Here is a 288,358-nt window from a genome sequence, read left to right on the forward strand (position 1 = left end):
GGCTGGAAGGGATCGCCTCCCATGGGAACAGGTAGAGGCACTGAGGAGAGCAGAGGCTACTGGAGTAAAGAACCGGAGTTATGAGGGGACGCGTCTTGCACGGAAGCCCGAAAAGCCCGTGAGTAATTCCCTAAAATTTCTTGGGGGGGGGGCTAAGGGGTTGTGGGCCAAGGGCAGGTAGGAGACCTGCGCCCACTTCCCAGGCTAACCGTGGAGAGCGGGAGTACGGGCAGACACCGTGTTACGCAGTAGAGCGCACGGTGTCTCCTGTACGTGTGCATAGCCCAGTGCGGGTTATTCCACCTCCCCGCACTGGTAGGGCTAGATTGGGCATTGAGCCAGGTGTCATGAGGCCGGCTCAACGCGTCTGGTCTCCAGTGCGTCTCCTCGGGCCGGCATACATGGCACCTGCCTTACGCATGGTTTCCCCGGTTCGCCTGCATAGCCCAGTGCGGGCTATTCCACCTCGCCGCACTGGCAGGGCGACCGGGAGCATTCAACCAGGTAAGGTTGGGCAGGCTCAATGCTCAAGAGAGCCAGTACGCCTGCACGGTCCGGTATTTCCAGCGCCACCTCCCCGCCCCAGCCTAGTACCTACAGTGCCTACATTACGCACTAGGCTACCAGTGCATTTCCAGAGCCCTGTTCCTCCTCCACGCACTCTCCCTGTAGTGCGTGCATCTAGCCCGGTGCCTCCAGTTCCGGCCCCACGCACTAAGCTACCAGTGCGTCTCCAGAGCCCTGTACACACTATATATTCTCCCCCTACTAATCCTGATGTGCTTGTCCTCAGCCCGGCGTCACCAGTGCCGGTACCACGCATCAGGGGTAGAGTAGGCTTTGAGGATACAGTGTGCCCTGTCCCTGCTCCCCGCACTAGTAGGAAGGTGCTTATCATTAGCACGGTGCCTCCAGTTCCGGCACCACGCACCAGGTCTACAGTGCGCCATATCCGGCCAGAGCCATCCGTCTCCCCAGCGCCATCTGAGCCATCCGTCTCCCCAGCGCCATCTGAGCCATCCGTCTCCCCAGCGCCATCTGAGCCATCCGTCTCCCCAGCGCCATCTGAGCCATCCGTCTCCCCAGCGCCATCTGAGCCATCCGTCTGCCAGGAGCCTGCAAAGCCGCCCGTCTGCCATGAGCCTGCAAAGCCGCCCGTCTGCCATGAGCCTACAGAGCCGTCAGCCAGACAGGAGCCGCTAGAGCCATCAGCCAGACAGGAGCCGCTAGAGCCGTCAGCCAGACAGGAGCCGCTAGAGCCGTCAGCCAGACAGGATCTGCCAGAGCCGCCAACCAGACAGGATCTGCCAGAGCCGCCAACCAGACAGGATCTGCCAGAGCCGCCAACCAGACAGGATCTGCCAGAGCCGCCAGCGAGCCATGAGCAGCCAGAGCCGTCAGAGAGCCATGAGCAGCCAGAGCCGTCAGAGAGCCATGAGCAGCCAGAGCCGTCAGAGCGCCATGAGCAGCCAGAGCCGTCAGAGCGCCATGAGCGTCGAGAGCCGTCAGAGCGCCATGAGCGTCGTGAGCCGTCAGCCTGCCATGAGCGTCGAGAGCCGTCAGCCTGCCATGAGCGTCGAGAGCCGTCAGCCTGCCATGAGCGTCGAGAGCCGTCAGCCTGCCATGAGCGTCGTGAGTCGTCAGTCAGCCATGAGCTGCCCTTCAGCCTGAAAAGGCTAGATACCCAGAACTGCCCATCAGTCCAGAGCTGTCTCTCTGTCCGGAGCTGCCTTTCAGTCCGGAGTTGCCCCTCTATCCTGATCTCCCTCTCTATCTTTATCTACATCTATAGTCTTATCTATCCCTCTGTCTTGGTTTATCTCTCTGTCCCGGTATTGTCACTATTAGATTTGTTATTAGGAGGATTTTGTGGGGGAAGTAAGAGGGTGGACATTCTTGAAGGGAGGGGGCTAGGATGGATTATGGTGGGATGGGAACCGCGCCCGGAGCCTGAGCCACCACCGTGGTTAGATGCCCACCCAGACCCTCCCCTAGACTTTGTGCTGGTGCGTCCGGAGTTCGCACCTTGTGGGGGGGGTACTGTCACGTTCCTGACCTATTAATGTTAGTTTTTGTGTGTTAGTTGGTCAGGACGTGAGGTTGGGTGGGCATTCTATGTTATCTGTTTCTATGTTGGTTTTGGTTTGCCTGGTATGGCTCTTGATTAGAGGCAGGTGGTTTGCGTTTGTCTCTAATTAAGAGTCATATTTAGGTAGGGCATTCACACTGTTTGTTTGTGGGTGGTTGTCTCCTGTGATGTCTTCGTTATGTTAGATGTATTCACTTTTGGAGCTGTTTGGCTGTTCGTTCGTTTCGATGTCCGTTCCTGTTCGTGAGTTTACGTTTGTCCATGTAAGTTTATGTTCAGGTTGCGTGTACGTCGTTTTGTTATTTTGTAAGTGTTGAAAGTGTTTGTTTTCGTTGTCATCAGTTATCGTTGTATATAAAATAAAGATGGCATATTTCCCAGACTCCGCATTTTGGTCAGAAGATCCTTCTCTCCTCACCTCATCTGAGGATGAGGAAAGCGACAGCTATGACACAAGGAAGGGGAAGTGCAACAGAATAGCATCAATTAGCCTAGGTAGCTAGCTTCTTTACATCGATTTGATGCAGTCAAGACAGTCACTACCAGATGGGATGATAGGTTATCTATGTTTTTATCTGTATATGCATAGAGAGATACCAAAGGCTAAAACAAATATATCAAGGACATATTACCTGTTAATGTAGACAGAACAGGAGCAATGACCTCCTTCATATCCCACTTATTATTGATTTGATGATTATCATTTGATCGACTGGGACTTTTAACTAAAAGGTTTTCTTTGTTTGTGGAAAAGTCATGTTCAAAAGCTAAAGGCCAAATTCAATCAATTTCATTTGATGACCTTTGTAATTTGAATAAAGAGGCAACGGAAGAAGGTAACTGATCAAAGACAATATTATTCTATTAGCGAGCGTTTCATCACAGTCATTTTTACTGTATCATGTTGTTCTTATTCAACACAATGTCTGCTTATGATGCCATTATTCTATTGAGCAGTGGGTCTATAAAAAAGGGGATCAATAATACCAGTGAGCTAGTCGCTAGTGACATCTGGGCTGGACAATGAGCTCGCCCCAGCGCGCACACACACACACACACACACACACACACACACACACACACAGAGTCTCTTTCCAATCCCTGATTGCATCCACGTGGCTCAGGGCTACTTCTCCCTAATCTTATTTCTCGTCTTTAATCCCTTAGCAATCAGAGCAACAATGCCACCATTGGTTCACAGAGCAGGCAAAAAAAATCGATTAGATATATGTTCCTTTACTACAGCACACCACAACCGATTGGGATTCAAATAATTACTGTGAGTATTAATCAAAGTAGTGTTTTATGAATGTATTTGTGATCTGCTGTGGGGGGTGAGATATTGACTCGCCAGGAGTGGGGCAGATGCGTGATCAACATGGTGTTGTTCAATCATTCTCTCTCGCTCTCTCATGTGAGATGAATGGCCAATAATAGGCATGACGTGGTCATTGGAAGGGAAGCATTTATGTGTAAGAAGAATCTAAACACACACCAGGCAGTCTCGGGAATCCCACAATCAAATGTTCCATTGAAACTCCTCATTTCAATCTCAGATTCAGCATTCCAAAATCAGTCTCACTGAACACAGTCCCTGAATCACAACGGCAACACTTTCTGATAATGCTTCTAACAAATAATGAAATTGTTATTTTTTCAATGCTTATTCATGAATGCGTGTTATCAAGTGTTACCAATACACCATATTAAATGTTCCCCCGTCACAATAGCACAGCCTCTTGACTAGCTAACCATGCAGTCTCAAATGTGCATTGTTCAATCCCCCAACCTCATTCCAACCCCGCTCCTCTCCTCTAACCCCTAATCCCACGATGACTAAATCATTTTCTTCGGGTCTAATTTGGCCAGATATCTTGCTAGATAGCTTACTATCGAGCCCATGCTTACGTAGCATGGCATTTCATTGATCCAGCCATGGGGTTGCAGGCGTGACCCAAATATGGGGATTACACACCCACCTGTTACCCTTTGCTCAGAATTAGGAGAAAACACGTGTGCCTGTGTGAGTGCGTGTGTCTGTGTCTGTGTGTGTGTCTGTGTCTGTGTGTGTGTCTGTGTGTGTCTGAGTGCGTGTGCGTGTGTGTGCATTCTTGTGTGGAGTGATGATGAGAGAAGATACAGCAGTGCCTTAAAGGTACTGCAGTCAGTCTTTTTGCCAAATACATTCCTTTTGATTATACTGAGAACATAAGCAATGAGTTTCCTATGGAGGGGCTCATTTATAATTTAATCCAGGAGCCACAGTCTTTCTGAGCTGGCAGAGAGAGACTGCCCTTTCACAGGAGGAGTCCCACTGTGCAGCTGAAATCAATGCCATGGCCACAAACTAACACAGCCAGGTACCACTACCTATCAGTCTGCCGATAAACCAATTATGGGATTGTCTGTAGACAGCCACCAGGTACAGATTCCATTACAGTAAATTAATTTAATTTAAAAAAAAATAGCTGTTTTAGCTGTTTTATCCAAACCAAGTAAGCCACAGAAAAAATGAGTCAACACTGTGTGTATGGATATAAGACTATAGGAAGTATTTTCTATTCTGGATACAGGTTATGCAACAACATTACGTATCTTAAATCTCCTAGAATGTAGTAGAGGTGTGGTGTGTTTACCACATCAACCTAGCCCATAAAGGTGTTGGCAGGGTAGACAAAAATGGAGGAAACAAAAGACACACAGCTGTTGAGTTGCACCTCAGGTTATCTGGACAAAGAGACAGGATACACAGGAAATTAAGAAGCATAACCAAATGGGGTTCTATGGATCTTCCATAATGGGATGATATTAAATATAGTAAGATGTGTGTGTGTGTGTGTGTGTGTGTGTGTGTGTGTGTGTGTGTGTGTGTGTGTGTGTGTGTGTGTGTGTGTGTGTGTGTGTGTGGTTCAAAGAGCCCAATAGAGTAATCAGTAATGAAAACAGCAGAGGGAGTTAGTGGTGCCATTCAGCTAGGGCCTGGTGCCATTCAGCTAGGGCCTGCTGCTGTGGAATGTGAGGCACCATTCACATGGGTTAAAAATGCATTGCAGTCACCACAAAGGCCTGCCTTGTCCTCATTGTTTCACATAGGCCGATAAAACACTTTCTGCTCAAAAAATGAAATCGCTAATTTGACTCCTACAGATAGAGAACGGGAGGGGGGTTCTACGACAAAACGTCTTTGAAAGACATTTCATGGTACAGTGTGTAAAGTTGAAGTGTGATAGGCCAAGAGATGGAAAGTAAAGTAAGCACACAATCTACTTATGAAAGACTAACGTTTCAATTTATTCATCATTCATTTGGAGGCAAGATTTTTTTTTTTTTAAGCATGATGGTAAAAGGCAGGTAGCCTGGTGGTTAAAAGCGTTGGGCCAGTAACTCCCTGAGCCAGCAAGTTGGACAAATCTGCCATTCTGCCCTTGAGCAAGACAATAACAACTGCTCCCTGGATGCCTATGACGTGGATGTTTATTAAGGCAGCCCCCCGCACATCTCTGATTCAGAGGGTTTGGGTTAAATGCGGAAGACACATTTCGGTTGAACGCATTCAGTTGAGCAACTGACTAGGTATCCCCCTTTCCCAATCAAATAAAATCTCTGTTGGGTCATGTATGAGCTACTGTGTGACTTCAGTGCGACAGGCTTTTCCACTAGTGGCTTTCTTATGTGAAGCTGTGCATTTTTGGAGCCCCAACAAGATCAGCTCTGGATCACGGTACAGTATGTTTCTACAAAGTTGATCTTCAAAATAAATAGATATTTAATCAAGATGGAGAAAGCATGTTCAACATGGCCACCATGTTCCTATTTTCATATCTTTAAACTTATATTTGTGAGATTTGGAGATGCCACATGCATGTCATCACAAGTCTCTGAACATTTATATACAGTACCAGTCAGAGGTTTGGACACACCTACTCATTCAAGGGTTTTTCTGTATTTTTTTACTATTTTCTACATTGCAGAATAATAGTGAAGACATCAAAACTATGAAATAACACATGGAATCATGTAGTAACCATAAAAGTGTTTGTTCACATAAAAGTAGTGTACATAAAAATAATTTTTGCAGTTAAATTCCCATGTACCTAATAAAAAATACAAATTAAAACGGGTTTCCATCACATTTTCAACTCTACTGATGGTTTTGTCACATTTTTTGTTGTTGCTTTATTTAGCTAATGTGCCCACTCCGGTATTGGCACAATCACGTGTGCTCTAGCCAACATCATTTGTTAAGTTAACATTTGGAAAGTTTACCAACAAATGTGATGTTTCCATCAGGCCTGTCGTGACATGTTTGTATGCAACATGTAATTTACTCGCATTAAAAGGTTGGATGGAAACGTTTTTACTGTAATGAATTTGAAAATAATATGTAGGCCTATTACGACAGGTGGCGCTCCAGTGGATTATCATTCTAATTTCATTATCTACTCAGTTCTGAGGGAGAATACAATTAGGCTACGTCATGTGTTACGATCATGTCCAAATGTCACGGATGAGTTTGTTTAGCTCAAAAAAACGATTTTCATCAGCGGACTTTTGAAAGGTGAATACAATGTTCTTATTCGTCTGAAACCTGACGCCGCCAGAGACAACAACGGCATCCTTTAAAACACGTGGGAAGGCTAAGGACACTGTCCCCAAAGCTGCATTCTGCACTGTTATTAGCCTGCGTTGTATCAAACATGTCAACTTATTTTCCACCTTTCAAGTTTCTAGCTACATCGTAACTTTTTTTCAGCATGCAGAGTCATTCAAAACACTCACTCACTCTGATTTTACGCTACATTGCTAACGAAATGTAGCCAGACAAGTACACTGCTATACTGATACATTGTTGCAATGTCCTCGAAACAAAACAGCCATGTTTTGATGTTATGACATTCTTCAAATCAGGGCACAAGCAAATAAAACGAAATAGTAGCCTAATTTAATGACCACTTCCATTCCCCATCAAGTAACACTATTCACACGGAGTCAAATACGTTTGTCTGAGGCTATAATACCATTCCGACCTGCAACCAGGAACAATAATATGTATTTAACGACTTCCTTTCCCAGTAAGACAGTAGACAACCGTTTTCCCCTTAGGAGAGGTATGGTTATGCAATGAGGGAATTACTCCAAATAGGCCTAGGCTACTTGGGGCACTATATTTTGAGAGTGCAGGTCCCACTCATCTTTTGATTCTATGAATTACTATTTACATTGCATGACACGTTTCTGGCGTATTTTACTCGCGCTGCTCTCGTTGCGGTAGGACTGTACAGGTTCAATGCTCTCTGTCCCTGTCTGTTTGTCTGTCACCGGCTCTCTTCCTCTCTCGTGTCACTTGCGCTAAGAATGTAGAGCAACCGCGTGACGTCCCTGCAACGAGAACGGAGGACAGGCAGCTCGAGGGTGAAAAACCCCCCAGGAAAACAGAAAAGTTGTATCAACGTTATGCATCGCATACTAACCTACAGCTGGCTTAAATGGCTTAGAACGTCATGTTTCATTTGTTAGTCTATGCGGCAATATATTTGGGTATTGTGCCTATAGGCTTTACCGAATGTTAATCTTTGTAGTCTGCTAGTAAATAAAACCAGTCAAATAAGTAAATACATGTTAAAAAAAATATATATATATATAAAAAGGTTTGAATAGGCTAAGCGTAGCCTAATTGTTTCTGCCAGACATCTGTGCGCAGACGTGTGTTGTGCTCCCTTGCCCTACGTGGACACTACTTTGTGATTGTTAAGTCACAGCCCTCCTGCTTTCTTTCCTCCACAATGTCACACACATCTCCATGTATAGGAGAACGGGAGAATAGCTGTTTGTTTAGGCTTTCCCATATAGAGCATAGGACCTCCGTCTTCAATGGTGTATTGAAGTTTATAAAGGACAATAAAATATGTAGTTCAAACGTTGTGCTCTATCTGATTCCGACACCCCCACCCAGCCCGCATCTTTCCACTCCACACCCCCGCCACATGTTTTGCATCCCCCCCACCATAGACTCGAATTTGTAATGAGCTCCAACTAATTTTGATGGTAGGCTATTTAACATGTTGGGGACTTTTGAGTCGGCGAGCTCAAACTCAGTTATTATGAACGCATGAAATGTGTGTCATGTTCCTCTAACTAAATGACAGCTATGGCGTGTCCATTAGACCTATGTGTAGGACATTGGACTTCCCTAATACGGATGTCCTTTCCTCTGTCTCTGGCCTGTTGTAAGGAACAAACAACAAAGTCGAATAAATAACAATTTAATAATCGACTAAGATTATAAAAACAACAATCACGAATCTAGTCAACCATGCACTTCCAATAACGTCCCTCCACCCGGATTAATCCCTTGGGGTTTTTTATGTTGCACAGAGCAACCTTTTCAACTTCACATTTCAAGAATATGACAAAGCAAAGCAAAGGTAGCCTTTATTAGGGCAGCTCTACCCAACCCATATGATATAAACCACGTACGAATGTTGTTATTGATACAGATACAGACTATTGATAATGGAACGTTTGTTATGTTTGTTTGATATAGTCTTGAGTAGGTTAATAGGTTCGTATTTGCTCCAACTCCTACTCTTCGACTCGGCTGCCATTCAGAACCCTCACCAAACACACGGAAGCGAAACATCAATGTAATCTAATATAGTTACGTACCTGTGTGCAAGTGTGTGATCAAAACATATCCTGGAAGCACTCCCGAAGAATAGGCGAACGCAAAGGTGAAAGCATGCGCTGTATGTTGAAGTGCATATGATTGAGTGAGTCGAAACCACTGTGACACAGGGATAGTCATCGGTCTCCCAAGTATTCAATGCCCTAAGAGCTTGATTCCGCACGAGCGATGACGATAAGAAAAGCTTCCAATTGCTTCTTTAACTCCTAAGTAGATCCTATTTCCTGGACTGTGTTGCATTGGGAGCAAAACCAAGACGTTTGCGCCTCGATCGTTTCATGGATACACCTTTCAGTGCCTGTGGATGGTCTCTCCCGCATTAAATGAACTATTTACTATTGTCTCCATCAGCACAAAGTTCTTGATACTATACGAAATAAAATATTCGGTTAACATACACGACGACATGACATGTAGGCCTAACACTTGTATATTCGCCAACATATTGAGTATCAATGTGTTATCATTTGGATTCAATTCCGACAGGTTCTCAAACCTGTTTACGCACGTCATAGACAGAAGCCGTTTGGAATGCATGCAGTTACAGACAGAGGAATCAGATAAATCCAAAACAAATAGCCTAGATGAACTAGACTAACTTCTAATTGGCCAAGGTAATTATAAGTCATATACTGTAGCGACCCACGCTATATGAGCCAAGTTACAATTCCCACCGAGTTAACATATTGGCAAGATGCGTAGGGTGTATGCCTTTCACAGAGAACAGGGTTCGCTTCCCACGCCCTAAGTTAGCTATATCGGTGTCAGAAGTGGGATGGAGGCCGTGGGGCCATCGGATTGCACCGTGAGGCTGAAGTTAGTCGAAGCACGGGGACGTACCTTCCTTTTCGGATGGGGCAGTGTAGCCCTCGTTTAATGAGCCACGTTAAAATTCCACAAAGTGAGTTTACCCTATTGGTGCGATGCATACGGTGTTTGCCTTTCCAGAGACCCAATTAGCTTCCCGTGTTTGTAACCTACTCTATTGTTTTTGATACAGTGGAAACTTGTGGTGTTAAAGGTAAAATAGTCATATATTGTTTCAGTGAAATAAAAGATCTGCATGGTAGGTTGGCCTATTTTTGTAGACTCACTAGCATAGGAAGGCTGTATAAGCGCACCGATTTGAAAGATACATTTAGGGTTATCTCTTGATCCGCCTAAATTGACTTTAGACTATGGCAGGTTGAATTTAAACTAAGAGGCCTAGATAATATGAGACTACTTTTAAATTGTGCCACTTTGAGTTCAAGTTATATTGTGGGAAGATTCATATCTGCATTGCAGTGAGTAAGCCCTGGATACGGGTGTTTGCTTTGCATGCATAGGGAAGGAAGCAGCCTTCTTCATAACTTCTGATGTACCAGTGATTTAAGCCACCGAGTCTTATCAACCACAAGCCTTGAATCGGTACCCACTGACACACCACACTACAGCTCACAATGGCTTCCCTGAGCATGCACATATACAGTGCCTTCGGAAAGTATTCAGACCCCTTGACTTTTCCCACATTTTGTTAGGTTACAGCCTTAATCTAAAAATGATTAAATATATTTTTTTTCTCAGCAATCTAATCTCCTGATAATGACAAAATAAATACCTTATTTACACAACGATTCAGACCCTTTTGCTATGAGACTCGAAATTGAGCTCAGGTGCATCCTGTTTCCATTGATCATCCTTGAAATGTGTCTACAACTTGATTGGAGTCCACCTGTGGTAAATTCAATTGACTGGACATAATTTGGAAAGGCACACAGTTGACAGTGGATGTCAGAGCAAAGACCAAGCGATAAGGTCAAAGGAATGGTCCGCAGAGCGCCGAGACAGGATTGTGTCGAGGCACAGATCTGGGGAAGGGGCCCAAAACAGTTCTGAAGCATTGATGGTCCCAAAGAACACAGTGGCCTCCATCATTCTTAAATGGAAGAAGTTTAGAACCACCAAGACTCATCCTAGAGCTGGCCGCCCGGCTAAACTGAGCAATCAGGCCTTTGGTCAGGGAGGTGACCAAGAACTCTATGGTCACTCTGACAGAGCTCAAGAGTTCTTCTATGGAGATGGGGGAACCTTCCAGAAGGACAACCTTCTCTGCAGCACTAAACCAATCAGGCCTTTATGGTAGAGTGGCCAGACGGAAGCCACTCCTCAGTAAAAGGCAGCCCTCTTGGAGTTAGCCAGAAGGCACCTAAAAACAAGATTGAAGCCTTTGGCCTGAATGCCAAGCGTCACGTCTGGAGGAAATCTGGCACCATCCCTACTGTGAAGCATGGTGGTGGTAGCATCATGTTGTGGGGATGTTTTTCAGCTTCCAGGACTGGGAGACTAGTCAGGACCGAGGCAGAGAATAACAAAGCAAAGTACAGAGAGATCATAAAAACCTTTTAAAAAATCTGCTCCAGAGCTCTCAGGACCTCAGACTGGGGCGAAGGTTCACCTTCCAATAGGATAACGACCCTAAGCACACAGTCAAGACAACTAAAAAGTGGCTTCGGGACAAGTCTCTGAATGTACTTGAGTGGCCCAGCCAGAGCCCAATCGAACTTCTCTGGAGAGACCTGCAAATAGCTGTGCAGCAACGCTCCCCATCCAACCTGACAGAGCTTGAGAGGATCTGCAGAGAAGAATGGGAGAAACTCCCCAAATCCAGGTGTGCCAAGATTGTACCATCATACCACCATACCATATCATCATAGCATCAGAGGACATTGGAGAAATGATGAAACAAAAATAGAATAGTTTGGCCATAGTGACCATTATTATGTTTGGAGGAAAAAGGGGGAGGCTTGCAAGCCGAAGAACACCATCCCAACCGTGAAGCACGGGGGTGGCAGCATCATGCTGTGGGGGTGCTTTGCTGCAGGAGGGACTGGTGCACTTCACAAAATAGATGGCATCAGGAGGAAAGAAATGTGTGGATATATTGAAACAACATCTCAAGACATCAGTCAGGAAGTTAAACCTTGGTCGCAAATGGGTCTTCCAAATGGACAATGACCCCAAGCTTACTTCCAAAGTTGTGGCAAAATGGCTTAAGGACAACAAAGTCAAGGTATTGGAGTGGCCATCACAAAACCCCGACCTCAATCCTATAGAAAATTTGTTGGCATAAGTGAAAAAGCGTGTGCGAGCAAGAAGGCCTACAATCCTGACTCAGTTACACCAGCTCTCTAAGGAGGAATGGGCCCAAATACACCCAACTTATTGTGGGAAGCTTGTGGAAGGCTACCCAAAACATTTGACCCAAGTTAAACAATTTAAAGGCAATGCTACCAAATACTAATTGAGTGTATGTAAACTTCTGACCCACTGGGAATGTGATGAAAGAAATAAAAGCTGAAATAAATCATTCTCTCTACTATTATTCTGACATTTCACATTCTTAAAATGAAGTGGTGATCCTAACTGACCTAAGACAGGGAATTTTTACTAGGATGTAATGTCAGGGATTGTGAAAAACTGAGTTTAAATGTATTTGGCTAAGGTGTATGTAAACTTCTGACTTCAACTGTATATACGTATGTATATATATATTATTATTTTTTGAACACATATGCAACATTTTCCAGAAACCTGTTTTTGCTTCATCATTATGGGTTATTGTGTGTAGATTGATGAGGGAAAAACGATTTTATCAATTTTAGAATAAGACTGTAACGTAACAAAATGTGGAAAAAGTCAAGGGGTCTGAATACTTTCGGAAGACACTGTATATTCACGCACACACACACAAACACACACACACACAAACACACACACACACACACACACACACACACACACACACACACACACACACACACACACACACACACACACACACACACACACACACACACAAAGACAAGCGAATAAATCATTATTTTGGGAGAGATGGTTAGTCTTTTAAAAGTGCATATGCACTGAACATGTGTACAGTACACACAATGCCATATATTAACGACATGGCTATAGAGCACCCTTCCTCTTTAAGTTTCTCTGCAGTGTCTTAGACTAGTGCTCTGAGATGCTCCTTGTCACAATAGAGGGGTTGTACTCCAAGCTCCCTCTATCTCTACCATCTGAGAGGCAGGGAAGGTCAAGAGACGAGGTGTCCTCTGTAAGCCAGTCATTCAAGAGGCTTCCCTGTCATTTGTCAAACGTCCTATTGCGGTTCTTTATTCACACTGCAATAACTGCTTCAGGGTTGTAGCAAAACTTCAATGAATCATTCGAATCAATGTCATCCCTCGAGGCTTCATTTGTACTCATACACAAGTAACTAGTGTAGTGCACACAAAAACACACACACACACACACACACACACAGTCCTGTAGTTGGGCTAGCTTGCAGTAACAGTGAAGGTGTGTTATACAACTGACTGACACCACAGCCCCTTGTGCTCAATTAGCTCCCAGTACATTATTGACTCCTTGCTAATTGTCAGCTGTTTGGTGTGCACCGACAACCTTACTGCCTTACCACAAGGATTGAAGGGGAGTGCTTTGTTACCTCACGGCCAATGGCCACATCATGAGCACACACAATACCCACCATAATGCTATACAATATCAACTATGAATGTGATGTGTCAGATTACTTGTTTTGAATAAGAGACAAATAACTTAACACTTTATTTACCCTCTGTTTTCTATCCTCTATCCTTTGTGATTTTTTATCAGTTTCCTTAACGTGCTTTCCTCCCCCCTCTCTCTCTCTGTCTCTCTCCCCTCCCTCTCTCTCTCTCGCTCTCTCTCTCCCCCCCTCTCTCGCTGTTTCTGTCCTCCCCCTCGCTGTCTTTTTAAAAGCACTGTTTGATTTTCCCTCTTATCAAGTTCCACTGTGGCCTTAGAGAGGGGATCCGCCCCCGCCATTGATCATGCTATTTTAGCCACGTTGTTCAGGACCGGGTAATATATCCGACCACAGGCCTTGACGTGCAACACGAAGCATTACATCCCAACAACCCCTGCTATCAATGCCAACAGAACAGGTAAGCAACCCGAGTAGGTCGTGAACCCCACGCGACGTCACACAAACCTCAAAATGCTGTTCTTCTGCAAGAATGTGTTGAGATGTGAAGTGCACCGTTAATAACATGTGACTTGACATCTAGGCATTACACGTTGGTCTCATCTGCATTTGACTATTGAAGTGGATATTGATACAGATCCTTGTTGCTGTGTAAAATGAATAGACGCCTGTCATTGTTTATCGGGTGTGTGATTGTGTTGACAAGTCTTGCCTCAGATAGGGAATAAGGCAATTGATTGGGAAGTCCCAGGTTGCATCCTCCTCCGCTAATACAATCATGTGGTGTAATCATGTAATATCATGCTAATCCTATCTTGGATGAGAAAGTGGACTCCTGCGCAGCCAGCAGCCAACCCAGGAAGTGAACCCATTTCCTGTGGGGGCTGTGTGTGTGTGTTTCTCTGGCAGTGCATTTTAAACAGCAGTGACTGATGGATACAGCACACAGTGATGCTGCTGCAGCACTGAGATTGTCTTCTTCAGCTCTCCTTCCTCCACCCACCCCTCCTCTGCCTCTCTTCACCAGAATGATCACTGTCTGAAACCCATTCTCCTCGACATACACATGCCCGCCAACTTGCATGCAGGCACACACTCACTCATGCAGATAGACACACATGCACGCATGCAGGCACACACACACATGCGCGTACGCAGGCACACGCACACATGCACACACACACACACGATACTCCCTTCATCAAAACCCCTGTACCCCCCACACATAGAAGAATGAGATCATTCAACGTACGAGAAGCATGCACCCAGACCAAGGTGCTGCGAGAACAAAGAACAAACACAAAACATCAAGAGTCCCGTGACGCGAATGTATGTGTTTTATACAGTAAGCTGCCAGGATGGCATGGACAAAAATACACAACTAAGAGGATAATATGATTCCTGAGCTGAGGAGGTTTGAACTGCACATTCTCATCGTACCCTACCTTTACAGCTTACTGAATACATTGTGTACATATCCTGTTTCGGAGCACCGAGGCAGGAAGTCCTTTCTCATTCCTTGCCATGCATGGTTTCTCTTTCAATGACGGCCTCATCATATGTAACTGAGGAGACATTATATGGAGGAGACAGGAAGGATGCACTCTCCCCTCTCATCAGTGTATTTTAAATACAGGCCTCTAGCAGGGTTATTTTTAGCTGTTTGAATGTATTATGACAGAACTTTTATTTGTTGACAAATAGTTGAAGAGACCATAGACAGCTCGTCGAACATCTCATTCCAAAATCACGGGGATTAATATGGAGTTGCCCCCCCCCAGCCCTTTGCTGCCATAACAGGCTCCACTCTTCTGGGAAGGCATTCCACTCGATGTTGGAACATTGCTGCGGGGACTTGCTTCCATTCAGCCGCAAGAGCAGTGGTGAGGTCGGCCACTGATGTTGGGGATTAGGCCTGGCTCGCAGTCGGCGTTCAAATTCATCGCAAAGGTGTCCGATGGGGTTGAGGTCAGGCCTCTGTGCAGGCCAGTCAAGTTCTCCCAAACTATTTCTGTATGGACCTCGCTTTGTGCACGGGGGCATTGTCATGCTGAAACAGGCAAGGGCTTTCCCCAGCAACAGGTGTGGCTGAAATAGCCAAATCCACTCATTTGAAGGGGTGTCCACATACTTTTGTATATATAGTGTATTTGATGCTATTCATAGTGACTAAATAATGCATAAAATGCACTTATGCATTTAGGGGTATAGTAACTTTAAGATGATTGGGATATGAAGCTCAAAGAATGCTAATGTGGGCGATATTGAGTTGTATTGGTTTTGAAATGCTAAAAAGTTAGCTTTTAAGTATAGTGGCCAGGTTAACAAAACCAAAGCATGGATTAGTGTCTTACCTTGTCCATAGACCTCTTACAGGGCAAGGAAGACAATATTTTGTAAATTGGGTGAACTATCCCTTGAATAACGTTGAATAGACATTTCTACCAACACTGTGTGTATGGGTGTGTCTCTGTGCCTGTGTGAGTGACAGCTCAGCTAGTGAAATGTTCTGATTATCAAGCTCATTTTGCATGGGCACACTCCAATACAAGACGTTTACTATTGTATTATAATGTCATTGAAGCTAGTTGGTTGCACTTTCTGCTGCTTAGGGTAATCAATGACACCAACACCATCATCCCAGACACCCTGGACCCACTCTAATTCGCATTCCGCCCAACAGATCCACAGATGACGAAATCTCTATTGCACTTCACACAGCCCTCTCCCACCTAGACAACAGGAGCAGCCATGTGAGAATGCTGTTCATTGACTACAGCTCAGCATTCAACACCATAGTGCCCTCCAAACTCATCACTAAGCTAAGGACACTGGGACTTAACATCTCCCTCTGCAACTGGATCCTGTACTTCCTGACTAGGCAAGTCAGTCAATAACAAATTCTTATTTACAATGACGGCCGATACCGGCCAAACCCGGACGACGCTGGGACAATTGTGCGCCGCCTTATGGGGCTCCCAATCACGGCCGGTTGTGATACAGCCTGGATTCGAACCAGGGTGTCTGTAGTGACGCCTCTAGCACTGAGACACAGTGGCTTAGACCGCTGCGCCATGCTGACCCTCAACATGGGGTCCCCCCAGGGGTGCGTGCTTAGTCCCTTCCTGTACTCCTTGTTCACCCACAACTGCGTGGCCACGCAAGACTCCAACACCATCATTAAGTTTGCTGACGACACTATGGTGGTAGACCTGATCAGAGCTGATCAGCCTACAGTATAGGGAGGTCAGAAACCTGGCAGTGTGGTGCCAGGACAACAATCTCTCCCTCAACATCAGCAAGACAAAGGAGCTGATCGTGGACTACAGGAAACAGAGGGCCGATTACACCCCCACTCACATCGACAGGGCTGTAGTGGAGCGGGTCGAGAGCTTCAAGTTCCTCTGTGTCCACATCGCTAAGGACCTATCATGGTCCACACACACTAGCACAGTCGTAAAGTAAAGGCAGAACAATGCCTCTTCGCCCTCAGGATGCTGAAAATATTTGGCATGCACCTGTAGAAAAAGTTCTACAGGTGCACCGTTGAGAGCATCCTGACTGGCTGCATCACTACTTGGCATCCGACCACAAAGTGCTACAAAGGGTAGTGCGTACGGCACAGTGCATCACTGGGGCCAAGCACCCTGCCATCCAGGACCTCTATACCAGGCAGTGTCCGAGGAATGCCCTAAAAATTGTCAAAGACTCTAGTCACCCAAGTCATAGACTGTTCTCTCTGTTACCGCACGGCAAGCGGTACCGATGCACCAAGTCTGGAACCAACAGGACCCTGAACAGCTTCTACCCCCAAGCCATAATCCATACGACTGCTAAATAGTTACTCCACGTAAATATCTAGTCACTCTATTCCTAGTTATATGTATTGTACATATCAACCTCAATTACCTCGTACCCCTGCACATCGACTCGGTACTGGTACCCCGTATATAGTATAGCCAAGTTATCGTTACTCATTGTGTATTTATTATTATATGTTATTACTTTTCTATTATTTCTCTATTTTATTTCTCTCTGCATTGTTGGGAATAAGTAAGCATTTCACTGTTAGACCACACCTGCTGTGTAAGAAGCATGTGACAAATAACGTTTGATTTGATTTTTGATTTGATCTTTTACTCGACCATCTCGGCAGCTCCTTGCCCTGAAGGTCTTGATGCACACCACCGTCTGGAATTAGGGTTCTCATAGCCCTATTGACTGGGCTCTCCAGCCAGCACACTGCTGGCTGAGATATCCTCAGTCGACACATAACGCAACCTAAGCACGCATTCTTTAACATAAATGTGTCACAAAATAATGTCAATCCAATGCCTTGCTTGTAGGTGACTGTAGAATTGAAGTTTCCAAGTACAATTATATTGCAAGACCAGTATAACACATACAAGGAAATTCACAGGTTCAGTGTAGATCTATTGCTTATCTCTTTGTCTCTTCACTCATCTTGATCACACTAATTACGTCTAAGTAAGTGCTGTGTGTGTGTGTGTGTGCACACGCGTTTGTGTTCGCGCGCGCGTGTGTGTGTGTGTCAGAGACAGCTGTTGTTTGTGTAGGGCTGAGTGCTCAACCCGTCTTGTAATTAGACAAACGCTTCAGTTTAGTGAGTTTGACAAAAAAATAGAGGAACTGGAATCCCCAATCTCCTATTCCTCAACACACTACCCCTCCCCCAAATGGACACATGCACACACAAAAGAACTCACTCACTCCAGACAATAATAGCTGAAGCCAACAGAAGCCCAGCTGACTTTGAGATATATAGTATCATCCGACAAGGGAATGAGAAAATGTTTCTAGCTTTAGGAGTGAGATACAAGCACATTTCAGAATTTAGCGACTCCATCCACAATGTTATGTGATATGTATGAATGATCAAAGGACTCTTTCTTTCACATGTTTTTTGGGAAACCTGTTGCCTTCTTCCCCTGGACTGAGTTGATTTCACGTCAGGGCAACTCAACTCGTTGTAGTTGAAGCAGCAGTAGCCTGAAGTGCGAGAGGCTCAGACGGAAGTATTTCAGAAAAAGAAAGAGGGAGAGAAAGAAGAAAGAAAAGAACAGCGCCAACACCAGAAGGTGAAGGAGGAAATCATGGAGCTACTGCTTTCTGTGAGAGGGGGGGATGGGTGGTTTTAGATTCTCCCTCCTCCCTCTTCCTCTGTTTTCTCCTCTCATCTTTGTTCGAGTGCTTGACGAAACACACTCTCTGCACCCTGAAATACAACAAACAAGTGTAGAACAACAGATGTTAAACTTCCACAGGAGAGAAAACAAAGTAAACGTCCTCCGTCAAAGTATTTGTGTCGGCGTGTAGTTATAGGGTATGTCATGGAGTTGATATGCACCTTTGGTTACATTTAGAGGACATTTCAAGGCATGGGACAGTGGAATAGTTTTATATTTGTTTTAATGAAAGGCAATGCATATTAACAATAGGATGCAACACGGTTGACACAATGGATATTGGAAATTACATGTTCCTTTAAAACGTTTTATGCTTTTACAGTCCACTCACTCAATGTGCCCGTCGATCGTCGTCATCGTCACCACCGCCGCCTCCCATCACCCGTGGGCAGTCCAATGATATGCTTTGAGACAGTCCTTTACAAAGGAACGATCACATCCTCTGGTTTATAATAAGTCCTTATCTAATGAGGAGGGATTGGTCACAGCAGGGTGTCTCATCCTCCTTCTCTCTGGGCTGGGGACACACAACAAAAGCCTTGATCTTGTCTGTTCTGTCTCAAAACCTCCCTCCCATCTTCCAAGAACTGCTCCGCATGCCTGCCATCTGTAAATCACTTTTAGAATTATGACACGGACCTGTTCATTGGAGGCAGTAGTTTTCCCAAAGCTTGTAGCAAACTTAATTCATAATAGGAGTCATATTAAATATTGATGGTACTCAATCTTTTATTTTATGAGGCAAGTCAGTTAAGAACCAATTCTTATTTACAATGACGGCTTAGGAACAGTGGGTTAACTGCCTTGTTCAGGGGCAGAACGACAGATTTTTACCTTGTCAGCTCGGGGATTCGATCTAGCAACCTTTTGGTAAGTGGCCCAATGCTCTACCCACTTGGTTACCTGCCGATCTAGCCTAATTCAGCGAGAGCTTATTCAAAGTAGATAACGTGTTTGCGTGTAGCCTAAACATGTTGTCAATGACAACCGAACTCAGTTTGATCTTAGCTAAACACCAATCAATGTGGTTTCCTAACCATATTTTTATTTTAACCAAATAATAAAAACAGTACTTCTGTGAAAATGCACGGGAGGGGAAATTGAGATCAGATATAAAAGAAATGGTGTCTTTTAGGGGTTACACTTACATTACTATGGCTACCAAAGCTGTGAAATAATTAGAGACCAGAGAGTTTAGTGGATTAAAATCCAAAACAAAGGCGTCTTGTCAACAGAATAATCCCACAGGAATATTTCTGTCGTAGAATTGGAATTACTGGAGGCTTTCAGTCATGTGATGTGTTATCAAACTGGGTTTATGGCATGCTTTGACTTAGTGTGTTGAACCATGACATGTTTGGGCTCTGAATACAACCAAGGCGATTGCCAATTAGAGAATAGAGATTTGCAATGATGATAATATGGATCAATATTCAACATGTTTTACAATGTTGTGTTTGAATTGTAAGAATTCCGACATTTTGTTGTACGACTCCTTATTTCAGTTCATGACATGTCTTTGGATACGTTCATTTAATCTTCCATCAACGCAAACAATAGTCAGAAATCAGTCAGAATTGTACTTTTCCATTGCATACAGGAAGCTGTTTAGCACTTTGTTTATGAAAAGAGAGAGAGAGAGAGAGAGAGAGCGAGAGGAGGGGCAAAAATACCCCTATATGTATTTACTCGATAGCCACACTGCGTATTGACACTGTTCACACTCCAAGGCACAAACTGAACTGAATCTTCTGTACAGGATGAGCGCTACTTCTGCTGCTACAGATGTGGCATTTGAAACTGGTACAACTGTCATGCAACAGCCCGTGCTTTCGTGATTTACCTCAAAATACGGTCTCATGCAATATTAAGGAGGTATACTTTGTCAAAGGATAGATAATTTATTCCCTCCCTACTGCCTGCTTCCAACATCCCCATTAAGCCAGAGCTCACGCTAAAATCCCTTAAAGAAAACAGGGCTGGGATAACCTATGTGAGGAGGGAGTGGAGGTGTTCTCTCTCACTCCACACTACCACCACTCCACTACCGTTCTATTGAAATGATGTATTTCTGGTTCCCCCGGGCTTCAAAGTTTATTCACTGCTGGTCTCTCACGACTCCGGCTAGTTTGCTTTTCTCTCTCTTTCTTCTCTCCCCCACCTCTGCTCTCCCGTGTCTTTTGTATGAGGCCATTGCATCATCCCCATTGTCATGTTAATGACCTGTTTGTTCTCTTTGCAGAGGCCTTACCATCCATCAAAGCGTCTTCCAGCTTTTCATCTCGCCCAGACTATCTATACCTGTAATTAGGTTAGGGTGAGGGAGAAGATGGATTTGGTTTGCAGCACCATGCAGAGAAAAACAAGACATCAGGAAGTCCTTACCGCTGTTCTGGGACCAGCCCTTAATGGGTGTCTAATTGACCTGGTCTGTCATGTGGCCGTGGCTTCATGCGGTCGGGGGGCAATTATCTATATGTGTCATCCTGAGAGGATTAGCATTAGTAGTCTGTCTGTCTGTCTGTCTGTCTGTCTGTCTGTCTGTCTGTCTGTCTGTCTGTCTGTCTGTCTGTCTGTCTGTCTGTCTGTCTGTCTGTCCGTCCGTCCGTCCGTCCGTCCGTCCGGATAGTAGCCTTCAACCTAAAGCTGACCCAGTGATCAGGCTTGTGCAGATTTACAGCATTATAATTTGTACAACATAGAAATAGGTGAACAAATAAAGGAGGGCAAACACAAATGCATACATGGGCATACAACACATTATCTGAAAGAGGACCGTTAAAATCTGTTATCCAAGTGCTCTATAAAAGAGAGGAGTGAATCCAGCATCTCTTTTATTTACTTCCTGTACTGCAGACACGCACACCGCTTCAGTGACCTTCAGGATGATATGAAAGCGCAGGATGATGCCTCCGGTGTGTTACTCGTGTGTCTCCTCTCCCAAGATGGACAGCCGAGCGTTATTATTATTGATCGCAAAACACTTCAACAGTGCTATATAATGTGTCGCCTATGGAAGCACGTTTGAGAGAGCACGTCATAGCAACTCACGTTTTTCTGCTCTAAAACGTGTGATGAAATGGTGTTAATTGGTCGCGTCGGTTTGTTTGCTCTTCCGTTGTTTTCTCTTTTCCCCACGGTCTCTCTCCCGACCGCTTCTGGTTTGAAAACCCACAGGGAGGCTGGATGGTAGAACTGCAGGGACAACTCCCGTACCTCTCTCTGTTCTGTTGTTCACAAGGCGACGGTCCCTTCCATAACAACTCCGCCTCATCTACATTGAAAAAGAGGCCATTTCCTTTCTGCTAGCTTGTTTTCCTCTACTGGCTATGTTCAACATGCAGTCATAGTCTGAAGCTCATTGCAAGCATTTGGAAGCATGTTGAAAGAGCCCAAGTAGTTTGTAATACCAGTCTATTTGTCAAATAAATCTACATCTTTAAATCCACATCCAATAAATCCACATCCACATCACATCCACATCTTTCATTGCTCTCAGGAGAGAGCAATGCAATGCCCCTTTCGCGTAGTATGAAACCTATTCGCCTATTGACAGATGTGTCATTTCTTCAAGGCAGGTAGAGCAGACCTTTAATGGCACATACACATGGACTCTATACACCCTGCTATGCTAGCTGACATACACTATTTGATATCAGCCAAATAAGAGATGAGAAATGAAAAAACAAGATGTGTGTGTCCAAGACGTGTGTGTGAGAGAGAGAGAGAGAGAGAGAGAGAGAGAGAGGAAGAGAGGAAGAAAGAAAGACAGAAAGAGAGATAGAGAGAGAGAAAGAGAGGTCTGTGTTGTCAGACACAGGAAAGGGCTCCCAAGTGTCATGTAGAATAGATATCTTGTGCATTAGACTCACAAGTTGCTGCATATTAAGTGGAATAACCTAACTTAATATTTTAAAAAAAATACAAGACAATGTAGAAATATGAAGATACAATAAAAAATAAAAAATAAAACAAGCAACATTGATTCGAGTCCTTTTGTTTAGTTGACCTGTTATCTAATATTTTACCTAATACCCACATTTATCAGCCTACATATATCAATTCAATTTAAATTCAAAATAAATAACTATTTATTGATTGCAATAATATTGGTAATCATACATGCCCTGTGGGAAAATGTGATGCTTATTTGGAATGTCCAGTTCACAGTAACGCACTCAAGAATCCCTGAGTTTAATTACTTTATTTTTCCAGAAATAATTTCAGTTGTACCATTTCACAGGGGAGGTAGATAGAGACGCTGAGAGGTGCTGAGAGCGCATGGCTGTGCTTCCTCTGTCCCCTGTCGAGGGGCCACAGGGGAGGAATGCCCATAGCGAGAACTGAGCCACCCTGTCAGATGTTATTTCCATGATGCCTAAGAATGATTGGGTTCATAGATCCAGTTGCCCCTCTCTGACAGCAGAGAGGACACGACACCGTGGTTACCACACCTGGGACATGATGTATGGGCAGGATGGGTAACGTAGTCAGTACAAGGTCATACCAGATGTCGTCGACTCATCTCTATACCTGTCACACATCACGTATAATCCATATAATTATGCCAAGTCTCACTAATGGATAAAACGCAGAGTAGGTTTAATAATATATATATATTTACATTTTTCATTACCCCGTTTTCTCCCCAATTTCGTGGTATTCAATTGGTAGTTGCAGTCTTGTCTCATCGCTGCAACTCCCGTACGGACTCGGGAGAGGCGAAGGTCGAGAGCCATGCGTCCCCCGAAACACAACCCAACCAAGCCGCACTGCTTCTTGACACAATGCCCACTTAACCCGGAAGCCAGCCGCACCAATGTGTCAGAGGAAACACGGTGTACCTGGCGACCGTGTCAGCGTGCACTGCGCCCAACCCGCCACAGGAGTCGCTAGTGCGCAATGTGACAATGACATCCCTGCCGGCCAAACCCTCCCCTAACCTGGACGATGCTGGGCAAATTGTACGTCGCCCCATGATGAATAATACCCCCCCAGTAAACAACATTCATTTTGACCAAACTCATATTTTTGTTTTCTTATTATTTACATAACTCATGGATATTCAGGTCATCACACCATTATGTAGACCTAACCATTACTGCTCTTTCTGGTGTTAGCCTAAACAGTAGCTGTGCATGGGTAAACCAGGGGAGAAAAATAAATTTTACGTTGTTTGCTCTATAGCTTGTTAATTCATATTCCTTGCGACCGTGGTATACAGGCCTAAATGTCGTAGACAATGAGAAGACACAGCGGCAGAATAAATTCAGCCACAGCTCTGGTTCATCACAAAACCGGAGAGCAACATCTGTCCGGTGAAGTCCACAGACCATATTGCATATAACAAACAGTTACATGACCTACAGCATGGTCAAGCAAGGTAATGTTTCTGACATTTTCAGACTACTGAACAACTCTTGATTTAGAACCACAGAGAGTTACCGCAAGTCACAAAGAAAACAGGAGATGCCTCCACTATTCCAACACCATTTCAACTTCAACATTTCAACATCATCAAATCACCTACGCTTAGTCTAATACACTGACAAAACTAAAAGATGCCAAAAACAATTTAGTCCAATCAACGTACCGTAAGCTAAATATGATCTGGCTGTGTGTTTTTTATTTTATTACCTTTATTTAACTAGGCAAGTGTGTGTGTGTGTGTCTACTCAAATTTGTCTGTCCAGACAAAGTTCCATAATGGAATGATGGCTCGGTGGCCATAGGAGGGCAGGAGTCAGTGCCCTTAGGCGTAAGCATCGGAGGCAGGGGTGTGTGCTGGCACCTGTACCATTTAAAATCTTCCTCCTATGTGTCACCCAGCTTCCCCACAAGGATCTTGAGGACAGCAAGATCCTTGTTGCGGTGGACTTCAAGCTGGATGGAAATCTATTCAACATCAGGAGGCTCCAAGAAACCACCAAGGTTTTGGCAAAGCGGTTCTTGAGCTGCAGTATGCTGATGTCTGTGCTCTTGTGACCCACACTCCAGAAGACCTTCAGTCCGTCCTTGTTGTGGCTGTGAGGGTCTATAGCAAGATGGGACTGTCTATCAACACCCCCAAGACAGAGGTAGTCTGCCAATGGAGATCCAGCCCTCCACCCACCATGCCTGTCTTCACCATTGAACACAAATCACTGGCAATAGTCCCATCATTCAAATACCTGGGCAGCAGAAATACTTGCTAAGACCAACTGCAAGAGTATGAAGGCCATGGTCACCCAACACCAACTGCGCTGGCTTGGGTATGTCATTAGAATGTCTCAGGAGCGCTTGCAGCAGAAGATCCTGTACGGCCACCTACACCTGGGTCGGCGGTCTGCAAGGGGGCAGATGAAAACATCGCTGAAGAAGTGCAACATCAATCCCACAGACCTGGAGGATTCTGCTGCCAAACGTTCCACCCGGCGGCAGCTCTGCCAGAGCAGTGTGCAGAGGTGGGAGGAGAGGAGCACAAAGAAACAGCAAAAACAGTTCAGAAGACATACAACCACACCTGCCCCCGCCAACACAGACTGCATATGCCCCACCTGCAATAAAGTTTGTGAATCTCGGATTGGACTCTACAGTCACCAAAGAATTCACAGTTAACTCAGAAGTGGAAGTCATCATCGGATACGATGAACTACCGTAACGTGTGTGTGTGCTTGCGTGTACTTGCAAGTTTAAAAAAAAACATGTTGACTCACCCTACTTGTAGAGAAATGCCAATGACATCCTCCTCTCTTCCATGTTGCCGAAATGGTCTATGACTCTGTTATACAGTGCACGCTTTTAGGTTTTGTTGTCCTACACTACCTGGCTAAAATGCTTGCTCACTATAACTTACTTTAATGGGCAATGATGAGCCAGGCTAGCCAGTTAACATTAGTCTAATACATCTAGCTACATATTGAACTTCCATCCTTTCAGACCAGGGGCACAATGTTTGAATTTATGGTTGGATCAGAATTGTCGTTATAATCATTGCCCTTTAGAGAGAATTAAGTAAAACCACAAGTCCAAACTACTCCATTCATGGTTAATTTAGGAAAGGGAAAGTTTTAGTTAGCTAGCTAGCCACTGGAGGACAACAACTCAACGAGATGCAACAGTTTTTTCTGTAAATTCGTTCGGCTTTTTTTTGGTGTGCCAGGACCATTCACAGTTGAGCTCACTCAGTTTAGCTCAACGCTGATTGGCTATTATTTTATTTTTAAAACGTCATCAAGGGAGGCCAAATGCTCGCTGGCTTCCCTTGCATTCAATGCTATGGGCGGCAACAATGTCATACTCTTTTTGACCAGACAGCATTAGATAGATGGGCTTGGGCTTCACATACTAAGAAAGAGGGGCGCTGTTTTACTCGCTCATATGCTTTCTCCGGTGGGATTCACTCAAGCTCTTGCGAATTAAAGTAAAATGATGAAACACAAAGAGATAAGTTATTTTATATGTTTTTTATTTTTTATTATCGGTCAATTTTGGGGGGGAAGCCTGGCTTCCCTTGGCATCCATGAGTACATGCCACTGAGCCTAAATATAGACAATCCAAACTCCAATACATCACACACCACAAGCACATGTCCAGTACAGACAGGACAATGAAGAGTATTAGCTCTCTATTTTCAAGTCTGACTCAATGTCTGCAGTGACACACACTCAGTATCTTTGATGTCAGTGTAAGCGGTGAAACTTGTTAGTGGGAAAGCTTTGGACTGGGGTAGGGATGAGGTTATCACAACGTTCTCATCACGTTTCCTCAGCGTTCTTGCAGTGTCCCTCTCTAACAGAGAGTTGGGCTTTACAATCACCCTGCCATTGGCAATGACAATCTTCATGATTGATCACTCTCCTCTTCCCCGTGGAGAGAGAAACAGACTGCTGGGTAAGAAAGGAGAGAAAAACAGGGGCGTTAAGGATCCCTCAAGGTCAGTGTGATGTCCTGGGTTTTGTTTTCACCACTCAGGTCAGTGGTCCCGGCGAACCACGAGGGGGACAGGCAGAATAAACTCTTAGAAACAAAGGGGCTATCTAGAACCTAAAAGAGTTCTAGAGAGCTGTCCCCATAGGAAAACCCATTTGAAGAACCCTTTCTGGTTCCAAGTAGAACCATTTTGGGTTCCAGGAAGAACCCTTTCCACAGAGGGTTCCACATGGAACCCCAAATGTTTCTACCAGGATACAAAAATGGTTTTACCTGGAACCAAAAAGGGTTCTATGGGGACAGCAAAAGAACCCCTTTGGAAAGCTTTTTTCTGAGAGTGTAGCTCAGCTGGCAGGATCAGATTTTCCAACACAATGAACATGGACCTCTTCTTCGGTCAGAGTCGAGAGTGTGGCTTCCTCTAACCAGAAATAAACTGGGAGCCACACTGCATTCCAATGACTATGCATAACAGAGATGTAAAGTACATGTAAACACATAACTTGGTTTTATGTAGAGAGTTACTTTCATGTCCACATTTATACATGTGGCTACATTGATCATGTAAGATAATTGCCATGCAAACCCACAGCATCATATTATCAACAAGCACTCAAAGGCTATGGCATACAAGCAGAGTTTCCTTTTCACTCTCTCTCCCCATGCTTCCTCCTCTCCTTTGTGTTCATATGGCTGTGAGGCTCCTCTCGCTCTCTCTCTGCCAGCTCGGCTATAATGGGCTTGATTCCACAGACAGAGTCATTATGTTTGTCACACTGAATCACAAACATCAATTCTCTCAACTTCCTGTCATTGTCAGTGTATGAAAGCTTCGTTATTAATACCTGTCACGGGTCATTCACTGCCAAGGACAAACATTTAACATTCAGGTGACTCTCCCTTTGAGCAGGAGTGACAAAGCAGAGGATTGTAATGGGCCTTTTCTCAATTAGACTTGCTCACCTCCTGTGGCAGCACTCCTCCTTCCTCTCTGGCCCCCTTTGGATAAAGGTCAAAGGTAATCGGGGAGAGGCGGCAAGGAGGGGACGGACATGCGCTTGTATGAAATGAGTCTCTCGTCCAATCGCGCGTTATCAGGCAAAAGAAGTGTACAGTGTGGAATCCCAATGTAAATGTATGAAGTGAAAAAAATAAATGTAGCTAGTTGTGAAGTATAGATAAAAGGAGAAGTAACATATTGTTTTTAAATGTTTGCATATTTTCCTCTTTCCAGAAAACAATAGCTGATTCTAAGGGGCTATGGCAAATTTCAAAAGTCTTCTGCGAAGTACTCAGGTAGGATATACTTGTCTTTCCTCGCCAAATGGAGGTTATCGAGGAGGTGAGGACCGACAACTCTTCATTTTTGCAAGATTCAGGAAGTTGAGATTGCCTCTCTAGGCTGAACAACTGATCTCAATGGAGCATATCTTATTTTAGCAGCAATGGCAGCCTATTGACAATTTGCAGATTATCGCTTCTGTAGCAACCATGGCAAGAATTCACAAGTCACTGCTGTCCTCTACTGGTCGATTTATTTACCTTTTTCACACACCAAAACCAACCCAAGATACTGTATATGTGTGTGTGTGTTTGTTGAGGGTGTATGTGTGTTTGTTGAGGGTGTATGTGTGTGTGTAGGTTTTTGCAATCTGGAGTGCATACACGCGTGGGTCCACCAGAAGTGCTTAGTTCTTGCATAGTGATGGATATATAGGTGCCGTGTGACCTCAGGGTGAGGGAAAGGGCAAGGGTCACATGAAAACAAAGGGTCTTTTACTGCTCCTGTACAAGCACAGCACGAAACATAGAGAGAGACTAATTACTCAGAGTGAATTGTACCCCTACCGTAAGATTCATTAAATAATAAGCTACATTATATTTTTAAATGTAGGGTGGTAAATTCAAAATACATTGAAATATATTTGCAATATGTTCATGAAATACTGTATATACAGTACCGGTCAAAAGTTTGGACACACCTACTCATTCAAGGGCTTTTCTTTATTTTTATTATTTTCTACATTGTAGAATAACAGTGAAGACATCAAAACTATTAAATAACACATATGGAATCATGTAGTAACCAAAAAAGATTCTTCAATGTAGCCACCCTTTCCCTAGATTACATCTTTGCACATTCTTGGCATTATCTCAACCAGCTTCACGAGAAATGCTTTTCCAACAGTCTTGAAGGAGTTCCCACATATGCTGAGCCATTTTTGGCTGCTTTATCTTCACTCTGCAGTCCAACTCTTCCCAAACTCTCTCGATAGGGGTGAGCTTGGGTGGTTGTGGAGGCCACTCCATCACTTTTATTGGTCAAATAGCCCTTACACAGCCTGGAGGTGTGTTTTGGGTCATTGTCCTGTTGAAAAACAAATGATCGTCCCGTTAAACCTGTTTGGGGTGCAAGCCCGACCTCGGACCGAAAATGACAACAGCTGCAGAGCGCGAAATTCAAAATCTATTTTTTAAAAATATTTAACTTTTACACATTAACAAGTCCAATACAGCATTTGAAAGATAAACATCTTGTCAATCCAGCCAACATGTCCGATTTTTTAAATGTTTTACAGAGAAAACACCACATATATTTATGTTAGCTCACCACCAAATACAAAAGTGGACAGACACGTATGAATTATGATTATGAAGTATGAATTATGATTGAAGTAGCATGCACAACCAACCGAAATAAACTAAAACCAACCTAAAGAGCCCAGAAAAAACGACCTCAGATGACAGTCATATAACATGTTACACAATAAATCTATGTTTTGTTCATAAAAAGTGCATATTTTAGCTATAAATCAGTTTTACATTGATGCTACCCAAAAATGCTAATACATAGCTACAGTCTGAATCCAGCCGGGAGTAGCCAGAGAAAATACATACACCAACGTCGGCTACTAATTACACCTCATAAAACATTTCAGAAAAACATATGGTGGATAACTAATGAAAGACAGATATCTTGTGAATACAGACAACATTTCCGATTTTTGAAGTGTTTTACAGCGAAAACACAATATATCGTTATATTAGCTAACATCATAAGCTAGCATAAGGCAGCATTGATTCTAGTCAAGCGCTAGCCTAGCATAGTTAGCAGCGTTAGCATTCAACAGTTCGACATATATATGAAAAAGCATCCCAAATTGGGTCTTATCTTTCTTGGTACTCCATCAGAATGTTGTAACGGGGTCCAATGTCCAGTAGAGTCTTTAGTTGGGTTCCAGAACGAATTATTTCCCTCTTTGGTTAGCTAGCACGGTAGCATTGCTGCGCCAGAAAGCGTTTCTTCAAAAAATTCTTCCGTCGTTTCACATCTAAAGTCCAGAATAAATTGCAATAATATAATTAAAGTATATTGAAAAAACCTACTTTAGGATGATTTTGTGACATGTAGCAAATAATATCGTAGTCAGGCATCATATTCAACGTTACCTACCTTGTTCCAGAAGCCGAGATCAAATTATCCTTCGCGCCCGGATTTTTATTTTAACTGCGCATGTCTCACAAGAAGTTCTGTTATTCAGTCCAGGGACGAGATATTCGACCCCTTTCAATTCTCACTTCCGCATTACAGTCTGACGTACACCTCTGACGTGTCCCTATTGTCCCAAGTCAAATGGCCTTTTATAGAGAAGGTCTTAAAGAGACACATCGCATTTTGGGAAACTCAATTCGGCTGGGAAAATGGCTGTAAAAATATTTCTGTTCGACTTAGAGAAACAATTCAAACCTTTTTAGAAACTACAGACTGTTATCTATCCAACAGTAGTAAATATATGCATATTGGAAAATAAAAAGTTTCTTAGGAGGCCGTTTGAAAATGTGCACACATTTTCCAGTTTTTTCAATATTCAGCGTGCAGCCAGAACAGGTTAAGCGCAAACCAGATGGGATGGCCTATTGCTGCAGAATGCTGTGGTAGCCATGCTGGTTAAGTGTGCCTTGAATTCTAAATACATCACAGACAATGTCACCAGCAAAGCACCCCCACACCATCACAACTCCTCTTCCATGCTTCACGGTGGGAACTACACATGCAAAAAAAAATGCATCTGTTCACCTACATTGCATCTCACAAAGACACTACAGATAGAACCCAAAATCTCAAATTTGGACTCATTAGACCAAAGGATAGATTTACACCGGTCTAATGTCCATTGTTCGTGTTTCTTGGCCCAAGCAAGTCTCATCTTCTTATTGGTGTCCTTTAGTAGTGGTTTCTTTGCAGTAATTTGACCATGAAGGCTTGATTCACACAGTCTCTTCTGAACAGTTGATGTTGAGACGTGTCCGTTACTTGAACTCTGTGAAGCATGATCTGGGCTGCAATTTCTGAGGCTGGTAACTCTAATGAACTTATAATTTACAGCAGAAGGTAACTCTGGATCTTGCTTTCCTGTGGTGGTCCTCATGAGCTGACCTTCATATCTTAAAGTAATGATGGACTGTTGTTTCACTTTGCTTATTTGTAGTAGTACGGCTCTTTTTGCCGTACTATGGACTTGGTCTTTTACCAAATATGGCTATCTTCTGTATATCACCCTTACCTTGTCACAACACAGCTGATTGGCTCAAACACATTAAGAAGGAAAGAAATTCCACAAATTAACTTTAACAAGGCACACCTGTTAATTGAAATGCATTCCAAGTGACTACCTCAAGATGCTGGTTGAGAGAATGCCAAGAGTGTGGAAAGCTGTCATCAAGGCAAAGGGTGGCTACTTTGAATAATCTCAAATATAAAATATATTTTGATATGTTTAACACTTTTTTGGTTACCACATGATTCCATATGTGTTGTTACATAGATTTGATGTCTTCACTATTATTATACAATGTAGAAAATAGTAAAAAATAAAGATAACCCCTTGAATGAGTAGGTGTAACCAAACTTTTGACTGGTACTGTATGTATTCTAAGCAATGTTATTCACTTGGCCAAAGCTTTTGATACGGTAGACCGTTCCATTCTTGTGTGCCAGCTATGGAGTATTGGTGTCTCTGAGGGGTCTTTGACCTTGTTTGCTAATTACCTCTCTCAAAGAGTGCAGTGTATAAAGTTAAAACATCTTCTGTCTCAGCCACGACCTGTCACCAAGGGAATACCCCAAGGCTTGATCCTAAGCCCCACACTCTTCTCAATTTCAATCAACAACATAGCTCAAGCAGTAGGAAGCTTTCTCATCCATTTATATGCAGACGATACAGTCTTATACTCAGCTGGCCTCTCCCCGGATTTTGTGTTAAATGCTCTACAACAAAGCTTTCTCAGTGTCCAACAAGCTTTCTCTGCCCTTAACCTTGTTCTGAACACCTCCAAAACAAAGGTCATGTGGTTTGGTAAGAAGAATGCCCCTCCCCTTACCGGTGTGATTACTACCTCTGAGGGTTTAGAGTTTGAGGTAGTCACCTCATACAAGTACTTGGGAGTATGGCTAGACGAAACGCTGCCCTTCAACTCAGCACATTTCAAAGCTGCAGGCTAAGGTTAAATCTAGACTTGGTTTCCTCTATCGTAATCACTCCTCTTTCACCACAGCTGCCAAACTAACCCTGATTCAGATGACCATCCTACCCATGCTAGATTATTGAGCCGTAATTTATAGATCGTCAGGTAAGGGTGATCTCGAGCGGCTAGATGTTCTTTGCCATTCAGCTATCAGATTTGCCACCAATGCTCCTTATAGGACACATCACTGCACTCTATACTCCTCTGTAAACTGGTCATCTCTGTTTCCCCGTCGCAAGACCCACCGGTTGATGCTTATTTATAAAACCCTCGTAGGCCTCTCTCCCCCCTATCTGAGATACCTACTGCAGCCCTCATCCTCCACATATGTCACGTCCATCGTCGGAAGAAGACCAAGGTGCAGCGTGGTGAGCGTACATTTTCCTTTTATTAGAATGTCGCCAACAAAACAAGAAACGAAAGAACAACCGTGAAGCTTACATGGCATAAGTGCCACTAACAAAGTCAACTTCCCACAAACACAAAAGGGAAAATGGCAGCCTAAGTATGATTCCCAATCAGAGACAACGCTAGACAGCTGTCCCTGATTGAGAACCATACCCGGCCATAACAAAGAAATACAAAAACATAGAAAATAGAACATAGAATGCCCACCCAAATCAAACCCTGACCAAAACAAAATAGAGACATAAAAAGCTCTCTAAGGTCAGGGCGTGACAACATACAACACCCGTTCTGACAGTCACATTCTGTTAAAGGTCCTCAAAGCACACACATCCCTGGGTCGCTCCTCTTTTCAGTTCGCTGCAGCCATTGACTGGAACGATCTGCGACAAACATTCAAACTGGACCGTTTTATCTCCATCTCTTCATTCAAAGACTCAATCATGGACGCTCTTACTGACAGTTGTGGCTGCTTCGCGTGATGTATTGTTGTCTCTACTTTCTTGCCCTTTGTGCTGTTGTCAGTGCCCAATAATGTTTGTACCATGTTTTGTGCTGCTACCATGTTGTGCTGCTGCCATGTTGTGTTGCTACCATGCTGTGTTTTCATGTGTTGCTGCTATGCTATGTTGTTGTCTTAGGTCGCTCTTTATGTAGTGTTATGGTGTCTCTCTTGTCGTGATGTGTGCTTTGTCCTATATTTTTATTCGATTTTTTATTTTGAATACCAGACCCTGTCCCCGCAGGATGCCTTTTGCCTTCTGCTAGGCCATCATTGTAAATAAGAATTTGTTCTTAACTGACTTACCTAGTTAATAAAGGTAGTAAAAAAATGTTTTAAATGTCAAATCAAATTTCATGGCATCCCAATTTTTTTATATTTATGTTCCCAAGAAATTTGAGTTACTGGTTGTGTCCATAAACCAAAATACAAGTCTATTTGTTGCTGGGCTTTACCACCCTCCCCTACTGCCATGGCGGATGCTATCTGACTCAATTGATATCAAAACCTACACAACTAAATGTGAAAAGCCCTGTTAACTCTTCATTGATTGATTTAATTCCTACTAATAACGCCCATAAATATTTGTCTAGTGGAGTATTTGTATATGATCTCGGTGATCATTGTCCCCTAGTATGTATTAGAGATAGGAAACAGCAAAATACTCATCTTTGTTTAATTAAGAAGAGACATTTTAAGTTTTTTGCTCAATGATTTTTACATGACATGTTCTACTCTGATTTAACCACTGTCTCCTGTATTCCTGACCCTGAGTTGGCTCTTGAAAATGTATCCTCCATATGTATTTCTCTGGCGTATAAACATGCCTCATTTAAACAATTCAGAGTCAAAGATAGATCAAAACCCTGGTTTTCTTCGGAATTATCTGAGCTCATTCAGAGGAGAAATCAGGCCTGGACCAAAGCAAAGAAAGGTAGGTCGGTAGTGGACCGGCAATCTTTCAGACAATTGAGAAACAGATTTACTCTCTTGATTAAGAAAGCTAAATCAAGCTACTTTTAAAGCTCTATCTCTCACTCTGCTGGTGATCCTTTAAAATCTTGAAAAACAGTAAATGTACCTAGGCGTAGATTACTCTTTTTCCCTGCCTAAGCAAGTTCTGTCTGACTCTGACATCATAACTGAGAAAAACGGGATAAGTGATGCTTTTAATCATAATTTTTGATTAACTTTTTATTTGAGGTAAACTTTGGTTTAATTGACCCTGGTCAGTCAATCAACTGCTCTTCCCTCTGCCAGCCTCTAGCTGACTTGAAGGTTAACCCGTCAACTTGTAGCGAATCTTTGTTTTCATTTCAACAATTTACTATCTGTGATTTGCTATATTCCTTGCTTAAAACTGATGTAAAACAAAATCCACTGGAGATGATATGCTTGATCCATTTTTGCTGCAGCTATTAACCCCCCGATTGCTGAATCATTAACCCATATTTTTAATCTGATGATAATATCTGGTACTATCCTCAAGGTTTGTACTCCCCCTTCACAAAGGTGGTGACCCTTGTGACCTAAATAATTAATTGGCCTATTTCTAAACCATCTTGCCTAGCTAAAATATTAGAATTCTTGATTAATTCTTAGCTAAGATCTGTCTTATCTTTGAAAAGTATTCTAAATGTACATTAGTCGGTTTTAGACCAGGTCATAGCACTACTGTCACGTTCCTGACCTGTTTTCTGTTAGTTTTTGTATGTGTTAGTTGGTCAGGACGTGAGTTTGGGTGGGCAGTCTATGTTTGCTGTTTCTATGTTGGTTAATGGGTACCTAATATGGCTCTCAATTAGAGGCAGGTGTGTGTCGTTTCCTCTGATTGACAGTCATATTAAGGTAGGTGTTTTCACACTGTTTGTTGTGGGTGGTTGTCTCCTGTGTCAGTATGTTACAACACTGGACTGTTCTCGGTATGTTTGTTTGTTCGGTTTTTGTGTAGTCAGTTTTCCTATTATTGCGTTCTTCGTGTTTCATGTAAGTTCGTTGTCCAGGTCTGTCTACATCGTTTATTTGTTTTGTTAATTATTCAAGTGTAGTTCGTTTTTTCGTCTTGTTTAATAAATCATGTCATCTCACAACGCTGCGCCTTGGTTCAATCCATGCTCCTCCTCTTCGGATGAAGAGGAGGAGGAACACCGTTACAACTACTCATAGCTGCATCCCTGGCTATACATGATGTGGTTAACTGTATGGATAAAAGGAAACATGTGCTGCCCTCTTCATTGACCTGTCAAAGGCTTTTGATACTGTTGATCATTCACTGCTTATTCAGAGGTTTGTGACAGACAGAACAGCTACTGATGGTATTAAATCAGCTTTCCAGGATATTACGAAAGGTGTCCCTCAAGGGTTGATTCTCGGTCCTGTACTTTTTACTGTTTACATGAACAATATTGACTTGTCTGTAAAAATTGAAATCTGGACTTGTACTGAGTGCAGGTGAAACTAAGTATATGTTATTCTCTAGAGCACCAAAAAACAAGTCTGATGATTTAAGCATATGTACTTTGGATGGTGTTCATATTGATTGTGTCTGTGATTACAAATATCTGGGTGTCTGGATAGACGAAAAGCATATTGATAAGTTAGTTAAATAGAATAGAAATAGTTGAAAGCAGATTATTCAGTCGACGTTCCTATCGGTTCTAGACTATTGGGGTGGCAGGTAGCCTAGTGGTTAGAGCGTTGGACTAGTAACAAAAGGTTGCAAGATCGTATCCCTGAGCTGACAAGGTAAAAATCTGTTGTTCTGCCCTTGAACAAGTTAACCCACTGTTTCTACGCTGTCATTGAAAATAAGAATGTGTTCTTAACTGTCACGTTCCTGACCTATTTCTGTTAGTTTGTTGTATGTGTTAGTTGGTCAGGACGTGAGTTTGGGTGGGCATTCTATGTTGTCTGTTTCTATGTTGGTTTAGGGTTGCCTGGTATGGCTCTTAATTAGAGGCAGGTGTTTGGCGTTCCTCTAATTGAGAGTCATATTTAGGTAGGTTGTTTCACAGTGTTCGTTGTGGGTGGTTGTCTCCTGTGTCAGTGTTTGTCGCACCATAAGGGACTGCTCGGTTTGTTTTTGTACATCGTTATTTTGTGTAGTCTATTTTCCCTGTTCGTGCGTTCTTCGTGTTTAATGTAAGTTCGTCGTCCAGGTCTGTCTACTCCTTTTGTTGTTTTGTTAGTTATAGTGAAGTTCGTGTTATTCGTCTTTCTGTAAATAAATTATGTGTTCACAACCCGCTGCGCCTTGGTTCCATCACTACTCCTCCTTTTCGGTTGAAGAGGAGGAGGACTACCGTTACAGAACCACCCACCTTATAACCAGAACCAAGCAGCGGTGTAATCGGAGGAAGGGACAGCACAAGGAGGAGGAATGGACATGGGAGGATGTTTTGGACGGGAAAGGTTGCTACACATGGGAGGAGATCCTGGCTGGAAGGGATCGCCTCCCATGGGAACAGCTGGAGGCACTGAGGAGAGCAGAGGCAATCGGAGAAGGGAACCGGCGTTATGAGGTGACGCGTCTTGCACGGAAGCCCGAAAAGCCCGTGAGTACTACCCAAAAATTTCTTGGGGGGGGGCTAAGAGGTAGTGGGCCAAGGGCAGGTAGGAGACCTGCGCCCACTTACCAGGCTAACCGTGGAGAGCGGGAGTACGGGCAGACACCGTGTTACGCAGTAGAGCGCACGGTGTCTCCTGTACGTGTGCATAGCCCAGTGTGGGTTATTCCACCTCCCCGCACTGGTAGGGCTAGATTGAGCATTGAGCCAAGTGCCATGAAGCCGGCTCTACATATCTGGCCACCAGTACGTCTCCTTGGGCCGGCTTACATGGCACCAGCCTTACGCGTGGTGTCCCCGGTTCGCCTACATAGCCCGGTGTGGGTTATTCCACCTCCCCGCACTGGGCGGGCGACGGGGAGCATTCAACCAGGTAAGGTTGGGCAGGCTCGGTGCTCAAGGGAGCCAGTACGCATGCACGGTCCGGTATTTCCGGCGCTACCTTCCCGCCCCAGCCCAGTACCACCTGTTCCTCCTCCACGCACTCTCCCTATGGTGCGTATCTCCAGCCCAGTGCCTCCAGTTCCGGCACCACGCACTAAGCCACCTGTGCGTCTCCAGAGCCCTGTACACACTGTTCCTTCTCCCCGTACTCGTCCTGATGTGCGTGCACTCAGCCCGGGGCCACCAGTGCTGGTACCACGCACCAGGAATATAGTACGCTTTGAGAGTCCAGTGTGCCCTGTCCCTGCTCCCCGCACTAGGCTTGAAGTGCGTGTCTCCAGTCCGGTGCCTCCAGTTCCGGCACCACGCACCAGGCCTACAGTGCGTCTCAGCCGGCCAGAGTCTGCCGTCTGCCCAACGGCGCCTGAACTGTCCGTCTGCCAAGCGCCGCATGAACTGCCCGTCTGCCATGAGCCTACAAAGCCTTCCGCCAGACAGGAGCAGCCAAAGCCTTCCGCCAGACAGGATCAGTCTGAGCCATCCGTCTCCGCAGCGCCATCTGAGCCATCCGTCTCCGCAGCGCCATCTGAGCCATCCGTCTCCCCAGCGCCATCTGAGCCATCCGTCTCCCCAGCGCCGTCTGAGCCATCCGTCTGTCCCGAGCCATTAGAGCCGCCCGTCTGTCCCGAGCCGTCAGAGCCGTTAGTCACTCAGGAGCCGCTAGAGCCATTCGTCAGTCAGGATCTGCCAGAGCCGCCAACCAGACAGGATCTGCCAGGGCCGCCAACCAGACAGGATCTGCCAGGGCCGCCAACCAGACAGGATCTGCCAGGGCCGCCAACCAGACAGGATCTGCCAGAGCCGCCAACCAGACAGGATCTGCCAGAGCCGCCAACCAGACAGGATCTGCCAGAGCCGCCAACCAGACAGGATCTGCCAGAGCCGTCAGTGAGCCATGAGCGTCCAGAGCCGTCAGCCAGCCATGAGCGTCCAGAGCCGTCAGCCAGCCATGAGCGTCCAGAGCCGTCAGCCAGCCATGAGCGTCCAGAGCCGTCAGCCAGCCATGAGCGCCCAGAGCCGTCAGCCAGCCATGAGCGTCCAGAGCCGTCAGCCAGCCATGAGCGTCCAGAGCCGTCAGCCAGTCATGAGCTGGCCCTCAGCCCAGAGCGGCTATTTATCCAGAACTGCCCCTCAGTCCAGAGCTGTCTCTCTGTCCGGAGCTGCCTTTCAGTCCGGAGTTGCCTCTCTATCCTGAGCTACCTCTCTATCCTGAGCTACCTCTCTGTCCTGAGCTATCCCTCTGTCCTGAGCTATCCCTCTATCCCGGGGCTGCCCCTTGTGTCGATGTTACCCAAAGGATTAAGTGGGTGTAATATGAGGGTGGTCATTTGTAGGGGGAGATGTAAGCTGGGATTGACTATGGTGGGGTGGGGACCTCGCCCTGAGCCTGAGCCACCACCGTGGTCAGATGCCCACCCAGACCCTCCCCTAGACTTTGTGCTGGTGCGCCCGGAGCTCGCACCTTATGGGGGGGGTTATGTCACGTTCCTGACCTATTTCTGTTAGTTTGTTGTATGTGTTAGTTGGTCAGGACGTGAGTTTGGGTGGGCATTCTATGTTGTCTGTTTCTATGTTGGTTTAGGGTTGCCTGGTATGGCTCTTAATTAGAGGCAGGTGTTTGGCGTTCCTCTAATTGAGAGTCATATTTAGGTAGGTTGTTTCACAGTGTTCGTTGTGGGTGGTTGTCTCCTGTGTCAGTGTTTGTTGCACCATACGGGACTGTTCGGTTTGTTTTTGTACATCGTTATTTTGTGTAGTCTATTTTCCCTGTTCGTGCGTTCTTCGTGTTTAATGTAAGTTCGTCGTCCAGGTCTGTCTACTCCGTTTGCTGTTTTGTTAGTTATAGTGAAGTTCGTGTTTTTCGTCTTTCTGTAAATAAATTATGTGTTCACAACCCGCTGCGCCTTGGTTCCATCACTACTCCTCCTTTTCGGTTGAAGAGGAGGAGGACTACCGTTACATTAACTGACTTGCCTAGTTAAATAAATAAAAATGGCGACACCATCTATGCCACTTCGTTAGATGCAGTTTATCATGGCACACTGTGCATTATTACGGGCAACAATTTTAGTACTCATCACTGCATTCTCTACCAGAAAGTTGGTTGGCCCTCTTTGATGTCACTGATACATTGCTGTGTTTAAAATAAAGCCATTTTACAAATCCCACTCGTCATTACTAAACTTTGGAAATACAGTAGGAGTTACCACACAACGTCTCAGGGATGGCTAATTCTGGAAATTCCTTTGGTCTCTACTGAGTTAGGAAAATCAGCTTGTAGTTTTCTTGCACCTTATTTATGGAGCAATCTTCAAAATATTTTTAAATTTGAGGACCTTATTACTGATGAATGTGTTTGTTTTTTATGACCATGTTTTTCTTTTTGCTTGCATTTTGTATTGATATTTTGATGTGTGTATTTTCTGTAATTTATTTAATTCAGGGCTCATCTGTAAAAGAGACCTTGATCTCAGTATTACTCCCTGATAAAATGAAAGTTAAAAAGATAAATAATAATATTTCAATAATTTTTGTGTTCGTCACACCCTGGCCTTAATATCTTTGTGTTCATTATTATTTTAGTTAGGTCAGGGTGTGACATGGGGAAGTTTGTGTGTTTTTGTATTGTATAGGGTGTTGTATGGTTTAGAGGGTTTAGGTGTATAGATGGTTTAATGTTGTGTGTAGTTGTCTAGGAAAGTCTATGGTTGCCTGAATGGGTTCTCAATTAGAGACAGCTGGTTTCTGTTGTCTCTAATTGGGAGCCATATTTAAGGTAGCCATAGGCTTTAGTTTGTTGTGGGTAATTGTCTATGGTGAACGTTTGTAGCCTGTGTGTGTGCACTACGTTTATAGCTTCACGGTCGTTTATTGTTTTGTTAGTTTGTAAGTGTTTTGTTTCGTTTTTTCTTCACAATAAAAAGAAGATGGCTTATTTTCCACATGCTGCGTTTTGGTCCGTCTCTCCCCCACACTAGCCCTGAGATGCGTGTCCCCAGCCCGGTAACACCAGTTCCGGCACCACGCACCAGGCCTACAGTGCGCCTCAACCGGCCAGAGTCTGCCGTCTGCACAGCGATGCCTGAACTGCCCGTCTGCCAAGCGCCATCTGAGCCATCCGTCTACCCAGCGCCATCTGAGCCATCCGTCTACCCAGCGCCATCTGAGCCATCCGTCTACCCAGCGCCATCTGAGCCATCCGTCTGCCCCGAGCCATTAGAGCCGCCCGTCTGTCCCGAGCCGTCAGAGCCGTTCGTCAGTCAGGAGCCGCTAGAGCCATTCGTCAGACAGGATCTGCCAGAGCCGCCAACCAGACAGGATCTGCCAGAGCCGCCAACCAGACAGGATCTGCCAGAGCCGCCAAACAGACAGGATCTGCCAGATCCGCCAGCCAGCCATGTGCAGCCAGATCCGTCAGCCAGCCATGAGCAGCCAGATCCGTCAGCCAGCCATGAGCAGCCAGATCCGTCAGCCAGCCATGAGCAGCCAGATCCGTCAGCCAGCCATGAGCAGCCAGATCCGTCAGCCAGCCATGAGCAGCCAGATCCGTCAGCCAGCCATGAGCAGCCAGATCCGTCAGCCAGCCATGAGCAGCCAGATCCGTCAGCCAGCCATGAGCAGCCAGATCCGTCAGCCAGACATGAGCAGCCAGATCCGTCAGCCAGCCATGAGCAGCCAGATCCGTCAGCCAGCCATGAGCAGCCAGATCCGTCAGCCAGCCATGAGCAGCCAGATCCGTCAGCCAGCCATGAGCAGCCAGATCCGTCAGCCAGCCATGAGCAGCCAGATCCGTCAGCCAGCCATGAGCAGCCAGATCCGTCAGCCAGCCATGAGCAGCCAGATCCGTCAGCCAGCCATGAGCAGCCAGATCCGTCAGGCAGCCAGATCCGTCAGCCAGCCATGATCCGTTCCTCAGTCCGGAACTGCCCCTTATCCTGGTGCTGCCCCTTATCCTGGTGCTTCCCCTTATCCTGGTGCTGCCCCTTATCCTGGTGCTGCCCCTTAGTCCGGAGCTGCCCCTTAGTCCGGAGCTGCCCCTTAGTCCGGAGCTGCCCCTTAGTCCAGAGCTGCCCCTTAGTCCAGAGCTGCCCCTTAGTCCGGAGCTGCCCCTTAGTCCGGAGCTGCCCCTTAATCCAGTGGGGTTAATGTGGAGGGTGGCCATTTGGAGGAAGCTACGGAGGCGAGTAGTGACTGTGGTGGGGTGGGGACCACGACCAGTGCCGGAGCCGCCACCGTGGACGGAAGCCCACCCAGACCCTCCCCTAGACTGTGTGCTGGTGCGCCCGGAGTTCGCACCTTAAGGGGGGGGGGTTATGTCACACCCTGGCCTTAATATCTTTGTGTTTATTATTATTTTAGTTAGGTCAGGGTGTGACATGGGGAAGTTTATGTGTTTTTGTATTGTATAGGGTGTTGTATGGTTTAGAGGGTTTAGGTGTATAGATGGTTTAATGTTGTGTGTAGTTGTCTAGGAAAGTCTATGGTTGCCTGAATGGGTTCCCAATTAGAGACAGCTGGTTTCTGTTGTCTCTAATTGGGAGCCATATTTAAGGTAGCCATAGGCTTTAGTTTGTTGTGGGTAATTGTTTATGGTGAACGTTTGTAGCCTGTGTGTGTGCACTACGTTTATAGCTTCACGGTCGTTTATTGTTTTGTTAGTTTGTAAGTGTTTTGTTTCGTTTTTCCTTCTTCACAATAAAAAGAAGATGGCTTATTTTCCACATGCTGCGTTTTGGTCCGTCTCTCCCCCACACGATCGTGACAGTGTTTGGAATGCCGTAGTTGCTTTGGGAGATAATTCTGTCATGATGAGAATGTTGTAAGCATTTGTAGGCCAATTTTGAATCTGTAGTATTAGTACATAGTCCATAATGCTCATTGACTGGATATTGCAAATTACCATGGCAACTATGCATCACAACAGTAAACCATGGCAATTATGCGTCACAATAGTAATTATATTTATATTGTGTATGGCAGAGATCGGCGTTCGACCAGCCACGTGCAGCATGCGCATGCACAGTTATAAGCGGCAGGCGGAAGAGCAATATCCACAGTTGTAGTGCAGATGAAGCCTGAGCGGGAATGTGAAGCTACATGAACTGGCTAGCTTTATAAATGCCTGCGGAAATCTAGCTTCTTTTGTAGTATACCCCTATAGCCAGTTTCTTTTGAAACCTATTCTACTGTGCCAGGTCACATAGACCGTATGGTCACACAAGGAGTCACCTGTGGATTCAAAATGGAAAGCCTAATATTTGGGGTAGATGTTCCTAAAACTGATCTATATATAGACATATTATAAAGTATGAAATGGCTTGGTCTTTCACGTCATGAATTTACAATCATATTATCATATCTGTATATGGTTTATTATGCTTTCATTATGTACTAGACCATATGGTTGAAAAGTTTCTTTTTCTCAGACATAAATAAACAATTCCAGGTGAAAATCAAAGACCTGGCTTTCTGGGAGGACACATTTTGCAGGTTTCCCAAGGCTCTGACACTCTTATCCAGAGCGATTAGGGTGAAGTGCCTTGCTCTAGGGCACATTGACAGATTTTTCACCTAGTCGGCTCGGGGAATCAAACCAGTGACCTTTCGGTTACTGGCCCAACACGCTTAACCGCTAGGCTACCTGCCACCACACTACTACACTATTCAAAATATTGCTTCAACACCATAGTACCCTCCAAGCTCATCATTAAGCTAGAGGCCCTGGGTCTCAACCCCCGGCCTGTGCAATTGGGTCCTGGACTTCCTGACGGGCCGCCCCCAGGTGGTGAAGGTAGGAAACAACATCTCCACTTTGCTGATCCTCAACACTCGGGCCCCACAACGGTGCGTGCTCAACCTCCTCCTGTGCTCCCTGTTCACCCATGACTGCGCGGCCATGCACGCCTCCAACTCAAACATCAAGTTTGTGGACGACACAACAGTAGTAGGCTTGAGTACCAAAAACGACAAGACAGCCTACAGGGAGGAGGTGAGGGCACTCGGAGTGTGGTGTCAGCAAAACACCTCTCACTCAACGTCAACAAAACAAAGGAGATGATCGTGGACTTCAGGAAACAGCAGAGGGAGCACACCCCTATCCACATCGACGGGACAGCACTGGAGAAGGTGGAAAGTTTTAAGTTCCTCGGCATACACATCACGGACAAAGTGAAATGGTTCACACAGACAGTGTGGTGAAGAAGGCGCAGCAGCGCCTCTTCAACCTCAGGAGGCTGAGGAAATTTGGCTTGTCAACTAAAACCCTCACAAACATTTACAGATGCACAATTGAGACCATCCTGTCGGACTGCATCACCGCCTGGTACGGAAACTGCACCGACCACAAACGTAAGGCCCAGAGGGTGGTGCGGTCCGCACAACACATCACAGGGGCAAACTACCTGCCCTCCAGGACACCTACAGCACCCGATGTCACAGGAAGGCCAAAAAGATCAAGGACAACAACCACCCGAGCCACTGCCTGTTCACCCCGCTATCATCCAGAAGGTGAGGTCAGTACAGGTGCATCAAAGCTGGGACCGAAAGACTGAAAAACAGCTTCTATCTCAAGGCCATCAGACTGTTAAACCGCTATCACTAACACAGAGAGCTGCTGCCTACATACAGACTTAAAATCATTGGCCACTTTAATAAATGGATCACTAGTCACTTGTCACTGTCTTCTTATCTTGCATTACTTATCTCATATGTATATACTGTATTTTATACCATCTATTGCATCTTGCCTATGCCACTCTGTCATTGCTCATCCATATATTTATATGTATATATTCTAATTCCATTCCGTTACTTAGATTTGTAGATATTTCTGCACTGTCGGAACTAGAAGCACAAGCATTTCGCCACACTCGCAATAACATCTGCTAGCCATGTGTTTGTGACCAATACAATTTGATTTGAATATAGCCATTGCAAAACAGTGCAAAATGCCTGTTAGCTCAAGATTAAACAACCTTTTCTCCTGGAATAGAAATCTCCATGTGGAGTATTAATTCAACATCACACGCTGGTCATACCATGGTGATGATAGGAGGTGGTGGATTTATGATACCTGTTGAAGGGATCCCCTCCCTCTTCGCAGGGGACGCTGGCTGCTGGGAGGATCTCCTCCCTCTGCGCAGTGATACTGCCAGTTAGGAGGATCCCCTCCCTCTTCACAGGGTTGATGCATGTTGGGAGGTTTCCCTGCCTCTGCAGTGATGCTGTCTGTATGGAGGATCCCCTCCCTTGGCACAGGAATACTGGCTGCTGGGAGGATCCTCTCCCTCTGACCAGGGACAATGCCTGTTGGGAGAATCCCCTCCTTAACAGGGACTATGCACAGTGATTCTTGTTGCCTGTCTCCCCCTGTGGAGTGATGCTATCAGTTGGGATGATCTCCTCCCTCTGTGCAGTGACAACGCTGGCTGCTGGAAGGATCCCTTCCCTCTGAACAGGGACAATGCTTGTTGGGGGATCCCTTCCCTCTTCCCAGGGACAGTGGCTGTTTGGGGCTCCCTTCCCTCTTCCCAGGGACAGTGGCTGTTGGGGGATCCCTTCCCTCTTCCCAGGGACGGTGGCTGTTGGTAGGATCCCAAATATCTGTGTAGTGATGCTGCCTGCTGGGATGATTCCCTCCCTCTGTGCAGTGATAGACTTGCCATACAGATTTTAGAGTAGACCTATGCCAGGATAAGACAAATAGTTTATGTGCAGGACCATATGTTTATCTGAGACATGCTTGACAGAGCGAATCTGTCACTTCATTATCAGAGCAGATCGAATTTATAGCCTTATATACATGAAAGGGCACAATCATATTTGGTAAATCTTTGCATCACACATTAGGGTACAGTCAGTGATGCATATCAGTGTTGTATATACAGTATATGCAGTGAACGGAGTTTACCTTATTAAAGTGAGAAGATTAAGCCTATAGGCTATGCATTTTAGTTCTAAAGCTCATCACGTTTCACATAAAATTGAATTGAGTTTACATGCACTGCATCACGGAAACTATGTAGCCCACAATCCTATGAGGATAACATGTCCAATGCCATAATCATGGCACAGGAACAGGTAGGCCTAGACCACATTAGCCTAAAGGAGGATAATACATCTTAATACATGTATTAATGCTTCATGTTGCTTTCCCCCCATCCTATAGTAGCCTATCCTTGCTTTTTCTTGCATGATTTTGAACAGGAATCGTGCCTACTTTATAAAAGTCCTAATTATATGCTGTCACTGGACATGGAAAAAAAATAGACCCTATTCTTTTTTTTCTTTGAAAAGTATACACCAGTTGCATGTGACAAATACAATTTCATTTCGATTTGAATGGTGTCACGTGATCGATGACTTTCCAAATTCCTTTTACAGTCTATTTTTTATTATTATTATTTTTTTAAATAATGTAGAATAGTCTGTAAACATACAGGAAGTACACAAATAGACAATGATAACATATGCTAGGGGATACAACAAATTACAGATTATACAAAGACCTTAAAAGAAACACACATATTGATTGTTTTACAGCTTTCTTATTAGAAGAATGTTGAATGGCCTTAATGTACTGCTCGAATTCCTTATAGAAAACACGGAAGTGTTTTTTTATTAGTGAATTTACAATTATGAATATGACATTTTGCCATTAGCACAATTAGATTGAGATAAAATGTTTTTTCTTTATCTTTATTATAGTAAAGGAAACCGAGCAGCACGTTCTCCCATAACAAACAAAAGTAATCAAGCATATTAACAATTATAAAACTGTAGACTTTATTCCCTATTCTTATTAAGAATTTGATGACACTCCTGCTCCTCCTTGAGACAATGCATTTCCATATACGCTAGATGTCTCCCTCCTCCATGCATCGGAGCCTCGCAACAAGTAGCCTAGTTAGACGTGCACTACTACCGCACTGAAGAGTTCATGTGTTCGAGAAGTGCTCGTCGTGAGGCAGTCGCCATTTTGAAACCCAAATCGTTCACAGTACACCCGCCCTGAAACCTGGAACTATGCCGCGGGGCCGGCCTCGCAAACTGAGGGATAAAACCAACGACGGAACAGGTAATCAGTCCCAAAATATCACGAATAAAAAAAGGCAGCAACCATGCTGTTTACACAAGTTCGTAATGAATGGACAAGCTGCTGCGTAGCTGAGATAAACTCACTTGAATATAGTGTATATAGTCCCCGGATATAGTATTCCGGGTGTCCATTGCTTTGTACTGTAAAGTAGTGATTGAGGCGGAATGATATTAATAACATTTCGGTGGCTCTACTTATCCAGATTCAGTCTAATTTACAATTCAGTGAGGCAGTGGTTCCCGTAGAGTCCTGTCAAATATAGAGAATTTGGCTAAGTAACGTTAGTTCGATGTTTTTCTGACTCGTGTGTTAGCATGTTGGTGCTAGGCAGTTGGCTAACAGGCTAGCCTTTGTTTTTAATTTGTGTGCGAGAAGACCGCTAGCTAGATGTCACTCCAAACCATCAAGAAAGTGGAGTGTTCACCATCCAGTCTCGGTTCGCTGCAGCTCGATAGCCACATCAGCGAGTTATAACTACTACTGTTAACTACCTAACTCTAGTTAACTAACATTAGTTTAGCTAGTTAGCATCCAACTCAAGCCGAGTGATCAGAAGAGAATGGGTTTTATGCATGTGGCTAAGTTAAAGTTTGTTGACATCCTATAGCTAACTAAGTTAACGCGTTGCCAGCGAGATACATCTGTAATACAAAAAACCCCCGAAGAATATCCCTATGCCAGAATTAAGTCAATTGGTAGTTAGCTAGCTAGTGTCGTAAGAGTAGTAACCTTAGTTAGAGCTAGCTATAGTATCACATCATTTTTCCATGATTAGTTTTATGACAGCCTACTAACTCGTCCAAGGAACTAGCTAGCGTAAAGTATGTTCTACCAGCTAGGCCACCGGGTGTGTAATTATCACTCCTATAAATGTAGCGTTTCTATTGGTCAGATTCAGTTAGGTCTATCCCTATTTGCTGAACTTGTCCAATAAAAACGCTAGTTTTCGTTCAAATGTTTTGAGTGATGATTACCCCCCCCAGGAATATTCAGTGCAGTGGTCACCAACCTTTTCTGTGTCAAAATGCAAGGCGAGATCTACCACTCAGATATGTTTTGAACATGACTTAAAAAAGCAAGCCTATGCAACATTAGCCTATTAAAAACAGTACTGTAGCAATGAGGTTTGTGCCCTAGCCTATAGGCCCAATACATTATCACAGCATTGCTTGAATTGCCCTGCCAATGCATGGTTGTTTGGACCATTAAAGAAAAATATATATATATATAAAATTTGAGGTAAGCTATAGGATCACACCGGTAAGGGTCAGTTGTTGTATTACTTCTGAGGTACAGCTGAGTGAGCATAGATTTAAATAATTTGCTTTTTTATTGTACTGGGCTGATGGTGCCTGCATCTGGTCAGTCTCAGTGGAGAGAGGGCAGAAGACTGAGGGTCTGCCTCTCAATGTCCCTCCACTCCCTTTCCACTGACACTGACCAAAAAGTGACATTCTTCCAGTTGATGGTGAAACTCAAGTCGCACCACATTATGTCTGCTTCATGCACAAATTCATGTTACTCCTATGAACAGAGAAAGTGAAATATTCCTCGATATAGAAAAATAATTAAATACCCAAGCTGCTAATAATAATGCAAGCCTATTGATACAATTTCCTACTCATTACAACTCAGTGCTGGTTGTAGCGTGAGTGGAAGTAGGAAGAACCTACATTTTATGGCTAATAAAAGTGTCGGAATAAAAGTTTTTGACAGTGCGGAGTAAAAACAAGGACTCACTCATAAAAACGGCAGCTCTTTGATGTATTAGTTGATAGTCTAGTAATGGCTTTAAAAGTTTTTGAAATCTCACAGTATTGAGTTTTCTGTAGCTTACTTTTATGCCTGCTATGTTACTGCAGACACTGTAATCTTAGCCATCTGATTGGTCAGCGTTGGGCCTAAAGTGCACTTGATTTGCTCTCCGGGCATGCCAGGAAGGCAGAGTTTGTACCTTCAGTCACATGAAATGGTTCAAAATCAATATCGACAAAACATGTTAGACAAGGTGGGATATTTCTTTGGTCAATTGCGGTGGGAACCCTTTTATGCGCAAACATGTCACAGTAAACTTGGGAGTCACGTGATGTTGTAGCCTACTACCACCACGACATATGACCCGCCCATATGACCATTACACGCAACATGTGCAATGGCTGTGGATATAATTACAGCGACCTATTTCAAAAACAACTTGTGTACCTCTTAATTTTCTATCAATGAACTGGGCACATGTAGTAGTTACAGAAAATATACAGGCCTGTACATATATACAAAATGACCAAGTGAAGTACAATTATGAGAGTGAAACAGTTGTCATAAAAAGTAGGCCCAATCCAGAAAGAACTCCTAGTCCCCCTGATATTCAAATTCGGCCCCTGACATTTCATGTGGCCCCTGGTGTTCACTCATTTTATAGACTTAAAGAACAAATCATTTTGAGCATTGTGCATACTTTTGAAACTGAACTCCCTATTTGCTCCCTAGCCCATGCCCCTGGCTTTAATCCTTCAATGTTTGCAGATCTGTAAGGTCAGCTGTATCATTTATGGTGGTTAGCATCACCACTGCACTGCGTAGGCTACCTATCCAGACCCTTCAGATTTGCAAACATTGAAAGATTAGGTTAGTACCAAGAGGAAGGGGTTGGTAGTGATTTGGGACAGGCTCGTATCTGTTTCCCCCATGTTGGCCTGCCCATTACCTGATTTGGCTACCAGATAAAGGCTAGCATAATAGGCCAAAACATATTGGTGGATGCTCTGTGTCTGTGTCTTAACCCTCTTTTTAGTTTAAGTATGAAAATTACAATAAAATGGGATTTATTAGGGCTATTCCATTGCCTGGCTGGTTTTTATTTGGATTAGTTTAGTTCTAAATATCTCCTTTCCACACATCAATCAGACTGACAGATGCATACAAACCCAGGGTTTTCCCCAAATAATGTAAGAGGCGCTGTGCCACTTTGTGGACTGGCTGTACCACTATTTAAATATATATTTGAAAACTGTTATCATATAAGGCCATTATTTTCTCTAGATTACATGACATGGCAGTTGCAGCTGTTCAAATCCTGTCCCCCCCTCCGGTCCTCCCATTGCCAGACTTAGCAGCACCACCCTGTTAAAAAAATCCCGGGGAGAACCCTGCAAACCCTAAACCTAATATTGTACTGTCTTGAATCTGCTGGGAAATATGCTGGTGGACCAAAGCATTAGGGAAATTGCAGATACCGTTTAAGTAACCTAATTATGAGCACCATGGTAATATGATGGTAATATAATGTCTTTGTCTCCCTCTCTCTTTCTGTCAACAGAGGGTATATCTGGAGCCAAGCAGGACTACAGCCATGGGGATTCCAAGGACAACAAGTGCACTGTCTGCTCTCAGAGCTTCACTACTGAGAGCCAGCTACAGAGGCACCAGCGTGACCATGAGGCCAACGACAAGGCAAGCATAGCGCAAAGGGCCAGGCGAGGCCGTTTGACACGACATAGGCTGGACAGACCTAGCCTGGGTGCCAGTCTCTTGCTGCTCTTTTGCCAACGCCTTATGGAATTGTCATGCCAATGTTTAGCTTGACAATGACAGTGGAGTAAGCAAAAGCATAAATCCATCTGGGACCGGGCTAGTACAGACCTACCTTAATGATCTCATTTGATATGAATAGACATGTACTTCACTCACATGATTGATTTTGTGTATGTATGAATGGTTTTCCGGATGTGAAAACACTAGATATATGTTACATCTATTGTTGATGAAGGTGAAGAACCCCCAAAAAGTACCAGCATGTAGGCCTAATCCTTTTACTGATGTTTGTGCCCGACACACAGATGAGTTGTTCTCAGACGACAGTTGTAGCTTGTCAACAGAGATACAGTACGAGTCGATTTAAGTTTGTGTTTACTATTCATTATTCAGCCGTCAAGAGTGGGAGAGCCTCTTTGCAGGCCAGTGAGCAAACAGTCAGACAGACAGAGGGAACATCCTCTTTAGACAAATAGCCCAGTGTATAAGGGAAATGTAGTGCCACTAGAGAGCAAATGCAACTGACAAGAGTTATTTAAGAAATAAATATATTAGAAAATATACCCAGGAAATAAGACCTTCAGCCAAGCAGACCAACTGACATTTGCCTGAAAATTATAACAGGAGAGAAAATATACCGTCTGGACTATTTGTTATTGTAGGACTCAGTTACTCAGTCACATTTTTTTTAAACGTTTAAGTCATTTAGCAGACGGTCCTATCCAGAGTGACATACAGGATCAATAAGGGTTAAGTGCCTTGCAAATGCACATTGCCAGATTTTTCACTTGCTCTGCTTTGGTGATTCGAATCAGCGACATTTCGGTTACTGGCCCAACACTCTTAATAACCACTAGGCTACCTGCAGCCCACACAGTCACTCACTTGCGTACACTCGCTCACTAACTCACTGTCTTTTCTCTCTTTTTCCCTTCCAGCCTCACCGGTGCGACCAGTGTGCCCAGACGTTTAACGTGGAGTTCAACCTCACGCTCCACAAGTCCACACACGCCACCTCCAACCCCACCTGCCCGGTGTGCCACAAGAAGTTCTCCCGTGTGGCCAGTCTCAAGTCCCATATCATGCTGCATGAGAAGGAGGAGGTCAGTGATATGGGGCGGCAGGTAGCCTAGTGGTTAGAACATTGGGCCAGTAACCGAAAGGTTGCTGGATCGAATCCCCGAGCTGACAAGGTAAAAATCTGTTGTTCTGCCCCTGAACAAGGCAGTTAACCCACTGTTCCCCGGTAGGCCGTCATTGTAAATAAGAATTTGTTCTTAACGGACTTAGTTAAATAAAAAAAATATGATTGAACTCATTCAAACATGTAATTTAAAAAATGTGATTGTCTTCTATCTGCTGGGAAAAATGGTTTATCGAAGGTTAAAATGTAATTTGTAGCTGGTGGCTAATACTTTTAATTATCTTATTAATTCAATTAATCAATAAATATCTGGACTTTTTCACATCAGGTCACAACCATCCTCATAATGATAATATTGCAACTGAAAATGAGTCCTTCCCTGTTCGTATGTTTTCTTCCATTTCATGCCGAATGAACACGACCGAGCTGGCTGGGCTTTTTAAACGTCTTGCACGACCGAACACGACCGAAGACTCAGATCTGGAGTTGTTTACTTCAGAAAGCGAATTATAATCATTTATATAGGTGACAGCGTTCTAAAGCACATGCACGAGTCGATCATGCGTGTCTTCTGAATTGGGGTCCTTCTCCGTCCTCCTCCTCTTGTCTGTGACCTCATCTTCTCGTCTCTTTCTCCTCCTCTGTTCTGTCCCCCTCTCCTCCTCTAGAATCTGATCTGTACAGAGTGTGGCGACGAGTTCATTCTCCACAGTCAGCTCATGCTGCATCTGGAGGAGCACCGCAAAGAGCTGTCTGGGGCCAAGGTGTACACCTGCAAGACCTGCAGCAAGGAGTTCAAGATGGCGGGCCAGCTCAAGGAGCACACCAAGACCCACATCAAGATGAGGTTAGAGAGCGAGGGGACAGTAGCACAGAGGGTCTCAGGTTTATTGATACTGTTGTCCAAAGTGCTTGTTTAGCAACACATTACTAAGTGTACTGAGTGCTCTTATCTCCCTGTGTCTTTCTGTTTCCTATTTTTTGTTTGGAGGACCAGCAGTTAAATTGTGTTTCAAAAGAACAACCTGACCCAAAGACTGTGTCCACATTGCGTTGATTTCTGTTTCTCGGGCACTTGTTTTTTCCGTCAGGCCACTCAGCTCGAATTCCAGAAACTACAAGAAGAATATTGATCGCAGTGGATTTACCAACAGCTGTCAGCACTGTGGCAAGACGTTTAAAAAGCCCAGCCAGCTCGTTCGACACACACGAATACACACAGGTAAGCAAAAGACAGCTGGGTCATGTTCATTATGGCACGCATCAGAAAACATTGAAAAACATTTTGCAACTGAAAATGAGTCCTTCCCTGTTTGTATGTTTTCTTCCATTTCATGCCGAATGAACACGACCGAAGACTCAGATTTGGAGTTGTTTACTTCAGAAAGCGATTTTAAATGGAGAGCATGAGATGAAATAATGGCCTCTTCAGCCCTAGAGACCCAGTCAGTGTGCTGTATCACTGTTGGACACCAGGGGTCTCTACCATGATTGGGAATAATCCTTGTCTCTCATCAACAAGGACTCCTTTTTCACTGTTGCACCTACTAAGGATTCTGTCACAGGAGGCTGCTGAAGGGAGGACGGCTCATAATAATGGCCGGAACAGAGTGAATGGAATGGCATCGAACACCTGGAGACCCTGTGTTTGATGTATTTGATAGCACTCCAGTTGTTATTACGAGCCCGTTCTCCCCAACTAAGGTGCCACCAACCTAGTTAATACACAGGAGGCAAAGGCCACATTTGCCCTGAGAAATACAACAGGGCCATACAGTTTTCCCATACATGTTTCTACATTTTCCCCTTGTAAAATGTGTTGAAGTAGATATGGCATATATAGCCTTAAAAAAAAATCTCCCAAAACATCCACTAAATATAATAGTCATACGCTACATGTACTGGGGCATTGTCATGCTGAAACAGGAAAGGGCCTTCCCCAAACTGTTGCCACGAAGTTGGAAGTACAGAATCATCTAGACTGTCATTGTATGCTGTAACGTTAAAATTCCCCTTCACTGGTACTAACGGGCTTAGCCTGAACCATGAAAAACAGCTCCAGACCATTATTCCTCCTCCACCAAACTTGACAGTTGGCACTATGCATTGGGGCAGGCAGCGTTCTCCTAGCATCCGCCAAACCCAGATTTGTCTGTCGGATTGCCAGATGATGAAGCGTGATTCATCACTCCAGAGAACGTGTTTCCACTGCTCCAGAGTCCAATGGTGGCGAGTTTTACACCACTCCAACCGATGCTTGGCATTGCGCATGGTGATCTCAGGCTTGTGTGCGGCTGCTCGGCCTTGGAAACCCATTTCATGAAGCTCCCGACGGACAGTTCTTGTGCTGACGTTGCTTCCAGAGGCAGTTTGGAACTCGGTAGTGAGTGTTGCAACCGAGGAAAGATGTTCAGTTTCCACTTCACAATAACAGAATTTCCAGTTGACCGGGGCAGCTCGGTCAAAAAAATGTGACAAACTGACTTGTTGGAAAGGTGGCATCCTATGACAGTGATACGTTGAAAGTCACTGAGCTCTTCAGTAAGGCCATGCTGATACCAATGTTTGTCTTTGGAGATTGCATGGCTGTGTACTCAATTTTATACATCTGTCATCAACAGGTGTGGCTGAAATAGCCAAATCCACTAATTTGAACGGGTGTCCACATACTTTTGTATATATTCAGTAGTTTATCTTGCCAGTGGTGTGGAGAGTGACCCTGTTTAAACCCACAGCGTCAACACAGCTACTGACAGCTGTGTTGACACGCACACACATGCACACCCACACACACACAGACACATATGATGCTAAGAACGCGCTGACGGAGATGGTTGCCTCGCTTCAAGTCCTTAGGAAACTATGCAGTATTTTGTTTTTTTTATGTATTATTTCTTACATTGTTTGCCCAGAAAATCTTAAGTGATATTACATACAGCCGGGAAGAACTATTGGATATAAGAGCGACATCATTTTACCAACATTACAACCAGGAATACGACTTTCCCGAAGCGGATCCTTAGTTCGGACAACCACCCATGACAGTGGGTAATCCCATAAGCCATCCCAAAACAAGGTCGCCGCTGAAGAGGCAGACGTAGGGGCCTCCTGGACAGGCTCCGGGCACACCGCCCATCTCTTCCGAGTATACTACTCGCCAATGTCCATTCTCTTGACAACAAGTCAGACGAAATTTAAGCAAGGGTTGTCTTCCTGACAGACATCAGAGATTGTAACATTCTCTGTTTCACGGAAACATGGCTTTCTCAGGATACGTTTTCGGAGTCGGATCAGCCACCGGACTTCTTCATGCGTAGGGCAGACCGCGATAAACACCTTTCTGGGAATAAGATGGGCGGGGGTGTATGCTTCATGATTAACGACTCATGGTGTAATCGTAACAACATACAGGAACTCAAGTCCTTCTGCTCACCTAACCTAGAATTCCTTACAGTCAAATGCCGGCCATATTATCTCCCAAGAGAATTCTCGTCAGTTATCGTCACAGCTGTGTTATATACCCCCTCAAGCCAACACTACGACAGCCCTCAAGGAACTTCACTGGACTCTATGTAAACTGGAAACCATATATCCTGAGGCTGCATTTATTGTAGCTGGGGATTTTAACAACGCAAATTTGAGAACAAGGCTACCTAAATTTTATTCAGCATATTGATTGCAGCACTCGCACGGCAGAAACTCAAACAGCTTGTACCTGTGACTATAAACATTCAACGCTGGTCTGACCAATCGGAATCCACGCTTCAAGATTGCTTTGATCAAGCGGACAGGGAAATGTTCCGGGCAGCCTCAGAGAATATCATCGATCTATACGCTGACTCGATGAGTGAGTTTATAAGGAAGTGCATTGGAGATGTTGTACTCACTGTGACTATTAAAACCTACCCTAAACAGAAATCGTGGATGGATGGCAGCATTCGCGCAAAACTGAAATCACAAACCACCGCATTTAACCATTTAAAGTGTAGTTATTCCCTCCACAAGGCAATCAAACAAGTGAAATGTCAGTATAGGGACAACGTGGAGTAGCAGTTCAACGGCTCAGACACGAGATGTATGTGGCAGGTTCTACAGGAAATCACGGACTACAAAAAGAAAACCAGCCACATTACGGACACCGACGTCTCGCTTCCAGACAAACTAAACACCTTCTTTGCCCGCTTTCAGGATAATACAGCGCCACCGTCACGGCCCACTAACAAGGACCGCACCCCCCTCTCCTTCTCTGTGGCCGACGTAAGACATTTTAAACGTGTTAAACCTCACAGAGCTGTTGGCCCAGACGGCATCCCTAGTCGTGTCCTCAGAGCATGCACAGACCAGCTGGCTGGTGTGTTTACGGACATATTCAATCGCTTCCAATCCCAGTCTGCTGTCCCACATGCTTCAAGATGGCCACCATTGTTCCTGTAGCCAAGAAGGCAAAGGTAACTGAACTGAATGACTACTGCCCCGTATCACTGACTTCTGTCATCATGAAGTGCTTTGAGAGACTAGTCAAGGATCATAACACCTCCACCTTACCTGCCACCCTAGACCCACATCAGTTTGCATACCGCCCCAACAGGTCCACATATTGATGCAATCGCCTGCACACTGCCCTATCCCATCTGGGAAAGAGGAATACCTATGTAAGAATGCTGTTCATTGACTAATGCTCAGCATTCAACACCATAGTACCCTCCAAGCTCATTATTAAGCTGGAGGCCATGGGTCTCAACCCCGCCCTGTGCAATTGGATCCTGGACATTCTGACGGGCCGCCCCCAGGTGGTGGAGGTAGGAAACAACATCTCCACTTCGCTGACCCTCTACACTGGGGCCCCACCCCACAAGGGTGCTTGCTCAGCCCCCTCCTGTACTCCCTGTTCACCCATGACTGCGTGGCCATGCATGCCTCGAACTCAATCATCAAGTTTGCAGATGACACAACAGTAGTAGGCTTGATTACCAACAACGACGAGACAGCCTACAGGGAGGAGGTGAGGGCACTCAGAGTGTGGTGCAAGGAAAACAACCTTTCACTCAACATCAACAAAACAAAGGAGATAATTGTGGACTTCAGGAAACAGCAGAGGGAGCATCCCCCTATTCACATCGAAGGGACAGTAGTGGAGAAGGTGGAAAGTTTTAAGTTCCTCGGCTTACACATCACAAACAAACTGAAATGGTCCACTCACACAGTCAGTGTGGCGAAGAAGGCGCTATAGCGCCTCTTAAACCTCAGGAGGCTGAAGACATTTGGCTTGTCATCTAAACCCTAACAAAGTTTTACAGATGCACAATCGATCATCCTGTCGGGCTGTATCACTGCCTGGTACGGCAACTGCACCGCCCTCAACCGCAAGGCTCTCCAGAGGGTGGTGCGGTCTGCACAACGCATCACCGGGGGCAAAATACCTGCCCTCCAAAACACTAACTCAGAGCCGCTGCTGCCTACATAGAAACTAATATCACTAGCCACTTGAATAAATGGTTCACTAGTCACTTTAATCAATGCCACTTTAATAATGTTAACATATCTTACATTACTCATCTCATATGTATAGACTGTACCTTATACCGTCTGTTGCACCATGCCTATGCCCCTCATCCATATATTTATATGTACATATCCTTATTCCTCCCTTTAGATATGTGTGTATTAGGTAGTTGTTGGGGAATTGTTAGATTTGATTTGAAATAAACGTAACATTTTCAAAAGTTGCCATTCCTCCTAATACACCTACTGATTTCCTTTCAGACATATCACCTTAAGCCCAGACTCCTCTGAGTTCATTCAGAGTTTCAGCTATCCTTCCTTCCTCTGTGCCACCTCATCTTAATGTTAATTTGTGGGCTGGATGGATGACTAATGCTGTGCTGGAGATGGTTGGTCTGTGCTCTGAATCTCAAACAGCACATTAAGGGGATGTGCTGAGGGGAGCTATGGTGCTTCAAGCTCAGCCTGCGGGCTCCAGTTAGCTAACTGAAACTAAAGCCGGTATCCTTTGCATCATGCCTTGCAGGGCGCTCTTACCAGGTGACGTGGAGAGGATCTGTGGCTGCACCACGTACTCTCATTACTGGTGTCCCCCAGGGCTCGGTTCTAGGCCCTCTCCTATTCTCTCTGTACACCAAGTCACTCGGCTCCGTCATATCCTCACATGGTCTCTCCTATCATTGCTTTGCGAATGACACTCAACTACTTTTCTCCTTAATAACCACTTCTGACACCCAGTTGGCGACACACATCTCTGCGTGCCTGGCAGGTATCTCAACTTGGATGTCGGTCCACCACCTCAAGCTCAACTTAGACAAGATGAAACTGCTTTTCACACAGGAAGCGGCGCAGGTCCTAATCCAGGCACTCTCCTCTCCCGTCTGAACTACTTCAACTCGCTTTTGGCTGGCCTCCACTTGTGCCATCAAATCCCTACAACCTATCCAGAACGCTACAGCCCGCCTAGTTTTCAACCGTCCAAAGTTCTCTCATGTCACCCCGCTCCTCCGCACACTCCACTGGCTTCCAGTCGAAGCTCGCATCCACTACTATCATGGTGCTTACCTACGGAACAGCAAGAGGAACTGCCCCCACCTTCAGGCTATGCTCAAGCCCTACACTAGAGGTCGACCGATTAATCGGAATGGCCGATTTAATTAGTGCCGATTTCAAGTTTTCACAACAATCGGAAATCGGTATTTTTGGACGCCGATTTTGCTGAATTTTTAAATATATTTTTTAACACCATTATTTAACTAGCCAAGTCAGTTAAGAACACATTCTTATTTACAATGACGGCCTAGGAACAGTGGGTTAACTGCCTTGTTCAGGGGCAAAACGACAGATTTTTACCTTGTCAGCTCGGGGATTCAATCTTGCAACCTTACGGTTAACTAGTTCAATGCTCTAACCACCTGCCTCACGAGGAGCCCGCCTGTTACGGGAATGCAGTAAGAAACCAAGGAAAGTTGCTAGCTAGTATTAAACTTATCTTATAAAAAAACAATCAATCAATCATAATCACTAGTTATAACTACACATGGTTGATGATATTACTAGTTTATCTAGCGTGTCCTGCGTTGCATATAATCGCGAAAAAGGACTGTCGTTGCTCCAACGTGTACCTAACCATAAACATCAATGCCTTTCTTAAAATCAATACACAGAAGTATATATTTTTAAACCTGCATATTTAGCTAAAAGAAATCCAGGTTAGCAGGCAATATTAACCAGGTGAAATTGTGTCAATTCTCTTGCGTTCATTGCACATAGAGTCAGGGTATATGCAACAATTTGGGCCGCCTGGCTCTTTGCAAACTAATTTGCCAGAATTTTACGTAATTATGACATAACATTGAAGGTTGCGCAATGTAACAGGAATATTTAGACTTATGGATGCCACCCGTTAGATAAAATACGGAACGGTTCCGTATTTCACTGAAAGAATAAACGTTTTGTTTTCGAGATGATAGTTTCCGGATTCGACCATATTAATGACCTAAGACTCGTATTTCTGTGTGTTATTATGTTATAATTAAGTCTATGATTTGATAGAGCAGTCTGACTGAGCGATGGTAGGCACCAGCAGGCTCGTAAGCATTCATTCAAACAGCACTTTCGTGCGTTTTGCCAGCAGCTCTTCACAATGCTTCAAGCATTGCGCTGTTTATGACTTCAAGCCTATCAACTCCCAAGGTATATGAAATACAAATCGTATAGAGAGAAATAGTCCTATAATTCCTATAATAACTACAACCTAAAACTTCTTACCTGGGAATATTGAAGACTCATGTTAAAAGGAACCACCAGCTTTCATATGTTCTCATGTTCTGAGCAAGGAACTTAAACGTTAGCTTTCTTACGTGGCACTTTTACTTTCTTCTCCAACACTTTTTTTTGCATTATTTAAACCAAATTGAACATGTTTCATTATTTATTTGAGGCTAAATAGATTTTATGGATGTATTAAGTTAAAATAAGTGTTCATTCAGTATTGCTGTAATTGTCATTATTACAACATAAAAATGGGTCCTGGACATTCTGCAAACATTGTCACACGAGGGCGACGCGTGCAAGTTGATGGCAGAACAAGGGGTAGTTCTAATAGAATGGCATCAAAAAAAGCTTTTATTTACATGTTGCTTATGAGTGCATCTCACAGTACTTTTAGATTTTAAAGCTCGTATGAATGTCTTGCTTAACATAATGTTTGTCATCGCAAATCAACTGCATTATAAACTCAGCAAAAAAAGAAACGTCCTCTTACTGTCAACTGCGTTTATTTTCAGCAAACTTAACACGTGTAAGTTTGCGGCTATGGAACCCTGACCTGTTCACCGGATGTGCTACCTGTCCCAGACCTGCTATTTTTAACTCTCTAGAGACAGCAGGAGCGGTAGAGATACTCTCAATGATCGGCTATGAAAAGCCAACTGACATTTACTCCTGAGGTTCTGACTTGTTGCACCCTCGACAACTACTGTGATTATTATTATTTGACCATGCTGGTCATTTATGAACATTTTAACATCTTGGCCACCCCTCATAGCCTGGTTCCTCTCTAGGTTTCTTCCTAGGTTTTCGCCTTTCTAGGGAGTTTTTCCTAGCCACCGTGCTTCTACACCTGCATTGCTTGCTGTTTGGGGTTTTAGGCTGGGTTTCTGTACAGCACTTCGAGATAGCCCTTCTTACATCAGCTGATATTTAAATACATTTGATTTGATTTAAATATTTGAATGAACATTACAAGATTCAACAACTGAGAAATAAACTGAACAAGTTTCACAGACATGTGAATTAATAGAAATGGAATAATGTGTCCCTGAACAAAGGGGGGGTCAAAATCAAAAGTAACAGTCAGTATCTGGTGTGGCCACCAACAACAAGTACTGCAGTGCATCGCCTCCTCATGGACTGCACCAGATTTGCCAGTTCTTGCTGTGAGATGTTACCCCACTCTTCCACCAAGGCACCTGCAAGTTCCCGGACATGTCTGGGGGGAATGGCCCTAGTCCTCACCCTTCGGACCAATAGGTCCCAGACATGCTCAATGGGATTGAGATTCGGGGTCTTCGCTGGCCATGGCAGAACACTGGCAGTCTTGCAGGAAATCACGCACAGAATGAGCAGTATGGCTGGCGGCATTGTCATGCTGGAGGGTCATGTCAGAATGAGCCTGCAGGAAGGGTACCACATGAGGGAGGAGTATGTCTTTCCTGTAACGCATAGCGTTGATATTGCCTGCAATGACAACAAGCTCAGTCCGATGATGCTGTGACACAACGCCCCAGACCATGACGGACCCTCCACCTCCAAATCGATCCCGCTCCAGAATACAGGCCTCGGTGTAACGCTCATTCCTTCAACGATAAACGCAAATCCGATCATCACCCCCGGTGAGACAAAACCGCGACTCGTCAATGAAGAGCACTTCAAGCCAGTCCTGTCTGGTCCAGCGATGGTGGGTTTGTGCCCATAGGCGATGTTGTTGCCGGTGATGTCTGGTGAGGACCTGCCTTACAACAGGCTTACAAGTGCTCAGTCCAGCCTCTCTGTCTATTGCGGACAGTCTGAGCGCTGATGGAGGGATTGTGCGTTCCTGGTGTAACTCGGGCAGTTGTTGTTGCCATCCTGTATCTGTCCCGCAGGTGTGATGCTCGGATGTACCGATCCTGTGCAGGTGTTGTTACATGTGGTCTGCCACTGCGAGGACGATCAGCTCTCCCTACTGTCTCCCTGTAGCTCTGTCTCAGTCTCACAGTACAGACATTGCAATTTATTGCCCTGGCCACATCTGCAGTCCTCATGCCTCCTTGCAGCATGCCTAAGGCATGTTCACGCAGATGAGCAGGAACCCTGGGCATCTTTTTTGTTGTTGGTGTTTTTTAGAGTCAGTAGAAAGGCCTCTTTAGTGTCCTAAGTTCAACCAGTAAAATGGCTCTTTGCTAGCTTTTGCTACAGGCTATATCAATGAGCGTTAGCATTCTAGCTAACAACTGCTGCATCCAAAATAGTTTTTTTTGCGACGATCACAACCAAATATAATCTTAGCGACTGTTCAAGCAAGAAGTATTTTGTTTAGAGGTAATAAAAACGCAAATCTAGGCTCAATCTATTCAATGGGCACAGATGGCGATGTATTTCATACTGCCGCACGCATCTCAGTGTGTCGTGTGCTGGGAATGTGCTGGGAATGGGTCTATTTAGTGGTGTGTTCTCCCTCTTCTTCTCTCTCTTTTCCCTTTGTATCCCCCAGGTGTATTGAGTATTGTGTGCTACACCTCACCAACGAGGTATACTTAAGCAATAAGGCCCGATGAGGTGTGGTATATGGCCACAGCTAAGTGCTGTTTTTTATGCATGACTCAACGTGGAGTGCCTGGACACAGCCCTTAGCCGTGGTTTATTGGCCATATATCACAAACCGCTGAGGTTGCTTTTATAAACTGGTTAACAATGTAATTAGAGCAGTAAAACAATGTTTTGTCATACCCGTGGTATACGGTCTATCAGAATTCAGGGCTCAAACCACCGAGTTTATAATGAGTTTTATAGCATGGGATTGTTGAGTACTCGTTTCTGATTGGCTTGAATGGCATTCTAGAGCGTGCATCATTTCCCTATAATGCACAGTATAATTGCACGGTATAAATCAATGGCAATGAAGTTCATTCTTACATGTTCTATTTTAGCTGCTTTTGAAAGCCAAAGTCGAATTGAAAATATCAATATCATTGTTGAATTTGATTTTCATAATAGCAAGCTAGGATATTGGTTTAGTTAGCTAAGCTAGCAAGTCTATTTGTTTGGTTACCAAGGCAACTACTCTAGCTATCTAGCTAGCTAGTAAACATGCTAGCCACTTCAGTGGATGTTGTCACATCTCTACTGGCAAATGCGTTAAATTATAGCCATGTTATAAAATAGATGATCACCTCAGGACTCACCTCTGGAGAATAATGCAACTCCGTGGAAGGTTCGTTCCACTCCGAACACACATTCCAGGTCATGCTTTATTTTCCACAGAACTCATAGCCCCTCATTGATTTTCCCTTTCGTGTTCTTTCCCTGCCTCCCTCTCTCTCTCTCTCCCTCTCACATTTTGTCATGGGGTGCAGAGAAAAGTTTTCAGTTTTAAAGCACATTGTCTTGCAATTCTATACACTTTGCAATGTCTAATGTGTGTTCATGTGTCATTTGAGTGACTCAAGCATTACAGCAAAATCTATGGGCAACAACTCGTTAGCTGACACGAGCTAGTTGATCTTGAAATGTCTTATGAATAGCTCTCTGAAGTATGCAATGACTGACATGACAACAGGAAAACGGATGATGCAATACCCAATATCGAAATTGCACCTTGTGCATTCTACTATTACAACTTTCAAGAGTAAGTTGGAAGCCTGACTGAGTTCCTTAAAAATTCTGCCCCTCCCCCCCCACCTGCCGACCCACAATTTGGGAACCACTGATCTATACCACCCAGGTGTATTGAGCTGTGTTCTCTCTCCCTCCTACCCAGGCGAACGGCCGTACAAGTGCAGCCACTGTAGCAAGGCCTTCAACCAGAAAGTGGTGCTGCAGACCCATATGGTGAGGCACACGGGAGAGAAGCCCCACCTCTGCATCTTTTGCCCCGCTTCCTTCTCGCAGAAGGGCAACCTGCACTCGCACGTCCAGAGAGTGCACTCTGAGGTAAACAACCAACAAATTACATCACCTGGCACATCTCTGTTGCCCTGGTCTTTAATCAGTAGGCTGGGTGGAATTATTATTGGCAAATAGCTTTCACCTGTCTGATCCTCAAAGTTGTCTACAAGGTAATGTGTGTGTGTGTGTGTGTGTGTGTGTGTGTGTGTGTGTCTGTGTGTCTGTGTGTCTGTGTGTGTGTGTGTCTGTGTGTCTGTGTGTCTGTGTGTACAGTACCATTCAAAACTTTGGACACACCGACTCATTTTAGGGTTTTACATTGTAGAATAATAGTGAAGACATCAAAACTATGAAAAAACACATATGGAATCATATAGTAACCAATTTGAGATTCTTCCAAATAGCCACCCTTTTCCTCGGTGACAGCTTTGCATACTCTTGGCATTCTCTCAACCAGCTTCATGAGGAATGTTTTTCCAACAGTCCTGAAGGAGTTCCCACATATGCTGAGCACTTGTTGGCTCCTTTTCCGTCACTATGTGGTCCAACTCATCTCAATTGAGTTGAGGTCGGGTGATTGTGGAGGCCAGGTCATCTGATGCAGCACTCCATCACTCGCATTGGTCAGATAGCCCTTACACAGTCTTGAGGTGTGTTTTGGGTCATTGTCCTGTTGAAAAACAAATGATAATCCCACTAAGCACAAACCAAATGGGATTGCGTATCGCTGCAGAATGCTGTGGTAGCTATGCAGGTCAAGTGTGCCTTGAATTCTAAATAAATCACTGACAGTGTCACCAGCAAAGCACCATCACACCTCCATGCTTCATGGTGGGAACCACACATGCAGAGATCATCCGTTAACCTACTCTGCGTCTCACAAAGACACGGCGGTTGGAACCAAAAATCTCAATTTTATACTCATCAGACCAAAGGACAGATTTCCTCCGGTCTAATGTCCGTTGCTCGTGTTTCTTGGTCCAAGCAAGTCTCTTCTTATTGGTGTCCTTTAGTAATGGTTTCTTTGCAGCAATTCGACCATAAAGGCCTGATTCACACAGTCTCCTCTGAACAGTTGATGTTGAGATGTGTCTGTTACTTGAACTCTGTGAAGCATTTATTTGGGCTGCAATGTGAAGTGCAGTTAACTCTGCTGAATTTATCCTCTGCAGCAGAGGTAACTCTGGGTCTTCCTTTCCTGTGGCAGTCCTCATGAGAGCCAGTTTCATCATAGCAGTTGATGGTTTTTGCGACCTCACTTTCAAAGTTCTTTACATTTTCCCGATTGACTGACCTTCATGTCTTAATAGAATGATGGACTGTAGTTTCTCTTTGCTTATTTGAGCTGTTCTTGCCATAAAATGGACTTGGTCTTTTATCAAATAAGGCTATCTTCTGTATACCACCCCTACCTTGGCTCAAACGCATTAAGAAGGAAAGAAATTCCAGAAATGAACTTTTAACAGGCACTCCTGTTAATTAAAATGCATTCCAGGTGACTACCTTATGAAGTTGGTTGAGAGACTGCCAAGAGTGTGTAAAGCTGTAATCAAGGCAAAGGTGGCTTATTTGAAGAATCTGAAGTATAGTTTTGATGTCTTCGCTATTATTCTACAATTTATAAAATAGTACAAATAAAGAAAAACCCTGGAATGAGTAGGTGTGTCCAAACTTTTGACTGGTACTGTATATTTTAGCGATTTACATTTACTTTTGATACTTAAGTGCATTTAAAACCAAATACTTTTAGACTTCTACTCAAGTAGTATTTTACTGGGTGACTTTCACTTTTACTTGAGTCATTTTCTATTAAGGTATCTTTACTTTTACTCAAGTTTGACAATTGGGTACTTTTTCCATCACTGATCTTTATCAAAGGTGTGCATAATTTCGGACCCCACTGTATATACCATCTAGGGAAGAGTCTAAAATGCTGACCACACCACTCGCGTTACGTACGCGAGCCTTGCAAAATAAATGTGCACATACATGTTATTCAATCATTGCACCCACACTACTCACGTGCGCGAACGAGCGTCTGCTTTGCCAAGCGCTAAAATAGAAGTCAGTTCTATTTGTGACGCTGAACGCGGTGCAAATCCTGCCTCTCCCATCTCCTCATTGATTTATAGAAGCAGATACCCACTTGCCATCTCTTCATTGGTTGTACCCGCGTGGGTGATTGAAAGATGAACTGAGGTCGGTCGGTCGTTCGTCGTGGTAATACTATGAAAGTTAGATTTCAATCGCAATATAAAGTCCAAAGAAGAAAAGGCCTGGAAGAAGGAGAGATGACTAGAAACAATTCGGTTGACTGTTTTATGTGTGGATTAATTGTCGGAATAGTGGACCTTGTGTATTTCAGGTAAAATAACAACTCAACATTTATATCCCAGGACAAATTAGCTAGCAACAGCAAGCTAGCTAAATAGGACAAATTAGCTAGCAACTGCAAGCTAGCTTGCTAAATTGCCATAAATGTGTAATTCTATTTGATCTGTCCCTAAATTAATATAATTGGTTCAGAGTTTGTTTTGATATTTCAACCTGCGTGTCGTGATCGCGTTTGGTGTGGGGTGACAAAATATATTTGCACGCGTCCGGTCTGGGCATGGTGTAAGGGTCTCTGGACAGGCCCCCTTGTCTCGCTCTCTCTCACTCACTCCCACACACGGTCACCCTCCTCCCGGCTCAATTGCTTCAATAGAACGAGACTCTGTTGCAGGTTAAAAAAAAATCGGTCTCTTAGACAGAGAATGAGCTTAAATTACAGTTAATTGTCCTCGTCACCTACAGTCGTATGAGAAAGTTTGGGCACCCCTCTGAGGCTGCATAATAATTTACTCTGTCGTCACAGAAAATGATCACAGTGGCATCCCATTCATTTTCTAATAAAAGCTGAGTACTGGGGTATTGTCCAGACAAAGATTTTTAGTGTAGCAATATTAAGTTGTATGAAATGAAATCAGATGTGAAAAATAGGCTATGCAAAAATGTGGGCACCCTTGTCATTCTGTTGATTTGAATACCTGTAACTACTTAGCACTGATTCATTGGAACACACAATTGGTTTGGTGAGCTCATTAAGCCTTGAACTTCATAGACAAGTGCATCCAATCATGAGAAAAGGTATTTAAGGTGGCCAATTGCAAGTTGTTGTTCTCTTTGACTCTCCTCTGAAGAGTGGCAACATGGGGGCCTCAAAACAACTCTCAAATGACCTGAAAACAAAGATTGTTCAACATTATGGTTTAGAGGAAGGCTACAAAAAGCTATCGCAGAGATTTAAGCTGTCAGTGTCCACTGTGAGGAACATAGTGAGGAAATGGAAGACCACAGGCACAGTTCTTGTTAAGGCCAGAAGTGGCAGGCCAAGTAAAATATCGGAGAGGCAAAGGCGAAGGATGGTGAGAACGGTCAAAAACAGCCCACAGACCACCTCCAAAGACCTACAACATCATCTTGCTGCAGATGGTGTCACTGTGCATCGTTCAACAATTCAGCGCACTTTGCACAAGGAGAAGCTGTATGGGAGAGTGATGCGGAAGAAGCCTTTTCTGCAAACACGCCAGAGAGTCGCTTGAGGTATGCAAACGCACATTTGGACAAGCCAGCTTCATTTTGGAATAAGGTGCTGTGGACTGATGAAACAAAGATTGAGTTATTTGGTCATAACAAGGGACGTTATGCATGGCGGCAAAAGAACACAGCGTTCCAAGAAAAACACTTGCTACCCACAGTAAAATTTGGTGGGGATCCATCATGCTGTGACCAGTGCCGGTACTGGGAATCTTGTTAAAGTTGAGGGTCGCATGGATTCTACTCAATATCAGCAGATTCTTGGGAATAATGTTGAAAAATCAGTCACAAAGTTGAAGTTACGCCGGGCGCTGGATATTTCAACAAGATAACGACCCAAAACACTGCTCAAAATCTACCCGGGCATTTATGCAGAGGAACAAGTACAATGTTCTGGAATGGCCATCCCAGTCCCCAGACCTGAATATCATTGAGAATCTGTGGGATGATTTGAAGCGGGCTGTCCATGCTCGGCAACCATTAAACCTAACTGAACTGGAGATGTTTTGTAAGGAGGAATGGTCTAAAATACCTTCATCCAGAATCCAGACACTCATTAGAGGCTATGGGAAGCGTCTAGAGGCTGTTATTTTAGCAAAAGGAGACTCTACTAAATATTGATGTGATTTTTCTATTGGTGTGCCCAAATTTATGCACCTGTCTAATTTTGTTTTGATGCATATTGCACATTTTCTGTTCATCCAATAAACCTCATTTCACTACTGAAATATTACTGTGTCCATCAGTTATTTGATAGATCAAAAATGAAATTGCTGATCCAAACACCCAATTATTTATAAATGGAAATCATGGAAAATAGTCAGGGGTGCCCAAATTTTTTCATACGACTGTATGTGCCTATGTAATTCAAAAATGTATCTTATGAGTCATCTAGCTGAACGCAAGACCTGGCTGTTTCTATATTATATGCCAGCCAGGTCATTTTAGGCTCCCTAAATATCCTGTAATGTCCATAGAAGAGCATGACTCCTCCGTCGGTTGCAGGCCCATAAAAAATGAAGGCGACTAATGGAGAGGAAGAGAGCGAGGATAGCGCCCAGCTCCTGTAGCCTCGATGGAGAGGCAGCTCTGTGGGGTCATGAATAGGTAATGGCACATAAAGAGATGACTCCGTCAGGGATGCAGGGCAGGGCACGCAGATCGATGGATGGATCCAGACTAATGCTGCACCAGTTCATGATCTGCTGTCGCGTTTTACCACTCAGAAAAGATGTCTTCCATTCTATTACACTGTCAGCAACGGAGCTTGTTCATTTAAACAAATGCCTCTGCATGCATTCTGATCAAAGACAAAATCATACATTGTCAATGGTAGGAAATGGATTTGATGTGAAGGTGGGTCTTGTGTCTTCTGATCTTTGACCCCCCCTGCCCCTTTGTCTTTAATCAGTTAGATATATGGAAATAATTTAGGACATTCTTATGAAACAGAAGCTTCTATTACTGATGTAGCAACATTGCACACATCTAATGTGATATTTTCACATATTTGACGGTCCATGTGGAAAATAATGAGCCTAAATGAAAAGCAGTCTCTGGGTTATTCAGTATGACGATGGCAGTCGAGGAGTTAGTGTTTTATAGGTAGCCGTTTTTGAGTGACTGGCTCTATGCTCTACCAATTGGACCTGAGTGCTACTTTCATCGAATTTGTGTCCAGTAGTCACCATTACTTACATCGATGCAAATGAGGACATGCAAATGTGAGGCTTCGTCCTTTTTTTATTGAGTGGCCAACTCAATCAGATAGCCTTTCAATTTTCCCCACCCCTCACAACAAATACATGTGATCGTTTTATCAACCGACCATTTTGAAACAAATGGGGAAGAGATTCTAAAGAGCCTCCGTAGCATGTTTTTGTCCGTCAGTGCTAACTGGTAATGATGCGGTGAGTTGATTTGAATCTGCCCCGAAGCCCCAACCCGTATTCATTCAACGTTGTTTTGAATAATGCATGTGATTCTCACGAGTGTCCTTCAACCTACTCTGGCAGTCGTGACCTCGGCTTTATGAACGGACTTTATGAATATATTACAGTTGGATGTGAGTGGGAATGCATTTCACAAGCAGCATCTGGAATATAGACAAGGAAGTGGGATTGTTTTTGCATGAAATTGTTCTCTATCCTCCTAATCGCTGCCTTATATTAGATTGCCCTTTAAAATAATCAGAAGATGGATATTTGTAATATCTGTCTTGGCGGAAGATAAAATATGTATAATGTATACACTGATTGTACAAAACATTAGGAACACCTGCTCTTTCCATGGCATAGACTGACCAGGTGAACCTAGGTGAAAGCTATGACCCCTTATGGTCACTTGTTAAATCTACTTCAGTCATTGTAGATGAAGGGGAGGAGACGGGTTAAAGAAGGATTTTTAAGTCTTGAGACATGGATTGTGTATGTTAGCCATTCAGAGGGTGGATGGGCAGGACAAAAGATTTCGGTGTCATTTTGAATGGGGTATGGTAACAGGCGCACCGGTTTGAGTGTCAAACCCAGCAGCGTTCCAGTTCTTTTCACGCTCAACAGTTTCCTGTGTGTAACAAGAACCCATCCAAAGGAAATCCAGCCAATTTGACACAACTGTGGGAAGCATTGGATTCAACATAGGCCAGCATCCCTGTGAAACGCTTTCGACACCTTGTAGAGTCCATGCTCCGACGAATTGTGGCTGTTCTGAGGGCAAAAGGGGTGCAAATCAATGTTAGGAAGATGTTCCTAATGTTTTGTACACTCAGTGTACATCTTAGTTGGTATTAAATTAGAATGACATGGCATGAGGTAGTTTACCTTTTACCTGATGTGATTTATTATTAATATAAAAATCGACGAAGAATGTAGCTTTCTGCTAATTCCCAATGTCATCATATCCAATGAAAGCATTTAGGCCTTTAACAGCTCATTTAATATTTAGTAATAATCACAGTTGTGTGTATACTGACTTTGTTTCCTGTATATGTGTCTCTTCAGCTTACGGGGGTACCACTGTTCCCGTGCATGGACTGCAGCTGTGTGTTCAAAAAGCTGGGCAGTCTCAACGCCCACATCAGCAAGATGCACATCTTGCTCATAGAGGAATCGGCCAACACACAGGTGAGCGAGTGCATGCAGATGATGTGAACTTCTAGAAGTTTCTCCTGATTCGGTTGCTGACCTCTTTATTCAGTTTGTTGCCTCACGCTAGCTTGATGCTGAGGGATCAGACACACACACACCCACACTGGAACCTACCTGTAGCTCTGCAAGCTGCAAAAAACAAAAGATAGAAAATGCTCTACGCTGCTTAGATCAGCTAACCTCTGCCATTCTCAGTATTCCCTTTTTCTCCTCTCATTCTCTCCACCTTCACACCCTCCCTCGCCGTCCCGTAGGAGGTGGAGGAGTCGGGTCGGGGCGTGGCGGGGTCAGAGGGCAGCGAGGTGGTGACTGACGTGATCCAGCAGCTCCTAGAGCTGTCAGAGCAGGTGACAGGGGAGGGGACCCAGTCACAGGCCCAAGAACAGACCATCACCATGGAGACGGCCATCAACCAGGACATCCTACAGGTGGGAACCATAACACACTCAGGAATGCACGCATACATGTAGATACACATGCATGCTCATAAGCGTACACGCACGCGCAGACACACGAACGCACGCACGCACTCATGGATACATGTGTATACACACACACACACCTGCCCTGCTATACTTGAGAGGACTTTTTGAGGACCAATTCAAAGTCCTATTTTCCCTAAACCTTACCCTAACCGTAACCCTAACCTTAACCCCAACGCCTAAAATAGCCTTTTTACAAGGGAGGACCGGCAAACTTCTGGTACCGATTTTTAGATTACAATAGGCTATATTGATTTAAACTGGTGTTGAGAACAACGCGGCAGGGGTGGGCGGCAGTGGAGTGAGGAGACGGGGAAACAGCCATTGGGCCTATAAAAAGTACAGAGAGAGGAACACTCACCTTAATTATGATCATCTGAATGATGAAAATATTAGATGAAAGTAGGCTAATGCAATAGTCGTGTGTGTGTGGTCACCTAGATGATCATTTCAGCACTGTTTTGATTGGGACAGCGCCATCGCACTGCTTTGAGGCAAGCGTTGGGGATTTTCTTTCTCGCTGGATCTCCGTTTTGGATATTTTGTAACAATTAAGCTGGGGAAATGTTAGCTAAATTGAGGTGAGTGTTAAATGATCATCTTTATACTAGTTTGCTCATTATATTAGCTGATCAGAACGTTTTGCTTGCATGTTATACAAGTGGATTTTTCTCTTCACTCGTGTAGTAGCCTGTCTTACTCCCTTCAAAAAGCCTGTGACTTGTCTCATAGTCAATCAATGTGATTTGTTTTTTCACTGAATCTGTCTGTATATTTGGTTAATTGATCTCTGGCTGGACAAGTGGAAGTGCTAGCTCGTTTAATCGTTCACTGATCAGATACATTTAACATGCAATAATGTAGCCTAAATCGACTTATCTATTGTAGTAGCCTTATATAGAGCCAAGGCTATTTTCTTATCATCCCAATCCCACTGAAACACAAAATCCTGACTCCTGTCTCGCATGAAAAGTCCTAACTTTATTCTGTAATCCAGGGGTTGGATTATCCAAGAACATCTCGTCTGTTTTATTTTATCTTTATTTAACTAGGCAAGTCAGTTAAGAACAAATTCTTATTTTCAATGACAACCTAGGAACAGTGGGTTAACTGCCTTGTTTAGAGGCAGAACAGATTTGTAACTTGTCAGCTCGGGGATTCGAACTTGCAAACTTTCGGTTACTAGTCCAACACTCTAACCACTAGGCTACCCTGCCGGCCCAATGCATGTCAAAATACCGCTATAACATTTCTCGCGCTTCTCTGGCTGTCTCGTATTATGAGAGCTTCCCTAGAGAATGTGTGATCAACAAATGGTGAGAGTAGATATGGATATTTACATTTTTAAACATGGATCAAATATAACACCTTGATATTAAAAACAATTTCCTCTCTCCATCTCCCCGTTATTCCTGAGCTGATCTGCGATCTGTATAATCATCAACTAGATTTAGCCAAATAAGAGCTATTCTGTCATTTGTTGGAGGTTATCTAGCAAGCTTAGCAATTTTGCTCAATTTACTTTTGTTTGATGGCGATTACAAAGTTGGTGTTATTCGACAACGCTATAGACTGTCTCGGGGTGCTCTCTGTGTGTGCTCTGTGTCCAGATAGCCTAGGCCTACTGCTGAAATGCGCTGAATTAATTGAGGAACATGATTTCGCAATTCACAACAATGTCATTGGCAATCAAAGTTACTGTGTCATTACTAAATATCAGTTTCACTTGCTGTGAATTCTTTAAATAGTGGCACAGCGACAATCTTGTTTCGTGAGAACCCTGCCATAGTGACCATATCTTGGTTTTAAACTTGGTTTGAATGGGAATCGGTTTCTGGCTCATTTTAAATGTCAGACCAGGCTTGGGCTTCAGCTCACCAGGCTTGGGTTGGGACCGGGATCGAATTTTCAGTTTGCTTCTGATGCGAACTTCATTCAGGTCTCGTGTGCAGTCTGGCAGTGTCAATTATGCGTGTGCTTTGAATTTATGGTGACTTTTTGTGAAGTAAATACACTACTTTTAAGGCTTCTTTGCGACAACCTGTTTGGATAATGCGATTTTTTTTTCTTCTCGCAAATCTGCTGCTGCGCATGTTGTGTATTCCGTGGAATTGCAATAGTGCGACATTGGGGGAAAAACGTTGTAATGTCCCTTTTTTGGGGAAACGTGAAGAGTGGGCCCAGGATAGTCCCGGGATCCTGGTTAGCGTCATGTAGCCTAGCTCTAATAATGTGATCGAGGGATACAGCACAGTATTGTCCAATACTGTGGATGGAAAAATGTACTAATTCATATTATTAGTCCAAAAAAAAAAAGTTCAACCCTGTCACCCCTGAACCCACACAGCAAGCCCTGGAGAACAGTGGGTTGAGCGTGGTTCAGTCCCAGACCAACGGAGTGGCCAGACAGACTCAGAGCCATGCCGCCGAGGGGGCTCTACCTGACTGTAAGAAGTTACCAGGCCAGGACAAAACCGCCAAGAAGGAGAAGAAAAGTATCTTCAAAAAACCTGTACAGATGCCAGGTAGGGCATACCCCAAATAATGTCCATGTGTGCTTGTGTATGTCACCGTCTCTCCGTTCCGTTTCAACTCCCATCAGTTTACTAGCTCGTGAAATGTCCATTGACAATAAACATGTATATTGCATATAGTGCATTTGGAAAGCATTCAGACTACCTTCCCTTATACCACATTTTGTGACGTTACAGCCTTATTGTAAAATGGATGGAATAAATGTTTTTCCTTATCAATCTACACACAATACCCCATAATGACAAACCGAAAAAAGTTTTTGCAAACGTATTCAGACCCTTTGCTATGAGACTCGAAATTGAGCTCGGGCGCATCCTGTTTCCGTTGATCATCCTTGAGGTGTTTCTACAACTTGAATGGAGTCCACCTGTGGTAAATTCAATTGATTGGACATGATTTGGAAAGGCACACACCTTTCTATATAAGGTCTCACAGTTGTCAGATCAAAAACCAAGCAAAAAAAATTTCTGCACCATTGAAGATCCCCAAGAACACAGTGGCCTCCATCATTCTTAAATGGAAGAAGCTTAGAACCACCAAAACTTTTCCTAGAGCTGGCCGCCTAGTCAAACTGAGTGATCAGGGGAAGAATGGCCTTGTTCAGGGAGGTAACCAAGAACCGTATGGTCACTCTGACAGAGTTCCTCTCTGGAGATGGGATTACCTTCCAGAAGGACAACCATCTCTGCAGCACTCCACCAATCAGGCCTTTATGGTAGAGTGGCCAGACGGAAGCCATTCCTCATTAAAAGGCAAATGACAGCCCGCTTAGTTCGCCAAAAGGCACCTAAAGGACTCTCAGACCATGATTAACAAAATTCTCTGGTCTGATGAAACCAAGATTGAACTCTTTGGCCTGAATACCAAGCATCACGTCTGAAGGAAACCTGAAACCATCCTTGCGGGATCAAAGGAAAGATGAAAGGTTCTAGTCAGGGCCGAGGGAAAGATGAACGGCGCAAAGTACAGAGAGATCCTTGATCGAAACCTGCTCCAGAGTGCTCAGGACATCAAACTGGGGTGAAGGTTCACCTTCCAACAGGACAACGACCCAAAGCACACAGCCAAGACAATGCAGGACTGGCTTCAGGACAAGTGTCTGAATGTCCTTGAGTGGTCCAGTCGGACTTGAACCCGATCGAACATCTCTGGAGAGACCTGAAAATAGCTGTGCAGCAATGCTCCCCATCCAACCTGACAGAGGTTGAGAGGATCTGCAGAGAAGAATCGGAGAAGCTCCCCAAATACAAGTGTGCCAAACCTTTAGCGTCATACCCAAGAAGACTCAAGGCTGTAATTGCTGACAAAGGTGCTTCAACAAAGCACTGAGTAAAGCGTCTGAATACTTAAGTAAATGTGATATTTCAGTTTTAACATTTTTATAAATTTGCACACAAAAAAAAAATATCTGTTTTTGCTTTGGCATTATAGGGTTCCAACAATTTCAATAATTTTTGAATAAATAATAACAAAATGTGGAAAAAGTCAAGGGGTCTGAATACGTTCCAAATGCACTATATATCGGGAGTTTCAATTGATCCCCCGAATTGAAGGAATTGAAGTGTATTTTGTCTCAGCTCTGCTCATCTCATGTTGGACCGGTGTCGTATCCATTAGGGCACCCTATAACAAAACGTTTTGAAACCTAACACGGAAATGAATGTTTGTTATTGGCCAGGTCCAAGGTAGTCTCTCCCTGTTTCAGTCTGTTTTCCTTCCATTTCGGTGCTTAATGAACACAACCCATGTCACCTCTTTCCCCCTTCCCAATAGGTTCCATCAGGGAGGAGAACGGCGTGCGCTGGCACAGCTGCCCTTACTGCAGCAAGGAGTTCAAGAAGCCCAGCGACCTGGTGCGCCACGTCCGCATCCACACGCACGAGAAGCCCTTCAAGTGCAAGCAGTGCTTCCGCGCCTTTGCCGTCAAGAGCACCCTCACTGCCCACATGAAGACGCACACAGGCGTCAAGGCCTTCGAGTGCCAGTGCTGTATGAAGTGTTTCTCCACGTCGGGCAGCAGGAAGGTCCACATGCGCCTACATACAGGTGAGTGATTATTTTTGGCGTTGTGTGATATTAGCACCAAAAGAGATTTGAATTCAAACATTTTGATTGTATTCAGAGATACACATTTAGTTCCTGTTGGCAGCTATATCGCTCCATAATGGTCATGCATGGGGGACTGTGTTGTCAGGTTTGCAGGACGGTTGCTTTTGTACATAATTCTGAATTTGTGATCAAGACTTATTATGATTAACGTTGGTGTCACAATCTGGTTTTGACAGACTTGATTAAGTTATAGAAAAAAAGTCCTATTTTCTTTTATTAATTTGTCCTGTTTGTCCTCTTGTTTTTTTTGTGTTTAATGAAAATGTAGTCTATTTCAAAAGAACAGAATACTTTGAGTTGTCCTTATGTTAGATCCTGATCTGTCTATGCCATATGGCCGTGGGCTACACTAGTTAATTTAGCAGACAAGAATTGCTTATTTATATTATTTTATAGTATGAAGAATGCATTTTAACAAAGCTGAATAAAATAGCTATTCTGTGTTGGGCAGTTAACAAAGAGATACTGTAGGTACTCCTATATGCTTAGAATTATTAATGTAACTAGTTCTACAAATGTCGGGCTATATGTGTTGCGTGATGTGACTAATGATGTTTTGAAAAAAGTAGCTTAAAAGGAATGAGCTCTGCTTTGTTTAATTGCGCAGGCTGTACACACTTCATCAGTCTCTCATTCACAATTTGAGAAGCACTTGATAATGCCTTTGTGTGGCCAAAACGCACCTAAAGAAAATCAATGCCTTTTGCGGGCCTTCTCCGTGAGTGCTGCCTGCTCTGAAGCACCTCTCACTCACACGGTTCTCCATCACGCGGTCGGGTCTTTCTCACAGGCTACAAGTGATGACAGACACATCGGGGACACAACTGCAACTTATCCAATTCCGAGGTGCATATTAAAGAGATTGGAAGAACTGTCCACATTTACAGTACCAGTCAAAAGTTTGGACACGTTCAAGGGTTTTTCTTTATTATTACTATTTTCGATATTGTATAATAAGTGAAGACATCAACTATGATATTACACATAAGGAATCATGTAGTAACCAAAAAAGTGTTAAACAAATCTAAATATATTTTATATTTGAGATTCTTCAAAGTAGCTACCCTTTGCCTTGATGACAGCTTTGCACACTCTTGGCATTCTCTCAATGAGCTTCACGAGGAATGCCAACAGTCTTGAAGGAGTTCCCACATATGCTGAGCACTTGTTGGCTGATTGTCCTTCACTCTGTGGTCCAACTCCTCCCAAACCATCTCAATTAGGTTGAGGTCGGGTGATTGTGGAGGCCAGGTCATCTGATGCAGCATTCCATCACTCTCCTCCTTGGTCAAATAGCCCTTACACAGCCTGGAGGTATTTTGGGTCATTGTCCTGTTGAAAAACACTAAGCGCAAACCAGATAGGATGGCATATTGCTGCAGAATGCTGTGGTAGCCATGCTGCTTAAGTGTGCCTTGAATTCTAAATAAATCACAGACAGTGTCACCAGCAAAGCACCCCCACACCACCTCCTCCATGCTTCACTGTGGGAACCACACATGCGGAGATCATCCATTCACCTACTCTGCGTCTCACATCGTCACATGGGTTTGAACCAGAAATCTTGAATTTAGACTCATCAGACTAAAGGACAGATTTCCACTTGTCTAATGTCCATTGATTGTGTTTCTTGGCCCAAGCAAGTCTCTTCCTCTTATTGGTGACCTTTAGTAGTGGTTTCTTTGCAGTAATTTGACCATGAAGGCTTGATTCACGCGGTTTCCTCTGATCAGTTGATATTGAGATGTGTCTGTTACTTGAATTCTGTGAAGCATTTATTTGCGCTGCAATTCCTGAGGCTGGTAACTCTAATGAACGTATCCTCTGCAGCAGAGGTAACTCTGGGTCTTCCTTTCCTGTGGCGGTCCTCATCAGAGCCAGTTTCATCATAGCGCTTGATGGTTTTTGCGACTGCACTTGAAGAAACTTTCAAAGTTCTTGGAATGTCCCGTATTGACTGACCTTCACGTCTTAAAGTAATGATGGACTGTCGTTTCTCTTATTTGAGCTGTCTTGCCATAAAATGGACTTGGCCTTTTATCAAATAGGGCTCTCTTCTGTATACCCACCCCTACCTTGTCACAACACAACTGATCAAACACATTAAGAAGGAAAGAAATTCCACAAATTAACTTTTTACAAGGCATGAAGCTGGTTGAGAGAATGCCAAGAATGTGCAAATCTGTCAAATAGCTTTTTTTTATGGTGAAAATGATCTTCCCCAAACTTGAAACTCGCGGTGCGAGTTAGCTTCTACACCCCTTGTAAAGCGGATTAATCTGCTTAATTTTAAGAAGTTATTTGGCCACTTTGTTTTGATAAGGTTTGTATCACAACTAAAGGCCTATGGACTTGAGGTGTGCAATTTATGATTAGAAAAAAAGGCATTGTATCTTGCTTTACGCTGGGGGATCATTCACAAGTGATAATATATTCATTCACAAGTGATATGCTAATATTGTCACCCATCAGACTATTCTTGATTTAATCTTGTATTACATATACTTAGTAATTTGATTTTAGAATGGACCATTATGATGCCACTGTCTCTAAACAGGGGCAGGGGGGAATAAATATCTTAAATATCGAATGGAGGAATGGAGGATGATTTTCCTATGGTTAATTTTCATGCCAGCCAGGTAGGCTATACTCCTGTTGTAAAGATAAGCAATGTGCTTAATATTTGTTAATATTAGGAAAGTTGTGAAATAAATATAGTAGGCCTAGCCCATATAAAGCTGATGGGATCCTCCTCTATTTAGTAGAGGCCATCACTCTGTTTTCTCACACAATTGCATAGCATATAAAAATGTTGAGCAACATGGGCTCATGGGCTCTCATGAAGTGTTTGATTAGATTTTTGATTAGATTTGCATTGATGTCAGAGTGATTTAGAGGGACAATAGAGTGCTGAGTACCAGGCAGTTAGCAAGTTTGGTAGGTTATTATCAGCAGCATCAGAGCTAGGAGAAGCCTAATTACCGTGACTAAACGGTTATGTGGAATTTGACTGCCTTCATGACTCTTGACCACCGGTGTGGCGGTAATACGGTCACCGCAACAGCCCTACTCGTATTCGAGCACTGAATATCAAAAACAGATTCAACCACAAAGACCAGTGAAGTTTTTCAATGCCTTGCAAAGAAGGGCACGTATTTGTCAATGGGTAAAAACAAAAAACATAGATTATATAACCCTTTGAGCATGGTGAAGTTATTAATTACATGTTGGATGGTGTATCAATACACCCAGTCACTACAAAGATACAGGGATCAAATCAAACTTTATTTGTCACATTCTCTGAATACAACAATTGTAGACCTTACCGTGAAATGCTTACTTACAAGCCCTTAACCAATAGGGCAGTTCAAGAAGAGTTAAGAAAATATTTACCAAATAAACTAAAGTAAAAAAAAATATATAAAAAAAAAAGTAACACAACACAATAAAATAACAATAACAAGGCTATATACTGGGGGCACCGGTACCGAGTCAGTGTGCGGGGGTACAGGTTAGTTAAGGTTATTTGTACATGTTGGTAGGGGTGAAGTGACTATACATAGATAATAAACAGCGAGTAGCAGAAGTGTACAAAACAATTGGATGGGAAGGGGGGGTGTCAATGTAAATAGTCCGGGTGGCTATTTAATTAATTGTTCGGGTGGCTATTTAATTAATTGTTCAGCAGTCTTGTGGCTTGGGGGTAGAAGCAGTTAAGGAGCCTTTTGGTCCAAGAGCTACTTGGCGTTCCGTTTGCCGTGCGGTAGCAGAGAAAACAGTCTTTGACTTAGGTGACTGGAGTCTTTGACAATTTTTGGGGCCCTTCCTCTGACACCGCCTAGTTTATAGGTCCTGGATTGCAGGAAGCTTGGCCCCAGTGATGTACTGGGCCGTACGCACTACCCTCTGTAGCGCCTTGCGGTCAGATGCCGAGCAGTTGCCATACCAGGCGGTGATGCAACAGGTCACGATGCGCTCGATGGTGCAGTTGTATAACTTTTTGAGGATCTGGGGACCCATGCCAAATCTTTTCAGTCTCCTGCGGGGGAATAGGTTTTGTCGTACCCTCTTCACGACTGTCTTGGTGTGTTTGGACCATGATAGTTCGTTGGTGATGTGGACACCAAGGAACTTGAAACTCTCGACCCGCTCCACTACAGCCTCGTTGATGTTAATGAGGGCCTGTTCGGCCCGCCTTTTCCTGTAGTCCACGATCAGCTCCTTTGACTTGCTCACGTTGAGGGAGAGGTTGTTATCCTGGCACCACACTGCCAGTTCTCTGACCTCCCCCCTATAGGCTGTCTCATCGTTGTCGGTGATCAGGCCTACCACTGTTGTCGTCAGCAAACTTAATGACGGTGATGGAGAGCATTCCAAGACGCGTGAAAGCTGTGATTGAAAATCAGGCTTATTCCAACAAATATTGATTTCTGAACTCTTCCTAAGTTAAAACATTAGTATTGTGTTGTATAAAAATGGTTATGAACTTTATTTTCTTTGCATTATTCGAGGTCTGACAACACGGCATCTTTTTTGTTATTTTGACTAGTTGTCATTTTCTGCAAATAAATGCTCTAAATGACAGTATTTTTATTTGGAATTTGAGAGAAATGTTGTCAGTAGTTTATAGAATTAAACAAACATTTTCATTTTACCCAAACACATACCTACAGTTGAAGTCGGAAGTTTACATACACCTTAGTCAAATACATTTAAAATAATTTTTCACTATTCCTGACATTTAATCCTAGTAAAAATTCCCTGTCTTAGGTCAGTTAGGATCACCACTTTATTTTAAGAATGTGTGAGATGTCAGAATAATGTGAGATGTCAGAATAATAGTAGAGAGAATGATTTATTTCAGCTTTTATTTATTTCATCACATTCCCAGTGGGTCAGAAGTTTACATATACTCAATTGGTATTTCGTAGCATTGCCTTTAAATTGTTTAACTTGGGTCAAACGTTTCGGGTAGCCTTCCACAAGCTTCCCACAATAAGTTCGGTGAATTTTGGCCCATTGCTCCTGACAGAGCTGATGTAACTGAGTCAGGTGGTCATTATGGCCAAACAGTTCTATTTTTGTTTCATCAGACCAGAGGACATTTCTCCAAAAAGTATGATCTTTGTCCCCATGTGCAGTTGCAAACCGTAGTCTGGCTTTTTAATGCCGGTTTTGGAGCAGTGTCTTCTTCCTTGTTGAGTGGCCTTTCAGGTTATGTCAATATAGGACGCGTTTCACTGTGGGTATAGATACTTTTTTACCTGTTTCCTCCAGCATCTTCACAAGGTCCTTTGCTATTGTTCTGGGATTGATTTGCACTTTTCGCAGCAAAGTACGTTCATCTCTAGGAGACAGAACGAGTCTCCTTCCTGAGCGGTATGATGGCTGCGTGTGTCCCATGGTGTTTATACTTGCGTACTATTGTTTGTACAGATGAACATGGTACCTTCAGGCGTGTAAATTGCTCCCAAGGATGAACCAGACTTGTGGAGGTCTACATTTTGTTTTTTTGAGGTCTTGGCTGATTTCTTTTGATTTTCCCATGATGTCAAGCAAAGAGGCACTGAGTTTGAAGGTAGGCCTTGAAATACATCCACAGGTACACCTCCAATTTACTCAAATTATGTCAATTAGCCTATCAGAAGCTTCTAAAGCCATGACACAATTTTCTGGAATTTTCCAAGCTGTTTAAAGGCACAGTCAACTTAGTGTATGTACATTTCTGACCCACTGGAATTGTGATACCGTGAAATAATCTGTCTGTAAACAATTGTTGGGAAAATGACTTGTGTCATGCACAAAGTAGATGTCCTAACCAACTTGCCAAAACTATAGTTTAACAAGAAATTTGTGGAGGGGTTGAAAAAACGACCTAAGTGTATGTAAACTTCCGACTTCAACTGTATAAATAGTAAAAGCAGAGAAACTGATCATTTAGCAGTGGTCTCTTAATTTTTTCCAGAGTTGTGTTATGACAACATTTTGCTCGTTTTGGACTTCGGTGAGGTTTTTTTCAGTTGTTCGGGCAGCCGGAGTCAAGCGAGTCTACGCCCCTTCGTCTCTGATTGGTCAACAGTAGGGATTCTTCAATAAAGCCTTTGTTGTCATTCAAAGAGATGACTCGTTTTCATGCAAAAAACAAATATTGGAAAATACTGCACCAAACATTCTAGTTAGATGTAAAATTGAGCGATTTAAGATCTCTTCGTCAAAAACGTAAAAATGAATGACAGATTTCTAGAGTTATCGTAGATTAATTTGGACAATTCTGAGAAATTGTATACTGGCTTTGGCGTCTCAAAATGGACAAACAGTACTATAGCCGCTTGAAAAACTAAAAGAAAAAGTGAAGGTCTTTAAAGCGAGTACACTAGTTCGGTTCGACTAGCCGAGCTGAAGCATGCTGACAACTTTAGGCGTTGGCGTGCCACAGGATTCTTTTGATTTCATGTCATCTCTCAGGAGACATTGGTACGTTAAATCGATTTTTGGCATACTCAATACGATACTGTTTAAGTTAGCATTTTCTCTAGCTTGTCTCTTGATTTAACTGACATGAATACATTTCCATTTCAAAACTCATGCAGTTTGTTCTCGTTATTGTTATTTCATTCTACGTGCTAATTGAGGTGTATGTTCTTGTTGTCAGGTCTGCGTCCGTTCCCGTGCCCTCACTGTGACAAGATCTTCCGTACGTCGGGCCACAGAAAAACACACATTGCCTCCCACTTCAAGAGCCTGCAGCAGAAGAAGCACAAGTTCCCACGCAAAATCCACAGAACCAAGGTGTCCAAGAGCAACCTACCTCTGCCTGATATCCCCCTGCAAGAGCCCATACTCATCACGGACCTCGGTAACGCATGCATGCTCGCGCGCTCCCTCACATTCACGCATGCACACACACACACGCACTTTGTTCATATTGTCCTCCCCTCCCCAGGTCTCATCCAGTCCCAGAACCCTCGCCTGGTCTTTCAGACGTACCTGGAGATGGTGGACAATGATCGGCCATACAAGTGTCCCTGCTGTAACAAGGCCTATAAGAAATCCAGCCACCTCAAGCAGCACGTTAGGTACAGCTATCCTCTATACGCACTCACGTACACACACGTACTGTGTCTCACACACACACACACAAGCATTTCGCTACACTCGCAATAACATCTGCTAACCATGTGTATGTGACCTGTAAAAATGTATTTGACACACACACAGCATATGTTTTACTATCCTTCTGGGGCCTAAAATTGATTTGTCCTTGTCGGAAATGTCCCCACGGGGGAGAATTTTCCGTGTTTTACTATCCTAGTGGGGACTTTTGGGGATTTCCGGTACCCATGAGGATAGTAATACAAGCACACACACACACACACACACACACACACACATTTAGTTTGTATTCACATTTATTCCTTTAGAAATATCATCCTCTCTGAAGCAGCCCGGCATTGCCGACATATACCAGTGAATGTATTTCTGATACAGTGCATGGATATATAGTAGTGAGAGGAAGTTATATATTTCGCCTCAGTTTAGATCCTCTTGTGCCTTGTCACTGGGATAAGCCTGCTGTAGCATGTCAGACAGCTGCTGAGCTGCTGTTATCAGTGGAGTTAGAGTCCACCCCTGTGGCTTAGGGGTATTAGCTCCTCATTTGATGCGAGAGGGATGAGCCGGGCTGAGCAGAGCCCGGGGATGGACAAGGCGGCAGGGGGAGGAGGGCTCAGCACATGGCAGAGGGTTTGAGCCACTGGCAGGCGCATGGGTTCAAGTAGTATTTGTTTTCTTTCAAATACATTGAGGGTTTTATTGAGCTTGCCTAGAGTAGTACACTATATACACTACGGTTCATAAGTTTGGGGCACTTTCCATGAAAACATACATGAAATGAGTTGCAAAATGAATAGGAAATATAGTCAAGATGTTGACAAGGTTATAAATAATGATTTTGAATTGAAATAATAATTGTGTCCTTCAAACTTTGTTTTTGTCAAAGAATCGTCCATTTGGAGCAATTACAGCCATGTAGACCTTTGGCATTCTAAGTGGTCAATTTGTTGAGGTAATCTGAAGAGATTTCACCCCATGCTTCCTGAAGCACCTCCCACAAATTGGGTTGGCTCGATGGGCACTTCTACGGTCAATCTGCTCCCACAACAGCTCTATAGTGTTGCGATCCGGTGACTGTGCTGGCCATTCCATTACAGACAGAATACCAGCTGACTGCTTCTTCCATAAATAGTTCTTGCATAATTTGGAGCTGTGCTTTGGTTCATTGCCCTGTTTTAGGAAGAAATTGACTCCAAATAAGCGCCGTCCACAGGGTATGGCATGGTGTTGCATAATGGAGTGACAGCCTTCCTTCTTCAAGATCCCTTTTACCCTGTGCAAATCTCCCACTTTACCTCAACCAAAGCACCCCAGACCATCACATTGCCTCCACCATGCTTGACAGATGGCGTCAAGCACTCCTCCAGCATCTTTTCATTCTCACTAATGTTGTTCTTTGTGATCCGAACACCTCAAACTTAGATTAGTCTGTCCATAACAATTTGTTCCAGTCTTCCTGTGTCGGTGTTCTTAATCTTGTCTTTTTATTGGCCAGTCTGAGATATGGCTTTTTCTTTGCAACTCTGCCTAGAACGCCAGCATCCCGGAGTCACCTCTTCACTGTTGACGTTGTTTTGCGGGTACTGTTTAATGAAGCTGCCAGTTTAGGACTTGTAAGGCATCTGTTTCTCAAACTAGACACTCTAATGTACTTGTCCTCTTGCTCAGTTGTGCCCCGGAGCCTCCCTCTCCTCTTTCTATTCTGGTTAGAGCCAGTTTGATCTTCTGTGAAGGGAGTAGTACACAGCGTTGTAGTTTCTTGGCAATTTCTCGCATGGAATAGCCTTCATTTCTCAGAACAAGAATAGACTGACGAGTTTCAGAAGAAAGTTCTTTGTTTCTGGCCACAAATGCTGATGCTCCAGATACTCAACTAGTCTAAAGAAGGCCAGTTGTATTGCTTCTTTAGTCAGGACATCAGTTTTCAGCTGTGCTAACATAATGGCAAAAGGGTTTTCTAATGATTAATTAGCCTTTTTAAAATTATGAACTTGGATTAGCTAACACAACGTGCCATTGGAACACAGGAGTGATGGTTGCTGATAATAGGCCTCTACGCGTGTGTAGATATTCCTTAAAAAATCTGCCGTTTCCAGCTACAATAGTCATTTACAACATTAACAATGTCTACACTGTTTTTCTGATCATTTTGATGTTATTTTAATGGACAAAAAATGTGCTTTTCTTTCAAAAACAAGGACATTTCTAAGTGACCCCAAACTTTTTGAACGGTAGTGTACACAAAAGTACTTGGACTCCCCTTCAAATTTGTGGATTCAGCCACGCCCATTGCCATGACTTTCAACGTGGCACCGTCATAGGATGCCACCTTTACAACAAGTCAGTTCGTCAAATTTCTACCCTGCTAGAGCTGCCCCAGTCAACCGTGAGTGCGGTTATTGTGAAGTTGAAATGTCTAGGAGCCGCGAAGTGGTAGGCACAAGCTCACAGAACGCGAGTGCGGAGTGCTGAAGCTCATACCGCATAAAGAATTGTCTGTCCTCGGTTGTAACACTCACTACATAGTTTCAAACTGCCTCGTCAGCACAATCATTGTTAGTCGGGAGCTTCATGAAATGGGTTTCCATGGCCGCACAGTGGCACACACGCCTAAGATTACTATGTGCAATGCCGAGCATCGGCTGGAGTTGTGTAAAGCTTGCCGCCATTGGACTCTGAAGCAGTGGAAACGCGTTCTCTGGAGTGATGAATCACACTTCACAATCTGGCAGTCCGACGGACGAATCGGGGTTGGCGGATGCCCAGGAGAACGCTACCTGCCCCAATGCATAGTGCCAACTGTAAAGCTTGGTGGAGGAGGAATAATGGTCTGGGCTCCTTAGTTCCGTTGAAGGGAAATCTTAACGCTACAGCATACAATTACATTCTAGACGTTTCTGTGCTTCCAACTTTGTGGCAACAGTTTGGGGAAGGCCCTTTCCTGTTTTTGCATGACAATACCCCTGTGCACAAAGCGAGGTCCATACAAATGGTTTGTCGAGATCGGTGTGGAATAACTTGACTGGCCTGCACGGAGCCCTAACCTCAACCCCATCGGACATCTTTGGGATGAATTGGAACGCGGACTGTGAGCCAGGCAAAATTGGCCAACATCAGTGCCCAACCTCACTAATGCTCTGGTGGCTGAATGGAAGAAAGTCCCCGCAGCAATGTTCCAACATCTAGTGGAAAGCCTTCCCAGAAGAGTGGAGGCTGTTATAGCAGCAATGATTTTGCAATTAGATGTTAAACTAGCAGGTGTCCACATACTTTTGGTCATGTAGTGTATTTAAAGTATAGAAAACAAATACTATTTGAACCCAGGTCTGGCTAATGTCTATTGTCTATGTCCTGCGGGCCTGGTTTATGATAGGACAGGCCAGTTAGATCTGTTTCCTCTGTACACGCTTTCCTCCCTGAGGGGATTTAGGGACAGAGAGGGGGAGAGAAATATTCAGATGTAGTGTGGGGCGGCAGGTAGCCTAGTGGATAAGAGCGTTGGGCCAGTAACCATAACAGTAATTGCTCCTGTAAGTTGCTCTGGATAAGAGCGGTCTGCTAAATGACTCAAATGTGTGACAGGCCATTTTATTTTGTCTGGTTTAATCTCCAGGTTGTTGTCAGGAATAACGTGTAATGTCACCGTGATGGATAGGTCTTATTTTTGTTTTCAGTAGCCTAAGTCATTATAGGTCCATTAACTAGCAAATGTATCTGGAAAATGTCATCCCGCCGTTTACCACAGAGAAAAATCCCTCTACAATGAGTATTGCATTCAGTTTCTGAGTTTTTTTCTTAGGATGAGAAAAATGGGAGATTGAAGTTTGGGGCCACAAGGTGTAATTGCCGAGCGATATTCATTGATTCTCTCAAGATGTCGTTTTGCCCTTTGGGCTGACACATCGAATCTTCCCCTTGACTAAAATGTTTCTTCGTTTTACTACTGTGGGGGAAAGAAAAGTAACAGCCTATTTAGTAAAGGTCACAGTCTCGATAAACAAGGAAACCAAAGTTAACCTTAATAACAAAGTTGCCTTCGCTGTTCCACTCAGCATATCTGAGATTGACGTTCTGTATTCCCTCGTGTCTGTTTACTTCAGACCAGGACCGAGCCCAAGTCAAAACTCTGTCACATTATACCGATAAACGTGTTCCTCAGAGGGAATTTACTGCATACACCAATCAGAACATATAATGCTTACTTGTTTTTTTTTTCAGGATTTGCAAGTTCGAGTCCCTTGACATGTATAGAACTATTTATTCTTCCTCATTTGAGCCATTGACTCAGACCATAACACACACCCAGTCATAACATCACCTATAACATTACATTCATAACATTCTACTATACCCAGGGTTGATATGCAAAGTGTTTGTGATATGACCAGAGGAAGATCCTTTGCGGATCAAAACGTTGTCAGTGAAGGTGGTCTTTGGGAGCATATTCAGTGTGCGGGCCTTTCTGTTCTTGTGATGATACAGTGCATTCGGAAAGTATTCAGACCCCTAGACTTTCTCCACATTTTGTTACCTTACAGCTTTATTTTAAAATTGATTTAATTGTTTTTCCCCCTCATCAATCTACACACAACATTTCATAATGACAAAGCAAAAACAGGTTGTCAGAAATTTTTGCAAATGTATAAAAAAATAAATAATAATATCACATTTACATAAGTATTCAGACCCTTTACTCAGTACTTTGTTGAATCCCCTTTGGCAGCGATTACAGCTTCGAGTCTTCTTGGGTATGACGCCACAAGCTTGGCACACCTGTAATTGGGAAGTTTCTCCCATTCTTCTCTGCAGATCCTCTCAAGCTCTGGCAGGTTGGATGGAGAGCATCACTGCACAGCAGGTGTCTCCAGAGATGTTCGATCAGGTTCAAGTCCGGGCTCTGGCTGGGCCACTCAAGTACATTAAGACTTGTCCCGAAGCAACTCCTTCGTTGTCTTGGTTGTGTGCTTAGGGTCGTTGTCCTGTTGGAAGGCGAACCTTCGCCCCAGTCTGAGGTCCTGAGTGCTCTGGAGCAGGTTTTCATCTGTGTACTTTGCTCTGTTCATCTTTCCCTCGGTCCTGACTAGTCTCCTAGTCCCTGCCGTTGAAAAACATCCCCACAGCATGATGGCGCCACCACCATGCTTCACTGTAGGTATGGTGCCAGGTTTCCTCCAGACGTGATGCTTGGCATTCATTCCAATGAGTACAATCTTGGTTTCATCAGACCGGAGAATCTTGTTTCTCATGGTCTGAGAGTCCTTATTAAGGGGCCACTCTACTATAAAAGCCTGATTGGTGGAGTGCTGCAGAGATGGTTGTCCTTCTGGAAGGTTCCCCCATCTCCACAGAGGAACTCTGGAGTTCTGTCAGAGTGACCATCAACTTCTTGGTCACCTCCCTGACCAAGGCCCTTCTCAGTTTGGCTGGGCAGTCAGCTCTAGGAAGATCTTGGTGGTTCCAAACTTCTTCCATTTATGGATGATGGAGGCCACTGTGTTCTTGGGGACCTTCAATGCTGCTGACATTTTTTGGTACCCTTCCCCAGATCTGTGCCACGACGCAATCCTGTCTCGGAGGTCTACTGACAATTCCTTCGACCTCGAGGCTTGGTTTTTGCTCTGACATGCCCTGTCAACTGTGGGACCTTATATAGACAGGTGTGTTCATGTCCAATCAATTGAATTTACTGCAGGTGTACTTCAAGTTGTAGAAACTTCTGAGGATGATCAATGGAAACAGGATGCACCTGAGCTCAATTTTGAGTTGTTTTGTTTTTTATTTGTAATAACTCTGCAAAAATATCTTTAACCTGTCATTATGGGGTATTGTGTATAGATTGAGGATATATATATTTTTAAATCAATTTTAGAATAAGGCTGTAGCATAATAAAATGTGGAAAAAGTCTTGGTCTGAATACTTTCTGAATGCACGGTCTGTCTCAAGCGATTAACATTGTTAGGTCATCTTCCATCAGGTCTCACACGGGAGAGAGGCCGTACAAGTGTGTCCAGTGCAGTAAGGGCTTTGCCTCCTCGGGGGTGCTGAAGGCCCACATCCGGACCCACTCGGGCCTCAAGGCCTACAAGTGCCTGATTTGTGACACCACGTTCACCACCAGCGGCAGCCTGCGCCGCCATATGACCACCCACAGCGACATGCGGCCCTACATGTGCCCTTACTGCCAGAAGACCTTCAAGTCCTCACCCAACTGCAGGAAGCACATGAAGACCCACAGGTTAGTAATGCTCATGTGTTGTCGGGCACAGAGTTGTTTCAGGTCATGTGATCTGACCAGGTGGAAAAAGGAAAAACTACAGGCCCTAAATCAGGGCATGTGATCAAGAATACTGGCTAGCTAAGTGGCGAGCACTGCGTCGCTCTCCCAATTTGGTTATTGTCACATTGCTGAAATTTGTGTAAAATTGAATCTTTCTCAACTCTAAATCTCTAGATGTCAAATCTTTCCATAAAAAATGGCTGATTTCTGTTTGTTTTGTAGGTCAAAGTAGTAAGCAACCTGAATCCACCTCCCCTTTCCCCTGCCAGGTATGAGTTGGCCCAGCAGCTCCACCAACAGCAGAACCCGGAGCCCTCGCCGCTGGACGACCCCATGGATGGCACCACCGTGACCCACGACCTGCAGGTGGAGTTGGAGGACGGCACCCTACAGCAGGAGGCTCCTCCCACGGTGGGCTCGGAGCAGCAGGGCATGCTGGAACTGGGCCAGGCGCAGGTGGTGGACGGCGGCCAACAGGTGTCGCTGGAGACCCAGCTGAGTGACCAGCCCCTGGGACAGGAAGAGGGTAAGAGTGTCAGCGTGTTAGAAGGCATCAGTTTAGACAAGGCACAGACTCACTGGTCTTGAACACGTAAAAGGTAGTTATTAGGGACGCGTGGTGATTGCCAGATCAGTGTTTCGGTGCAGTCTGACTGCAGTCTGATCTTGAACATAGTCTTTTAATGTCGATGACAATCATGCCATAACTTTATAGGCCTGCTGCCACATCAATGGGGTCAATTTCACACCATGTGTATTGATTTCAAAATAAAATAAATCGTGAACATGAAAAATAAAGCTGACAATGTAAACATTATATTTTCGAGAACGGGTGAAGTAATGTATGTTGAAATCAAAAACCAAACATTTGAAAGCAAAATGTATAGAATTCTAAACAAAATAAGACATCAAAATGCAAAAACGTATAAGCAAATAATTTTAAAGCGAGAGCAAAACTATGACAAATGCTAAAAAAATATATTTGAAAACATATGCAAAAATCCTTTTTGGTGAAAATTTCCCAGCAACCAATCCTATTGAATACATTTTGCCTACACTCTTGCCAGCATGTACTACCTTTTGGTTGCGCTACTCATATCTTTGCTTTTGATGTCTGTTTCTTTGCTTTCACTGTCAGTCTTTTCGATTGCGAGTTTTGGCATTATTTTTCCGTGAAGGGTGGGGTTTAGAGGGAGGCGTAGACAATGAGTCTCCGTTGGTCCGCTAGTTTTGCAGTGACAGTTCGTCTTAACCCAATCAATGAACATGAGACAGGCTTTTTTTCTATTGCCTACTTAAGTAGACGTTCTGACGACACCATTACGCTCCACTTTTTTTTGCAGTTACCTGTACAGTCGTGGCCAAAAGTTTTGGCAATGAGACAAATATTAATTTTCACAAAGTCTGCTGCCTTAGTTTGTATGATGGCAATTTGCATATACTCCAGAATGTTATGAAGAGTGATCAGATGAATTGCAATTAATTGCAAAGTCCCTCTTTGCCATGCAAATGAACTGAATCCCCCAAAAAAACATTTCAACTGCATTTCAGCCCTGCCACAAAAGGACCAGCTGACATCATGTCAGTGATTCTCTCGTTAACACAGGTGTGAGTGTTGACGAGGACAAGGCTGGAGATCACTCTGTCATGCTGATTGAGTTCAAATAACAGACTGGAAGCTTAAAAAGGAGGGTGGTGCTTGGAATCATTGTTCTTCCTCTGTCAAACATGGTTACCTGCAAGAAAACACGTGCCATCATCATTGCTTTGCACAAAAAGGGATTCACAGGCAAGGATATTGCTTTCAGTAAGATTGCACCTAAATCAACCATTTATCGGATCATCAAGAACTTCAAGGAGAGCGGTTCAATTGTTGTGAAGAAGGCTTCAGGGCGCCCAAGAAAGTCCAGCAAGTGCCAGGACCGTCTCCTAAAGTTGATTCAGCTGCGGGATTTGGGCACCACCAGTACAGAGCTTGCTCAGGAATGGCAGCAGGCAGGTGTGAGTGCATCTGCACACACAGTGAGGTGAAGACTTTTGGAGGATGGCCTGGTGTCAAGAAGGGCAGCAAAGAAGCCACTTCTCTCGAGGAAAAACATCAGGGACAGACTGATATTCTGCAAAAGGTACAGGGATTGGACTGCTGAGGACTGGGGAAAAGTAGTTTTCTCTGATCCTGAGACCATTCATGCATCCTGAGACCATTCATGTGTGGGGTTGCTTCTCAGCCAAAGGAGTGGGCTCACTCACAATTTTGCCAAAGAACACAGCCATGAATAAAGAATGGTCCCAACACATCCTCTGAGAGCAACTTCTCCCAACCATCCAGGAAAAGTTTGGTGACGAACAATGCCTTTCCCAGCATGATAGTGCACCTTGCCATAAGGCAAAAGTGATAACTAAGTGGTTCGGGGAACAAAACATCGATATTTTGGGTCCATAGCCAGGAAACTCCCCAGACCTTAATCCCATTGAGAACTTGTGGTCAATCCTCAAGAGGCGGGTGGACAAACAAAAACCCACAGATTCTGACAAACTCCAAGCATTGATTATGCAAGAATGGGCTGCCATCAGTCAGGATGTGGCCCAGAAGTTAATTGACAGCATGCCAGGGCGGATTGCAGAGGTCTTGAAAAAGAAGGGTCAACACTGCAAATATTGACTCTGCATCAACTTCATGTAATTGTCAGTAAAAGCCTTTGACACTCATGAAATGCTTGTAATTATATTTCAGTATTCCATAGTAACATCTAACAAAAATATCTAAAGACACTGAAGCAGCAAATTTTGTGAAAATTAATATTTGTGTCATTCTCAAAACTTTTTTGCCACAACTGTACAGTTGAACCTTCGAACTACAAAATGTCCTTGTCATATCATGTCTGCCTTGGTTAAATGCCAAAGAACAGTCGACATAGAGAGGCTGTTTGAGTCTACAGGAAAGTCTCTAAAGTTACCCCCACCCCTGTCTCCATCTCGGATGGTGTAGGATAGTATTCTTGGTCTCTGCGGTGCCACATAGGGCTCTTGTCAAAGGTAGTGCACTATATAGGGAATAGGGAGCCACTTGGAATGCAGTCTGAGTATCACAGTGTGACAGTGATTGGGACTGGGGAGCTTTAGACGGATCAAAGGTCAGCAAACTGGAATCAGGTTGTTACTCCAGAGGACAGGTCGCCTGTCTGCCTTCAAGAAAGGTCACTATTGTCAGTGGCAGTCTTTTTGCCATTCGAAATACTAGAGGGCAAACGGAAATGAAGACTTGATTAGTGACCTTTCTCTCTAGACTCTCAATCTCAACTTTCAAAAAATATGTTCATGTGACTTTCATTTTGCCAGGATATACCATGGATGTTAGAAACCTCTGTTTCGAGGGTAATCCTGATTGCCATCTATAATGTTTGAATTGAAACCCCATGCACGGTAGAACTGGCCGAGTTTAACCATCTGAGTTCAATAGTCTATAATTCCTCTCAGTACAAAGTACAAAAAAAAAACTGGACTTGCTCTACGTGAAGCATCTCTAGTTCTCCAGTGCTTTGTGCTTGATATTCAGCCTGGGGTCCAAAGACCGACATCAAATTAAAGATGAACTCCAATTTGACTACTGAACCTTGGCTTGCTCTCTTGTTGCTGTCTGCGTGCTGTGTTGCTTTAACGGCCTAGAGCAGTCGAAAGCGTGATTTTTCTGTGCTTTATATATATTTCCACACTATGAGGTTGGAATAATAGTGTGAAAATGATGATAATGACCTAGTGTAAGAGCTGTTTGAGGAGACCGCCTGAACTTTCTGCCTATTTTGGTGGGAGGGAGTTTTTGCCTTCCATGTTGACATCACCAGGCGGTAAATTAGTTAATAGACCAATAAGAAAGGGTTCCAAAATTCTCTGCCGATAAGTGGCCATTTTCTGTTTTCCCCTCCCCACTCAAATCACTCCCATACAAGTCCTAGCAAAATGTTTTTTTTTTGTTTTTTTTCTTGCTTGAGAAATGTTTCTTTGCTAAGAAGCTACAGTATTTTGGGTTTTGTTTCTTTTTGACCCTTTTTCATTGGAAAAAAAATCACAGTAATTATTTGATATTAAGATACAGTGCAGCCGTTTTTAAGTGAATCGTAATACCTTGGTCTTTTATTTACACAGTCTACCCAGACTAACCGGCTTTGTTCCTCTGTCCTCTTATCTTTCCCCCTCTGACTCCAGACACCTTTGTGACTACCCAGCATGCTCTGCCTCAGAATATTAGCCAGTTTGAGACACAGACACTCCCGCAGCCTGGCTTTGACCAGCAAGCACTTACTCAAGGTAACTCATGCACGTACACACAAAAACACACACTGCATGCATACAAACCTTTCTCTCGGTACATTTAACAATGTCTGTGAGTTAACCCGGGGTAAATTATGCACACACACACACACACACACACACACACACACACACGTTGGCAGCCCGCGGCTGTCTCAACCCAGTGTAATGGACAAACGCCATGGTTGCCTCTGACCTCTGGCTGAGAAGAGCCCATTTACAGCGAGGACTGTCAGAAAGCATCTGCTTGGCACATCAGATGTAACATTTTCACAATGGGTAGCCTAACCTTTTGTCTCCGTAACGATTGCATCCAGCCTCTATTGCCCACAGCAATATGCTCTCCCCCTCCTACAGAGGTGCATCAAACACTAGAACACGTTCTCTTTCGACAGGTTTTCCTGCCACATCCAAGGCCACCCTATACTCTCTGTATAGTTTTGATAAAGTAAAAAGTTTGATGTCATAAATAAACCCGAGACCGACAGCGGGGAGGATATTGATGTGTGTGTGTGTCTGTGTTTCTCATTAGCATGTGTGTGTGGCACCCCACCAGGTGGACTTCAACGCATTTCCTCTCCTCTCTTGTTCTTTTCAAGAAGGAAAGTAAGGAATTATTAGAAAAAATGCGGGAACTTCTCTCTGCCGTCTGCCAGCATTTTAACGAACCGTGGCCGTTCACCAATGTCAGTGAGTGGAGCTTTAATGAATGACTGTGTGGTTCAGAGAGTCCCCTAATTTGCACCTGAGGACAATCCGACTGGTGACACAGGAAGTTTCCTGCACAGTCTTCGTCCACACGCGCGCACAGACTGGCGGCATGGACTCTGGAAGCATCAGTCTGTTAATGGCGCGTTGTAGGAGGATGAGTCGTTGCGATCCTTAATTAGCTTTTGAGGAACTTTTCCAATCACCCTTTTAGCCATGTCATGTTTGCAGTAAGTCATTAGTTAATGTCCTCCTCCTAATTTTGGCAAAGACAGATATCCAGATGTACAGGGTTAACTCATTTCGTGCTGTGGTGCATCTCCTGTTGGGAAGTGTGAGTTGTATCCTTAATAGGATTTTCAAATCCACTTCTATCTCTGTAATCAATTCATCTATTCTAAGGTTCAAGCTGTGTACCAGTGGAGGCTTGTGGGGGAAGAAATCAGAGGACAGGTTCCTGGAATTAAAATGATTGGAACGGTATCAAACACATTCATTCCCTTACAGCCATGACAATGAGCCCGTCCTTCGATTTCAAGCTTCCACATGTGTATACAGTGCATTTGGAAAGTATTCAGACCCCTTGTGTTTTTCCACATTTTCTTACGTTACAGCCTTATTCTAAAATTGATTCAATATTTGTTTCCCCTTATCAATCTACACACAATACCCCATAATGACAAAGCAAAAACAGGTTTTTAGACATTTTTGCAAATGTATTAACAATAAAAACTGAAATATCACTGTTACATAAGTATTCAGATCCTCTCTAGCTCTGTCAGGTTGGCTGGGAAGCGGCATCGCTACACAGCTATTTTCAGGTTTTATCAGAGATCGGGTTCAAGTCTGGGCTCTTGCTGGGTCACTCAAAGACATTCAGAGACTTGTCCCGAAGCCACTCCTGCGTTGTCCTGGCTGTGTGCTTAGGGTTGTTGTCCTGTTGGAAGGTGACCCTTCACCCCAGTCTGAGGTCCTGAGCTCTCTGGAGCAGGTTTTTATCAAGGATCTCTCTGTAATTTGCTGAGTTCATCTTTCCCTAGATCCTAACTAGTCTCCCAGTCCCTGCCGCTGAAAAACATCCCTACAGCATGATGCTGCCACCACCATGCTTCACCGTAGGGATGGTGCCACGTTTCCTCCAGAGGTGATTCTTGGTTTCATCAGACCAGAGAATCTTGTTTCTCCTGGTCTGAGAGTCATTATGTGGCTTTTATGCAAACTTCAAGTGGGCTGTCATGTGCCTTTTACTGAGGAGTGGCTTTCGTGGGGCCATTCTACCATAAAGGCCTGATTGGTAGAGTTCTGCAAAGATGGTTGTCACATTTCAGTTGAAGGCATTCAGTCGTACAACTGACTAGGTATCCCCCTTTCTCCTCCGATTGCTCAGTTTTGCCGGGCGGTCAGCTCTGATTTTTTTATCGAACCCGGGTCTGTAGTGACGCCTCTAGCACTGCGATGCAGTGCCTTAGACCACTGCGTCACTCGGTTCCCAAAAGAAGAGTCTTGGTGGTTCCAAACTTATTCCATTTAAGAATGATGGAGGCCACTGTGTTCTTGGAGACCTTCAATGCTGCAGAATTGTTTTGTTACTGTTCCCCTGATCTATGTCTCGACACTGATGTCTGCGCTCTGTGGACAATTCCTTCGACCTCATGGCTTGATTTTTCCTCTGACATGCACTGTCAACCCTGGGACCTTATATAGATAGGTCCAGTCAATTGAATTTACCACAGAAGGACTCCAATGAAGTTGTAGAAACATCTCAAGGATAATCAATGCAAACAGGATGCACCTGAGCTCAATTTCTCATAGCAAAGGGTCTGAATACTTAAGTAAATTAGCAAAAATGTCTAAAAACCCAAATTTTGCTTTGTCATTATGGTGTAGATTGATGAGGATTTTTTTTTTTTTTTTTTTAATTTTATTAATAGGGGCGGCAGGTAGCCTGGTGGTTAGAGCGTTGGGCCAGTAACCAAAAGGTTGCTGGATTGAATCCCCAAGTAAGAATTTGTTCTTAACCTTTATTTAACTAGGCAAGTCAGTTAAGTAAAAAAAATGAAGAAGAATAATACATTCGAATAAGGCGTAACAAAATGTGGGAAAAGTCAAGTGGTCCGAATACTTTACGAATGCACCCTCCTTTAGAGTTGCTAGGGTCCCATTAAGTGCTCGTACGGGGTTAACCCATTGCATGCTGTAGTGCTGACTGTACCCCTTTTGTGTTCTCCTGCAGGTTTCACCATCACCGCGGACGGCTATGCCCAGGCCCAGTTCTCCACGGTGCAGCAGCTACAGGACTCCAGCACCCTGGAGTCTCAGGCCCTGTCCTCCAGCTACCACCCCCAGAACCTGCTCCATGTGCCCAGCCAAGAGGTGGGGAGTCCAGCACCGTCAGTCTCTACCTCCACACCTTCCACAGGGGGCTTCCATCTCACCATCATAGCGTGGCATTGGCTCTATGTAGAGTGGGGTTGCAAAATGTCCCCAAAGTTCTTCGAAAACCCTCCCGTAGGGGTTCCTGAAAAACCCAGGGACTTTGGGAAATGTCCAATGAAATGTTATTTATCACACGTGTCGAATACAACTGGTGTAGACTTTACAGTGGAATGGTTGCTTACACACTTTTCCCAACGATGCAGAGTTTTACAAAATTAGAATAAATCAAAAATGAACTAACACAAAATAAATAAAATACACAAGATGGGAGCTAAATACAGGGAGTACCAGGTCAATGTGCAGAGGTACTTGAGGTAGATATGTACATGAAGGCAGGGTAAAGTGACTAGGCATCTGGATAGATAATAATAAGCGTAAAATGAAGAGCAGAGTAGCAGCAGCAAATGATGTGTCTAAAAGTCTGCGTAATGTGTGTGTGGTGTTTGAGTGAGGGATTTGTGTGGGAGTGACAGTGTAGTGTGTGTGATTGTGTGTATATGGTGTGTATACAATGTCTAGTGAGTTTGCGTAGGGTTAGTGCAGATAGTTTGGGTACCATTTAATGAACTATTGAGCAGTCTGGCTATTTAGCAGACATATGGCTTGGGGATAGAAGCCGTCTCAGAGCCTGTTTTGCCACCCTAATTTAGCAGGTGTTCTATCAAGCCGAAAACAGCTGAATTAATTGTGTCCTTAAGTAGTCCATTCAAATAAACTGTATAGCATATTGTCAAGAAGTTATTTTGTATTCAGTGATTAATCACAATGTAGTTCATTAATGGTTGCGTATATTTCTGTTTAGACGAGTGGCCTGCTCCAGGAGACTAGCCAAGGAGACCTCCAGATGTCCGACCAGACGCAAGACTACCAAGACCCAGAAGACAGCGAGGACAACAGCAAGAGGGCTTACAGGTATGTGTCTGTATGTACACGTGTGTGTGTGTGTGTGTGTCTGCATGCGTATGTGTGTGGTGTGGCTCAGTTGGTAGCGCATGGTGATAGCAATAGTTGTGGGTTCGATTCCCACGTGGCCCAGTACAAAAAGAAAAGAGAAGCGTATGCGCTCACTGCGGTGAGTCGTTTTGGATAAGAGCCTCTGCTAAATGACTAAAATGTAAATGTGTGTGAGCAAGCGAGACCGAGCCCTATAACTTTCGGCAAGTAATAGATACATTTACGTTCTGTCATTGTTTGAGGTTCCCGGCTCGTCTGCAGATAACACTGTTTAGCACCTTTATCAACCGTTGTGCTCTAGGGCTGTGAACAGCATTAGCAGTCGACACCGAGGAATGCGAAGCTACGATAACACTATCAGAATTGCACCTCCGTTGCTGTCATTGTCCGCTGATACCGTGACCATTTTGAGAGCGACACATAATCAAGCTGGTTTTTTATTTTATTTTAATCTACCACCGCACAACACTCCCGCTCATACAGTCAAGTCTTTGTCTCCTTCTTTCTAAAGCCGTTTGTTAAGTTCCTCGAAGCCCCACTACCACTAGCTTTCAATTTGTTTATTTAGAATTTGCGCAGCTAAATAACGGTGTCCCAAATGGCACCCTATTCCCTATCTAGTGCACTACTTTTGACCAGGGCAGACTCCCCAAGCAGACACCGAGTTAACTCTGCTAGCTTCCTGTCTGTAAAGGTGACTGTGGCAGCTTGTTGCTACAAGTTTTTTTGGTTTTGTGACGAACGTGTGCGTCAGATGTCTGTGGAGGTGACGCTGGCAGCTTGTGTTGCCACAAGCTCTTAGTTTTCCAACTAACTTGTGCGTCAGATGTAGGCGGAGGACACTGGCCACTGATGTTGTTGCGTTGTGGAAGCCGAGATCGGGACGGCAAGTGGACTGAGTAATGGTTCATGCTTTTATTCAGCTTTGCCTCTGTTGTTCCCCATGGCACTTAGAACGGATGCAAAAAATAAATACTTATGAAATCCCTACCACGTCAGCACACGATGCATTATTAGTGGCGGTCTAGGCTGAAACGACTAGCGGTATAGACAAAACAAGAGAAAGGATGACCTAGATATGGGAAGGAAATGTGTATTTGAGATTGTGACCTACTGAACTTTCTCCTTCAGGTACGACACGGATGTAATCAAGACTAATGTTTTAGCAGTGAGAAAAGAGTATGGTGTCTGGAATGGTGCGACTTCAGTTTGGGTGTAATGCTCTGTATGGAGTTCCTGTATATGTATCAAAATTAGACTCCACATTTCTGTTTCGATAAGTATACACATACACCTCATATCTATGGGGAGATGATCGCTCTGTCTCATTCTAAAGGCCAACGCAGACATAGTGGTGGAGCATCAACACATAACTCACAATTACCTCACGCCTTCCAAACAGAAAGCACAAACAGATGCCATAGGGCTGAGTTAGTGACCTTTTCCAAGGAAAAGTTTGCTTTTCAATTATTCCACTCTTCACAAAAAGTCTGATGTACTTTTATGAACCTCAGCTTTCTTTGGGAAATCGGTGGTGGAACTTTGAAATTATTCCTGTTGTCGCTATTGTTATCGGATGATTTGTGACGTTTGATAGGAGCTTTATTGATACACATGTCATTGACAGAAACAGATCGTCTCTATTATATCATGGCCGTGTTCATTAGGGCACGCAATGGAAAATGTTTTGCAACAGACCAAATGAGTGTTTCCTTTTGGTGGTCAGTTAGTCCCTCCCTGTTTTAGCCTGTTTTCTTCAGTTTGATTCCTAATGAACACGACCTGTGTGTTTTGATTCCCCCCAGGTGCACCATGTGTAATAAACCGTTTAAGAAGTCCAGCCATCTGAAGCAACACGTGCGCTCCCACACCGGGGAGAAACCCTACTGCTGCAACATTTGTGGCCGATGCTTCGTCTCAGCAGGGGTCCTCAAGTCCCACCTCAACACACACACAGGTACGAACAGTGTACCTCAACACTGCATGCGTAGTTAAAATGGCACGCTATTTATCTCACCGACCCAGACCCGCGCCTCTCGTAGGACAAGCAAAGTGCTTCATTTGAAGAATTCTGTTCGTTCACGTACAACCGTCAAATATCGATTTCATAATTGTTTCTCTCTCGTGGCTGTGCAGCTGTGTTGTGGAGAGAAATTACATAATACTATAGCCACAAATGTTTTGGGATACCCAGTGGTGTAAAAAATACTTTAAAATACTACTTAATTCGTTTTTTGGGGTATCTGTATTTTTTTGTTGTTCTATTTTACCCCCAATCTTGTCTCATCGCTGCAACTCCCCATCAGGCTCGGGAAGCGAAGTTTGAGTCATGCGTCCTCTGAAACATGACCCGCCAAACCGCGCTTTGGATCATACCCCTTTTTTCCCCCTAAGTTTTCGCCTAAAATGACATACCCAAATCTAACTGCCTGTAGCTTAGGACCTGAAGCAAGGATATGCATATTATTGATATCATTTGAAAAGAAACACTTTGACGTTTGTGGAAATGTGGAATTAATGTAGGAGAATATAACACATTAGATCTGGTAAAAGATAATACAAAGAAAAAAACATGTTCTTATGTATTTTTTTTGTTCCATCTTTGAAAAGCAAGAGAAAGGCCATTATCTGACTTAGACTCTAGGTGAAATTCAGAGTTTTTACTGTAATAGCTACTGTAAATTGGATAGTGCAGTTTGATTAACAAGAATTTAAGCTTTCTGCCCATTAAAGATGTGTCTATGTCCTGGAAAATGTTCTTGTCACTTACAACGTCATGCTAATCACATTAGCGCAAGTTAGCTCAACCGTCCCGATGGTTGGACACCGATCCTTAAGAGGTTACCACCCGCTTAACCCGGAAGCTAGCCGCACCAATGTGTCGGAGGAAACACTGTTCAACTGACGACCAAGGTCAGCCTGCAGGTGCCTGGCCCGCCACAAGGAGTCGCTAATTCGCGATGAGCCATGTAAAGCTCCCCCGGCCAAACCTTCCCCTAACCCGGATGCTTAGACCGCTGCGCCACTCGGGAGGTGGGGCATCTGTACTTTACTTTACTATTTCAATTTTTGACAACTTTTACTCCAATACATTCCTAAAGAAAATAATGTACTTTTTACTTCATACATTTTCTCTGACACCCAAAAGTACTCGTCACATTTTGAATGCTTAGCAGGACAGGAAACTGGTCCAGTTCACACACTTATCAAGATATCATCCCTGGTCATCCCTACTGCCTTTAATCTGGCAGACTCACTAAACACAAATGCTTTGTTTGTAAATTAGCCCCTTAAATAAATGTTTTTTTAATGAAATCCCGCCGTCTTGTTTGCTTAATATAAGGAATTTGAAATGATTTACGTTTGATACTTAAGTATATTTAAAACCAAATACTTTTATACTTTTACTCAAGTAGAATTTTACTATGAAGGTATCTTTACTTCTACTCAAGTATGACAATTGGGTACTTTTTCCACCTCTGTGGAAACCAAAAGCTTTATTGGTCAACACACTGATGAAACATATAGTTATTTATATCTCCATCTCCTTTGCTCCCGCTCCTAGGAGTGAAGGCCTATAAGTGTAACATGTGTGACACTTCCTTCACCACCAACGGCAGCCTGAACCGCCACATGGTCGTCCACCTGAAGCCCTACAAGTGTCACATGTGTGAGGACAGCTTCCGCAACAGCGTGCTGTATAGGAAGCACTTGAAGAAGGACCACGCCGAAGTGGACAGAGGTACAGAAATAGGCTGCGTCCCAATAATATCTCCTTTCTCCTAAAGTGTGTATTCGCTCACTACCTCCCACAAATCTAAAAGCATTGGATTGGTGGAGGTATGGCCTAGTAGGAGTTTCTATGATATTTCTTATACCAATCATTTCCTTCCAAATCAGTGAAGGGAAGTGAACAAGTGCACACTGAGGGAGGAAGGAGAGGTATTTGGGACATTGCCATAGAGATATACACTAGACAAGCATTTCGCGACACCCGCAATAACATCTGCTAAATATGTGTATGTGACCATTACATTTGTGGCTAGTGTCATAAATCTGTTTAGCTCTAGATTTGCTGATAATGACAGCCATATTGGTCAGTGTTATATTTAATTAAATGGTTACAGAGATGCACTATATACAGAAGTATGTGGACACCCCTTCATATTAGTGGATTCATTGCTGACAGGTGTGTAAAATCGAGCACAAAGTCATGCAATCTCCATAGCCAAACATTAGCAGTAGAATGGCCTTACTGAAGAGCTCAGTGACTTTCAACGTGGCACCGTCATAGGATACCACTTTTCCAACAAGCCAGTTTGTAACATTTCTGCCCTGCTAGAGCTGGCTTGGTGAACTGGAAGCGCTGTTATTGTGAAGTGGAAACGTCTAGGAGCAACAACAATGGCTCAGCCGCAAAGTGGTAGGCCACACAAGCTCACAGAACTGAACCACTTAGTGCTGAAGTCTGTAGCGCTTAAAAATAGCATGTCCTCGGTTGCAACACTCACTACCGAGTTCCAAACTGCCTTTGGAAGCAACGTCAGCACAAGAACTGTTCGTCGGGAGCTTCATGAAATGGGTTTCCATGGCCGAGCAGCCGCACACAAGCCTAAGATCATCATGCGCAATGCCAAGCGTCGGCTGGAGTGGTGTAAAGCTCGCCGCTATTGGGTTCTTCTGGAGCAGTGGAAATGCATTCTCTGGAGTGATGAATCATGTTTCACCATCTGGCAGTCCGACTGACAAATCTGGGTTTGGCAGATGCCAGGAGAACGCTACCTGCCCCAATGCGTAGTGCCAACTGCAAAGTTTGATGGAGGAGGAATAATGGTCTGGGGCTGTTTTTCATGGTTCAGGCCCCTTAGTTCCAGTGAAGGGATATCTTAACGCTACAGCATACAATGACATTCTAGACGGTTCTGTGCTTCCAACTTTGTGGAAACAGTTTGGGTAAGGCCCTTTCCTGTTTCAGCAGGACAATGCCCCTGTGCACAAAGCGAGCTCCATACAGAAATGATTTGTCGAGATCCGTGTGGAAGAACTTGACTGGCCTGCACAGAGCCCTGACCTCAACTCCATCGAACACCTTTGCGATGAATTGGAACGCGGACTGCGAGCCAGGCCTAATTACCCAACATCAGTGCCTGACCTCACTAATGCTCTTGTGGCTGAATGGAAGCAAGTCCCCGCAACAATGTTCCAACATCTAGTGGAAAGCCTTCCCAGAAGAGCGGAGGCTGTTGTAGCAGCAACGTTCCAACATCTAGTGGAAAGCCTTCCCAGAAGAGTGGAGGCTGTTATATCAGCAAAGGGGGACCAACTCCATATTAATGCCCATCATTTTGGAATGAGATATTCGACAAGCAGGTGTCCACATACTTCTGGTCATGTAGAGTATACTCTGTAGAGATATGCTCTTTTTAAAGATGCAGTCTTGCACATTTTGTCAGAAAAGGGACAAAGATAAAATGAGTAGCAGCTTTTGTGAGGTTTTATGTGGATTTTGACACCAAGGCAATATACACCATTTTCATTTTGGCCCTCCGGATCTCTGCAAAGAAAGAATTTGGGAAAGAAAATGAGTTTCACACCCCTGGAAAAAGGCAATCAGCCATGATTACATAACAGTTAAAGCAGACCGTGGTCACATACGCTTTCCAAATATTTGAGATGCTTGATTTAGCTGGTCTGCTTCCATATAGAGTGAGCACTTTTAGTAATATTCTATTTGATTCTATTCTGCCTGACGAGCTTATATTGACAAGCGGCAATCATTTCGAAATGCAGCTGAAATGGGACCAGGTCTGAGTTCGAGTCGTGGCCGTGATGTTGAGTGACACTTAAGGAGCATGTGTATCCTTTCCTCCTATAATGTCTCTCCCCTCGCAGGGCTGGAGGATGAGGACGGCGAGGAGGAAGAGGAGGGCGAGCAGACCGTGATGAAGAGGAACCGGGCCAACATCATAACCTTCACGGAGGAGCAGGCGGAGGAGCTGGCCAAGAATGACCCTGGTGACGAGGCGTCGGTGTCGGAGAAGGTGCTGGCCCAGTCGGCGGCGGAGCGCGACCGCATCAGCGAGATCAAGGACAAGGCGGTGGAGCTGGAGACGGAGCCCAAGTTCGCCAACTGCTGTAACTTCTGCCCCAAGAGCTTCAAGAAGCCCAGCGACCTCGTCAGGTGAGCTGAGTGTCGGAGAACTGTCTCCCTCTGTCCCGTACTCTCTTGTATGCTCTTTCTCACTCTCTCTTCATCTACTTTCTGCCTCTCTTTCGCTGTCCTATTCGGGGCCTGGAACTAACTTTTTGTTCCACCAGCCAATCTGTGGCAGGTAACGTTAGATTTAAAAATTGACCAGCCACTCAGATGTTTTACTAGCCAAAATGTTTTTGCTCCATAATTACACCTAAACCTCCCCTCCAAAATCAGATGAACATGCTTCTAAAACAAGAAAATGTATTACTAATAAGACGTTATGTGGTATATTGCCCAATGCTATTTCATTCTTTTGTTTTTATCAAAATCAAAATATCACTGATGAGACCCAAAAAAATTCTGTTGCCCCTTTAAAGGAAAGAGTCACCTGTTTTGAGCGATGTTCTATCGATTCCCTGGGTCATTTTCATGTTTTCATGTGTATCTGAGCTATAAAAACATCTACAGTATCGTAGATGTCAGGTTTCAATACTGGCCGATGTCATAATGCGAGAGGTTGTCTTCAAATGAGCCACTGATCACATTTTTGCAATATTCCTACCTGGAGAAATGTGTAATTGAAGAGAGGGTCTAGCATACCACCCTGCATACCACTGCTGGCTTGCTTCTGAAGCTAAGCAGGGTTGGTCCTGGTCAGTCCCTGGATGGGAGACCAGATGCTGCTGGAAGTGGTGTTGGAGGGCCAGTAGGAGGCACTCTTTCCTCTGGTCTAAAAAATATCCCAATGCCCCAGGGCAGTGATTGGGGACACTGCCCTGTGTAGGGTGCCGTCTTTCGGATGGGACGTTAAACGGTTGTCCTGACTCTCTGAGGTCATTAAAGATCCCATGGCACTTATCGTAAGAGTAGGGGTGTTAACCCCGGTGTCCTGGCTAAATTCCCAATCTGGCCCTCAAACCATCATGGTCACCTAATAATCCCCAGTTTACAATTGGCTCATTCATCCCCCTCCTCTCCCCTGTAACTATTCCCCAGGTCGTTGCTGCAAATGAGAACGTGTTCTCAGTCAATTTACCTGGTAAAATAACGGTAAAATAAATAAATAAAATAAACATTTCTCCTATTTGTCTGCCTCTTCACTCCAGGGTGCTTCGCAAATGTCACACTCTGCCGGTTGAACATGGTGAGATTGTAGAGTCCTAAGTTGATAGTGCAGTTTGTTTAGGCGATTTTACAGCTAACTAGCTACTTCACATGCCGATGTTAACTTTGGTTTTCTTGTGTGTAGCTACGTTTGCTAGCTAGCTAGCCAGCCCTTAGAGAAAGCATTGCATTGTGGGTTTTGTAGTTGACTTGAGCTGCAACAGATTACCACGTTTCCACATCGATTTGCACATGTTGGCACCAACCTTATTATAACGATAAAATAAAACATTTGTTCACAAAAATATTTTTCTTACATAATATTGTTATTTAACACTACATTTTATGCCTGTGCGCAGCACTTTTTCAGCAGAGGCAGTGTTGTTGTACGTGATGGGATATTATAGGATTTGTAGTTCTTTGTGTGATTATCTACCAGCTGTGAAACGAAACGACAGAAACACTTTGAAAACGGCTACTGCAGCATTTATTTTGCTGTATGTGATCACACTTGGCTTTGAACTCTATTTTTATTGGCGAATGCAAGTGAAATGCTTGCACTGTGGAGCCCTGACCACCCGCCAACGTGGCTGGCGAAATAGACATGGCAGGTGTTCATTTTAGGTCTTATTCCCCCTCATGCTCTGTCTCTGAGCGACTCAGACTCTCTCTGTGTCTCTGAATATCTTGCTCTTGGGGTTGGAGTTTCCCCCACCTCTCTGAGCTCTTTGACAGGGGCTCTTCTCTGTAGTCATGTTCAGGTGCAGTTCAGGTCCATCGCTCTCTCTCTCTCATTATTCTGTCATGATGGTCTTTCCCAGCGGTTGAAGAGTTACCTTGTCGTTCCAGGCGCCCCCTCTTCCTGGACCTCTCAAAGAGCAATGCCCAGCTCATTGTCTCCCCACCCATCCTATATCCCAGAAGAGCCCTCCAGCACAGAGAGCCCAATTACAGGGCCCTGAACAGGCTCCAAACTGCGGCCCTGACCCAACCTCTCTCCCAGAAGAAGAGCCCTCCTGCCAGTCACTACAACACTTTCCACTGCAGACCTCTGCTCTGAGAGGGGCTCCACAATAGACCCTATCTGAAGTTACTAACACAGCCCACAGCACTCACAGGCTGGCTGACAGGGTTAGTGTTTAGTTGGGTGCTTATCACCTGCCAATACACACAAACACAAACACAATTTGTGAGATCACTGCCAAACAGCCGATTTGATTTCTTATCTCCCCTGTATATATGATTGTCCTCGTCAGGCACTGGAGAAATTAGATATTTCCCCTCTTCATTTTCCTCTTGTTTGACACTAGTGTTCCACTGGTGTGTGAACAGTGTGTGACAGGCAACATTTTTCTGAAAAGGTCAATCTGCAGTAACAATAACACTGGGGTCCACGTCACTCAGCTGTTTGGTGTGGCTGGAGAAATGTAACCACTTTCAAATTCATAGAATAGGTATGGATGCAAGGACTGACCATCCGTGATTGCAAATGTATATTTTGAATCATGTTTTGAGGCTATACAGTGTGTGTTTACAGCTGCGTTGTTTACGAACAGTGGAGTTAAACAGTGTTGTATTTTGGGCTCTGATGGGGGTACGACAGTTTGAACTAAGCTCACGAGAGAAAAAATGAGGAGAAAAAAATGTTTTAAATCGAAAAGGCATCGCAGTTTTTTGCTTGGTACAGAAAATGTTATATTCTTCAAAAATCAATGGGTGTATATCACGGATGTAGCGATTACAGATCGCCCCTTTGAGGAATGATGCCTCCGTTATACATGAGCGGAGCTGAGTGAGGAGAGGTATGATATAGTTTGACAGCTGGAATTGTCCCATCTTTTTACAGAGTCATCTTGGACGCAGATAAAAAGATGCTATGAAATGGACAGAGGGGCTATATCAACAGCTCATTTATTTAGTACAGTGTTTCGGGCAGTAACTTTCAGTTAGTGAAATAATTGCAAGCCGAGCATAAAACGATCTGCTACCAAGAGAATAGGTTTCACTGAAATGAGCTCTGGTTTTATTGGGCCATAAAAGTTTGGTTGCAATTAATGACGAGGAATATTAGATTGGGGTATTAAGATATTAAGTAATGATCATTGTTGCGTCGTCAAACATCCCCCTTGCGACCAGCATTTCAGAAGTTCTTCAAAAGTAGCCTCATTGGATTATGGAGTCACTAAGCCTGCCAAAAACAAGGGGAAATGACACCAACACCCTAGGAATGGCTATATTTTCAATTAATTTCATGGTGCTCTTTTATCAAAAACAATAAAGGTGACATGGTTTTGGCAAACCCTGACAAGCTACCCATTCTCATAGAAAACTTTCTGCTTTGTCAGCAAAAATGGAGTAATATTAAAATAAATGTACCCCCGCTCAGGGAGACCTAACAACGTTACCTAGTACACATTACAAACAAAGACCAAAGTTATGAGAGGGAGTAAACTAACAATTTTGCTGAGTCAGTGGCCTTGTGCCTGAAAGCCTTGCAGATTCAAGTTCAGAAAGCGGAGACGTCCACGTGTTATTTAATTTCATGGGAGCCTTGGTAAGCGCAAAGCATGCAAAATGAAAATAGGGAAACATCAGAATGGCCACAGGTGATAAATGCATTGTGTGTTGCACTGTATTTGTTTTTTTATGAAAAGAATGTGAGCCTTCTTTAAATTGAACTTCTTTTAATAAATTCTTCAACTCTGAAAACTTAACCTAAAGCGTTCCCTTGACACTCTCTCCGTTCTAACAGGAATGTTCATGAGTAACTCGCTCGCTCTTTCTCTCCCTCCTCTCTCTAGACATATCCGGATCCACACAGGAGAGCGCCCTTACAAGTGTGACGAGTGTGGGAAGAACTTCACCGTGAAGTCCACCCTGGACTGCCACATAAAGACCCACACAGGTCCGTGTCGCTGATCGGTCCCTGTTAATTAGATTTAACGATGTTAGGGTTGTTACTACATTAGCCACAATATGTTCTCAATATGGTCCAACTCTGTGGGTGTAGAGTGCACTTTGATGCCACGATTAAAGAGTTACATTACGTAAATCAATCAGTAAATGCAGTGAAAGAGGGTCTGTACTCAAAAGCAAGAGAGTTTATACGCTTCTCGGAAGCGTAGTCCTAATTTATTATGAACAATATTTAAATCCGCCTCATTTGCATGTCTTATCATCTAACGGCGCCTTGGGGAGTAATTGTGCCCGGTGATTTATGGGACGGAGTTTGATCGCCCGGCGCGAGATGGTAGCAGAAAAGTTTTGTCAGTCGAGGGATATTAGATGATATCTCCTCACGCCTTGTTCTCTCATGGTAATTACTGTGGTTTGACACGCTGACCCTGGAGCAGACACACTCATTCTCCCGGATTTTAATGAGAAGGCCCAGACATTAGCCAAGTAGGCCTCATACTCCCAAGTTATTGTTGATGAGCTGTGGGTTAGTGTCCTCTTTAGCGACGTCTGAATTAGCTTTTGGAACGGCAGTAATCAGACAAGTGACTTGTTTTATTGGTACTCTATAGGGGCGAAATCGAGGGAAGGGCGTTCTGTCAGAACGGAGGGGCGATACATTCGTCAATGGAACAATCAAATTCAAACGCTCAGTTTCAAGTTTTTTGAGAATATTTTTTCTTTGGTATTGATTCACGTCAATCTAGAGTCACAAGAAAACCTTGGCGGCCATCACCCGATCCCAGACCTCAGCCACATTTATTGCAAAACCTACCACTATGTCAAATAATGAGAATCAGTGGTACACTGTAGGGCTACATACTATAGGGGAAAACAAGAAGAAATGTACCGTTAACAATGCTATCATTCGGGTCTCTCCCCTGCAGGTCAGAAGCTGTTCAGCTGTCACATGTGCAACACGTCCTTTTCCACCAAAGGGAGTCTGAAAGTCCACATGCGTCTCCACACGGGCTCCAAGCCCTTCAAATGCCCCTTCTGCGAGCTCCGCTTCCGCACCTCAGGCCACCGCAAGACCCACATCCAGTGTCACTACCGGCCCAGCTCAGAGGGTCGGAAGGCCAAGCGAGCGACGTCATCCAGAAGTAACCAGGACCAGCAGCAGCACCCGGGTAACCCAGAGACCCTGCACCCTGTGGGCCTGCTCCAGGCTACTACCACAGACCATAACATCTACCTCCCAGCCAACCAGGTCCTCGCAGGCCAGTTTGACCAGAACCTGCTGCAGCAGGGCCTGGTGAGCCAGGCTATTCTGCCTACCTCCATGTCAGGTAAGGACTCACTCACTCACTCACTCACATCAGGGTTGGGGCTCAATTCCAATTCAATTCATATATTGAGTTGCACATGGGTCCCTCTCCATAAAATGTATAAATACAATTCAATTCCTGACTTGAGTTTAGGTGGAATTCACCCCAACCCTGGCACACACTCACGTTCCCCACAACCGTACATTGCCACAAACACATCATTATTTCATTCTTATTGCCAATACTTATTACCCTATGCAAGCCTAGCTCACCCCTTCCACTATTGACGTGAAGCGTGCCCCCAAGTGCTGCTCAGCACAGCAACCATATTTCACCTGAACAGTCAACCCTAGCCTAGTCTACAATTCAAAACATAGTTTGAGACAGAGAGGAGAGGTTTGAAGCCTGAGTCTAAGTACAGTCTGTTCTCAGTAGCCAGCCAGGAAGAGCTGATGAATGGTGTTTACAGCTACTGGGCTAGTGTCATCACTAGGCAAGAGGAGATGCTTTCTAAGGGGTGCTTCATCACTGCACACCACAACCTGCCTATTCTGCACTAGGTGTGTTTGGCTGTGGATGCATAGATACACTGGGAGAGGGAGGACGAGAGCTGGATATGACGAGGAAAGAGAGCTGGATATTACATCCCTCGTGGGACATTACATCATACTGTCGCCATTTCAACCACTTTTTGGTTGTAACAGTGTCATTTCAACTGTTTAGCTCTGTCTCATTTCCAGGCAGAATTGTCACTGTTGTCATATTCGGGGATTTCAGTGAATTGAGAGTGAGGTCAAATAGTTTAGTCCAGTAAAATATCAAAAGTATTCATACTTTTTTTAATCAGAATACTTGGTAGTAAAGAAGGACATGCTTGTCTTTCATAGCCTGATGACTCTCACTAAATTCCTCCACTGCTCTGTCGTTCACCACATACTTTAGTCTTGAGACTGAAGTTGTTTGTGCTGAAGAGGGGCACGAGGGGTGTTGTACGAAACAATGTCGTCAGCGATTGGATCGTCTCTAACCAATCAGAGTGCATATTTCTAAACTGCCGCATTACCCACTTGTGTTCTGTCTCTGGCCCAACCCGTCGGTTTCTGGACCAATAAGACGGCACCAAATGTGTTTGAATTCGGTGACGGGTCGAGGAGGCACTCCAATCCAGACTCATTGTGGAGAAGTAACTAACGTCCATGGGCATTTGGCTGGAGCAAAGGAGTTTGGGTAGCCAGGCGACGTCTTTCACGGCCTGGTTCAAAAGCAAGACCGATGTTCTGCAAATACTGAAAAGCACTTTTCCTGTAGTTTGCCTCGTGTGAGCCTCGTGTCAAAGACAGTTTTCCATCTTATGTAGACTTACGGCAAATAAGTATTTGTTCAATCCAGTTCATTATGACGTTCTAGGCTACAACTACAGTATGATGTATCTGTTAATTAGTTCTACAGACTGGGATGGAATGAGGAGTCTGAAACAACATTTGTGGAGTCGGAAAAGCATCAACACTTAAAGAGTTGAAATGTTTTGACTGAACTCTGGCTCACTTCATCTGTCGTCTGTTCAAACTGGCGGTGAGGGGGAAGCCATCCCCAAAAAAGTATCCGTGAAATTAATTTCCCTCGGTGCTGTTCGAGAATCTACGTGGTAGCACTTCGAAATGGCTTCCACGCACCGTGCTCATTGCTGGCACACAGCTCCGCTTGTAGCCCCCTAGTTCCCTTGAAGATCCCCCATTGGATGTCACTCCGAGCCACTCTCCTTTTATCTGTCCGAGCAGACAAAGGCACATCGAGCAAACACAGAAAAATCTGAATTATTACAATTTGTTTTTTTATGACGAGAGTCTGCATTCAATTAAATTATTGAAGTTATTTTTCAAAGTCCCACACCATATATTTTGTTTTATGGTGGGTTTAGAGTCTAGACACTTGAACTGGGCACATAATATGTTTATAAGTTACATTATTCCAGAATAGATGGGTGTTTGTGATTCATTTAAGTGATAGAAAATGGCTGTAAATATCACAGAATGGGAGTCTGCTTTTTATAACAGCCCGTTTTTGTGCCTTACTGATCAATCAATCAATCAATCAATTTTATTTTATATAGCCCTTCGTACATCAGATAATATCTCGAAGTGCTGTACAGAAACCCAGCCTAAAACCCCAAACAGCTAGAATGCAGGTGTAGAAGCACGGTGGCTAGGAAAAACTCCCTAGAAAGGCCAAAACCTAGGAAGAAACCTAGAGAGGAACCAGGCTATGAGGGGTGGCCAGTCCTCTTCTGGCTGTGCCGGGTGGAGATTATAACAGAACTATGCCAAGATGTTCAAAAATGTTCATAAGTGACAAGCATGGTCAAATAATAATCATGAATAATTTTCAGTTGGCTTTTCATAGCTGATCATTAAGAGTTGAAAAACAACAGGTCTGGGACAGGTGGCGGTTCCATAACCGCAGGCAGAACAGCTGAAACTGGAATAGCAGCAAGGCCAGGCGGACTGGGGGCAGCAAGGAGTCACCACGGCCGGTAGTCCCGACGTATGGTCCTAGGGCTCAGGTCCTCCGAGAGAAAGAGAGAAGGAGAAAATTAGAGAGAGCCAAGATTTTCAAAATGTTCATAAATGACAAGCATGGTCAAATAATAATCAGGAATAAATCTCAGTTGGCTTTTCATAGCCGATCATTAAGAGTTGAAAACAGCAGGTCTGGGACAGGTAGGGGTTTCGTAACCGCAGGCAGAAACAGTTGAAACTGGAATAGCAGCAAGGCCGGGCGGACTGGGGACAGCAAGGTGTCAGCATGCCCGGTAGTCCTGACGTATGGTCCTAGGGCTCAGGTTCTCAGAGAGAAAGAGAGAACGAGAGAATTAGAGAGAGCATACTTAAATTCACACAGGACACTGGATAAGACAGGAGAAGTATTCCAGGTATAACCAACTGACCCTAGCCCCCCGACACATAAACTACTGCAGCATAAATACTGGAGGCTGAGACAGGAGCGGTCAGGAGACACTGTGGCCCCATCCGAAGAAACCCCCGGACAGGGCCAAACAGGAAGGATATAACCCCACCCACTCTGCCAAAGCACAGCCCCCACACCACTAGAGGGATATCCTCAACCACCAACTTACAATCCTGAGACAAGGCCGAGTATAGCCCACAAAGGTCTCCACCACAGCACAACCAAGGGGGGGCGCCAACCCAGACAGGAAGTTCACGTCAGTAACTCAACCCACTCAAGTGACGCACCCCTCCTAGGGACGGCATGAAAGAGCACCAGCAAGCCAGTGACTCAGCCCCAGTAACAGGGTTAGAGGCAGAGAATCCCAGTGGAGAGAGGGGAACCGGCCCTGGAGAGACAGCAAGGGCGGTTCGTTGCTCCAGAGCCTTTCCGTTCACCTTCACACTCCTGGGCCAGACTACACTCAATCATATGACCTACTGAAGAGATAAGTCTTCAGTAAAGACTTAAAGGTTGAGACTGAGTCTGCGTCTCTCACATGGGTAGGCAGACTGTTCCATAAAAATGGAGATCTATAGGAGAAAGCCCTGCCTCCAGCTGTTTGCTTAGAAATTTTAGGGACAATTAGGAGGCCTGCGTCTTGTGACCGTAGCGTACGTGTAGGTATGTACGGCAGGACCAACTCGGAAAGATAGGTAGGAGCAAGCCCATGTAACGCTTTAAAGGTTAACAGTAAAACCTTGAAATCAGCCCTTGCCTTAACGGGAAGCCAGTGTAGGGAAGCTAGCACTGGAGTAATATGATCAAATTTCTTGGTTCTAGTCAGGATTCTAGCAGCCGTATTTAGCACTAACTGAAGTTTATTTAGTGCTTTATCCGGGTAGCCGGAAAGTAGAGCATTGCAGTAGTCTAACCTAGAAGTAACAAATGCATGGATTAATTTTTCTGCATCATTTTTGGACAGAAAATTTCTGATTTTTGCAATGTTACGTAGATGGAAAAAAGCTGTCCTTGAAACAGTCTTGATATGTTCGTCAAAAGAGAGATCAGGGTCAAGAGTAACACCGAGGTCCTTCACAGTTTTATTTGAGACGACTTTACAACCATCAAGATGAATTGTCAGATTTAACAGAAGATCTCTTTGTTTCTTGGGACCTAGAACAAGCATCTCTGTTTTGTCCGAGTTTAAAAGTAGAAAGTTTTCAGCCATCCACTTCCTTATGTCTGAAACACAGGCTTCTAGCGAGGGCAATTTTGGGGCTTCACCATGTTTCATTGAAATGTACAGCTGTGTGTCATCCGCATAGCAGTGAAAGTTAACATTATGTTTTCGAATAACATCCCCAAGAGGTAAAATATATAGTGAAAACAATAGTGGTCCTAAAACGGAACCTTGAGGAACACCGAAATGTACAGTTGATTTGTCAGAGGACAGACCATTCACAGAGACAAACTGATATCTTTCCGACAGGTAAGATCTAAACCAGGCCAGAACTTGTCCGTGTAGACCAATTTGGGTTTCCAGTCTCTCCAAAAGAATGTGGTGATCGATGGTGTCAAAGGCAGCACTAAGGTCTAGTAGCACGAGGACAGATGCAGAGCCTCGGTCTGACGCCATTAAAAGGTCATTTACCACCTTCACAAGTGCAGTCTCAGTGCTATGATGGGGTCTAAAACCAGACTGAAGCATTTCGTATACATTGTTTGTCTTCAGAAAGGCAGTGAGTTGCTGCGCAACAGCTTTTTCTAAAATTTTTGAGAGGAATGGAAGATTCGATATAGGCCGATAGTTTTTTATATTTTCCGGGTCAAGGTTTGGCTTTTTCAAGAGAGGCTTTATCACTGCCACTTTTAGTGAGTTTGGTACACATCCGGTGGATAGAGAGCTGTTTATTATGTTCAACATAGGAGGGCCAAGCACAGGAAGCAGCTCCTTCAGCAGTTTAGTAGGAATAGGATCCAGTATGCAGCTTGAAGGTTTAGAGGCCATGATTATTTTCATCATTGTGTCAAGAGATATAGTACTAAAACACTTAAGTGTCTCTCCCGATCCCAGGCCCTCGCAGAGCTGTGCAGATCCAGGACAGCTAAGCCCTGGAGGAATACGCAGATTCAAAGAGGAGTCCGTAATTTGCTTTCTAATGGTCATGATCTTTTCCTCAAAGAAGTTCATGAATTTATTACTGCTGAAGTGAAAGCCATCCTCTCTTGGGGAATGCTGCTTTTTAGTTAGCTTTGCAACAGTATCAAAAAGAAATTTTGGATTGTTCTTATTTTCCTCGATTAAGTTGGAAAAGTAGGATGATCGAGCAGCAGTGAGGGCTCTTCGGTACTGCACGGTACTGTCTTTCCAAGCTAGTCGGAAGACTTCCAGTTTTGTGTGGCGCCATTTCCGTTCCAATTTCCTGGAAGCTTGCTTCAAAGCTCGGGTATTTTCTGTATACCAGGGAGCTAGTTTCTTATGACAAATGTTTTTCGTTTTTAGGGGTGTAACTGCATCTAGGGTATTGCGCAAGGTTAAATTGAGTTCCTCAGTTAAGTGGTTAACTGATTTTTGTCCTCTGACGTCCTTGGGTAGGCAGAAGGAGTCTGGAAGGGCATCAAGGAATTTTTGTGTTGTCTGAGAATTTATAGCACGACTTTTGATGCTCCTTGGTTGGGGTCTGAGCAGATTATTTGTTGCGATTGCAAACGTAATAAAATGGTGGTCCGATAGTCCAGGATTATGTGGAAAAACATTAAGATCTACAACATTTATTCCATGGGACAAAACTAAGTCCAGAGTATGACTGTGGCAGTGAGTAGGTCCAGAGACATGTTGGACAAAACCCACTGAGTCGATGATGGCTCCGAAAGACTTTTGGAGTGGGTCTGTGGACTTCTCCATGTGAATATTAAAATCACCAAAAATTAGAATATGATCTGCTATGACTACAAGGTCTGATAGGAATTCAGGAAACTCAGAGAGGAACGCTGTATATGGCCCAGGAGGCCTGTAAACAGTAGCTATAAAAAGTGATTGAGTAGGCTGCATAGATTTCATGACTAGAAGCTCAAAAGACGAAAACGCCATTTTTTTTTTTGTAAATTGAAATTTGCTATTGTAGATGTTAGCAACACCTCCGCCTTTGCGGGATGCACGGGGGATATGGTCACTAGTGTAACCAGGAGGTGAGGCCTCATTTAACACAGTAAATTCATCAGGCTTAAGCCATGTTTCAGTCAGGCCAATCACATCAAGATTATGATCAGTGATTAGTTCATTGACTATGACTGCCTTTGAAGTGAGGGATCTAACATTAAGTAACCCTATTTTGAGATGTGAGGTATCACGATCTCTTTCAATAATGGCAGGAATGGAGGAGGTCTTTATCCTAATAAGATTGCTAAGGCGAACACCGCCATGTTTAGTTTTGCCCAACCTAGGTCGAGGCACAGACACACTCTCAATGGGTATGGCTGAGCTGACTACACTGACTGTGCTATTGGCAGACTCCACTAAGCTGGCAGGTTGGCTAACAGCCTGCTGCCTGGCCTGCACCCTATTTCATTGTGGGGCTAAAGGAGTTAGAGCCCTATCTATGTTGGTAGATAAGATGAGAGCACCCCTCCAGGTAGGATGGAGTCCGTCACTCCTTAGCAGGTCAGGCTTGGTCCTGTTTGTGGGTGAGTCCCAGAAAGAGGGCCAATTATCTACAAATTCTATCTTTTTCAACCAGCGATTGAGTGCTGAGACTCTGCTGTAGAGCTCGTCACTCCCCCTAACTGGGAGGGGGCCAGAGACAATTACTCGATGCCGACACATCTTTCTAGCTGATTTACACGCTGAAGCTATGTTGCACTTGGTGACCTCTGACTGTTTCATCCTAACATCGTTGGTGCCGACGTGGATAACAATATCTCTATACTCTCTACACTCGCCAGATTTAGCTTTAGCCAGCACCATCTTAAGATTAGCCTTAACGTCGGTAGCCCTGCCCCCTGGTAAACAGTGTATGATCGCTGGGTGATTCGTTTTAAGTCTAATACTGCGGGTAATGGAGTCGCCAATGACTAGGGTTTTCAATTTGTCAGAGCTAACGGTGGGAGCCTTCGGCGTCTCAGACCCCGTAACGGGAGGAGTAGAGACAAGAGAAGACTCAGACTCAGACTCCGACTCGCTACATAATGGGGAAAACCGGTTGAAAGTTTCTGTCGGCTGAATGAGCGACACCGGTTGAGCATTCCAACAGCATTTCCCTCCAGAAGCCATGAGAAAGTTGTCCAGCTGCGGGGACTGTGCGGGGGGATTTATACTAACGTTACTATCTGTACTTACTGGTGGCACAGACGCTGTTTCTTCCTTTCCTACACTGAAAATACCCTTGCCTAACGATTGCGTCTGAAGCTGGGCTTGCAGCACAGCTATTTTCGCCGTAAGGCGATCGTTCTCCTGTATATTATGAGTACAGCGACTGCAATTAGAAGACATCATGTTAATGTTACTACTTAGCTTCGGCTGTTGAAGGTGTTGACGAACCATGTCCAGATAAAGCGTCCGGAGTGAAAAGGTTGAATGAGGGAAAAAAGTTGCGATGGAAAAACTAAAAATATAAACGGTAATTAAAAACAGAAACAAAACAAAAAACGTAAAGTTGTCAGCTAGCAAAGTAAATTAAAGTTCGCAGCAAATCGCACAGCAACAAAACGCACAGCAACACGCCTGCAGATTCAACAGGAAGTGACGTCACAGGCTACTCTACTCTGATGTTGTGAAACTTCAAACAAAAATCAAATTATCCAAGCTTGGGACATAATATGTCTTCTGATCTAATCGTGTGGTTTGTGATTGTATTGTAGCGGGTGGTGACCTGACAGTGTCTCTGTCGGAGGGTCTGGCTACTCTGGAGGGCATCCACCTCCAGCTTACCTCTGCCAACCTAGTGTGTCCCAACGTCCAGATCTCTGGCATCGACACCAGCAACATCAACAACATCACACTGCAGGTAATGAGGGGGGGGGGTGTGTCACTGCCAGTGTCACCTACTTCTTGCCCTCTCTCCTTTGCTCTCTCCTTTGCTCCACCTCTCCTCCCTTGGTTCCCTCGTTTTCATAATCTGTCCTACTCTCTCCTCTGCTCCCCTATCACTCTCCCTCTCTCTTTTCACCTCTCTCTACCTCCCTTTCTCTCTACCCCTCCCCCCACCCCTCTCCTGTGTTGACTCATTGGGATTCTCCCATCCCCTCCAGATTGACCCAGCCATCCTCCAGCAGGGAGGTCTCCTCTCCCACGCCCTGACAGGAGACGGAGGCCTGACCAGCCACCCTGGTGCCCACCTCATGGCCACGGGAGACCCCTCGGCGCCCGGCTCCAATGTGGTCCTGCACCCGCTCACCAGCCTGTCCCTGCAGCCCTCCGCCATCGGCCCCGGCCACATCACCATGGGCAGCCTTGGCGAGCACGACAACACAGGTGCATGGTGGTCCCGTCTTCTCCCCGGAACTTTGCATTTTTGTTCCTATACTAACATGATCACTCAGGAGAATTGAAGGGATAGTTCACCCGGAAAGTTCACTTGTGTTATGTTTATTAGTCAACTGTGACTACGATCCCAAGACATTGTGCGTGTCAGCAGTCACGTTTCGAAGATGGAGCATTTTCTGTACAAAGCAAAAACTGTGATGCCTTTTCGATTAAAAACATTTTTTCTCCTCAACTTACCTGTTCCTTCAACGGATGTATACATTTTCTTTGACAAAACGGGTGCCTGGTGCTCCCGTCTTCTCCCCATACCTCTCATATGCGTTCCTATACTAGCGTTGACCACGTTTACATGCGCACAGTATTCCTGATAGTAGTTCATATCCCGCTTAAGGTCTTATCCGGGATCAGCTGTTTACATACACATTTGATATCCCGCTCATGAGTATCCCTGTATCCATGAATTAACAGAATATTCCTCATTAAAGGTCATATGGGTTAAATGGAATAGTAACTGAAATCTGGACACTGACTTTGGCCTATAACCTTTCACATGTAATATAATTTTAACTTCTGCAGAATGATGCATTTCTGGCAGTGAAATTATACAAATGTTAATTTTTTCTCGGGAACAGGAGTGGAGAAATATGATTTCTTTCTTTCGCTGTCTCTTGAGAAAATGTGACTGCGCGTGTAATTTGTTGTCTTTGACACTGTCATGCAAGCAGACAGTATTTCAACCACATAAAATATGCAACCAAGACGAACAGAAGTCTTTCCAGGAACGTGTTTCGTAATTTTCTCAGCTTTTAATTTCCTCAAAACCGGTCAAACTGATGACATTTGGACATTTTACACAGGACTGTTTTTGGAGTTATTGCATTTTCTCCCCGGTCCCTAAACGAACCAGACAACTTTACTGGTGTTTACTTGATTACTAATGCATTCATTCTATCGATGTAAGACATTCTGGTGAGCCCTACTTTATTTAGTCTTCTAGGGCAGCAAGTTATGACAGAAGTGAAGCTGCGTGTTTCAAACTTTAGTTGACAAATGGACTACCAAATGTTGGAAATTATAAGATGGCCTACCAAATGTCAGATTTTATTTTTTATTATAGTAAATTAATTATAGTAGGCAAAATGATTATGGAATTGTTCATGTTGGATTGAACTGCGCAGGTAGCCCACTTTTTGAGGTGATTTTGTTTGACAATCAGATGAAAACATCATCACACAACACCCATGATAAGCAAAACTCAGCCTGCGCAGACCTCAAAAACAACAGGAAACGGGATAAGATTTTTTACACGCCACGTTATCCCGTTTTCGATCAGCATATCCCTGGCTTATCCGTGTTTCTCATAACCGGGATACAAGCTTTTTCGGGTTATTGTAAACGGGATTTGATGTTTATATGCATCAACTCAAAAACAGAATTCTTGAGTAATGTGAATAATAACATTATCACTCAGAATAATTCAAGAAATTCAGGATTTTCCTTGAACACACCGCTTCCTAGCAGCCAAACTCAAAATGGGTAGATGTTTCACAGTAGTATTTTTTTAAACTAATTCATGCAGATGACCGTGTGTCTTCTCTTCTACTCATATCCTTTCCTCTCTTTTGGGCCCCGCAGCTTTCCGTTGTTTATGCGAGTGTCTGTGATGTGTGGCCCCACCGAGAGACTGTCACAATGAGTTTGTTCCACAGCCATGCTTTCACACCAGCTGGACCCACTTTGACGGCATAGGGTGTCAGCTTAAGCCATGGGAGGGATGGGGGGGTGGCAGGGATAGGGGGAGAGGAGAGAATAGATAGAGCGAGGGAGGGAGGGAGTAAAAGAGGGATAAGGAGAGGAGGGATGAAAAGGGGAGAGGATAGGAGAGAGAAAAAAGAGAGGAAGGAATGGAGGAAGGATAGAAGTGAGCAGAGTCAATTAGTTAATGATGACCTCTGTAGCTCCCTGTTTTCTCTCTCTCCCCCTTTTAGGCTCTCATCAGGACCTGAGTCATGTGATGAGTGCTCCAGGCCTGGTGTCCAGTGGGGCTCATGGTGCTCAGGAGATCACCCTGACCATCAACAACTCCAGCCTCACCCAGGCTCTAGCTCAGGCCCAGGCCCAGGCCATCGCTGCTGCTGGGGGCAACACTGCTGCAGGCAACCACCCCCAGGAGATCACACTCACCATATCAGGTGAGACGCACACAAATGATCTGTCCCTGTTCTCCATACTTCTCCCAAAGTGTACACTTGCACGCTCCCCGTCATGGATTTATCAATGAAGGAAACTCTCCTACGAATGCTTTCATCAATCCAAATGCTTTAAAATATGCGCTATACAGACATTTCTCTGCCATTTCCTGGTGGCTTTAACATTCGAATAGTTTCAGTTTGTGTGACGAAACAAGCAAGTATATTGTAGCAAGTCATAGTATCATCTAAACCGCTGTGAAAAATATTTTCAGCTGTTTGAGGCTTGTGTGCGAAAGTAAAAGTAAAAGACTCAAAAGCGAACCTTAAAAAAGGGAAGCATAGAAAAGGCACACATAGAACCTACCGCTTCTTAGGACTTGCTTTCAATGAGATTGACAGATCTACAACACACATTTTTATGTGAATTTGGTCGGGTCGCCCAGAAAGTGACATATTCTAGCTTAAAATCTGACACAAGTGCACACTTTGGGAAAACACACACACAGCTACAGACCAACACTCACCACAGGCACTCACTCGCTCATGCCCACACACTCCTCGCCTATTCTTATAAATATGTCGTTTCTGCGCTCACACACACACACACACACACACACACACACACACACACACACACACACACACACACACACACACACACACACACACACACACACACACACACACACACAGGCACACACTGGCACACACTCACAGGCACAAGTTTGATTCACTCTGATGCATACACACTCAAACATCCTCTCACATGAAGCCGTCAATACCCAAAACTTAATCCAGGATACCTATATCCAGCTTAGAATCAGTTCCCCTCCACTCTGCCCGGAATTCAATTTCAGTCGTAAAATTTCATTTAAAGTGCATCATCACAGAGGGGCAATTTCACGGTAGCCGAGTGATGCTGAGACTAAAAAAAAGTTTTACGCCAAACCAAAAAAAAACAATGGTTTCAAAGTTAAACAATCAACTCAGAGAAATTACATTTGATCAATGATTTCAAAGTTAAACAATCAACTCTATGCACAAGGACGACTTTTAACAATTTCCACAGAAAATATTACAAAAACACATTTACTTGACGAACAGTGCAGATGCGAAGTTTGATAGCCAGACTGCTGGTTTGTGCTTCTTGTGCCGTCGTTCTGTTAACCAAACTTTGCATAAATGTAAACAAAACAAAAAACTAAACGGAGATGATGAAGACTGCAGACGTAGAAAAGAGCAAGAAGGGGCGGGAGGAAGGTCATTGAATCACGTCACTGTGGGCTGGAGATCAAATGTATTTTCTCTCTCTCTCTCAAGGTCAAGACCTCCTCCAGCAGCACGGCGCCCCTGGTGGCGGAGAGATGATTGGCGGGATCAGGCTGGCATCCCACCAAACCACAGGTGCCACCCTCACCATGGGCAATGACCACCTGCTACCTCAGAGCAACGCGGGCCTGACTGGTAAGGATTGGCAGCAGCACTGCTCTGTGTGTATGTCTGCGTCTACTCACCCATTGTGCAGCCCACTGGGAGCACAGAGTGAAGGGCCTGTGATGTAAAGTGTGTCGAGTGATTCGTTCAGCGGGAGCGATGGAGAGCTGGGTCAATTAGCAGGCTGATTGCAGTACCTCTCCACGCTCCATCACTTGTGGAGTTAAATCAACTTCTCTGAGCCATCGTCATCACTCTCCTCTCAACTCAAGTGGATAATATTCTGTGACAAACAATGAATAGGCATTGAGAGGAGTTGGTCATTTTACAAATCTATTCTTATTTAACAACAGTGAGTCATCTAATCGAGAGACATTACGAAAGAATGAGACGATAGTAAAGCTTTGGGTTGGATGAATGGTGAATTGTGTATTTGTATGCCAAGGCAGAGGCTATTCTCCCAGGGGTCCAAACACATGAAGGCACTTGCATCACACATAAAACAAAAGATAAAACAGTACATCATATAACAACATTAATCACCCCCAAAACCAATTCTTCCTTTGGCCGCCTCTCCTTCCAGTTCTCCGCTGCCAATGACTGGAACGAACTACAAAAATCTCTGAAACTGGAAACACTTATCTCCCTCACTAGCTTTAAGCACCAGCTCTCAGAGCAGCTCATAGATTACTGCACCTGTACATAGCCCATCTATAATTTAGCCCAAACAACTACCTCTTTACCTACTGTATTTATTTATTTTGCTCCTTTGCACCCCATTATTTCTATCTCTACTTTACACCTTCTTCCACTGCAAACCAACCATTCCAGTGTTTTTTTTACTTGCTATATTGTACTTACTTCACCGCCATGGCCTTTTTTATATTTTTATTTATATATATATTTTATTTGCCTTCACCTCCCTTATCTCACCTCACTTGCTCACATTGTATATAGACTTATTTTTCACTGTATTATTGACTGTATGTTTGTTTTACTCCATGTGTAACTATGTGTTGTTGTATGTGTCGAACTGCTTTGCTTTATCTTGGCCAGGTCGCAATTGTAAATGAGAACGTGTTCTCAATTTGCCTACCTGGTTAAATAAAGGTGAAATAAATAAAATAAATAAAAAATCCCCTACATATCTACAAATCAAAACGTACAATATTACAATGTACGTGTGTGTCTATTCACAGTCCCCGCTGTTCCATAAGGTGTATTTTTATTTGTTTTTTTTTAAATCTGATTCTACTGCTGTCATCAGTTACCTGATGTGGAATAGAGTTCCATGTAGCCATAGCTCTATGTAGTACTGTGTGCCTCACATATTCTGTTCTGGACTTGAGGATTGTGAAGAGACCTCTGGTAGCATGTCTTATGGGGTATGTATGGGTGTCTGAGCTGCGTGCTATTAGTTTAGACAGATAGCTCGGTGCATTCAGCATGTCAACATTTCTGAAAACAAGTAGTGATGAAGTCCATCTCTTCTCTACTTTGAGCCGTGAGAGATTGACATGCATGTCATTAATGTTAGCTCTCCGTGTACTTTTAAGGGCCCGCCGTGCTGACCTGTTCTGAGCCAATTGGAGCGGCAGGTAGCCTAGTGGTTAGAGTGTTGGGCCAGTAACCAAAAGGTTTTTAGATCGAATCCCCGAGCTGATGACAATCTGTCCTTCTGCCCCTGAACAAGGCAGTTAACCCACTGTTCCTAGGCCGTCATTATAACTAAGAATTTGTTCTTAACTGACTTGCATAGTTAAATAAAGGATTAAAAAATAATAATAATAATAATTGTAATTTTCCAAGGTCCATCTTTGTGGCACCTGACCACACGACTGAACAGTAGTCAAGGTGCGACAAAACTAGAGCCTGTAGGACCTGCCTTGTTGATAGTGTTGAGATTCTGGGCAGACTTCGCCCCATCTTAGCTGTTGTTGTATCAACACCTTTTGACCATGACTGTTGACCATGACTGTTTACAATCCAGAGTTACTCCAAGCAGATTATTCACCTCAACTTGCTCGATTTAGGCCTAGGGGTTCTTGGTCATTCACATTTCTACGCTGTGGAACATAGTTGGCAAGATTCCTTGTGAGTGTTGGCAAGCTGCTAGGCCTAATTTCCCTTCACACTGTCACATCACAATTTTAAATGATGCCTGCAGAGAACAAGTTAATTATCTGGTGACCTCTTATAAAATTAGCTTTTTTTTCACGCATTTGCTGTTCATGTGGCGTTTTCAGGCATCTGCCCAATCCACTCCGTCAATTTCCACTGGCTTGCTCTCCGTCCGATTATCCTATGCCACAGTGCATCATTCTACCCATTTGGAAAATGCATTGCCAGTTCATTTTCAATGGCATGACACCAAAATGGCTTATTAAAATCTCGCAAGTATTTCTGTCAAGCTAAATTCTCCCCTACTTCCTGTCTCTCCTGTCAGTCACCAGCCTGCCGCCTTGCACCTCCCTATCGCAGACGCCTGGCTCCCAGAGCCTGGTGATGTCGTCGTCGAGCATGGCCAGCGACGGCAGCGTGACTCTCACACTGGAGGACACACAGGGTATGCTGGACGCTCAACCTCAATTCACGCTCAACTTCAACGCACAGGTAACCACTCTGAAACACACACACACACAATCATGCGCGTACACAACAGCACATACACAGGTAACCAGTCTGAAAAATACACACATGGGCGTGCATACACTCACCCACACGCAGATATATCTTACTATACTTTTTGGGGACCAACAATTGATTCCCCATTCAAAATCATATTTCCCTAAACCTAACCACTAACCTTAATTCTAACCCCAAATCTAAACCTAACCTTAATTCTAACCCTAAATATAAACCTAACCACTAACCTTAATTCTAACCCTAAATCTAAACCTGACCACTAACCTTAATTCTAACCCTAAATCTAAACCTGACCACTAACCTTAATTCTAACCCTAAATCTAAACCTGACCACTAACCTTAATTCTAAATCTAAACCTAACCACCCACCTTAATTCTAACCCTAAATCTAAACCTAACCACTAACCTTGATTCTAAATCTAAATCTAAACCTAACCACTAACCTTAATTACAACCCTAAATCTAAACCTAACCACTAACCTTAATTCTAACCCTGAATCTAAACCTAACCACTAACCTTAATTCTAAATCTAAACCTAACCACCCACCTTAATTCTAACCCTAAATCTAAACCTAACCACTAACCTTGATTCTAAATCTAAACCTAACCTTAATTCTAACCCTAAATCTAAACCTAACCACTAACCTTGATTCTAAATCTAAACCTAACCACTAACCTTAATTCTAACCCTAAATCTAAACCTAACCCCTAAGGCTAAAATATACTTTTTACAATTGAGGACCACTTCTCTGAATTTTAGTTGGCTTACTATTCTTGTGAGGGCTTCTGGTACTCACAAGTATAGTAAAACATGTACACACACACACACACACACACACACACACACACACACACACACACACACACACACACACACACACACACACACACACACACACACACACACACACACACAACACACACACAGTAACTTCTCTCCATAGAGTCAGCAGTACCAAACTATGCTCAGTGACCAGGATCTCTCAGGACAACAGGCCGGCTCCACCCAGCAGGTCATACTGGTCAGTCACCACCCCCAGGCCACCGAGGGACAGCCCAACAATATTTACAGGGTCAGTCAGTCACTGTGTGTGTACGTGTGTTGTTAACAGATATTTAAGAAGGACCGGGCGGTGGGTAGGATAACGTGCGTGTAACGTGTGTGTTGTGTTGAAACCAGCTGTCAGAGGAGGGCCAGGCGGTCGAGAAGGAGGACCAGGGGGAGAACCAGAAGCAGAACCAGTGTTTCTACTGCGATCAGGTGTGTCAGAGCGCCAACACGCTGCGACGCCACTGCAGGCAGGCCCACGGCAAGGAGCGCTGCCACGTCTGCAGAGTGTGTGACAAGGCCTTCAAAAGAGCTACTCACTTAAAGGTAAGCACGGACAGACACACAGTCGCCCACACACACACACACTGGAGACTGGACTATAGTATGGAACACACAGTAGGTCTGGGCAGACACACACACACACTGGAGACTGGACTATAGTATGGAACACACAGTAGGTCTGGGCAGACACACACACACACACACTGGAGACTGGACTATAGTATGGAACACACAGTAGGTCTGGGCAGACACACACACACACTGGAGACTGGACTATAGTATGGAACACACAGTAGGTCTGGGCAGACACACACACACACTGGAGACTGGACTATAGTATGGAACACACAGTAGGTCTGGGCAGACACACACACACACTGGAGACTGGACTATAGTATGGAACACACAGTAGGTCTGGGCAGACACACACACACACTGGAGACTGGACTATAGTATGGAACCCACAGTAGGTCTGGGCAGACACACACACACTGGAGACTGGACTATAGTATGGAACACACAGTAGGTCTGGGCAGACACACACACACACTGGAGACTGGACTATAGTATGGAACACACAGTAGGTCTGGGCAGACACACACACACACTGGAGACTGGACTATAGTATGGAACACACAGTAGGTCTGGGCAGACACACACATACACTGGAGACTGGACTATAGTATGGAACACACAGTAGGTCTGGGCAGACACACACACACACTGGAGACTGGACTATAGTATGGAACACACAGTAGGTCTGGGCAGACACACACACACACTACAGCGTGTTTATATGTTGTATGTATTCCTTCCCTTCCCTGATAGTAGTTGCCCTGTCTTGCCCTCAGAGCAGAGTTCAACTCTGGATAATCGTTTCCTGTGGGACCAGCTCTGAGTACTCTTGAGTGTATTCTGGGCGGTGGAACGGGGTTAGGAGTGGGTTACAGGTGTCAAAAGGCCGTGGGTTTCTCCGCGTTCAGAGTTTAAACACAATCACCTTAGAGGACAAGAGCACAATGACTCAAACCTTTCTTCTGCTGCTTCAGTTTCCGACGGGGTCTCGTAACAACGATAAATCAACTGTCACTCTTCCCTCTCTTTGTGTCCCAAACGCCGACTGCCTCCTGACAGGGTAATAATAGCCCCGGGAGGAGCGAGAGATAAAAGTTAACAGCTGAAGTCCAATTTCAAATAGTTTTTAGGCTGATGGTAATTTTCTCGAGTGCAAACTTTCTCTCCTCTGACAATGCTACTCATGAGGATACGGCTGCCCAAGGAAGAGAGGCTCTCCGTTTAATATCTCCACCCCAGCACGTAAACAGTGGGAAGCTCTCAGCGTTGAGGAGAGGCAGGAGCTTGACCTAATTTCTAGGGTTACAAGCAGAAGCAAGCCCCCTACAAGCTGCTCTCATCCAGCCTGAGAGCCATGCTGTTCTGTAACTCCTCAACGTCCTCCTCTGTCCTTGGCTGTGTACTGTGTGTGTGTATATTGTGTGTGTGTACTGTGTGTGTGTACTGTGTGTGTACTGTGTGTGTACTGTGTGTGTGTGTACTGTGTGTGTGTGTGTGTGTACTGTGTGCGTGTGTACTGTGTGTGTGTGCGAGCGTATGACCGTCTTTACCTGATATGACACGTGTGATCCCCTGATGGTGTGTCTGTGTCCATGTGTATGAACAAGAGAGAGAGCACATTAGATGTGTGTTTTGATTGTGCGTCATTCAGAGAGCGTTCGTGTGTGTTAAGAGACTTATATATCTTCTCTGGCTCAGTGACGCCCCCCCCCCCCCCCCTCATTCCTTGCTCATCCTGCTCCCAAAAGCTTTCCTCATCTCATTTACGGAATTAAACGCTCCTTTGGAAAGGGGGAGCACGGCTGGAACCGTATCAAAGCCTGTTCCGTACTAATCGGCAGCCCCATGTAACCCTGGCGGGGACATTTGGCCCATAGACTTCCCTGAAACTGGCTGATTTTCCATTTAGAGGAGTGGATACTTTGTTAGTACATTAAGCTTATCAAGCATCCGATGCAATTACGCAAACCGATTTTTAGTTCTGGGTGTCTGCGATTAGAGAATGTTTAATTCATGTTTTGTTTTATTTCTCCACTTTACAAACTGTTGCTGGGTTCATTAACTTTATGATGTCATTTAGCGATGGAGAGAGACAAACGGAAACAGTTTCATCAATAGTTAAGAAGTACTTTTATCAATAATGTTTAGGAGTTGAGTAGCTTTTATTTAAAGGTCAATACTAGGGCTGCTCAAAGTGGGGCCCGCAGGCCAAACTTCACCCTGGACAACATTTGGCCCGCCAGACCGAAGGTTTGGGCGCATGTTCACACGCGCACACACAACCCTCACATACGTTTGTCTGTGTAGTTGGTTTGCTTGCTCAGACTTTTCTATGACTCTGGGGACATGCAGAGAAAGTTTTTTTTTACCAACTTTCAGTTACTGATTTTTCTTGGTCTTAAAAGCAATCAGGGGCCTACTATACTCTCCTTTTCATTCATCACACTACACACTATGACGAGACTGGCCTTCTTGTTTCTTTGTTCATGACTAGACGGGAGTTTTCTTCAGTCTTCTTCATTAGACTTTGGAGTCTCTTGAGGATTCGTTATTAGATTGGAGTTTATTGATGGTTTGTCAGTAGACTTTGGGGTTTCTCGATGGTTCTGCATTAGAATTTATTTGTTCTTTTTGGGATGGTTCATCATTAGAGTTTTGGGTTTCCAATGATCCCAGATGTTTTTTTTCCCGGTTTTAAGTGTACGCTGGCGCAGTTGACGGGCCAGTTCTCGTGCAAATTGCAGATTTAAAAAATATATATATTTGCTATGTTTCACCTTTTCTTCTGAAAGATTTTTTTTTCTGTGTCCCCGGACCTTTGACCTCTTTCTCCTACAGGAGCACGAGCGTGTCCACCAGCGAGGACCCTCACTGGGCTCCCAAAGGCCCAAGTTCTTCAAATGCTCCTCCTGTGACAAAGCCTTCGCCAAGCCCAGCCAACTAGAGAGACACAACCGCACACACACAGGTAATCCCACACACGCACGCACAACGTTCACTCGAATAAATCCCTGACTACTACTATTGTTTAGGAATATTGTACGTCCCAGCCTTGAAGGCGCAAAAGTAAAAATATACCATATGAATGAAGATGCTATCCGATGCTATCCGAGTCCTCGACTAGAGTGACCTTCCATCAGGCATTTGGTCTCCTTCAAAGACCTCAGGAAAAACGTTTTCATGTAACGACCAAATGAAAGTCTTCAGAGCGAATCATGGAGTCTCCTAAGAGGAATATAACACAACTCCGACACAACAAAGTAGGATGTGCATTTGCTTCTTTTGAATTGGGGCCTTTTGGTTCTGGAGAGGTAAGTATTAAGGTGAAGTGCGACTTGAACGTTTTGACTCGTTGCTACCTACTGCCTACTCTTATGGCCACCCACTCAATGGCTGTGTCAGAGGCAGGCCGGTGTGAGATTACTGGAATGTTGTGTGTTGAAGAGCCCACTGTGGAAGCTGAACCGGTAGGGGTTGGGGGTCCTGTCTTACCTCTTATCGTCCCCAGCAGGAGAGACTGCAAGGGAGCTTGCACACACAATATGTAACGACATAGCCTAGCTTGCTAGCGTCACGTCAGCCAGCGAAAAGCATCGCGATCACAACCGTCGCTCTTAGCGCTTGTTTAAGCAAACGGGGGGGAACCTTCGTACTGGAGATATGTTTTAATCTCCATCTCCACATCAGAAGAGAGGCAGAGCCATTGTCGTCAACAAATTGTGTGTGGCTGTTTTCTCACAGCGCAGTTTTCATGGTTTAGATTGAGGAAGAGGCACTTAAATAATGTCCATGGTCCATGGACATTACAGGTCTTTGCTCAATTTCAGTTCAATAAGTCAATGTATTTTTGACCGTAATGGTACCAATTATGATAGGTCGTTATGTTCCAAGATTATGCTGAAGGCCTAATGGGAGGCGGCACCTGGCAATGCTATTATTCTGAATTGGCACTGTAGGCTACAAGTTATTTTGGTAAATCGGATTTACACTTTGCCGGCGGTTCACATCTTTCAGCAGATAATGTAAGCTGACAAGACCTTTTCATTTTTTTATCACATTTTTATTCAATTGGATGTAAATTGCTACCGCTTGCAGTAATATAGTGCAACGCGTCAATTGCTGCGCGTGCATTCACTTTTTAGAAGTAATTCTGTTCCATATTTCAAACTTATTTTAGTGCGAGACACCTTTTTATTGCCTTCTTCACAAGATTGAATGAGAATGTGGGTTTTGTATTCATCCGGCGAATTGCACCGCCATTGCCGAGTAACCTTTTGCACTCCTGAAAGTCTTGAGAAGGCGTCTCTCTGGTTTTTTTTTGTGCAGGTGAGCGTCCCTTTAAGTGTTCCCAGTGTGACAAGGCCTTCAACCAAAAGAGTGCCCTGCAGGTACACACGGTCAAACACACAGGGGAGAAGCCCTACAAGTGTGAGGTCTGCAGCACCAGCTTCACACAGAAGAGCAACATGAAGCTGCACATGAAGAGGTCGCACGGCTATGGTGAGTCACGGACACGCAGACACTCAAAACACTCGCAATACCCCCCCCGCAAGACTATCACACTTTAGACACGGCAAAAAACTCTAAAGCCCGAGCACATCTCAAGGGTTTGTGGTTGAGCTGAGATGAAAGGTGACCTTGTGCGAAATTCACAGCCAGACGAAACCTTGCTTGTCAGTCTCCGATACCTTCATTAAATCCTGAGAGAGTCCCTACATGCTTTCTCTCTGAGGAGGCCTGTCCATTGTTGATGGACGCCACAGCCCAGGTGACACCCTTTTCTCTAAATTCTCGCGGACTGGGATATGTTCCGAGTAGCCTCTGAGAATAACATTGACGTATACGCGAACACGGTGACTGAGTTCATCAGGAAGTGTATAGGGGATGTTGTTCCCACGCCTAAAATGACATACCCAAATCTAACTGCCTGTGGCTCAGGACCGGAAGCAAGGGTCAAATCAAATGTTATTTGTCACATCCGCCGAATACGACAGGTGGATGTTGGTTAAGGGCTTACTTACAAGCCCTTAACCAACAATACAGTTCAAGAAATAGAGTTAAGAAAATATTTACTAAATAAACTAAAGTAAAAAAAAAAAGAAAAAAAAAAGACATGCAATAAAATAACAATAACAAGCCTATATACAGGGGGTACTGGTACCGAGTCAATGTGTGGGGGTACAGGTTAGACGAGGTAATTTGTACATGTAGGTAGGTGTAAAGTGACTATGCATAGATAATAAACAGCGAGTAGCAGCAGTGTAAAACCAAAGGGTTGGGGGGGGGGGTCAATGTAAATAGTCCGGGTGGCTATTTGATACACTTTTGGCTTGGGCTTGGGGGTAGAAGCTGTTAAGGAGCCTTTTGGACCTAGACTTGGTGCTCCAGTACCGCTTGCCGTGCAGTAGCAGAAAGAACAGTCTATGAATTGGGTGACTGGAGTCTTTGACAATTTTTTGGGCCTTCCTCTGACACCGCCTAGTTTATAGGTCCTGGATGGCAGGAAGCTTGGCCCCAGTGATGGACTGGGCCGTACGCACTACCCTCTGTAACGCTTTACGGTCGGAGGCCGAGCAGTTGCCATACCAGGCGGTGATGCAACCGGTCAGGATGCTCTCGATGGTGCAGCTGTAGAACCTTTTGAAGCCAAGAAACATGAGCAATGGACATTAGACCAGTGAAAATCTGTTCTTTGGTCTGATGAGTCCAAATTTGCGATTTTTGATTCCAACCGCCGTGTCTTTGTGAGACGAAGAGTAGGTGAACGGATGATCTCTGCGTGTGTGGTTCCCACCGTGAAGCATGGAGGAGGTGGTGTGGGGGTTCTTTGCTGGTGACACTGTCTGTGATTTATTTAGAATTGAAGGCACACTTAACCAGCATGGCTACCACAGCATTCTGCAGCGATACGCCATCCCATCTGGTTTGCGCTTAGTGGAACTATCATTTGTTTTTCAACAGAACAATGACCCAACACACCTCCAGGCTGTGTAAGGGCTATTTGACCAAAAAGGAGAGTGATGGAGTGCTGCATCAGATGACCTGGCCTCCGCAATCACCTGACCTCAACCCAATTGAGATGGTTTGGGATGAGTTAGACCGCAGAGTGAAGGAAAAGCAGCCAACAAGTGCTCGATATATGTGGGAACTTCTTCAAGACTGTTGGAAATGTGTTCCAGGTGAAGCTCATTGAGAGAATGCTAAGAGAGTGCAAAGCTGTCATCAAGGCAAAGGGTGGCTACTTTGAAGAATCAAAAAATATAAAATATATTTAGATGGTTTAACACTTTTTGTGGTTACTACATGATTTCATATGTGTTTATTTCATAGTTTTGATGTCTTCACTATTATTATATAATGTAGAAAATAGTAAAAAATACATAAAAACTCTTCAATGGTTAGGTGTGTCCAAACTCTTGACTGGTACTGTATATTTTATTCAGCTTTGTTCAATTGTATTCTTCATATTATAAAATAATATAAAATAAAGCCACAGAATCATAAACAAATCTTGTCTGCAAAATGACTAGTGTAGCCCACAGCCATTTGGCATAGCCACATCAGAACCTAACATACGGACAACTCAGAGTATGCTATTCTGTTCTTCTAAAATAGACTGCATATCATGCTTCTTTAGACCTGTCTAAAAAAAAAAAAATAGATTTATTGTGAAGGTGTAGGTGTAGGCTATATTACATGGATTTATTAGACTTTTTAAAATTGATTTATTAGACTTTTTAAAATGGCTTGTAGGCTATGTGTGGAAGCCAGGAGATGCTAATTGTTAATTAACAGTCATTTACCGCTAGACCGACAGTTAGTGCTTGACAATCACCGGCGGACGAAATCTCGTAACCGCCACAGCCCTTGGCGCGACAGCTCCTCTTCAACCTCATGAGGCTGAAGAAATTTGGCTTGACCCCTAAGACCCTCACAAACTTTTACAGATGCACAATTGAGAGCATCCTGTCGGGCTGTATCACCGCCTGGTACGGCAACTGCACCGCCCGCAACTACAGGGTTCTCCAGAGGGTGGTACGGTCTGCCCAATGCATCATCGGGGGCATACTACCTGCCCTCCAGGAAACCTACAGCACCCGATGTCACAGGAAGGCCAAAAAGATCATCAACTACCCGAGCCACGACTTGTTCACCCCACTATCATCCGTTCAGGTGCATAAAAGCTGTGTCCGAGAGACTGAAAACCAGCTTCTATCAGGGCCATCAGACTGTTAAATAGCCGTCACTAGCCGGCTACCACCCGGTTACTCAACCCTGCACCTTAGAGGCTGCTGCCCTATATACATAGACATGGTATCGCTGGCCACTTTAATAATGTTTACCTACTGTTTTACTCATCTCATATGTACAGTTGAAGTCGGAAGTTTACATACACCTTAGCCAAATACATTTAAACTCAGTTTATCACTATTCCTTACATTTAATCCGAGTAAAAAATCCCTGTCTTAGGTCAGTTAGGATCACCACTTTATTCTAAGAATGTGAAATGTCAGGATAATAGTAGAGATTGATTTATTTCAGTTTTTATTTCTTTCATCACATTCTCAGTGGGTCAGAAGTTTACATACACTCAATTAGTGTTTGGTAGCGTTGCCTTTAAATTGTTTAACTTGGGTCAAACGTTTTGGGTAGCCTTCCACAAGCTTCCCACAATAAGTTGGGTGAATTTTGGCCCATTCCTCCTGACAGAGCTGGTGTAACTGAGTCAGGTTTGTAGGCCTCCTTGCTTGCACACGCTTTTTCAGTTCTGCCCACAAATGTTCTATGGGATTGAGGTCAGGGCTCTGTGATGGCCACTCCAATACCTTGACTTTGTTGTTCTTAAGCCATTTTGACACAACTTGGAAGTATGCTTTGAGTCATTGTCCATTTGGAAGACCGATTTGCGACCAAGCTTTAACTTCCTGACTGATGTCTTGAGATGTTGCTTCAATATATCTCCATAATTTCCCATCCTCATGATGCCATCTATTTTGTGAAGTGCACCAGTCCCTCCTGCAGCAAAGCACCCCCACAACATGATGCTGCCACCCCCGTGCTTCACGGTTGGGATGGTGTTCTTCGGTTTGTAAGCCTCCCCCTTTTTCCTCCAAACATAACAATGGTCATTATGGCCAAACAGTTCTATTTTTGTTTCATCAGACCAGAGGACATTTCTCCAAAAAGTACGATCTTTGTCCCCATGTGCAGTTGCAAACCGTAGTCTGGCTTTTTTATGGCGGGTTTGGAGCAGTGTCTTCTTCCTTGCTGAGCGGCCTTTCAGGTTATGTCGATATAGGACTCATTTTACTGTGGATATAGATACTTTTGCACCTGTTTCCTCCAGCATCTTCACAAGATACTTTGCTGTTGTTCTGGGATTGATTTGCATTTTTCACATCAAAGTACGTAGAGATGTAGCGATGACTAGGAGACGGAACGCGTCTCCTTCCTGAGCGGTATGACGGCTGCATGGCCCCATGGTGTTTATACTTGCGTACTATTGTTTGTACAGATGAACTTGGTACCTTCAGGCATTTGTAAATTGCTCCCAAGGATGAACCAGACTTGTGGAGGTCTACAATTTTTTTTCTGAGGTCTTGGCTGATTTCTTTTGATTTTCCCATGATGTCAAGCAAAGAGGCACAGAGTTTGAAGGTAGGCCTTGAAATACATCCACAGATACACCTCCAATTGACTCAAATTATGTCAATTAGCCTATCAGAAGCTTCTAAAGCCATGACATGAAGCTGAAGCTGTTTAAAGGCACAGTCAATTTAGTGTATGTAAACTTCTGACCCACTGGAATTGTGATACAGTGAATTATAAGTGAAATAATCCATCTGTAAACAATTGTTGGAAAAATGACTTGTGTCATGCACAAAGTAGATGTCCTAACCAACTTGCCAAAACTATAGTTTGTTAACAAGACACTTGTGGAGTGGTTGAAAAACAAGTTTTAATTACTCCAACCTAAGTGTATGTAAACTTCCGACTTCAACTGTATATACTGTATTATATTCTACTGTATTTTAGTCAATGACACTTCGACATTGCTCGTCCTATTATTTATATATTTCTTAATTCCATTATTTTACTTTTAGATTTGTGTGTGTCGTTGTGAATTGTTAGATACTACTGCCCTGTTGGAGCTAGGAGCACAAGCATTTCACTACCTCCACAATAACATCTGCTAAATATGTGTATGTGACCAATAAAATGTGATTTGATTTGTGGACTACTTTTGACCAGGGAAAAATAGGGATAAAGCTCACAAATCAGGCTGATACTCCATCTCTCAATCCTGCTGCATTTCCCTGCCTGAAAGGCCTTTTGACAGAGAAGGCAGCCACACTTGTGATGAGAGAACCTGTCCTTTTCATTCTCATTCGGAAGCTCATACGGAAGCTTCGGGCCTAAATATTTCAACAGCCACCGGGCTGATTGACTGGAGCTGTAAGTCAGCGCTCTGATTCTCACTTGAAACGGGGAGTCACTAACTGTTTGTGACAAAATGCTTATGACGGTGGCAAATGTTTGAACAGTATTTAGCATTTTCAATGGATTATTGTGTTGGATGTTGACGTTAGGACTGTCTGGAATATGCAACTCTGTCACTAACTTTTGGTGCTATATAGCGCTTCTAATACCATGGTAAATATGTGAATAGGGATTATTGTGCATTTTAATTTGACATTCTAAATGATTAATCCCCACTGGGTGGTTCGAGCCCTGAATGCTAATTGGCTGACAGCCTTGGTATACCAATCGGTGTACAACGGGTATGACAAAACATTTATTTTTACTGCTCTAACTACGTTGGTAACCAGTTTATAATGGCAATAAGGCACCTCGGAGGTTTGTGCTATATGGCCAATATAACATAGCTAAGGGCTGTGTCCAGGCACTGTGTTTGTGTGGGGGTGAGTGTGAGCATCAGTCCTTGCGCGCTTATAGGGGAAGGCTAGCAAAAAAAAATGTCAAGGCGATTTCTAACAAACATTCACCTGGATGATTCACAATCGCTCTTTCGCTGAGAGCGTCTGTAAGAGACAGTCACATTTAAGTGAGTTCATTCAATGGATAGATGGGTTTAATTATGGAACCTTTCTGTGACGCACTCTCCCATTTAGTGCCTGTTTGGTCCTGTATACCTCCATTTAAACATTTGATGGTTATTACAAAGGAAATGTCCTCTGCTGAACTGACTCGCGTGGTCTATTGATGGATCCCAGACACAAAGGCTCTGTCTCGACTGCTTACATCTGTCCTCACCACCTCTTCATCTGCACTGATTGGAAAAACAATATGGCTGTAGGCACCTCGTCCTCCTCAGGCTGACTCATCGTCACCTTTGCCAATTCTTCCAGATCAATGCGTCAAAGGAGAGGAGGCGAGGAGAGGATTTTTTTTGACAATTGAGAAAGAGCTCTGGTAAAATTTCACCTGTCACTCACCCCTTCTTCAAACTTACCTCACAGGTGGTAAATGCATTGTGTGTTGCACTGTATTTTTTAATTCTTAAACTCTGAAACTTAACCTAACGAGTTCCCTTGACACACTCTCTCCATTCTAACAGGAACGTTCATGAGTAACTTTGTCCCTCTCACTCTCACTGTCCTTTCTCTCTCTTTCATTCTCTTCTCTCTCTCTCTGTCTTTATCTCTCTCTCTGTCTTACTTTTTCTTGGACACAGGTCCCGATCGGACCCAGGAGGCGACATTGGAGCAGGGGACAGAGACGGATGTCCCTCCCGAGCTGAATGACATGGAAGAGGTTGTCCAGGAGTCTTCTGGAGACTGGCACTGTGGCATCCCCAACGTCTTCCCTTAGCTCCCAACTCAGAATTGAATTGACCATCCCAGTTCATCCCAGCATAGACTCTTTACTAGGCGTCTGTGCACTGATGATACAAAGCACTGATTTTACCACTAAGTAGGTGTGGGAAAAACCTACCCCCTCAGATCAACCCCCTCCTTTCCTCACCTCTTAATCGAGTTGGACATTTCTGCACTTTTTCTAAAGCATATCCAAGGTGATGTTGCCACGCACATACTGAAAACAGAAAGCGTGTGCGGCCAGACCTACACGCATTAGGTCTTAGCAGCAGCTATTTCTGCCCGTTTCTCTTGTCCTCAGATATGCATTAAAGGGACAATCTGTGATTTGCTACATCATTTTTTTTTTCTACTTTTAAATTCATGATATATACCCATTGATTATTGAAGAGTATAACTTAAAAATGCCTTAGTTCAGCTTGTTCCTCTTTTTTTGTAAAAAAAAACAACCTACATTTTATTGCCTCGACATGGTTAAATCTATCCTTTTGATATCATAGCTCTGTCTTATGAATTTGGTTACATTTCTCCAGCCCCGTCCCTCAGCTATTTACCAAATCGGTGGCGGGTTGCCCGCTTTTATTATTGTTTGAACTGCAGATTGTCCCTTTAAAGGCAGAGAACTGGTCCCTCCGTTGACTAAATTGCTGAATCAACCTGCGCTCTGATTCTCATTAGTACGAGTCCCTTATGAGACGTTTTAGTCAATACGCCGTTTAGTAATCAGAAGCTGACCTCCCAGTACAGTTCACCAGTCGGGGCTGTAGCTAGCTGAGGTAGGCTACCGGCGGTTTGTTCCTAGACTGTTGTTTACTCTGTTTGCCAATGAGATTGGCGAACGCTATAGATCTGCATGGCTGCACTGTCAGTCCTGCGGTACTGGTTCACATCACCCTGTAGAGTAGAATAACCACTCACCTGCTCCATCCAGGAACACCCCCCCCCCCCCCCCCCCCCAGACACCCCTGTAGATCCGCGGTCCATAAGTCAGCAGTAGTCAGTCACAAACTGCTCCGTGTGACCTATTACGGACTGGACTAGGTAGTAGCAATAGTGTTAGAGCTCCACCTTGCCCTCTGTACGGCTGGATGAGAGGTTTGCCTTATTGCGTATTCCTATCCAATCATTTCAGATCTACACAAGTGTATAATGGGCAGGGTCTAAGCGTTGTTTCTAGACAGGGAACTCCATCTCTCCCGTGCTCCCGGGGCTGCTCCACTCACTGCGAACAGGCCCACTCTTTAACTGTGCTTTAACAGGCACACACATTGGAGTGCTCTATGTGTAGTTACCCGAAAAGTACATTTCTTTTTAAAGTCACATATTTTTGCATATTTATGCTATACACTTTTCTAAAAGGCAAGCTAAATGTTTTGTTTTTGATTAATTAGTTGTAAAAAAATATATATATATTTTTGCCGTAAAGTTGAAGGTATGGTGAGACTATAAAGTGCTCAGAGTCATATGGGTCAGACCTGGGTTCAAATAGACTTTGAAATGATTCGCTTTAGTCTGCCTGGAGTGCCAGATGGGTGGGCTTGCAGAATGCGATCTTGCAAATGACTACTCTTTAGGTTTCATTGTGCCAGGCAAGCTCGATCAAGCCCGGATAAAGCATAATGATTTCGAAGAGGATTTGAACCTTGGTCTGGTGTGGATTTGATCCCTCTCTTCTGAAACGTTATGCGTGTAAATTTGACAATGACGACCTGTGGTTTCCACTGTCATTGGCTGCTGTATAAGGGCTTCAGGGGTTGACTCCACGTTCACAAGGTGTTGCATGAAATAGTTGTAATCTTATGCACAGCCATTTTGTAATCTGATATTTAATTTTGCATTGTAAATAGTGTATGATTGCATATATTTTTGGATTCCTTATCAAATTGGTTGTGAACAAGAGTTCCTTTTTTCGTCAATTGCTGAACCAGTTTACAGACTATAAACTGTTAAGTGTTGTTGTTTTTGTTTTTTTGGCAGGAATGTATTTTGTAAATGTTGAGTATTTAATTAATAAAACCAGTCATTTTTTTACAGATTAAATGTGTGCCAATTGTTTTAGAAATCGTTTGTGTGAAGTTGATTGCATTTAATCTATGTTTGATTTTCTGTGATACGTGAAGATCTCGGTATGTCTCTGCATCAAAACCTTGTATCTAGAAAAGGCAAGTGATTAGCGATTGAAAAATCCATTGCCACATAGTCAAACCCCATTTTTGACCCTCTTTCTTTCATTAGTCCCAGAGTTATTAAACTTTCGCAGCATATGGAAAAAGCCTGACCACTTTCAACTTCTATAAAAACAAATGTCTCTTCCCCCACATTGAGGCATTATTAAATTCCTCTCCTTGATTATACAATTATTGAGCAAACACAATTACTCTTGGAACCAGGAGTGAGATGCAGCTCTGTCATGAGTCTGCTTCAAATGACACAATGACCTGACCTAAACAAAGATGGATTCTGCAACAGAGTTGAATATTTAATCACTTCTTGTACCCTACACCTGCAAGTTACTGCATGTGTGTACACTACTTTTTAAACTTCTATCAAACAACACAACCAGAGACCCATAACGATTTAATGATTTTTAATTCCTTTATTTTTTCAAGTTATTAAGTGGCTGGTCGTACATCTTTTTATTACCGATACAACAATGAGGGTCTCAAGAGTTTCATTTACATTCATTCACAGGACCCATACAAAAACGAGCGCGCACATCAAGACAGGGGGAGGGGTGACTGGGGGGGGGGGGGGGGGGGGGCAGGCAGAGTATACTACAGATTACACACGTTTTGTTTTTTAAACAAATGGAGGAAAGACTGGTGTGAGGATATTGGACAGTACAGTGGCAGTAATAAGCAGTTCATGCAACTCATCGCTCGTACCTTGGTCAACAAACTCCACGCTCCTCTCTATCCCTCGTCATCTTTTTTTAGTAACATTTATGCTTTTTACACGGTTAAATAACGAGCACCTTTATGACAGTGTTGGTGTTGTTAATATCCACACAGAGTAAACACAGCACATTGTTTTTGGCAGTCAGAAATGGTATTGTTTAGCTAGCTGTTTTGTATTCCTATTTTGTGCAGCACTTCGATAGATATATGAAGCAAGAGATGCTTAAGACAGGAGGAGACTACACTAATGGGGGAAAGGGTCTGAATCTGTCCTGACATTGGAAATGCCATGCTTGTAGCAGGTCCAGCGTGAGTTTGGTTTCAGAGCAGTCCGTCTGCTTTTCAACGGGCAAAACAGTGCACTTTAGACAAATGTCCGTTATATCTGGATGGGGAAACTCCCAATACCATACACATTAGTGTCTTAATCAATCTACATGTACTGAAAAACAAAGGAAAACAACATTAGAAATGATAACATCATCCATTGATTTCTACAATTCAGTGGATACTACAGACAGAGACTTTTAGTAGGTTAACAACTTTCAGTAGCTCGATGTCATTTTAGCACCGAAGATCACAGCCGGCCATAGACCCTAATGTAAAAACATGGAAGGACAGCAACACTTAAGACAGGACACGTACACTGATCATACAGGAGGATAGACGTACAAACACATGACCAACTGGCCATCGCAACAACCCATGCAAGCTGAGTAAGACAATGCTTAGCTAGGAATTCATGTCAGGTTGTACAGAAATGGGAGAGTTTGGGGGGAAATGACAAAGACAAGCATGACAAGACAGATAATCACTCGTTTCTGAACCAGAACCAGACCTGTTCACACTTTCACAACCACAAGCGGTCAGGGCCAGGTCAGTTAGACCTAAGCTACTTCAGCCAGGTCTGGTCCAGTTAGCCAGCTTTGTTAGACGACTCTATACAGACAGACAGAGAAATAGAAATGAAGACACAGGTACTGTAGAGCTACGACAGGGGTCCTTTAGGCTGTAAGAGGGGGTCCGATGACTTCGGCAACAGTTCACATCCAAGATGGTTACACAGGAGAGGCGGGAGGGAGAAGCAAAGGCGGGGTGCACAGATTGTGTCGCTATATCTACCAGCCAGGTGCGGTGGCGGAGGCATTTGAGTTATAAAATGAAGGGGTTAGAAAAGCAGGGAGAGGTGTGTGTGAGTCGACAAAGATCCGTTCTTTTATCTTCTTTGTTTTCCCCCACTCGTGTCCCTTTTCTTGACGTCTGCCTTTGTGCTCTTGAAAGGGGACCTCATTTTTTGGGTAGAGACCCAGTCCGGCTTGCGCCCTGCAAGAGAGTGAGAGACAAAATAATCATCAGGAAATTGACTGTTTTTGTCATTCGCTAACGATGCTTCACTAAAAGGACCTGCTAAATAGGACACAAATGTCCAGCTGTATATTGACGTACAGTCTACGTGGCCTTGAGCATTGTGTAGAATTGTTTTGTTAGAATAGGTGGGTGACTTCTAGGCCTACAGTATGATCATAATTGTTTATTTTGTGAATTCTCGGCTATGCCCTTAAAAGAAACATCTCCCAGTTCTAATTTGCATGTTGTTGCCAAAACTGATCAATGATGTGTTGTACTGTGTTCACCAAGCTCGATCCCTAAGAATAGATTGTGCATTTTCTCGTGGGGATATAAAAGTGGGAAAAAGAGGGGAGGATTGGAATGGAACAAAGATTATACAAATGAGAAAATTCTTTAGGGAGAACTATTGGAATGAATATAATCCATAACGTACAAAGCCTTTTAAATCTCCTGAAACAAAAGGAGATCAGAGGAAACGTGCCAGGCTCTGAGCCATTCTTACAGCAATTTGAGTTTCAAATCATTATCGGTTCGAAAAACAAACTAATTAGAATGCGGTAACAGAACTGAAGAATGGAAAACGTGAAATAAAAGTCCGTCCCCAGATAATGATGAAACAAAACGGTAATCAGAAGCGCTAGAGATGGTGGCTTTAGCTTAGCGCCAATTAGGCAGAGAGATTGTGGGGAAACAAGCTATTAGCAAGAGAAGATTGGTGTACTATTTACCCACACATTTGTAGATTTGATCGTCTTCATCTTTTAGTTTCATAATGCATCATAGTCCAGCTAGCAAAGACACCTATGCAGGGAGCATGTGGATATATACAGACTCTCTAAACATTTTTAAAAGTAGGCCCCTGTATGGTAGGAGGGAGATGACTGTGCTTGGTTGCCTTGCTAATCATTGTGAGTGCACTGACTGTACCTACGGGAACATAAGCTCCCAGTGCCTATTCTGCCTAATTAAATAACTGTATCTGAAGCTTGGGCCAGACTGGGTAATTAAAACTGCCAGAGACCTCCAGAGCATGTCCTGGAGATTAGCATTCACCATGCCATGGATGACGCAAGGAGAGACAAACAAACAAACAACAGCCTCTCAGAATGCAGGGGCTCTCCGAGTCACTACTCAGAGGAGAAAGTGAGTCTACTGGCAGAGTGAGAGGTGAGAAAGATAAGCGGAGAGCGTAAGAGAAGGAGAGAGACAGACAGAGGTGGAGACCAAAAGAGAGAGGTAGAGAAAGATACAGTAGAGACTGTAGTAAAAATATCTATATTAATGGTATACTCTCTGTTCAAACATCTCAGTCATTTGTTTGAGATGAACACACCGGGGTAGTATGCTGCTCCTCTAAATGTCATTCAGTATTCACTCAAGTGTAAATAAGTGTGTCTGCCTTGCCTTTATGTGTAGCCTACTGTGTCGGAGAAAGACCTCTTGTATAAGTCTGTCTGTGTAGTATTACATCCCAGTATCACATACAGTGTACCTGGTACACACATGCATGAACCAGATGGTCAATCTAATTAAAAGCGCAATGTCCTAGTTGTAGGAAGAATGAAAGGCACTGCTTCCATAACAGCTTGGCTTACCTGACGATGTGTTTGCAGCCGCGTAAGCCATCGGCAAAGTGAGCGAAGCTACCACACGCCACAATTGTAATTGCTAAGCATCTCCCATTGCAGTTAGCACAGGTCTTAGAACAGCCATTAAGAGTAAGCAAGACTACTATCCCTAAAGCTGGTTTCGAAGCCCTTTTTTTCACAGCCAGGTGTAGGCCCACAGGTGCACGATCCCTGCCTGCAAGTAAGCTGCCAATTATGTTAGGCGCTGCATGTCCGCATCAAGCCAAAAATAGCGTTACCTTTGACATCAAACTGCACTCTTTAATGCATGAAGCTTAAAGCATCAGCCAGACACTGTAATTATCACTGTCTAGAGGCTGTCTCAAGGTGCAGTTATTCTGCTGGTGGTGTGATAGGCAGTGGAAGGTGTCACCTTAGCCTATCAACGTTGAATAAATTCATAGCAAGTAAGAGTAAGTATATATTGCCGCCCATGACTCATTAGCTACTCACTGAATGGTGGGTATCATCACTGAGGTGAAAGAAGGAGAGAGAGACAGAAGGGAGGAATAAAAGAGAAAGAAAGACCCCATCGGTTTAATCAAGTGCACATTCGGGAATTTGTTTCAATAACATACAAAGGGAATTATATAATTGGATATTCCCTTTTTATGTTAATGTCAAAGACAGGGACACAAATGTCAAAGACAGATCAGAGCGTTTTTGTCCCTTTTAAAATGGGTTTCGTTTTCCTTTACCATTTTGAAGATCTTGGACAGGGTTCCGCTGTCTCCTGCACCGGCCTTCTTCGCCTTAGCGGATCCTGTTGACTTCTGAGACCCCTGGAAGAGAGCAGGGGTGAGGTGAGACACCGGGAGACATTGTTGTCGTCACCTAGCATGGTGGCCCAGTCAGTGTGTGCTTTTGCCAGCTCATCTCTCTGTTTGTTCATCTAAATGATTTACTAATGGCTAAAAAGCGGCATCATGTGTACATATCTTACGTGGGGTATTGCATGGTTGTTTCAAGAATGATAATATCATGTTGCATGAAAACGATAGAAGCCAGCCGGTGACGAGGTTATAGAAAAGATGGCTATTGAGTCAGTGCCTCTTATCACGGAGTGACATTGTACGTACAGTTTTGAACTAGTCTAGCCTAGATCAAAAAGTGGCTCATTCGTGGCGGCGTCGAAGCAGTGGAGCAAAAATCAATCCGAGTCAAGTGGAAGTGCTTCACTTAAGCACTTTTCTAAATCAAACATTTGAAATTGCATCTCGGTAACAGCTGAGCTGTGGCTGCTCTGACTCTCACAGGGGGGGGATTTAGACTGGGAACCGTTCACGCAGAACTCGGAGAAACATGCACGAGGATGAATGAAATGTTGGGGAGGAACACTTCAAAGTGTTATTTAAAGATCCCTTACCTCAGAGAAGAGCTTTAAAGATCTCATCCCTTATCACGCTGTTATTTAAAGATCTCATCCCTTATCACCCCCCCCCCCCCAGACAATGTTAGCTGTTATGTGTGACTCATAACATCCACAACACACACACACACACTCACACCACGCACTCATACACACCAGTGAAGGCTTCTGAGGGGAGGACGGTTTATAATGATGGCTGGAATGGAGTCGATGGAATGGTTTCAAATGTGGTTTCTATGTACAATTCCAGTGAATCCATTCCAGAGGAGCCGTCCTCCCCTCAACAGCCACCACTGACACACACACACACACACACACACACACACAGAGACATACAGAAAGACACAAACGCATGTGCACACACACACACACACTCACACTCACACTCTCTCACACACACACACACACACACACACACACACACACACACACACACACACACACACACACACACACACACACACACACACACACACACACACACACACACACACACACACACACACACACACACACACACACACACACATGTATGCACGCTCGCACAGGGGCCAAGACTTCAAATTCAGCAGGGTGAATAAGAAAAAGCAGGATTAAGTTGCTGGTTATCATACCGAAAGGGAAAAACGACTTCAGCAAGTAAAGAACTGGATATTCAATTGAGCCGGAGGCGGAGAGCTTGCCAAACCAAACCACTCAAAACATGATTTAATAAAATAGAAAAACTGATGAGGGTGTTATGCATGTATGCTTGGATTACAAGAAGCTCTCAAGTCTTAAAATGGCTACAGAATATACTGTTTTAAAGAACGACCGGGGATTTTTCTCCTCGTTTTCTTTAGCTGTAGCGTTTAACCACGTACCTGGCCTAGTTTCGCAGTCATTGCCGTCCACTGGACAAGGACACGTAAGAGACAGAGACAGGGAATAGACAGGGGTGAGACGCAGGGGTGAGACACAGGGGTGAGGGGAGGAAAGTTAATCACTCAGAGCAAAGGCAGTGCAGCAAAGAAGAGATGAGTCCACATCCAGGGTAGAGCATAGCAGAGTAAGGCAGACGCTCGCGTCACCAGAGAGAGCACAGACTCAGTGACATACGTTCAGTGACATCACATGTTAACAAAGACAAATACACAATCCCATCCAAAGACTAAAACAACCTTCAACTCCTCAATTGGACAATATTGACAAAGAGTAAGGTAAATGGGGCTCACCCTAGACTTAGGAGGGGCAGGGGACACCTGAGGGGAGAGAGTGACACAGACCTTTAGAAATACAATAGATGAGGGTATTTCTCATTACATTTTAGTCCTTTAGCAGACACTCTTATCCAGAGCGACTTAAAGGAGACCATTAGGGTTAAGTGCCTTGCTCAAGGGCACATCAACTGATTTTCCATCTAGTTGGCTCAGGGATTTGAACCAGTGACCTTTCGTTTACTGGCCTAAAGTTATTTCTACTGCTAGGCTACCTGCTCTTAACCGCTAGGCTACCTGCTCTTAACCGCTAGGCTACCTGCTCTTAACCGCTAGGCTACCTGCTCTTAACCGCTAGGCTACCTGCTCTTAACTGGTAGACCACCTGCCGCCCTCATATCATCAAGTCAAACATCAACAGTGGCAGGCAAACTATGCAAATGCGTTTACTCACGATCGTTCTGAAGAGGCGCACAACAGCGTTCTCCCCACCCTTAGGGGCTGCCTTGGCAGGTCTGACAGGAGAGGACAGGCCACGGAAAGAACCCTGGAGGAAATGGAGGGAGGGATGGAAGAAGGAAAGGAGGGAGGGATGGAAGAAGGAAAGGAATCAGAGATGGAAGAAGGAACGGAGGGAGGGATGGAAGAACATTATAAAGACACAGCGGGAAAACATATAGCCCAACACAACCTAACAATAAAGTGTGCTACCTGAACCAGACCAGGCTCTACTCTGGTTCCACTCTCCAGCTCCTGAAAGGTGTTACCATTGGAAACAGCTGGTGGCATATTGCCAAACACCAGGGATGCTGGAAGCACATTTTCTGGGGCTGTGGAACGACTTCTTCTTCAACTGGATGGACTACCTGGGGAGCTCTTACATCCCAGGTTGACCTGAGATAAGCTCTCCGAGTCATTCACAGCAGACTAGTAGGTGAAGTAGGTGTACACAGATATCGCCCATCCAAAACTCATTCAAACTGAAAATAAGTCATTCAAAGCTAACTGGATGAAGGAATTATAAACAAATGAATAAAGTCAGTAGGAGAAAGTTTTGGCTCTTTTGCAAAGTGTGATAAATATCAACACTAAATGCTGTTGAAGGGGAAGTTAAGTAGAGATCAATGCAATTAAGTTGTACTTCAGACAGATACATCTTCAGGGGATTGGATAGGGATGAATGCAAAATTAGCTCAATGTCTCGTTCTCTTGAACTTGAATAAACAGCATCCCCCTTTTTTTCTCACAATATGCTTCAACGTGTACTTTCCAGGCGCACACAACTGGGACCTTAATTAAAATTGTGTGATTCTGAAAAGATTCATTGTCCTTTTCTCAATAATAACCCCGATTATTCCCGGTTGGCTATTTAGGGATATGTTTGTGAATAACATCCTTTGATATAGCGAAACCCATTTCTTCCTAATGAGTGCCTCTCTCTCTGTGGTATTTTGTGGCGTGAGAGCAAGGGGACCTTTATAACCCCATTAATGTCAGTAAGTGAAGAGAGTGGAGAGGCTGAGGCTCTCACTGAATCCCTGTGATTATCCCTATGAGAGAACTTTACCAAAATGAGAGGGCAAACTTTCACCCCTGTACATCATTCACAATATAATACACTCATTAGTGGTTCCAATTGAATCTCATTCACTGTCTTTTCTGCCCATATATGGATGGATGGTTGGATGCAGACTCATGCAGACAATGACCTCAGGAAACAAACACATTAACATAGAAAATGTGTTTGTTCTTATGAGCATTATCCTCTCCAATAAATAGGCATCTAACCCGGAGGACCAGAGGTCATTTAGAATCTATCAAACCAAGCGGCGCATCCTATTGGTAGTGGATGATAATATCCAACACATTTACGAATACAGATGACGCTCAGTAGAATAGCCAGGTAGCATGGATGTCGAGAACAAGTGGAAAATAAGTTATTTTCAATCAAAAAAGTGCTCGCTGGGTTTGTGCTGGAGCTGGTACAGGTGATTTAATTCCACCGCTTGTGGTTGTTGTGAGGAACTGATCTGTCTCACAGCTGTGACTGGATGACTCAACGGTTAACCTTTCTGTGTCCCAGCAGCTCTGTCACCAAGATGGAGACAACAGGGGTGCGTACCAAATGACACCCCATCCCCATTTTGACCAGGGCCCATCAACAGTAGTGTAATATATAGGGAATAGGGTGTCATTTGGGATGCAGTTCTAGGGGTTCATTACTGATTGCCATTTGGGATGCAGAACCCTGTCCACCGTTGATTAGGAATGACATCAATGTTAGGTACAACACACATCAGAAGTTCCAGTCATGTTCCCACTAAATACAGTTCCAGAGGTTGAGCGGCCTGAGAGAAAGAGTTAGGGAGAGGAAGTCAGAGAGTGGAGGGAGAGAAGTAGAGCGAGAGAGACATTGAAAGACAGGGGTAAGACAGGCAAGGAGTTAGTAAAAGAGGAATAGATGTGAAGAGAGTGTTGCCGCGGGTTTCTCTGTACCTTCACACCCATGCGTTGTCTTCAGATAATGCAACTAGACCAACAATTATACACTATTGTATGTTACATGATGTTGGCAGCTTGAGAAAACCTTCAAGATTTTAGCTGATTCAGAGTTTTTGGAAAGTATTGTTCTGTGGAATTGTTATGACTCTAGGAGTCACAGGAGGTTGGTGGCTCTTTAATTGGGGAGGACGGGCTGGTGGTAATGACTGGCGTGGCATCAGTGGAATGGTATGAAATACATCAAACACAGGGTCTCCAGGTGTTCGATGCCATTCCATTTGCTCTGTTCCGGCCATTATTATGAGCTGTCCTCCCCTCAGCAGCCTCCTGTGACAGGAGTAAAAGGTCATTCAAAATGCATCAGTGAATCAGGCAATAGTTCTGAAAATATATATATTATTAACACCTACTTTACCTTATTTTACATTGAGTAATCCTCAAATCTGAATTTAGAATCCGTTTTGATTTATTTGTAAAGAAGGATCACAATATTCAGTTATGAACTTCACATGTCCTTCACTGAAACATGTTGCACTGAACGTTGTCAGTATAGTATTACCAAAACACAAGAAGAGTGTTCAAAGGACAACGCTATTCTGACTCAAGGGGGGTCCTTTCAGGATAGAGCCGAGCGGGGGATTACTGCGCAGGGAGGGGGGGGGAACGGTCTCCTCTCTCTGTTTGATGTTTGAAGAGTACGAGAGGTAAGTGTGTGTTCCAGGCACGGAGCGCATTGTTATTTGGCCACAATTCAGACTTCACAAAGTAGCTGTGCTCGTTCCACAGCGGGAGCGAAAAACAATACAAACGCACCACACTGTCATCCAACTTCCATAAAGCTGCAAATCCCGTTTCCTCCTCAACATACATGACTGGATTTACACAACAATGGACGCCCGTTCAACATTCTCTAAACTCAGCGAGCTGCTCTTCATTTGACACTTCACTATCCCATTAACACGTCAGTGTCGTTTCACCTCTGACATAGAGCCTGTTATCCAGAGGTATTAAATCAGTTACCTCTATCATGACAACAGCCATAAGTTAGAAGTGGAGTCATGAATGGATATGACACCAGATCACACCGTCATGTTAATGTCATAGTGACCAAAAGTTTCCTGCAGTGAAGAACAAGGTCACCTAGACCCAGCTAGAGACAGTATTCAGGACTCATAGGACACCTCCTCCCTGAGGATTTAATTACTGTCAAACCTCTCTCCTCAGAGGTGCTGGAGGTCAAACCTGGACGCTCCGACTCCTTCAGAAATGGATCACGGTCAATCATTTATTCTGGAATAAATGAATTGTAATAATGTATTATTTACTAAGGAGCAGGAGGATATGAGTGATCACTACATCCTATCCTATTGGGACAGTGTGTGAGTTATTGTGGACAGACACAAATCACAAACTGCCCACTGTCAAATAAACAGATCTTACCCACAATAGGTGAAACATCCATGCACCCTACATTAAAATTATGCACAATTGAAGTCGGAAGTTTGCATTCACGTAGGTTGGAGTCATTAAAACTCGTTTTTCAACCACACTACAAATTTCTTGCTAACAAACTATAGTTTTGGCAAGTCGGTTAGGACATCTACTTTGTGCATGACACAAGTAATTTTTCCAACAATTGTTAACAGACAGATTATTTCACTTCTAATTCAGTATATCACAATTCAGGTGGGTCAGAAGTTGACTGTGCCTTTAAACAGCTTGGAGAATTCCAGAAAATGATGTCATGGCTTTAGAAGCTTCTGATAGGCTAATTGACATAATTTGAGTCAATTGAAGGTGTATCTGTGGATGTATTTCAAGGCCTACCTTCAAACTCAGTGCCTCTTTGCTCGACATCATGGAAAAATCAAAAGAAATCAGCCAAGACTTCAGAAAAAAATTTGTAGACCTCCACAAGTCTGGTTCATCCTTGGGAGCAATTTACAAATGCCTGAAGGTACCACGTTCATCTGTACAAACAATAGTACGCAAGTATAAACACCATGGGACCACGCAGCTGTCATACCGCTCAGGAAGGAGACGCGTTCCATATCCTAGAGATGAACGTACTTTGATGCGAAAAGTGCTAATCAATCCCAGAACAACAGCAAAGGACCCTGTGAAGATGCTGGAGGAAACAGGTACAAAAGTCCTATATCGACATAACCTGAAAGGCCGCTCAGCAAGGAAGAAGACACTGCTCCAAAACCGCAATAAAAAAGCCAGACTACGGTTTGCAACTGGGGGCACATGGGGACAAAGATCGTTCTTTTTGGAGAAATGTCTTCTGGTCTGATGAAACAAAAATAGAACTGTTTGGCCATAATTACCATTCTTATGTTTGGTGGAAAAAGGGGGAGGCTTGCAAGCCGAAGAACACCATCCCAACCATGAAGCACGGGGGTGGCAGCATCATGTTGTGGGTGTGCTTTGCTGCAGGAGGGACTGGTGCACTTCACAAAATAGATGGCATCATGAGGATGGAAAATTCTGTGGATATATTGAAGCCACATCTCAAGACATCAGTCAGGAAGTTAAAGCTTGGTCTTCCAAATAGACAATGACCCCAAGCATACTTCTAAAGTTGTGGCAAAATGTCTTAAGGACAACAAAGTCAAGGTATTGGAGTGGCCATCACAAAGCCCTGACCTCAATCCTATCGACAATTTTGTGGGTAGAACTGAAAAAGCTTGTGTGAACAAGGAGGCCTACAAACCTGACTCAGTTACACCAGCTCTGTCAGGAGAAATGGGCCAAAATTCACCCAAATTATTGTTGGAAGCTTGTGGAAGGCTACCCGCAACGTTTGATCCAAGTTAAACAATTTAAAGGCAATGCTACCAAATACTAATTGAGTGTATGTAAACTTCTGACCCACTGGGAATGTGATGAAAGAAATAAAAGCTGAAATAAATAATTCTCTCTAGTATTATTCTGACATTTCACATTCTAAAAATAAAGTGGTGATGCTAACTGACCTAAGACAGGGAATTTTTACTGATTAAATGTCAGGAATTGTGAAAAACTTAGTTTAAATGTATTTGGCTAAGGTGTATGTAAACGTCCGACTACAACTGTATATATAGTGCTATTATATAGTCCTCAATCCATCACAGCTTTACATTTGACTTGGATTTGATTGTCCGTCAGTGTCATAACTGACAACTTGGCGATTGATTAATAAGACTGACCGGCTGCAGATCCACTAGCCACTGACTGACTCCTTTGGAGTGAAATTTACTGTAACAGTTCGTAGTCTCAGCTGGACAGACTTTTTGAAGTACTTGCCAGATGACCTCTTTGGTTGTCTCTTTGCTGAAACTTCTCCAAATATTTAAGAGAAGCTAGCAGGAATTGGACAACTACCTCAGGGGGTTGACAGTTTACAACAAAGTGTCATATTAGAAAGCAGTGGAGCTCTAGAACATTCTCTAACACTGATGAAAAATAACAAGACAAAGTTGGGGACTACAATCTAGTAAACCATAATTGAACTGGTTCTTTTACCATCCAATACCAGGGTACTGGACCAGACATCTAGTAGACCTAGCTCTTGACATTTGACAGTGCTTGTCTTACAGTGCCAGGTGAAAGTAGGGTAATAGTAGGTATACTCTACACTCCTCATCAACTCTGGATCCTAAAACAAACAAAACACCAACTATACCACAGTCAAATAAATGTAGTGCTCAGAGAAAGTTCAGGTTGTTTTTCTTGTCCTTGTTTCACTCTCAAGTACGAACACTTGACTTAACTTGACTCTGGCTATCACTATTAATGTCTTAGATTTGGTCAAATATACACATTTACAAATTAAGAACAAGGTAGCATTGACTCCTTGACTCTTTCATTTTTTTTGACCATGAGGAACATCTAATGGATTCAATGAGAAGTAGCATGAAAATACTTCACTAGAGGTCTCCAAAACGTGGGACAGACAAAGTGAGACAGACTTTCTTGTTTTCATTTTGTATTCCGGTTGGTTTTGAAAATAGCTGTTATTTGCCCCTTTGCACAAAACACAAAATGAACACAAAATGAAAACAGGAAATAAACACTGTTGTTTTATCCTGATTTACTGTATCTTGATAAGCTTTCCAAGATGTTCAATTAAAAAGCAATTCAAAAAATACTTTCAATTTAAAAAAGCATAAAATACTAATGTGACTGAAATATAATTTTCAGTTGAAAAAAAGTCATGAGGCATTTCCAAAAGAAAGAATTCAGCATATTAACCTGGTCCCAGATCTGTTAATGCTGTCTTGCCAAATCCTATGGTCACTGTCATGCCAAACATGATTAACTTCTCACTGTGCCCATCAATGACAGCATGATCAGATATGGAGATTGAGGTGAGGCCAGACTGTTTGGCATGACAACAATTATAGAAGTTGGCTAAGAAAGCGCAGACAGATCTGGTACCAGGGTATCAGTCAATGTCGGTGTACCTTCTAGTTCTTTCATCCAAGAAGCAAGACATTAGCCCACATTTTACATGGCCTTAAACTACTTAATTAAGCTACTTACACCACACTTCTCCCAGCCTCATCTAGACAAGTGTGCTGTTACTGCAGAGTGTGGTCTTATCCACTTAAGAAGTGAAAAGACAAAACAAATGGGAATAGTTTGATGATGTACATTCCATTCCCTCTTCAACTAGGCCAGCTTCTCCCATTGGCTATTCCTAGCATTGACCACCTCAGCCCAGCATGAGAGGTTACTTCTCAAGCTCGACTGGATCGAAATTGAATTGTTAGAAGGACATTCACCGTAGTGTTGCATCAGAGGAGGGTTATTAAAAGTGTCATGACTGTCCTTTGAGGATCAGAATGGGCAGATCAGACGGGTGGGGGGTGACAGAAACCAGGCCTCTCTCTCTCTCCCACAGAGATGAGAGGGGGAGCTGCTGGATGGTCACCTTCACACCCTGCTATAAATCTCTAGAGGGGGTACTTTCTCTCTCTACCCTTTAGTATTGGGATTGGAACGTCTTTTGTCTAAAGAGACTTCTGCCAGCCCAAAACTCTAACGTCCAAAAGGTGAACTTTGGAACAAATATTTCTAACATCCGAATGTGGGAAATGGTCAATGAGTAGATGTAGAAAACGAATGTCATACTGCTTTTGATTTTGTGAAGTTATTAAAAACTGTATGAACCAAATACCGTAACTTAGGAAAGAAACCCCCTTCGGCTGTCAAGTTTCCATCCAATATGTTGTCTATGTGATATGAAAATGGATGTAACTATTTTTGTTAAGACAGGGATGTGATTTTAGTTTCTAATAAGATCATTGTTTTTCATATAAACTGTGCACAGTGAGTAGCCACGCCCCTAGTGAGGTCAGAGTTCGTGTCAGTATGACGGAATGCCCCCGTTGGCCAGAGTGCTTAAAAGGACTCGCTAAGATGTAACATACTCGACCAAAAGAAGAGAGACCATGGTCCACATGTTGAAATGGTTGGAAACGCTGAAACTCTCAACCTCAACACTAGATCAGAAGATAACCTCACCTACCAGACCAGTAAAGCATGGAGCGTTAGCTATATGTGGGGAATGATTAGAACTTTGCCTCAACTTAACCTCACCTACCAGACCAGAAAAATGTCCCATTTATCTCTCTCTCTTTCCCCACCCTCTCTCCATACGTGTAACAAGCCATCATATCTGGTCAGTCTACTAGGGACTTTTGTCTCATGTAAGTGTATATTCTGTGTTATTATTTAGTTAGTTAGTAAATAAATGATTAAACCACTTTTTGTAGTACTGAATAATGAGCAACGACTGTTCAGAATGAGAACTGATGAGGTAATGATTAATAAGTGACTGTTATGGATATATAACTTATATCTTCTTGAGTTTAATTCGGGAGATGGTAACTCGTTAAACAACTACTTCCGTGGTGCCCCAAATTCCTAATCAATTAGTTGTTACATGATTCATTTAAATCTGGTAACAATTAAACATAGTTATTTATTCAATCCCCTAACTATCATCAGATTAATGAAATTCACATCACAACAAAAGTGACATTACATAATAACAACAACAGCAATACAAAAGCATAACAAAACACTGCTCAGGGTGGGTGTTGTTAAGAGAGTTTAATCAAGCCATTTATCCAAACGCTCAGAACAGGATCAGATGTTGGTCATTACAATTCACAGGAAATATAAACAAAATTACAAGCATCAGTCGGATAGCTCAAAGCATTACAAAAGGGATCAGCGAATAGGATCCATGGATCCACCCTGGGATCAAACAGACTCCCACACACACAAACACAGTTCCTGACTGGGTAAAGGAAGAACTGGGTTCAAATACTATTTGAACTCCTTAAAATACTTTTAGCGTCTGCTTTAGCCTGCCTTGAGTTCCAGATGGGCAGGGTTTTCACTTTTGAGACTACTCTATTGGCTCCATTGCGCCAGGCAAGCTCAATCAAGCCCAGCTGAAGCATTTGAAATGATTTTAGATAGTATTTGATCCAGGTCGGGGTAAAAGACACCAGTGAACCTGAGCGGTGCTCCATCTAGCTGGCGGGAGGAGTTCAGCTCTTAGAAGCTTTTGGCCAAGACTCTGGGGTTGAGTTAGCTTGGGTATCAGTCTGCTTCTGCTATCATGCCACTCCTTGTCACGCAAACATTTTGTTGACATGTTTGGCATGATGGCACAAACAGACTGGTACTCATGCCAAGGATGAGTGCAAAACCTTTTGGGTTCTGAATCATAAACTGTTGTTGTACTGTACTTTTAACATTCTTCAGGCTATCGGGTCCTAGTTCTGATAAAGTTACTCAATAGACCCAGCACTTAAATTGACTTATTTTGCTGTCATGGAGTTCAGTTTCATGGTGACTGCACATAGACACTCATTTATCCATCAAATTAGTCTAATAAGGTCTTCCCCTTTTTGAATAATACGGATTACCAATCAGCTTTGACAGGTAAGAAATTGGCTTTAGTTCCTGAGGTTAAACCAGTTTTGTCTTCGTTTTGGTGATATCTTTCTAATTTCTTAAAATAAATATGACGTCACCATGCAGATTCCCATGAACTAGTTTCAAACCAGAATCAACTAATGAAAAGATAAAAAAAATAAAAGGTTAAACCAAGACAAGTATGTACAACAGAAAGAGCTAATTCCAGGTTGTAAAAGGATCCATGGCTGAACAGTGAACGTTCATATCTGTCAATAACAGTAGCCCTTTCCTGCAGTCAAATTACGTAGTGGCCTCATGGGTGAAATGTTATTCATAATCTTTTATAAATTTATTATTATAAAAAAAAAAAAAATTAAGCTGCAAATCTGGTGTTTATGTCAAACGGTTTTGTTATATTTCAGTCCTCTGTGACGTATATAAAGTGTAATATTGGGATGCAAACTCAAAATTGAATACATTCCAACTCTATATCTGACATAGTACAGGTGTCTTCTTTTCTTTAAGCCCATAACCATGTGTGTGAGGTGTATACTTTTGTCAAAATAGATTTGTTTAAGATTACCAAAAAACACTGACCCTGATTTAGCCCACTGCAGTAAAAGGTTAAAGAAGGATTTTTAAGCCTCGAGACTATTGAGATATGGATTGTAGTATGTGTGCCATTCAGAGGGTGAATGGGCAAGACAAAAGATTGAAGTGCCTTTGAACGGGGTATGGTAGTAGGTTCCAGGCACACCGGTTTGGTGTGATACACAGCTTCCCGTGTGTATCAAGAATAGTCCACCCTCCAAAGGACGTGTTCCTAATGTACACCCAGTGTATATTTCCACACTATGAGGCTGGAATAATACTGTGAAAATGTGAAAATTATGACAATTCCCTTTTAGTGTAAGAGCTGTTTGAAAAGACAGCCTGAAATGTAAGCCTGTTTTGGTGGGACTACCAGGCAGTCAATTAGTTAATAGACCAATAAAAAAAGAGTTCCAAACCTCTCTGCCAATAACAGCTCGTTTTCCCCTCCCCACTCAGACCACTCCCACATAGTCCTAGCTAAATTCTTGCTTGAGAAATTACTCTTTGCTAAGAAGCAATTTGTTTCTTTTGACCATTTTAATTGAAAACAATCACAGTAAAAAGGTACTTGACTGTTACCCAGAAATGATTTGATATTAGATTTTTTTTTAAACGGCTACTTTGGACCTTGAAGATACATTTTTTTATTTTTTATTTAATTTTTTATTTAAATATGTTTATCCTTTTTTAAACTTTGATCAGTGCAGAAAAAATATATATATTCTGCCCGAGGCAACAGAGAGTTAGGGATCATGTATTTGAATTACAAACACTTATCACACATCTGAAGGCAACTCCACTACTCTGATGTAGAAAACAACATACCATTTCCTGAAAGAACAGAAAGAGGTGACAATGAAATTCAAACAAATAGATAAAATAGATAAAAACCAAAAAGCTAATACTGCCTCTTTTTACAATCATTTTGTTCATTCAATTTTGACAGGCAAAACACTGACATTTTCACTCGTGACAGATGTTTTAGCAGTACATTTCAATGATGTTTAAAATGTGAAAGAATCTGATCTACAACGCACACAACCAAATCATTCCGAAATGAAAAACAAAAATTGCTAAAATTACTTTGATCTGGGATTTAATTAAAACATGCAAAAGGCAAAAGATTTTTGTCCTCTCTGAAGTTGTTATAAGGCTTGGGAGAATGCATATTGTTGAGACAGTTCAGACCACATTCTGCAACCTATTGGATCACCATCTCAAACTACCATTCTCCTCTCTGAACCAATGAGGAATTCACTCCCAATCCCCAGAGTGAAACAGAGCTGGACAACATAACAGAGTTGGACTTGAACTCTCTCTTCAACACACTGTACCAACTTAAACACATAACTGTTCAAATATACAGTACGTTTTGTTTCAGACTTTCCTCTGCTTCCAAAGGTGACAAATGATACACAAACAGTGCCAAGCGGACTGAAATGTGCACTGCACTGCGTTGCCATATCAACTTATCTACATCCCTTGTCACCAGCTCAAAGGAGAGGCTTTGGGATTTAGCATTTAGCACATCACAGAGAGAGCGCGACAAACAAGGCAATGTGGGCTCAACTATTCTCACTGTACCGCAACAGTTATCCACACACACATCTGGGTCCAGGTGGCGCTTGCTACGCCAGGATAGTGGGTTCAATTCTCGGGACCACCCATACTTCAAATGCATGCACGCATGACTGTAAATCGCTTTGGATGAAAGCGTCCTCTAAATGACATATATTATCTGAACTCCGACTACACAACGCAGCATCTTGAATTCTACATAAACCCATATAGGATAAGGATTAGCCGAGATAAATGGGTTCTCCTACTCTTTAGTATATTATATTATTTATGTTGGATTATGTACAATATTATGGGCTAGAGCTGTCTTTGTAAAGGAGTGAGAGAATCCTAGTCGAAGACTCTCTCCACACCCGATGGAGGTCCATGCAAGGCATTTAGGTTATAGTTCCCCACCATGGACTATCCACAGTTAAAATGGCAAACAACTAAAGACTCAGAAATCAGGTAAATTGTTAGCCTACCAATCATAACAGTCTTTCCCAAAATACATCCAAGTAAGGGTGCTGACATATGACATTTCTTACAATTTTCCCCATGAAATCTCCCGAATCATTACTCTCTCTTAAAAATACCTGATACACAACTTTAAAATGGCTCCAGTTTTAGATATATTTATGAGTTAAGCATACAGTATATTTGGAATGAAAGCACACACACACACACACACACACACACACACACACACACACACACACACACACGCACACACACACACGTAAATGGATCAATTCAATCATTCACTTGTACTGTACCACAACTATGACCATATAAGTAGCACAGATGCTTTGAAGCTCCAACTGAAATAAAATGTAAAATATACAATTTTAAATACAATTTTTTTGTGGTACTAACAATCACAAAACAATTATTCCAATGACTTTAAGTCAAAGCCTCTTTGCGCTACACTAATCTCAAACCACACCCAAATCAGTTATCCAGTGTCTAAATGTAGCTTTCAATGCCATTCATTCGCAAATAAGCACATTTCAGGAGAATGTCATAAACTTTGGTACATCACAAGAAAAAAGACATCAAATCTAAGCAAATTGAAACAAAAACTCGTGACAAATTCTTGCAGATCACAATCTGCCAAAACCATAAGTCAGACATTAGTTCGTCAAATGAAGACTGAACACAAAAATGAACCATGGTACTTTAAAGGTGTATCTTTGAAACAAATCAAACTCTCTCCTTTCCTCACCTTGCTCTTCCTCTTCTTGTCCCCTCCAAAGAAGTTCCCAATTTGATCCATAAGGCCAGGGGCCTTCTTTTTCCTTCCCAGGCTAGACAGTCCAGAGGAGCTTGCAGTTGCCATGTCGGTGGTTAGGGTTGGGTAATGCTGCTAGTATCTCTGTAAGTGGGGTTCGGTCTCTCAGGTAAGAGCGAAGGGGGTATTGAGAGCGAGAAAGGAGGGCAAAGAAACAAACTTAGTCTAGATCCTGATCCTCTGAACCGCACTCTGATCCTGCTCCGCTGTGCTCTTGGATGGTCTGCAGCTCATCCGATTCAGAAGGGCGGTCTTTGAAGGTGTTGTCCTCGCGGCCCGGGGCATCTCGGGAGAAGAGGCGGACCAGGTGGGGGCGTGGCACGGCGCTATCGTCAGCATCAGCTGTGCTGGCCTCATAGCTGTTGGGCCCCTCAGCGCCCGTGGAGTCAGTCACCGCCGCCGCCTTCTCAGAGGGGCAGCCATTGTTCGGGTTCACATCTGCCTCGCCCAGGCCTGCGCAGAAACAACAAGGGTTATCTATTGGACTATGGGCCTGCATGGCGCACAAGGGCCCTGCACAATGAGTCCCTTTGACAAGACCCTGCCCTTCCTGCCAGAGAAACTCAACAGAGAAGGGATCCAGAGTGACATGCCCTGTAATAGATCTAGAACACAGATCAAATACATAGCTAGGAGATTATTGCACATGGGAAAACCATACATTGTTAGCAAGGGTCATTACCTACAGTACTATCAAAACGGTTTCAGTGTCTCCTCCCTCAGTCCAAGCCAAAAGTTCCTTACAGTTATAATACTGTATAAAAGTAACATAGCACACACACATCCTTCCCCAAACCCCCACCACAAGCCCGATAATGGCATAATTTCCACATTCCTGTACAGGAATCATTTCACCAGGTAAGTTGACTGAGAACACATTCTCATTAACAACAATGACATGGGGAATAGTTACAGGGGAGAGGAAGGGGGGGTGAATGAGCCAATTGGAGGCTGGGGATGATTAGGTGGCCATGATGGTATGAGGGCCAGATTGGGAATTTAGTCAGGACACCGGGGCTAACATCCCTACTCTTATGATAAGTGCCATGGGATCTTTAGTGACCACAGAGAGTCAGAACACCTGTTTAATGTCACATCCGAAAGACGACACCCTACACAGGGCAATGTCCCCAATCACTGCCCCGGGGCATTGGGAAATATATTTTTTTAGACCATAAGGAAAGAGTGCCTCCTACTGGCCCTCAACACCACTCCCAGCAGCATCTGGTCTCCCATCCAGGGACAACCCTGCTTAGCTTCAGAGCCAGGCCAGCAGTGGGATGCAGGGTGGTACTCATATCCCTAGGTCAGTCATTTGTCATTGAATGTCCGACGCTGACACGCTAAATCACACGTTTCTCCATTTGTTTTCCACATGTGCGAACGGACACTATGGCCATCAGTGTGACGCTGAGATCTACGGCATTAACTGTAACTTATCCCCTTCTGACAGAAGCCAGCATGCTAGCTAGCTCCCGGAGCACAAGGCATGCAGTGCAGCGTTCCCTGAAGAACAATGTAGACACTATACTGGAACGAAATGGTGTAGGGAAAAACAACAGTGGAATCCGCATGCTGATATGTCCTCAACAGTGGCCTATTGTCAGAGCCGCATAGTTGTTTACGTGGGACAAGGAGGCCAGTGTCACTAAAATAACTCCTATAAGTATGGATGTTCAACCCGATGCACAGTGACACTTATCTGACGCCTGAGCAACTGCGAGGCAGGTGTTGGCTTGAGCCGGTTTGAGCAGATCATTGGGTTCGAGAAAGACCTCGACAGTAACTCAAAATGGATCAACAAGCCGTTCAGATGGAAGGATATCACAGCATTTAGAATACAACATAAACATAACATTTAAAAAAAAAAAAGAGCAAATTTGGAGAACCAAACCGAACTTCCAGATCTGGATCCACTGACAAATGTTTCCGATTCTATGATCAAAGAGACGCGTTACATTCCTGATCAGCTATCTTCCAAAGGGCTATGATGGATCTGAGTACAACTAAAGCACGGACGCCGATACTGTTAGAGTTGTGGCGAATGATGTACATGGCGGTAGAGCCTTACTACTCGAGTCAGCTGCAACGACAAATCACAGGCACTTGAACTGGCACACCGAAATGAAATATCTACCATCAAAGCAGGTTTACTGTAGCGGAAGCCATTTCCTTACTAAAACAAATTGCTCTTAGATATGATTGTGTCAGGATGAAAGGATGGCTGGTCTCAACCCAAAGATCAAAGCCCATTGGGGGAACCAGAATGCCACCAGCACGTCTTTTCTTATTTCTCTAGGAGTCAGTAAGACCTTGATACTTTCCCAGCGAACAAATCACAGAACCAAACATCCCTCGTCACCTTGGTGAAAGGCAACTGTAATTGCGATCCTACACCTCACAACATGGAATATGAGAGACTAGAAGAGCAGGAAGGAGAAAAGAAAGATCAGGAGAAAGAGAGAGAGAAAGAGAGAGAGAGAAACAGAGACAGAATGGAGAAAGAAAGAGAGAGAGAGAGAGAGGGATTCATTGATAGAGTATGAAAAGGAAGGAGAGAGAATGAGAGGATGAGAGAGATATTTCCCCAGTAGATGTGGTGGAGGTTTGTGCTGCTGTGACAATGCTATAAAGACATAGTGATTTGATGTTATAAAAATGATGATGAAAGCAGTGCCTGTGCTCCGATGCTCCAGCAGCTCCCCAATATGAGCAAACTGTTCAGACTTATTTCCTCCCGGCAGCGGCCCTGTTATGTTACAGAGTCATCTCACTCCATCACCTCCATCATCAACTACCATCAAGCCCACTACCTCAGCAAAACAAAACTACTAGCGTTGCTCTGATAAGCCCTTTCCACTGCACTTACAGAATGATGACAAGTCACCTCGCACCTTGTATGCTTGGCAAACACAAAAAAAACACTGAATAATCTGTCTAACCCCCTTTCCTTCTCCCTCGCTCTGTGACTCTGGGAAAGGAACTCCATAGATGTGGTTATCTATGTGTGTGTTACATGCTTTGACATTGAAACACCTCTGCAGATTAAAACTCCAACAAAACGTACAATTTTATAGTTTTGCATTTCCCCCATGCGTATTGTTCGAAAATAATACAGTTATGAATAAAGTTTAGAAAGATAAATAGTCATCTTGGCATTAGACTGCTTTTAAAAAAGGTCTAAACACATCTGACTGACTTTGATTTTAAGGTGGAATACCCCTTTAATGCTTTGTCTTTGGTTCCCTGACAGCAATACTGCGACAGAGACCTGAACAGGACTCTCGGTCTCCATTAGGCTCGGCCACTATTTGCAGGTGCACTCAGAATATGTCTGCACCGGGCCACCGTCTCCACTTTATCCTAATAACACACATCGTCAGTCATTCAATCAACAGGGCTGAATTCTGATGAAATAGTCTCTCTCACACACTCTCCCTGCCAATTAAGTTAAGAGCACTGTTCCCTCCACAGATAACTGAGCTTAAATCTAACTCAATTTTCGATTAGGAAATGCTGTTAGTCATGTGCTCAGAGAAGTGTGGCGCACGACGACGACGCCTTTAAAAATTGCGGACGATTACATTTAATTAACGCTCCCTACATTGCTGTGAGACATTGAGTTGTGTCACAAACGCCCGCCCCACTTTATACGTAATATACTGTATATTTGAAGCCCTAATGAAGTGGCACTGGAATGTCGAAGCAGACCCAAAGCAAAAACCTAAAAACAAACATTTGCATCATCTTTTGGAAAACAAGACTCAAAAGAGTCTAAAAAAAGCGAGATGAAAAGTGAGATACAGGGATCGAAAGAGAGAGAGAGAGAGAGAGAGAGAGAGAGAGAGAGAGAGAGAGAGACAGGGATCAAAAGAGAGAGAGAGAGAGAGAGAGAGAGAGAGAGAGAGAGAGAGAGAGAGAGAGAGAGAGAGAGAGAGAGAGAGAGAGAGAGACAGTGATCGAAAGAGAGAGAGAGAGAGAGAGAGAGAGAGAGAGAGAGACAGGGATCGAAAGAGAGAGAGAGAGAAAAGAGGTGGTTTATCCCCAGTGTGCCCCTTCACTACATTAACACAACCATGCTTACCCCTCTCCCCAAGCAAAGATGCAGTAGCAGAGATAGCGGGGATGATAAAACACTGGTGCTTGTCAACAACATGAAAGGGAAATGAATGGGCAGGCTGACGCAGAACACTGAGGGAGGGGGGGGGGGGGGGATGGGGGTAGAAAGGTCTCTACAGAGCTGCTCTGGGTTTTGCAATGTAACACGCTGCGCTCACTTTTCTTGATCTATTGCTCTTCCGATGAGAACATTTAATGAGGCTCTCACGGGCAACGTGTCCGTCACAGGGCAGGCTGAGGCAGGCACAGGGCCTGGCTGCAGACAGATGATAGGCCTTGGTTGAATGGTTGAAAAGCACACAGCCACTCATCGTGACACAGTACATATTCTCTTGGGAGACGGACCACTTCAAAAATCAGGCCTGTTATTGATCTACACTCTTAGAAAAAAAAGGTGCCATCTAAAACCAAAAACTGTTATCCGGCTGTCTCCATACCCTTTAAAGTCGGAGAAGCTTTTAAAAGAATCCCATTTGGGTCCATGTGGAACCCTTTCCAAAGAGGCTTCTACCTGGAACCAAAAATGGTTCTCCTGTGGAGATGGCCGCAGAACCCTTTTGGAAGCCTTTTTTCTAAGAGTGTACTTTAAATATGTGCTTATTTACCAAGCTATGACCGTTCCATAACAAGAAACTCTGTAGTGCCGAGTGAGAGGAGAAGAAGGAGAAGCGACAACCCACAGTGACAAACAGACAAGAGAGGAGAGGAAGAATGCAGCGCGTGGGCCTTGGCTCTCAATCTCTCTCCTCTCTCCTAATGGCCCCTGTAGTGCAGAGGACGTTTAGCCTTCTGGTGGACCAGCGTCTGGAACAACTACAAGCAGCCAGCTAGGATCCACCCATAGTGGTGGGACCCAGGCACGGGAAGTATTCCTCTAAGAAGCAGCGCAGCTATGTGGCCCTTGACCAGACCTCCCACCCAGGAGTAAAAAACTGCCACCACCCACAGCATTCATCATGGATCCCGGACCTCCACCCACAGGCCCCGGAGAGAATGACCCTCTGTCTTCAGACTCATCAGGCGTTCATGGTCAGGCTGTCCTCCGGAGATTTTCAGAGGAGATAGAGGAGATGCTACAGATGCTACAGCTAAACCCCTTATTTTTCGCCTCGGTCCTTGACCCCCCAAGCCCCTTGCATGACTTCTGTGACCTTCACATCCTACAACTGCTCAATGCAAATGGGGAATCATGTGCACGTCAGAAATAACAGCTCAACCAAACCTGTGTACGCACTTAGAAAAAAGGAGGACCTTTTAAAGAATCCTTTTTGGTTCAAGGTACAACCCTTTCGGGTTCCATGTAGAACATTTTCCACAGACATCTACATGGAACCATAAAGGGTTATACTTGGAACCAAAAAGGGTTCTCCTATGGGGACAATGAAAGCATGTATGTGATATCAGCTTTTACCCAGGACAAAAATCGATGATAAAAATGAATCAGTGGTGGTGCCAATTCTTCACTATTTCAGCATGCACTCAGTGTTGAGGTTTACATCGTATTCTGAACTAGTCCCAGTGAGGCTGGCACCACTGCCAGCGATGATGGAACCTCAACTCCTCTGTCAACACCGGCCAATGCTTTTCGCACTGATCTGTTTACTGGCCAAGAACATCTCACTCAGAGCATTATCTCTCTCCCTCTTAGACCCTCTTTCTTTCAGTGTTTTACTCCCTCTCTTTTACTCTCTCTCTTTCTCCCTGTCTTTTACTCTCTCTCTTTCTCCCTGTCTCTCTCTTCCTCTCTGTCTTTTACTCTCTCTATTTCTCTCTCTCTCATTGGGTTTCTAGCCCATGATCTCTCCTCTCTCAGGTAAAAGGTGTTATGTAACAACAGCACAGAACAGGACAGAGCTGGACAGAGCAGACAGATACAGCATCAACAGGTTGCTATTGATCAATCCACAGTATGTGTGTGTGTGCGTGCGTATGTACAGAGACTTTGCCTTGCCATCTCCGACACACGACAGCTGTTAGCTGTGTGAACGTGGGCTAACGCAGCCTCCATTTACAGTATGCCCATAGAATACACTAGTTAGTTTCCTCTCCCACCACCATTGTCCTGGATCAATGGCAAACTTAAACAGAAAAGGAGTAAATCCAGTCGGTGACAATGGATTTTGTTCCGCCCAGAGCACAATGCACCATTATCCTGCTTTAGATGAACATATAAAGTGGGCTTTCGTCTAATTGCTTCATTTCTTCTTGCTTCATTCAATTTCCTCTTTACGTTATGTTATATTCTTTTAAAGTCTAAGACGTTGGGGGAGGAGGGGGTGCTAAGCTGACAAATGGAGCTGTTTTAAGACGGTCAAATTACATTTTCAATTTAAAGACCTCTTTAAGGTATATATATATATATATTTTTTTTTAAAGTATAAAATAATGATTTGATAAAAATAAAGATGTTGTCCGTTGTTACTAAAGCCCATAGAAAAGCATTGAATAACATATTCATAAAATGGCAAAAAGGACAGTCAAAAAATGGATCATAAGAAACAAGGTTTTGAAGTGTCTGTCCTAAATCTAGGAGAGCGCAAAGCTGTCATCAAGGCAGCTTTAACACTTTTTTCCTTACTACATGATTCCATATGTGTTATTTCATAGTTTTGACTATTTCATAGTCTTCACTATTATTCTACAATATAGCAAATAGTAAAAAATAAAGAAAAACCCTGGTAAGAGCAGGTGTCTCCAAACTTTTGACTGACATACATATATACACACACACACACACACACACACACACATACATATATACACAGTTGAAGTCAGAAGTTTACATACACCTTAGCCAAATACATTTAAACTCAGTTTTTCACAATTCCTGACATTTAAAACTAGTAAAAAGTCCCTGTCTTAGGTCAGTTAGGATCACCACTTTATTTTAAGACTGTGAAATGTCAGAATAATAGAGAGAATGATTTATTTCAGCTTTTATTTCTTTCATTTAATTTCCAGTGGGTCAGAAGTTTACATACACTCAATTAGTATTTGCTAGCATTGCCTTTAAATTGTTTAACTTGGGTCAAACGTTTCAGGTAACCATCCACAAGCTTCTCACAATAAGTTTGGTGAATTTTGGCCCATTCCTCCTGACAGAGCTGGTGTAACTCAGTCAGGTTTGTAGGCCTCCTTACTCGCACACACTTTTTCAGTTCTGCCCACAATTTTTCTATAGGATTGAGGTCAGAGCTTTGTGATGGCCACTCCAATACCTTGACTTTGTTGTCCTGAAGCCATTTTGCCACAACTTTAGAAGTATGTGTGGGGTCATTGTCCATTTGGAAGACCCATTTGCGACCAAGCTTTAACTTCCTGACTGATGTCTTGAGATGTTGCTTCAATATATCCACATAATTTTTCTGTCTCATGATGCCATCTATTTTGTGAAGTGCACCAGTCCCTCCTGCAGCAAAGCACCCCCACAACATGATGCTGCCACCCCCGTGCTTCACGGTTGGGATGGTGTTCTTCCTTTTTCCTCCAAACATAAGAATGGTCATTATGTCCCCATGTGAAGTTGCAAATCATAGTCTGACTTTTTATGGCGGTTTTGGAGCAGTGGCTTCTTTCTTGCTGAGCGGCCTTTCAGATTATGTCGATATAGAACTCGTTTTACTGTGGATGTAGATACTTTTGTACCTGTTTCCTCCAGCATCTTCACAAGGTCCTTTGCTGTTTTTCTGGGATTGATTTGCACTTTTCGCACCAAAGTACGTTCATCTCTAGGAGACAGAACGTGTCTCCTTCCTGAGCGGTATGACAACTGCGTGGTCCCATGGTGTTTATACTTGCGTACTATTGTTGGTATAGATGAACGTGGTACCTTCAGGCGTTTGGAAATTGTTCCCAAGGATGAACCAGACTTGTGGAGGTCTACATTTGTTTTTCCTGAGGTCTTGGCTGATTTCTTTTGATTTTCCCATGATGTCAAGCAAAGAGGCACTGAGTTTGAAGGTAGGCTTTGAAATACATCCACAGGTACACCTCCAATTGACTCAAATTATGTCAATTAGCCTATCAGAAGCTTCTAAAGCCATGACATCATTCTCTGGAATTGTCCAAGCTGTTTAAAGGCACAGTCAACTTAGTGTATGTAAACTTCTGACCCATTGGAATTGTGATACAGTGAATTATAAGTGAAATAATCTGTCTGTAAACAATTGTTGGAAAAATGACTTGTGTCATGTACAAAATAGATGTCCTAACCGACTTGCCAAAACTATAGTTTGTTAACAAGACATTTGTGGAGTGGTTGAAAAACGAGTTTTAATGACTCCAACCTAGGTGTATGTAAACTTCCGACTTCAACTGTACCTTGGGGATATCTCATACTGCAACTTGTCCATGCTAATTCACAAAACGGTGCAAAAAAAATTATGTTAAGCTTTTTGTCCATATATCAAATATGGCTTGATATGACTCTTGTTGTAGATGGAGTCGTTAACTCAACTGGCATTACAAAAAAACACATTCCATTGTATGAGCCACATCAGTTTACATCATTTGAATTCATATTCTACACTACCATGGAAATGGTTGCATCACCATACCAGGTAGCCATTACAAATGTAACCATGAGTTGACTGGTCAAATTGCAACGAAGCTTCATCACATTGTTCAATACGCTATCTGACCGCTGGCATAATTAACTCATCATCCTGAGTGCTTGTGTAAAGTGGAGAGTAAAAAAAACACCCAGAAAAACAGACCATCTATACACATCTAAATCTACCATCTGCACTAGTGTCGACAGGACAGCAAAACACTGCTCGCTCAATTTCCTGAAAACACTTTGTCTTATCACACAGGTTCACAGAAAGTTCAGCGCGCAATCGTAAAAACCTATGTGACTCGCTCTGGCAAGTTTGTTAGGAAAGAATTTTCAGAAAACTGTCGATTTCTTTTTGGGGGAAGTGGGGGGCATTTACAGCTCTATTTGTATGTAAAGGATTTGAATGATCATTTTGGGAATGGGGAAGCAGTGGGCTACACTAGGTCCAAATGTTTTCCCAGAGTGATGAGTGACGGATGTCCATTCCTTCCTCTACAATAGTCATCGTCCATCCATCTCCAGCTGTTCACACACTCCCTAATTGTCAAGCCAGATGGTCAAGGCAAGATGACGTGGACCCTGGGACTCTGGACACACTGATTCACTAACTCACGCACATGTGATACACACACACAAACTCCCACACAATGCTTGTAGCCCCATCACAGAATGAATGACTCCACAAGACATTGCCGACCATTCTCAGTTATATTGTACATTTCACTATCGGCCACTCTCTCTCTGTGGAAGCATTACGTGGACCCAGGTCCTATACTGCGCCTGTTGACCAGTCCCTCCAGTGAAGCACACACTTGGTCAGATGGATATCAACCTAGTATGTGTCCAAAATGGCACTCTATTGCCTGGTAGGAGACTCTGGCCAGAAGTAGTGCACCGACTTTATGGGTTAGCAAGTTCACTGTCAAACTACTTCTCACATTTGCTTTAGCTTTTCTCACACGCACACAGAGAGAGAGAGAGAGAGAGTGAGAATGAGAGGGACAGAAAGAGAGAAAGAGAGAAAGAAAAAAAGAGAGGAGAAAGAAACAGAAAAAAAAGAGAAGAGAAAGAAAGAAAAAATACAGAAAGAAAGACAGAGAGATAAAGACAGAGACAGTGAGAGAATCTGAACAATGGCGTCAAAGCAGAGAACACTGGCCCAGTGATGAATGGTGGCTCTCAACAATCAGCGCTTTTGAGTGGCGAGGAGCTCTGCTGTGGCAGTGCCAGGGTCTAGTGCCCGCTGTACCAGCTAGTGGTAGCCCCAGCCACCGAGACAAATGCCTGAGCCATCAGCCTCTTTGATATACGGCCTGATATAAGGCACAGCGAAAGACTGTAGCTAAATAATGGCCTGCCCAGCATTTCTATACATGACCCTAAGCATGATGGGATGTTAATTGATGAATTCACTCAGGAACCGCAACTGTGTGGAAGCGCCTGCTTTCAATATACTGTACTTTGTATCCCTCATGTACTCAAGTGTTTCCACTATTTTGTCAGTTACCTGTAGATATAAATAGAGAGAGGAACAAAGGACGGGAGAGAGAAAGAGAGAGAGCGAGCAAGCGAGACAAAACAGAGGAATTCTCTCCCAGTCTGGGTTGTTAAAGTGCAAGCAGCAAACAATAAAGGAATAAAGTACACAGAGCAGGCCTTGTTTTATCTGGCTTGCAGTCTTGTCTGATAAAAGTTTTCTAACAGGCTCAGAAGCAAATCTAATTCCCCGGTATGTTGTGGTTCACTTTTCATTTTACATCCTGACCCTTGGAGCTTTTCAATGGAGTTAGTAACGAACAGACAAACGAGCGATCGACGGATGGAGCGATGGAGGGAAGGGAGCCAGGTTGAAAAACAGCAACACCCACTCATATCCTCTTCTCCTTCAGCCAGAACAGAAGAGCATAGAGCTCTTAACCCAATCAGCCCTGGGACAGACTAATGTAGTCTGCTGCAGCATAGGCAAGGCAGCAGCAGGCCCGTTAGAAAGGCAGAGGACGTGACAGGTCCCAAATGCAATCAGAACCAAGACGCAAACATGAAATAAGTCATGATTGACTTATGATGAAATCATTACATTTTCTTGAACGAGGCAAGACGGTGGGGGATCTTGAACGAGGCAAGACGGTGGGGGATCTTGAACAAGGCAAGACAGTGGGGATCTTGAACGAGGCAAGACGGTGGGGATCTTGAACGGAATTGCTCGTTCATAAAAAGGTAGAAGACCAATGTCTATTCCTCTATATTTTTTCCCTTCTTTTATATCCAAGACCTTCAGCAATTCATTCCAGTTGCTATTGAATTATATTCAATATCTGAATCGAGTCATTTTAGCTATTTTGACTCTCCCGGGTTTCAAGGTTGACTACTTGAGCACACAGTGTTGGTTTCATAATGTCGACCCCACAGACTTCTTGGCCACACTTTCTTTGAGCTTAAAGAGCAAACGCAGTTCAAGTGGATCGAAAAATACACCCACATGGTTCTGAAACCTTCTCCAGCACGAGAAAACATTCACCTGCAATGGGATATGCTCAGAGAGCCTCTCACATCCCTATGGCGGACCCCTTGGCCTAGACCACCCTGTCCTCAGTGAAAGAGAACCACAGCACCACGAGAGATCTTGATTAGAATCTCCCAGCTACTGTTTGTTTAATACTATTCCGAGGAGAGGGGACGGGGACGGGGGAGGTGGAGTGACAGACTGACAGGCAGGGAAGAGGGTCAGCTAAGGAAAGCCAGACAGGTGAGGAGAATCTGGAGCCAGGGCGGACACAGACAGACCTGGACTGTGGCTGCAGCCTGAGTGTAGGCCCCGGAGCAGACCTAGGTAATGGAGCCATAATGGCCTTTTAACAGCACACTGCTGACTCCGGTGTGTTTGCTCAAGACTGGAAAACGAACAGAAAGTGTGGCGTGGATACTTTAGAGACCTTAACGCTTGAGAGGCCTCGGCGACCAGAGAGGTCTGCTGATGACAACTCAAACAGAACAGACCACTAAGCTGGCTCTCACAAACCACTTTAACCATGGCAATTTGGTGGGAAATTCCATATTTTTTTAAACTCTCTGTACCAAGCCGTCAAATTGTTTCGGTCAATGTGCTTGAGAGCAATAATAAATGTTCTTTCCTCTCTGGAAGTTGATAAGAGTTCTAGAAAAGAGGCATTTCACAAAATAACTGTGTGCCAACAGCCTGTTCAGAACGGTTTGATATTATCAACGCCTGATAAAAACAGCACACCATAAAAAGAGCCTGGACTTCAGACTGACACGAGATTAGGATCCACCGAACCTGAATGTCACACACCTGTTGTGTCAGGTGCCCTAACAAAGCCCACACTTCTAATATAATAATACCAACAACAATAGTAATAATATTGGTTTATTTGTCTCATTGACAAAAAAATCTGTTTTCCAAGAGAGAGCTGTCAATTCAACAATGAAAAGACCAAGCCTCAAAAGCTCTTTCTCGGTCCTTTGGCCGGCGTTGCTTATCTTAAAACCTGTTGGGGATGGGGGCGCTGTTTAGACTATTTATGCTAATTTGGCTAATTTTTGAAACGGCTTCCCACAAAATCCTTGATCGTACAATATGCATATTATTATTATTATTGGATAGAAAACAGTCTATAGTTTCTATAGGAGTTGAAATTTTGTCTCTAAGTGGAACAGAGCCCATTCTACAGCAATTTCCCTGACATGGAGTCAGATTTGAGAAATGTTGGCCACTCTTCTGAAGTCAGTTAAAAGGGCACTGTCATTGCTATGACTATACGGACACTTCTTACGTCTTCCCCTGGATGCCTTTACGTGATGACGATTCCAATGGGGTCGATTGCGCGTTCACAGGCCCTATAAATCAAAAAACCCTGTAGCTAGCAAGTCTTTCCTTGCTGCGTAACGCGCGTGCTGGACACCGACCCGCTCCTGTTCCAAGCGTTAGTTTAGCCTGTTATATTTCTCCGGTCATCTTTTCACTCGTTATAGGAGTTAAAAACATCATAAGGTAGTTAATTTAAAGCGTTTTATAGCAATTTATATCCGTTTAGTGCGATTTTGGGACATTTATTTTTGCAACGATGTGAAAAGTTGGGCACGCTTTTCAGTTCATCCCGAACGCAGTTGACATTTCCACATGGCAAGAGGACAGCTTTCCACCAAAAGACGATTTCTCCCAAGAAAGGATCCTTTGCCCAAGATACTGATGGAAGAACAGCTCAAGGTAGGACATTTTTATTATGATAAATCGTGTTTCTGTCGAAACATTTTAGTGGCTTAGGACGCCATGTTTTTTGACGTAGCTTCGCTTGGCGCAAACTGTATTGAAAAGTAAGGATAAATTAAAAAATGTAATAACGCAATTGTATTAAGAATTAAATTGTCTATCAATCCCTGTCCACCCTATATTTTTTAGTCACGTTTATGAGTATTTATGTATAAGAGTAGATCACTGTCTAAGTGGCGCAAGGACTTTTTCTTTACCAGCTTGTCTACATTTCACATTGTCTAACCATGATTTTGGTGGCTAAATATAAACATTTTCGATCAAACTGTATATGCATGTTGTAATGTGATGTTACAGGAGTGTCATCGGAAGAATTCTGAGAAGGTTAGTGAAAAAATTAATATCTTTTGGCGATGTTGACTTTTATCGCTCACTTTGGCTAGAATCAATGCTGGGCTGCTAATTGCTATGTGCTAAGCTAATATAACGATTTATTGTGTTTTCGCTGTAAGACACTTAGAAAATCTGAAATATTGTCTGTATTCACAGGATCTGTGTCTTTCGATTCGTGTATGCTGTGTATTTTTACGAAATGTTTGATGATTAGTAGTTAGGTAAACACGTTGCTCATTGTAATTATTCTAGTCCATTTGTGACGGTGGGTGCAATTGTAAACTATGCCATCTACCTGAAATATGCACTTTTTTCTAACAAAACCTATCCCATACCATAAATATGTTATCAGACTGTCATCTAATGAGTTTTTTTGTTGGTTAGGGGCTATAAATATCTTAGTTTAGCCGAATTGGTGATGGCTACTGGTGTTGGTGGACAAATAAAAGATGGTGGATTATGCTAATGTGTTTTTAGGTAATAGATGTACATCTTTACATATTGTGTCTTCCCTGTAAAACATTTTAAAAATCGGAAATGTTGACTGGATTCACAAGATCTGTGTCTTTCATTAGCTGTATTGGACTTTAATGTGTGAAAGTTAAATATTAAAAAAAAATATTTTTTTTGAATTTCGCGGCACTGGTTTTTCAGTGGGGGGGGGGGGGGGGGGGGGGTGTGCCGCTAGCGCCACGCTGATCCTAGACAGGTTAATGAATCAAAAAGCCCAATCCAGTGGTTCTCTCTATATAGGTTGCCACCAGGTGAGTTGCATAAGAACAGCTGTGGAGCGCATCCCTATAAACATTGGATGAGGGCTGCAGGGATAATAATTGCATTCGATGTGTCAGGGTAAGTGTCTCCTTTCTTAAATGAGATCAACCACTGTCACCTGCATCGGAACTCTCTCAAAACCCTTGACACTTTCTCGCAGAACCTGAGCCCACCTATCGTTCCAGTTAAGGGAATCTTCAACTTTGTACGGTATAAACAAAAAGGGTATCATCCCACTCCTAATCCCTTCCCGACCACCTTCATAAAATCATCATTTGTCACTCGCTGAACGTCACAGGTGGGTGACCATTTTGTGCCTTCCAAAATATGTTTCACATCCATCAAAAAATCAGCAAGGTACAACGACAGATAGACAAACGTTTATGTTTAATAATTGACAAGTTGTGTATAGGTTGTTTGTTTGTTATTCTAGGATCAGGTGATACTATATCTTACCTCCCCAGGTTAAAAAAAGGGTTTCCTTTAGGTGGGGGGTTTGATTGGAGCCTAGGCCCAAACAGCATTGACCAATGACAAGTGTTTAACTCATGGGACATGAATTGGCTGCAGGTGGATCTCTAGTTACGGATCAATCTAAATGCACTGTAACATCCCCAGCTGATAACAAGGTGCATTATTGAGGATGAAAGGATACCTGCCCATAACAAAACATCTCACTGTCAGGTACATGAATATAGACTGAGCCGCATGCACACGCCCAAATGTACACAGGGGCGAATGTAAGAAAGAATTTGCACGCACCAACCCGCACACACAAACACACAAAAACAAACACACTAGATCAGTCAATAATCCCAGTCACATGTTACATCTCATGCTTCTTGACCTGTAGTTAACCTTGTTCCCCAACCCTGAATCCCCCCCCCCCCCCCCCAACCAGATCACTCCATCGTACAAACAGGCTGCGAGAGACACAGAGAAAATGGCTTTTCTATTGATCAGGTGCTCATTGTAACCAAGGCACACTGAGCTTTCATCTCTTGTTCTGCTACTTGGGGGCACTCTCTACCTTCCCTCTCTCTCCCCGCTTTCTCTCTCTTCCTTCCCTCATTCCTGGCCTCTTTCTCTCCCTTTTCTCTCTCGGTCTCCCTGCCCAATCTCCCTTCCCTCTCTAACGTACAGCTCTCTCTAACCTGGTTCTCCTTGTGTTCTCTACCTTTTCTCTCTCTCTCCCCCCTCTGTCTTCACTCCCTCCCCCCTCTGTCTTCCCTCCCTCCCTTACCTTCTCCTCCCTCTCTCAATGAGAGGCGTGACGAAAGCCCCAAGACCTTCCTTTGCAGTGCCACATAAGCACTAGGGTCATCATTGCCCTTACAGAATAACAGGCAGCGGCCTTCTCCGCCCCCCTGCTTCCCCCTGCCTACCTCACACCTCTCCCATTAATTAGTGTTGTCTTTGTGTCTCCATGTCTATAGTGATCAGAGGCAGCGGTGCGCCACAGGGGTCAGCTTTGAGCTGCTTGTTTGTTGTTCGGCTCCCAGTCGATACGGTGTTCCAGGGGTGTGCTCATGTGCAGGAACACAAAGAACATTTCTCCAACGCCACGGGTGCAACAGCCAGACCTCAGCTCTTTTAAATCAGAACCGATAAAAAGGTGAAAAGGGGGAGAGAACGACCGTTTGCTGTTCAATTCACAGTGTCTGGTGTGTTGTGACTGAGGCTTTTGAGTCGGGATTTGTGAGAGGATCAATTAGATGATCAATTAGATGATCTGATTGTGTCTGGTTAAACATACGCTGAAATATGTTGAGGCTACCTTAAATTCGCATTTTCCTTTGATCGTTAGGCACAGCCATTGTACATATAAATAAATAAAGAAGTGATAAAGAATAAAGAAGGGGGTTCTCAAAACATATTGTTTTGATCTTGCGATAAATATGTTCAGTTGAAGTCGGAAGTTTACATACACCTTAGAAAAATACATTTCAACTCTGTTTTTCACAATTCCTGACATTTAATCCTAGTAAAATCCCATGCCTTAGGTCAGTTAGGATCACCACTTTATTTAGGAATGTGAAATGTCAGAAAAATAGTAGAGAGAATTATTTATTTCCGCTTTTATCACATTCCCAGTGGGTCAAAAGTTTGCATACAATCAATTAGTATTTGGTAGCATTGCCTTTAAATTGTTTATTTTGGGTCAAACGTTTCGGGTAGCCATCCACAAGCTTCCCACAAATTGGGTAAATTTTAGCCCATTCCTCCTGACAGAGCTGGTGTAACTGAGTCAGGTTTGTAGGCCTCCTTGCTCACACACGCTTTTTCAGTTCTGCACACACATTTTCTATGGGATCGAGGTCAGGGCTTTGTGATGGCCACTCCAATACCTTGACTTTGTTGTCCTTAAGCCATTTTGCCACAAACTTGGAAGTATGCTTGGGATCATTGGACATTTCTCCAAAAAGTATGATCTTGTTCCCATGTGCGGTTGCAAACCGTAGTCTGGCTTTTTTATGGCGGGTTTGGAGCAGTGGCTTCTTCCTTGCTGAGCGGCCTTTCAGGTTATGTCGATATAGGACTCGTTTTACTGTGGATATAGATACTTTTGTACCTGTTCCCTCCAGCATCTTCACAAGGTCCTTTGCTGTTTTTCTGGGATTGATTTGCACTTTTCGCACCAAAGTGCGTTCATATCTAAGATACAGAACGCATCTAATTCCTGAGCGGTATGACGGCTGCGTGTGTCCCATGGTTTTTACACTTGCGTACTATTGTTTGAGCAAATGAACGTGGTACCTTCAGGAGTTTGGAAATTGCTCCCAAGGATGAACCAGCCTTGTGGAGGTCTACAATTTTTTTTCTGAGGTCTTGGCTAATTTCTTTTGATATGCCCATGATGTCAAGCAAAGAGGCACTGAGTTTGAAGGTAGGCTTTGAAATACATCCACAGGTACACTTCCAATTTACTCAAATTATGTCAATTAGCCTATCAGAAGCTTCTAAAGTCATGACCTCATTTTCTGGAATTTTCCAAGCTGTTTAAAGCCACAGTCAACTTAGTGTATGTAAACTTCTGACCCACTGGAATTGTGATACACTGAATTATAAGTGAAATAATCTGTCTGTAAACAATTGTTGGAAAAATGACTTGTGTCATGCACAAGGTAGATGTTCTAACCGACTTGGCAAAACTATAGTTTGTTAACAAGAAATTTGTGGAGTGGTTGAAAAACGAGTTTTAATGACATCCCACCTAAGTGTATATAAACTTCCGACTTCAACTGTATGAGTGAGTGAAGCAGACATAGATTTTCTACATTGAAAGATACACTACATCACCAAAAGTATTTGGACACCCCTTCAAATTAGTGGATTCGGCTATTTCAGCCATGCCTGTTGCTGATAGGTGTATAAAATTGAGCACACAGCGATGCAATTTCCATAGACAAACATTGGCCGTAGAATGGCCCGTACTGAAGAGCTCAGTGACTTTTAACGTGGCACCGTCATAGGATGCCAACTTTCCAACAAGTCAGTTCAAAAATGTTTTCCCTGCTAGAGCTGCCCCGGTCAATTGTAAGTGCTGTTAATGTGAAGTGGAAACGTCTAGGAGCAACAACGGTTCAACCGCAAAGTGGTAGGCCACACAAGCGCACAGAACGCGACCGCCGAGTTCTGAAGCGGGTAGCGTGTGAAAAATCATCTGTTCTTGGTTGCAACACTCCCTAAAGAGTTCCAAACTGCCTCTGGAAGCAACGTCAGCACAATAACTGTTCATTGGGAGCTTCATGAAATGCATTTCCATGGCCGAGCAGCCGCACACAAGCCTAAGATCACCATGTGCAATGCCAAGTGTCAGTTGGAGTGGTGTAAAGCTCGCTGCCATTGGACTCTGGAGCAGTGGAAACGCGTTCTCTGGAGTGATGAATCTGGGTTTGGCGGATGCCAGGAGAACGCCACCTGCCCCAATGCATAGTGCCAACTGTAAAGTTTGGTGGAGGAGGAATAATGGTCTGGGGCTGGTTTCATGGTTCGGGCTAGGCCTCTTAGTTCCACTGCAGGGAAATATTAACGTTAAAGCATACAATGCCATTCTAGACAATTTTGTGCTTCCAACTTTGTGGCAACAGTTTGGGTAAGGCCCTTTCCAGTTTCAGCATGGCGTAATCGCCCAACATCAATGCCGACCTCACTAATGCTCTTGAAGCTGAATGGAAGCGGCGTTACAATATCTAATGGAAAGCCTTACCAGAAGAGTGGAGGCTGATATAGCAGCAAAGGGGGGACCAACTCCATATTAATGCCCATGATTTTGGAACGAGATGTTCGACAAGCAGCTCTTTGGCCATGTAGTGTAGGTTTCATCCATTACATATGGGATCTAAATGACATATACAAAACAATTCAATTCAAAGTAGGCAAAATGCAATTGTTAACAAAAAATAGATAACAGTAGATGACGAGACGTCTTGTTTCTTCTCATTGAATAAAAATGTAATTACAGACTGATGTACAGTATCAGTCGAAAGATTGGACAAACCTACACATTCCAGGGTTTTTCTTTATTTCAATTAACAGGTGTGCCTTGTTAAGTTAATTTGTGGAATGTCCTTCCTTCTTAATGCGTTTGAGCCAATCAGTTTTGACAAGGTCGGGGTGGTATACAGAAGATAGCCCTATTTGGTAAAAGACCAAGTCCATATTATGGCAAGAACAGCTCAAAAAAGTGAAGAGAAACGACAGTCCATCATTACTTTAAAACATGAAGGTCAGTCAATACGGAAAATGTCAAGAACTTTGAATGTTCTTCAAGTGCAGTCGCAAAAACCATCAAGCGCTATGATGAAACTGGCTCTCATGAGGACCGCCACAGGAAAGGAAGGCCCAGAGTCAACTCTGCTGTAGAGGATAATTTTTTTTAAATGTTAAATTTAACCTTTATTTAACTAGGCAAGTCAGTTAAGAACAGATTCTTATTTACAATGACAGCCTGCAACGCCAAAACCCGGACGACGCTGGGCCAAATGTGTGCCGCCCTATGGGACTCCCAATCACGGCCGGTTGTGATACAGCCTGGAATCAAACCAGGGAGTCTGTAGTGACGGTTCTAGCACTGAGATGAAGTGCCTTAGACCGCTGCACCACTCGGGAGCCCAACGAAGGTTAAGTTCATTCGGGTTACCAGCCTCAGAAATTACAGCCCAAATAAAAATAAGTTCAAGAAACAGACACATCTCAACATGAACTATTCAGAGGAGACTGTGTGAATCAGGCCTTCATGGTCGAATTGCTGCAAAGAAACCACTACTAAAGGACACCAATAAGAAGAAGAGACTTGCTTGGACCATTAAACACGATCAATAGACATTAGAACACTGGAAATCTGTCCTTTGGTCTGATGAGTACAAATGTGAGATTTTGTGTCTTTGTGTTGTTCCCACCGTGGAGAATGGAGGAGGTGTGATGGTGTGGGGGTGCTTTGCTGGTGACACTGTCAGTGATTTATTTAGAATTCAAGGCACACTTAACCAGCATGGCTACCACATTATTCTGCAGCGTTACGCCATCCCATCTGGTTTGCGCTTAGTGGGACTATCATTTGTTTTTCAACAGGACAATGACCCAACACACCTCCAGGCTGTGTAAGGGCTATTGAACCAAGAAGGAGAGTGATGGAGTGCTGCATCAGATGACCTGGCCTCCACAATCACCCGACCTCAACAGAATTGAGATGGTTTGGGATGAGTTGGACCGCAGAGTGAAGGAAAAGCAACCAACAAGTGCTCAGCATATATGGGAACTCCTTCAAGACTGTTGGAAAAGCCTTCCAGGTGAAGCTGGTTGAGAGAATACCAAACGTGTGTAAAGCTGTCAGAGGCAAAGGGCGGCTACTTTGAAGAATCTAAAATGTATAATATATTTTGATTTGTTTAAAAATGTACTACATGATTCCATATGTGTTATGTCATAGTTTTGATGTCTTCACTACTTTTCTACAATGTAGAAAATAGTAAAAATAAAGAAAAACCCTTGAATAAATAGGTGTCCAAACTCTTGACTGGTACTGTATGTCCAAACAATTTGATATAGAACACTTCATGGGAAATCTCATCTGCATGTAAAATGTAAATTAACTCACATCAGCATTTCTAAATTGCACGGTTTGCCTCCTTACTGGCAGCCATCTCCATCACTGTAAAGAAATCACTGCGTAGCCAACCATCTAGGACTCTCAGCCAGCTTTCTGTGGCTCTGCTATAACACAATGGATTCTGCCCTCACCTGTTAGGTTAGAGTACTACATTTAGGGCACAATCATCTTTTTACACGTCTTGTATTTCTACACGTCTTATTTGTCTAGTCATACCCTGGGATGCATCCGCAATGTACACAAAATGTGCAAAGCTCTCAATTCACTGTTAGAGCAGACGGTCCAAGTAGCCTAGAGGGGTAGATGAAAAACAACCTTCATTTACAGGTTGACAGAGTGCGGAGGGAGGGAACAGGGGATGTAGCACTCTTTCCATTACCAGGTTGGGTCACACCCATCACCATTAGCAATGAATCCCTGGGCCACGGATACCTTGTCGCCACCCGGGTTCCTTCACTGAAAGATACTCTGCATTGAGAGATGGGCTGTTATGAAGCGCTGCTTTTTCTTTCTGCTGCTGAAAAGGTTCACACTGCCTAAATCATTTAAGAGCATTGCTTGAAGTGGACCAGTGCTGACTGGTATAGAGTACCAGCAACTCAAAATGGCTGCTTTAGTACCAGAACCCCTTGCAAAATATTGGCACCCAAGAGTACCGGCACCTATTTTTATTCCACTTGAAGCCATGTTTAAGAGACCTTTCGGGTGAGGGGTGAGGGAACACTTTTTACTACATCCTGTAATCATTATGAAGCAACAGCATTGTAGCATAACCCCGACAACCCTTTCCATCTTTTGTAACTGTATGTATTATGGCTGAATTTGCTTTGTGTCTGCGTGTTCTTTACCAAACATTACAAAAACTAAAACGTCTGAAAAAAGAAAGAAAAATCCTTACCAAAGACCTCGTCTTGTGATTCGGGTTCTGCCATGGTCTCACCAACGGGTGCTGGTTCTATGGTCTGTTCTGCTTCTGGTGACGAAGGCTTTTAAAAGAGAGAGCACAAACAGAAAGAGGTGAGCTGAGATACCATGGCAACAGAGCAGAGAGGCTTTTCATTATCAGCCACATGGAGCCGGATCTGATATTTGTTTAGAGGCTTACCTGAATTATCGCAGCACACAAAAGTCAGGCACATTTGCAGTATTTCGGGGATGTGCTTATTATCATGAAAGCATTGCTAAATGCATTAACCCCCCTCTCCTCTAGACACTTACACACCCACACACCTACGCCATCACATGCATGTACACTGAGTGTACAAAACATTAAGGACACCTTCCTAATATTGAGTTGCACCCCCCACTTTTGTCCTCAGAGCAGCCTCAATTCGTTGGGGCATGGACTCTACAAGGTGTTGAAAGTGTTCCACAGGGATGCTGGCCCATGTTGACTCCAATGCTTCCCACAGTTGTGCCAAGTTAGCTGGATGTCCTTCGGGTGGTGAACCACTCTTGATACACACTGGAAACTGTTGAGCATGAAAAAGCCAGCAGCATTGCATCTCAGCCTCCAGTATTTATGCTGCAGTAGTTTGTGTCGGGGGGCTAGGGTCAGTTGGTTATACCTGGAGTACTTCTCCTGTCTTATCCAGTGTCCTGTGTGAATTTAAGTATGCTCTCTCTAATTCTCTCGTTCTCTCTTTCTTTCTCTCTCTCTCTGAGAACCTGAGCCCTAGGACCATACGTCAGGACTACCGGGCATGATGACTCCTTGCTGTCCCCAGTCCGCCTGGCCTTGCTGCTATTCCAGTTTCAACTGTTCTGCCTGCGTTTACGGAACCCCTACCTGTCCCAGACCTGCTGTTTTCAACTCTTAATGATCGGCTATGAAAAGCCAACAGATTTATTCCTGATTATTATTTGACCATGCTTGTCATTTATGAACATTTTGAAAATCTTGGCTCTCTCTAATTTTCTCCTTCTCTCTTTCTTTCTCTCGGAGGACCTGAGCCCTGGGACCATACGTCGGGACTGCCGGGCGTGGTGGCTCCTTGCTGTCCCCAGTCCGCCTGGCCTTGCTGCTGTTCCGGTTTCAGCTGTTCTGCCTGCGGTTATGGAACCGCCACCTGTCCCAGACCTGTTGTTTTTCAACTCTTAATGATCGGCTATGAAAAGCCAACTGAAAATTATTCATGATTATTATTTGACCATGCTTGTCACTTATGAACATTTTTGAACATCTTGGCATTGTTCTGTTATAATCTCCACCCGGCACAGCCAGAAGAGGACTGGCCACCCCTCATAGCCTGGTTCCTCTCTAGGTTTCTTCCTAGGTTTTGGCCTTTCTAGGGAGTTTTTCCTAGCCACCGTGCTTCTACACCTGCATTACTAGCTGTTTGGGGTTTTAGGCTGGGTTTCTGTACAGCACTTCGAGATATTAGCTGATGTACGAAGGGCTATATAAAATAAACTTGATTGATTGATTGATTGCAGTTCTTGACACACTCAAACCGGTGTGCCTGGCACCTACGACCATACCCCGTTCAAAAGGCACTTAAATATTTTGTCTTGCCCATTCACCCTCTGAATGGCACACATACACAATCAATGTCTCAATTGTCTCAAAGCATAAAAATCCTTATTTAACCCATCTCCTCCCTTTCGTCTACACTGATTGAAGTGGATTTAACAAGTGGCATAAATAAGGGATCAATCATAGCTTCCACCTGGATTCACCAGTTAAGTCTATGTCTTGGAAAGAGCAGGTGTCCTTAATGTTTTGTACACTCAGGTGTAAATGCACACACAAACACAAAAACGCACGCACACACACACACACGTCATCAAAAAATATATATTAAAAATATAGAAATGTGTCCCTCTGAAAAAAGCTTATGGTGTGTTCAGAATATTATGGTGACTCAGCTGGACTGAGATTGTGTTCTTATTCAAGCATAGCTTGAAGTCAATAGCGTCTTACGTATCCGGTTCCATGAATTCCAATTAAAATGCGTACCATTATCTGAGCACTGGTGGTACATTGACTTTACATTGAATCTTACAATATACTGTATTATTTCCCATTTATCACATTCGATAATACATTTTGAAACCCGCTTTCCAGTCACATTTCCCGTCTCCTTCCAAAAAGAGAATACACCTCCTCTCTTCTCTGACTACTTTTTTTATATCACAAACCGTGGGGGCACTTTAAAAAATGTGGCTATTTCTACAAAGTGGGCCACGCAGCCACGAGTGGCGGCCTAGCCTGCTTGTCACCGTCCGCAGGTAGGAGCTGACAACGTGACTTTGCACCTGCTTATCATAAGAGGAATGATATTTCCATCTTGTTGAGAAGAGCATCCCAGAGGGAGAGGACAGACGGAGGGAAGCAGCACAGCTACACAGACGGAGGGAAGCAGCACAGCTACACAGCTACACAGACGGAGGGAAGCAGCACAGCTACACAGCTACACAGACGGAGGGAAGCAGCACAGCTACACAGACGGAGGGAAGCAGCACAGCTACACAGCTACACAGACGGAGGGAAGCAGCACAGCTACACAGACGGAGGGAAGCAGCACAGCTACACAGCTACACAGATGGAGGGAAGCAGCACAGCTACACAGCTACACAGACGGAGGGAAGCAGCACAGCTACACAGACGGAGGGAAGCAGCACAGCTACACAGACGGAGGGAAGCAGCACAGCTACACAGACGGAGGGAAGCAGCACAGCTACACAGACGGAGGGAAGCAGCACAGCTACACAGACGGAGGGAAGCAGCACAGCTACACAGACGGAGGGAAGCAGCACAGCTACACAGCTACACAGACGGAGGGAAGCAGCACAGCTACACAGCTACACAGACGGAGGGAAGCAGCACAGCTACACAGATGGAGGGAAGCAGCACAGCTACACAGACGGAGGGAAGCAGCACAGCTACACAGACGGAGGGAAGCAGCACAGCTACACAGCTACACAGACGGAGGGAAGCAGCACAGCTACACAGCTACACAGACGGAGGGAAGCAGCACAGCTACACAGATGGAGGGAAGCAGCACAGCTACACAGACGGAGGGAAGCAGCACAGCTACACAGACGGAGGGAAGCAGCACAGCTACACAGACGGAGGGAAGCAGCACAGCTACACGGACGGAGGGAAGCAGCACAGCTACACGGACGGAGGGAAGCAGCACAGCTACACAGACGGAGGGAAGCAGCACAGCTACACAGCTACACAGACGGAGGGAAGCAGCACAGCTACACAGAACGAGATAAGACCAGCCACAATGACGGGGGAATCAAATTCAACTGCTGGATGCTCTTGCCAGCATACTTGGGGTCCAACATGTACGCTGCGGCGTATATGCGCTTCAGGCAGAAGTCTTCATGCTTCTTGATGCATTTCAGAACTGCAGTTTCCTCTGCTTGGAGCAACAGTTAAGAGCAGGGCAGTACGGATTTCTTCTCTTACATCTCCAAGCAGAGTCTGAACATCAGACAGAATGCATTGTCTCCCTCAATCTGTGCAATTGCTACTGCTATAGGTTTCAGGCTGCTTACCACTCTATCCCAAAATACATAATCCAGGAGGATCCTCTTGATGGGGCTGTCCATATCGGCAGACTGTGATATGGCCATTGCTTGGAGAGACTCCTGCCCCTCCAGGCGATTGTCAAACATGATGACAACACCAACCCAATGGGTGTTGCTGGACAGCTTCAATGTGGTGCTCTTATTCTTCTCACTTTGCTTGGTGAGATTGATTGCTGCTATAACAGGAACACTAACTAGGCCTCAGGCTCCCTCCACTGGAGACTTGATTTACATGCTGCCTCTCGTCTTAATCTGCAATGAATTCACACATATACAACACGACTCTCTTGAAACTGAGAAAAAGCCAATAAGGTGGCTTTCAAAATGGCAGAACATGCTCAACCGTTCTGGAAGTTGGACATGGATTAGGGTCTCCACGACAGTTCACAATGCAGGCTTATCAGACAGGAGATTGGATTCTACCAATCTACCAATAATGCATGGATTCTCCTCAGACACAACCACGTCTCCCAAATCTGCTCTGTGAGGGTGGATAAATGGTCCGATCCCCGATGTACGTGTGTCTCAGTGTATGCATAAGGCCTTATAGCCAGCACCATAATGGTTGCTTAGAATCAATGTTGTGACACTCTTTAAACTGTAAAATGTTTTGTGTGTTTGTGTGTGTGGGAGGGCGGGGGGGTATATCACCTATCAGCTATGATACAAGCAGGCAGATTAGTACATTAAATAACATTGCTTGCATCATTTCTGATCCCCTTTCTTTGGTCCCCACCACTCCCTCCCCTGGTTGGTTCACCAGGTGAAAAATATTACAATTCAATATACACTGCCTCAACACTGAGTCTGCCTGGGCTCTCCTGTTTTTCATGGTACCCCAACAGGCTGGCTGAGTCGGACAGAGCCCCATAGATTCTCATCAACCCCGGGGTAGCTGGCCAGGACAGGCAGGCCCAGGCCCAGCCCCAGCCCGGGTTTTACTGTCACTGTCCTGTTGTCTAGGTAAGCCCATGCCAGGCATATTAAGGCCTCGTTATTCCGTGCGTCTGACACCATTCAAAGAGGCTGTCTTCCCTTTCTCTCTCTTTTTTTTCACCCTCTTGTCTTTTCTAATTCCATTATGCAGTGGAAGAGGAGAAGGGTGGGGCAAAGTTGATTGCGGCCACAGCTGAATTTTAATGGCGCCGCCTATTTTCTCTGCTGTAATTTGAAAATCGGTGACAAATTGACTTCGGCAAGGCGGAGGTTAATTACCTGATGTCGTTAAAGTACATTACTCGCCATTCAAAGCCCCCTCTTGCCTCCCCACCCACGCCGTAACAGACAGGAACAATAGGTGGGGTGCAATTTCGGGATTCAGAGAGCGAGACACTGAGAGAAAACAACTCACCTCTTAATCATCTTTGTTCTGTTCAATTATGGGCGGCGTCGCATTCTGCTTTTTCAGTAAAGTAGCTGCTCTCAGACTCAACCTGACTGAACACAGCGGTGTGTTATTGTTAAATAAGCCTCTACTTGTCCTTATCGGTGTACCACACAGCATTAAGGCAGCTACTGTATATGCAAAACATATATTGTAGATCGGGTAAAAGTTCAACTAAAACCATGGAAACACCACGCATACGTCTCCCCATGGGGGAAAGATCCAGAATCTCCTCAGTGCAGCCCATCTAAATGACCCTACATTTATTTATATGTGTATTCGACACTATGTTGGGGTACAAGTCGAAGTATAAGGCTTGTTTGGATGTCAACCTCAATGTATGTTCATTTCACAATCACCAATTAACTGCATTACAGTAAAACATTACGTCAACTTCCACCACCAATGTATTTTTGGCTAGCTATACTACCACCTTATCCAAACAGCAGCTAACCATTAGCAAAAAATAAAAATGAAACGCGAAAAGGACAACTTCTAAATATTATGCAAATATACGCTACCGGTCAAAAGTTTTAGAACATCTACTCATTCAAGGGTTTTTCTTTTCTTTTTCTATTTTCTACATTGCAGAATATTAGTGAATACATCAAAACTATGAAATAACACATATAGTATCGTGTAGTAACCAAAAAAAAGTGTTAACAAATCAAAATACATTTTATATTTGAGATTCTTCAAATAGCACCCCTTTGCCTTGATGACAGCTTTGCAAACTCTTGGCATTCTCTCTGCATTTCAATTAAACAGGTGTGCCTTGATAAAAGTACATTTGTGGAATTTCTTTCCTTCTTAATGCGTTTGAGCCAATCAGTTGTGTTGTGACAAGGTGGGGGGGTATGCAGAAGATAGCTCTATTTGGTAAAAGACCAAGTCCATATTATGGCAAGAACAGCTCAAATAAGCAAAGAGAAACGACAGTCCATCATTACTTTAAGATACGAAGGTCAGTCAATACAGAACATTACAAGAACTTTGAAAGTTTCTTAAAGTGCAGTGGCAAAAACCATCAAGTGCTATGATGAAACTGGCTCTCATGAGGACCGCCACAGGAAAGGAAAACCCAGAGTTACCTCTGCTGCAGAGTATAAGTTCATTAGAGTTACCAAATTCAGAAATTGCAGCACAAATAAATGCTTCACAGAGTTCAAGTAACAGACACATCTCAACATCAACTGTTCTGAGGAGACTGTGTGAAATCAGGCCTTCATGGTCAAATTACAGCAAAGAAACCACTACTAAAGGACACCAATAAGAAGAAGAGACTTGCTTGGGCCAAGAAACACGAGCAATGGACATTAAACCAGTGGAAATCTGTCCTTTGGTCTGGAGTCCAAATTGGAGATTTTTGGTTCCAACCGCCGTGTCTTCATGAGACGCGATGTGGCTGAACGGATGATCTCTGCATGTGTATTTCCCCCCGTAAAGCATGGAGGTGGAGGTGTTAGTGTCACCATCAATGCGCCATGTCAGTGATTTATTTAGAATTCAAGGCACAATTAACCAGCATGGCTACAACAGCATTCTGCAGCGATACGCCATCCCATCTGGTTTGAGCTTAGTGGGACTTTATCATTTGTTTTTCTACAGGACAATGACCCAACACACCTCCAGGTTGTGTAAGGGCTATTTTACCAAGAAGGAGAGTGATGGAGTGCGGCATCAGATGACCTGGCTTCCACAAAAATAAAGAAACCCTTGAATGAGTAGGTGTTCAAAAACTATTGACCGGTAGTGTACAGTATATGCGAATCGGATTTTAGTAACCACATTGTGGGCCTGTTAGGACACACAAATAGCAACGGATTTGACAAATACCCACTTTGTTAAATCCAGGTATTTTTTTATGGCGCCAATCACGGTGTCCTTGTGCAATCCCCTTGATCTCTTACCGTATGTGTAGAGCACATGGAATAACAGCAGATGAAACCTCCCCAGAAAACCGTTTCAAGTATTGGTCTACTATCTATAAAAAGACAAAAGATTTTGTTTGAGCATGGACCTCTACACTATAAATGTAGGCCTTTAAGTTAGGTCATATTGGCAATTCTTGAGTTGGAACACAAATGAATCATACAAAAGGTGAGAATGTTTTTAATCCTACGCGTTGTATTCACTACCTACAGTAACAGAGCCACCCAAGGACTTACAGACATCAAGCCATAGAAATAGAAGAAGAACTATTCTCTATGAGTCAAGCCACCCCACAGCCAAAAGGTTTTATCTTATCTGTGCGAGTCCTCTTCTGCACAAAGGCTCTCTAAGGCTTTGGCTTAATCCAGTTTATTCTACTGAGTGGACAGAACAAACCACAGAGGGCTAACCAGCATCAGAACGACCACCCAAACACTAGGGCAGGGAATTGCCGGGACCTCACAACACGATATTATCACGTTACTTAGGTGTCGATATGATACAGTATGTGTATTGCCATTCTATACGTATCACGATTCTATATGTATTGCGGATTCGATACTGCAATTTTATTGCGATTCAATGTCCCAAACATATTTTTTGGCGCAGGAACAGCTGACTAGCAGTAGCTTAATTTAACTTCCTTCTTTTGGAGAATTCATAGTTGGCGTCAGAGTCTATATAATATCGTAAAAAAATAATATTGCGACACTCAACTGTATCGATTTACCCCAACCCCCCCCCCCCCATCGCTACCAAACACCCTCCATTGACTGATGATACTTGACTTTTAAAAGCTCTTTAATTGAATAATTTATGTAGGCTAGTTCAACAGGAAAGCATAACAAATTAACTGACGATAGAACTGACAAATCTTCCCCAAAAGGGTAAAAGCATCAGTGTTTGAGACATGATATAAAACATGACATCACTCAATGTGTAGGATGGTTGAAATGAGCTCAACGTTACTGGACAGCTGGGCTCTTTGTGTGGAAGTGCTGAATGGGCTCTTGTGGACCATTGGCCCTGAGCTAATGATAGTATGAAATTGACAATAAGCTGATTCGTACAAACAAATACGAAAATGTATGCACTGGATAAGAGCATCTGCTAAATGACTAAAATGTCAAGTGTAATTCATAATCATCTGCCCGATAGTCCATTCATCCTTACAGAAGGAAATGGGACACTCACGCTTCTTTCGTCTCTGTGTGTTGTGTGAGGTGGGTGGCTGGATGGATGTGGGTGACGCGACGATGAAATGAGCCATTGAATGGCCTAACGTAATGCATCAGATATCGCCATGGCAACATATATGCCCGCCAAGAGTGAGAATTACATTGGTGGGATGTCTAAACGGCCATCTGTCAATAAATGCATCGTGCCACGGAGATACTGCTTTCTCCTTCACATTTTGATGAACAAACACACCAATGTCTCTTCTTGAGTAAGTAACAACACTGTACCCTCCACAGCTACACTCATTACAGTTGAAAGATCTATTTTATCATTATGAGCGAGCAGTTTAGCTTTGCATAGCGGTCCCAACCCATGGCAATGATAAGCAAGGACATGTCATCTTTCTGAGGTGTAACAACAGTGTGATATTCGAAATGAATGCGAGTTGGGAATCAGTCCATCACCAGAAGTGATCTAATATTCGTCAGTTTGTCATTTTAAAAACCTCGTTCTGATTCTGTGACCCTGAACAAGACAGGGCTACGAATCTGCTGAAAATGATGAATCAAAAGATACTGTACATCACATCCTACATCAACCTGAAACGGCCTAGTTACATAACCAGGCTAGCTCCTGAGACCTGACATAACCTTTCCTCCTCCAGCAGGCGAACTTTGTCATCACTTACTGAAATCCCAGTGTCCTGACCACCCAGGCACACTCTGATAGTAGCTAATCAACCACTGCCTGGCAACACCGCCAGTCCACCACTCTAAGATCGGCAAGTCGATAAGAAGACTCAGCGGCTCCGAGTCGCAACACTCCCACTGATAAAAAAAAAAACACACCTCTCTCAGGACTGGACTGCCCATAAAGAAAATAATCTCCCCAGAAGCATGGAGAGAGAGGAGTGGCAGAAAAGAGAGGGAGTGATAAAAAAAAAATATCAAGGGTGTCAAGCTCATTTTGCCCTGAGCGCCGGATTCGGACCTCACCAAGGTCTGGAGGTTCGCACTTACAATTTATTTTATTTCCTCACCGTCAAAAGTAATAAAAAAAAAAAATTGCCCTCTATCCATCGATTTTGGAATTTTCGATGCTCCCTGAATGTCTAGGGTAAGTTTCGGTGACTTTTAGCAAGCTTGACAGAGGGAAAAGTTCATAAATGTAGGTCCATTATTATTTCCAATTAAATATTATGAAAATGCTCTCAGCGTAAACAGTTTGCGCCCTGGTCAAAAGTAGTGCACTACATAAGGGAAAAGGGTGCCACTTGGAATGCAGCCTTTGTCTGCCATTCATTTGAGTGTTATATTATTCGAGTGCCGCGCCAGACTCTTTTTGAAGCCATTTGTATTTTTCTGAGTGCTTCAGAATTGATTGAGAGCTTCTTTACGGTCGTAACCCCATCGTTCTGACGGAGGACTACATGACTCAAGTGCAAGCAGGGTTCAAAGTCCTGCCTCACCTCCCTGATAAAGGCTTAAGCTGTGAATGACATAAGAGGCTCTACAGTCTACAAATCACTTTGAACTTTACCGTTGTCAGTATTACTCCCATAAAAAACTAAAGGATCAAACTTATCTTACACACAATGCACATCTATGTGCACTAAAAGTGTGTATACTGCGTATGTCCTGTAGTGCTGAGCGATTAGTGCTTTTTTTTCTTTTATTTTCAATAATTTTTTTTAACAAATGCTTTGTGGGTTCACTGCTGTAACACAGAATAACATAATTGATTGGTAGTGACTGCCCACTACTATCACTTATCAGGCTCTAACCATCATTTATTCACATTACTTTGGTTGTTTATGTTACACATTTGTTTTTAGTATGATGATGATGATGATGATGATATTATTTCATCAACACAACCCCAATGACTGCCCATTTCTGCATATCACCTATTAATAAACCATCTGTAATTCACCTTACTTTAATAAAATATTTAAGTTGTTGTGTACATATATATATTTTTAAATCGATATATATTTGATGATTTATTATTTTATTTCAAGTCTTTATCTAATCTCTGCTCAGGCAGTAGCCAGCCAGCCATCTACCTCTGTTCCCCAAAGAGTCCTCCTTCAGGCTAGTAGGCTAGCCTAGCTGGCTAACTGCCGGCTGTCTGACAAAATCACTGTTTCAGCAGTTCTTCAAAGTTGATTTTAAGACGGCGAAATAACACCCATGAATCTATTAGATGCATTGTCAGGTAGAGACACCTGAGCAACTGCTCTCTATCCCTCTCGTGTCTCTCTATCGTGCTTCCCCTCAGTGTCTGTCTGCTGGCCCCACAGGCAGGCTTGAACCAATATAGGCGTAATGGATTCTGGTCATTGTAGTTAATCACCACATTCACTTCATTTAACTATGCTGTGTTGGACAACATGTCCCAGAGAGTAATCTCTCTAGAGAAACGGCACAAACAGCGCGTTGAGCGCACAGAAAACAAATCATTTAACTGATGTTGGTCAAATACTTATTTTAAAAAACAAAAATAAACCAACATTTCGGTTAAATCGCTGAGCACTAATGTCCTGTACACTTGCACAAAGATCACGCACACATACATTTTCAACTGAGACGCTTACCTTGCTCTGCGGCTGTGGCTCGCGTTTTCCTAGATGCTGTCCCATGTTGTCAACAGAGACTGTGGAGAAAAGAGAAGAATGGTATCAGACCCATCTGGAAATACAACGCTCATTTAAAATCAGACACTCTCTGCTGCCACTGAAACCGACAGAGCTGACGTTAAAGAAGAGAAACACTACTTCATAAGTCACATAAATCCCTCTTCCTCCATTCTCCACCCCACGCCACCATCCCCCAATGCACCAACAACCAACAAAATTAACAAAAAAAACAAAAAGGAAAACCAAAACAGATCACGCAAAATAAAAACACATCAAGGAAAGCAAAAATCTAAAGAGCAAGGCCAACTGTGTACGTTTCAGCGCATGTCTGGCACTAATTACCTGTGTGTATGCGTGCGTGTATGTGTGTGTGTGTCCGTGTGTGTCACACGTGTGCATCTGAATGCGAGTTTGTGTATATGCATGTGTACATGCGTACAAGCACCTGAGCATCATCAGTCTCAAGCAAACAGGCATAGTGTCATTCAAAACCTTTTGTTTTTAGACTTTTATCTTTGACCGTCATTCTATCCCTCGCCCAGCAACTCCACTCCCACTTGTCTCCAGTTCCACATCCCGACCCTCAGTTTCCTTCAGCCTATCCCACCTATCTCTGCTGACCACCACCTTTGGATTTCTTCGTGCCATATATCGTTCAACTACGCTGTGATGTTTGATCGAATAGAATCCACAGATTGCGAGTTGAAGATAATTACTTTCACTAATAAGAGTATTAGTAACTGACCGACCAAGTCTCTGCAGATCTTCAAACAATGCTACTTTTAGGGTCAATTTTAGATCAATGTTATGCATTTTCTGCCATACCTGAACCTGAGACCAGAAACAGGCTACGGGAAATGCCAGAACAAATTGAGTCTGAGTCTGTATCCTCACATTAAAATCTCCAGAGCTGTGATGATTGTATGCCACAAATATTCAACATTTTGTTGGTGGTAAGAATTCTGTACAATCATTTTAGCTGAAAGGCAGGAAGTCTTGAATCTTGCGTCGTTTTATATATCAACTCATACACCCTGTACCATGGAATTAGTACATCAAAAATCCCTTCCCAACTATTTTGCAGTCTGTATGGCACAGCTGTCAACATCCTGGTCCTCAAATGAAACTGATATGCTTTCCTATTTATTATATTTTTGTCCCTCCACCAGTTTTGTTCCTTTATATTGGGCAGACAGACCAGTTCCCTACCTCCACCCGCAACCGTACTGCACACTGCCTTAAAAACCAATCTGGACAGGAGGAATACCTATGTAAGATTGCTGTTCTTTGATTACAGCTCAGCATTTAACACCATAGTGCCCTCCAAACTCGTCATTAAGCTCGAGACCCTGGGTCTCGACCCCGCCCTGTGCAACTGGGTCCTGGACTTTGATGGGCCGCCCCCAGGTGGTGAGAGTAGGAAACAACATCTCCACCCCGCTGATCCTCAACACTGGGGCCCCACAAGGGTGTGTTATCAGCCCTCTCCTGTACTCCCTGTTCACCCATGACTGCGTGGCCATGCACGCCTCCAACTCAATCATCAAGTTTTCAGACGACACTACAGTGGTAGGCTTGATTACCAACAACGATGAGACGGCCTACAGGGAGATGAGGGCCCTCGGAGTGTGGTGTCAGGAAAACACCCTCACACTCAACAAAACAAAGGAGATGATCGTGGACTTCAGGAAACAGCAGAGGAAGCAACCCCCCTATCCACATCGACAGGACAGTAGTGGAGAAGGTGGAAAGTTTTAAGTTCCTCGGCGTACACATCACGGACAAACTGAAATTGTCCACCCACACAGACAGCATGGTGAAGGAGCAATAGCGCCTCTTCAACCTCAGGAGGCTGAAGAAATTTGGCTTGTCACCAAAAAAACAAACTTTTACAGATGCACAATCGAGAGCATCCTGTTGGGCTGTATCACCGCCTGGTACGGCAACTGCTTCGCCCACAACCATAAGGCTCTCCAGAGGGTAGTGAGGTCTGCACAACGCATCACCAGGGGCAAACTACCTGCCTTCCAGGACACATACACCACCCGATGTCATAGGAAGGCCAAAAAGATCATCAAGGACATCCACCACCCGAGCCACTGCCTGTTCACCCCGCTATCATCCAGAAGGCGAGGTCAGTACAGGTGCATCAAAGCAGGGACCGAGAGACTGAAAAACAGTTTCTATCTCAAGGCCATCAGACTGTTAAACAGCCATCACTAACATTGAGTGGCTTCTGCTAACATACAGACTCATTCTCTAGCCACTTTTATAATTAACATTTGGATGTAATAAATGTATCACTAGTCACTTAAACAATGGCACTTTATATAATGTTTACATACCCTACATTACTAATCTCATTTGTATATACTGTACTCTATACCATCTACTGCATCTTGCCTATGCCGTTCGGCCATCGCTCATTTATGTATTTATATGTACATATTCTTATTAATACCTTTACACTTGTGTGTATAAGGTAGTTGTTGTGAAATTGTTAGATTACTTGTTAGATATTACTGCACGGTCGGAACTAGAAGCACAAGCATTTCACTACACACGCACTAAAATCTGCTAACCATGTGTATGTGACCAATAAAATTTGATTTGATTGGAATTGCCACTTGCCTCCTCCATTTTGGGGGTAATGCTTTAATCAGTTGGTTGTATTGAACAGACCTTCCTATACAATTCCGATAACTCCATAAAAGACACAACTCTACCATTCCAATTTACAATATAATTTAAAAACAAAATACCCATCATCTTTCCATAAATACATGTCTTATAAACCAGCAAATTTGAGTTCAACCATAATATTAGTTCTATCTTTTCTGGGGGACGAAATTGAAATTGTAACCAGCTCTGCAATGCTTGTTTGAAAAAGGTTTGATTTTCGATTGAATTAATATGGCAATTTGCACAAAGGAAATTTTTAAACAATGGATGAGCTTTTCTTAGTAATCTACTTGAGAACCATTTAGGGTTCAAGTTAAACTTTTGTATAAGTGAAGCTTTTAGAGAGAGGTTTAGTGCTTTTATATTTAATCATCTCAACCCACCAAGTTCATATTCATTATAGAAATAGGCTTTATCTTGTCATAATTAGGTTTTAGTCCAGAGGCCAGAAAATAATGAAGAATTAAATCAATCGGATACGTCTCCTGTAATAACATAGACCCAATTGACAAGGTAATGAAGACTAAATCCTGCATCAATGCTCCAATCTCATCTTTACCTTAACAAAAAGGTCAAAATCTTAAAGCCCTCGTGCCCGAAACAAATTACCACATGAAACATTGAGCAGAACAGTCTGGAATTAGAGACAAAGCCACGGACTGTGTGGCTGATGAAACTTTTCTCATTGTTCTGGCAGCAAGGGAGCACTGTTTACCTTACATTTCGAATTCAGATAATACACTTCCGGTGTCTCAAAGAGCGAGATCCTGATTAAAAACACACTGAGCGTGGTGCCCATACTATGCTTGATATAGCATTTGAATATATCCCAAATCTCGGGGCCTGTACGCAAGGGGGTTGGCACAGCACTACGCACCGTCGATCCTAACAACTGAGTGATGCTTTTGGACAATTAAATCATGAGAAATAATGAGCGCGCTGAAACACTTAATTGACTTGTTATGGCATTGAGTGAATCCGAAATGTGATCCGTGTGCCCCGGGAGCTATGATGCATTTTTGTTACGTTGTCTTTTGTTGGGACTGAATGCAGCCCTACTTAAGTGTGACAGCAGGCTACACAGGATGAGATGGTTGTTTTCTGTCACATGGGGCTTCAAATGGGTTCTGATATCCTGCTGTAATAGGGAGCCGTTTCCATTGGCTTTAGCATTCACAGTAGGGGGGGGGGGGGGGGGGGGGGGGCTTTATTTGACCTCTGCACTGATCTGCACCAGAAATAGGCCTACCTAAAGGGCAATCTGTGATTCCGACATCAATTTGGGGACTTTTAAATTAATTATATATAGTATGCTCATTGATTATTGAAGAACATAACTTGTAAATATCTCATAAGATTAGTTCAACTGTCACACCACATCGGAAACGCAAAATATACGCTTGTTTCACTCCAATGTTTGTTAACAATGAACAGTTGAAGTCGGACGTTTACATACACCTTAGCAAAATACATTTAAACTATTTTTTTTTCACAACCCCTGACATTTAATCCTAGTAAAAGTTCCCTGTTTTAGGTCAGTTGGAATCACCACTTTGTTAGAATAATAGTAGATAGAATGATTTATTTCAGCTTTTATTTCCTTTATCACATTCCCATTTGGTCAGAAGTTTACATGCACTCAATTAGTATTTGGTAGCATTGCCTTTAAATTGTTTAACTTGGGTCAAACGTTTCAGGTAGCCATCTACAAGCTTCTTGGGTGAATTCTGGCCCATTCCTCATGACAGAGCTGGTGTAACTGAATCAGGTTTGTAGGCCTCCTTGCTCGCACACGCTTTTCAGTTATGCCCACAATTTCTATAGGATTGAGGTCAGGGCTTTGTGATGGCCACTCCAATACCCTGACTTTGTTATCCTTAAGCCATTTTGCCACAATTTTGGAAGTATGCTTGGGGTCATTGTCCATTTGGAATATCCATTTGCGACCAAGCTTTAACTTCCTGACTGATGTCTTAAGTTCCATCCTCATGATGACATCTATTTTGTGAAGTGCACCAGTCCCTACTGCAGCAAAGCACCCCCACAACATGATGCTGCCACTCCCGTGGGATGGTGTTCTCCGGCTTGCAAGCCCCCCCCCCCCCTTTTCCCTCCAAACATAATGATGGTCATTATGGCCAAACAGTTCTATTTTTGTTTCATCAGACCAGCGAACATTTCTCCAAAAAGTACGATTTTTGTGCCCATGTGCAGTTGCAAACTGTAGTCTGGCTTTTTTTATGGCAGTTTTGGAGCAGTGGCTTCTTCCTTGCTGAGCGGCCTTTCAGGTTATGTTGATGTAGGACTCGTTTTACTGTGGATATAGATACTTTTGTACCCGTTTCCTCCAGCATCTTCACAAGGTCCTTTGCTGTTGTTCTGGGATTGATTTGCTCTTCTCGCACCAAAGTGCGTTCATCTCTAGGAGACAGAACGTGTCTAATTCCTGAGCGGTATGCCGGCTGCGTGGTCCCATGGTGTTTATACTTGCGTACTATTGTTTGTACAGATGAACGTGCTACCTTCAGGCGTTTGGAAATTGCTCCCAAGGATGAACCAGACTTGTGGAGGTCTACAATTTCTTTCTGAGGTCTTGCCTGATTTCTTTTGATTTTCCCATGATGTCAAGCAAAGAGGCACTGAGTTGGAAGGTAAGCCTTGAAATACATCCACAGGTACACCTCTAATTGACTCAAATTATGTCAATTAGCCTATCAGAAGCTTCTAAAGCCATGACCTCATTTTCTGGAATTTTCCAAGCTGTTTAAAGGCAGTCAACTTTTAGTGTATGTAAACTTCTGACCCACTGGAATTGTGATACACTGAATTATAAGTGAAATAATCTGTCTGTGAATAATTGTTGGAAAAATGACTTGTGTCATGCACAAAGTAGATGTCCTAACCGACTTGCCAAAACTATAGTTTGTTAACAAGATATTTGTGGAGTGGTTGAAAAACGAGTTTTAATTCCAACCTAAGTGTATGTAAACATCCAACTTCAACTGTAAATGTAAAGAAACACTGTATGGCCTCAAAACATGGTAAAACTATATATTTTTATGAAATGGATGGTCGGCCCTTGAATCCAGAGCTCTGTCTATGAATTTGAGAGTGGTTACTTTTCTCCAGCCCCATCCCTCAGCTTTTTCCCAAAAGTGGTGGAGATGCCTTACTATTATTATTATTATTTGAACTGCAGATTGACCCTTTAATAATCACAATATTTCAGCAGCAACAATCTCCTAACTTTTCTTTTACGATTACCGTGTAGCGGTTGTGATTACAAATGTGAGTTTAAAGTAAATGTGCGGGAACAACCTTTTCTCAAGGACATCAGAAAAGAAAGTTACAGGATGATTACCTCCGCAATATAGTGAGTATTACCTATGGCCTGTACAGTTACAGGATGATTACCTCTGCAATATAGTGAGTATTACCTATGGCCTGTACAGTTACAGGATGATTACCTCTGCAATATAGTGAGTATTACCTATGGCCTGTACAGTTACAGGATGATTACCTCTGCAATATAGTGAGTATTACCTATGGCCTGTACAGTTACAGGATGATTACCTCTGCAATATAGTGAGTATTACCTATGGCCTGTACAGTTACAGGATGATTACCTCTGCAATATAGTGAGTATTACCTATGGCCTGTACAGTTACAGGATGATTACCTCTGCAATATAGTGAGTATTACCTATGGCCTGTACAGTTACAGGATGATTACCTCTGCAATATAGTGAGTATTACCTATGGCCTGTACAGTTACAGGATGATTACCTCTGCAATATAGTGAGTATTACCTATGGCCTGTACAGTTACAGGATGATTACCTCTGCAATATAGTGAGTATTACCTATGGCCTGTACAGTTACAGGATGATTCCCTCTGCAATATAGTGAGTATTACCTATGGCCTGTACAGTTACAGGATGATTACCTCCGCAATATAGTGAGTATTACCTATGGCCTGTACAGTTACAGGATGATTCCCTCTGCAATATAGTGAGTATTACCTATGGCCTGTACAGTTACAGGATGATTACCTCCGCAATATAGTGAGTATTACCTATGGCCTGTACAGTTACAGGATGATTACCTCCGCAATATAGTGAGTATTACCTATGGCCTGTACAGTTACAGGATGATTACCTCCGCAATATAGTGAGTATTACCTATGGCCTGTACAGTTACAGGATGATTACCTCCGCAATATAGTGAGTATTACCTATGGCCTGTACAGTTACAGGATGATTACCTCCGCAATATAGTGAGTATTACCTATGGCCTGTACAGTTACAGGATGATTCCCTCTGCAATATAGTGAGTATTACCTATGGCCTGTACAGTTACAGGATGATTACCTCCGCAATATAGTGAGTATTACCTACGGCATGTACAGTTACAGGATGATTACCTCCGCAATATAGTGAGTATTACCTACGGCATGTACAGTTACAGGATGATTACCTCCGCAATATAGTGAGTATTACCTACAGCATATACAGTTACAGGATGATTACCTCCGCAATATAGTGAGTATTACCTACGGCATATACAGTTACAGGATGATTACCTCCGCAATATAGTGAGTATTACCTACAGCATATACAGTATAGAGCAGATTAGAGCGTTTTTCAGAGGCCAAATGTAGCCCTTGATGTCTCATACAGTATACTACTGCATATGGCTTAAGATTAGAAACAGTAGAGTACAAAGCAGCATCTTGATAGCCATTACAATTAAATAGGTCTTTCAGATCCAGAGCCAAAAAACTCCAGCTTTGTTGCTACGGGCCTTTCTGGAAGCTCATCCCTCCACCAGAGCACACCGCCTGTCATCTTGAGAACGTCTCCATTTTCAAACAGACAGGTGAGACTGAAAGCAGCCATGATGCCGGAGTTATTGGGTGACAGATTTCATCAGACTGCTGAAAGCAAAGAGAGGAGGAGTGTATGCGAGTTGCTCTGTGAATTCAACGCTTCCCTTCAAAACAGAGGTCTTAGCAGATCAGAGTAGCCTGGTGATGGTTCCACTCTCCCTTTAAAGGGCGAAAAATATTATCACAATAGTTGGCCAGCTGGTTCGTTTACAGTAGGCTCCCAAACACATGAGCATGGTAGTCACGCACAGCCACGACTTCAGTTAACTACAAAACAGAATACACGTTGGCATTGGAATTCATCTGCTGTTACTAACAGAAAATGACATACTTTGTACAACTGCCATATAACCTGAGCTTTGGCTAGCTCAGTTCTCTTATGGAGCAAGGTCCTGAAACAAGTTTGAATCCTTTCTTAAAACAACACTCTCTGGTGTGAGGTCTCAATCATGTAGGCACGGTTACGTAGTTCAATAGCTATAACCAAGTAAGACAAGACAACTAGGCTAGATGAAAATGTAACGCAGAAAACAAATTGACAAAAGACTAGCAAACCAAAGTAAGACGCCGACCCTTCTGAATGCTGCTTTGCCATCATTCTCCAGACTAGAAAGATGAAATGCATTCCTGGCTTTGCCTGTGAACAAGACCACCTTTCAAGTAACCACACTGACAACGTGTCAACATTCTTCCCAAGGTTGGGAGTGTGAGATACTCTGTGAACGTATTATCCGCAAGGTTCTGGGAAACCATAAATAACACCCAGAGAATATCTACGTCACAAAAAAAAGTGGTGAGAGAATACAGTACCTGGCCTTCCGGGATGAGGTTTACCTGAAAAAAATATTACACAACCACAACGGGAGCCTGCGAGGACTTGCAAAACATGGCCGTTGCATAACAATAACAGAAAAAGCTATGCTGTAATTAAACTTCTACACAGCAGCCTCCAATCCAACACAGGATGATCCGTTCCATGCCTCTATAAGGCCTCTATAAGATTCTAGGACTCAAACACTTAGCAAATCAAATGGAAGGTAGACTACAGGCAGGGGAAGAGAACATAAAGAGACTGAGAGACAGTGGATGAGAATGACCCCCCCCCCCCCCCCCCCCCCGGGGACATGAACTTTGCCTATTCTATTTGAAGGTTGTACGGGAGATACAGCACCAGGGAAGCATGCTAATTATAGACCGACCCTCTTCACATATAGGCCAGCACTCACAGCACTGAAGCACACAGCCATCAGTGCATATGAGCAATTATCTATAGTCCCTCTGACTAAGTTCTGCTTGTGTGATTACTCTGCTGTCTGTTACCTAGGGCCATGAGACTCAAATATTTTGATTTGGTCTGGCTGAGAGGCTTAATTCATTACAAAATACCTCATACACTTTTCCTCATTTCAACATACTGCCTTCATCTACTGTCAGTGGGTTGTTTGTCTGATAGATAATAGTTAATGGATTTTTAAAATGTAATACTAGTCCCATAGGAAACTGGGAGTTTGTTTAAAATGTATGTCCACTCTCTATCCACGGAGGATGTACAGTTGAAGTCGGAAGTTTACATACACTTAGGTTGGAGTCATTAAAACTCGTTTTTCAACCACTCCACAAATGTCTTGTTATCAAACTATAGTTTTGGCAAGTCGGTTAGGACATCTATTTTGTACATGACACAAGTCATTTTTACAACAATTGTTTACAGACAGATTATTTAACTTATAATTCACTGTATCACAATTCCAGTGGGTCAGAAGTTTACATACACTAAGTTGACTGTGTCTTTAAACAGCTTGGAAAATTACAGAAAAGATGTCATGACTTTAGAAGCTTCTGATAGGCTAATTTACATAATTTGAGTCAATTGGAGGTGTACCTGTGGATGTATTTCAAGGCTTACCTTCAAACTCAGTGCCTCTTTGCTTGACATCATCATCAGCCAAGACCTCAGAAAAAAAATTGTAGACCTCCACAAGTCTGGTTCATCCATGGGAGCAATTTACAAAGGCCTGAAGGTAGCACGTTCATCTGTACAAACAATAGTACGCAAGTATAAACACCATGGGACCATGCGGCTGTCATACCGCTCAGGAAGGAGACGCGTTCTGTCTCCTAGAGATGAACGTACTTTGGTGCGAACAGTGCAAATCAATCCTAGAAGCAACAGCAAAGGACCTTGTGAAGATGATGGAGAAAACAGGTACAAAAGTATCTATATCCACAGTAAAACGAGTCCTATAATCGACATAACCTGAAAGGTCGCTTAGCAAGGAAGAAGACACTGCTCCAAAACCGCCATAAAAAAGCCAGACTACGGTTTGCAACTGCACATGGGGACAAAGATCGTACTTTTTGGAGAAATGTCCGCTGGTCCGATGAAACAAAAATAGAACTGTTTGGCCATAATGACCATCATTATGTTTGGAGGAAAAAGGGAGAGGCCTGCAAACCGAAGAATACCATCCCAACCGTGAAGCACGGGGCATCATGTTGTGGGTGTGCTTTGCTGCAGGAGGGACTGGTGCACTTCACAAACTAGATGGCATCATGAGGATGGAAAATGATGTGGATATATTGAAGCAACATCTCAAGACATCAGTCAGGAAGTTAAGGCTTGGACTCAAATGGGTCTTCCAAATGGACAATGACCCCAAGCATACTTCCAAAGATGTGGCAAAATGGCCAAAGGACAACAAAGTCCAGGTATTGGAGTGGTCATCACAAAGCCCTGACCTCAATCCTAAATATGTGGGCATAACTGAAAAAGCGTGTGCGAGCAAGGAGGCCTACAAACCTGACTCAGTTACACCAGCTCTGTCAGGAGGAATGGGCCAAATTTCACTCAACTTATTGTGGGAAGCTTGTGGAAGGCTACCCAAAACATTTGACCCAAGCTAAACAATTTAAAGGCAATGCTACCAAATATTAATTGAGTGTATGTAAACTTCTGACCCACTGGGAATGTGATGAAAGAAAAAAAAGCTGAAAGAAATAATTCTCTAGTATTATTCTGACATTTCACATTCTTAAAATAAAGAGGTGATCCTAGCTGACCTAAGACAGGGAATTTTTACTTGGATTAAATGTCAGGAATTGTGAAAAACTGAGTTTAAATGTATTTGGCTAAGGTGTACGTAAACCTCTGACTTCAACTGTAAATGACTGCTCTCCCATAGCGTAACAGAGGAGAATTCACCATTTTAAACATGTACCAACTTGGAGATAAAGGCATCACAGCTCAATTCATAAGCCATACCTCCAGATCTCCATCTGAGAGTGATGGTTTTAAGTATCAACAGAAAAAGCCATCTCCTTCTCTACAGTGAGAAATAGATACATAAATATTCATCTCTTCTGCTTCCCAACCTGCGAGACTGAAACGGATATTACTTTCCTGCAACATAAATCGTCCTTTAGGGATAAAGAGCTATTTATGATTGCTGACAGAAGGAACTATGGATTATCCTGTAATACAAACAGCGGGCACAATAAAATCAAGACACACTTCTCAAGTTTGACAGAATGAACACATATTCTTGTTCCCATCACTGGGTGTATACATTTTACAGACTCAGAGAACAACAAAGCTAAACGTTGCTCTAAACATTTGAGTTTCCTCCTCTTTGACACGTTATTCTGGTCACTGTACCAAACACAGGGTCAGCGAGCACACTGAGTGAAGTAGACACTCTCTATTCGGAGTTAACTCCGGAGATTGAGAAAGACAAGAAAACAACTCACAGTGCTGCTGAGCAGTTTTCCCATGGGACTAAGATATCATTCTAAGATATCAGAGGAGAACGGTGCCATGACTCGCTCCCTCTAAGTCCTCATATCATCAGTATTAACTGGCCACAATGATAAAGTCCCAGAAGGTTATGCATGCCAGTAGTATCTCCCAGCTGTGTGTGGTCTTAGTAAGGGTGAGAAACACTGCCCTATCCATGGTGCTGAATGCAGACCAATACACTCACTCATCATCTCAGACTCTCTCACACACCCCACACACACAAACAGATTTCCTGTCATTATGTCAGATAACGTGTGGGGCTGGTGTGTATGTGTATGGCTATTCCATGGAAATGAGCTAATATACAGTCGTCCTTGTGGATGGTGGACAACTGCTTCATTTAACCCTACAGGTGCCCAAGGGCTTACGTAACCCACTTGGAGAAACTCTGTGATACTAAGTCCCTGGTAGTGACACTAGAGCCAGGGTCAGAGGTCAACATCTGTCCTTGGAGAGAGCATCTGGTGTACAGCAATCAAGGTCGTGTTCATGAGGGCACACAACGTACTTTTTTTTTGCGACAGAAAATTAAAAAAATAATGTTTCTTATTGGACAAGTTCATGTTATCCCATCCTTGTTTCAGTACATTTTTTATTGCGTTTCGTGTCTAGTGAACATGAACCTGGAGACAGAGTTGGATGGAAGAAAACTTTAAACTTTACTCGGAAGAGAGAGGCTCATGTTTCTCTATCCCTGTTTCTTATCTCTGTGTCTTCTCCTCTTTCACTTCTTCCTTTTGCCTCCAAACTCATCTCTCTCAATCTCTGGGAAGAGAAAGACTACGGTTTAAATATCTCTGTCCTGGTTTCTTTCTCCCGATCTTCTCCTCTTTCACTTCTACTCCTTCCTCTGCTCTCTACTCATCGCTCCCTCAAGCTCTGGGAAGAGAGATTTGTGAGTGTTTGAAGGTCATGCTTGTGGGCAAGGCACTGTCCTAATCCCCTGTTCACTGGGCTTCAAGACGTTTTTGTCATTTTAGAAGTTCACAGAAAGGATGACCGTAAACACCATGGTCACACCACGGTCCACTGTCTAAGTCCAAAAAGTGCAGAAATGCCAGTATAGACCCCATTGCAGCATCACTGTGGTCCTGTTCTACACAGCAAGCCCAGAAATGAGCAGCAGAATCGAGCTTTGCTTTAGGCCCATTCAGTCAGTACTGAATCATTGATGCGGACAGCTGTGTCTTTTACAGTAGGAAGTTGGACAGTTGTTCTCCGCTCCATAACATCTCGTCCTGATACTCCATATGACCTGTGATGTTTCCAGTTCCAGGCAGCGGCCTGTTCTTCACTTAACGCTCATACTGCCACACAGTCTCTCCCAAACCCCTGGGCAGAAGAAGCCAACACTGAAGACTATATTGTGTGATTTCTGGAGGACCTTCACAGCAGAGAAATGTGTTTGGGGTAGTGTCCTCGGGTTATGTTCTGTAGAATCCTCCAGAACAAATCTGAGATCAAAAACAACCCTGATGCCTTTGAAGAGTGAGAGAGATCGTATCAAGTGGAGTATCATCAGTCTTCTCACCAGGCTAAATAAGTAACGTCGGAAGGCATTTAAGAGTACAGCAATATAAATCTCAGCCCGAAGGACCGGTGTCGATGTTGGTTTGTGTGTGTATTTTCTGCTTTATGGACATGCCCAAATCCCCTGATATGCATCGTGTTCCCAGAGAGCGTTGTTTCTGGAGTGTACGTTGATACTCTTCGCCCACAGCTTACACAATCCACGGGCACCTGGGGTTCACCACTAAAAGCGGGGAATTCTAAACTTGGCACAGGTGGCATGAAAATGATCCCCGCCATCTGTTTCTACTACACGTTGTAGACACTACACACGGTCCGACCAAGCTGGGTGAACTCAACACGTCAGCCAACTATGCTGTCATCATCATGGCTTTCTGTGCGCACGAACAGTCGGGTTGCACCTCCCTTGCGTCACATGACGAGGTTCAAGGCAGACAGGGGAGGAAGTGAGATAGACAGAAGGGAGGAAGTTGGTGAGAGTGTGAGGACGGAAGTTACCTTGGGGATTCACCTGCTTGCACAGGCATGCACATGCAGACATGTACACCTACACACACACGCATATTAGACATGCAAACAGGAGACTCTCTAAGATACACAGAAAAATACACTTCCGTGTTCATTCCCACACAGGATAACATTTACACAGATACATTTCCACACATTTCAAGTCTTATATTGCATCTGTAAGCTACTTCATACCTCGATATATGCATGTCTAATATGGACCAGCTTGAGGAAAGAACTAGAAGACTTTACTGTTCCTCTGGTTTCGTAGAGACCCAGGCATTCCCCTGCGTCTCTACAGCAGCAATAACCAGAATAGTATGAATAGTCATAAAACATCCCAACTTATAATCAGGACAACCTGAGGATTATAGCCAATAGACACACTCAAAATCGTGTTCACGCAGTGTGTCAGGTGCGAGAAGGCGTGCTTTGTGAAAGGCAAATGAAGGAACATTAAAGCACCAAGACATGTGACTGTTAAACAGCTGAGCCATTTTGACTGACTGAGTTAACGCCTCTGTAATATATTATGGAATCTCTTCCAATTACCTGGTTATTCAGTGGAACATGTGGAACTATCGCTCTCCTGTCAATTCTGTTCAAAACTACAACTGAGAATGCAAAGTTCCACTTAGGCAGAATGGTCGCACTTCTCCACCACAAGAGATGTACTTAGTATTTTTTTGTCCCATAATACATTGCTCTTACAGATTTCTGTTCTTTCTCCTCTCAATTCAGTCGGGGGTTAGTGTTTCGTTCACTTGCTACTACCAGATGTCCCCTTTGAAAACAGCACTTAGAAGAGGACACATGTCGATGACGTAAGTCTGTCAGTTTAGACCTGGGCTATAATAGTATTTGACATATTTTGAAAATAGTCCCAAAGGTGCACTGTGCACCCATCTGGGTCCAGTTTGAACCCAGGTCTGGTATCACTTCCCTTTCTCCTCTATTCTTTGTTACGAGTCCTGAAGAGAACCGTGGCTATAGGCTTTTCATTCACTAAATCAGTGGGGTTCAGACAGAAAAACCCACTCATGTGCATGTGTTTTTATTTATAGAACGCAGCACATCAAGATAGAGGATGGCTTTGGGGTCAAATGTTTTTTTTCTTTCTGATCTGCATTAGCCTGGTTAGGTGACTAACCTACATGTAAACAAATCAATTCAAATCAGTAAAAGGGAGTAGGCCTACGCGTTTCTGTTTGTTTGGTTCCTTCTCCGTGTGCGAGCTAACTAATTATGTAACAGATGTCTTGTAGTGTGAAATGCATTCTGAAAACAGAAACATTGTAGATAACGCCAGCTCTCACCAGCTAGAATAAAATAGGCTTAGATTATAAAACACCGCAGGTCCAGACAGTGCATCTCGTTGTGGACTACAGGTAGGCTATATGATGTTAGTCTTGTTTACATCTTCCTCAGCGACCTAACTAGGTTTATAATAGGGTGTTTTTCACGCTCTCTCCATCCACTCCTTTATGAAATTGTTTTTGCCACGGTGCCTGTACTAGCATCATATTCAACTGAGAGTTGGCGTGAGCACTACTTAGAGGAAAACGTATTGTGACATTCACTGTGATAGCATGATGTGATCTTCGACCGACAGTGACAGTCTAGCCTATTTTGTTCTGTAGGCCTAAGTGAGGCTATAGAAATATATGCGTATTGACAATAGGCATGTGTCGCTTTGTCAAACATCGAATAGAACTGATGAATAACACGACATTCCTCGCATCTTATGCAGGTGGAAACCTAACGAGCTCTTACAGACTAAACAAGACAGCGTACATGTTTACTAAATCGGTTGATGCGGCAAGCAGCGCAACAAAACAGCTGTCAACAGAATTACAACGTATTCGTCACATGGTTGCGCGCTGTTACAACCACAATGTACTATTATTTTCGTTTCGTTTTCGACTGTCTTTTACATACCCTTCTCCGTTTAGATTGAATCAAATGCATCCACAATAAGAGGCTGTGATTTTGATGTGTAGTTTCTCTTCTCGTGGACAATAACGTGTTTTCTTCCACGGTTTGACGTTGTTTTCACAGACTGTCTTCGTAAAAAAAAGTATGTCTCGTTGCTTCCTGTTTTAGGTACAGTGATGGTTGTTTCTTCGGGGTGGGGCGGAATGTTGATACTCCGCAAAGAAATGTGGGCAAAAGAGCAGAGCATGCCCGTACACGCACGCACTCGTTATTGTAATATCTGTATCACGAGACACGTTCGTTCAAGGTATGTGATAGAGTGGTTGCTGCCCTTGACAGTTAGTGAAGAAACCATATTTTGTTGTAAAACAAGGTATATCGGGCAACACATAAACTGCTGCAATGTACTATATTTGCTTTGAATAAAATGGAATTGGACATGAATGTGAATTCTGTTTTTTATTCAAATCAGTTAGGGCCACTAATTACACAGTATTAATTGCACAGGAATTAAAATATTGTACTGATCCTCGCTATTTGAGCCACGTTACAATTCTCAACAGGCCAGTTAAAAACTCTAAAGGATCCAACCCTTTTTTTTTCCTGCCTAAAATGACATACCCAAAACTGCCTATAGCTCAGGACCTGAAGCAAGGATATGCATATTCTTAAATACTATTTGAAAGGAAACACTGACATTTGTGGAAATGTGAAATGAATGTAGGAGAATATAACACATTAGATCTGGTATAAGATAATACCATCATCTTTGAAACGCAAGAGAAAGGCCATAATGTATTATTCCAGCCCAGGCACAATTTAGATAGTGGCCACTAGATTACAGCAGTGCAAAGTTTTAGACTGATCCAATGAACCATTTCATAGCTGTTCAAAATGTTGTATCAAGACTGCCCAAATGTGCCTAATTTGTTTATTAATACATTTTCAAGTTCATAATTGTGCACTCTCCTCAAACAACAGCATGGTATTATTTCAATGTAATAGCTACTGTAAATTGGACAGTGCAGTTAGATGAACAATAATTTAAGCTTTCTGACAATATCAGATATGTCTATGTCCTGGGAATAGTTTTTGTTACTTACAACCTCATGCTAATCACATTAGCCTATGGTAGCTCAACCCTCCCGCGCAGGGGGGGGGACAACACCGATCCCGTAGAAGTTTTAATCCTATTGGTACGATGTGTAGGCTGTATGCCTTTTACACCAGCCTCCTGGGTTTGCTTTCCTGCCCCGTTTTTTACTACACTGGAGTCAGAAGTAGGATGACGGCCGTGAGGCCATAGGGAACGCACAACCGTACATGTGAGGGGGCAGCGGTCGGTCGCTTGAATCACAGGGACATGCCTTCCTGTTTGGAGGGGGCAGTGTAGCAATCTTGAATCTGAAGCATGTAATAATTTGTTAGAAACTTTTACAATCATATTGGCGCAATGAGTAGGGTGTTTGCCTTTCATGCCAGCAACTCAGGTTCATTTCCCTGCCCTAACGTTTGCTATAATGTTATGTACACTGAACAAAAATAAGAACACAATGTGTAAAGTGTTCCCCCCAAGTTTCATGAGCTGAAATAATAGATCCCAGGAATGTTCAATACGCACTAAAAGCTTTTTTCTCATAAATTCGTTTACATCCCTGTTAGTGAAATGCTTCCTTTGCCAAGATAATCCACATGACAGTTGTGGCATATCAAGAAGCTGATTAAACAGCATGATCATTACACAGGTGCACCTTGTGCTGGGGACAGTAAAAGGCCACTCTAAAATGTGCAGTTTTATTACACAACACAATGCCACAGATGTCTCAAGTTCTGAGAGAGCATGCAATTGGCATGCTGAGTGCAGGAATGTCTGCCAGAGATGTTGCCAGATAATTGAATGTACATTTCTCTGCCATAAGCCACCTCCAACGCCGTTTTAGAGAATTTGGCAGTGCATCCAACCTGCCTCAGAACCATAGACATGTGTATGACGTTGTGTAGGCGAGCGGTATTCTGATGTCAACATTGTGAACAGACTTTCCCATGGTGGCAGTGGAGTTATGGTATGGGCAGGCATAAGCTGTGGACAACCAACACAATTGAATGTCTTTCCTTCTTAATGCGTTTGAGCCAATCAGTTGTGTTGTGATAAGGTAGGGGTGGTATTCCGAAGATAGCCCTATTTGGTAAAAAAACAAGTCCATATTATGGCAAGAACAGCTCAAATAAGCAAAGAGAAATGACAGTCCATCTTTACTTTAAGACATGAAAGTCAGTCAATCTGGAAAATTTCAAGAACATTGAAAGTTTCTTCAACTGCAGTCGCAAAAATCATCAAGCGCTATGATGAAACTGGTTTTCATGAGAACTGCCACAGGAAAGGAAGTTACCTCTGCTGCAGAGGATACGTTCATTAGAGTTACCAGCCTCAGAAATTGCAGCCCAAATAAATGTTTCACAGAGTTCAGGTAACAGACACATCTCAACATCAACTCTTCAGAGGAGACTGTGTGAATCCGGCCTTCATGGTTGTATTGCTGCAAAGAAACCACTACTAAAGGACACCAATTAGAAGAAGAGACCTGCTTGGGCCAAGAAACACAAGCAATGGACATTAGACCGGTGGAAATCTGTCCTTAGGTCTGATGAGTTCAAATTTGAGATTTTGGGTTCCAACCATGTCTTTGTGAGACGCAGAGTAGGTGAACGGATGATCTCTGCATGTGTGGCTCCTACCGTGAAACATGGAGGGGGAGGTGTGATGGTGTGGGGGTGCTTTGCTGGTGACATTGTTGATTTATTTAGGCACACTTAACTAGCATGGCTATCACAGCATTCTGCAGCGATACGCCAACCAATCTGTTGTGCGCATAGCGGGACTATCATTTGTTTTTCAACAGGACAATGACCCAACACACCTCCAGGCTGTGTAAGGGCTATTTGACCAAAAAGGAGAGTAATGGAGTGCTGCATCAGATTACCTGGCCTCCACAATCACCCGACCTCAACCAAATTGAGATGGTTTGGGATGAGTTGGACTGCAGAGTGAAGGAAAAGCAGCCAACAAGTGCTCAGCATAAGTGGGAACTCCTTCAAGACTGTTGGAAAAGCATTCCAGGTGAATCTGGTTGAGAGAATGCCAAGAATGTTCAAAGCTGTCATCAAGGCAAAGGGTGGCTACTTTGAAGAATCTCAAGTATAAAATAGATTGTCACGCCCTGGCCTTAGTATTCTTTGTTTTCTTTATTATTTTAGTTAGGTCAGGGTGTGACATGGGGAATGTTTGTGTTTGTCGGTTTTGGGTGGTTATATGGTAAAGGGGGTTTTGGGTGTAGTGTATGGGTTTGTGTTGAGTGAATGTGTCTAGCTGTGTCTATGGTTGAGTGTAGGTTCTAGGAAAGTCTATGGTTGCCTGAATTGGGTCTCAATTAGAGACAGCTGGTTATTGTTGTCTCTGATTGGGAGCCATATTTAAGGCAACCATAGGCTTTAGCTGTTTGTGGGGAATTGTCTATGTCGAAGTGTTTAGTGTCAGCACTTATGTTTGTATAGCTTCACGGTCGTCTGTTTTGTTGTTTTTGTAGTTTGTATAGTCTTCTTTCTCAAATAAAGAGAATGTACTTTCCACGCGCTGCGCCTTGGTCCTCTCTCAGTCCCTTTGACGATCGTGACATAGATTTAGATTTGTTTACTGCTGAAACTGATGTTGGACAATCAAATTCGATATGTAAATGAACGAAAATCGTTAAGGGGTCATTGACATAAAGCTTATTTGACACTGCTCCAGTGAAACAAGGCCCAACATGCATTTATGAATGCACTTGTTTCCAAAGCTCAAAGTATCTTACTCTGTTTTACAGTTCTACAGGAATATTAAAATATATGTTAAATATTTAACATGAAAGTGCTATTTTTATTGTAACTTAAACAATTATGGGGTCGTGCCATGTGTGATAACAGGCGGTGTCACGTTCCTGACCTGTTTTTCCTTTCTCTTGTATTATTTTAGTTGGTCAGGGCGTGAGTTGGGGTGGGTTGTCGATGTGTTTGTTCTATGTTGGGTTGTTTGTGTTCGGCCGGGTATGATTCTCAATCAGAGACAGCTGTCAATTGTTGTCCCTGATTGAGAATCATACTTAGGCAGCCTGCGATTCACGTGGTGGCTGTGGTGACCGCAAACAGTCCCGTGTGGTACAAACACAGACACGCGATACAACCACCCATCGCGTGTCTGTGTTTGTACCACACGGGACTGTTTGCGGTTTGTCACGTTTGTTGCTTTGTATGTTAAGTGTTCATTCTATTTTCATTAAATATGAACACTAACCACTCTGCATATTGGTCTGATCCTTCTCGCCTCTCCTCCTCGTCTGAGGAGGAGGATTACGACGATCGTTACAGAACCACCCACCAATCTAGGACCAAGCGGAGTGGAGAAGGGAGGCGAAAGCAGTGGGAAAAAACCCAGGACTCCTGGACTTGGGAGGAGATCCTGGACGGCAAAGGACCCTGGGCTCAGCCAGGGGAATATCGCCGTCCCAAGGCGGAGCTGGAGGCAGCGAAGGCAGAGAGGCGCTGGTATGAGGAGGCAGCGCGGCGACGCGGTTGGGAGCCCGAGAGTCAGACCCAAACATTTCTTGGGGGGGGCACACGAGGAGTGTGGCAAAGCCGGGTAGGATACCTGAGCCAACTCCCCGTGCTTACCATGGAGTGAGAGGGCGTCGTACTGGTCAGACACCGTGTTATGCGGTAAAGCGCACGGTGTCCCCAGTACGCGTGCTTAGCCCAGTGCGGGCTATTCCACCTCGCCGCACTGGTAGGGCTAAGTTGGGCATCGAGCCGGATGTCATGAAGCCGGCCCAACGCATCTGGCCTCCAGTGCGTCTCCTCGGGCCGGCATACATGGCACCAGCCTTACGAATGGTGTCCCCGGTTCGCCAGCATAGCCCAGTGCGGGCTATTCCACCTCGCCACACTGGCAGGGCTACGGGGACCATTCAACCTGGTAAGGTTGGGCAGGCTCGGTGCTCAAGATCGCGTGTCCTCCTTCACGGTCCGGTATACCCGGTGCCACCTCCACGTACCAGTCCACCGGTGGCAGCCCCCCGCACCAGGCTGTCTCTCCGGGTTCTCTCTCCAGCTGCTCCCACCTGTCCAGCGCTGTCAGAGCCTTCCTCCTCTCCAGCGCAGCCAGTGTCTGAGCTGTCTGCCTGCCCAGCGCTGTATGAACTGTCTGCCTGCACAGCACCGTCAGAGTTGTCCGTCTGTGATGAGCCGTCCAGCCAGGACCAGCCAGAGCCGTCCAGCCAGGACCAGCCAGAGCCGTCCAGCCAGGACCAGCCAGAGCCGTCCAGCCAGGAGCTGCCAGAGCCGTCCAGCCAGGAGCTGCCAGAGCCGTCCAGCCAGGAGCTGCCAGAGCCGTCCAGCCAGGAGCTGCCAGAGCCGTCCAGCCAGGAGCTGCCAGAGCCGTCCAGCCAGGATCCGCCAGAGCCGTCCAGACAGGATCCGCCAGAGCCAGCCAGCCAGGATCCGCCAGAGCCAGCCAGCCAGGATCCGCCAGAGCCAGCCAGCCAGGATCCGCCAGAGCCAGCCAGCCAGGATCCGCCCCTCATTCCGGTGTGGTCCCTCATTCCGGTGTGGCCCCTCAGTCCGGTGCTGCCCTTTGGTAGAGTGGGATTGACATGGAGGGTGGCCATTGGGAGGAGACCAAGGAAGCGGGGTTTGACTATGGTGGGGTGGGGTGGGGACCACAACCAGCGCCAGAGCCGCCACCGTGGACAGACGCCCACCCAGACCCTCCCCTAGACTTTATGCTGGTGCGCCCGGAGTTGGCACCTTAAGGGGGGGGGGGGGTTATGTCACGTTCCTGACCTGTTTTTCCTTTCTCTTGTATTATTTTAGTTGGTCAGGGCGTGAGTTGGGGTGGGTTGTCGATGTGTTTGTTCTATGCTGGGTTGTTTGTGTTCGGCCGGGTATGATTCTCAATCAGAGACAGCTGTCAATCGTTGTCCCTGATTGAGAATCATACTTAGGCAGCCTGTGATTCACGTGGTGGCTGTGGGTGGTTGTATCGCGTGTCTGTGTTTGTACCACACGGGACTGTTTGCGGTTTGTCACGTTTGTTGTTTTGTATGTTAAGTGTTCATTCTATTTTCATTAAATATGAACACTAACCACTCTGCATATTGGTCTGATCCTTCTCGCCTCTCCTCCTCGTCCGAGGAGGAGGATTACGACGATCGTTACAGGTGGGATATTATTAATAAGAAACTTGTTCTCCTATAGGTAGTAGGTTGCATAATGATAGCAACAATGTAACTCTCCGGTGCAAGGGTTCAAGTAAAACTCCCTTATGCCTGGTAAGGGACCTTCTATATGTGCACGCGTGCACCACATTTTTTTATGGGCCTAAATATAGAATTACTGTACATAAATAATTGGAGCTTACTTCTTCATCTTCCAATAAATACGTGGTAAGACTACCTGTTTGACAGACACAATTATCCTATCCATAGATATCGGCCAAATACTCCAATACTGTCGCATGCACTGATTAAATACCTCCGTTTCTGGGAAGGGCTTGGTGTGTTTGATCAAAACCAGGGCTCGAATTGAGTGAGGGTATCACATACACTTGTTAAAGAAAAGGGCAAAAAGGATATATATTGTTTGATTCATATGTTGAAATATCTACGTACAACGCATCCAGATCATATCAAGCGTTCTATGCATAATTTGCCTCCCGAGTTGCGCACTGGTCAACGCACTAGAGATTCTGGGTTCGAGCGCATCCGGCTGCGACCGGGAGACCCATGGGGCAGCGCACAATTGGCCCAGCATCATCCGGGTTAGGGGAGGGTGGTAGGGATGTCCTTGTCACATCGCGCACTAGCGACTCCTGTGACAGGCCGGCAGCAGTGCACGCTGACACGGTTGCCAGGTGTTTCCTCCGACACATTGGTGCGGCTGGCTTCAAGGTTAGGTGGGCAGTGCGGCTTGGTTGGGTTGTGTTTCGGAGGACACACGGCTCTCGACCTTCGCCTCTGCCGAGTCCGTATGGGAGTTGCAGCTACGAGGCAAGACTGTAACTACCATTTGGATAGACTGTAACTGTAACTACCTATCAAGACTGTAACTACCTATTAATTGAGCTTTTCTCTTTCTGAAAAGAGAAGATGTTTGTTTAAAAGGCAGCTTTTAGGGGAGCACTTCTGTTGTTGGGTAAAACAACGGATGAGTAGCCAGCAGTTGAAAAGTACAGTTTTCTGCGTCAGTAGAGAGTCTGTCTGGGTGGAAAGGTCACTTTTGAAAGTGCCATGCTTAGATTCATAAGGATGTCTAAGATGTAATTATTATTGTCTCGCCTAGGGCGGCAGAACGTCCACGGCATTGGTGATTTTATCAATGTAATCAGATTGAAAATATTAGGCTATGTTATTGACATTGAACTGATTATATAGCGTACTAACCAGATGTGTTAAATAAACAACGTGTTCAATTTGTAGCATAGGCCTATTAATTGGGCTGCTATTATGTTCTGTTCCTCCAACTTTTAGCTGAGATTTCTTTTGTCTAGCCTAGGGCGGCAGAACGTCCAGGACCGGCCCTGTATTTAACCACATATTTTGGGCATTAAAAAATCTCCATATACTAGACTTCCATAAAAAAAATGGACTGGGACTGGGAGTCTTGTGAGGCCTGTGGGCATCATAGAGCAAAACAACCGACATATACAGTGCCTTCGGAAAGAATTTAGACCCCTTGACTTTTCCACATTTTGTTACGTTACAGCCGTATTCTAAAATTGATTAAATTACACACAATACCCCATAATGACAATAAGACATTTTTTGCAAATGTATTACAAATGAAAAACAGAAATACCTTATTAACATAAGTATTCAGACCCTTTGTTATGAGACTCGAAATTGAGCTCAGGTGCATCCTGTTTCCATTGATCGTTCTTGAGATGTTTTTACAACTTGATTGGAGTCCACCTGTGTTAAATTCAATTGATTGGACATGATTTGGAAAGGCAAACACGTGTTTATATAAGGTCCCACAGTTGACAGTCCATGTCAGAGGAAAAACCAAGTCATGAGGTCGAAGGAATTGTCCGTAGAGCTCTGAGACAGGATTGTGTCGAGGCACAGATCTGGGGAAGGGTACCAAAAAATGTCTGAAGCATTGAAGGTCCTCAAGAACACAGTGTCCTCCATCATTCTTAAATGGAAGACGTTTGGAACCACTAAGACTCTTCCTGGAGCTGGCTGCCCGGCCAAACTGAGCAATCGGAGGAGAAGGACCTTGATCAGGGAGATGACCAAGAACCCGATTGTCACTCTGACAGAGTTCTAGTTCCTCTATGGAGATGGGAGAACCTTCCAGAAGGACCACCATCTCTGCAGCACTCCACCAATCAGGTCTTTGTGATATTGGCCAGACTGAAGCCACTCCTCAGTAAAAGACACATGAAATCCTACTTGGAGTTTGCTAAAAGGCACCTAAAGACTCTCAGACCATGAGAAACAAGATTCTCTGGTCTGATGAAACCAAGATTGAACTCTGGCCTGAATGCCAAGTGTCACGTCTGGAGGAAACCTGGCACCATCCCTACAGTGAAGCATAGTGGTGGCAGCAGCATCATGCTGTGGGGATGTTTTTCAGCGGCAGGGACTGGGAGACTAGTCAGGATCGAGGCAAAGATGAACGGATGAAAACCTGCATCAGAGCGCTCAAGACTTCAGCCTGGGGCGAAGGTTCACCTTCCAACAGGAGAATGACCATAAGCACACAGCCAAGACAACACTGGAGTGGCTTCGGTACACTTCTCTGAATGTCCTTGAGTGACCCAGCCAGAGCCCAACCAACCTGACAGAGCTTGAGATGATCTGCAGAGAGGAATGGGAGAAACTCCCTAAATACAGGTGTGCCAAGCTTGTAGCGTCATACCCAAGAAGACTTGAGGCTGTAATCGCTGCTTCATCAAAGTACTGAGTAAAGGGTCTATCACATTTACATACCTATGTAAATGTGATATTTCAGTTTATTTTTATTTTTATATATTAGCAAAAATTTATACAAACCTGTTTTTGCTTTGTCATTATGGGGTATTGTGTGAAGATTGAGGAAAAAAATCTATTTAATCAATTTTAGAATAAGACTGTAACCTAACAAAATGTGTTAAAATTCGAGGTGAAATGTGTTAAAATTCAAGGCACAATACATGTTCGTGAGAGTCTCACCCTTGCACAGAGAGGTTAGTATTGGTGTGTAGCCCAAACGGTTCAGACGCTACAGACAGAAGTTGGCAGAACTGCTCTACCGACTTCAGACGAGTCTCCTGACATTTGTAGAGGTCATAGAGCAAAACGGTCAGATGCTACAGATGATTTTCTGTGGAGAGATTTTCGGGATGTCGCATGATTTGACTGCTCTATCTCTGTCACCTGTTGTATTATTTGTTATTTCCTGGTAGATTAAACTGAAATTGAAACCAACTTTCTATGGCTTGTTTAAAAAATTGGTATTTTGGAGATTATTTTGTTTTCAAATAACTGAAAATGAATGAGAAAAAGGCCATTCTTGAACATGGGGTGATACATTCTTACTAATGTGTTAATAGAGCCAGTTTGTCATTTAGAATGATTTATTTATGTTTTTAGAGGGAGAGAAACCAAAAGCCCACCATCGCCTCATGGGTCTCCCGGTCATGGCCGGAGCAGGTATCGAACCAGCATCTGTAGCAAAACAGTCTGCACTGCGATGCAGTGTCTTAGACCGCTGCGCCACTCGGGAGGCCCCATCTAAAAAGTTTTTAATGCTGATCAATTTCCATGCACAAAGTATATATTGTCCTGCTAATAGCCCATAATGGTGCTGTACAACGTGACCGGTCGGGAGTAGGCAACAGTACTACAGTAAGAGCAAAATAATCTTAACGTTTCCACACCCTAATTCTAGTCTAATCAATACCCAAACGGAGATTCAGTGAAAATAAAAATCTCATTGATTTCTCAAGACCAGTCCCCATGCTTGTCTCAGAGCAGCGCTGCCTTGACCTCTGAATGCTGTCTTTTCCCCATTCCACTTGACTCGTTCATTAATTTTGAAAGAGTATTTCCCAGTAAACAACAATTTGTTTACCTTCATTAGCCAATTTAAAGGTGAAATAAAAAAAATGTAAAACTTTGTTCCAATATTTCTGTCATTCAGTGATATTTACTCCCATAGTAATTTGTTATGGACTCATATGGAAAATGACATGCACAAGAGACGGTGGTAATATTTTTCCTTTTAGAGACTATAATACATGGTATCCAGGTCAGGATAACCAAAACATGTCTTTATTAAAGACTATCAGAAAGAATGTTGGTAGTTATTTATTTTGACCCAAAGCCATGAATGAGTGAGTCACTCAGCTTTATGTAGGTGCCAAGGCCATATGACTGCGCCATCAACTTGATTATTTAGCAGACATCACTTGCTTATATTCAGTCAACACAAATATCTTAAGAATATCATGAATATAATTGAACATTTTAGTTTCTCTTAGAATAAAAACCTTAGTGTAACAACAGTTTTGTTAAGTAATACTGACGAATAGTAACAACAAAAGAAGTGTATTTTTCAGGGTGTGCGCGTGCAGGACAGAGGAATAGCAATTCTTACACTATTGTTCTAAATTCAATCACCTTCTTCATCCTCATCATTCAGCTCATTGAAATTCAATTTTGAAGTCGTTGTCACGCCCTGGCCTTAGTATTATTTGTTTTATTTATTATTTTAGTTAGGTCAGGGTGTGACATGGGGTATGTGTGTATTTTGGGGTATTATATGGTAGAGGGGGTGTTGGTTGTAGTTTATGGTTTTGTGTTGAGTGTATGTGTCTAGCTGTGTCTATGTTGGGTGTAGTTGTCTAGGAAAGTCTATGGTGGCCGGAATGGGTTCTCAATTAGAGACAGCTGATTTCGGTTGTCTCTAATTGGGAGCCATATTTAAGGCTGCCATAGGCTTTAGCTGTTTGTGGGTCATTGTTTATGTATATGTTTATGTCGAACGTAAGTAGTTTGTGTGTGCACTTGCGTTTTAGGTTTCACGATCGTTTGTTGTTTTGTTAGTGTGTTACGTGTTCATCTTCGTCGTTATTAAAGAAGATGTATTCAAGTCATGTTGCGCCTTGGTCCTCTCTTTCACGTCAACACGATCGTGACAGTTGTGCACAATTATCAGTTTCTGTGTGGTTTATGTCGCCCATTCATTGTCAGTTAGAGACACATTAGCGCCTTGGGACACAAAAGCATAATCAGTGCTCTAACTCCCCCTTGTGGTGGTCTGGAGCAATGAAGCAGTGACGCAGGGTACCGTACTAAACCACAAATTACCTCTAAATCCCGCAGCAGAATCTCAACACTTTTAGTTGAGCATCCACTGTAGGCGGAATCGATGGATTGAGACGCATCAACAGTATCATTGGATCCGAGGCTAAGCAATCCTTCCCTTTGTCTGTTTTGACACGTTCACGAGTAGTATCCGAGGTCGAGCTTCTTCAACTAGTTCAACTTCATACGAACAAAAAGAGCAAGAAAGCCACGCAATAAGTGCACACACCTGTCTTATGTTCTACATTATTTAAAATGAGGTTCACAAAGTAAGGCCGCAACAGTGTCAGCTCTGGAGAGCTCTTGCACTATAGAGGGCTAAATTGACAAGTCTCCTTTAAATATCAGTTTCACTTTTAACAATAATTGTTGCTATATTTAAAAATATATATATTTTTGGGGACGGGGAAGACCGCAAATTAATATTGCACTGGGCACTTTGATTATTTGTAAGTTATGTCGCCCTGTGACAACCCAGGCACCCTTATTGTAAAATGACCTCAAGGTCATTGATGGTCACCTCAAGGTGACCTCAAGGTCACATCAAGGTCTTATGAAAAAAATGTACAGGGTATTTATTTTTCCAATCCCTGAAAAGACAATACTTGAATTCTAATCGAATCCAGAATTTAAATAGCTCATTTTATATCTGTTTGGGAGTTGCATCAAAGTATATAACGCAGTAGATCCACAGGATCAGGTGTTCAGAGACAAATACAATACAATTTATCCATTCACTTTCAATTTCCTTGAAAGTTTGTGCTTTTCTTAACTGTCAGATGGAATCAAATTACACAATATATGTTAAGAAAAAAAAAGTATGGAAGAAATAAGTTGTAATAACTGATTCTTTCTGAGGTCCAGCTCAGACAAGGAAACGTGTCCAAAGATCTCTGGTCTTATTTTGGATGTAAGAAATGACCAACTATTGTATGTAAATGTCACATACTGTAGGATTAATTTGCAATAGACCATACGGCAAGCCATACAATCTTGGGTCGTATGCATTAGTGCACACCATTGCAAAACATTGCAACGGAAAACAAAAGCGAGCGATTCATATTGAACAAGTTGAGGTACTGTAGTCCCTTTCGGTGTCAGTCTGTTTTCTTCCATTTGGTGCCAAGTGAATACGACCCTGAACAACCGCTTTATGGTTATTACAGGAATTTGTGTTTGTCACTCATCAATAATGCAATTACCAATGCAATTATGCTGATTGGAGACTTTTGGACACAGGTGATGTGTCTTCCGTTCAGGTAACCTAGGAGCAGGAAATATAGAGATTGTAAACAGAGATTTTCCATCTCATGTTACTCTGTTTTATTGTTATTTTCCTATGTTGATAATCAGTCATCATTATCAAGAAGGCCTGGCTTCTCCTTCGGGAGGCAATCATCTAGAGTGTGTGTGTGTGGGCAGGGGGGGGGGGGGGGGATAAAACCACCATTAAGACAGGGCTTCACGTTGATTTGTGAATTGTCATTGTGTTATTGACGCTACAACCTAAAACTATTATTTTTACCATCTGTTTGAGATGGATATGTGTTCAGGTGGCTATTGTCATTGTCCTCACTATTGCACATTTGCATATGGCTCAAGCCTCAATAAGTAGGCTGCTGTTCTGTTTCCTCTTTGTCTGCCACTTAGGAGACTGTGCTGATACCAGAACTGTATGCTGGTAGCCTATAATGCCCAAAACGTTTCCTGCATGCTGCTAGCCAGCTAGCTTCCTTTCCTGGACAACAACAAGCAGGTAATTGCCATATCATTGGAGTCGGAGGCACCTTCACATCAGAAGCAGTGATTAAGGTGCTCTGGAAGTAGTGAGTCTCCCTCAGAACACTCAGGCAATGTCCACTGCAACAACACCGGACGAAAATTGACAGGCCATTCTGGGGGTTTTCCACCTAGTGCTCAGAAAGCCTGTAATGGGCATTCTATGTGTAGCTAGGTGAGCCAAGGATGAAATAGCATAAAATAGAGGCACAACAAAGCTCTGATATTTGACAAAATGACAGACCAATCACAGAGGGAAACAGTCTTATTTGTGGTGCGTTGCCAGGAACATGGGTCGTTCACAATTCAGCTTTTAGTGCTCACAGTCTAGTAAACAGTACCTGTTGGTTGTCCAAACCAGATATTTGCATATACATTCTACATACTTATTTGATTGTAAAGGTTGGCTTTTATTCTCATTGCGTGTTCGCTTCTGTAAGTACAGATAATGCTCACATCTTGAACAGACAGCACCAATTTAACATTTTGGTGCACTAGAATTGATGAAAACATGTCATTTATTTCACACCTATTCAGGTTGGCTGTACTAAGGATTCAACTAAGTCGTTCAGTTAATCAGCGAATCAATTACCGTCACAGCCGCTTCAGACAACCTTATCTCTTCAATATAGAATAGCCCCATCTAGTGGACGTAAAATTCCATAGTAACCATGTGGTCTATTTTTCTATAACCTATAATCTCAGATGTTTGTTTGGCCATATGAAGAATTCTGAAAAAAGTTGATGCCGATAAGTTGCCAGTTTAAACGGACGTTGTATTCATCAATCTGCTTGAAGTATATTGAAGAATATTCTTAAATGTGTTGTGTCCATTTGGCACGTTGGCGCGTGTGTTATTGATGCTGTACATCGTCCTGTCTCAATGTCGCTTTTTTTTCCTTTTCTGAACCATGATCATCATCTGGAGTCATAAGGCTCACCTAAACCAGATCTAAAATCAAATAACTATATAAACCTTACTGTTTACTTTCACTTTGAAATGATATATTTATTTGTGAAATAATCTTTATGATTGCCGTCATTTGTTTGGTGCCAATCTGTTTTACATCATTCCATTTTAATCTCAATCACATTAAGCCCAGCGAATAAAACCTGCACGTTATTGATCATGTCTTATGAAAATACTAGGGCTGTCTAAAGTACATTTTCCTTGTCTTCATTGAATGACAGAGTGCAGTAAACAATGACATTCAGCCAAATGAAGAATAAGCTATAGCTTATAAATCGACTCTCTCTTGTCCACAATGCCTTTTTTTGTTGTCTGTGAAGCAAAAGGTCTTGAAGCCAATGGAGTGGTTCTGACTCGAATGGCAGGTTTACTTCTTTCTGCCTTTGTTGTTGATGACTCTTTGCTGATGTGGGTAAACACAGCTGCATGATTGGGGTGATATGGGTGCTGTGTGGAAATGTGTGTTTGGGCATGCACTTATAGCTTGGCGCTAGCTGGGCTGAGAAAAGCCACTTAACCCTGACCCAGGACAATGAGGGAAATACACGCTACCTTGCATCATGGCTCTGTTGTCATAGCTTCTAGGGCAGCGCTTGCTGAACTTCTGGGTCCATTCCATTTCATCTCCCAGCTTAGGCCAGCGCCATAGCATTAACACAGGCATAGAAAAATAACCCCCAGAATGCCTGGAGGTCCTGAGAAGAGATGGTGGTCAGTTCCATCTAAATTCCAGTTATAGCATGGTTATTGTTGTTTTTTGATAGCTCCAGGTATATTGGTAAATCATTCCCCAGAGCTCTATGACACCCCAACAATAGGCCACAGCAGGATTTATGTATCACACTGTCTAATCTTTAAACATTCACTATCTTGGACAATAGGTCATAACTCACAGTGTACAACAGAGTCCCATACGAAACCAAGGAACTGTAAAGTCCCACATATAGTGTGTTTGTTTGAGTGTGCGTGTTTGTGTGTGCGTGCATGTGTGTGTTTGTGTGTGCGTGTGTGTGTGTGTGTGTGTGTGTGTCTGTGCATGTATGTCTGTGTGTGTGTATCCATGTGTGTATGTATGTTGTGTGTGTGTGTTTTAAGCATGACCCACCAGTCATGAATCTCGTCTGTGCTGTTTAGTCCTGCACATATGTGAGAATTCCATTAACCAGAGGGCTGTAACATCAATTAGTAAATGATATGGGCGAGTGGAAGCAAATTGAAGGATAGAAGAGATAACTGAAATGATTTGTTCTGGAGAGCACACTTTTCTTTGTCCTGATGTTGTTCAGCAGAGGAGGAATGGCATCAACATTTGGCCATCCACAGGGGAGAACCCTGGGGGATATATACTAATGGGCTATTGTGGATTCTGTATCTTTTACTGTAAATGCCTCCATCTCATGAAGTATCCTGTCCCCAAATACATGCTCTAGGCCTACTGTCAGAACAAGAGCCAGGCACAATCATTTACCATTATCAGAGAGGAGCTAATGCTTGTCATTTTTTTAAATATAATAATTTGGGACGAAATAATGTTTGTCAGGCCTGGACCACTATCCTTCATTGGCTAACCACATATCCAACACCTTGTTTCATAAGCCAACAGGCCCATTTCACAGACATGATGAATGCCAGCTACACTGAGTGTACACAACATTTTCAAGAGATAATACTGGACAATTAATCAAATGGCCTGCAGGACTATTTGCATTGAACTGCATTGTTGGTTAAGGGCCTGCAAGTATAAGCATTTCACGGTAAAGTCTTCAGGGCATGTGACAAATACAATTTGATTTGACAATAGGAATACCTGCTCTTTCCATGACATAGACTGACCAGGTGAAAGCTGTGATCCTTTATTTATGTGTTAAATCCACATCAACCAGTGTAGATGAAGGGGAAGAGACAGGTTAAAGACGAATTGAGACATGAATTGTGTATGTGTGCTACTCAGAGGGTGAATGGGAAAGACAAAATATTGAAGTGCATTTAACAGGGTTTTGTAGTAAGTGCCAGGTGCACTGGTTTGAGTGTGTCACGTACTTCACGCTCAATATTTTCCCGTGTGTATCATTTATGGTCCACCACCCAAAGGACATGCAGCCATTTGTGGGTATCTTTGGAGTCAATATCGGCCAGCATCCCTGTGGAATGCTTTCGACACCTTGAAGAGTCCAAGGCCCGAAAAATGTAGGATGTTCTGAGAACAAAAGGGGGTGCAACTCAATATTAGGACGGTGTTCCGAATATTTTGTACACTCAGTGTATATTAGACTGCTGTTAGCAATTGCAATCACCCCAGATGCTAGCCTACAAGAGAATGATGTCATTCGATATCTTATACATCGCATATAACTCTCCTTTCGTGGCCTCCAATTGCTCTTAAATACAAGTAAAACTAAATGCATGCTCTTCAACCGATCGCTGTCTGCACTTGCCCGCCCGTCCAACACCACTACTCTGGACGGTTCTGACTTAGAATATGTGAACTACAAATACCTAGATGTCTGGCTAGACTGTAAACTCTCCTTCCAGACTCACATCAAACATCTCCAATCCAAAGGTAAATCTAGAATCAGCTTCCTATTTCGCAACAAAGCATTCTTCACTCATGCTGCCAAACATACCCTTGTAAAACTGATCATCCTACCGATCCTCGACTTCGGCGATGTCATTTACAAAATAGCCTCCAATACCCTACTCAATAAATTGGATGCAGTCTATCACAGTGCCATCCGTTTTGTTGCCAAAGCCCCATATACTACCCACCACTGCGACCTGTACGCTCTCGTTGGCTGACCCTCGCTTCATACTCGTCGCCAAACCCACTGGCTCCAGGTCATCTACAAGACCCTGCTAGGTAAAGTCCCCCCTTATCTCAGCTCGCTGGTCACCATAGCAGCACCCACCTGTAGCACGCGCTCCAGCAGGTATATCTCTCTGGTCGCCCCCAAAACCAATTCTTCCTTTGGCCGCCTCTCCATCCAGTTCTCTGCTGCCAATGACTGGAATGAACTACAAAATCTCTGAAACTGGAAACACTTATCTCCCTCACTAGCTTTAAGCACCAGTTGTCAGAGCAGCTCACAGATTACTGCACCTGTACATAGCCCATCTATAATTTAGCCCAAGCAACTACCTACTGTATTTATTTATTTAGCTCCTTTGCACCCCATTATTTATATTTCTACTTTGCACATTCTTCCACTGCAAATCTACCATTCCAGTGTTTTACTTGCTATACTGTATTTACTTCGCCACCATGGTCTTTTTTTGCCTTTACCTCCCTTATCTCACCTCATTTGCTCACATTGTATATACTTATTTTTTTCTACTGTATTAGTGACTGTATGTTTGTTTTACTCCAAGTGTAACTCTGTGTTGTTGTATTTGTCGAACTGCTTTGCTTTATCTTGGCCAGGTCGCAATTATAAATGAGAACTTGTTCTCAACTTGCCTACCTGGTTAAATGAAGGTGAAATAAAAATACATAAAAAATTGTGCATAAATATGGCCACGAGAACGTGGACAGGCCAAGTTTAATTTTGGAGTGCTTTTTAGTACATCTTGGGCGGTGGTACTGAAAGCTGACGTAAGACACGCAGCCCAGCCCCTTCTATAATATGTAGGGGGAAATAGGGCGAGGAGGGATTTGAGCGGAGCCAGCCAGCGACTGAGGACGCACCAGGTGGAGACAGCAACTACATTACGCACCAAGAATATATAAAACAGTACATTCCCGGGCAGCTAACTTCAGACACATTGACAAAATGTATCGTAAAAAGTATCTTCACTTACATTGTATCGAAAAACAATGAGGAACATTGTAACGAATTGAGATACAATATTGTGTGATGGCTGTATTCAAAAGACTCAAGAGACTTTGAAACAAATTATGCTTTTATTATCTGAATAGGCAACAACGTCTGCCAGCTACTGTCAAACGACCCAGGAAGACATATGAAGGCATTTGTGCGCCCTACACTTACATTTGAACATAGTTCAGCACTAGAAAAAGTGATGAACTCGTCTGGTTTGGACAACCTAACCGAATTTGCATCATGGTATCTCAACAGAACGGATGTCGAGGAGGAAAATCAGAAACTTCTGTTCGGGATTGGCATGGACAACTTCATTACGCTTTTGGTTTTCGGACTCATCTTTACGCTTGGAGTGTTGGGAAACTCCATGGTCATCACCGTGCTGGCACGTAGTAAACCCGGAAAACCACGGAGCACCACCAACATATTCATCCTCAACCTTAGCATCGCCGACCTGTCCTACCTGCTTTTCTGCATCCCTTTTCAGTCAACTATCTACATGATGCCGACATGGGTTCTGGGCGCCTTCATCTGCAAGTTCATTCATTATTTCTTCACCGTTTCCATGCTGGTCAGTATTTTCACCTTGTCCGCAATGTCGGTGGACCGCTACATTGCCATTGTTCACTCCAGAAAGTCGTCCTACATCCGCGTGTCAAAGCACGCTTTGATCGGAGTGGTGGTCATTTGGATACTCTCTTTGGCCATGGCGGCGCCAGTCGCCGTCATTCACAACATATACCAGAGAGACGAGAATCACACCTATTGCTGGGAAGTGTGGCCGGATCAAAACCAAAAGAAAGTCTATGTTGTGTGCACGTTTGTTTTTGGTTATGTATTGCCCCTGCTGCTGATTTCGTTCTGTTACGCAAAGGTACGCAGGCAATCCTGATTTATTTATTATTGTATTGATAGATAATTGCCTATGTCAATTTCTGAGTTTGTGTAATCTAAGATGGGGACAACTAAGACATAAATTAGAGAGCCTTTGAAAATAAATTATTTCAATACAATGTTATTACATATTTGTTATAGCATAGGCTTTAATTAATCGTTTGATAGGTTATCACACAATTCTTTATGCATTTTCAGGTTTTAAATCACCTGCACAAAAAACTCAGAAACATGTCCAAAAAGTCAGAGGCATCGAAAAAGAAGGTATGTAAAACCATTCATGACATTTTACATATTGACTGTTGATGGTGATCATTAGTGTATGGCGGACAGCCCCACACATGCAGTATGTTGGAGTATTACAGTCTCCCACACCAGTTGTCCAGCAGCAATAGTAGGGGAACAAGACCAACATTAGTTAGTCTGGGATTTAAAGCTACAGTCTGGGATTTAAAGCTACAGTCTGGGATTTAAAGCTACAGTGTGGGATTTAGGAAGCTGTGCAATGGTCATTTCAATTCTTAATATTTACTTCATGATTCTTGAGGAATATAAGGTCTACATGTCTCATGAGCTTAGCACTATGACCCACTATGGCTTTATCATAACCCAAAATAGAAGGTTGTACTACTTGTTTACATCAAGAATGTAAAGATACAATGTTTAGCTTCAAAATATGGTTAAAACTATATCTAGGAGTTTGACCATCTTGGCCTGTCAGTCCTTGCGTTTAAAGAGCTGTCTATGAATTTGAATGGAGCTACGCCTCATCGCTCAGCTCAGCCATATGCCAAACAAGGGGCGGGGAACCTGTTTTGTTGTTTTTTGACATTTTGACTTTAATGCTTTTTCTAGACATGTTGTCAAGAGCTCTAGGCAAGTGTTAAAACATTCAATATCATTTAAGCTTCATAAGGCTTCCATCCCTCTAGCCTAAAAAGACTATTTGAATAAGATGTTTCCAAAGATATAATCATGTCAAAAAATCAATATTGGTTGTTGTTTCTCGCCACCTAGTCATTTTATGAAGTTGGCTTTAGCAGGCACAGAGAGCTTCCCAATCTCCCAACCTCATATCTGGCTACCAAGAAGCCATTTCATGCCATCAATCAAGTTAGAGTAGCTAGCTTGTCTAACTACCTTAGCTGACATGTCTTCTGGCAAGGTTGGTAGACTTCAGAAAAGCAAGCGATAACTACATGTACTGAACAAGACTCACATTCCTTTCAACCTTTTACCCAGATTTTAGCAGAGATGCAGAGTAGCATATTTAGTTTCTTTAAAAGAAGAAACACAGACAGCTCAAGAGGTATGTTTAGATATGCAGACAAAATAGAAAAATTATTGACATAGAATTAATCATAATAATTATGGCTCTAGATTGTAGGAAAAAGCTGTTTCCGGTGTTTGAAAAATACAAAACTCTCCAACTTCCAGACTAGCGGCTTAGCCCCCGTCCGGACCACCCCCTAGCCATCCTCACATACTGACGTAACAGCATTGAGCTGCAACATATACCATGGAAGAACCAACATCCCATTGCCAGTTTTCTAGGCAAAAATAATAGTCTAGTGAAGTAAAATAACCAATAAACTTAGTCAGTATTGTAAATTGAATATAAGGTACTTGGTATCGGCGGTACAGTCCATTTACAATGTCCCTGAAGCGCCTGTCAATTACCACACTTGAGTGAAGCAGCAGAGTGGGAAAGTGCAATCAAACTGGACTTTCAGCTATTACTCTTCTTAATGGCCATTTGCCTGTCTAAGCCAACCCGCCGCTGCTGCTCGCCTGGCCCTTTAGTGTTGGCCTTTAACAATATGCCCAGACACCGGTCCACATGGCTTACGCATAACTAAACAATAAAAGATGAATGTTGGTCTGAACTATGTGTTTACAAAAATGTATTTTCAGTTGGTCACATATAGACAGTTCAAATGTCATTCAATGAGTATAAACTCTGATTGATGAAATAATATTTGTCTATAGGAATATCTTCACATTAATCTGGTTTCCATCCAACTTTTTATGCAGGTAAAGTACATGTCGGATAAAAAATGTCACGACAGGCCTGATGGAAACAGTTCATTTTGTCGGTAAACGTTCCAAATGTCGACAAAGCTAAATACGCTAGACAAGGTGGGATCTTTATGTCACTCGGAGTAAAAAAAATAAAATAATAATTGTATCTGCGAGCTGTTGGCAAGAACGCACGTGCCAATACCAGATGGGGCACATGCACTATATAATGCAACTTTTTTTAGACAAAACCATCAGGAGAGTTGAAAATGTGATGGAAATCCATCAAAGTTTTTTAAATTGAACGACAAAAGGGATTTTAATGTGGACTACGTCATCCTGCACATCCACAATAAGTCAATTGGATGGAAACACGTCTCTGGTGGGAACGTGCACATATTATTTTTATGCAGATTTTTTGAATATTCTCATGAAAATATGTCGCCAATTGGATGGAAACCAGGCTGATGAGATATTGCTGCCTGGTTCAAATCGATGCGCATGTTTGAGTCGTCAATCATCTCACCCAACCAGCCTCATTTATTTACAGTTAAAGCTTTCACAGTGGAAACAATTAAATGTGTCAAGAGATTAAAGAAAACGGAGGCTGTGTCCATAGGCAGATCAAGACACAAGGTGTTCAATTAAAGGTATAATCAATTGTGTGTTTGTGTGTCTGTGTCTACAAAACATTAAGAACACTTTCATAAAATCGAATCCAACTGCCACTTTGGCCCTCACAACAGCCTCAATTTGTCGTGACATGGACTCTACAAGGTGTCGAAAGCGCTCCACAGGGATGCTGGCCCATGTTGACTCCAATGCTTCCCACAGTTGTGTCAAGATGGCTGGATGTCATTTGGGTGGCGGTCCATTCTTGATACACACAGGAAACTGTTGAGTGTGAAAAACCCAGCAGCGTTGCAGTTCTTGACACAAACCGGTGCGCCTGGCACCTACCATCATACCCTGTTCAAAGGCAATTAAATAATTTGTCTTGCTTATTCACCCTCTGAATGGAACACGTACACAATCCATGTCTTAGCTGTCTCCTCCCCTTCATCTACCCTGATTGAAGTGGATTTAACAAGGGATCATAGCTTTAAACAGGATTCACCTGGTCAGTCTATGTCATGGAAAAAGCTGGTGTTCATAATGTTTTGTACACTCAGTGTATGTATGGATGTGTGCGTGTGTGTGCTCGCATATGTGTGTGCACGTGTGAGGAGTAGGAGGAGGCTGGCCTCGATCTCCAGCCATCAGTTCAGTGACTACTCCAATGCTGTGAAACAACGTGTCAGGAGCAGCTGGGCAAACAATACTACTATCACCACTATTATAAAACGTCTCCACTTATCAGCCCTAGGTACACACAGGAGGAGGACAGGGTGTGTATAGACTGTCGTGTGTGGCATCCCAGCACAACAGAAAATACATCTTTTCAACATCTTGTGCTCATAGGGATATCTCTAAAGCTCCTGTAATCCTCTTTGTCCTTTCACTTTGACAAGTGTATTGAGCAAAGGTTTAACTTTCAGTCCGCTCTTCAAAAAATAATCTTGACAATGTGGTTTGGATTATTACAAAAGGGAATCGTAACATGGGAGACCAATGGAGGCCAGATCAACCTGGATTCTTTTTGTTATCATGCACTTGGTTATAAATGGGATGCGTCATATGAATTCCAGCACTTTCTGACACTTCGTGATAAACATAGTCAAATGAATGAAATGTCAACAGACGGTTGTTAGCGATTGCAGTCTTAAACAAACATCTTTAGGCTGTTCTGCTAAAAAAAAGTGTTCCGTGGAGTAGGTAATGGGTTTGTTTTTGATTGGCATGCCACTATGTTTTAATGAATTCCCTGTGTAGCAGGCGTGAGGCACAGTTAATTAGCAGATTTAACAGTTTTACTCTCTTATTTCATTCAATTAGGCGTTTAGTTCAACAGCACACAGGAATTGTTATGGATGCCAATGCTGGACTTGTTCTTCCAATAGCCTCGAAATGGAGAACTAAAGCCCTTCATTGATTTTGTCTTTTGGGGGATTTTGAGCCCCTCTGACTGTGTGTGGGTATGTGCGGTGTTGGTTGTGTATGTGTGCTGTACTATACAAACAGATTCAGATTTCTCTTCCATACCATATACAGTAGCTTAAGATAGTGATTTATATATTTATATTTCCATATACGAGCCCAAGAACAATTTATAGATTCACAAGTTGTCACCATCAAATTAGCTGTGTTCGGTCTCCAAGAGAAACACCACATAGACGCAAACACCTAGACTTAACTAATGATGGTAAAATAAATAACAGTGCAAGGTTATTTCCGGTTTAATTTTGGGATTTGACTGTTTAAACGAATAATTGAACACTACACATACCAATTGTACAGCTCTGAATGATTGGGAGTTCAGGGTACAGTCAGTTCTGCTAGTCTTCAAGGGAGACCTGGAACAGGTGAAAGGGAGTTTTTTTTTATGTGGCTGTGCCTTTTGCAACAATGTGGTTGATGTTGATTTTAGGCTGGTTGTAGTGCTGAATGGTAGGTGTTTGAGCTGGACTTATGTATATTTTCATGACGCCACCAAGCTCACTGAAAACCTCACTTCATTCAATTCATTACTTAGCTACATCTATCCCTCTGTGTCTGATCTCTCTCTCTCTCTATATTACAGGTCTGTTTTTTATAGTGAGCGTTCCTATCAGTCTTTTACCATATATCTTTCCCCCCGCCTCACTCCTCTCTCTGTGTCATTCATCTCCCTCTCTCCTTCCCTCACTCCTTTTTTCAGAGCATCGTCTCCCAGTTTCCTGGAAAAGATCCATGTGCTACCATGTTAGCGGGGCTCAGGGACTGCTGTGGCAGGCAAACACATTTGTAAACATCTCCAGCCTTGCCCCAATGCCTTCTCTGTATGTTCCCGCTCTTTAATATATCTTCCATGTTGCGTGCTAATTATTTAACACAGCGGTAAATCAATCTGCAAGCCAGGAATGTAGGGGAAAGGCAGAGCAGGCCAGCAAGCATGCCATTGGCATTTCCTCTGACAGGTGCCACCTTTAACTATGCTAGTTTTGGCAAAAGACATGAGAACATCCCAGATTCTACTGAAAGACAATCTCATAAAGGGACAAGGTTATACACGTCACATGCTTAGTGGACGCACATAGTTATTACAACTAGACAATGTATTGACATTAGTAGATACGTTCAGAAGTCCATTTTTTTATTCATGAAAGGTAAAACGGTAGTGGACAAATTCCACTCTTCATACTTGAAGACCTTTTACCCTGTGCCCCCCCCCCCTCTCCTCTCTCTCCACTAGACTGCCCAGACGGTTCTTGTGGTGGTGGTGGTGTTCTGCCTGTCATGGCTCCCCCACCATGTGGTCCACCTGTGGGTGGAGTTCGGCAACTTCCCCTTGACCCAGTGGTCCTTCTTGTTCCGGGTGGCGGCCCACTGCCTGGCCTATAGCAACTCCTCCGTCAACCCTGTCATCTACGCCTTCCTCTCGGAGAACTTCAGGAAGGCCTACAAGCAGGTGTTCAGGTGTCAGATTACCAACTCCCCTCTCAACGAACTCAAGGAGTTCCGCAGCAAGGTGGACAACACACCGCCCTCCACCAACTGCACCAATGTCTGATTGGAGGTCACTGAGTGCCAGCTCAACTACGGCCATGACGACTGGTTGTTTTCCGAGGGTCCGTCTGAGACATGATGCTATGAGGTTCCATGTTTCGATTCGGAAATGGTATGAAGACAATATGAAGAAAACTGGATATGCGCTCAAGCTATATAGTTCCACATCAGCGCTGTACCATCAACAAAATAACGCCTGGCCAGACGATGTGCCATTCTGGACGTACTATCATATGTGTAGTGAGCGTCTCTTTCTTTCTTGCTCCCTCTCTCTCCCTCTCTCTCGCTCCCTCTATCTTGCTTTCTCTCTCGTTCTCTCTGTCGTGATCACAGGAAGATTGCCGAGTCTGACTCTCAGGAAAGGAAAGATTGTGGACTATGATATCTCACTGACCATCTTATTATACATCAAAACTGTGGATGTTTGGTCATTTGCCTTCTTTTATGTGCATGTGCATGTTGTCGGTCCTTTGTGATGCTGTATTTGTGCTCTCTTAAGTAGCTGTTGAAATGAGCGTCTATAATACAGCTTCACTCTACACATTGAAGCTTGATGTTACTGCTGTATATGTTACATAGTAGTAGCCTATCATGGAGTAGTTTTTAATTGTTAAAACATATTAGCTATTGCTCTATTAGATATTGCCCAGAATATAAGAAAAATGTACACAGTGTAATTTTGTCTTTAAAGTTGAATATTGTTTGAAGAGAAAGCATTTTGTGGTTTGAATGTAATGGCCAATTGTCTTGTTGTGAGTTGCCAACGTGTATACAAGGGAAATGTTGTCCGTATAACTTAAACCTGTCTTGCCACCTGTAATAGAGACTTTTCAATTGAAAAAAAAACACAAGTTGGGATTTTTAATAACGCTATTGTATAAACTATTTAAAAATACTCTAATGTGTACTCAATATAAGCCTACTTTATCTTATTTATTGAATTGGTGTACGATATGGAAAGTCCATGTTTTATGGCGTATTGTTTTGTCATGACATTGGCTTGTACATTAGAGCTTGTACAGGTACTGTATGTGGTTCAAAGACATTGTGTGGGATCTCGTTACCCTTTGACTTCCATTTCTGCCCATCATTAGAGTACACTAAAGAAAAATCTTCAAAGATCAGAGTGCCAAGATTTTGTTTGTCTGTGGTAACCACTTACAATCAGAAGTAGACAGAAAGAAAACACAATTATTCTCACAAAAGTATATCCCGCTCCTTTTCACAGCTAACACCACATCCATGTTTGGTAGTTCAGTATATGTGAGAGAGATTTGAAAAAGGTACTTCTTCTCATTTTACGTGTCGAAAGCTAGCTAATACTCATTAAATATTTTTGTTTGGTTAACCTAAGCCAATCAGGGATTGCCTACTCCAGATCGAGAACAAGAATGAATACAGTAAAAAACAAAATAAACATGGTAGAGACAGCACTTTGGTTATTTCGATCCATGGTACAGGACAAAACTATCTCATACGGATTTGTATATACTTGAGTACTGCCATGGGAAACTCGCTTCATGGTCATTGTACGGTGTGTGGCTATCTCCATCGCGAGGCGCCGTTGTACACTCTTACTTAAGCGTAAACACATGTCAGTAATGAACATCTAGAATGGGTACGGTTTAGGCATGCTATGAAGTGGTTAGGGTAAGTGGTAGGCAGGGTAAGGTTAAGTTTAGGTATGCTACTGTAGCAAGTGGCTAAGGTAAGTGTTAGGGTAAGGTTAGGAAACAAGGACATGCATGGACTGGAAACTGCCGCTACTCAAAGATTACAAATCCTGCAATTTTACGTTCCCCCCACAATCCCCAACCAAGCACCTGGCAAAGCAACGTGACTCTCGTCACGTTTTCACTCACCACCACATAAGGGCGTTACAATTACACTCAAACTCAGCTGACCGTAGAATCGTTGGAACTACTAATTATTTGGAACTACTAATTATTTATTTCACTTTGTATTTACGGATAAATGCAACCCAGAGACTATCAAGTGATAATCGTGTTTAAATTATTCCTTTTTATCCCTCATTACTCGTTAACAGTGTGTTTAATGAAGACTCTCTTGATCAATTAAGACTCGTGAGTATTCTTTAGTTTCTGCTCCAGAACACCGTGACACAAATATTTGCTTTCTGGGATAGAAGAAACTTTCTACACATATCTATCTGTATTTCAATTTCTAAAATGTTTTGGGGGAAATGGAAAACGCTTATTTTTTTGTTTGTTTTTGTGCCATATTATGCTGGGAAAAAAATCGACACTTTTATATTTTGCCAATGCAGTGCTTATACGTGTTGATATCACATTAAACTGTTGTGACAAGCAATATGTTTCCTCATGAAAAGACTCACTGATTTAATTTGTTGTATTTCTTTCTACTATGCACATACAATATACAGTATCGTGATGAAGGTAGATGGATTGGACCATCTGTAATTCACTTCCATTCCCTCAGTCAAGTCTTCCTTTCCATTGCGGTAACAGGTAACAACCAGCTGGCCCATGAGAGAAGAATACATTTCCTGAAAGTGGCATTTGGCTAATGTGCTGAATTGGACTGTTTAGCCCAGGCAATGGACCACTGGCATCGCTCAGAATAGATTGGTTTACAAGGCATGAATACAAAATGTGCTTATCTTTTTTGCACTAGAAAGCAACCAATCATCAGCCACATCATCCAGCGCCACCCAGTTCTGCAGGAATAAATGTCTCACAACACAAAAATGCTGTAATACTTAAAAAGAGCTTTTTTTTTTAAAGAGCCCAGTCTTAGTAAACACACTTGGAGCACAAATCATACATAATACATTAAATATGAAAACGATATCATCCCGGGAAGCATAGCCGTAGAAGAATGTGGAGATGAAGTTGATTCCAGAACCAATTTCTATTGTGAATTATTTTGTTGGTAGCATGCTCCCTTCAGGACAGTAAACACAACTAGCTCCCATCCAAATATCCACTTTATCCTTACTCATAATCTTCTTGGCTAGCTATTTTACAACCTCCTACTTTTACTACTTTCTTTTCTGGGTCACCATGCTCACCCATAAGAATAATAAACAACTCTGTCCCCTAAAGATGTAGGATCTTAATTTGACCAGTATTTTCGCAGCATAATCCTGCAGCAACTGGATTTGAACTTTTAGTCCGTAATGTTGCTTGAATCGTGGTTAGGCAATTAGCTGGCTAAAATTGGGCTACATGAAAAGTGCAGTACTGTTAAAATAACCGTGTGCTAGTGCAGGTTTTCAGTGAATTTACGTTAATCACAAAACTCATCTGAATTTCCTGTGGCACAGGAAAATTCTCAGCAACAAATTAAGATCCTACATCTGTATCAAAGTTATTAGGCAATAAATAAAACTCTTTAATCATGCAGAGAACATCCATGGTTCTAGCCTACAGTACTGTAACAAGGTCACTCTTTTTCCTCAGTAGCACAAACACACTCCAACCACATCTTGTGCAATTGATTTTGGAGGACTGAGATATATTTATTTAATTCCGAAAAGGATGAAGTAAGGGCTATTATTGACTATTGTTGAGGGCTGTACCAGTCAAGCCTGGTTTCATCCTGGGTCTGCTTTTGGGATACGTTTTTTTGGTCATGTTCTTTCTACCCATGTTGAGGTACAAATATTAATGTGTAGTTAACGTATATTTAGCACATTTTGTGCTGGTATTTAGTGAGTTGATAAGATATCTGCTCTATGAGTTCTAGTTTATCGACCCAGCAGGTAAATAACATTGGACTAAACAAGCTATCTGCTCCCTCCCTTGCATGTAACATATGCTAGGAGTATGTGAGGGTTCTTATCTTACCTTCCCACTTATGTTTCCCCACAGCTTTGACTGTTTACTTATGATTAAACAGCATATGCACTGTAATATGGCACTGCTTGGTTAGAGACTGCTGCCACTGTTTCGCCAGCACAATTATCATTTATATTTGACTATACACAGGGTGGGGGAGGGTTTGTACACACCATGTTATGAGACTGTAAACATCTTAGAGAATCTGCCCCCCAAAGCTAATTAATATGAATAAGATCATTAATAATGCATCTGTCTTCTGTGGAATAAAATATATTAGCTAAGGGATACTCTGAACAGGCAAAATACTTTTTATTTATTTTTGAATATTCGAAACATACAATATACTTGCAGTGAAGCTGCTCAACAACTACATCATACCAGTCATCCAACAGATTCCCATTCAGAGCGACACACAGAGGCATCCTGCTCAAGCAGGGCATGTTGACCGATCTACCACCAGGTCAAAAAACGTGAACCCGAACCCTCCAAGATCCCCCCACAGTTCCCCAATAGCTGTCCCTCAACCATTCGAGACCCCTCCCACAGTCCTCCCAGGAAGAAAAATAAAAAATACAATTAATTCCATTCCCCACCCCCAAGAACCCCACAATGCACCAACAACCAAGAGAATGAACTAAAGAGAAAAAAGGAAAAGGAAAAGACAGAAGAAAACAGCAAACAATGCAATTTTTTATTTATTTTTTATAATGCATTTAATACAAAGGACATCAAGGACAACTAAAATCATAACAGCAATGTCAACTGTATATGTTTGTGTGCATGTCTGTTTTTATTTTTTTATTTTTGACCATCATTATATCTCCCACACAGCAACTCCACTCCCACTTGTCTCCAATTCCACACACCAATCCTCAGCTTCCCTCATCCGATCCCAATCAATCTCTGCAGGCCACCCACTCCGGGTTTCTACGCAACACATATCTTTCAACTATGCTGTGATGTTTAACGTACAATTTCAATCTATCTAATCGAATAGAATCCACAGATTGCGAGTTGAAGATAAATATTTTTACTAAGAGTTTTAGTATATTAGTAATTGACTAACCCGGTCTCTCCAGATCTCCTAACAGTACAGTTTGTAGGGTCAATTTTAGATCAATGCTATGCATTTTCAGCCATTCCTGAATCTGAGACCATAAGCAGGCTATCTGAAGGCAATACCAAAATAAATGGTATATTGATTCTGTATCTTCACAACAAAATTTGCAGAGCTTCGATGATTTTTTGCCCCAAATATTACACATTTTGTTGGTGGCAAGAATTCTATATAATAATTTTAGCTGAAATGCACAAAGTCTTGAATCTTGCGTTGTTTTATATATCAACTCATACACCCTGTACCATGGAATCGGTATATCAAAAATCTGTTCCTAACTATTTTGCAATCTGTATGGCACAGTTGTCAACATCCTGGTCCTCAAATGAAACTGGTATGCTTTCCAATTTATGCTATTTTTATTCCTGCGTCAGTTTTGATCCTTTATATTGGGCAGACAGACCAGTTCCCTATCTCCTCCCGCCTCCTCCATTTTTGGGGTAATGCTGTAATCAATTGGTTGTACTCTTGGAATGAGCAGACCTTTCTGTACAATTCAGATAACTCCATGAAGGACATAACTCTACCATTCCAATTTACAATATAATTTAAGAACAAAATACCCTTTTCAAACATCTTTCCCATAAATACAGGTATTTTATCAACCAGCACATTTGAGTTCAGCCATAATATTTGTTCTATCTTTTCAGGGGGATGAAATTGAAATTGTAGCCAGCTCTGCAATGCTTGTTTGAAAAAGAGAGATACTTTGAAAAAAGTATCATTTTCAATTAATCGAAAATGAAACATTGCAATCTGCACAAAGGCAAAAAGGCTATTTTTAAACAATAGATGAGCTTTTCTTAGTAATCTACTTGAGAACCATTTAGGCTTCAAATAAAACTTTTGAATGAGTAACTCTTTTAGTAACGGCATCCTTCCCTCTCCACGAGAAGAGAGGGTGTAACAGGGATCGGACCAAGACGCAGCGTAGTTGGTGCTCAACATATATAATAATGATAAATAGTGAACACTTAACAATTACAAAATAACAAAATGTGGCAAACCGATACAGTCCTAGCTGGTGCAGAGAAAACACAGAGACAGGAAACAACCACCCACAAACCCCAACACAAAACAAGCCACCTATATATGATTCCCAATCAGAGACAACACAAAACACCTGCCTCTGATTGAGAACCATATTAGGCCAAACATAGAAACAGACAAACTAGACACACAACATAGAATGCCCATCCAGCTCACGTCCTGACCAACACTAAAACAAGTAAAACACACAAGAACTATGGTCAGAACGTGACAGGAGAGCGGTTTAGTGCTTTTATATTTAATATTCTCAACCCACCCAATTCATATTCATTATATAGATAGGCACGTTTTATTTAGTCTGGTTTAGCGTCCCAGATAAAGCGAAATATTCTTTGCCCAAATGATTTGAAAAACGAATCATCAGGAATAGGCAGCGCCATAAGTAAGTGAGTAAACTGAGATATGACTAAGGAGTTAATCAGGGCTATTTTTCCATAAATAGACAGGTATTTACCTCTCCATGGTTGCAGGATCTTGTCTATTTTTACAGGTTTTCTATTGAAATTCATTGTGGAGAGCTTATTTATATCTTTTGTGATATGAATACAGAGTATATCTACTTCACCATCAGCCCATGTTATAGGTAAGCAGGGTAATGTAAAATTTGTATTTTTTAAGTATCCAATACGTAATATTGTACATTTATCATAATTAGGTTTTAGTCCAGAGTACAGAAAAGTTATCTAGCTCTTCAATGAGACATTGCAGGGATCTAGCTTGTGGACTTAATATAAAACTTGAGTCATCGGCATACATGGACACCTTTGTTTTTAAGCCTTGGATTTCTAATCCTCCAATGTTGTTATTGGATCAGAGTTTAATAGCTAGCATTTCGATGGCCATAACGAATAGATATGGTGACCTCGGACACCCTTGTTTAACTTCTCTTGACAATTCAAAACTCTGAGAAGTAGCCGTTATTTACTATTTTACACCTGAGGTTGCTATACATTATTTTTATCCATTTTATAAGAGAATTACCTTGATTGAAAAAATCCAGGCATTTATAAATAAAATCCAGTCTTACTTTATCAAATGCCTTTTCAAAATCCACTATAAATACCATTTCTGGCTTCTTATATGTTTCATGATGTTCTATTATTTGTAGTTGTTGTCGTATATTATCTCCAATGTATCATCCATGTAAAAAACATGTGTGATCAGGATGAACAATACCTGGGAAAACCCTTTTCATTCTGAGTGCTATGCATTTTGCTAGTATTTTTGCATCACAACATTGAAGTGTAAGGGGCCTCCAGTTGTTTAGATAGACTGGGTCTTTATATTTTCCATCTGGGTCTTGTTTTAATAATAGAGAAATCAGACCTTCCTGCTGAGTACCTGACAGACTACAATTTCTATAGGAGTAGTTAAAACAATCTAACAATGGAGCTTTTAGTATAGAAAAAAATACTTGATATACCTCTACCGGTATGCCATCAAGCCCTGGGGTTTTTCCAGACTGAAAGGATTTAATAGCCTCAAAAAGTTATTCCTCTGTAATTTGGCCTTCGCACTGATCTTTCTGTACATTTGTCAATTTTCCATTTGTTATATTATTTGGAAAGAATTCCTTACCATAATCTTCATTCATTGGGAATGGATGAGACGGAAAAGAGAACATCTGCCTAAAATGATTAGCTTCCTCTTTTAAAATATATTTCGGAGAATCATATATTGGAAAAATTAAGCTATAAATTATTTTGTCTTAGTTAAAAAATAAGTTGTCCTCCAGTAAACTTTGATTAAATTTCCAATATCCCCGTCCACGTGGAAAATCTATAACAGTTATGTGAATGCCAATTAGATGATGATCCGATCGTCTCCTATTAAAACTTTTTTAACCTTTGATGCAAGAGAGAAAGAGACAAGAAAGTAGTCAAGACAACAAGCTTTATTAAGTCTCCTCCATGTATATCTCACTAGGTCGGGGTTTTTTAGTCTCCAAATGTCCACTATTTCTAATGTGTCCATAACATTTGTGATTTCATTAAGGGCACAGTGATGATAGTTTGTAGAGTGATTAACTTTATGGTCCATTGAGGTACTTAACACTGTGTTATAGTCTCCTACATAGTGATTAGATAATTCGTTGCCTTTAAATTCAATAAATTGATATACATGTTTTCAAAGAAGTGTGGATCATCCTGATTTGTACCATATAGATTAATGAGCCAAATCTTTTTTTCGTCCACTTTCATATTCAAAAGGATCCACCTTCCTTGTGAATCATTCCGGACTATTTGCACATTCAGATAAACATTTTTGTTAATTAATATCACACCCTTTGAGTTCCTTTGTCCGTGACAGAAAATTATTTCACCACGCCATTTCTTTTCCTACGCAACTTCATCTAAGGATGTAGCGTGAGTTTCCTGTAAACAGTATCCTTTTCTTTCAGCCATGTAAAGACTCATCTTTTTTTATAATCTGCTAAACCGTTACAATTATAACTGGCTATACTTATTTCACCCCTACCATAACTAGATACTATTCTCAGTCTAGGGCAATATATTTACCGAGGACAGCTTTCTCCTAAGGATAATGGAAAATACGGATTATCTCTGGAAAGTCTGAAGTATGTTTGGTCAATATTTACAATACTGGCAAAAAAGGGTGAGATGCAGGGTGTGTTTTTGTACAAACTCAGTTTAGACCAGGTTTTGGGCAGTAGTACTTAGTTAAATTGTTTGTTTTTGGTGTATATAAAGTAATGAGCAAAAGGGTGGAAGTATTATTAGACATTGCATTGTGAATTGTGTGTGTGTGTATTTAAGGCCGTAGCCACGGAGTCAACATTGAGCTCTGCTCTGCTCTCGTCCTCCATCCTCGGGTCCTATATTCCCCTCTCCTCTCCTCTCCAGTCATCTCTTCTCCTCTCCTCTCCCCTGCTTTCCAGTCATCTCTTCTCCTTTCCTCTGCTCTTCTCTCCTATCCTCTCATCTCGTCTCCAGGCAATGATATGTGTTTTGACTTGCCGTTCTCCAAGCAAAGGATCCAAAGGCCTTTTTGCGCTTATCGTTGACACCGATAAAAGACTGGCATATTCCTTCAAGGTGCAGTCTGTCCAGTTTCTCCTGGACACATGGCCACATTATTCCGCCTTGTTTGACTCATGGATGATCTAAGCCATGTCTTAAGCCTCCTCAGGGCACTAAAACTCCTCTCAGCCTCTACAGAGGAGGCAGGGATGACCAGCAGAAGTCTTACTAAAGCTTCCACCTGGCTGAAGAGACCTCTCACCTCTGGCACCGTTTCCCCAATAATGCAAGCAACATCTGAGCTCTTTTGATATGTGTAATTAACCCCAAAACAAGGACAGCTGCACCTGCAGTAGTCTTGAATTCGATTCAGGATACTCGTCTACCACCTTGCACATTTTCAAGCTGCTGCAGCAGGTGGAATCCAGCTTGATCCAACCTCTCTATGAATTGAGTATTCACTGTGTCCAAGGCGTTGTAGAATTGGGCTCTGTACAAAGACTGGGCATCTGGATGGATATGGGCTGCAGCCTGACCGGTGTAACGCTTTGTAGGTTTGCGGATATGAGGCATCTGAATAGGTTGTAGGTCCAACTTTGTGGCCATAGCAGTTGCTTTTGCGAACAAGACATCAGTGCTCCTTCGCTTGTCCTGCATGCTTGTTTTGACGTGGTCCACAGCCTCCAACATGCCTGAAACGGTCTGTTTCCTAAGCTGCAGGGAGGTGATCAGGCACTCCAAATCCCCCATCAGGTCTTCAGCCACTACAAGGTCGAGCACAGTGTTCCTTTTTAGAAATGTTCCATGAAGAGCATTAACCTTAGTTGAAGTGTCAGATGAGCTGCATGATGCCATTTCTTCAAGGGCTGTCAGCACTGACTCATACTGGCTGAGATCTGAGGGGACGGCAGGGGAGCGAACAGTTCACCTGGCGGGACAGAGAGGTTTCAACGAGGTGAAACCATGCTTTGATTTTGCGATTTCCTGGAAAATCACCTTGAACTTGCTAGATTGATTAAAGAGGCCCCCCAATTCATGCACCAGACCCATTGAATCTCTTCCTAGTGGAGAGGCTACACAGGCAGCATGCGTAACTAAGTTCACGCAGTGTGGACCACAGTGACAATACATAGCCAGAGGCTGTTCTTTCCTTAAAATGGCTTGCAACCCCTGCAATTGGCCAGCCATGTTTGCGGCTCCGTCATAGGCTTGTCCTCGAAGTTGAGACAGAGGAAGGCCTAGACGCATCATCACATCACATGCCATCTTGGCTATATTTTGCCCTCTTCGTTGATGACAGTTCGTAGAGTCCCAGGAATTCTTACCTTCTGGTTGTAGATCTGCATCTACAAAGAGTCAAACATATTGACTCCTGCTCAGCTCCTGATATATCCTGGGTGCATTCAAACATATTGACTCCTGCTCAACTCCTGATATATCCTGGGTGCATTCAAACATATTGACTCCTGCTCAACTCCTGATATATCCTGGGTGCATTCAAACATATTGACTCCTGCTCAACTCCTGATATATCCTGGGTGCCATCAATGATAAGTGTGAGGTGGACCACTGGTATCGATGTTATTTCCGACACAATTTATTTGACGATTGTATAACCCACCAGCTTCAAAATTGAGTTTTGCATTTGGGGACTGGTGAAATCAAAGTGACCTTTAAGCCCTCTGTCTTGTACTGTATTTCAGATAATACAATCAAGCAGGGAGAGTGAGTCTGAGACAGTGACAGACAGAGAGAGAGAGAGCAGACAGGCAGGCGAAGATGAAGGTGCAGGAGAGGGAGGGGAGGAGCCTGCACCTCGCCCAAATCAGCCAAATGTGAACGTCATACCTAGTCAAACCTTATCAAATAGGACACTCTACTTTCAGGAGAAATGGTTTAAAGATTATACCGTGCTCCATTACAGTCCCGCCTCTGTTTCTATTGTGCTAAATACTTTGCAACACAAAAGTCTAAGCTTGCCGCAAAAGCACGTTCAGATTTTGTCAAGACCGGCTTTCAAATTTGGAAGGCGGCACTGGAGAAATTTCTTGCGTATAAAGACAGCCAGTGTCACAAATTAGCTGTGATGACTCAGGAGCCAAAGCCTGTTATTAATGTGCAACTTTCACGTGAGCTTGAAGACAGCAGCAACAAGCGAGGAGAAATCTTATGAAGATTGTTGGGGTGTGTGAAGTACTTGGCGCGGCAAGGTCAGGCTTTTCGAGGCATTGATAAGGAGAGTGAGAATGTCAGCCAGCTTCTAAAATACACATGAGAAGCCATACCTATAGGAATATCTCAGTTTAAATTAACATTAGGATTAGACTGTTGTGACGTCATTATTCGGTCTTAACCATCAATATTTGCTCCTTTTCTCACTCACCTGCTCTCCCTGTCCTGTCGGCATCCTCGTGCTCCCGCTCTCTCTACTCTGAACGCACCAGAGTGAACTTGAAAGAAATATTATCATTAAAAGTGGTGTTTCTTGCCATGATGTTCAGGCTGCCCAAAAAACTGATGAATGTCACATGAACAAACACTAATAATGCTATTTATCATAAGCAAGTACAGCCATACATTATACTATACTAATACGCAATACATTAAAGCTACTACTGTCTACATAAATTACACATGCAGCGCAACATAAATTATTGCCACTTTACTCAGACTTCACGTGGGCTTTCTGACAAATATAACGTAATAAAGAATTTAATCTTAGTTGAATACGCCCGTGAGCACCATTGTTGGTCGCTGGGTGAATGTGTGGCTAATGAACTTTTCAGGTAGCTTAGCTATGATAGCTAACGTTAGTGATGGTTGATTGATTGGCACTCGCAAATCGGCCCGTTTTCACCAAAAACTTTTGTTTCTACTCCATGTAATTACTGACACTTTCTAGCTAAATATAATTTATTTCCACAATTACAGTTCCAGCGCAAAATGACGTATTGACGTTGGCGTTAAAACTTTAACAATCGACAGTGATATAGCCTACGTAACACTCGGATTACATTCAAATGTTCCACTTTTTATTACATTTGAAAGTAATGAAATTGAAAGACAGTACAGTGTTTGACATTGATTGTACCTACCCACAGCAGTCGAGCAAAGGGCTACTCAACTAGTCTAAAGAAGGCCAGTTGTATTGCTTCTTTAATCAGAACAACAGTTTTCAGCTGTGCTAACATAATGGCAAAAGGGTTTTGTAATTATCAATTAACCTTTTAAAATGATAAACTTGGATTAGCTAACACAACGTGCCATTGGAACACAGGAGTGATGGTTGCTGATAATGGGCCTCTATACGCCTAGGTAGATATTTCATTCAAAATCAGCCGTTTCCAGCTACAATAGTAATTTACAACATTAACAATGTCTACACTGTATTTCTGATCAATTTGATGTTATTTTAATGGACAAAAAAAAGTGATTTTCTTTGAAAAACAAGGACATTCCTAAGTGACCCCAAACTTTTGAACGGTAGTGTATATTATAATTAGGGCCCTGTGTGTGTGTGTGATTTGCGCATGATCACTGCATTGTCAGCTAAATCTGAAGGGACAGATGTCTAGTACATTGTGGCCAAGTGTCCATCTAGATTTCATGTTATGCTAGCTATTATATTCCAACTAGGAATATTTGGAGTCAAATGAGGCCAGGGCTGTTTTGTGTCAGCTTCCTGTTACAACAAAACAGTGAATCGCAGTAAGCCACACACACACAAATCAGAGCATTATAATGGGCAGAGACACAGGTACAAGCCCCGCATTAGAGCTGAGATAACAGCACAAGTTACTGTATTATATACAAATTTGTAATGATGTCAGAGGACCTTGTTGCAAAGGAAGATGGATTTGAAAACGAGGAATCCAGCTCAATGAAGACTGTGAATATTGGGGGTGGTGTTGGTGCTTAACTCTCTCTACATCTTCAGAGGTGGAAGAGATCCTCCAGAGCTATGTGTCCGGGGCTGCTGTGTGTTCTCCTAATGGTTGGGATCATTGGACTGACTGTTCAATAAAATGGACTTCTTGATCAGTACTACTACGCAGGGGAAAACCAACAAGCCAGATTCAAATACCCTCACGAAAGAGAGAGAGACCAGTTACAGGAAAAAGTGAACAAACTAGACATGGAGCTCAATGGAAAGAGGACGTTTGGAGAATCCATCTACTACCTCTCCACTGAGAAGAAATCCTGGCATGAGAGAAGACAGGACTGTCAGGAGAGCGTGTTAGACCTGGTGATCATAACTGCGAAGCGGAACAGGAGTTTATATATGGATTCAAAGCATTTCTGAATGTCTGGATTGGCCTGCATGACATCAAAATAGAGGGAGACTGGGAGTGGTTTGAAGCCACAAGAGCTACAACTACGCATTGGATGAAAAATGAACCCAATAACTATGACTTTGAGGACTGCGGTATGTTCGGTGATATGGAGTTTAATATCCATGTAAGAATAGATTTTGTAGAAATTCCAGTTATTTTAATCATTTGTTTCATTCATTATATATTCATTATGCAACATTTGCACCAGCTTAGTTTAGATCAGGTTGTGGGCAATGGTAATTAGTAAAATGTTATTGCTGTAGAAAAAGTAATAAGCAGTAGGCTCGAAGTATTATTAAACATTGCCATGTGAATCGTTCTTCATTTTGTTAGTAGCTTAAACACAATTCACTGGGCTAAAACCTCTCGCATGTCTTTCGCAAAACACGGCACAGAACACCATACATATGTATACACACACACTGCATTCAGAAAGAATTCAGACCCCTTGAATTTTTCCACATTGTTATGTTACAGTCTTACTCAAAAATGTATTAAAGTCATTTTTTTCCCTCATCAATCTACACATAATAACAAAGTGATAACAGGTTTAAAGACATTTTAGCAAAAAACTGAAGTATATCACTATCACCTTTTGCTATGAGACTCAGAATTGAGCTCAGGTGAATCCTGTTTCCATTGATCATCCTTGAGACGTTTCTACATCTTGATTGTCCACCTGTGGTAAATTCAATTGATTGGACATGATTTGGAAAGGCACACACCTGTCTATGTAATGTCCCACAGTTGACAGTGCATGTCAGAGCAAAAACCAAGCCATGAGGTTGAAGGACTTGTCCGTAGAGCGCCGAGAGAGGATTGCACAGATCTGGGGAAGGGTACCAAAACATTTCTGCAGTATTGAAGGTCCCCAAGAACACAGTGGCCTCCATCATTCTTAAATGGAAGAAGTTAGGAACCACCAAGACTCTTCCTAGAGATGGCTGCCCAGTCAAACTGAGCAATCAGGTGAGACAGGCCTTGGTCAGGGAGGTGACCAAGAACCCGATTGGAGCTCTGACAGAGACTTCCAGACTTCCTCTGTGGAGATAGGAGAACCTTCCAGAAGGACAACAATCTCTGCAGCACTCCACCAATCAGGCCGTTATGGTAGAGTGGCAAGACAGAAGACACTCCTAAGTAAAAGGCATGACAGCCCACTTGGAGTTTGCCAAAAGACACCTAAAGACTCTCAAACCATGAGAAACAAGATTCTCTGGTGTGATGAAACCAACATTGAACAATTTGACCTGAATGCCAAGCGTCATGTCTGGAGTTAACCTGGCACCATCCCTATGGTGAAGCATGGTGGTGGCAGACTGTGGGGTTGTTTTTCAGCGGTAGGGACTGGGAGATTAGTCAGGATCGAGGGAAAGATGAACGGAGGACAATATAGAGAGATCCTTGATGAAAACCTGCCTCTAGGACCTCAGACTGGGGTGAATGTTCACCTTCCAACAGAACAATAACTCTAAGCACACAGCCAAGACAATGCAGGAGTGGCTTCGGGACAAGTCTCTGAATGTCCTTGAGTGGCCCAGCCAGAGCCCAGACTTGAACCTGATCGAACATCTCTGGAGAGACCTGAAAATAGCTGTGCAGCGACGCTCCCTATCCAACCTGACAGGGCTCGAGAGGATCTGCAGAGAAGAATGGGAGAAACTCCCCAAATACAGGTGTGCCAAGCTTGTAGCGTTATACTCAAGAAGACTCGATGCTGTAATCGCTGCCAAAGGTGCTTCAACAAGTACTGAGTAAAGGGTCTGAATACTTATGTAAATGTGATATTTCCCTTTATAATTTTTTACATATTAACAAAATGTCAAAAGTTTGGACAAGTTTGGACACTCATTCAAGGCTTTCTTTATTTTCACTATTTTCTAAATTTTGAATAACAGTGATATCAAAACTATGAAATAACACATATGGAATCATGTAGTAACCAAGTAACTACTTCTTTAAAGTAGCCACCCTTTGCCTTGATGATAGCTTTGCACATTCTTGGCATTCTCTCAACCAGCTTCATGAGGAATGCTTTTCCAATAGTCTTGAAGGAGTTCCCACATATGCTGAGCACTTGTTGGTTGCTTTTCCTTCACTCTGCAGTCCAACTCATCCCAAGCCATCTCAATTTGGTTGAGGTCCAGTGATTGTGAAGGCCAGGTCATCTGATGCAGCACTCATCACTCTCCTTCTTGGTCAAAAAGCCCTTACACAGAGTGGAGGTGTGTTTTGGATAATTTCAAACTGAACCTGGAAAGACTATAAATTAGCTGCGTTTCGTTTGACCTTTTTTCAATTACATTTTTTGGTATATATCCATGTAGTAACTTGACAAGGAATGCCCACACGTAATTCAATATTACTTTCAACCTAATATATAAAATGTGTACAGCCATGTACAAACGGTACAAACGCAGCAAAGCGATACAACCCACTCAACCTGTGGTAGAGTCACATTGAACAGGTACAACTCTAGGCAATGACATTATCAAAGGGGAACGGTCAAGGCCAATGCCAATAACAACCATGAACAGATGAATAGTAATCATACTAAACTGCAGGTAAGTACAATAACATGTTCAATGTAATTATTTATATAGTGTCCACACTATAACAATCCATAAAAATTATGCCAGCTGATTCATGATTTCGACTGGCTGAGAAATGCTGCCTGCCTGTCTGTCTCGTCCCGACTCCTTCATTAGTAGCCTAGTGGTTAGAGCGTTGGACTAGTAACCAAAAGGTTGCAAGATCGAATCCCCAAGCTGACAAGGTAAAAATCTGTCGTTCTGCCCCTGAACAAGGCAGTTAACCCACTGTTCCTAGGCCGTCACTGAAAATAAGAATTTGTTCTTAACTGACTTGCCTAGTTAAATAAAGGTAAAAAAATAAAATTACTATGGGACAGCAGGAGATTGAATATTTGTCACGTCCTGGCCATAGAGAGGCTTTTATTCTCTATTTTGGTTAGGCCAGGGTGTTATTAGGGTGGGCATTCTAGTTTCTTTATTTCTATGTTTTGTATTTCTATGTTTTGGCCGGGTATGGTTCTCAATCAGGGACAGCTGTCTATTGTTGTCTCTGATTGGGAATCATGCTTAGGCAGCCTTTTTTCCTTTGGTGTTTGTGGGTAGTTATCTTTGTTAGTGGCACTATAGCCCTGTTAAGCTTCACGGTTGTTTCTTCGTTTCTTGTTTTGCTGGCGACATTTACAATAATAAAATAAAATGTATGCTTACCACGCTGCACCTTGGTCTCCTTTCAACGACGGCCGTGACAATATTGAACCAATGTTGCAAATGCTGGAGAGACAGACAGCAATGTTTATACAAATCTCTGCTGTTGAAAACGAAATGCTAGTCTAAAAGAAATGTGACATAATGTCTAGATACTTTTTATAGTGGAGATCAAGTTTATAAGTTGCCTGGCTGGGCTGATGAGACAGTGGATTGCGCAGTCAGATGGAACAGAGTAAATAGGTATTTTGACATCAGATTTAGCCGTTGGCAACTTGTGGAATAGACACCAGCTGGAAGGCGGTTTTAACCAATCAGCATTCAGGATTAGACCCACCCGTTGTATAACACTGGACACAAAACGGTCTTGCTGTCTTTGGAACTTGTCTATTGCAAAACATGGAACAGACCACTAGAATCTAAAATGTGTGATCCAGGAAGGATTCTGCAGGTGGATTTTGAGACCCCTTGCTGAGCTCCTTGGGCTGCCCAGAGTACACAGGAAAATTGTTGTCCCTCTCCTTCAGTGGAGAAACAAACATGTACACAGTTGTATGTGTACAGATATGTAGAAACAACAGATAAATGTATATTCTTTCAAAAGATAAGACGGTAGAGTTTCAGGCCTGAAGTCTGATGTCTGAGGTCACAGTGATCGTACAAGATATTGGCTCTGCCAAAACACCCCTGGGCAAAAAACCAATTACTCCAACAATGCCACATTTCCCAGAAAGACATTTGGGAAACAACGTGTGTCCCCAAACCGAAGGTGCACTCAGTCGAAACTACCCTTTGCTCATAACATTTAGCTTTTTCAGACCTTCCTTTTCCCCTTTCAGAGACCTAAAACTAAAATCAAATCAAATCAAGGCATAACATTGCAACGATGTGTTGCGCATATTCCGTGGTTCAATTTAAAAATGGGCATTCTCTTTTTAATTAACTCCAACGGTTGTGTACTCTGCATCCTGAGTACGCTGGGTTTGTTCCTTCCAGGTAGCAAGTACATTATCTCTGGTCTTCTCAGAACATCTCAGTCCTCAGGGTTTTTCATTTAGCAAGAATTACAATCATATGCACTGGAGCAAATCAGATGTTCTATATGCAGGCAGGATGTTGGTGCCCAAGGCTCCCCATTAGCCACCTGCTGCCAGGCAGGAGTATGCACTGATTACTGCTCTGATTCTGTCTCCTTCTAATCATGAGAGAGATATAAAAAATTACTTGTGTCCCAAGGTGGCTTCATCTCTCACAAACTGCCTGTGAATGCAAAATGTTCTGCCTACACCTGTACCATTACAGTAAAAAAAATCAGTGTGTCCCTAGGTCCCTATTTCTGTATTATTCTCTTTGTACATTCAGTAGAGTTCTGCATATCCTCATTCCTTTCGTTACATCTCTCTATTCTAGCCAATATCACGAGAAATCAAACAAGATCAGCCCAGATGATCAGCTATCAACCCAGGTTCCTGTTCGAGGTTGTAAACGTCATAGCTGCTGTAACCTGCTGAGTGACACCGGACGGAGCCCTGCATACCATGCTATTGTTAGCAACACCAACCTGTCTGAGTCTATTAACACACTCTCTCCATCACATTACCTCTCTGTCATAATAGTGTGTGATATGAACGACCGTTGCAAAAAGAAGATAACACATGACTTAATGCTTTATAAGCAAGTATACACATCTGTAATGTGAAAAAATAAGGCTGAAACATAAGTCTGTTATGTCTCTGTAGGTATAAAACTGAGTCAAAACTGCTGGTATTCAGTCAATCATTATGATACATGATAATAAGGCATTGTAAGTGGTTCATAAATGCTGGTGCACTAAGACTTTAAAGGAGAAGTTCAGTAGTTTACAACTTGATGTTAGATAGGCAGTACTTGCCTCAACATCAGACTGTTACCATGGTTACTCCATAGCTATCAGTCTGAAAGAAGTCACTGTAAAGATGCAATAGTCTCAACAAGCCAGAATGTTGAATACAATTATATGAAGTTGCTTTACCGATTGCACATGCTGTTGGTCCTTTTGACGGTAGGAGGTGGAGATAGGTAAACATCACTTTCCTATGGATACCCTGACTTTTGCGGCGCGGGTAGGTTCTGTCACTTGTATTGTCAATCTCATCGCATTGCACACTGGTTAAACAATAGGTGAATGTAAATGAACGGAGTCAACATGTTTCCTTGCAATCCGCTGGAAGTGTCTGCCGTTTGGTCTGTGGTTCAGTGAGGGTCAGCCATATTGTGCAAGTGTTTGTCCTATGCGAATTGCATGAGTATTGAAAAATAAAAAACAGAAGCACAAACTGATATACAGACCAGCGTACTGAAAGTCACGTTAATAACACTACTCTGTGGATATTCTGTCAAAATTATCGAGCAGCCGAAGGACAAATTGCACAGACCAGACAACCGGTAGAGCAAGTTTAAATGTCATTTTGTTCAACATTCTGGCTTGTAAGGAACCGTTACACAATTTTGCACACAAATGTCTCAGGCTGTATACAGTAGGTCTAATTAAGAAGGGCTGTCACAACACCGTAGTCTTTCCCTACAATGCCAGCCATGAGGGTAAGGGTTCAGTATCAAATAGAGGAAATAAGAACGTTAACAAACCTCAACAAGAAGCCTTTCACTGCATGCCACCCCAATTAAACACAGCCATAAAATAAGGGAAGGTAATTAAAGTGAAGCAATACATTCTCCAACTCATCTAATTAATAAATAGGTCTCTATTGGATTATCACTGCTGTATCTGCATTGCTGTATCCTATGCTATACTTGACAGTGGTTTATAGTGGAGGAGAACTGGCATGCATTCCACTGTTTCTATATGCATATTAGGCGGGACTAGCATATAGCTGACATTAGGGTAGTCATTGGGATCCATTTGGAGAAGCTTTTCATAAGTCATGTCAAAATATTTCATAAATCATAAACCAAGAACCCGATGGTCACTCAGACAGTGCTCTAGAGTTCCTCTGTGGAGATGGGAGAACCTTCCAGAAGGACAACCATCTTTGCAGCACTCCACCTATCAGGCCTTCATGGTAGAGTGGCCACACGAAAGCCACTCCTCAGTAAAAGGTACATGACAGCCCGCTAGGAGTTTGCCAAAAGGCACCTAAAGACCATGAGAAAGAAGATTCTCTGGTCTGATGAAACCAAGATTGAACTCTTTGACCTGAATGCCAAGCGTCACGTCTGGGGGAACCCTGACACCATCTCTATGGTAAAGCATGGTGGTGGCAGTATCATGCTGTGGGGATGTTTTTCAGCAGCAGGGGCTGGGAGATTAGTCAGGATTGAGAGATTCTTGATGAAAACCTGCTCCAGAGTGCTCAGGGCCTCAGACTGGGGCGAAGGCTCACCATCCAACAGGACAACGACCCTAAGCACACAGCCAAGACAACGCAGGAGTGGCTTCAGTGGCTTCGTCTCTGAATGTCCTTGAGTGGCCCAGCCAGAGCCCGGACTTGAACCTGATCGAACATCCCTGGAGAGACCTGAAAATAGTTGTGCAGCAATGCTCCCCATCCAACCTGACAGAGCTTGAGAGGATCTGCAGAGAAGAATGGGAGAAACTCCCCAAATACAGGTGTGCCAAGCTTGTGGCATCATACACAAGAAGACTCCAGGCTGTAATCGCTGTCAAAGGTGTTTCAACAAAGTAATGAGTAAAGGGTCTGAATACTTATGTAAATGTAATATTTAAGTTGTTTTTTTTAAAATGCATTTGCTAAAATAAAAAATGTGCTATTTTTGCTTTGTCATTATGGGGTAGTGTGTGTAGATTGATGAGTGAAACAACTATTTAATACATTTTAGAAGGCTAACGTAACAAAATGTGGAAAAAGTCAAGGTGTCTGAGTACTTTCAGAATGTACTGTATACAGTGAAAAAACTGTAACTAATTCCATGAGATAGAGAGCAATCATTTGAGCTCGGCCGCTCATGTGCTCGCCCGTGCCAACAAAGTTATGACATGAGAGCTATTCCCCAAGTTTCACAGCATCAGACATATATCTGCTGTTGACTTATTTCACTCAGATCGACATCATTGCTTTTCAAGGTGCAACAACGTGTCCGCATCAGTATCACCAACGAACATAGATACAGCCTCTTTCATAGTAAAAAGTACACCCTGCTTGATGACAACAATATGATAACAGGTTGTTATCAAGTTAATTTTGAGATAGTGACACAGGTATTATTGTTAGAAAAACAATGTTGTTTCTCAGCCGCCATAGTAATTTAAAGGCCATCGACGGCCACTATAAGTTCTAAAGGGTTTTAAGACAGTTTTCGTATTTGGTTGATGACGGAAACTTTCCAAATGAAAATAGCTAGCTGCTTATAACATTAGCTTGGGGCAACCGAGCTAGGTAGCTGGCTAGCTTGTTTATTTCATTAGCCAGCTAGGTAGAGTTATTTTCATGAACTGAAGATATATTTCAATAAGAGAACAACAAGTGGCTGCCTAGCTAATACTTAGTCACATGGATTCCTAAATCATTGTTAAGATTCTAAAAACATTATTGCAGTTTCTGGTCATTCTTTTCAGGCTGGTAGCTGCTAAAGCTAGCTAGCTACCCCAGAAGTTGCTAATATTTTTTTTATTTAACTAGGCAAGTCAGTTAAGAACAAATTCTTATTTACAATGGCCTACCCCGGCCAAACCCGGACAACGCTGGGCCAATTGTGTACCGCCCTATGGGACTCCCAATCACGGCGAGATGTGATACAACCTGGATACAAACCAGGGACTGTAGTGAAACCTCTTGCACTGCGATGCAGTGCCTTAGACCGCTGCACCACTCGGTAGCCCAAAAGGAATACCCTGTCATGCTTTCTAAGAAACTCAGCTCTAAGAAGTTTTCACATAGAATAAATGATCCTCATAGCTATAAGTCAATTATTCATATTATGAGAGCAAACAGAGTAACCGAAGGCATAACAAAAACTCACAGGGGTGCTCAAAGTCACTTAAATCTGTTTTGTCCTGCAGTCTGAACACCCAAAAAGCACATGGAATATGATAAATTCAAGCAACATTTCAAACCACTTTCGTAGGCAGTTTGAAATCAGATACAAATGCAACTTGTGTCTGAACGGTCAACTCATATTTTTTTGCACTGAAGTGGTTTTAGACTGTTATTTGGCAAATGTTTCTTGCTAGCTACTCTGTTGACAGTTTGACAAGAACATGTGGTAGCTAACTAGCTTGTTAATTGTTTACAAACAAAATGACTGAATGTGCTAGAAAGAAAAACAGCTACTGAACCTAGCTAGATAGTTGACTGTTGTGGTTAGCCAAAAAATACTTGATTTAAAAGTTGGATTATTTTATCTTTTGAAAATGTTAGACAAAAAATGTTACACTATGATTTTGAACACCCAAAGCAACTGGGAAACATCCTTGGCAGGTATTGTCATCACCTTAGCTTGCTACATAACTTCTGAGTGATAGGAAGCATGAGCAACACCAATCGGCATACACCATTACACATACACTCGGCTATGACAACTAGCATATACAGGTCAGCAAAAAAACTGCTGTCTGAACACACACAAATTCGATTTGGTCACTTGTAACTTGCTATTTGGACAGTCAGTGATTCGAGTATTAAGGTCTGCAGTGTGCACAAGGCTTTATGCAGATTTCAGTGAGTTAAGTCAAGGTTAGAACATTGCCTCCCACCAAATCACTGACAGGAGGACACATCCTATCACATTTGAAGGTAAGACCCAGGTGCAGACAGTGTCAAATAAACAAAAGTTTGTTAATTCGAACACGGGAAGGCAAAGGTAGACCCAGCACCTCTCCTCCGGGCCATAACCCTCCCAGTCTGCCAGGTACTGGAATCCCCTGCCCAGAGGTTAAACCTTCAGGAGACGTCTCACCATGTACGGCGGTCGGCCGTCGATGAGACGGGGGAGAGGGGTGGGCCTGGAAACAGGAGACGAGGAATTCAGACATGTTTTAACTCTAGACACAGAAAAGGTAGGACAAATAGGGTACAGGGCAACAGAGGACGAATAGCAGATGATCTTGGAGCGGGAGGGGAAACGTCTCGGCTTCCGGGGGTGTAGCCGCGTGCCAGCATCTCAGGCTTGACCTTCTTGGATACCCGGCAGTGCTGCGGAAGCTAAGTGGCCCGGGCCTTCCTGCAGCCCTCCCGGAGGTCCTGGTACTCTGCAGAGCTGGAGGAGAGGTCCGGTGCAATTTGCAAGCCCCCAGGAAGATGTCCCGGGGAAGGCAGAGCTGACTTCAGGCAATGAGTGTGACAGGACAGGCTCCAGCCCACGATGGCACCAGTAGCCCCGTCAATGTAGGGATTGTGTCGCTGGAGCCAAGAGAATCCCAATACCACTGGAACCTGTGGAGATTACACCAGCAGGAATTGGATCGTCTTGCTGTGGTTCCCCGACACTCATAGGTTGACGGGGGTGGTCTGGTGGGTGACCTGGGCTATAGAGCACTGGTCCAGCGCTCTAACACCCATGGGAATTGAGAGGGGTTGAGTGGGGATTCCCAGTTCGGACACCAGGGCAATGTCCATGAGACTCACATTGGTCTCCGAGTCGATGAGTACCTGGAGAGCCTTGGACTGGTTGCCCCACTGCAGGATGGCATGGAGAGGAGGGGGTGAGCCAGAGGAGACAAATGTTTCTTTAAGGCCCACCAGAGTACTCACTCTAACGAATGAGCTAGGTCTTTTGAAGGGACAGGTAGACACATAATGACCGGCAGTACCGCAATACCGACAACTCTGGGTCTCAAGACTGCGTATTAATTCGGCTGGAGACAGCCCAGCCCTGCCGAGATGCATCGGCTCGGGAAGAGGAGAATCGGCAGTCTCCGGAGTGTCTTGAAGGGACTCGGGTAAGCTTGGATCCTCTTGGGGAGGTAGACGCCAGGGACTTCCGAAGTTTATCAGATGCAAGGTGGGATCCCTGAGTGAGCGATTGGGACCACAATCGGACCTCTTCTCCCTCCTACGTTCCCATAGCCAACCAACGATCCGGATGTTAAAAGAGATGAGTGAGTCGAGATCTGTTGGTAGTTCTCTGGCTGCCAGCTCATCCTTTACCTCCTCCGATAATCCATGCAGGAACTTGTCGAACAGCGCTTCCGGGTTCCAGGTACCCTCCGAGGGGAACAAAGAAGGCTGCTGCTCAAAAACGAGGGAGCACTGGGAGAGAAATGCCCGGCAGGTTCTGGAATATCCATCGTAGCTCTCCGGGGAAGGTAAGCGGGGTTCCCGTGAAACCGGCGGCGCTGCTACCAGCCGGGTTACTGAGGGGCTGGGAGGTTACTTTTGTTTTTGGCTGCCTGGTAGGCAACCCACGGAATTGCTCCCGCAATGCGCCCAATGCTAGGTCGTGATGTTCGGCCACATCCTGGAACCCTTCCATCAAAACGCAAAGCAACTCCTCGTGTCTACTAATGATGGCCCCTTGGGAGGAGATGGCGTTGCGGAGCTGGTCCAAGTCTGCTGGGTCAGTCATGGCGAGTTCGTATTATCACGTTTGAAGATAAGACCCAGGTGCAGACAGTGTCGAAGTAACAAAAGTTTATTCATTCGAACACGGGAAGGCAAAGGACGGCAGTCAGACTCAGGGTCAGGGCAGGCAGAGGTCGATAATTCAGAGTAGAGGACAAAGGTACAGGACGGCAGGCAGGCTCAGGGTGAGGGCAGGCAGAAAGGACACAACCAGGAACATAGACAAGACGCAAGGGGAAAACCGCTGGTAAGTTTGAGGAACAAAACAAACTCGCACAGACAGACAGAAAATACAGGTGTAAGTACACAGGGGATAATGGGGAAGATGGCCGACACCTGGACGGGGGTGGAGACAAGCACAAAGACAGGTGAAACAGATCAGGGCGTGACACATCCTGTGTCTATTCAAGCCTTCCACACAGCACAAACAGGAAGCTGTTTATTTATTCATAGTTCATATGAATAGGGACAGATATGAAAATATTGATCATTGACACTGTATCATCAACGTTTCGGAGAATCATAGTTCGCAATCACCAAAACGTAATAAAAACAAGGTGCTGCGGATTAGTTCATTTTCAGTTCTTTTTGAATGTATGAGTTCATTTTAGTTCAACTGAGATACCCTAAGGATTATAGCTGGAAGTAAAATTGGTCTCAAGCTGTGTTCCCTAAGTGCATTAGAGTTTGTCGTGGAAATTCAGTACCGAGAGAGACGATGCAATTTCTTCAAACAATCATCTTTATTTAATATCCATTAATTATTGCAATAATAAGGCTGTCAAGAGCCGAGAGTCTACCCTTTACAGACCATGCAGTATCTTATATAGCTGATACCAATAATGCTTAGTCACCCCTCCCATATAAAACCGAGGCACCATAAGCCACTTTGGGGTTTATCCCGTGGTCATCTTCCTCTGGTGAGGTTTGCCAGATGCAAGGATGATTAGACACAATAAGTATTATGTTCTACTCCCCCAGGCTCTCTTTATCTTGCTTACACCCACCAGCTGTAGGTTTTTACCTAGCCGTCACTTAATCAGGTGTCAGCCCCAGCTTCGAAAAACTCTCAGTTCACCCAGAATGAAGGAGAGAAATGTCTTACTACGGTAGTATATTAGTAAGCTTGATGAGATCTTTTGGGAGTCATTATCAAAAAACAATCTAAAATATTTAGGGAACACAATAGGTCAAGTCAGTCAGAGTTACCTTCTCCACACAGAGTAATGTAAACATTTGATTGAACTTCTTTTTGAAAATCAAATGTTTGGTCTGAGTGTTTGATGTCCATGAGATGAACATCTAAAATAACAAGCTTGGTATCAAATACGTTGGACTTTGCACATCAAATGGAATTGGTGCCCAGCACACTGAGTTGATTTCACGCAGTGCTGTAAAGTACTTAAGTAAACGTACTTTAAAGTACTTTACTATTTATATTTTTGACAACTTTTACTTTTAATAATGTACTTTTTACTCCATACATTTCCCCTGACACCCAAAAGTACTCATTACTTATTGAATGCTTAGCAGGACAGGAAAATGGTCCAATTCACACACTTATCAAGAGAACATCCCTAGTCATCCCTACTGCCTCTGATCTGGGCGACTCACTGAACACAAATGCTTCCTTTGTAAATTATGTCTGAGTGTTGGAGTGTGCCCCTGGCTATCCGTAAATAAAAAGAAAAAAAAAGAAAATTGTGTTGTCTGGTTTGCTTAATATAAGGAATTTGAAATGATTTATACTTTTGATACTTAAGTATATTTTAGCAATTACATTTACTTTGATACTTAACTATATTTAAACCAAATACTTTTAGACTTATAATCAAGTTGTCACGTTCCTGACCTGTTTTCCTTTGTTATGTATTTGTTTTAGTTGGTCAGGGCGTGAGTTGGGTGGGTTAGTCTATGTTTTCTATTTCTATGTGGGGTTTTGTGTTCGGCCTGGTATGATTCTCAATTAGAGACAGGTGTGTATCGTTTGTCTCTGATTGAGAGTCATACTAAGGCAGCCAGGGTTTCACTGGTGTTTTGTGGGTGTTTGTTTCCTGTGTTAGCGTTTGGGCCACACAGGACTGTTGCAGGTTAGTCACGTTTGTTGTTTTGGTAATTTGTAGTGTCTTGTTGATGTTTCATTAAAATATGAACTCTTACCAATCCGCATCTTGGTCCGATCCATGCTCCTCCTTGTCTGAGGAGGAGAACGACATTGACAGCCGTTACACAAGTAATATTTTACTTGGTGACTTACAATTTTTACTTGAGTCCTTTTCTATTTACTTCTTCAGGATTGGTGGGGCCACTGCGGGACAGTTGAGCTAATGTAGGCAAATGCAATTAGCATGAGGTTGTAAGTAACAAGAACATTTCCCAGGACATAGACATATCTGATATTGCCAGAAAGCTTAAATTCTTGTTATTCTAACTGCACTGTCCAATTTACAGTAGCTATTACACTGAAAGAATACCATGCTATTGTTTGAGGAGAGTGCAAATTAGGCACATTTGGGCAGTCTTGATGCAACATTTTTAACAGAAATGCAATGGTTCATTGAATCAGTCTAAATCTTTGCACATAAACTGTTGCCATCTAGTGGCCAAAATCTAAATTGCACCTGGGATGGAATAATACATTATGGCTTTTCAAAGATGATGGTACAAAAAATACTCTTCATATTATCTTTTACCAGATCTAATGTGTTATATTCTCCTACATTCCTTTCACATTTCCACAAACTTCAAAGTGTTTCCTTTCAAATGGGGTGAGTCACTTGAGTGGGTTGAGTCACTGATGTGATTTTCCTGTCCAGGTTGGCGCCCCCCCCTTGGATTGTGTCGTGGGGGAGATCTTCGTGGGCTATACTCGGCCTTGTCTCAGGATGGTAAGTTGGTGGTTGGAGATATCTCTCTAGTGTTGTGGGGGCTGTGCTTTGGCAAAGTGGGTGGGGTTATATCCTGTCTGTTTGGCCCTGCCTGGGAGTATCGTTGGACGGGGCCACAGTGTCTCCCGACCCCTCCTGTCTCAGCCTCCAGTATTTATGCTGCAATAGTTTATGTATCGGGGGGCTAGGGTCAGTCTGTTATATCTGGAGTATTTCTCCTGTCTTATCCAGTGTCCTGTGTGAATTTAAGTATGCTCTCTCATTCTCTTTCTTTCTCTCTCTCACTCGGAGGACCTGAGCCCTAGGACCATGCCTCAGGACTACCTGGCCTGATGACTCCTTGCTGTCCTCAGTCCACCTGGTCGTGCTGCTGCTCCAGTTTCAACTGTTCTGCCTGCGGCTATGGAACCCTGACCTGTTCACCGGAAGTGCTACCTGTCCCGGACCTGCTGTTTTCAACTCTCGAGAGACAACAGGAGCGGTAGAGATACTCTGAATGATCGGCTATGAAAAGCCAACTGACATTTACTCCTGAGGCGCTGACCTGTTGCACCCTCGACAACCACTGTGACTATTATTATTTGACCCTGCTGGTAATTTATGAACATTTGAACATCTTGGCCATGTTCTGTTATAATCTCCACCCGGGACAGCCAGAAGAGGACTGGCCACCCCTCATAGCCTGGTTCCTCTCTAGGTTTCTCCCTAGAGGGAGTTTTTCCTAGCCACCGTGCTTCTACACCTGCATTGCTTGCTGTTTGGGGTTTTAGGCTGGATTTCTGTACAGCACTTTGTGACATCAGCTGATGTAAGAAGGGCTTCATAAATACATTTGATTGATTGATTCAAATGGTACCAAGAATATGCATATCCTTTCTTCAGGGCCTGAGCTACAGGCAGTTAGATTTGGGTATGCCATTTTAGGCGAAAATGGGAAAAGAAGGGTCCGATCTTTAAGAGTTAAGGCATCTTTACTTTTACTTAAGTATGACAATTTAATAATTTCCCCACCACTCATTTCATGACCCTGACTGTTGATGCTTGTTTGTGGAGGGTGCCTGTAATAACGGTACTGTTTTTCATAGCAGTCCCTCATGCTAGCCGCTACACCATATGGAGTCAAAGTCATAATGTCCTTTAGAGAACATGAAATCACATGTTTATCTGTAACAGACAGTAAGGGGAATCGTGGCTTCACTTCTGACGTCAATGTGATGTCCACCAGAGAAACTAGTGCATCTGATGTCTTAGATGAAGTGGTTCTTTGGGGTGTCAGTAATACGCTCCAACTCTTAATTGTCATAATAGATCAAGTCAATACCCTTGGCTCTTGAAAAAAAGTAGTCAATTGGCAATCAACAGGTGTTGGAGATTGAATGAAAACACATATGGAGTACCGGTAGGTACGCTCTGAATTCAGGGAGGAAATGTCCTTAGCTACGGAAAGTCCATTGGTATGTTACAGGTATTTCAGATTGGATAAACCCTCTGAAGACTGCACAGATGGAGGACATATAGCTTCCTTTTCTGAACACACCCATCACTGAGTCACTTCGAAAAACCCGTCTGTTTTTCATTTTCAGTTCCTGCGTGTGTCTCAAAGGTGTTCTTTTACTTTCATATGAAGTCCTGGCTATTCTGCCATATTCCAAATACAGTAGGAGCATCAAGGGATCTCCTCCCTCGGCATACTGTTCTATTGAAGATATCATTTGTCTGATAGGTTCTGAAAAGATCAGTCTCTCCTCACAAGGCAGCATGGTTCAAAGAGGAGAGAGTGTTTGAAACTAGACACGAAGCAGGACTGTCAATGGATAGTCTGTATTATTTGGTTTTGGCTCAGTGAAGATGGGGACACACAGTATTCTTTTGAGCTTTTCAAGGAACAGAAGAAACCGAATTAATTAACACGACGCATTTTGATAAAAAAATACATGTTTACATTCAAATGCCGCTCCTGTGAAATAGTGACGTGCGTACGCTTAGTTTCCTGAAACAAGTCACATAGGATTGCTTTGCGACATCTATTAAAAGTTGTGCCTGTTCCACATTCAGTACATTTTGAATATAACTCCGTTTATTGTGAACTTGACAGGGTTGAGCGGCTTCTGTCCCACTGTTTTGGGTGATATTTACAGTACTTGGTAGTTACATAGTGTAGGTTCACATTATTCCATAGTTAATACAACTGTGATACCTTTGCAGTGTAAACCTTTTCTTCAGTCTTAGAACATTTAAACATAGAATTCGCCATTCTAGTCATTTTCACTGCTTGTGCTAGCTTGGAAACTATCAAGCTGGCACAAGCAATACGTGAGAAAAATATCTCACCTTGAAGTGTATTGTACACATTTATTTATTTTTTTTTTATTTTTTTTTATACCTTTATTTAACTAGGCAAGTCAGTTAAGAACAAATTCTTATTTTCAATGACGGCCTAGGAACAGTGGGTTAACTGCCTGTTCAGGGGCAGAAAGACAGATTTGTACCTTGTCAGCTCGGGGATTTGAACTTGCAACCTTCCGGTTACTAGTCCAACGCTAAACACTAGGCTACGCTGCCGCCCCACATAACATTAAGGACACCTGCTTTTTCCATGACATAGACTGACCAGGTGAATACAGGTGAAAACTATGATCCCTTATTGATGTCACTTGTCAAATCCACTTCAATCAGTAGCTGAAAAGGAGGAAAAAGGTTAAAGAATGATTTTAAAGCTTTGAGACATGGGGAATAGTTACGCCAAAAGATTTAGGTGCCTTTGAATGGGGTATGTTAGTAGGTGCCAGGTGCACTAGTTTGTGTCAAGAACTGTAACGCTAAAGCGTTTTTCCACTCAACAGTTTCCTGTGTGTATCAAGAATGGTCCACCACCCAAAGGACATCCATCCAATTTGACACAACTGTGGGAAGCATTGGATTCAACATAGGCCAGCATCCCTGTGTAATGCTTTCAACACCTTGTAGAGTTCATGCCCGACAAATTGAGGGGGGGGGGGGGGGGGGGGGGGTATTGGATTTACCGTTTGCGCATCATGTCTCCTAAAGGTTTGAACCAAAAGTTTGAAATCAGACCATTCCTTACAAGAATATGTCATGTTGATTTGTCCTGCCTTCCAGGTCTCCTACTTGGTTGTTTTGTACATATACAGTACAGGTCAAAAGTTTGGACACACTTTGGAATTATATCTACGGCCACGGCGCCTCCTGTGCATCATGGTCATATTATGCGTAGGATAACAGTTTCCAACATAATATATTTTACTATTGCCCAAACCTATTTTTATGTATATAATCCTTTATGCCCATATGTAACTCTGTAATTAATTATGATTGATTATGCACAAAAGTGAATTTAATTGTTTCCACGCCCACCATGCGTCATGCCACCATGCGTCACGTTATGGTCATGTGAGGTGACGTACGCATGTTTTGGGAAGTGAGCCCTCAGTTGGTTTGTTTGACCTGATCAAGATCTGTTTTGGATCGAAACGTGGCCAATAAAACGGTGGAGCGTAAAGAGTGTGCAGGCCTTCTTGTTCTTTACTAGAGTTTCTGTCACTAACATCTACCCTGAGGGGTTACAAGATTGGTGGATTCATTTTGAAAGTTGCTGAAACACTCAGGCTTATCAAATTAAAGCCATGGACTTTAAGTTGGAAGCATTTGTGGTAAACCCTACATGGGAGATGTTTGATAAATGTACTAAGGTCAATCTGCTCGTTATTGCAAAGCATTATGACATCAGTGCGGCAGCTGGCGATCCAAAGCAGTAGTCAAAGAGTTGATCTGTACTTCTTTGGTGGAGGAGCAAATCCTTCCAGAGAGGGAGGTTGATGAAAAGGGTCCTACGGGTAGTAGGGTGAGTCCCGTAAAATGTGCAACAGCGAGAGATAGAACTAAAAGCAAAGTTGGAGCAACAGAAATTAGAGCTCGTGCACAAGGAAAGAGAACGTGAGGAGAGATTAGAGTAACAGAAAATAGAACTCGTGCACAAGGAAAGGAAAGAGAACGTGAGGAGAGATTGGCGAAGGAGAAATTTGATCTTGAGCACAAGGAAAGAGAACGCGAGTGTTACAAATGCACGGAGACTTGTTGTGCAATTAAACGGAACGTATTTCCTTCAGATCAACATGTTAACAACTTGTACAAATCTCACCCATCGAATCCTCGCACCTCCGTTCACATACAACGTGCCTGAAGCCTTCTTAAAGCAACAGTATTCTATACTCAACAGAGCTACGACACCATATTAATGAACACAACATCCCTCCAACCCTCCCCGCTCAAGTTCATATAGTCTTTAAGCCACGAGGGAGGAGCTATGAACCGTTGGGGTCTCTGGCAGTGTTCAGACGTGTGGCTGGTGGCAGGGGAACTGCAGGCACTTGAGGTCTGACTGGTGGAAGCTGAACTGAGCCTGGTGCAGGGGTAGAGGTGTGTGAGCCCCTTGACCTTGCCCATGGTGAGTTGGACCTTTCTGAGGCGATTTGCATGCCAACGGGATCCATCCTGAAGTTGGAATGTTGCAGGCCCTAGCTGTCATCCCACTCTCAGGGGCTTGGACCAAAATGGGGAGAGCTTGTTCCGACGGTTGTCAGTCCTGATCTGCACCCAGTCCTGGGCCTTCAGGCTTGGTTGTTTCACTCTGTGAGACGTATCATAACGTTGTTTCGTCCGTTGCTGTGCCACTCTAACATAGTCTTGTGTTGCTGCAATAGGCTTGTTCTTTTGTTTTGGGCAGAGGCAGTCCAAAGGGAGTTTCAGTTCTGATGTGGAGTAGTGTAAGGCACAGAGCCACATCATAAGGTCGTCCCACAGCTAAGTAGATCCGTATGCCATCCTTCAGGGTCCTGTTCAATCAATCAAATGTATTTACAAAACCCTTTTTACATCAGCCGAAATCACAAAGTGCTGAACACGAGAAACCCAGGCTAAAACCCCAAACAGCAAGGAATGCAGATGTAGAAGCATGGTGGCTAAGAAAAACTCCCTAGAAAGGCAGGAACCTAGGAAGAAACTTAGAGAGGAACCAGGCTCTGAGGGGTGGCCAGTCCTCTTCTGGCTGTGCCGGGTGGAGATTATAACAGTACATGGCCAAGATGTTCAAATGTTCATAGATGACCAGCAGGGTTAAATAATAAGGGTGCAACAGGTCAGCACCTCAGGAGTAAATGTCAGTTGGCTTTTCATAGCTGAGCATTTAGAGTTTGAGACAGCAGGTGCGGTAGAGAGAGAGAGAGTCGAAAACAGCAGGTCCGGGACAAGATAGCACATCCGGTGAACAGGTCACGGTTCCATAGTCGCAGGCAGAACAGTTGAAACTGGAGCAGCAGCACAATCGTTAGAGACAAACTGGGGGCCATTGTCTGTCGTAATGGTGCTGGGCAACCCCCACTGACAGAACAGCTTATCCAATGTTTGTATGATCATCTGTGAGGTGCTAGAGGACAACGCCACGGCTTCTGCCCATTGCGAATGCAAGTCATGAATGATCAGTAGGTATCTTGCGTGTGCTGGGGCCCTGTACAACTCTACAGATATCCACCTCCATGTCGTCCCAGGGAGCCTTTGGCCATTCCACTGGTGTCAGGGTTGCAGGAGTGGGTCTGCCCGATTTCCCACTCATTGTGGGTCTGCCCAATTTTCCCACTCATTGTTGTTGTTCCCCTTTGTTTCTTCCCCTCAGTTGCACACCACTGTTGCAGGTGAGATCGCCCTGGACAGAAGGTCAACCACAACATTGTGGCGTCCCGGGGTGTACTCAAGATCGAAATTGTACTGGTTCAGACGGCCTGCCCATCTGAAAAGCCATAGAGGCTTGTGTCCGGAGCCCTGTGTAGCCAGCAGTGCTGTGAGGGCTTGATGGTCTGTGCGGAGTTTGAATGGTCTGCAGTACAAGTACAAGTGCCAGTGCTCGGACGCCCACATGCAAGCCAGGGCCTCCCACTCTCCCACAGAGTACTTTTGTTCAGACAAGGCCCGTGAGGCAAAATCCACTGGCTGTTCAACTTCTCCATGCAGTTGAGACAAAACAGCTTCAAGGACGAGTGCCGAGGCATCACAGGTGACAATCATTTGTGCTGATGTGTCGAAGTGAGCCAGTGTTGGGGTCGATGTGAGCTGCACCTTGAGCTCCTGCACAGCATCCCGACACAGTCGTGAGTCCATGGTGCGTCTTTTTTCAGAAGCCGTCGAAGAAGAGCGGTTGTCTCAGCGTAGTTTGGAAGAAACTGTTGCCATGCCGAGGAATGATGCCAGCTGTGCTGCGGACTGAGGCTCAGGTAAGGTGAGAATGGCATCCACATGGGTCAGGATGGGGGTGATGCCCTGGATAGAGAATCTGTATCCGAGGAACTCAACGTCTGACACCCCAAACACACACTTTTCAGTGTTGACTCTGGCCCTGTTCTCGAAGAGCTGATGAAATACCTGCTGCAAGCGAGAATCTTGCTCTGTCTGTGATGCACTGTGCACCACAATGTCATCCAGATTGCTTGACACTCCAGGGATGCCTGCCAGGAGAAATGTCTTAATCCTCTGGAAACATCTGGGCGCCGAGCTGAGTCCGAATGGCATGTGTTTGTACCTGAACAGCCCCTGTGGATATTGAACACAGTGAGATCTTGACTCTCATGTGCCAGGGGAACATGGAGGTTTCCCTGCCTCAGGTCTAGTTTGCTGAATACCGTGGACCCATAAAAATGGGTTGTGAGCTCCTTAGCGGTTGGTAGCTGGTACTTATCAGGAATAATAGCTTTGTTCACGGCCCTGAGGTCCATGCAGATCCGAAGATCGCCATTTTTCTTGGGTGCAACAACCAGGTTTGAGTCCCATGGCGAGGCGTCAATGCGCTCGATGATGTCATCCTCCAGGAGGTTGTCAAGTCTCTTGCCAATGTGCTCCTGAAGGGTCAGCGGAACCCTCTGCAATGGCTGGATTACTGGCTTGACCTCTTTGTAGGCCAATGGACGAATCCTCTGACGTGACCTAGCCCCTCAAACAGTTCTGAGTACTCCATAGGCACTGGTGTAGGCAAGTGCTGCACATGTGCACCAGTTAAATCTGACAGCTTGAACATTAGGGCATGAAATAAGTCCAGTCCCTGCGCCATCTGTTGCAACATAGAACTGGGTGTCCGGTGTGTTGTATCAGACTGGTTGTGATTGAGATTGGTGTGGGGTTGTAGCTGTAGAGGGATACTGCTGGTCTCTGCAGTGGCACAGGACAAAAAGGAGTTATAAGTGGCCTTGTTCAAAAGTGACACTTTTGCTCCAGTGGCAATCACCAATGAGGTTTACACCCTCAATGTAGCGGTCACCTTGCTTGAACACAACTGAGTCATCATGTACAGAGTTAATGGAGACTGGTGAACTTCGACCTGCATCTGCTCGATACTGTCCTGCCGCTGCTAAATGACAACTATGCAATGTAGATGCTCTTGCTGCATGCCCATTGGAGCCACAATTTGAACAACGTCGCCCCCCAGTGGTTTCATGCACATTTTGCACTGGTGCCTTAGCCAGTGTGTGAAGCCCGCCCGAGATGTGCTCTGTAGTTTATGTAGGTCAGCGACAGCAACTTCCATTTGTTTTCCAATATTCAGTGCTTTCTCCAGTGCCAGATCACCGGTCTCTCACAACAATTTCTCCCTCAGTGGAGCACATTATGTTTTTTCAATGAACTGATCATGTACAAATTTTGTTTTCATGTGGTCCGAATCTGCATGGTCCCACTAGCTCTCTCAAGGAGGAGACAAACTGTGCTACGTACTCACCCGGCAGATGAGCTCGTTGTCTGAATAGAAAACGATGCATGATCACGCTGTGTGAGTCACTGTGATGTTCCTCGAGAGCTTGGATCACGGATTGCCACACCCCTAAAATGGCTGCAAGATATTTGGTCACTGCAACTCCAAAGTGTTCTTGTGGCAAAAGCTCCAAAAATGTACGCCGCTTTATCTCTTGACCAGAGTTCAGATTAGGACAATGTTAAATCTGCTATCCTTCGGGCTTACAAGTTGGTTCCAGAGGCATACAGACAACAGTTCTGTTAATTACGAAAGACAGAAAGGTCCCTTGCGTACTCAAAGTCATGTTGAGTACGCAGGGGAACAAGCATGTCTTTTTCATCGGTGGTGTGGTTCTCAAGAGGTCAAGGACAGACACTTATAATTCTCGAGCAGTTAAAAAATTGCCTTCGCGAAAGGTTTGCTACATACATTTATGAGCACAAGGATGAGTTTGTATTGACACATTAAACTACTTTCACAAAAAAAGCACCCAATAGATAACCCTACGAAAAAAAAAGCAATCCACAGAAGTCACCTCCTACTGCAAGATTTCAGTCTTTTTCTTCAGTGCTTAAAGATAAAGATTGTCAGAAAACAGTTTTTTCATACACACCAGTTGTCATGACTGCCGTGAGAAAGGACACCTTGTCTCTCAGTGTCCTATAAGTTGAAACAGAAAAACGAGAGAGAGAAAAAGCAGTTTCTTCTTGTGGGAGCACTCCAGCCCGTTAAGTCTCTGGTTGAGACTGGTGTATCTCCTAAACAAGATTTTGGATCAGATTTTGGATCAGATGTGTATGAACCCTTTGTTTCAGATGGGTTCATGTCTCTGCAGAGTGGCTATGCTGTTAAGCAGCCGGTGAAGATACTGCGAGACACTGGGGCAGACCGGTCCTTCATTTTGCCTTTGTCTGACACTTCAGCAACTGGTTACAGTATGTTAGTACAAGGCTTGTAGATGTGTTGCATGGAAGATCCTTTGTATAATGTGGAACTCGAGTCTGATCTTATTCCTGGTTCCGTTGTAGTTGAAGTGAGGTCTAGACTACCGGTGGCGGGGTCTCATTCATTTTGGGAAACAATTTGACTAGAGGGAAGGTTGTGCCAAATCCTGTTGTTTGTAAGGAACCCAGAGTAGAGGAACCCAATGGGTTATAAGAAAAGTACCCTAGAGTGTTCCCAGCATGTGCTGTTACACGTGCTATGTCTAAGAAAGTCACCTGGAGCAAGTCTAGTTTTGAGAAGGATGTCAGCGATTGCACCATGGTTGATCTGTCTGATACGTTTACAGGTGATCCTGATTTCGGTAAACCTCCTGAGTTGACCTCTCCTTTGAAAACTCCAAAGGTCAGCGAGTTTGTAGGACAGCTGAAGGAAGAGAAGGTCCCAACAGTTGACACTTTGATGTCCAGGAAGCAGCTGATTTCGTAACCGAGTGGAAACGTCTAGGAGCAACAACAGCTCAGCCGCGAAGTGGTAGGCCATACAAGCTCACAGAATGGACGGCTGTGTGTTGAAGTGCGTAGCGCATAAAAATAATCTTTTTGATTGGTTGCAACAATCACTACCGAGTTCCAAACTGCCTCTGGAAGCAACGTCAGCGCAAGAACTGTTCGTTGTGAGCTTCATGAAATGGATTTCTATGGCCGAGCAGACGCACGCAAGCCTAAGATCACCATGTACAATGCTAAGCGTCGGCTGGAGTGGTATAAATGTCGCCACCATTGGACTTTGGAGCAGTGAATACGAGATCATGAATCACGCTTCACCATCTCGCAGTCTGACGGACAAATCTGGGTTTGGTAGATGACAGGAGAACGCTACCTACCCAAATGCATAGTGCCAACTGTAAAGTTTGGTGGAGGAGGAATAATGGTTTGGGCTTGTTTCTCATGGTTCGGTCTGTTTCTTTAGTTCCCTTAGTTCCAGTGAAGGAAATTCTTAATGCTACAGAATACAATTGCATTCTAGACGATTCTGTGCTTCCAACTTTGTGGCAACAGTTTTGGGAAGGCCCTTTCCAGCCTTCCCATTCAGCATGACAATGCCCCCGTGCACAAAGCGAGGTCCGTACAAAAACGGTTTGTCGAGATCGGAAGTGGAAAACTTGACTGACCTGCACAGAGTTCTGACCTTAACTCCATTGAACACATTCTGGTGCCCAACCTCACTAATGCTAACGTGGCTGAATGGAAACAAATCATCACAGCTGCCAACCTGACACTTAACTGTTAAAGAGCAAAATTGCCCGAGCAACAGTGAAATGTCTCGGGAAGGTGGTGTGGCAAGGGAAAGTATGACCAGTCCTTGCAAAGGTGGAGGCCATCAATAACCTTCTAGTACCAGCCTCTCGCCAGGAACTGCTTAGATTCTTGGGAATGGCTGGTTACTACCATGTTTTTTTACAAGAACTTTGCCCAGGTTGTTACGCCACTCACAGATTTGATCAGTCCGAAAGTTGTTTTCCGTTGGCGCCTCGACTGTCAGCAGGCTTTTGAGAAGACAAAGACCCTTTTGGTCTCTGCATCGGTGCTAGCTGCTCCGGATTTCCGTTGTCCTTTTGCTCTGTACACCAATGTCAGTGACAGAGGTGCAGGGGCTGTGCTCAGACAGAAAGACGATAAGTGTTGAGCACCCTGTGGGATACTTTTAAAATAAATTGGCCTCATATCAAAAACCCTACTCTACTATCGAGAAGTATGCACTCGCTTTGGTAATGGCTCTTTAGCACTTTGAGCTTTATGTAATGGTCTCTACACCTCTGGCTGTCTATACCGACCAAAACTATCTTGTGTAGATCTACGGTGTACAAATGCCAAATCACTGTGTCTTGTTTGCTATGAAACTGTCCCTGTTTGCGAATAATTTAATCTGACACGTCATTAGGAATCTGAGCATTGTACTTTTAAAAGTCAGGCCTACCTTTCCACCCTAGACAGAGTAGTCCTAGTGACGCAGAAAAATGTAAGCTTTAACTGCAGGCTATTCTTCATCCGTGGCTTAACCTAGCGGGAGAAGGTCACACGTGTTTCCCTAAAAGCTGTCTAGGTTTAAACATCTTCTATTGTACAGAAAGTGAATTGATTAATCAATTGATACTTCCCAAGCAAAGGTTTTTTGTCTCCTCGGCTATAGAAGGTTGTAGCTCAGCCTCTGAATGTCAAAGAGACTAAACAACGATATCCCCATATGCATGAGTCACATCTTTCCCGGGTATTTTAAAGCATTGCGGACCAAAGCCCTGTTATAGATCACTTTTTATGAACCGGGTGGTTTGAGCCCTGAATATATCGGCCATATGCCACACTCCCTCGTGCCTTATTGCTTATATATAATCAGATTTGTTTTATTTTATTCAAAATCTTAAGCCTACTAGGGGTAAGCTTGTGCCTTTTGCCATTTTCTTTAATAAAAGGTAGGCCTATGGCATACCCTTTCATACTCCCTCAATTCGAGTCTTGGTTTTAACTTAACAGCCCTTCAATGGCACAGAGGTAGGCCATATAAAGAGTGCACGTGTGTGGAGGAATTGACCAACAAATCTATGGATATAGCAGCCTATAGCCTAATTTCGTACGTCAAACAGTTAGGCCTACCTTATAAATAGGACAAAAAATTGACTCCAACACAAAGCCCTCTTGTTGTTAGTAAAGTGTAATTCAAATCGATATGGTTGAAATGAATTCTGCCTATTTGAATTTGCCTACTTTCAGCACCATGAGCTGTCCATTTCCGATCGATTGTGCCGTGGCTGCTGCTTCAAGATTCAGCACCACAATGTAAGTTAATCCAATTATATTATTTTTTATCAAATCAATTATAGTAGTAGCAAGCTATCAAAGTTGACTGAACAGAACATAGGCTATAGGCTAGTCTGCATGCATAATCAAAAAACATTTGATTCTCCTCCTGAACTGCCAACGTAGGCCTACACAGCACAGGCATTAGTAAGCAGCATACAAAAAAGGTTTTGATCAGCAAGAGCAGAGCAGGCCGGGGCTCAGGGTTGGATTATCCATTGCAGTGTGTAATGTAGCCTAGTTTCATTTACACCATCCCAGCAGCTATCTTAGAAATACAACTTTGCTCTGTGCTTTCCGAGCATGCACTTCATAGCCGATAGCCTATAGGCTATGGATAATTTGCTTGAGGCCTATAGGCCCACTTGCTATTGTGTGCCCAGTGGAGAATCAGAGATGAGTGTTTGCATCGGGCACACATTGACATATAGCCTAATAAGCAACTAATTCTAAAACAAGAGAAATATAGAAATGTCATCACATACATGACCCTCCCCTGAACTAGATTTTTAAAAAACGCTAAACCCTCCCTGAAATTTAAAAAGCATGACCTTCCCCCACTTTCCTCCAGGTAACCATTCTGTACATTTCGATCCATCCCTAATAGGGCTGGGGGCTGCAGAAGATACAGAAGGCAGTCTGCGGACTTTCAGTTCACACCAATGCTTTTGTGATTTGTCTCTCTCCTGTCTCTCTCCTTGCCTTTGCGATGAATTTCTCTCTTGGAGGCAGACATTGATTCTGGTTACTTTGAATCGTTCTCACTCCATTAGCTAAGTAATCTCACACGGCAATAGAGATCACTCCAAGGCCTTCCTCTCCACTCAGCCAGACACCGACCAATACAGAAGGACATTTGCAATTCAGATCACAGGTTTTTGCAACTTCTGTTCCACTTCCAGAAAAACTCAACAGAAAATAGTTGATTCATTCTGGGACTCACCAGACCCACCAGTTCACCTATGAGGCTGATGTATGACTCTGTTAAAGATATCCTTTCATTAGCTGGAGCATTTCCATGTGAATCCCCCCTCCCTTTAATTAAGGTGAGACAACCGAAATAACAGTTCAATCCTCAAGGTTACGCCCGGGCCACACAGCCATAAGAAAAAAAGTACTTCACTACATTAACTGGCCTATTCAACGGTAATTCGATTGTAGAGATGGTAGACATCCGCATATGTAATGTAATAGTTTTTTTGGGGGGGGGGGGGGGGGGGGGGTGATTTGTGTAACAAAGCATTATCAAGTTGTTCATTCTTTGGTAATAGGGGGCTCAGAGCTGCAGAACATACAAAAAGCAGTCTGTGGACTTTCAGCTCATACCAATGCATACCAATTTGTCTCTCTCCTGTCTCTCTCTTTGCCTTTGCGATTAGTGTCTCTCCTGGAGGCAGACATTGATTCTGGTTATCAACACAAGCTTTGTGTGTCCTCTAATCTTTCTCGCTCCAGTATCTAAGTAATCTCGCACGCCAATAGAGATCACTCCAGGCCTTCCTCTCCACTTTCTGATTAGGTATCTCGACACGCACACACACACACACACACACACACACACACACACACACACACACACACACACACACACACACACACACACACACACACACACACACACACACACACACACACACACACACACACACACACACACACACACACACACACACACACACACACACACACACACACACACACACACACACACACACACACAGACACAGACACACAAGGAAGGTAAAAGACTCCACTGCTGTGTACTTGCTCTCACTCTCTCAATCCTCAATTAAAATGTGTGCATGTTTGTCTTGATCAATATAGCAATATACAAGGCTGCAGTAATTCCATCACATTCATGACAATATGGGGTTGGGTGGAGAAGCTTCCTCTAACCCATTGCTTTCTGCTACAGATAATAATATGATTAGGCTATATCTTTACATTAAAAACCAAAGTCTGTCAGATTTCCAGTCATTCCAATTAATTGAATACCCCTTGATCTTCAAGAATAGGACTTGTAAATATGGAAATATAGATTAGCCAAATTGTTTTACCTGAGCATAACCCAAAAACGAAGAACTTATTAGCCTACTCTGTTGTTTATGGTTTTGTTGTCATGGAGGACTGATTGGGCTCATTGCTTCAAGTAAAGAAAGTGCGATTTGCATTTGAAAAATGTATGCCATATGCTGCATTTGCTACAGGCCTATTGTTTACGTTTTTGTTGGTGACACTTTGATATCATGACAATTTGCTGCTACTGTATGAAGCCCTTTCCTGCTGTCAAATGACCAAGTGGCCTCATGGGTGAAATGCTATTGGTATTTTCCATAATTTCATATTAAACATATTTTTTTTGGGGGGGGGGGGGCATCCAGTGTTTTTCTATGTCAAACATTGTTATATTTCAGTTATGTATATAAAGTGTAATATTAGGATGCAAACTCAAAATGGAATACTTTTGTACTCTATATTTGACATGGTACAGGTTTCATCTTTTTTGTAAGCCCATAACCATGTGTGTCAGACGTATACTTTTGTTTTGAAGTAGATTTGTTTTAAACTACCAAGTGTCCCTGATTTAGCCCACTGCAGTAAAAGTCTTTCAAAGTGTGCGAATTTTCAGCATTTGTCCATCAGACCTTCTTTTTTTTGTTATCAGCACAAATTGCATTGAGTAATGAAAGCCCCACCAGTGGTTTTCTTAAATTAAACTTGTTTTTGAGAGTATGGAGCACAATATCACAGAAGAGTTTAGAAAGGAGGAACTTCCTCAAACTTTTGCTCCGTAGGCTGGGATCGGCTCTATGCAGCTGTTGCAAGAGCGCATTTATCACTGGCTGTCCACTGGTTGCAAAAACAATAATAGATAAGCAGCTTAAACTTCTTCAGTTCAACCATTATTGGGTTAAAATACTGTAATGGCTGTCTTCGGGTGAAAGAGAGGAGGACCAAATTGCAGCGTGATGATAATCCATATTTTAATAGGCTACTTAAACAACGAACAAAAACAACAAACTGACAGAAAGAACCGAAGACGCTACAGTCCCGAACTAGTGAACACAGACCAGATGAACACACGAACAGGAACAATCACCCACAAAACACACTACAAAAACAGGCTACCTAAATATGGTTCCCAGTCAGAGACAATGACTAACACCTGCCTCTGATTGAGAACCATATCAGGCCAAACAAGAAACCCCACATAGAAACAGACAACATAGATAATACCCATCCAGCTCACGTCCTGACCAACAAAATAAAAAATAAAGACTAAACAAAGGAAAATAAGGTCAGAAACGCGACAGTACACGTACAGGAGACACCGTGCGCTCTTCCGCATAACACGGTGTCTGCCCGTACTCTCACTCTCCACGGTAAGCACGGGAAGTTGGCGCAGGTCTCCCACCTGACTTCGCCACACACCCCGTGTCCCCCCCCCCCCCCCCCAATAATTTTTTGGGTCTGTCTCTCGGGCTTCCTAGGGATTGGAGGCCGTGCTGCCTCCACTCGCCGGTATCCCTCCTCACATTGCTCCATAGAATCCCAGGCAGGCTCCGGCACTCTCCCTGGGTCGACCGCCCACCTGTCTATCTCTTCCCAAGTATTAACACAGTCCAGATCACGCTTTCGTGCAGCCTCCTCATAACGCCGCCTCTCCGCTTTCGCTGCCTCCAGCTATCTTCTGTATCTTCTTGTCACAACACAAATGATTGGCTCAAATGTTAAGGAAAGAAATTACACAAATTAACTTTTGACAAGGCGAACCTGTTAATTAAAATGCATTCCAGGTGACCTCCTCATGAAGCTGGTTGAGAGAATGCCAAGAGTGTTCAAAGCTGTCATCAAGGCAAAGGGTGGCTACTTCGAAGAATGTTTAACACGTTTTTGGTTACTACAGAATTCTATATGTGTTATTTTATAGTTTGGATGTATTCACTAATATTCTACAATGTCAAAAATAGTACAAATAAATAAAAAACCCATAACGAGTAGGTGTGTCCAAACATTTGACTGGTACTTTATACATTTGTGAATAGCCATCCACAACAACCACAATCTGTAAGGTGCAAATAGCTGAATGAGAGAGCAGCAGTATGATTTACATCAATGCGTTACGTAGATATCAATAATCAGCCTGGCCTCATAGACTAGACGTAATTTAATAAATGTAAATCCGGGACACTGAAATTAGTATGATATGTTACGTTTGGTATTATTACATAAGACAGATGGCTACAGATGGTCGGGGTGGATGGGTCGGCGTATAACGTGATCGTCTAGCAACCGAAAGGTTGCGAGTTCCGATATCATCACGGACAACTTTAACATTTTAGCTAAAAAGCAACTTTTCAACTGCTGCATTTTAGCTACTTTGCAACTACTTAGCATGTTAGCTAACGCTTCCCCTAACGCTAACCTTAACCCTTTAATGTAACTTCTTAACTTAACCCTAACCCCTGACCACTAGCCTAGCTAATGTTAGCCACCTAGACAGAATTCGGAACGTATAGCAAATCCCTAGAATATAGTATATTTTGCAAATTCACAACATAACATATTATACATTTTGAAAGTTCATAACATATACTATGAATTGTAAAGCGTAACATATCATACAAAATAGGTGATGGACATCAACAAATTAATACATACCATACAAAACGTAACATATCATACTAAATGGAGTATCTCGGATTTACGTACAGAATAATACAAAATGCTCTGAGACCAGGTTGCAAAAATATGTGATATCCGTAGTGCTCGTAGGCTACACCAATTCTGTCGTCTTTCTTTACCTCCAGTTTTTATTCAAATTGGATCATCTTTAGATGCCGACAGCAGTCGCACCATTGGAAGACATAGCCTTGACTGTACCCTACAAAAGCCTATTCCCCCTATTTTCCCGTGATCCATCAAACTCATTTGGTGTGTCGTAGTGGTCTCTGAGTTCGCTCAGGCGGACCAAACTTTAACTTGCGCCTTTTTTCTTTGCTGGTTTTTCAAAACATCCTTTCTGAATTTAAAAGTAATCTTAGAAGTAATCATCTAGTTTTTCAAAAGTATCTGTAATTTGATGTCATGTTCGTTCTCCTCCTCGTCTGAGGAGGAGCATGGATCGGACCAATACGCAGAGTGATATGAATACATCTTCTTTTATTAGAGATGAAGACGAAACGAACAAAATACAAACTAATACAAAAAACAATAAACCACGAACGTGAAGCTACAAAACGAAAGTGCACACACAGCTACTAACATTAGACATAGACAATTACCCACAATCACCTAAAGCCTATGGCTGCCTTAAATATGGCTCCCAATCAGAGACAACAATAAACAGCTGTCTCTGATTGAGAACCAAACCAGGCAACCATAGACTTTCCTAAACCTCTCTACTTAACACAACCCCATACACTATACAAACCCCCCTAAACAATACACACACCCTAAACTAGACAAAACACACAAACATCCCATCTCACACCCTGACCTAACTAAACTAATAAAGAAAATCAATATAACAGAGGCCAGGGTGTGACAGTACCCCACCCACAAAGGTGCGGACTCCGGCCGCAAAACCTGACACAGAAGGGGAGGGTCCGGGTTGGCCTTCCTATGGCGGCGGCTCGGGTGCGGGACGTGGACCCCCCTCCACCATAGTCACTACCCGCTCTGGCGGATCCTGGCTGGCTGGCGACTCTGGCTGCTCCTGGCTGGCTGGCGACTCTGGCTGATCCTGGCTGGCTGGCGGCTCTGGAGGATCCTGGCTGGCTGGCGACTCTGGAGGATCCTGGCTGGCTGGCGACTCTGGCTGCTCCTGGCTGGCTGGCGATTCTGGCTGCTCCTGGCTGGCTGGCGGCTCTGGAGGATCCTGGCTGGCTGGCGACTCTGGAGGATCCTGGCTGGCTGGCGACTCTGGAGGATCCTGGCTGGCTGGCGACTCTGGAGGATCCTGGCTGGCTGGCGACTCTGGCTGCTCCTGGCTGGCTGGCGATTCTGGCTGCTCCTGGCTGGCTGGCGGCTCTGGCTGCTCCTGGCTGGCTGGCGGCTCTGGCTGCTCCTGGCTGGCTGGCGGCTCTGGAAGATCCTGGCTGGCTGGCGGCTCTGGAAGATCCTGGCTGGCTGGCGGCTCTGGAAGATCCTGGCTGGCTGGCGACTCTGGAAGATCCTGGCTGGCTGGCGACTCTGGCTGATCCTGGCTGGCTGGCGACTCTGGAGGATCCTGGCTGGCTGGCGACTCTGGAGGATCCTGGCTGGCTGGCGACTCTGGAGGATCCTGGCTGGCTGGCAACTCTGGCTGCTCCTGGCTGGCTGGCGACTCTGGCTGCTCCTGGCTGGCTGGCGACTCTGGCTGCTCCTGGCTGGCTGGCGACTCTGGCTGCTCCTGGCTGGCTGGCGACTCTGGCTGCTCCTGGCTGGCTGGCGACTCTGGCTGCTCCTGGCTGGCTGGCGACTCTGGCTGCTCCTGGCTGGCTGGCGACTCTGGCTGCTCCTGGCTGGCTGGCGACTCTGGCTGCTCCTGGCTGGCTGGCGACTCTGGAGGATCCTGGCTGACTGGCGGCTCTGGCGGATGCTGGCTGACTGGCGGCTCTGGCGGATCCTGGCTGACTGGCGGCTCTGGCGGATCCTGGCTGACTGGCGGCTCTGGCGGCTCCTGACTGACGGACGGCTCTGACGGCTCGGGACAGACGGGCGGCTCTAACGGCTCGGGGCAGACGGGCGGCTCAGATGGCGCTGGGCAGACGGGCGGCTCAGATGGCGCTGGGCAGACGGGCGGCTCAGATGGCGCTGGGCAGGCGGACGGCTCAGATGGCGCTGGGCAGGCGGACGGCTCAGATGGCGCTGGGCAGGCGGACGGCTCAGATGGCGCTGGGCAGGCGGACGGCTCAGATGGCACTGGGCAGGCGGGTGGCTCAGATGGCGCTGGGCAGGCGGGCGGCTCAGATGGCGCTGGGCAGGCGGACGGCTCAGATGGCGCTGGGCAGGCGGACGGCTCAGATGGCGCTGGGCAGGCGGATGGCTCAGATGGCGCTGGGCAGGCAGGCAGCTCAGACGGCGCTGGGCAGACGAGCAGTGCAGGCGGCGTTGGGCAGACGGCCGACTCTGACCTGCTGAGGCGCACAGTAGGCCTGGTGCGTGGTGCCGGAACTGGTGGTACCGGACTGGAGACACTCACCTCAAGGCTAGTGCGGGGAGAAGGAACAGGGCATACTGGACCCTGGAGACGCACATTAGGCCTGGTGCGTGGTGCCGGAGCTGGTGGTACCGGGCTGTGGAAACGCATCTCAGGGCTAGTGCGGGGAGCAGCAACAGGACGCACAGGACTCTGGAGACGCACAGGAGGCTTGATGCGTGGCGCCGGAAATACCGGACCGTGCAGGCGTACTGGCTCCCTTGAGCACTGAGCCTGCCCAACCTTACCTGGTTGTATGCTCCCCGTAGCCCGACCAATGCGGGGAGGTGGAATAACCCGCACTGGGCTGTGTAGGCGAACCGGGGACACCATGCGTAAGGCTGGTGCCATGTATGCCGGCCCGAGGAGACGCGCTGGAGACCAGACGCGTTGAGCCGGCTTCATGGCACCTGGCTCAATGCCCAATCTAGCCCTGCCAGTGCGGGGAAGTGGAATAATCCGCACCGGGCTATGCACACGTACAGGAGACACCATGCCCTCTACCGCATAACACGGTGTCTGCCCGTACTCTCGCACTCCACGGTAAGCATAGGGAGTTGGCGCAGGTCTCCTACCTGACTTCGCCACACTCCCTTGTAGCCCCCCCCCCTCGTCTGAGGAGGAGCATGGATCGGACCAATACGCAGAGGGATATGAATACATCTTCTTTTATTAGAGATGAAGACGAAACGAACAAAATACAAACTAATACAAAAAACAATAAACCACGAACGTGAATTACAAAACGAAAGTGCACACACAGCTACTAACGTTAGACATAGACAATTACCCACAATCACCTAAAGCCTATGGCTGCCTTAAATATGGCTTCCAATCAGAGACAACAATAAACAGCTGTCTCTGATTGAGAACCAAACCAGGCAACCATAGACTTTCCTAAACCTCTCTACTTAACACAACCCCATACACTTTACAAAACCCCCTAACAATACACACACCTAAACTAGACAAAACACACAAACATCCCATGTCACACCGTGACCTAACTAAACTAATAAAGAAAATCAATATAACAGAGGCCAGGGTGTGACATTTGATTACAATATTGTTGCTGGTAATTCAACGGATTATGGTAAAAAAAAAGGATTACGTGTAATCTGTTTTGGGGAGTAACGGATTTAAACTTGTAAACTTTTGATAGACTTAAACAGCTGTATATTATCGAGCTATCAAAGTGTCACCAATGAAAACGTAAACAATAGGCCATTAGCAAATGCAGCATATGGTATACATTTTTCACATGCAAATAGCCCTTTTAGGTAGCGCTCAGAGCATGCCATTCCATGAAAGCAGCATTTCTTATTCAACTCCAAGCAATGAGCCCAATCAGTCCTCCATGACAACACAATCAGTTCTCTCCAGTTTAACAGCTGCACCATTTTGACTGGCTGCATCACCGCCTGGTACGGCAACTGCTCTGCATCCGACGTCAAGGCGCTACAGAGGGTAGTGCGTTCGGCCCATTACATCAATGGGGCCAAACTCCCTGCCATCCAGGACCTCTATACCAGGCGGTGTCAGAGGAAGGCCCTAAAAATTGCCAAAGCCTCCAAGCACCCACGTCATAGGCTGTTCTCTCTGCTACCGCACGGGAAGCGGTACAGGATCACCAAATCCGTGACCAAAAGACATCGGAACAGATTCTACCCCCAAACCATAAGACTGCTGAACAGTTAATAAAATGGCTACCTGGACAATGCACATTGACCCTCTCTATTCCTTATGGTCATTGTTTTGCACTGATCCCCTTGCACCGGCTCTATGCACACTCACTAGTCTCGACCCATGCACTCACACATACGACACTGCAGTGGCGGACGGTGCCGTTTTAAGATGATGGGGGGGATGATTTGATTTTTATATTTCTATTATAGCATATTGGACGACTGTCATTCATTTTCCATTCACCCAGTTCATTGTAACGTCGATAGGTTTAGGCTACTACATGATACTAGAATGCTCCCTGTACCCATCACGAGGTTGCTACAACCTAGCCTATGAATGAAGGTTTACAACGTAGGTGCACACAGGTCGAGATCATTTTTTGTCATGACGGTGACACAGTGCCCACTCCTGCCTGCATCTAGCTGATCTAGGGTGTAATCGTTAGACCTCTGATAGGTTGGAGGACGTCATAATTACTGTGAACGTCTATGGAAGGGGGTGAGAACCATGAGCCTCCTAGGTTTTGTATTGAAGTCAATATACCCACTCCAACACACACACACACACACACACTACAAACGTGCAGGCATGCTCACACACAAAACACACACACGTGCATATTGACGCCACACATACTCACACAGACACATGTTACATACGCTGCTGCTACTTAATTTGTCAACGTATTGTGACATGGAATCTACATAGAAATTGTAATGGATTTGAAAAAAGTTGTTGTTTTGAGGGTGAAATTTCAACCGCCGGATTATGTCATCATGTCATCCAAATGTCCACATAGACAAACATCGTATAGATAATGTTGAATGTGTACCTTTTAAAAGAAAGTCATATTTTCAACGTTATATCCACTATCAGAGGGAAAAAAAAATACGCTTGGCAGCACCTCCTATTGGAGAATTCATTCATCTACCCTTTAGTCTCCCATTCAAGATTTCAACCACACCCAGCCGTGCTTAGCTATGACATTTGTCATTGACTATTATCAATGTGCTACATTGAGAATGATTGTTGAGAGAGGTCCACTTAAATACTAAAGAGATTGACTGTTGCAATCAAATAACAGAGGAAATGAAATGTGACCATACTTTATCAATCATCAATGCTGCTATTTAGGCCTATATAGCATTTGCAAAGTTGGACACCTGGATTCAGGTCTCCAACTCAACCCAAAAAATAAAAGTTATAGAATAGGACTAAATCAAATCAACAATAATGCACTTTAAATAAAGTTTTGATTTGATTTAGTCCTATTATTTAAATTTTCTTTTTTGGTTGATTTGGAGACGTGAATCCAACATATACATTTCTCATTTGTAGACAAACTGGAATTAAAACCAGACTAAGTCAGTGGCACAGATGGGCCTATATCTAAGCAGAATATACTGTTGATATTTGGTTGTGTTGACAACCAAACACAATTCAATATCACTTTTGAAATACAATAAATAGCCGACAAGTTAACAAATTGGATTCATGTCTCCAATTCAAACAAAAAGAAAAGTTCAAGAACGTGATTAATTCATTGGCCCAGATGGAACTATACAAGCAGTAGATACAGTGCATCTACTTTGAATGTTGATATTTGGTTGCGGTGTCAACCAAACACAATTCAATATTACTTTTGTCTTACAGCAAATAGCCTCAAATGAAGCCTATTTTTACAAACTAATGTAACATTCAACCTTAAAAAAAGTAGCACATGACATGGCCACATTTTGAGGTTACTGTAACTGTACGTTTCTTCATATGTCATGTAAAGTGTGCATGTTCAAGATAGCATGAATAGGTCATCGCAGGTCTGTGGAGATCTTCACAATAGCTGTAATAATCTGCTCAGAATATCAAATTGTATTGATCACTTGCACCATTATTTTTGTATGTAGTCTAAAATGCAATCCAGGTCATTTTCTTCTGATATTAGATGAAGCACAGTGATATCACATTGTCTTTTATAAATAAACTAAATATCTGACATTGTAATCACACATTTTTCTGTCCTTTTAAATGGTTTAAAGTGCAGTGATAGACATTTGGGTGACAACTAAACCAAAAACCCAGCATTGTTTCTCCATTGGAATGTCATTGTGCTTTAAGATGGTTCAAAGCATCGTGACAACACATTGAAATTCAACACATTTCTGGCTGACTTTTGGGGAGGTGATTATATGTTGTAATCTCATTGATCAACGTCTCAACCAAACATTACCCAATCGTCCAAATTGAAATTACGTAGCGTGCCAAGTGGGATGTCAGTTTAGTAGATATCGCCATCTAGAGGCATAGACTCTTAGGGGCAGTCTGTGATCGCTACATACGTTTATTTTTGGACTTGTAAATTCATGATATATAGTAATTGACTCTTGAACAATAGAACCATTCCGTTAGAAAAAGTGCCTTGCTAGAAAGCACTGTCCCCTCAGAAGTGCCTCCATCTGGCGACCCCCACGTCAGCCTCCTGTGATGGAGCAGGGAATGACTCATCTCGGCAAACGTCTATGCACCGCTGCTCTTCATTCAGCTGTTGTATTGAGATTCAGACAATATCAGCCCCCGCCATTTTCATAGCTGGTTGTAATGTCATGAAAGTTACACCATTGTGCAGAATAATCATGTTTTTGGCAGGCATGGCTGTCGAGCACGAAGCCAATCAGAAACTGCGCAATAGTACAAAGAGTGTTATTATCTAGAGCTAACCACACCACCTCAAACCTCCTCAATTCTACAGCGGTCTAAAGACAGGGCAGGTGGATTTTAATAGGGTACAATAGTCCAGCTATACCGAGCACTTCTCACAAGCATCCTACTGTGAGACTCATTTTCATATATTTCACGAGGCCTACATACAGTGCCTAGTGAAAGTCTACACACACCTTTAACTGCCTTAACATGACAGGGGATTCGATTAGAATGTTTCAAATATACACAACCTACTCCACATATACAGTGCAGACATGTATTTTTATGAAGATGTCGTCATTGCGTATGTCTTCACTGCCCAGAGTTAATACTTGGTGGACGCACCTTTGGCAGCCGTTACACCTGTGAATCAATTAGAATAATATTCGACTAGCTTCGCACAATTCTTAGGTCAACGTTTATGCATTGTTTTTGACAAAATGACTCAAGCTCATTCAACAGCAATATTCTAACATTGTTTCTTTTCAATCAAATTAAAGTCAGGACAGAGACGGTACCACTCAGGAACACTCAACACCTATTGGAAAGACATTTTGGTGTCTGTTTGGCTTTAGAATTTGTGTAAATGTCCTTCTGAAAAATGTAACTCTATCTCAGATTTAGTTTCTCAGAAGACTGAGGCAGGTTTTCCTCTACCTTTTTACCTGTGCTTTGATCCTTTCATATTTATTTAGATTCTGACAAACTCCCCACTCCTGCCAGTGCAAGCATACTCATAACATGATCCTGCCACCACCAAGGTTGAGGAGTAATGGATTACATGTAGGGTTGGGTAGGTTACTTTCTAAATGTAATCTGCTCCAGTTACTAGTTACCTGTCCAACATTGTAATCAGTAACGTACATTCTGGATTACCCAAGTTTAGTGAAGTCATCTGATTTAGAGGCATTAGAAGAAGACAAAAATGGATGCTATAAATTGCACAACATCTATTGCAGGATAAATCAATGTTAGAGTTTACATAGCTGGCCATAAATGGATGTTGCATGTAGGCTTCTTCAAACCCATTGCTTTCTACTACCAATAATAATCTGATTAGGCTATATCTTTACATAAAAAAAACAAAGTCTGTCAGATTTCCAGTCATTCCAGTTAATTTAATACGCCTTGATCTTCAAGAATAGGACTTGGAAATATGGAATAAAACAGGTGTAAACTTTACAGTTAAATGCTTACTTACAAGACAAGTGCAAGTGCACTGTTGGGTTTGAGGTGTCTGAAATGCATCCGAGAAATATGGAAAAGCATCAAAGACAACAAACCCAGGTCCCAAAAAAGGTTCTTCAAGGGTATTTATTTTCCTTCATGTTTTACCTCACAGTAACCTTCCCATGAGTCTTGCAAAACGGACGACACGTTAGTGTTTGTCAGAGTCTTCAGCTTTCCATAGTAGGGTCATACTAGTTTGTAGTCTACAACCATTCAGACTATACAGATGTTTTTGTGAGAATACCAGTTTTCGGGATTACTTCGCCTCAGCTGCATCAGCGCATGCGGTGGATTGAGATGCAGCCCATGCTAAAACCTAGGTTGAAGATGACAAAGGTTAAGACAGCGGGATTCTAACATCCCATAACTCTTTGCAACAATGGGACCAGCTACGCTAGTTAGCAATGGCGCTAGCCCAATGAATTTGTTAATTTTCTAACGCTGCCGCATGGAATTATTATGTTGCCCTAACCTGTATATTTTCGACCGCGTAAACAGTGATAAGAAAGGCAATTTAAATAAGAATAAAATGGCGATTCCGTGCGGGGGAGGACATTGACTTTACATATCTACATAAGGCATGTTTATGGACGGTTGTTGAAACAAATTGCTCAGCGTGCAGTCTCAGTTGGTCACTGATGGACATAGTTAGTCGTAGTTGGTCCTGATTCAATATGAATTGGCCGCAGACAGTTGGTCTGAGTTGGAAAAAAACGACCCAACATATCATCGATAGTTAGTTGACTGTATAACCAGATTCCAACCAATTGGTCTCTGTTATGACTAGGTACAGTAAATTAATCTTTTTCTCATAGAGAATGGTAAAAATGTCATAGGCTGCTTGTTCTCTGGTCAGATAAACAGATTACAAATGGAGTAAGGCACCTTTTTTATGGTTGCTAAAGAAAACAATTGACACCATCGGTTTTACTGGGAATCAATTGAAAAAAAGTCTACTTCTTCCACTAACACCATATGCTGAGGTGAGTCACTGAGTAGGTGTCTAGACAGCTGTCATTTCTAGTATTTTCTTTCATGAATATTCATGAACATTCAGGTAAGCTTTTATCGAAAATGGTGACGCTTAATGCTGATTATTGGAGAGAAGGACACATGTCCTTTTAGTTCATTTGCTTCTGTCAATACATTTAAAAAAAAAACACTGGAGAGAAGATACACTTCTGTTCTCCTAAAAATAATAATAACTGTAATCAAAGCAAAATGATGTTTTCATTTCATTAGTGGTACACAGACTTGCATGAACGTGTACTTGCATTCATCCATACTCACTATGATAATCAGAGTGGATATGGAGCAACAGAAGAAATATACTTTCATTATTTACTGGAAAAGCTGCAATAGCCCTTTTACATCTACCACTCCAGCCAATGCTTATTGGTCTGGTAGAAGCTAAGCAAACAGGACACACTGTCCAGTGTCCACAACAGAAAGTTAAGCTTTGAGGAAATATTGACTTCACAACCACAGTCTGCATCGAGAACACTGCAAGTGAGTTTATGTACAGAAATCTGTTTTTTTTGTGCAAAGGGAGCTTAGCCTCCTGTGTGGATGAATACAAAAAAGATGAGAGAGAGAGAGAGACTGAACACATCCACATGAATAGCAGCATTTCATGTGGTTCACCCCTGGTGGGTCGGTATAATTTGTGGAACGTTCCAAATGGAATCTGTTCCAAAAACGTTGTAAATAACGTTGCCAACAAACAACGCAGAATAAGAATAAGATACTGCAATGGGCAATTTTATTACGTTTTTCACTCGCCACGTTTATTCCGAAAAATGTCTGTCCTCACTCTGGTAACCTATGGACAAACATTAAGAATAAGCTACGTGGTGAGTGGATGCCTATTTGGCAGCTAGTTTGCTTGTTTGATATAAATACTATGCATGCCAGTCTCTCTTAGCTAAGAGTTAATGTGTTGAAAATCCAAAATTGTTTGCATAGTCAACTTACACACAGCTCTGACCCCCCCCCCCCCCCCAACTTATCCCACCAGACATGCCACCATTGGTCTTTTCACAATCCCCAAATCGAGAACAAATTCAAGAAAGCGTACAATATTATATAGAGCCCCTATTGCATGGAACTTCCTTCCATCTCATATTGCTCAAATAAACAGCAAACCTGGTTTCAAAAAACAGATAAAGCAACACCTCACGGCACAATGCCTCTCCCCTATTTGACCTAGATAGTTTGTGTGTCTGCATTGATATGGAGGTTACGTGTGCCTTTCAATTTTTTAAATGTAGTTCTGTCCTTGAGCTGTTCTTGTCTATTGATGTTCTGTATTATGTCATTCTGTATTATACTTCATGTTTTGTGTGGACCACAGGAAGAGTAGTTGCTGCTTTTGCAACAGCTAATGGGGATCCTAATAAAATACCAAATACCACAGGTGATTCCAGCAGCCATTACAGTAGCAAGATAACGGGATGATGGGACTCTCCGGAAATACCCACAATACCTCCCTCTACAGAACACAATGCATTATGAATGAACAGTCTGCACCAGCACTCCAGGGAGATCGACACTAATGATTATTTATTTCCCTCTCCTCCTCTGGCTTTTAGTTATTGTGGATGCCTCATTTTGAAAAACAAAACAAAAAAACAGCAAACAAGCACAGGTCGTGTTCCTGAGATTAAAGGCTTGAAACGACAGCTGCAGAAATCTGTATTGTGTTCTCTTTCCATGCCATCCAATTTTAATGTATTAAAGCAACCCTTTACCAGACAAAAACTGAGGCAGAAGTTGAGTACTCACTCCAGTGCTGTGTTTCATTTAAAAAGTTTGAGTGGGCATAGAAATGAAATAAATAGACCTACTGTACCTGGCTTAAACGCAAAGAAAACGAACATGCTGTATCTGGTAGAATCATCTTTATATGGATTTTGATGAAAGGGAATGTGCGATGTTCAAACAGGTGTCAGCTGCTGACCGCATGTTCTACCTTGGTAGCCCAGCAAAAAGCTTCCCCTCCCCAACAGAACCTTGACATTCCAATGGCCTTCGAATCGTAATTATCCTCGACTATCAAGCTGCGTTCACGTCTGCTGGAAGCTCTCAATTATCCTGGCTACAGGAAATGGTCAAATTATATTTCAGGATAAACGGCTATCATGTTGTTTTGGTCAAACACCAGAAACCTCAAGGTAGTTTGCAAAGTTACACCACTAACTCTTGCTCAAGTTTTCTTTAAGCTTATTTCCTTATCATGAGATGGAATGGATCATTTGTCCGATACAGGCAATTGCAAGAGTATAAAATGTTTTAATCTCTTCACAATTCTTATTTCCAATTTCTAATACCAGGTATTTGGATTGAAATGTCTAGCGAAATCTCCAATGTTAATCTTCGATTAAATGTAATAACTCATTAGACACCACACAACATCGAAAGACAGGTTTATTAAGTTATTTATTTCCATTGTCAGTAATAAATAGGTATGTGTCAGAAATATTTGTAAACAGTTTAAAAAAACATAAAAAGCTTAGTACAAAAACCTAGTTTTCTTAAATCCAAAGAAGTGATCATTCTCAAAGACCTGTTTAAATGATATTGTATTGATTAACATGATACACTGAGTGTACAAAACATTAGGAACACCTTCCTAATATTGAGTTGCACCCCCTTTTGCCCTCAGAACAGCCTCAATTCGTCAGGGCATGGATTCTACAATGTGTCGAAAGCGTTCCACAGCGATACTGGCCAATGTTGACTCCAATGCTTCCTACAGTTGTGTCAAGTTGGATGGTAGTGGATCTCTACTCCGAATAGCTCGTTCCATCTCATGCCACAGATGCTCAGTTGGCTTCAGATCTGGTGACTGCTGGGCAGGCCACTGCCGTAAGCTGAATACACTAAAGGACTCCTGATATCTTCAGGAGTGATGAGAATATTTTTTGTCTTTATCTGTTGTCTAGTACTGTCTTTTTGCTAGCTAAGGCCATCTACGTTAAGTTCTGCCTGTCTTCCCAGTAACCTACTTGGTGTCTAAACTGCTGACTGCTCATAACTTGCAGATGATTGTTTTTTTTTTAATTTTTAAATTTAAAAAACATTTTTTTTATCCCATTTTCTCCCCAATTTTTCGTGGTATCCAATCGCTAGTAATTACTACCTTGTCTCATCGCTACAACTCCCGTACGGGCTCGGGAGAGACGAAGGTCGAAAGCCATGCGTCCTCCGAAGCACAACCCAACCAGCCGTACTGCTTCTTAACACAGCGCGCCTCCAACCCGGAAGCCAGCCGCACCAATGTGTCGGAGGAAACACCGTGTACCTGGCCCCCTTGGTTGGCGCGCACTGCGCCCGGCCCGCCACAGGAGTCGCTGGAGCGCGACACTTAAACAACACAATGTAACTCCAAGTCAATCACACTTCTGTGAAATCAAACTGTCCACTTAGGAAGCAACACTGATTGACAATAAATTTCACATGCTGTTGTGCAAATGGAATAGACAAAAGGTGGAAATTATAGGCAATTAGCAAGACACCCCCAATAAAGGAATGATTCTGCAGGTGGTGACCACAGACCACTTCTCAGTTTCTATGCTTCCTGGCTGATGTTTTGGTCACTTTTGAATGCTGGCGGTGCTCTCAATCTAGTGGTAGCATGAGACGGAGTCTACAACTCACACAAGTGGCTCAGGTAGTGCAGCTCATCCAGGATGGCACATCAATGCGAGCTGTGGCAAGAAGGTTTGCTGTGTCTGTCAGCGTAGTGTCCAGAGCATGGAGGCGCTACCAGGAGACAGGCCAGTACATCAGGGGACGTGGAGGAGGCCGTAGGAGGGCAACAACCCTGCAGCAGGACCGCTACCTCCGCCTTTGTGCAAGGAGTAGCACTGCCAGAGCCCTGCAAAATGACCTCCAGCAGGCCACAAATGTGCATGTGCAGCTTGTGGGCAGCTGAGCACAAATGGAGGAAAACTAAACTTCCGGAGGACCTATCATCCTTTCACTCCCTCTTCTCCTTCTGTATCCGCTGCTAAAGACACTCTCCATCAATCTAAATGTCAAGCTTCTGCCTCTAGCCCTAGGAAACGCCTTTCCACCTTAATCCTCCACTCCCTCCTCCCTCTCTGTGGACAACTTTGTCAAACACTTTGAAAAGAAGGTTGACATCCGCTCCTCATCCACTCTGCCTATTGAGTCCACAGGTCCCACTCAAACAGAACTACCCTACGCCTTGAACTCTTTCTCCCTTCTCTCTCCAGATGAAATCCTGCTACTAGTGAAGACTGACTGCCCAACAACCTGCCCGCTCGACCCCATCCCCTCCTCCCTTCTGGAGACCTTCTCCTATTCCTCACTTCCCCTCATTAACTCATCCCTGACCACTGGCTGCGTCACCTCTGACTTCAAAATGTCCCGATTTGCTCACCTCCTCAAGAAACCAATACTCGACTCATCTGACATCAAAAACTACAGACCTGTATCCCTTTTTTTCCCAAATATTTGAGCATGCTGTCTCTGATCAACTCTCTCGTTATCTCTCAGAATGATCTTCTTGACCCCAACCAGTCAGGCTTCAAGATGGGTCACTCAACCGAGACCACTCTTCTCTGTGTCATGGAGGCTCTCCGCACTGCCAAAGCTGACTCTCTCTCCTCTGTTCTCATCCTCCTAGATCTATCCGCTGCCTTCAACACTGAACCACCAGATCCTCCTCTCCACCCTCTCAGAGCTGGGCATCTCAGGCTCTGCACACTCTTGGATTGCATCCTACCTGACAGGCCGCTCCTACCAGCTGACGTGGAGAGGATCGGTGTCTAAACCACGTAGTCTCACTACTGGTGTCCCCCAGGGCTCGGTTCAAGACCTTCTTCTCTCTATACAGAAAGTCACTCTGCTCCGTCATATCCTCACATGGTCTTTCCTATCATTACTATGCAGATGACTCGCAACTAATTTTCTCTTTTCTCCCTTCTGACACCCAGGTGGCGGCACGCATCTCTGCGTGCCTGGCTGATATCTGCACCTGATTGGACGCACCTGACTGGCAATGATGTTCAGATATCCAGTGGTATTCAAACATTGCTCCACTTTTATCAAGGGGCCCAATGTGTGCCATGAAAACACACCTCACACCACCACCACCAGCCTGCAATGTTGAGACACGGGATGATGGATGCATATACACATGTGGTTTTCTCCATACCCTAGTCCTTCCAACAGTGTGAAACAGCAGGAACCAGGATTCATCATACCAGGCAAGTATTTCCAATTCTCCAGTGTCCAGTGTTTTCATTCCTTAGCCCACTGCAACCACAATTTCTTGTTTTTTTGCCGGAAGAAGTGGAACTCTGTAAGGTCATCGGCTGCCAAACCCCATTCGTGTCAAGGTAAGACGAGTTGTGCATCCTTTTATGGTCTTTGGGCACCAATGTTGTACTGGACTGTCAGTTGACTAACTGTCTGTTGCTCTGCACAATTCATGTCAGCCTCCTTTGTCCTATTTTATCAATTAATTGTCTTCGACCACTGGCCTGCTGTTGGCTGGATGGCGTTTGGGTGGTGGATTCTTGATACACACAGGGAACTGCTGAGAGTGAAAAACCCAAATGGATTTAACAGGTGACATTATAAGGGATCTGGATTCACCTGGTGTAACGATCGTCCTGGGAAGAAGGAGTGGACCAAAATGCAGCGTGGTACGTGTCCATATTTATTTAATGAACACTAAAATAACAAAAATAACAAAGAGAATGACCGAAACAGGTTTGGCTGGTGCAGACACACAACAGAAAACAACTACCCACAAACACAGGTGGGAACAGGCCACCTAAGTATGGTTCTCAATCAGAGACAATGATAGACAGCTGCCTCTGACTGAGAACCACACACGGCCAAACACAAAGAAATAGACAACATAGAACACCAGACATAGAATGCCCACCCCAACTCACGCCCTGACCAAACCAAAGTAGAGATATAAAAAAGGAACTAAGGTCAGGGCGTGACATCTGGTCAGTCTGTCCTAATGTTTTGTACACTCAGTGTACATTTCCTTTGTGTACTATTGCTTATAAGGCTATTTCTAAGGCCTACTTATACATTTTTTGGGGTTCTCTGTGGACTATCCTTTGGACCTGCTGTTTTCGACTCTCTTTCTCTACCGTACCTGCTGTCTCTAACTCTGAATGATCGGCAATGAAAAGCCAACTGACATTTACTCCTGTTGCACGCTCATTATTATTATTTGACCCTGCTGGTCATCTATGAACATTTGAACATCTTGGCCATGTACTGTTATGATCTGCACCTGGCACAGCCAGAAGAGGACTGGCCACCCCTCAGAGCCTGGTTCCTCTCTAGGTTTCTTCCTAGGTTCTGGCCTTTCTAGGGAGTTTTTCCTAGCCACCCTGCTTCTACATCTGCATTGCTTGCTGTTTGGGGTTTTAGGCTGGGTTTCTGTATAGCACTGACATCGGCTGACGTAAAAATGGCTTTATAAATACGTTTGATTACACAGACTAGCAACTGAACTGGTAAAATAAATCCTTACTTAATATCTCAAGGCTGAATTATTTAGAATTTTGCAGAATTTTGGGACTGAATTGAAATGTTACTTTCATTGGAGAACAAGGATTTGCTTTTGCATTTTCATTTGTGATTCAGAGACTGAGCCCGTACATTTGCCAGCTTCATTTATTTATTTCATTCATTTATGATCAAGCATAATTCTGTACATGACATTTGTGCCCTCGCTTGTTTTTCTATCAGCTATATTGGGTTTGGTTCTGACTGACCATTATAATTATTTGACTCAATGATCCAGGCGTCAATAGAGACAATACCCAGCACCCTCTAGGGGATACTGTTTGGTTCAATCATAGCTGAATCAACACCGGTTCTTTCCCTAAGTCAATGGAGGAGCCTCTCTTTCCAGCGCAGAGGGAGGGAGATTACCAGGGAAATTGTCTGAGGAGAGGGAGAGCGGCATTTGCTCTTCCCCTGTGTCTGTTTGATAATTAAAGTGGGATTGCGTGGACTGATGTCTTCATGTACTCTATCATCACAGGCTTTCCTCTAAGTTATTCACTGCCTCACCAAGGAGATGTGGCGAGGAGGTGGGGGACAGAATCCGTGTGTATGTGTGTCTCTGTTTACATTTGTGCATGGAGATAGTCTGGAGGGAAGAGAACACTTTCTGTATCTAGTTGTAAGAGAATGAGTAAAGAGGGTCAGAAAAGTTCATTCTGAAAAAGATAGTAGTGGTGTTGGTTGGTGAAAATACCTTAAATGTGTTTTACAGAATTAATACTGTAGATTGCACTGCATTATGAGTAAAATGCTGAATAGCACTTCTGAGAAATTACTAAGTAACATACTGTATTTCTTTAAAGTAGGCCTAACGGCTTGCACCTACTGTAGACTAGAGTCACATTTTCAGTTTCAGGCGCCAACCTCATGCTGTCGGTTGAGAGGCATGAATCTCAGACTATAAGCTCCCTCACACCAGATAGACTTGCTCCTGATCATAGAATCCTCATTTTAACTCCATCTACTTCTTTCTCCCCCCAACCCCACACACAATATACGCTTTGAATTACTGTTGTAATGATCCGTCGCTTTGGTTACATACAGTAAATAGCCGTAAATCGCAATGCACTCTGGGAGATTTTAGGCATAACTGGTATATGATACCTGAGATGACATTGAAACATTGATTTAACAGTACATTACTGTAAAGAAGTAGTGTATTTCAAATGATGCTGTAATTCCACCCCACAGAATACAGCACCCTACCGTATTTTTGGAGCGCCAAAAACATTTGACAGCTAGTGGGTGCATGGTATTGTTTCTGTCTCATTAAATATTTTGAGGCGTGTCTTGTAAGAGGCTACATTTGTTGTACCCGTGAGTGATGTACCAACTGATCTAATATGTGGTAGTAGTGCCTCAACAATTATATAGAGAACAGATTGGAGTGTCAGCAAGCCTCAAACCATTGATAATGGTTGAATATTTGCCATGTCCTTGGTCTGTTTTGCCCTGTAGTCACTGCAAGTTTGCATTTGATATGATACATTTGATATGCTGTAATATGAAAATACATTACTAAGCAGCCGACCTACTTGCACCAATTACATTAAAATACTGTAAAATACAAACCCTGGTAAATTTACAGTATTATATTGGCAGCAGAGTTGCTAGCAAATTATTGTAATTCTATAATACAGCTGTGCTAATGACTACAGTACTACATTCATGTACAGTATAATTCTGTATTGTACTATTTTTCTTACTGTATAACAAGTGACACCATCGCCGCTATAAAGCAAAATTACAGTATTTAGCTGGCATCTCTGCTGCCAGTATAATGCTGTGAATTTACAGGGAAAGGTTTTAAAGTGCAGGCACGCCACAAACATTTTCTGTTTCTACACGTAGTCTTCCCACAGCCACTGTCTGAACAAACATGAGATATCCACGAGATAGAATTATTATATATTTTCCCCTAAACCTCTGCATTTCGATTGGCATTCCAAAGTTTTTCAAATCCAAAATAAACTATGTACACATCGTCGTCAAACAACAAACCTTAGACTTGACACATCTGTCTTGCACTACATCAATACAAGTCCCAAGGCCCT

At 43.5% G+C, this 288,358-nt stretch overlaps 5 protein-coding genes across 11 annotated transcripts in view; 2 read left to right on the forward strand and 3 right to left on the reverse strand.

Moving 5' to 3' along the window:
* LOC129837608 (zinc finger protein 516-like) overlaps positions 1-9,245 on the reverse strand; it is a 59,471-nt gene extending 50,226 nt beyond the window's left edge. The window contains exon 1 of the mRNA XM_055903910.1: positions 8,756-9,245. The gene's annotated coding sequence lies outside the window, so the exon portion shown is untranslated. The remainder of the gene's footprint in view (positions 1-8,755) is intronic.
* Positions 9,246-45,753: 36,508 nt separating this feature from the next.
* Positions 45,754-135,342, forward strand: LOC129837615 (zinc finger protein 236-like). Its single transcript, XM_055903916.1, has 32 exons — positions 45,754-45,925; positions 49,263-49,396; positions 50,416-50,580; positions 51,290-51,468; positions 51,713-51,843; positions 62,146-62,318; positions 68,852-68,974; positions 69,253-69,426; positions 71,828-72,005; positions 73,789-74,061; positions 80,777-80,980; positions 81,068-81,200; positions 87,213-87,473; positions 87,785-88,041; positions 91,719-91,820; positions 94,765-94,904; positions 95,770-95,879; positions 97,727-97,878; positions 99,487-99,663; positions 101,814-102,102; positions 106,023-106,126; positions 107,064-107,465; positions 115,248-115,393; positions 115,638-115,860; positions 117,861-118,064; positions 119,385-119,528; positions 121,945-122,111; positions 123,090-123,218; positions 123,326-123,520; positions 126,392-126,521; positions 127,880-128,053; positions 134,250-135,342. Exons 1-32 carry the CDS (start codon positions 45,874-45,876, stop codon positions 134,384-134,386), a joined length of 5,562 nt encoding a protein of 1,853 aa, XP_055759891.1. The 5' UTR covers positions 45,754-45,873; the 3' UTR covers positions 134,387-135,342.
* A 1,619-nt stretch (positions 135,343-136,961) lies between these two features.
* LOC129837618 (myelin basic protein-like) lies at positions 136,962-155,855 on the reverse strand. Of its 7 annotated transcripts, none has more exons than XM_055903924.1 (7): positions 155,631-155,855; positions 143,286-143,378; positions 142,850-142,876; positions 142,499-142,528; positions 140,965-141,039; positions 140,720-140,738; positions 136,962-138,611 (listed from the first exon to the last, which is right to left on the reverse strand). In XM_055903924.1, the coding sequence occupies exons 1-6, from the start codon at positions 155,742-155,744 to the stop codon at positions 140,736-140,738; spliced, it is 342 nt and encodes a 113-aa protein (XP_055759899.1). In that variant the 5' UTR covers positions 155,745-155,855; the 3' UTR covers positions 136,962-138,611; positions 140,720-140,735. The 7 variants fall into 7 exon arrangements, with proteins under 7 accessions (XP_055759899.1, XP_055759897.1, XP_055759900.1 ...); XM_055903922.1 differs by having other exon boundaries at positions 140,965-141,048; positions 155,631-155,744; XM_055903925.1 differs by lacking the exon at positions 142,499-142,528 and having other exon boundaries at positions 155,631-155,744.
* Positions 155,855-187,572, reverse strand: LOC129837617 (myelin basic protein-like). The gene is made up of 3 exons (XM_055903918.1): positions 187,514-187,572; positions 176,779-176,866; positions 155,855-156,149 (listed from the first exon to the last, which is right to left on the reverse strand). The coding sequence occupies exons 1-3, from the start codon at positions 187,556-187,558 to the stop codon at positions 155,857-155,859; spliced, it is 426 nt and encodes a 141-aa protein (XP_055759893.1). The 5' UTR covers positions 187,559-187,572; the 3' UTR covers positions 155,855-155,856.
* Positions 187,573-220,643: 33,071 nt separating this feature from the next.
* Positions 220,644-229,746, forward strand: LOC129837616 (galanin receptor type 1-like). Its single transcript, XM_055903917.1, has 3 exons — positions 220,644-221,713; positions 221,932-221,997; positions 227,084-229,746. The coding sequence occupies exons 1-3, from the start codon at positions 220,979-220,981 to the stop codon at positions 227,399-227,401; spliced, it is 1,119 nt and encodes a 372-aa protein (XP_055759892.1). The 5' UTR covers positions 220,644-220,978; the 3' UTR covers positions 227,402-229,746.
* Positions 229,747-288,358: the final 58,612 nt, after the last annotated feature.

Source organism: Salvelinus fontinalis, chromosome 38 (genome assembly GCF_029448725.1).
Source record: "Salvelinus fontinalis isolate EN_2023a chromosome 38, ASM2944872v1, whole genome shotgun sequence".
NCBI classification, from domain to species: Eukaryota; Metazoa; Chordata; class Actinopteri; order Salmoniformes; family Salmonidae; genus Salvelinus; species Salvelinus fontinalis.

Bases quoted from the DNA above. Each gene is read 5' to 3' on its own strand.
- LOC129837615 (XM_055903916.1), top strand. From the start codon at position 45,874: ATGCCGCGGGGCCGGCCTCGCAAACTGAGGGATAAAACCAACGACGGA. The intron at 118,065-119,384 runs GTGAGACGCACA...CTCTCTCTCAAG, and splicing joins GATCACACTCACCATATCAG to GTCAAGACCTCCTCCAGCAG. The intron at 123,219-123,325 runs GTCAGTCAGTCA...TGTTGAAACCAG, and splicing joins AGCCCAACAATATTTACAGG to CTGTCAGAGGAGGGCCAGGC.
- LOC129837618 (XM_055903919.1), bottom strand. From the start codon at position 155,744: ATGGCAACTGCAAGCTCCTCTGGACTGTCTAGCCTGGGAAGGAAAAAG. The intron at 142,877-143,285 runs GTGAGTAAACGC...CTCTCCCCTCAG, and splicing joins TGCGCCTCTTCAGAACGATC to GTGTCCCCTGCCCCTCCTAA. The intron at 142,529-142,849 runs GTGAGCCCCATT...GTCCTTGTCCAG, and splicing joins CTGCCCCTCCTAAGTCTAGG to TGGACGGCAATGACTGCGAA.
- LOC129837617 (XM_055903918.1), bottom strand. From the start codon at position 187,558: ATGGGACAGCATCTAGGAAAACGCGAGCCACAGCCGCAGAGCAAG. The intron at 176,867-187,513 runs GTAAGCGTCTCA...CTCTTTTAAAAG, and splicing joins AGCCACAGCCGCAGAGCAAG to CCTTCGTCACCAGAAGCAGA. The intron at 156,150-176,778 runs GTAAGGATTTTT...GTTTCTGCGCAG, and splicing joins ATCACAAGACGAGGTCTTTG to GCCTGGGCGAGGCAGATGTG.
- LOC129837616 (XM_055903917.1), top strand. From the start codon at position 220,979: ATGAAGGCATTTGTGCGCCCTACACTTACATTTGAACATAGTTCAGCA. The intron at 221,714-221,931 runs GTACGCAGGCAA...ATGCATTTTCAG, and splicing joins TTTCGTTCTGTTACGCAAAG to GTTTTAAATCACCTGCACAA. The intron at 221,998-227,083 runs GTATGTAAAACC...TCTCTCCACTAG, and splicing joins CAGAGGCATCGAAAAAGAAG to ACTGCCCAGACGGTTCTTGT.